General features: G+C 36.6%; 3 protein-coding genes and 6 non-coding genes across 9 annotated transcripts; 2 read left to right on the top strand and 7 right to left on the bottom strand.

Moving 5' to 3' along the window:
• Positions 1–17,695: 17,695 nt before the first annotated feature.
• On the bottom strand, positions 17,696–39,391 carry rfx6 (regulatory factor X, 6). The gene is given in 20 exon segments (XM_059355838.1): positions 17,696–18,158; positions 19,114–19,314; positions 20,481–20,842; positions 22,218–22,539; positions 23,128–23,334; positions 24,687–24,809; positions 26,497–26,614; positions 26,715–26,824; positions 27,886–28,030; positions 28,602–28,761; positions 29,124–29,173; positions 30,704–30,817; positions 30,905–31,081; positions 31,083–31,190; positions 31,760–31,787; positions 32,563–32,640; positions 32,733–32,794; positions 34,450–34,573; positions 37,058–37,259; positions 39,235–39,391. Coding segments are annotated over 20 exon segments (3,027 nt in total). The 3' UTR covers positions 17,696–17,979.
• trnae-uuc (transfer RNA glutamic acid (anticodon UUC)) lies at positions 29,258–29,329 on the top strand. Its single transcript has one exon. It is a non-coding gene; the product is annotated as a tRNA-Glu (tRNA).
• A 2,632-nt stretch (positions 39,392–42,023) lies between the features above and the next one.
• tdrd15 (tudor domain containing 15) lies at positions 42,024–52,329 on the top strand. Its single transcript, XM_059356245.1, has 5 exons — positions 42,024–42,102; positions 43,732–43,801; positions 44,409–50,129; positions 50,448–50,614; positions 51,642–52,329. Exons 2-5 carry the CDS (start codon positions 43,770–43,772, stop codon positions 51,653–51,655), a joined length of 5,934 nt encoding a protein of 1,977 aa, XP_059212228.1. The 5' UTR covers positions 42,024–42,102; positions 43,732–43,769; the 3' UTR covers positions 51,656–52,329.
• A 1,357-nt stretch (positions 52,330–53,686) lies between these two features.
• Positions 53,687–53,758, bottom strand: trnae-uuc (transfer RNA glutamic acid (anticodon UUC)). Its single transcript has one exon. It is a non-coding gene; the product is annotated as a tRNA-Glu (tRNA).
• Positions 53,759–55,678: 1,920 nt separating this feature from the next.
• Positions 55,679–55,750, bottom strand: trnae-uuc (transfer RNA glutamic acid (anticodon UUC)). The gene has a single exon. It is a non-coding gene; the product is annotated as a tRNA-Glu (tRNA).
• Positions 55,751–60,131: 4,381 nt separating this feature from the next.
• On the bottom strand, positions 60,132–60,203 carry trnae-uuc (transfer RNA glutamic acid (anticodon UUC)). The gene has a single exon. It is a non-coding gene; the product is annotated as a tRNA-Glu (tRNA).
• A 1,919-nt stretch (positions 60,204–62,122) lies between these two features.
• trnae-uuc (transfer RNA glutamic acid (anticodon UUC)) lies at positions 62,123–62,194 on the bottom strand. The gene has a single exon. It is a non-coding gene; the product is annotated as a tRNA-Glu (tRNA).
• Positions 62,195–68,550: 6,356 nt separating this feature from the next.
• trnae-uuc (transfer RNA glutamic acid (anticodon UUC)) lies at positions 68,551–68,622 on the bottom strand. The gene has a single exon. It is a non-coding gene; the product is annotated as a tRNA-Glu (tRNA).
• A 5,827-nt stretch (positions 68,623–74,449) lies between these two features.
• afdna (afadin, adherens junction formation factor a) lies at positions 74,450–224,993 on the bottom strand. Its single transcript, XM_059356425.1, is given in 38 exon segments — positions 74,450–75,750; positions 76,387–76,471; positions 83,442–83,817; positions 83,819–83,989; positions 88,102–88,230; positions 95,187–95,366; positions 96,305–96,519; positions 96,607–96,854; positions 97,416–97,824; positions 98,896–99,043; positions 99,941–100,138; positions 100,732–100,823; positions 102,524–102,724; positions 104,982–105,100; positions 107,719–107,792; positions 107,886–107,951; positions 126,519–126,599; positions 132,810–132,916; positions 133,180–133,378; positions 134,336–134,479; positions 136,761–137,026; positions 138,717–138,811; positions 139,856–140,001; positions 143,365–143,385; positions 146,027–146,232; positions 150,373–150,440; positions 151,201–151,271; positions 152,847–152,916; positions 158,782–159,032; positions 160,450–160,544; positions 166,055–166,204; positions 167,308–167,392; positions 171,250–171,407; positions 178,627–178,787; positions 179,038–179,195; positions 180,512–180,624; positions 180,751–180,946; positions 224,696–224,993. Coding segments are annotated over 38 exon segments (5,805 nt in total). The 5' UTR covers positions 224,798–224,993; the 3' UTR covers positions 74,450–75,599.
• Positions 224,994–247,500: the final 22,507 nt, after the last annotated feature.

Below are 247,500 nucleotides of genomic sequence, written 5' to 3'. Positions count from 1 at the left end.
TTATCTGGGCTTTTTGCTGTTGTTTTTTTGTTCAGTTTCACTGTAAGCAATACTGTAAAACTTTTTCTGTTCTATCATATTGTAAACAGTATTTCTAATGTACATTTTTGGCTCTGTAGCTCAGTGTGAGTGGACAGTGGTGACCTCATGTTGTGGTACCACACTCTAAAAAGTGTTGTGCTTGAAAGTCAAGAAGTTTTTCTGACAGATAAATACTAAAAGCACCAAACATAGAATAACTCTTGTCACTCAAAATATGTCAAAAACCAGACTAGGAAATAATTTGCAATCTTGTGGGACTATTCATTTATTCAATTAAGCAATAAAAACAAAAAGCAATTAAAACAATGATGAGAAAAAACAAGAAAGACTTCATTTTAACGACATCTTCATTCTGCCCCTGCAAGGACACATATTACGTAAGAAACCAATATATTTAGGAGTCTCACTTGTTTTCATAGAGCTGCTGCTGTATTTTCACTTTGCCATCGTTAAGCCAAACGATTCATATCTTATTTAAACTCTACTGGATTTAACCATAAAATCTTAAATCTATATTGCAACAACGTCTTACAAAATTACTTTTTTGATTAGTTGACGGTAGCGTAGAGGTTGCTGGGATCAGCAGCAGCAGCAGAAGAAGAAGAGGCTCTCACAGTGCTGTAGGTCACCGCATCATCTTCATCATCTTCATCATCTTCACCATCATCATCAACTTGGGCCTGCAGGGAAAGATCACAACTCATAAATACACATAAATATAGTCTGAAGTGAGTTTTAAAAGTCCTGATTTTGATGTAACAGCAAATTAAACTTCAGCTTCTATTTGCTGATGAGATTATTAAACATGTGTGAAGTTGACATGTTGGTCTGATGAAGGTGAGGGGGTCTATTATTATTATTGTATCATATTATCATTGTTACTGCTACAGACACTTCTACTGTCATTATATGTTCACTGCATCTATGATTGTTGCCATTAGTCCTATTCCTTCTGTTATTACTGCTAATATTACTGTTATTAATGCTGATATTTGATTATGTTTTCCACCACTACTACTATCATAAGTCACATAATTTATTATAGGGTTAGAGCTGTTATTGTTGTCATTGTTTATCTCGTTCTTCTCTGTCTCTCTCTCCCTGTTTCATATCTTTCCTGGGAGGAGGATCTCTCCTCTGTTGCTCTCTCTGAGGTTTCTTCTTCTTTTTCACCCTTTAACCCTTTGATGCACAACATATTGACACCCCTTCAAATGCACAACATTTATTTCCTTCATGTTATATAATGCTTCCTGTGTGATTCTGTGCTCTATCTTTTGATATAAACTTATCTTATGATTGATTATTCCAAGTATTCTTTAAATATCTTGTTGATAACAGATCATTATTTCCATTTAGCCTCTCATACTTTATGAAGAAATTTATTTATTTATTAGTACATAGCTAACTACTTAGCTAACTTCTTGGCTAAGCATTTAGCTAAGTAGCTTGCTAATCTAACTACTTAGCCAAGAAGTTAGCTAAGTAGTTAGCTTAGCAAGCTACTTAGCTAAATGCTTAGCCAAGAAGTTAGCTAAGTAGTTAGCTTAGCAAGTTACTTAGCTAAATACTTAGCCAAGAAGTTAGCTTAGCAAGCTACTTAGCGAAGAAGTTAGCTAAGTAGTTAGCTTAGCAAGTTACTTAGCTAAATACTTAGCCAAGAAGTTAGCTTAGCAAGCTACTTTGCCAAGAAGTTAGCTAAGAAGTTAGCTTAGCAAGAAGTTATTTAAGTAGTTAGCTTAGCAAGCTACTTAAATGTAAAAACTAAACAATGGATATGGGTCATTTTTCACCCATTAGAAGAGTAGTGACACAAAAAGGGATTTTATTAAAAAATTAATAAAGGAAAACACAAAATTAGGATGTATGATGATCAAAAACAAACTAATTAAGGAAAACCTGGAATACTGAATGATGACAATAATTTATTGAAAAGATATATAAAACATAAAAAGTCATACATATCGGGTCACTTTAGACCCATGTTGTGCATCAAAGGGCTAAAGGCTCTTTGGGGGGATTAGCGTCAAAGGACAAAGAGAGTTGCACCCTGACAGACTGTTAACCCTTTCCAGCAAATAAAATTGAATTTTAATATGGAAATAGATTACTTATTTATTAAAATCAGTCTCCTTACTCTGGCTTTCTTTTTGGTCTTCTTGGTGAAGCTGATGGCGGCGTAGGAAACATCTTCAGGATCAGCCTACAGAGAGAAAACATCATGTCTGCTCAGGAACATGTGGATCAACACTGACTCACTTTTACACATTTAATTTAGATACTATGTAGGTTTTATTAGAGGCCATACAACTACAACAGTGTAGACAGTTTTTACACTTTTTCCTCTTTTAAATGTAGAACTACACAATTAAAATCACAATTGTATGAATGTTTTATTAGTAGATTATCAAACTCACCATGTTGTTGTCCGTCTGCATTCTGTTCTCTGTAAAGAAAAAAAGAGTTTAACTTCCTGTGTGAAAATGCATTTTTGTCAAAGGTTTTCTCTGTGAATGTTGTCACCTTTAGTTCTCTTCCATCTGAGGACAGCCACAGAGATTATTAGCAGCGCTGCAGCAGCCACAAACACACCGATCAGCCACAGCCACCAGCCTGAAGAGAGAAGAGAGAAATGTTGCTCAGAGGGTTTTGATGCTGTGTGTTCTTGTCTTGTATCTATATCTGTACATGTAGTTCTGTTCTGTTCACTCACTACCACTGGTGGACTCAGGGTGTTTGAGGGGCAGGGTGAAGATAATAATAAAGGCCCCCTGCTGAAAAAGCAGCCTGGAGATCATTTTATCCTGTTTTATCTGCTGCACCTTTACTACATATTGATCAGTCATTAGGGCACCAGTGGTCACTACCTCCTGTCTTTGTTCCATCGTTGTTGTTTTCAGATGCAGGTCTGTTTGTCTCTTCTGTTTCACGCTTTTTCACGGATGTATTTCTTTTTTTAAAGATTTTTTTTTTGGCATTTTTACTGCTTTATTGGATAGTGACAGATAGAAAGGGGGAGACAGAGGGGAAGACATGCAGCAAAGGGACCTCAGGCCGGATTCGTACCCGGGTCCGCTGCAGCAAGCGCACGGCCTTCATGGTAAGCGCTCTACCAGTGTGAGCCACCGGGACGCCCCTACCGGTTGTATTTCTAATTGTTGATGGTGTTGTAGTTGCTGAATCATGAACACAAAAACAATATGCAAGAAATCAGTCTGAAGTGAGTTTAAGCAGCTCATCATATTCTCACCTGGTGTCTCACCTGAGGACTGAGGAGGGCTGAAGGGGAACAGATGCACTTCTCTGGTGTTATTATGTCTCACTTCACATTTCAATGAGTCGTTCGTTGACTTCTGATTAAAGTCAGATGTTGTCAATGTCGCTCTGGCTGAACAGACAAACCCTGATGTCTTTCTCTCTGTGACATAACTTCCCTCATGCAGCCACTTCACTGTGAGTCTACACCAACCAGTTACAGTCACAGAGCACAACAAGCTGACTGTATCAGTGTTCTTCTGTTCAGTGACTGGTGAAGATGGAGATATTGTGAGAGAAAGACAACAAGAGTAAAATTAACTTCATCACTGTAATTATAATCATTATAATATGTCATTATTTTGTTTTAACAAGACAGAAAAACTTTATGACTTAAATACTCACTGCTGACAACAGACAAGACAACTTTATCCTCTTGTCCTGATCTGGTCTTTCTGCAGGTGTAACGACCAGCATCCTCCTCTGTGACCTTCTTTATAACCAGAAAACATTGTTCTGTAACACTCAGTCTGTCTGATTTAGTTGCAGCTTCTTTGTGAATCTGCCCGTCTACAAACAGCCTGACTAGTACTGTTTTGTTTGAATCTCTGAACTTCCAGGTAACTTTGTCACACTTATCCTGATCATGTTTCACATTTTCACAAGGCAAAGTAGCTTCATCTCCAACTCTGACAGTGACATAGGAAGATTTCCCAGCTGCTTCTGTTGAGAAAATATAAAAAATAAATTGAAATAGGAATTTGACTGTTATATTTATAATAAGTGTGATGATAGTTTGAGATAAGTTTGTGTATTTTTGGTTTCAAGACAAATTTAGTTGCATAGCACCATTCATACACATTAAAGACATTAAAATAGACATTAAAAGCATCAGAAGTCACACTGTGTCTCATCTTTGATTCCAAGAGTTCACTAAACTCTCCACGTTACAAACTAAACTTGTGTTCTTACCTCTAAAGCTGAACAGCAGCATCACAAATGAAGACATTATAATCCATCTGAATTCAGCCATCGTGCTTCTCTCTTGGTCTCTCGCTCTCAACTGTCAAAGTCTCTGACGAGATGCTTATTAAAATGAACACAGTTCACATGTTAACAGTAGAAGACGTCTTGGTCATCATCAGAGGAAGTTTAATGTGTGAAGATTGTATCTTGGTTCCTCATTTTATCTTGGCACTAATTTATTCCTGTATTTTTCTAAGAAGTAAAGGAGAAGTATTGTGCTGAGAATGTGTCTAACAGCAGAGCTCTGCAGGTTTTACCCTCTAATGCTGACCAGATAAACATCACAAACACAAATGACACTAACAAGTATGTGACAGAACTGTTTGTGAATAACTTGAATGTAGAGCATCAAGTGTCCACAACCCCAGAACAGATGCAGCAGCAGGTCTGTTCAAATGTTTTCTTCCACATAATGAAGGACACGGCTGCTGTGAGTGACAGGCGGCTTCCAGGCCCTGCATTCAGCCCGCCTCCACTCACACACCTCACACTTCTGCTTTTTGGGTTTTGGGGCATGTATGTGTGTGTGTGTGTGTGTGTGTATGTGATGTGTATCAGGGGTATTTTATGCCAGCACACTATACTTAAACGCCTAAAACGCGTCGCCTGTGCCAGCATAAAGTCTGATTAATAGGCGTGCTTACAGACACGCGTATTGCAAGTACACCAGATAACATGGGTGACGGGTGAAAAGTGCCACGAGCGAACGTAGCGGACGCCTGTGTGTGTGTAACGCGTGTACGCCTATAACAGTTCAGCTGTTACACAGAGTCTCAGCTTCATATGGTATTGTTTATAAGAAAGCACAACTTATAGATGAACTCCAAGCCCCCACAGAGCTGTCAGGATATTTCTATTATTTTCAGGCCAGTTTTTATTTTCTTGTTAAGGAAATCTCTCTCTCTCTCTCTCTCTCTAGGTTTGAATGATATCGAATTGATATTTAATGATAGCAAGGGTGAAAGGGATAATTAAAATAATTTCAGCTACTTAAAAATAGTAATAGTAAAGTGCGACACTCACAGCCAGTTCCCAGCTTAGCGCGCGGACATACAGTTCATTAAGCACCAGCTGTAATTAGGTAGGTTTACCTGCCTGCAGACGCCTGTCATCCCTGAATATTAAGTAGCCATGCGGACCTATCTAATGAATATTCAGTAGCCATGTGGACAGCAGTCCGTTCACAATATGATTCCATCGGACCTTATATCTACACTGTTTAACCCAATTCGGCACTTATGCTCAGATCCATTATGTTTTACAAACATTCGTAGTTAACTAATGAGGTAAAACATTTTGTTTAAGCTGCATTTTGCTGACTTTCACTCCTAAAACAGGCTAATTAAGCCTCCGGTTTTGGCCGGAAAAACGTTAAGTTTATCTGGTACGTACCAGATAGTCTTTCTCTTCATCTATAAGTTGTGCTTTCTTATAAACAAAACCATATGAAGCTGAGACTCTGTGTAACAGCTGAACTGTTATAGGCGTACACGCGTTACACACACACCCATGTTATCTGGTGTACTCGCAATACGCGTGTTTGTACGCCTATGTAGAATTGTACTTAACAGTCACGCGGGTCTTCATGTCACATATTTGAGGCGTAGTACACCCGTCACGCAGCCGCCACGTAGGCGTATGTGCAACAACACGTGTACAGCGTCTGCGTGACGCCTGCGTGACGCCTGTCTGCAAGGCACCTAATCCCTCCACACAGCTCCCTGGGTGCCTTAGTAATGTGCTGCCCACTGCTCCTAAGCATGGTGTGTTCACTGGTGTGTCAAAAAGGATGGGTTAAATGCAGAGGTTGAATTTCCCCATTATGGGATTAAAAAGTAATCTTAATCTCAACCTGCCAGCAGGTGGAGCAGGCCCCTTCTCACCCATTCTTTTGGGCTGATCACAGCTGATAACGGCCATTAAATCCTGCAATAACACTGATCAACAGATATTGGAAATTTACACATGGAACTCACATTTATGTCATTTGGTCCATCCCTGACACAAAAAGGCTGCTGAAGATAAAGTTAGTCATTTTAAAAGTTAATCATTTTAGTCATTTTGTGTCTTTTTTTGTCTTTTTTAGTCATTTTTTTTGTCTTTTTTAGTCATTTTGTGTCTTTTTTTAGTCATTTTTTTGTCTTTTTTAGTCATTTTGTGTCTTCTTTTAGTTATTTTCTGTCTTTTTTTGTCATTTTGTGTCTTTTTTTAGTCATTTTGTGTCTTTTTTAGTCTTTTTTAGTCATTTTGTGTCTTCTTTTAGTTATTTTGTGTCTTTTTTGTCTTTTTTAGTCATTTTGTGTCTTCTTTTAGTTATTTTGTGTCTTTTTTAGTAATTTTGTGTCTTTTTTTAGACATTTTGTCTCTTTTTTTTGTCATTTTTTGGTCATTTTGTGTGTCTTTTTTTAGGGTTATGATTGAACTTTCAACTGGCTCTCTCAGCTTGTCTACATATCATATATAAATAAAGTTATTCCTGTAAATAAAACGTGTATTTTCAATAAATAGATAGACTCCAGAGCTTTAAAATATTTGTCAGCATTACATTTCTCCCAAAACATATTTCTAGTTGCATATAAACATTTCCAGAAGTCACGGCTCGACGAAGTCACATAAAAAACTTTTTGTAAGCTTCTCATCTTCACCGTTTCTGACGTCGCTGCAGGTGATGTGTTCCAACTGACACATTGTTGTGTGTTTGATATAAAAGTGAAATCCTCCTTGAATTTTTTTCAGGTTCTCCTCCCGTTCATCACCTGACAGGTGGGTCGCCGGGGGCCAGCCTCTGGAAATTTGCAGCATTTCTGTAAAAGACGATCTGCCACAAAAGCTACAAGTAACCGCGGGATTGATGTGACATGTCAGTAATTTTGTGTCTTTTTTAGTAATTTTGTGTCTTTTTTTAGTCATTTTGTGTCTTTTTTTGGTCATTTTGTGTCTTTCTTTGTCTTTTTCAGTCATTTTGTGTCTTCTTTTAGAAATTTTGTGTCTTTTTTTAGTAATTTTGTGTCTTTTTTTGTAATTTTGTGTCTTTTTTTAGACATTTTGTCTCTTTTTTTGTCATTTTTGGTCATTTTGTGTCTTTTTTTTTTATTTTTTAGTGATTTTGTGTCTTCTTTTAGTAATTTTGTGTCTTTTTTTGTAATTTCATGTCTTTTTTTTGTAATTTTGTCTATTTTTTTAGACATTTTGTTTCTTTTTATAGTAAAAAAAAAACGTGTATTTTCAATAAATAGATGGACTTTCAGAGGGTTAAAATATTTGTCCAAAAACATATTTCTAGTTGCATATAAACATTTCCAGAAATCACGGCTCAACAAAGTCAAAGTGTTTTTCAGGTTCTTCTCCCGTTCATCACCTGACATATTTGCAGCATTTCTGTAAAAGATGATCCGCCACAAAAGCTACAAGTAACCGCGGGATTGATGTCACATGTCAGTAATTTTGTGTCTTTTTTAGTCATTTTGTGTCTTTTTTTGGTCATTTTGTGTGTTTTTTTCTTTTTCAGTCATTTTGTGTCTTCTTTTAGTAATTTTGTGTCTTTTTTAGTCATTTTGTGTCTTTTTTTGTAATTTTGTGTCTTTAATTTTTTAGACATTTTGTCTCTTTTTTTGTCTTTTTTTGTCTTTTTTGGTCATTTTGTGTCTTTTTTAGTCTTTTTTAGTAATTTTGTGTCTTCTTTTAGTAATTTTGTGTCTTTTTTTAGTAATTTTGTGTCTTTTTTTTTAGTAATTTTGTGTCTTCTTTTAGTAATTTTGTGTCTTTTTTTAGTAATTTTGTGTCATTTTTGTAATGTTGTGTCTTTTTTTTTAGACATTTTGTCTCTTTTTTTGTCATTTTTTGTCTTTTTTGGTCATTTTGTGTCTTTTTTTGTCTTTTTTTGTCTTTTTTAGTAATTTTGTCTCTTTTTATAGTAAAAAAAAACGTGTATTTTCAATAAATAAATGGACTTTCAGAGGGTTAAAATATTTGTCCCAAAACATATTTCTAGTTGCACATAAACATTTCCAGAAGTCACGGCTCAACAAAGTCAAAGTGTTTTTCAGGTTCTTCTCCCGTTCATCACCTGACAGGTGGGTCAGAATATTTGCAGCATTTCTGTAAAAGATGATCCGCCACAAAAGCTACAAAAGTAACCGCGGGATTGATGTGACACGTCCACTAAAACAGCGTTATGATCATATGAATGCAAGAATGAGAAAATGAAAGAGAATTCACTTAAGTGAATATTCAGTCCAAGGGCATGGAGAGTCCTGTTGTTTACCAGGCTTCCACCTGAAAGGCAGACAATCCTTTTTGTGAAACCTCGTCCCCTGAACCTTGAGCAAATTGTTTCTGAATGCCACTTAATGTATCAGAAATACATTTCCGCCTGCCCTGCTAATGGACATTGAACAGGCTGCTGGTGATTGGAAAATTATAAAAATGCAACTTTTTTCACATAGAAAAGGATTCCCTTTTCACGCACCAAGGGGAAAAAGTATGATCCTTTCTTTTCTCTCTTTTTTTTTCATTATTTGTCCTTGAGCGAACAACAGCCATGTTTTCCTCACGTCTCTGAGAAGAGGAGAGGGCACTTGTTTCCAGACACTTAAAGGAAGAAGCGCCGTCTTTGAGCTGCAGGTAACTGAGGACTTTTTTTTTTTTAAATGTGCTCTACAGAGTATAAAAGTATTCTAAATTCATCATTTTGATTGAAAAAACACATCAAATGTAGTCCAGTCAGTGCTGTACACCTGGTTTAATCAGGAAGATTATTACTTTTTTTAATTCATTTGCTACATGGTGGTTATTTGTCATACATTCTTGAAGAAAATCACTATATATTTGCATGTATTTTGAAGTATAAAGTACAAATAAATACAATTATTCTCCTCACTTCCTCTGCCAGTGAAGCTAAAAATTTCTTCAGTCTCCTTGGCTAAGGTCCTTCATACGTTTTATTTTTCTTTTTAATTAATGTTTTTTATTAATTTAAATAATAATTCAACAATAATCATCATTATTATTATTTTTAATTATTTTTATTTGTATAATTATTATTATTATAGTGAATGTGTTATGAACAGATAAGTGCAAAAATGCCAAAAAAAAATGCATTTTTTTGTATATATTCCTTATGATTTTAATATGATTGTTTAATTACACATTACTAAGTATGTTTATACATAATAACCCCTGAATCTAGATTTTCAGAATTTCAGATTTCAATTTCAAAAACTACCAAAGAAAACAAAAGAAACCTGCACGATCTCTGAGCTTCTTCTGTATATTAATGTGCTCTACAGAGTATAAAAGTATTATAAATTCATCATTTTGATTGAAAAAACACATCAAATGTAGTCCAGTCAGTGCTGTACACCTGGTTTGATCAGGAAGATTATTACTTTTTTTAATTAATTTTGCTACATGGTGGTTATTTGTGGTTATTTGTCATACATTCTTGAAGAAAATCACTATATATTTGCATGTATTTTGAAGTATAAAGTACAAATAGTATCCCTTATTTCCACAAATACAATTATTCTCCTCACTTCCTCTGCCAGTGAAGCTAAAATTTCTTCAGTCTCCTTGGCTGAGGTCCTTCATTCGTTTTTCTTTTCCTTTTTATTAATTTTATTTATTAATTTCAACTTCTTTTGGAGGAAAACTTCAAGGCTCGAGAATGCTTCACTCTGACTGACTAAAAACCTCCTGAAAGCTGAAAAAAAAAATGATCCTAATTTATTAAGGAGTGTGAAACCTTCATGCTTTTATTTTCTTATCAATCAGAGACTGACATTGGGCTGATTAACCTTTAATTAAATCATACATTTCTAATAGAAAATGACATGTATGGACAACAATAGTTATTGTGGTGTACCCCAAGGAGCAGCACTAGGGCCTTTGTTGTGTCATATTTTATTATATTATATTGTAATTTATTATAATCTAGAAAGTCCTTTCGTCTCTCTGTCAGTTATGCTAATTTTATGTTTGAACATTAGTTGAGCTTTTTGCCTCCAAACCACATTTTAAACACATTACACACATAAAAACGTAGTTTAACGCTCCTGTTTTGTTGCAGGTCAAATTGACCCATTTCAAAGTTTAAAAATCAAATGTAAAATGTTAAAAAAAAAAAAAAATTTAAATCAATGTCATGTAAAACCATTGTATTTTATATGTAGGTCTTTCCAATGTACATAAAAAAAGGTTTAATATGCATTTATTATGCATCTCCATTCCTATTAATTTATTGTATGTCCTTGTATTGTGTTTTTGTCTTTGTCTTTCTTTTTTAATGTGTGTTGCCTGCATGGAGAAGACCAATGTAAATTCCTTGTATCTGTATACATGGCGAAATAAAGTTGAATTGAATTGAGAAGACAAACTGTGCTGTCTCAGGCCTGTGAGAAAGAGAAAAGCTACAGTGCAGCAAAACACATTGACTACTACCTTCTTAAAATTATATAACAAGTAGTTGGGGACAGTCGGCTAGTTGGCACAAAAACCTGTTAGTGTTTGAAGGGACAGTCCCAATCTGACCTCAGTCACAGTCAATCAAACATGTTTGAGGTCTTTGAGCCGAATCTGGACTCAATCAGGTCGTGTGAACCAATGACAAAAAGAGGACGGGACACAGGAAACACTGTAAGAAGACTACAGGAAGTACTTCTTCCTCCTCTTCTTCTCCTTAAAGTTTTATTGGCAGCTGGTAAACAACAAATTGGTGCATTACTGCAACCAATTGGTCTGTTTGTTTACCCTTTACACCAGGGGTCTCAAACTCGCGGCCCACGGGCGAATTGCATTACACACAGAATGAAACATTTCATGTCTTAATTTATTTAATTTCTTCTAATTATAATGATTATGGCTTACATTTAATGAAGACCTGAAAATTCAGTGTCTCAAAAAAATGTGATATTACAAAAGACCAATTTTAAAAAGTATGTTTAATATATAAATGTTGATCTCTGAAAAGTATGTCCATCTATATGACTCAATACTTGGTTGGAGCTATTTGACTTTAACTACTGGAAATGGACTTTTACATCATCATATCATGTATTGAGATGCACCTGTATATATTAATAGTGTGACAATCCAAAATCGTTTAATTAGGAAAACACACATATTCCCAACACACACACACACACACACACACACACACACATGCACGCACACACACACGCACACACACACACATGCATACAGTAGTTTGAAACAATAAGATTCAATACTCTCACTTTCTGTTTCTGACCTAAAGACTTTATGGAACTGCGAGCACGTCATTCTAACAACATTAATTTTGGAATTAAAGCTCCAAACTTTGACCTGGACTTTTACTATTTGTAAACACCCGGACATATCTTGTACTGCAATATAATAAAGTACTTTCGGTGCAGCTTGCATTTGTTGTTTATGTCTGTATAACTTGCAGCAGGTACCTAAAATACATTTAAATTGATGCCTATTGAAAAAAAAAAGTTCTGTCTCCTTTAACAACAAAATCCCATGCATGTTCAAATTATATTGTATAAAAGCTGAATAAAATTAAAGAATAAAAAAATAGAATTGGATTTTTTTTTAAATAAGGTGAAAAAAGAAGAAGAAAAGAAGCATTATTCTTCAATAAAAGGTTCATAGTAGAGTCAAGCTGAATAAAAATAAAGAATAAAAAAATGTAATAGAAAAAAAAGAAAAGAAATATGTATTATTATTCAATAAAAGGTTAATTGTAGAGTAAAAAAGCTTATTACAGCAACAGAAAAATATTATAAGGTCTTTAATCTTTAAAAACTGCTCTCAAATATACAGTTTAAATTGTTTTAAAAGGCTAAATAATTTCCCAAAGTATATTATATTCCTATTATATTCTTTTTTTAGCTACAGATTATTACACTTAATACACATGTGATGAGCTGGTGGGTATTTATACCATAAATTTACATTTTTGATGCATTCTTTAGCTGCTGTGATGACTGTGATAAATAAAGTCATATTTTATCTTATTTTTTCAGGGTTCTTAACATTGTGATGAAATATTTGTTGTATATTTGTTTCTTTTTATTTTATTCTTTCATCCATTTTTAGCTCTTAACCTCCTCCTCCTTTGAAGAGGTTAAATAAATTCTATTTATACAGATTTCAATTGAATGTATGTCACAAAGATTTATTATCAAATCTGTTATATTCACATTTTATCACAACTTTTTCTTAATCTGTCCTGTACAAATACTTAATTTATTTTATTCTCATATCCTTTTAACTTTAACTTTTTTCAGAATTAAATGTTTTATTATGAGAAATATGAATTCATATTAAATCACATTTTATGAAGAGAGAGTAGGTGTCCGATTCAGGTGACAACTCCTCACGAGAAGCCTTTACAGCGTCAGAATCAATAAAGATATTTCTTTTCTTTCTTTTTTTCTGAATGAAGACCTTGGCTTTCCTGCACTCAAAGACATTTTCAGAGACTTTTTTTTTCTTAAAAGCAAATCAATGAACTTTTGTTTGAATCTGCTCCTTCACACAGAAGACACAGAGACTGGAGGCGGGTTTAGGTGTGAGTTTGCTGCCCTCTGATGGACATTTGGAGAACTGCACCTTCTGTCTGGTACACAAACAAGAGAAAGGTAAGAAAGTATTCACAGCATATAAATGCACAGATTAAAATATTTATCTGTTGCCGCAATAAGCTTTTTTAACTCTACGATTAACAATTTATTGAATAATAATGCATATTTCTTTTTTTCCCTATTCAATTCCTTTTTTTTTTTTATTCAGCTTTGACTTACTATGAACCTTTTATTGAAGAATAATGCATTTATTTTTTTAAACCTTATTTTTGATTCGATTTTTCAATTTGATTTTTTTATTCTTTATTTTTATTATATTATAAAACGAAACAGTTTGCATTCAGCATTTTTAATGCAATCTTTTGTCTTTAATGTTTTTTTGTGTGATGTGTCTTTTAAGTGTTTTTTGTGTGTTTTTATGTAATTTTTTGTGTTTTTGTGTGTGTTTTATGTGTGTGCTATGTAATTTTTTGGGTAGTTTTTGTAATGTGTTTTTGGTGTGTTTTTGTGTGTTTTAAGTGGGTTTTTATGTGGGGGTTTTCTAAAAAAAAATGTGTTTTTATGTGTGTTTTTGTAATTTCTTGTGTGTGTTTTTGCATGTGTCTTTGTGTTGATAATGTTGATCCAGTAAGTCAAAAATGAAAAAGAGTAATAGTTCATATCGACATTATGACATCATGAACATATGACATTGTGAACATATTTTAAGTCGTTTATACAGGCAGAATGAAAAGGAGTCAAAAACCAACAAAATAACCCCAAACTCCAAAGGGTTAATGCTCTGGTCAGTTCTGAGATTTTATTTCAGATAAGTAAAATGAAAACATCCCAAATGCACATTTATGTTTTTATGTTACTACACAAACTATTAGAAATGTAAGCCTAAGGCCTTCAGATGTCTCTGTTTTGATTTATTTTTAAAACTTGAAGAAATTAACTGAATATGAGAAGTAGTCCCTGAAATCACTCAATAATGATTCAATGTTCCTATATTGTAATATTAATAAAGGTGATTTTAACAGAATGAATTGGAAAATGCTTCAAATTAATACTTTACTATTATTTTGTAATATTATAAATTATTGTTATTGTTAATTTATTACTATAGTTCTGTTTGCTGATTTTAATAGTATAATAGTAATATTCCATCATGCAATAATTTAGTTTGAAGACTTCTATTTCAAAAATAGATTTGAAGAAGAATTTATTTTATTCTATTTTTAAAGAGATATGGAATTTATTTAATTCAATTAAGTCTAATTTAATTTATTTTTCTTTTTATTTAGTATCTTTTTATTGTTATTATTATTATTATTATTATTATTATTATATTTTCAAAGAGATATGGAATTGATTAAATTTAATCAAGTCTAGTTTAATTTATTTTTATTTTTATTTAGTATCTTTTTATTATTATTATTATTATTATTATTGTTAAAATATTTTTTTAAAGAGATATGGAATTTATTAAATTTAATCAAGTCTAGTTCAATTTATTTTATTTAGTATCTTTTTATTATTATTATTATTATTGTTAAAATATTTTTTTAAAGAGATATGGAATTTATTAAATTTAATCAAGTCTAGTTCAATTTATTTTTCTTTTTATTTAGTATCTTTTTATTATCATCATTATTATTTTTATTTAATTTTTTTATTATTATTTTCATTACTTTATTTTAGTTAATGAAAAATATCTATCAAACTGGTTTGGTTGTTTCGATCCCCAACATTTTTAAACCATGTTTTTTTTATTGAACTCTCAAGCAAAAATCAATCAAACTGGTGTTTGTTTTTTCATTTCAAGAATAGATTTTATCTGTTTTTTGCAAATGAACTCTTCCTCTTCAAACCTTATTGCTTTTAGCTCCCGATTCCCCATTTGCACGACATAGTTTTCCACCTGTAAGCTGGTAAAAAAGAGAAGAAGCAGATTTCTGTGAGCAGCCGTCTGTGTGCAGCAGACACATACGGAGGCCGCCTCCATCGGCTCTAATGCAAAGTTCTGGTTAAACATTGGCCCAAAGTTTGCCTTCCGCCTTCTGTTGTTTTTACACTAAAGGTCCGGCAATTGTTGCAGCCATTATTGACTTAGTAATTAAAGTATTTTAACGTGGGGATTCTGTAATCATTACATATGCCACCATCTGTCCCTGCGCCGCTGCATGAGCACCTGAAATGGATTTTTCCTCCTGAGTAGATAACGTATAAAAACCCACCAAGAAGGGAGGAGGGAGCCATTCATCTCAAACGCACTGGATCAAGTCAGTGTAGCTGCTTTCATTAGGTTTTTATTAAATACAGGTTTATCCCCAAACACAAATACATTAATTAAGCTAAGACAAACCTGTAATAGAAATTATTTTAATCATTTTTTATACCTCTTTTTTTATTTTATTTTTTTTATTTAGTATCTTTTTTATTATTATTATTATTATTTTACTTTTTTTATCATCATTTTTATTATTTTATTTTATAACTAGCCTGGTAGAATATATTATATTTTTAAAGTATTTTAATGAGTTTAAATTGAGCTTTTATTTTGTGAAAAATTACTCTTTTATTATAACTCGCCTGGTAGAATATATTATATGTTTAAAGTCTTTTAATGGGTTTAAATTGAGCTTTTTTTTCTATAATAAAAATAATAAAATATATAACTGGCCTGTTATTTTAGGATATTTCTAAAGTAAAGAATCAATAATAAATGTATTATTTTAATGGGTTTAAAGTGAGCTTTTATTCTGAGAAAATTACAGTTTTTTTTCAATAAAAAAGTAGAGTTCAGTAAACTTTAAGGATTTTCTCCTTAATTTGTTGACTTTAGAAGATAAGTCTGTTTAAATATAAGATGTTTTTTTTTTACTAAAGTATAACTAGCCTTGTAGTCTTTTAATGGGTTTAAATTGAGCTTTTCTTCTGAGAAAAATTACTCTTTTTTTTCTATAATTAGTAAAAAATGTATTTTTCTTTCCCGAAAAATATATAACTAGCCTGTTATTTTATGATATTTCTAAAGTAAAGAATCAATAATAAATGTATTATTTTAATGGGTTTAAATTGAGCTATTATTCTGAGAAAAAATACTTTTTTTTCCTATAATTAGTAAAAAATGTATTTTTCTTTCCCGAAAAATGTATAACTAGCCTGTTAGTATATATATTATTTTTTAAGTCATAAATGTATAATACAATAATGATTTTAATGGGTTTAAATTGAGGTTTTCATCTGAGAAATATTTTTTTTAATTCTATAATTATCAAAAAAATCATTTTCTTCCCTGAAAACTTTATAACTAGCCTGTTAGTATATATAATACTTTTAAAGTCATAAATGGACAATGAATTAATTATTTTAATGGGTTTGAATTATTATAAAAATTATACTGAATTTACATTTTAATGCAGTTTGGTTAAAAAAAATCATTGGATATTAAATAAATAAAACAGTAGAGTTCAGTAAACTTTAAGGGTTTTCTTCTTAATTTGTTGACTTTAGAAGATAAGTCTGTTTAAATATAAGAGGTTTTTCTTTTACTAAAGTATGTTTTATCAGAGGAAAGCAGCCTCCTCTGATCTTTATGACGTCCCATCTGCTGCAGCAGCGACAAACTGAAGAGGAGACGTGTTTCCATGTTGCTCTGAGGTCACCATGGTGTCACATTAACAGCTTTACTCTCCTCTCTGTTGGCTCTTCTAACATTTTGGTAAACACTTTTATCTGACTCATATCTCCCCTCCATTGTGCTGCAGAGAAAGCAAATAATTACCAAAAAAAAGCCCCCAACTTTGATCCGCAGTCTTCAATTGTGACTCCGTCGTGTAATCTGCGAGTTCGGCCATTAAAGAGTGGCGTGTCCGCAGCTCTGACACATGCTCTTTGAATCGGGGGAGATAAGGACTCTATTGGGGTCTATTATTGACTGGAAGTCAATCTGCTGCAGGAGCAGACAAAAGCAAGGACAAAAAATGTTCCCTGTGCAGTATCTCCATGATTAGAGCAAACAAATTAACAGACAAACATGAAACCAGAAGCAACACGGTGATAATTCAGCAGCTCATTTATGCTTTTAGCTGCAACTTTGAGCCAGAAAAATGATCTCAGAAGTTATTAAATGGCGTGCAAACTTTAATTTTCCACTAAGAATAAATTTGATCAACTTTGATCCTTTTGACTTAGTAGTATAATAGTAATATTCCATCATGCAATAATTTTGTTTAAAGTGTTCTATTTCAAAAATAGATATAGAATTTAATTTAAAAGATATGGAATTTATTTTATTTTACTAAGACTCATTTAATTAATTTTTATTTAGCATATTTTTATTATTATTATTATTATCATTATTATTATTTTATTTTATTTTTATTTTTATTATTTTATTTTATTTTATAAAAAAATATCTATCAAACTGGTGTTTGGTTGTTTCGATTCCCAACATTGTTAAATCATGTTTTTTTATTGAACTGGACAGATAATTTCACTTGACAAGATTTCTTAAATCAACATTGTTAAATCTAGAAATAAACATGTTGAACGCTTAAAATAAGAAATTAACTCTTAAAACAAGATAAATTATCAAACAAACTTCTAAATCTAATTTTTTTTTATCTTGGTGAGAAACAAATAATTTGCAGTGCCTGCATCTATCAGGGACTCGACTTAAAGTAATAGTAGAGTTTCACTTGTTTTGTAAATAAATAAATAAATAACACCATTCAGACTAACAAAGATTTATTTACATTTGCACACAGAAGAAGTGGAAGCCCTCAGGCATCATTTAGGGACAAAAAGTTTGTGATTATTTACAAACTGGAAAAATTACTAATTGAAAAATACATTTTTAAATATTTTTTAAATATCTTTATATCTTCATGAAACGGTCTGTTATAAATTTACGGTTTTGATGCAATAATCCACATTTTCCCACAAAAAATATATATTTCCTTTGCTCCTGTCTATCTGGTTTATAGTACAGTAGGAGATCCAAATAATGTTCAGTCCTTCTCTGTGTGTTTCTATCTTTATACTGTACCGTACAGTCTGCATGTTCTGATTCTGGATCTGATGGGGTTTGATGTTTCCTGTGTCATTGAACGCCTCCTGCTCCCATGAAGACGGTGTTGATGGGGGGCAACGAGGACACCAGGTCCTGCACCTCAGACGAAGACGGCACACGCTGCTGAGAGAGCAATGCATCCTGGGAGGTGAAGGGAGAGGGAACTCCGAACATGCAGGGAGCGGATCCTGACGAGGGGAGGGAGTGATCTGAGCAGGAGAGAGCAGAAACACAGTGAAATGCATGAGATTTAAATTGCAAATCTCTTGTTACCTGGGGGCCGCTGGAGGCAGTATCAAAATGACCAAAAAAAGACACAATATGACACAAAAAAATAAATTACTTAAAAAAGACACAAAATGACCAAAAAAAGATACAAAATGACCAAAAAACACACAAAATTGCAAAAAAGACATAAAATAACTGAAAAAAACACTAAATTACTTTAAAAAAGACATTAAGCTATTTAAAAAAAGACACAAAATTACTAAAAAAGACACACATTTATTTAAAAAAGACACAAAAATGACCAAAAAAAGACGCAGAATAACCGAAAAAGACACAAACATTTTTTTTAAAAGACACAAAATTATTAAAAAAGACACAATTTTTTTTTTAAAAGACACAAAATGACCCAAAAAAGACACAAACTTATTTTTTAAAAAGGCATGAAAAGAACCAAAATACACAAAATTATTCAAAAAGACACAAAATTACCAAAAAAAGACACAAAATTACCAAGAAAAGTAATTAAAGGGACCTTCCACACACAACACGGTAAAGTGGCATTCATATAAAACTCACATTAAACTTTCATATCAAGGTGGGGGCCACAAAATATCATGGTGGCAAGGAAAAGGAAAAATATTCTGTTGCAGTAAAGTACAAGGTGAAACATTTTTATTTGTAATTATTACTTGATTGTTCAAGCTACCTCAAAGAATGTGTGTTAAATGATAAAATAAAAAAGGCTCATCCTGGATCTGTTTCTTCGCTCTTCTTAATTTTTTTAATGTATTATAGAAGTATTGGATTGGGACTCGGTATCGGCAGATACTCAAAATCAAATGACTCAGACTCCCTAATACCAAACAAATATCTGCTTGCTTGTCCCCTGTATGCAAAGTGTCCTCCTTTTTGCTGTGAAGGAAACGGCCCCCCTACCTGCTCCAGTGTCCGCCTCGGTGAAATACGTTCCTGTAGTTTTCCTCCCCGGCTCGTCCAGGATGTTGAGCGGGTCGTGGACTTCAGAGTACGGTGAAGGGAACGGACGCAGGCTGCCCACGGTGCTGATGACGGACACGTGCTGGTCCACCAGTGATGTCATACGCTGGCTGTCCAGGTAACTGCTGTTGCTGTAGTAACCTGCCACAGGAGGAAATTAAGTTCATGTTAATAACTTGGTGCTTGTTGTTTGTGCAAGAAAAATCTGAGGGGTCAACACATGATTGTAAAATTCAAATTTTTTCTTTTTTTTTTTTAACTCAAATTGTATTTGTTAACCCCACAGACTGACCAACAAAGTATTCAGTCAAACTGAACTGATATCAAACATGTTGGACGACAACAACTGCAGCATTTTATCAAACTTTCAACTTTAAGCTTCACTGCTCTGAATTTTTTTTTAATGAAACATGAAATGCAGCATTTCTTCTACAACTTCTCACCACGATATCTCTCTAAGGGCCAACAACTTAGGAATTATACCATTAAAATTAAAAATTAAAAATAAAACACACTTGATAATAAAAGTAAAAAGTATGATAAAAATGAGAAGAAATGGAAAAACACCACTGAATAATCATAAGAATTAAGTTAAAAATATTGTTATAAATATAAATATAATCTAAATTTGTGTTCTTGGCCTTTTTTCCAACAACAATTTCATTTACTTCATTAAATTTATTGGTTATTTATGATTGCAGAAAAATAAAATTTTTGTTTTGTTTTAAACATTTTGTTGTTTATATGACATTTTATTAAACTATAGTTTAATATATTTCCCTTTCCAATGTGTTTTTAAATGCTTTTTTAAATGTATTTTTTTAGCGATGTTCCCTCTCTTCATTTGCTGTCTAGCTCGCTCGGCCACCATTTCTCTGTATCTCTGTAAGTGCCAATAAGTTACGCATTGTACCATTAAAATAAAAAGAAAAGATGATATCCATCTGTAAAACAACATCCCAGTAAATATTCTGCTCCTTCTGAGTCTTCATCAGCGCGTTTTTTATCTGCCGTGCTGTTTTTAGTAATTTTGTGTATTTTTTGGGTCATTTTGTGTCTTTTTTGTAATTTTGTGTATTTTTTGGGTCATTTTGTGTCTTTTTTTTAGTAATTTTGTGTCTCTGTTAGTAATTTTGTGTCTTTTTTTGGTCATTTTGATACTGCCTCCAGAGGCCCCCAGGTAATTTGAGTTTGAGACCCCTGTTCTAGAAGATTTAAAGTGTTTGTTACATGGGTGTCACCGTGGGTTCTTCTGGGTTAAGAGATGTATTTCCCCATTAAATGTGTAGAGTCTGAGTCGTCCTTACCGCTGTGTCCTGCAGCAGAGTACGCCGCTCCCTGACAGCCGCCGCCCGCAGCGTTCACGAAGCCGAACCCGTCTGCTGAGTCCAGGATCTGAGCGGCCGTCTGAGCGTCCAGGCCCTGCTCCGTCTGAACTGGATCTGAGCCGGAGGGGTAGCTGGACGTGGGCCGGACCGCGGCGCCGTAAGGCGTCAGGGAGCAGCTGGTGGTGTTGGAGGAGTGGTGGGCTGACGGGTGGTGGTGGCTGTAGAAGACGTCTTTGGTCAGGTGCTGCTGGTCGTTGAAGGAGGGGTACCGAGAGAGGTGGTAGGCCAGAGAGGAGGCCTGAGACTGGACTGAGGCCAGACACTGAGTCTGAGTCTGAGGCCTGAAACACAGACAGAAAAACAAACCTTCAGACTTTATAATGGCACAAAACATCTTTAATTTGACTTTCAGATATCTACGAATCCAAACATGGACGGGAACTTGACGACTCAGGATGGTATATTTACCAGCACCAAGGAATAAAACAACCACTGTTTGGACTAAATAATATAGGTAAAAGCTTAAAAAAATGAAATAAAAAAGCTTTAATTATAATGTTAATATTCAATATTCTAGAATGTTACTACTTTTTTACTACTTTTATCACAGAAAGAGAAACAGCAAAAATGAAATTAAGTTTTGTTCATAACATAATACCTATCATTGATCCGACTTCACTTTGAGCGTCCTGAGTTCTTCCTGAACAGCTACATATGTTTTTTGTGAAGAAAAATGAAAAAATAGCTTTGTAAGAGCGATCTGAAAAACTGTTAAATATGCTTTTCTACAGAAATCTTCCTGGGTTTTTAATATGGGAGTCAATGAGGCTGTTGGTGCGTGTTGGTGGCGCATCTGTGCATCCTACGCCCAAACTATAACTCTGACAGCTTTACCAGAGGATTGTGAGTGAGAAGACAAATTTTCCTACATTTCTATGCATAAATTATTTCTGTAGAGTGGAATTTGTGGCCTGGAGCGCAGTTTTAAAATTTATTTTTTGACAATTTTTTCTCTCCCTCTACACTCTGAGCGATGACATCACACACTGTGACACGAACATTCCCTGCAATACACATCCATTATAATCTCAGAATTTCTCCAAAAATGATCATGGTCATTGAACAGGGATTGATAAAAAACTATATGACCTATCGAAACGCAAATTAATACACCAATACACAAGACTTGTGTCTACTGTTTAAAGTTTAAATGGAGTCTCTAGGTGAAATTATGCCGGAGAAGTAGACGTTTAAAAATCTCCAATTATTGTTCTTTTTCGCTAATTTTTTTGGCCGTCCCATTCATTTCAATGCAAAATTTTGGGCAGTTTTTCGCGACTTACGTCACAAAAATTCGTATTCCGTAGAGAAAAGTAATAGCACACGATCCCGATCAAACCGCACGTTTTGATATATAATTTGTTAAGTTGCAGGACTGGTAGCGGGACAAAATTGAGTCCGGAAGAGGAAGAAGAAAAAATCCACAGTATAACAATAGTGCTCAGGGCTTTGCCCCGTGGCCCTAATAATAATAATAAACTAAGGAAGCAAAAGCAGAAAAATAAATTAAATGTTTTTATATAAAGTATTTAACCAAATTTGGCAGTAGAATCATATCAGGGCAGGAGCTGTCATTCTCTTAAATAATAAAATAAAAATGACTGAAACCCTGAGGTGTCAGTACAGTAAATTGAAACAGTACTAAATGAAGCAGACCTGAGTGCAGGCTGGTAGTTTGGGGCCGAGGAGCCGCCGGCTGGAGGGAAGTAACCGGAGCCGGTCTGAGGTAAGCAGTGGTACAGGGTCTCCGGGTACGAGGAGCAGGGGCTGGGCTGGGTCATCACGCTGAGAGAGGACAGGCAGGAGGAGGAGGAGGACGAGGAGGTGGTGCAGCAGGTGGAGGAAGAAGAAGACGTAGTCAGGGGCCTCCCCGACATGGGCCCCTGGTTGATGACGGAGCCTCGGTGCACTAACGCTGCTGGAGAGATCGGGGGCGTCATGAGGGGCCCGCTGACCTGAGAGAAGTCCATCTGACCTCCTGAGGGACAACAGGGAAACAGGAAACGTTCTTGTTAGTGAAGTTAGTGCTGCTTCTATGGGCTGAAATATGTGCCACCAGAAACTGAATTTTAATTATTTATATTTGAATTTGTATTTTTCAATTTGAATCACTGCATTGAAAAACTGAATCTGAATTGTAATTTGAAATTCGATTTAAATTTTCTGCAACAAAGATCCGGGTAGTTGAGGCAGAGCAATCGAGCACAGAAAACAGAGGTGCTGATTGGCCGAAGAGGCACTCTGTGTATCTGGGCTCGATTGCTCTGCCTCAACTACCTGGATGTTTGTTGCAGAAAATTTAAATTGAATTTTGCTAACTGAATTTGAATTGTGAGAACTGAATGTTCAGTTCCAAACTAATAAATTCAATATCAAATTGCAATTCAGAGTCAGTTTTTCAATGCAATGATTCAAATTGAACAATACAAATTCATTTTTTTATTGCAATTATTCAAGTTAAGCAATTCAAATTCAAATATAAATAATTCAAATTAATTTTCCGGTGGCACATATTTCAGCCCATATGCTTCTTCGGTAAACAAAAAAAAAAGGTGCTTTATTTTACCTGACACTGTGAATCCGGCAGACTCCGCCCCCGGGTAGATGACGGCGCTCGTCTCCAGACTCTGCTGCTGATTGGTGGACAGAGACATGTAGGCGTGTTCCCCCAGAGACTCGTTCTTCACCGATTGGTCGATGGCGGCGCTGGCCTTGTTGCGGTTGGCCAGGAAACAGGAACTGGGAGACGCCATGAACGCAGCTTTACTCGCATCTGAAAGGGACGAAGTTTAACGTCACGTCTTTAATAACAATATAAATATTTATAGTTCTGTTGATGTTGGTTTATTATTTCTTTAGCACTGAAATTAAATAATAAATAAACTGAACAATCAGCAGAAATAACTTAAGCCAATTAAAAAATAATTAATAAATAAATAAATGATTTAATGAATAGATTAATAAAAAAAAATGTTTTATTACCTTTAACACACAAAATGCAGCAAAAAGTACTTAAATTAATGGAATTTTAAGTCATAATTAGATATAGAATGAACATAAAAACAGGGGTAAAAATATCAAATAAAAAAATAAAACACTTAATAAAAATAGTAAAAAATAAGATAAAAATTAGAAGGTATGGGAAAAACCCCACTGAATAATAATAAAAATCAAATAAAAAATATTGTTGTGCATTAAATATAATTTTAATTTGTGTTCTTGTGTCTTTTTATAACATTGAATGTTTACTTATTATCGAACCATACATGCACAAAAATTGCATTTTATCTATTCTAACTATTTTCATGACATTTTATTAAACTTTAAGTAAATTTATTTCCCTTTCCACTTTGGATATGCCTTTTTAAAGCATTAATTTTTTTTACACCTTAAGTAAAACTAAACTTGCCAAGGTATTTGCTCATTCCCCAATACAACATCTGCACAATATTTCATATAAAAATATAACAATTCTAATACTCTTGCTATGATGTAGACCAGGGATGGGCAACTTAATTGCTGCAGGGGGCCACAATTTTTCATGTTCACTACCACAGGGCCACATATAAGACCGTGCACTTCACCAGATTTGATGAAACTGCAATTTTAAATATGTTTACAGTGCAGTAACTTAACATATTTCATGCTCAAATGCATGAAGCAAATAAAAAATAACCACTTACGGTGATTTATTTTGTTTTCAGTGCAAGAACAGCAGACCAACATTAATGGAAGAAGTAATTTTGTGCATTTTTACACTGCACTTTTAAGATTTCATGCTCAAATGCATGTAGTTGTACTGAGGGCCACTTCAAGTGAGGGTGCGGGCCGTATGCGGCCCCCGGGCCTCCAGTTGCCCATCCCTGATGTAGAATAAGAATTTACACTCCCAACAATTACACGGTATGTTGAATTATTCTATTCAATTTATATGTAATTTATTGAACATTATCTAGGTTTCACTTCTTTCAAAGTTGGTTATGACATGCTGTAAGACTTAATAAAATAATTATAATCCTACAGTAAAAAGTTTGTAAACCAGAGTTATGTGGGCTTATTCTTCACTGTCTGCTGCAGATGTCAGCAGCTGAACCTCAGTGTTTATGTTACGTAAAGCTTTGATACCTGCATTTTTCATGTATTTGTCCAGCAGGTTCTGCAGGTCCTGCTCCTTGTCGTTGTTGAACTGAGTCTCCAGAGCCAACAGGATGTATTCATCCAGCAGCATCCTGATCAGATGGAAGGAACCTGTCAGGGTCCAAAATAAGAAAAGAGACAGAGAGAGAGAGAGAGAATTATAAGGTGAGACTTTGTTTATTTGACTATCTACTGTTTGACCTTTAGGACGAAGCTGCTCTTTGTTTGACCTGCAGGGTCGCAGCTTTCAAACCTTCTGTGTGTGTTTGAGATCAACTGGGACTCCTCAGACCAACTGGTTAGTGTTTATTCACATACACGGACTCTGTGTGTGTGTGTGTGTGTGTGTGTGTGTGTGTGTGTGTGTGTGTGTGCGTGTGTTTGAACAGGGAGCACGCAAACCGCAGATAAGACTTTGTTTAATCAGGGCGAGTCTGGCCATTACAATTTATGGCACTATTGTAGCAATCTGCTCCGACCTGACTTGTATTAGCCTGTGTGTGTGTGTTTGTGTGTGTGTGTGTGTGTGTGTGTGTGTGTGTGTGTGTAGACTAAATGATGGAGCAGAGCGGAACAGAGAATTAATTAGCTGAGTGACAGTTATTAATGTCTCAAACAATAATCCCCATGTTTTCATTATGTAGCTTTAATAAATTGTTGTTTTAATGTTTTGCCTGATTGACGGTTTTGTTCGTAACAGTCGGACCATATTTATGGTTGCTGTGGTATCTTTGAGTTACACACTACAGTATATCTTTAACACAAGGTTCGTACACTTTTTCAGTGGTCAAATTCAAGCACTTTCAAGGTCCATTTTCAAGCTTTTCCAGTTTCTTACAACAGTTGTAAATTGCATGTTTTAGATGAGTACTTACATGCTAGAAGGGGTAATTTCACTCAACCATACCAACAGTCATGATATTACGCTTTTAACAACCAAAAGTACAGTTTGCTCAATATTCAATTTAGTATTTTTTTCATTGAACATGTTATTATCTATAGTCAGATTGGATTAGATTAGATTTCAAGAGAAATACAGTAAGAATTTCAAGCACTTTATCCAAAATCCAAGCACTTTTTAAACCTTGAAAATACAACATTAAAATTTAAGCATTTTCAAGCATCCGTATGAACCCTGTTAACAGTTTTATTCGTGTTTGTTCTGAAAGAAAACAAAAACCTTTTCCTATTTTAATTGACAGTAATAGTAATACAGTTATTATATTATAATAATGATAATAATAATTATTATTATTATTGTTATAATTTATTATTATTATTATTTTTATTATTATTATAGTACAAGTACAAATACCTCAAAATTTCACTTAACTAAAGGAGTTTTAGTGAGTATTTATTATTTTATTTTATTTGTATTTGTTTATTTTCTGATAAATATTTCTTAATTTCATTATTATTTTCATTATTATTATTATTATTATTATTATTATTGTATAAGTGCTAGTACATCAAAACTTTTCTTAACAAAAGGTGTTTTAGTAAGTATATATTAGTTTATCTTATTTATTTGTATTTGTTTATTTTCTGAAAAATATTATTTAATTTTCTGCTGTCCGCTATGATCTTGCATCTTGCTATATAAATAAAATTATTATTATTATTATTATTATTATTATTATTATAGTATAAGTACTAGTTCCTCAAAATGAAACGTCACTTAGCTAAATGTGTTTGAGTAAGTGTTCATGCAAAAAGAGCATCTCTCTCAATGAAACATACCCGATAAATAAAAATAAAAATAAATCACCAGGTGTCAGGACTTTTTAAAGGTTCTTACCGAAGCTGGAGGCGTTGTTGAGCGTCAGGTTGTGCATCACTCTGGCACCGAAGAAACTCCACCTGAGGAGGAAATCCTGAGCTCGCTTCTTCACCGAGCGGCCGCTCTGCTTCCCGGGCTGATCAGAAACAGGAAGGACAGCAGAGTAGAGACGGCTCGGTTGCACAACAGGACATTTTGCAGGACAAACACACATGGGCAGGAGGAACAGCTGTTACCTTGATGACTTTATGCTCCACCACAGAGTCCAGCCACTCGATGAAGGACTCCACGGTGGCGTTCTTCCTCAGCAGCTCCTTCAGCTCCTGGAACACCGTGATGGAGTCATCTGGAAGAGAAACCATGCTTCATAATAAATACAACAGATTCTTATTTGTATTAGAGCAACAAAAACAGCTGCTGGTTATTTCTTCAATACTTAAAAAAACAAAAAAATATCGAGAGAGAATTAACCCTCTGGAGTCCACGAAAGCACCGGCACAAAACTTCTTCATGATGTTGCAACGTAAAAACGAAGCAGCATCGAGCCCTGCTGTCAGCTTTTTCAGAAGTTTCCATGTCCAATTTAGTCCATCAACCCTTTTTCAGCAACGGTATATTAAAAAAAACACGTGCAAGTTTTGCAGAGGTTTTTCAAATTTTGCAGTTTGCATTCAGCATTTTTAATGCAATCTTTTATGGTTTTTTGTGTGATTTGTGTGTTCTTTGTGTGTTTTTATGTTTTTTTTTGTGGTTTTCGTAAAAAAAAATTTTTTTAAAGTGGGTTTTAAGTGGGTTTTTATGTGGGTGTTTTTTATGTGTGTTTTTTGTCATTTTTTGTGTTTTTGTGTGTGTTTTATGTAATTTTTTGGGTGCTTTTAGTAAAAAAATATTTTAAAAAATTATGTGTGTTTTTGTAATTTCGTGCATGTGTTTTTATGTGTGTTTTTATGTGTTTTTTGTCATATTTTGTGTTTTTGTGTGTGTTTTATGTGTGTTTTTTGTAATTTTTTGGGGTGGTTTTTGTAAAACTAAAAGTATGTGTTTTCGGTGTGTTTTGGGGGGTTTTAAGTGTGTTTTGATGTGGGGATTTATGTGTGTTTTTGTAATTTCATGTGTGTGTTATGTGTGGGGGTTTTTTTGTGTTGAAAATGTTGATCCAGTAAGTCAAAAATGAAAAAGATAATAATCAGGTCATATAGGTGAGGTTGTGCTGAAAACAACACCAACATGGCATGGTGAACACTTTTTAAGTCGTTTATACAGGCAGAATGAAAAGGAGTCAAAAACCAACAAAATAACCCCAAACTCCAAAGGGTTAAGTAAAAATGTTTAAACTTGTATTTTTACACTGCAGTATTCCTGTTTGTCCTTCAGTAAAACATCTGATCAGACCGTTGGCTGTCTTACACTCGGAGTAGATGTCGGGCTCCTGGTCTCCGCTGGTGTTGACGCTGACCAGCGGCTGGGAGCTGATGCTGCTCAGATCCACGTTGTCGATATCCGACACCATGCTGGTCACCACCGCCTGGTCGAACAGCGCCGGGCGGGCTATCTGCAAAAAAACAACAACCTCAGAAATGATTATTTTAAAAGACATTTGATTGGAGTGTATATATTTATATATTTTTTTATTTTCTTTTAAATAAATTAAATAAATAATATTTTTTATTTTTTTAAATAAATTAAATTAATAATAATTTTTTTAAGCACTCACGTAACAAACCACAGAAAAAGGGAAAAAAACAACAAATAGCACAGCATGCAGACAAGGAATACACCAAAAAATATATGTAATTTAAAAAAATAATAATTAAAAAAAATAAATAATAATAATTAAAATAAATAAATAAATAAAAAAAATAAAAAAATAAAATAAAATAAAATAAAATGAAAAATAGTAAGTTACCACTGTGTTTCATCTTTCATTTACTGTCAGTCATTCAGTCATTTGTACAGATATATAAGGCCGTACAGTTTGCATGGTGAAAAAGAAATAGGGAAAAAAGAAAAAAAAAAGAGAAAAATACCAGGGGAGTGAAGACTAACCAGCCACAAACTCTATAAAGGATGGCCAAGTTTTGTGGATTTGTCTGGAGTATAATCTCTTGTGTTAGATGTTGTACCTGTGCCAGGTGTAGGAACGACGTCTGTCTCTTCAGGGACGACACAAAGTGGCGTGCGATGGGGAGCTTCTTGGCTGCAAGGCATTCTGGGAGGTTCTCCAGAGAGGAGGCCAGCCAGTGCTCCCAGTGTTTGGCAAAGTTTCTGATATCTGCCAACAGACTGATGAAGAACATTTAGTCAGATCTTTCATCAATTAAACCTCTGAAGTCCAGGAGATTTTGGTTCAAATTTGTCAACTTCCTATGCATTAATTTCTGTCTCTGTTTAGCATCTTTCACTCTGTCCTTACATCACATGCATGGCTCCCTTTTCTCCACACAAACCAGGCTATCAGTCAGATTTTTCAATTTATTATTAATTATAAAGCTGCCAGGAACCCAAAATACAAACAAAAGAACTCCAACATGCTTATCTCTTTCTAGGATTTGAAGGGTTTCAGGTGTTTTATTGGAATCTTATTGAAAACTTCGAGCTTTTTAGCACCAGTAACTGATTTGACAATAACACATGAAGTTACAAACCTTTCAGGCATCTCCTGCATCGTAGCTGGAATCAGAACATCTGTTAAAACCTGAAAAAAACAAAAACATTATTGGAGTATGCCCTGTTTGTCTGGACAGTTATTTTGTCTTTCATATCTTTCATAAAAATGTATTCCCATATGGTCTAGCGGTTAGGATTCCTGGTTTTCACCCAGGCGGCCCGGGTTCGACTCCCGGTATGGGAATTACTTCTTGGGCAGTCCGTCGATTAAAGGTTAGAAATCTTACTTTGGAAGGCTGGTGGTTCCATGAAATATCCTTGGGCAAGGTACTGAACCCCAAAGCTCCCAGTGGTGGCAGGTGGCACAATTTAGCCTCTGCCACCAGTATGTATGGGTGAATGAGTGCAGTCTGTAGTCTGTGAAGCCCTTTGAGTGGCCATTTATGTATTGTACGGTCCGCGGTTGTAAAAAAGGCTGCAGTTTCTGTGTGATTTATGTTGTAAAACCACTGACCTTAGGTTGAGCAAAAAACTTCCTGGTTAGGCGTTATATAAGACAGTTTGAACAGTAAATAAATGTACGTAAATGCCGGAAGTGAAGTAGTTATGAGGGTCACATGACTACAGCAGGATACAGTCATGGAAAAAATCATTAGATAACTCTTGTTTTCTTCAGTTTATTGTTCATTTTAAAGCCTGGTACAACTAACTCTATGGAGTCTTGGGCTATTTTGTCAATTTTTGAATCCTTTTCATGTCATTTTGTGTCCTTGTAAGTCTCTGTTGTTCTGTCATTTTTAGTTATTTTGTGTCTTTTTTTGTAATTTTGTGTCTTTTTAAAAAAAAAATTGTGTCTTTTTTTTGGTCATTTTGTGTATTTTTTGGTCATTTTGTCTTTTTTTGGTCATTTTGTATCTTTTTTTGTCATTTTGTCTTTTGTGTCTTTTTAGTCATTTTTTTGTCTTTTTTTAGTCATATTGTGTCTTTTTTGGTAATTTTGTGTCCTTTTAGTCATTTTTTGGTAATTTTGTTTATTTTTTTAGTCATTTTGTGTCTTCTTTTAGTCATTTTGTATCTTTTTTTAGTCATTTTGTGTCTTTTTTGGTCATTTTGTGTCCTTGTATAGTCATTCTGTGTCTTTTGTGTCTTTTTTGGTCATTTTGTGTCTGTTTTAGTCATTTTGTGTCATTTTTTGTCATTTTGTATCTTTTTTAGTAATTTTGTGTCTTTTTTTAGTTATTTTGTGTCTCTTTTTAGTCATTTTGTGTCTATTTTAGTCCTTTAGTGCAACATAAAATGTGAATTTGAATCTTATTTTTCCTTTCAAAACACCATCATGCTCAATAAAGAATTTTAAATGTTGCAAATGTGAACAAAGGTGTCAAATACAACATATAAGAGGGTTCCATCCAGTTCTATCATTTTATACTAAATATATTTGAGCTTGTCTCCAGTTTTACTTGGTATATCATCATCAAACTGAAACTGGCCTCATGGAGTTTACAGCCAGAACTTTAGAGGTAAATTTACAGTAGGGCTCCACGCTGCTTTGTTTTCTAGTCTGGATGATGAAGAAGTCTGGATTTGGAGCTTTTGGAGACTGCAGAGGGTTAACTACCTTGTAGAGGATGGAGTCACAGACGCAGAAGATGTCGACTATAACGGGGTTCTCCAGCAGCGGCAGCAGGTGGTCGGGCATTCCCTGCCAGAAATGGAGCAGAAAATTCTGGATCTGAAACAAAACATTTGAAGAGTTGATGCTGGTTTTTACTCTCTTTAGTTACAGCGAGTAATATTCTCATGTGTCAGTAACTATCACCTCCTCAAAGTTAACATTGATGGCGTTGTCCAGGATGCACTGGCAGTGTGTTTTATACATCATGATCAGAGTGTCCACCTGAGAAGAGACGAGGTGGAGGAGAAAACAAACTATAACGTCATGTCAGATACAGAATATACTGTTTATTACATTAATGTGGGATGTATTTATGACCAGCCTTTTCTCTGGAGATGTTTCCCTGCAGCAGAAGATGCTGAGCGTTGGGGAAGTCAGGGAGCAACGTTCCAGTTTTGGAGCTCAGAGAATATTTCCTGGTGAAGCCGCCCTGAAATGTATAACAATGTCATGTCCTTTGTTTTTGGTTAAAGATGAAACAGATGAAACATATTTCTATAATACCATTAAAAAAAATATTGAGCATAATGTTTTGAAAGGAAAAAAAAGATTCAAAATCACATTTTATGTTGGACTAAAGGACTAAAAAAGACACAAAATGACCAAAAAAGACACAAAAGACTAAAAAAGACACAAAATGACTAAAAAAAAGATACAAAATGACCAAAAAAGACACAAAATGGCTAAAAAGTACACAAAATGACTAAAAAAAGATACAAAATGACCAAAAAAGACACAAAATGACTAAAAAACAATGTCATGTCCTTTGTTTTTGGTTATAGATGAAACAGATGACACATATTTCTATAATACCATTAAAAATATGATTTAAATCTGTGGTTAACAGCAGATCAGAGAGTTTATTGTCAGAGAAAGATGATTTTGTATGATTTTGGTTAATTTAGGGGGAAAATTTAACAATCACACATTCCAAAATCCTGTAAAAAAAAAACTGTTGTTAAGTTGCTCTTAAAATAAAAGTTTTTCAAATGTATTTACCTCGTTCTTGAGCTTGCTCCCTGAAAATCTGTAATCAAAAAGAGACAGATTTGATATTTTAAAAGTGAAAACACAATACAAAGCTAAAGCCACATACTTATATTCAAATTTATACAAAACATGAATTGTGCTTTTGTTTTGTAATATATTTCCAGATTTATTCCAGGGAGGAGAAACAGCAGAACTTCAGCTTCAGAGTAGCTGACATGAGTCGTCAAGCCTCAAACAGAAAATGTAAGTGTCTTCTGCAAAAAATGAGACTAAACATATAATTGTTGGGTTTTTTTTTTTAATTAAAGAAAAGGTTGTTGTTTTCTACTCACTTATATTACTCACAGGTAACACATATTTTCCTAAATATGGTTTTCTTGTGTGGAAACAGGATCATAGTTACACATGTGGTGTTACTTTATTTAGGTTGTTACATTAGTTACTTTGTTTTGTTGTTATTTTGTGTTAAAATAAATCAACTCTGACTTGCGGCTTCACATTGCACATGAACGGCCGGTCGTCATGGTGACAGCCCACCCAAACCTCCTCTATGTGGACTTTGCAGCTCTTTATACTATTAACTATTAACTGATTGTTTTGCTTTCAAAATTGCAGCCAAACAACGAACATAGATATAACTCGTAATAAGATGTTTGTCATTTTATGGGGATGAGGATGTAAAAAAAAAACTAAAAAAATTGTGCACTAATGCTAGACACACAAATAATAAAATACCTCCTAATGATCAACAAGGAAAAACATTTATATTCATAATAATTTGTAAGAATAAATCATGTTAAATGTTTTGTTACCTGGTCAAACCTTTCCCAGAATACACAGAGTGGTAGTACGCACTGCTCTCCTTGATGCCAATTCCATAATAATGATATCTGCAGAGAACATTATATCAAATAAGTACGGCAAGATTGGTAAAAAAAAAAAAAAAAATCTAAATATGAGAGAACAAGTCTGAATTTCTTACTTGGAGTGTCCTCTGGTGCCCAGTCGTCTCGTTGTTAGCAGAGGAAACTTCTGTCGGATCGTCTGACGGGAAAAGGAAGTTTAAAGTGTCTGTTTGGATCAATCAGTCATCAGATTGTTGTTACTGGATCAGCATCAGGATAAATAGAATAAACAGTATGTATTGTTTAACCCTTAATCGGGCAAAGAACCGTGTTTGGTAACTTCAGTGGATATCTAACTGGGTCCCCATGTCTCTCTGTTTGGTCGTAGAACCACATGGATTTCTTCCAGATAATCAGCAAAGATCAGGCTACGTCACAGACAGTGACACCATGACATCTGACCAATCAGTATGATCATAATATAATAATATTAACTTTATTGACCTGGACCTCCAATGTAAAAATGAAAAATTTAGGAAAGAAATCTGCAAGAAAGTTGTACAAACAGAGTTATTCTTCAATGACTTGTACCAAGAGAACTTGACTATGAAGACATATTAGGGCATATTAAGTATGAATAAAAATAAAAATACAAACCCGGGGGAGAGAGGTAATATTTCGAGAAAAAAGTTGCAAATTTACTAGATTAAAGTGGCAAATCTACAAGAAAAAAAGTTGCAGATTTAAGAGATATAAAGTGAAAAAAAAGCAACTTTTTTCTCGCAGATTCACCACTTTAAGTCTCATAAATCTGCAACTTTTTAAACTTTTTTTCTCAAAATATTACCCCCCTCTCCCAGGTCTGTGTGGTTTTTTTTGTTTTGTTTTTGTTTTTACAAATTTCACAGTCCACATTCTGGCAGTATGTAATATCCTCCAATTTTCTCTAGGGTGGAAATTTGGAATTTGCAAGAATTTCTAGAGAGCCAGAAAATAAACTTTTTGAGACATTTTAAGACCGACTGATCACTGAAATTAAGGCAAGAAACATGTGAGGAAAATAAATATTTAGGACAATTATGCCCCAAGTTTGTCATATTTAATAAACACCAAACTCTTTAAATGTACGAATTTTCATTTGTCACACACACAACTAGAGGTGTGTGGGGGAAAAAATCGATACGGCAGAATACCGCAATATTTTGCGTGGCAATATTATATCGATTAATGGCCACCAAGTACCAATATGTAGCGTTCGGGCAGTATTTTCGCCGTTTTTATTTCACTTTTAGGAATAAACTGGAGATACTAGTATCATATGAAGCTATCAGATCTAAGGAATCTATAGTGAATCAGGGTATCGTGTTGGGAAGTTGTAGAAATAACGCTGCAAATTTCAGCTTTTTTTTATGTTTCATTCAAAATAATTCAGAGCAGTGAAGCTTGTTGTTTTTGAAAGTTTGATAAAATGCTGCAGTTGTTGTCGTCCATACATGTTTGATATCAGTTGAGTTCAGTTTGACTGAATACTTTGTTGGTTTGACTCTCAATGTGGAGAAATAAAAAGACTGAATGGTGGGATGAATAGACTGGGAATTTTCTCTTATTTGACAAAACAATTCTTGATTGAATTTAATTTTGTGGACACAAAATGCAGTTAAACAGTTAAATCGCAACAGATTTTATCCAAAAATGCTTAAAATCACAATAATACCGTATCGTGACTCAAGTATCGGGATAAAATCGTATCGTGGGGCCTCTGCTGATTCACACCTCTACACACAACTCTGATATAATAGAATATAAGAAGTCTGCAGGTTATTGTATTAATAAATGTTCTCGTGTTTCTGACACCTTTCCAAATGTAGCAGCACAGGCCGGCTCTAGCTTCTCCTTCCTGCAGAAGTCCAGGTAGTGAGCGTAGAGGATACATCGAGGCAGACACACTCCTTCACACACGATATAATTCTCCTCCAGCCTGTTTGGACACAGAGAGTAAACTTTATGTCCCACAGGGGAAAATCTGTCTCGGCTCAAGGTTGTTATAGTTAAGAAAAACAAAAGAAAATAATGAATACTAGAATTGAAAAAACATTTTTGTTAACCCTCCGGAGTCCATGAAACCACCTGCACATGACTTCTTCATGACGTGAAGACATAAAAATGAAGCAACATTGAGTCTTGCCATCAGATTCCCTCTAAAGTTCTGGCTTGAAACTACATGCCAGATTTTTTTTTGATGATATTCGGCCAAATAAAACCAGAGATATTGTCAAATATATTTAGTATAAAATATAGAACTAGATATTATCCTCATTTTACCTGTTATATGTTACATATGCAACCTCTATTCATATTTGCAATATTTAAAATTCTGTGTTTTGAAACATAAATTTCAAGATCAGATTTTATGTTTTTCCTTTGTGTCTTTTGGGTTCAAAGTTTTGATCAAGTAAGTCAAAGTTAACAATTAATTATCAGGACATATAGGTGAGGTAACGCTGAAAAAACTGATACCAACATGGCATGGTGAAGATCTTTAGATTTTTTAACTGACATAATAGCCGAAGATTTCAGAGGGTTAACTGAAATAAAAAATAAAAACTGACAGAAACTGTATTGTGTGGTTACAAAACTTAATAAAACAAACTGAAACTAAAGTGAAAATGTCTTTTGTTTTTCGTCTTTGTCAACTTTTTTCATACAGGAAGCATTGGTGAATATTGGTTATTTCCAATGGCAGCTGTATTTCATACTACATTATGTATGGTGTTATAGGTAATGTTTTTTAAAAAAAAGCCCTGTTCATAACCAGCACATCCACTGTGTGGGAGCTTATCCAGGATGCTAGCGAGCTATGCTAATGTTAGCAGCTCAACAACAAGAAACAACAAAAGCTCAACTTGATATCTGAAATAGCATTACTCAAGCCACACAAATTGAGAAGTTTTCATCCAAAAAAGTAATTTATATCTTAATGTTAAAAGTAAAACTGATTAACTATATACAACTAAAGCAAAAATCAAACCACTGTCTTGAATCAGTGTGCAAGATTAGCAGCTAACGTGAAGCAGCATTATGCTAACAGTCCAATAACAGTATATTTGTAAATCATACTTTAAATACTAGAACTAACTATTATTTAACTGTAAACAAGAACATATATGTTTCTTTTCCACCGAGTCTTCTTTGTGAACTGTCAACTGGTGAGAATGCAGAATTTATTTATTTTTTTTGTTTGTTCATATATGCAGCCATTAATGCTGCGTTCAATTGCACTCGGAACTCGGAAAGTGCAATAGAACGGCCCTTGAACTCGGGATTCCGACTCGGGAATTCGGGTAGGGACGTCAAAGCAAAATGGCGCCACACACCGTGAGAGATAAACAGTCACTTTATCTTTACATTTAGTCTGTTATGCAGGGCCGGTTCTAGCCCATTGGCTGCCCTAGGCGATATTGAGATTTTGCCCCCCCCCCCCCCCCAAACCACATCCATTCCATGTATTCATTCTGATATAGGTACACTATGTTATATGTATTATGCTGTACACTAATATTTGATACATGAACTACAAGCAAGGTAATGGTCTCAGAACATTTTCATTTTTAGAAACTTTGGAACTTTACCAACAACAACTGAATTGAAAATACGAATAAAAAAATAAGAAAACACAGATCTTCATCAAATTAAGAATGGCAAAGATTGAAAATAAATAAAATGTAGGCATGTTCATTTAATTCAATGAGGGTTTTATTGCCCATGCTTTTTAAAAAATGTTTCGTTAATCAATGTTGTTAAAACAAAGATGTATGCTTAAGGGCGCCACAAGGGGGCGCCCCCTGCCAATTTGGCGCCCTAGGCAGCCGCCTTGGTGGCCTGTAGGAATAACCGGCCCTGCTGTTATGTGTCGTTTAATTTAGCATTTGTGTTACTAAGAGTGTAGGATTACTTTGTAGTGGTATTTGCACTCCCACTCTGTTAATTAAAGAGTTTGTGTAAGCGTAATAGGGAAACTAGCTAACTCACTCTAAAAACGTATTTAAACTATTTGAATTTGAAAAATTACTAAATTAACTAGTAAATTAACAACTAAATTAAAGCTAAGTTTTGTATTGTTATTATTATTATTATTATTATTATTATTATTATTATTATTATTATTATTATTAATAATAATAATTTTTATTATTTCTTTATTTTCTCTCCCTCTTTGTTCTTAGGCGTTGTCTTTCAGGTAGTTCTAATGTACCAGTTTTTTTTAAAATGTGGATAACAGCTGTGGAATAACTTTATATATTATTGATGCTTATGAAATGCTGATCTCCGTACTTTTATTTTTTTCCATACTTTTACTTTTTGACTGCAGGATTTTAACTTGTAGAAGAATATTTTTTATAGTGTGTTAGCAGCACTCTAACAGGAGTAAAGGATCAGAATCCTTGTTCTTCTTGTGTCTTACCACTGCAGGGTGAGCTGTGTCTGTTTCTTCTTGTCCTTGATGATCTGACTGATGGTTTTTCTGGAGGACGAGATGCTCTGTTTGATGTTCAGGTCCGGGTTGAAGTCCACCAGGTCCTGGTCTTCCTCAGAGGACGGCGTCTCGTTACTGTCCTCTGCTTCTGAGTGAACACACAGACAAATAAAGTTTACGAGAGAGGTACCTTATTCTGCAACTAGACACTGTTTCAGCCTCCATTAAAGACACAAATTAGGCTTTCTTAAAGGGCAGTTTCTCCATCATGACAGGGTGGCCTGCAGTTTCAGGGACACATGAAAAATGTTTGATATGATTATGAAAATAGAATATATATGGTCAAAATGTCATTTTTTTCTGAATTAGTATCATTTAACCACATACATCAAATGAAAAAAAACAGTATAAAATGAACGAAACACATTTTAGGAGACATCATTGTACTGATATGTGTGTAAATGTTTGGCCATTTATAACAAGACATCAGAGTTTCATTATTTTGTTACATTTTCATGATGACTGAGCAATTCTGATGAGGACACCAAAATGCTTATATTTCGTCATTTTCATCACATTATGTGTGTAGCTGAATGTTGTCAAGCTTAACATGTCGTCACCCTGTTAAAATAATCGCCTAACTCATTTTTTCAAGTTTTGTAGGAAAAACAAAAAACATATGACATTTATTGATCATTTCACTCAAAAAGGATGTAACAAAGGATGGCCATTGGCATAGTAATAACACTGTGTGTAAATTATGTAACTTAAGAGAAATAAATGACTTGGGCAATTTTTTGAACATGCCTTTGTGACTTAAGCAAGATATGGTAACACTTTATTTTGAAGGTGTCTACATAAGAGTCACACAAGCCTGTCATAAACATGACATGACAAGTATCATGAGCATTAATGTTACTTCAAAGTGTCATTAATGTTCACGACACATCCCATGTCATGTTTATGACACGCTCATGTCACTCTTATGTAGACACCTTCAAAATAAAGTGTTACCATATCTTGCTTAAGTCACAAAGGCATGTTCAAAAAATTGCCTAAGTCACATTTTATTTTGACTTAGGCATAATAAATCCGCTAAAGTCACACACTTGACATAGGCCATTATCTTAAAGGGGTAAAATCACATGATCTGATCAACTGAGGATGTAGGTGATTTTACCATAGGTGGCTATGAGGAGATGATTTAGGGAAAAAAACCCAATTTTGACAAAAAATGACTAAGGCGATTATTTTAACAGTGTGATTATGTGCACCCTGTCATAGTGAAATATCAATTAATATAAAAAACCTTTCTGAAATTTGAAATATATTTGCTAAACAGTACACAGTCAACTTGCTAACTGAGTCATGTCACTAACTGAAGGTCCATCCATGCTAAATTAAATCCAAAATTTACCCAAATATGTCCACCCTGTCATGACAGGATGTGAATCGTGGTAGCGCAACAATATTTTTGCATATTTTTCAAAACTTTAAGAAATAACATCCAAACATATTGGCATCAGAGGATTTTAGTAAGGATTGGAGGAAAGTCGAATTAAATTAAAGAAACGATTGAAGGTTAAAAAAAAAAGGGGGGTAAAAACAACTTGGAAAAAAATTAAAGAAATAAGACTTCATCTTGTGTATTTGTCAAAATGTTTTGTTGGATGACTGTCCTGAAAAACAGAAGAAAAGCTCATAATTCATTGCAAGATAATGTTAAACGGTAAAAAAAAAATTTGAAATTAGGCTTCATGTTCAGAATTTCTTTTTTTTTTATATATATATATTTTTCAATATCTTACATCTGAATGTAAATTGGTTGTCATACTATTTGATAGAATTTATTTTATTTCTATATATTTTTTCCTGCTCCAACTAATGGACAAATCAGAAGAATGTGTAGAAAATAAATGGGATATTGTTGTTGCAGCGCCACCGTGTGGTCAGTGTGGGTCACTTTTTCTTTCTTTTTTTAACTGTAACCACAGAAAAACATTCTCAAATAAAGTTAACATAGACTAAAAATTCTTGCAAGAAAAGAGAAGAAAAGAAAATGGCGAAGTTATAAGAAGGATATAATTTAAAAAACTGTAACATTTCAGCCTGTTTGGTCTGAATTCTCAACAGTAAAAATGCATTTAGAATAATTGTTTAATTACCTGATTTAATCCCAGAATCGTCCTCCGGATGAAAACGTGTCTGTCCGATAAAGTCTGTGGCTGTTTCTTCTGGTGAGCTGCACAAAGTCTTTGTCAGAGAGTGAATAAGAAACACTCCATCTCTGTCTGAACTCTCACTGCTGCGTTTCATCGGCATCGTCACATAAAAACAAATATTGACCTTAAGAAATCAACCAAAAAGAAAGAAAACTAAAATCAGCCTGCTGTGGAATAAAAAACACTCCACTGCAGCTCATTTGTCCTGAAAACTGTGAATCTTTAAACACTGTTTGTCAATCCCAGTTTCACACAAATCCAGGAAAAGATCAAAAAGAGCACAAACAAGAACTCGTCCAGCATTTTTTTTTTATCCAGAAGCTGAAGAAAAGTGGAAAGAACTGTTGATAAACCTGACAGAGCAGCCTGAGACTAATAAATCTGTGCTGTGGGAAGGCAGAGCTAATGAAGCCGTGGATGCATTCATCATATTTACAGAAGACCGGGGCTAATCCAGGTTATTAATGATTAACAGAAAAACCCTGATCCATCTGTCCATCCATCCATCCTGCCTCCCACACTCAGCCGGCCCTCACACAAACTTACATCTGTATGAAAACAATGTCCAGTTTGCCTTTAATTTATTTAGTTTTTACATTTTAATCTTGGATGTTATTATAATTTCTTTAGCAGGTTTAAACCTCTGAAGTCCAGGAGATTTTAGTTCAAATTTGTCAACTTTCTCTGCATTAATTTCTGTCTCTGTTTAGCATCTTTCAGTCTGTCCTTACATCACATGCATGGCTCCTTTTTCTCCACACAAACTTGGCTATCAGTCAGACTTTTCAATTTTTATTTAAATTAAAAGTATAAAGCTGCCAGGAACCAAAAATACAAACAGAGGACATTTTTATGGGAATGTTCCAATTTTGTCACTATTTATACACACAAAAAAAGCAGAAAATAATGAAATAAATAAATAGATATAAAAACATCAACAACATGTCTATTTGCATGTAAATTAAAAATAGTAATAGTTTAGTACAAAGAAAATTCACATTTTCAAAGTGGTCTAGAAACATAAATGGCACACTGTGTAAAAAGCTCCTATGATTGACCTTTCAATTGGCTTTCTCAGCTTGTCTACATATCATATATAAATAAAGTTATTACTGTAAATAAAATATGTGTATTTTCAATAAATAGATGGACTCCAGAGGGTTAAAGGTTAATTTTAAGCTCAATTTTACAGAAGAAATGTGTTTTTATTTCAGCTGCAACAAACTATTTTTTTTTATTATCAATTGATTATTTATTCTAATTGGTTAATTATTGCAGAGGTAAATACATGGGTATTTATTTGTTAAAAATAAACAAATAAATATTTAAAAAACAAACATTATAAGTGGATCAAAGCAGTGAATCATCACAGCCAACCTACATAATATTTGTCAGTTTAAAATTGAAACCACTGTCTGTTCCTGTTCATTGAAATAATACATTTTAATTAGTTTTTTAAATATATATATGTGTGTGTGTGTGTGTGTGTGTGTGTGTGTGTGTGTGTGTGTGTGAATTGTTGAGCACATGCAGATATAAATAAACTAGCTTTATTAAATTATGAAAATGTTGATTTATTCTTGATACTTTGGCTGTGAACCACTAGATGGCGCCCGAGGCCCTAGGTTAACTGGTTTTAGGAGGCTGCATTTAATATTGATACTATAGGAGTAACATTTTGAACTTTTATAAGCGTTTTTACATCGACACATAAGAACCTTTATTTAGGCTTGAGTAAAGTAACTGAGTAGGCCACTGCTAGTAATATAAGTTAACAGAAAAATATAGTAGGGTAAAAAATGATAATAATAATAATAAAAAAACATTTCCATCTGAAAGGTAGTAAACCGAGGATTGAAAAATATTGTATTTGCTTACGTAAATGTAGTTAGTTGCTTTAAATGTGTATTTGATGTTAAATACGGTTTTTATTTTTTTTATTAAAAAAACAACAAACAAGTTAAAAAGCATTACATTGATGAGAATATATTTTAATATAATATTATAAATAGTAATAAATCCATTCTTTTTATTTTATTTTACATTTTTAGATTTTATTAACGGAAGACCGGAAGTGAGGTCAGAAAGAAAGTTAAAAAAGCACTACGTTGATGAGAATATATTTGAATATATTATAATATTATAAATAGCAATAAATTAATTATTTTTTATTTTATTTTATTTTTCATTAACGGAAGATAAACCGGAAGTAAGGTCAGAAAGAAAGTTAAAAAAAAACATTACGTTGATGAGAATATATTTTAATATATTATAATATTATAAATAGTAATAAATTAATTATTTTTATTTTATTTTACATTTTTATATTTCATTAACGGAAGATAAACCGGAAGCGAGGTCAGAAAGAAAGTTTTAAAAAAGCATTACGTTGATGAGAATATATTTTAATATTATAAATAGTAATAAATTAATTATGTTTATTTTATTTTACATTTTTATATTTTATTAACGGAAGATAAACCGTAAGTGAGGTCAGAGAGAAAGTTAAAAAGCATTACATTGATGAGAATATATTATAATATTATAAATAGTAATAAATTAATTGTTTTTATTTTATTTTATATTTTATTAACGGAAGATAAACCGGAAGTGAGGTCAGAAAGAAAGTTAAAAAACATTACGTTGATGAGAATATATTATAATATTATAAGTAGTAATAAATTAATTGTTTTTATTTTATTTTACATTTTTATATTTTATTAACGGAAGATAAACCGGAAGTGAGGTCAGACACGTGTTCGGTCCTTACGGTTCGGTCGCAAATCGGAGGGTCATGGAGCGGCTAAAACGGTAAGTCACGGTCATGAATGTTAATTAGAAAAGTTAAGTCTGAAATATATTAATGTCACCAGTCACTGATGATAATCTGAAGTAAAAACGACCGCGATGTAGCTTGACTGTTTTGCCGGATACCGGCGTTAGTTTTAGCAGCGTAGCAGCGTTAGCTCTTTGTTAGCGTTTGCCGCTAACTTTGGTTGAATGTCAAACCGAAGTACAGCGCCACGAAAAAAAGGCAGCCGAGTCACTTTTGGCTCGTCTTGACTTCTCTTTTATAGTCTGTGGATGTAACCAAACGACATTTCTGCATTTTAACAGTGTAGTTTTGGCTCAGTAACTTTCGAGTCATTTTCATGACGATTAAATACAAAATAATAGACTGCAAAGACACACACTGTTGCAGCTTTGGGTATTTATTGTGGATATTTTTCATGGAAAACAGTATAAGACCACCCGGCTTTTCCCTAATATCTTGTTCATTTTAATGTCTGGTACAACTAAAGGTACATTTGTTTGGATAGTGATAACTAGAAAATTTCCTTTGGGGAAATTCTGAAAGGGCCACGGGGCTACTGCCGGTGTCGTGCCAAAAAGTGATTGCCTGCCAGAATCTGATTTCTGGCCGCGGGAGCGCACACGGCAGCCCGTTGAGCGGTAGCGTAAACACGTCTGCTTTTCTCTGGATTAAACGGTCTTAATATGCAGATACACACAACAGTATTATAATGTAATTATAGCAAAGGCACTTGGCTTCGAAAGCTTAACGTTTGTTGTTGCGTAATTATTACAACTGTGGCCAAAAAAAGTGTAGTTTGTAGCGAAATCAGACATGGCAACTACGTGATAGACACGTCTATTTCAGTTTTCACCTCGCAAAAACTGATTGAAGGCATAGTATAGTTACTGAGAGGTTATTTCTGCCTAAATATGACTTGATCTCATTCATGAGCTTCATAATATAAACACTAGAGCTCACAGGACAGCTTGGAATCCCTTTAAAGGACCATTACAACACAAAATAGGCATTTTCACCTGCCAAAAATTGATTGAAGGCCAGATACAGTTACTCAAAGGTTATTTCTGCCTAAATATGACTTGATCTCATTCATGAACTTCATAATGTAAAGATCTGACTGCTCAACGGGCTGCCGTGCGCGCTCCCGCGGCCAGAAATCAGATTCTGGCAGGCAATCACTTTTTGGCAGGACACCGGTGTGTACACTATGATGAGATTCTTCAGAGATTTCAAACAATTAATACTAGTCATGTTATGATACTATATTATAAACAAGGAGCACACCTACAACAAGCATTCCTTTTCAAGTATTTATTTATACAGCAACCTATGACCTTTAACCTCAAAATGTGTGTGTGTGTGTGTGTGTGTGTGTGGTTATTTTTTTGCATCATGTACATGTGCCCCAAACTCTAAATCATACTACATCTGAATTTAGGTACAGGAATTGTTTCATTTTCAGATAATTAGTGATTAGTCTTTTGGGCTTTTATTCTATTATGCTGATGAAGATCAAACACTTCAATTGGGCTTCAGTTGCAGTGAAGTGACATCTAGTGACTTGTAAAATGTGTTTTTTAATGATAGAAAGTACATTTAGATTTTCTCCAATCTGTTTCTTTCAGGTTCTGTTTAGGATGTGACCATTAATGATGCTGCAGTCATGCAGTCAGAGCGGCGCTCCGAATCTCAAAAGTGAGTAAATCAATGTGGAAAAATTTAAGTGATGCTTGCATGTTCTTACTTTTAGTCTAATGTAATGGCTGATTTGTGTTTTAGTAACTGGTGTAGAAGCTTTCTAAGTTTTTCTATACTCTTGTGATTTTGTATTCAATTACTTTCTAAATTTTCATATGAGAAGTCTGTGGCATGCAATTTTGTAGAACACCAAATCTGCCCATAGAACAGTTAATTGGCCTACCATTTAAATATATTGTTCTCTTTTATGTTTTATATTTTCCTAAATTTAAGAATAATTAAGATTACATACATGTTTTTACAGCATTTATTTTTTCAATATATCAACTGTAGCTATAACAAAGAAATCTCAGTCTCTGAAAAAAAAATCTGAAATCTAATTTTACTGCTAACTATAGAGTAGACAGTAAAGTGTTAACTATAAAGAGAGTAGTGACAAAGGCTGCATTTACACCAATGTTTTTTTTCGGGCAGCGATTGTAGCCCAAACGCACTTCACCCACTCAATGGCATTTTCACTTGGATGTGAATTCTTTAGAAATTAAGTCATAAACTCACAAAATGATTGTTGAAGGTTAATAATGTAAGTTACTTAACTTTGCAGGTCATGTCCATCTGCACCATGTGCCTTTTGGCCAGTGGACCTCAAGTTAACTCACTTGGACTGGAACCCTGAAGCATCCTTGATTCACTTCCAGGGACAGTACCTAACCATATGTGATCTCGACTATAACATCCTGCAAGGGGAAATACAGAACATACCAAAGACCAAAGCTGCAGTAGATATTGGAGAGTTTTGCCTTGTTGAAGATTTGGCTTCAGGCCGCTGGTACAGAGGAAGAGTTCAGAACCAAAAAGATGACTTGTTTGATGTTTTCCTCATAGATCATGGTAATGTCTTGAGTGTTGACATTACCCACATATCTTCCTGTTCAAATGACCTATTCATCCTCCCTCCCAAGATAGTTTCCGGCTTTCTTGCAAATGTACTGCCTCTTCAAGGTTGTTCTCGTTCTGTGGTGGAGGTGTATTTCTCAAGCCTAATTGGTAGAAATGTCACTGGTTATATCCAAGCTCTCCTGCCCCACAAAGTGCTCTTATTGGAAGCCCCTGAAATCAACATTGACCTTGTTAAACATGGGTTCGGGAGGCACGTGGACACAGATACTTTCCTCTTCTTGGTTGGGATGCTCACAGAGGTGCCGCTCAAGCAAAACACAGAGCCAGCTCCTGACTTACTCATTGAAAAGCCAAGGGGACTTGAATTTTGCTTCAAAACGTTTGGCATGCATGGATACGAAGATATTCTCTCTTTCTGTGGGCCTAGATTGAGTTGTGGGACACGTGCTAAAGTGCGTGTAACTGCTGCTGTCAACCCAGGGCTGTTTTACTGTAGGATGACAAGTATGGAAACAGATCTTTGGGTAATGTCAAAGAAGCTGGCTGCAGTTAATGAGTCCCAAACCAAAGAACGCAATCAGAAGACTCCAGAAAACCTGGGCTTACTGTGCTCAGTCAAAGGAAAAGATGGAAAATGGTACAGAGGCTTTGTGCAGTTTCTCCCTGTCAACTCTCAACTTCGAGTTTTGTTCATTGACTATGGATTCTTTGAAAATGTCAACGTTGACAATGTCCACAGGTTGCCACATGACTTCTTCTCAACACCCATCATGGCATTCCCATGCTCGCTTTCCTCCCTGAGTGATGAGGCAGTCAAAACTCAGCAGTTGAGTTTTCTTCAGGCAGGCTTGCTTGGAAGAGTGTTAGATGTGGAGATTAATAGTTTTGATGAAGAACAGCACTTGTACTCTATCACAGTAATTGGTGCTGAAGATAATGATGCGACAGAACCAGAGCCCGTCCAAGAGCTTCCGAGAATAAAAGTTGAGTCAGTTTTTGAGACAGCAGAATTGTCCCCTCAGGGAGGCAATTTATACTATGAGACAGTTATGGGTGAAGAATTGGATAAGACACTGGTAGAAGAAGATGTGCATGTTGACTCTGTCTTTGTGGGGTTTGTTGAGCATGTCCAGAATCCAAACAACTTCTGGATCAGAACACAGAAACGCAATGATGAGTTTGAAGAAATGATGAAAGAACTGACAGATAACTTTAGTCAAGTGAAGCTGGATGAAGATGTGCTGTCAAGTCCTGAGCTTGGAACATTGTGTTGTGCAGTTTATGAGAAAGACATGCATTTCTACAGAGGTGTCGTGACAGACACTCTTGTCCATGGAGCTGAAATTCTTTTTATTGATTTTGGAAACATTGAAAAAGTGCCACACATGTTGATCAAGAAGATACCTGAGACACTTGCCAGCAAATCTGCATTTGCCTTCTGTTGTACTCTTGTTAATGTCATGCCTTCAGATGATGTCTGGACGAGTGCCGCCTCTGACTTTTTCAGACGAGCAGTGTCAAACAAAGCCCTCCTAGTCCATGTTGTACAGATGAGAAAAAACAAATTTGTTGTTGATCTCTATGAGATGGGAAGTGACAATAAGCAAAGTATCACTGAGCTCCTGATTGCTTCCAAGCAAGCCGATTACTGGAACAACATTGCCATAGAGCCTGTGGTGCAAAACAACAAAGAATTGACAGAAACAAAGTGTGCAAGAGACAGTGTGACATCAGACGTCAATGGTAATGAAGAGCAATTGAAGGATTTTGAGGAAGAAGACAAAACATACCAAAATCAAACTGAGAAGGCCGAAGCCTCTCCTTACTTCAAAGCCTTAAGCATCGAGCCTGGGTGTAATTTTGCTGTGTGTTGCTCTTACGTCAAGTCTCCATCGGATTTCTGGTGCCAGCCTCTCGATAAAGTCCCAGCTTTGGAGGAACTGATGTATAGAATTAATCAATATTACTCAACTTGCACAGTTCCCCTCCAACCAGGGGATTCATGTTGCGTGGCTAAGTCGCCTCAAGACGGAAGATGGTACAGAGCCGTCATCATAAAGAGACAGGATGGTCTTGCCACAGTGACATTGGTAGACTATGGCTTTACCTTCCAAATCAAGGAGCACAATCTTGAGGGAATTGTGCCAGAATTTGTCTATTTGGAAAGACAAGCTTTCAGGTGCAGCCTGTACAACCTCATGAAACCTGCTGACTCCAAGAACAGTGGGAATTGGAGTCCGGAGGAGTGTAATTTGCTGAAAGATTTGGTCCATGAGCGCACCAGTGGCCTAAGATGTGAGATTGTCTCTCAGTTGAATGTGAAAACCAAAGGGCTGTACAATGTTGTGGAACTCTACAACACCCAAACCCAAAAGAGCATAACAAATTTGCTTTTGAAACAGAGGCTAACAAAAGAAGTGACAATCTCAACAAAGCAAGTGTCAGCAGTGTTTCCCGAGACTTTTGTTTACTCTTCAAATAATCTAAGCCCTGGAAATGAAGAACAAGTCTTTGTCACTCATGTTGGTAGTCAGTGGGAGATCTACTGCCACCTTGAGAGAAACACGGAAATCATTGAAGAGCTCAAAATGAAAATCTCAGAGGAGAGTAAGACAATGATGCAAGCCAGTAAGAGAGCAGCTCTGAGGAAGCTGTGTCTGGCAAAATACTTTGATGGCAGATGGTACAGGGGCATGACACATCCTGTTCAGTCACCTCTTCATCTCAGTGTGTTTTTTGTGGATTATGGAAACACAAACATATCTGAGAAAACCCATGTCATGTTTATCCCCAAAGACTCTGCTGATTTGTTGTACATCCCCATGCAGGCTGTTAAATGCCACCTTGCAACAGTGTCCAAGGAAGAGCTCTATGCAGATGTCAAAGAATGGCTTGATGGTGCAATCCTCAACAAGCAATTGAGAGCCATTATTGTTGGAAAGAGAGAAGATGGTTCATTTGATGTTGAGCTGTTTGATGGTGATGTTAACATCAATGAGAAGGTAAAGGAGCTCGTTCTCAGTCTTTCACCAAAACCAACGGCAGTTGCGAGTTTTGACATGAGCAGCACAAAGACACAACATCAAACTTGCCAAACAAGAAAGGCAAAGACTTCAGTTAATCACAAGAGTCAACAAAAAGTGCAGTCCTCATATTCCCCCACATTGAATGCCTGCAGACGGGGAAAAATACCTGTTCACAGGAAACCTCTGATCAAGAACACACAAGTAAAACAGCAAAATAATGCCAATACAAAGAGCTGTGCTCCTGTAAAACCTCTGAAAACTACTCAAGCAAAACAACAAAGAGAGTATCGTGAAACGGACACAAACTCAGAACAACCACAATATACTGAGAAAACAGAGATCCCTCAACAGTTGTGTTTGCCGAACATGAAAGTCAACGCAGGATTCAGGGCAAAATGTTTTGTCTCCCACATCAACACTGTCGACAGTTTTTTCCTTCAACTGTCAGAGGATGAACCTGCCATTTTGAAAATGGTGGAAGATCTCAACTCAAGTGTAGTCAGAGATTCCTTGACGACCACCACTGTGTCTTTGAGAATCAATGACCTTGTTCTGGCTGAGTATGAGGAAGATGGTGCTCTGTATCGTTCCACGGTGAAGGACTATGAAGGAAGTTCCTGTTTTAAAATTGAGTTTGTGGACTATGGAAACTCAGCTGTTGTGGGGAAGGAGAAGATCTACTCCATACCAAAGGAGTATCTCTGTCAGTCAAGATTCAGTATACCATGCTCGCTGTTGGACACAAGTAAATACGAAAATGATGCTTCCTTCACTGATGCTGTAATGGAGAAACCTCTCATGGTTGATTTTGTCCTTCAACATGAAACTCATTGGGATGTCAAGGTTGAGATTCTTGATGAAGCAGCACTTGAAGTAGCTGTTGAAAGTAGCAATGTAACTGAAAATGAATGTGATGCTCCTGTGTGTTCACCTGAAATGGAAAAGAAAGCGGGAAGCTGTGAAGAGAACTACCTGAGAAAGGAAATACGTGAGAATGAACCAACCAAATCTGAAACCACTGTTAATGTTGAGAACTTCATGCTGAAACCATCACCCGCCACACTTCCACATAAACTAGAAGCACATCCGACACCCACCAGAAACATGGTTGATTCCGAGAATGAAAGAAAAACCTCAAAATCCTCTGTCGAAGCAAAGAGCGACTGCACAGAAGTCATACCTCAGAATATTAAAGTTAAAGACACAGAGAATGGCACAGTTCTGTCAGTTCTAAGTAATGGCAATTTTTATGCTAGACTGAGTAAGACCAGTGAACTTCTTGCAGCATTGCAATGTCACATAACTGACAGCCTGTACATGTGTGAGATGGTGGCTGAAGAGGATGTCAAACGAGGCCTCAAGTGCTTAGTTCAGGTACATGAAGATGAACAGTGGCACAGGGCTGTTGTTCAGCATGTAGGCCTCGCCAAATGCCAGGTCCTCCTCGTGGATCATGGAATAACAGAAGAAATTCCAAGTGGCTCAATTCGACAACAATGCAGTGAGCTGACAAAAACCCAGAACCTTGCAGTTTTGTGCAAGGTGAACTGCAGAGAAGAGGATCCTCATGAATTGTGGTGTGGAACTCTCAAACCCATGATAGGCAAAGAACTCAAGCTGGTGTTTGTAAGTTATTCAGAAGCTGAGGAACTTTGGACAGTTGAAATAGTGATCAATAGACAGTTCCTCCCTCGCCAAATCACAAAGTCGCTGCAGCAGAATAAAGAGGTGATCCCGTCCCCCACTGACACCCAAAATGAGTCAGAAGGACCATCCAGCTTGGACACAAGCCCTCCTCAGCAGCTCGTCTTTGCTCCGACCGATCTCGACAAATCGTATTCTGGCTTTGCTGCTGCAGTGACGACTCCATTCGAGTTTTGTGTTGTTCTGGAGGACTTGCTTCTCGACATGAACAAAGTCTCCTTAATGTTGGACAACCTCCCTGAACTGATGTCTCCTCTTCCTGAAAACCACTTCGTCCCTGGTACCGGCTGTCTGTTGAAATCTGACACCATCAACAAGTGGTGCAGAGCAGAAATTGTCCAAGCCGATAACCCTGCCATTCTAAACCTGGTGGACTACGGTCATTACGAATGCTTCCTGTATGAAGACTTCTCCGAACTGAAGAGACTCCCTGAGGAGATGACTAACATCCCGAAGGTGACATATCCCTGCATCCTGAGAGGGGTGAAGCCAGTTGGAGGAGATGGACAGTGGACTGATGAAGCAACAGTGTTCTTCCAGCAGTGTTTGTACCAGAAGAATCTCCAAATCTTCTTCAGAGAGTTTGTGTCAGAAACACACTGGAAGGTGGACGTTCTGACAGACGGGGTCCATGTTGCCAAGGAACTGGTGGATGCTGGACACGCTGGCTATATAGACCTCATGCTAGGACTGAGGTAGGTTCTCTTTTTAATTATTATTACACTTTTTCACTTCTTATTCTTCCCATCTGTGACAATATATTTTGGTCCTATATACCTATATACAACATATTATTTAACGACAAGTGCTGTAGCTTGTAGTCATTGTTTGAACTTGTAATTCATTATATAGGATCAAATCTGAATAAGGTAGTTCTCATTTCTCACTCAGTTCTCACTTTAAATCACGTTTAAATCAATGTTTATTTTTCAGGAAAAATAAGAGATAAGAGAAATGTGTGCACATTTTCAAGCTAAATATATAAAACTTTCCCTTGTTTCTGATACCTTCAGGTTTCAGGAACCGAGCCCCTGTAAAGCTGCTGCTCAAAGCCCTGACAGTGAGGAAGAGTGTGGCCAGGAAGATGAAGGCTCTGACGGGAAGTCAGATCTCTGCGCTCAGTCTCTTGGTGAAGCAGAGGGGAAGATGTCACGCAGCTCTGTGTCTGGATCTAGTCCGTGTAAGACGTTTTAACACATTTTGTTTATTGGCATCATGGGGGTGAATGTTGATCACTGTAGACTGCTGGAGGATGTTAATCCCAGTTTTGCTGCCAAAAGTGTAAAATGCCACTTTTTTTTCAAAGTTTGTAGTGTGATTATAATGAAGGTATTTGTGAAGATTACGTGCATGATGCAACCCCAAATTCTAAATCTGTTAGGATATTAAAACTCCTCTAGTGGTCCTAAAGATCCTTTTGATAGACTTCGCTGAACTTCATTGTAATATCTCGCTAGCACTCAAATTTACATCTTAAGATATTACTGCCCAAAACATAATGTTTCATAAATATGTCTGTTAAATGGTGACAAGTGGGGGGGTAATTAACTCATAATCCTTGCTTGTCCCTAGCTCTGGTTGCTTAAAGTAGATGTAGCGCTGGATCTTTAAAAGGCTGTCAATAATACATCATGTATAGTAAAAAGAAACTGTAAAAACAGGCATCATCTTGGAAATTTTACCTTTTGCCAGTCCTTGAACGGCTCATAGGTTACAATGGTTTCCGTTAGAAAAAGTAAAAAAACTAAGATTAAAATTATGATATTTATGTCAAAATCAATTTATTCTACATGTCTCATTTAAAACGTCTGTGCTCCTCAGAGACACTGTGAAGCCATGAATGATTCTGCTGAGTTGAACGATCACATGACAAATATTCACTGAAAATCAGACAACAGCAGGCTGAAATATGTATATATGAATTCCATTTTATTCCTTTTTTTAATTATCAGAGAAATTCATTTTAACTGTGTTGTTCTGCACAAAAGACAGTTTTGGCAAAAAAGAGTAGCAAATTATGACATTCTGTTTTATTTACATGCTTCTATAACATCAGATCTTTTATATATATATATTAATTATTTAAAGTAAATGAATGCATTCATCAGTCTACAACTCCCCACCATAATTGTAACATTGTTGCCTGTTTTGCACAACATACAGTACATGTAACAGTACGGTCCTTGTTTTGTTCTTTTTTGTTGCAGGTTTTCTGATGTGAAGGCAGTCTCATCATGTCGTGTTGCTAAAATGAACAGCGATGCAGAGATTTCCTTCCTCCCGATGTCACATTAATCCAAGTGAGAGGCTGCTTGTTGGACATTTTTGTTAAACGGAGCCTTAGCACTTTGGCCCAGCATGAACAAAAAAGTGATTTATTACACTTTAAATGACAAATGTTACCTTTAATTTACCTTTTAAATATGAATAATTTTTATATTGTTTTATTGACTTAGTTTGAGTATTACTATGTTGTTTTACTTAAAAGAATAAGAAAGAGAGTTTTCAGTTGTGTTTTATTAAGATCTAAATGTCACACAGGGTTCTTTATATTGATAAATGTTGATGGATGTTCAGTTTTATTTGCAATCAGTGCCTTCTGTTGAATATATGTTGAGTTAAATGTAAAAGGCCTTTTCAGGTGCAAAATTAAATTCTTATTGATATCTGCATAACATTTTTTGTTCTCTTAAGTAATAGTGGGTCTGATGTTAATTTAGAGGCAGGAGGAAAACTGAAATTTTCTCTGTAGTCAGTTCAGTTTATGGTTTTTACCACTGGAGTGCGCTGTTGTGTCAAACTATTTATTCTTAAAGTCCTGTGTTTATGACTGTTGGATTCAACCAGTAACCTTTGGTGTGTGTTCACATCAGTAAAGGCCAATGACAAACCCAATTCACAGGCTTTTCTTTGAAAATGATCTTTGAAGAACTTGCAGGTATTTTTAATGCAAATTCCAGATTTTTTTTAAATTTGAATTTGCAACGAAAATTTTTGCCTCAAAGGTATGCTTACATATAAACCTACATTCACACAAATATAAAGTTTACATACAGCAAAAGTATTCTTCCAGCAGTGATTATACCAGAAGACTCTCCAAATCTTCAGAGAGTGGACGTTCTGGCAGACTGGGTCCATATTACCAAGGATCTGGTGGATGCTGGACACACTGTAAAAAAGTCATATAGTATTTTTTTTTATCAAAAATGGTCAAATTTTAAAAATACTTAAAATTCCTAAAAATACTTAAAATGGGTCAATTATAGTCTGTTGATATATGTAGTAGTGTAGTTTATTCAAAATTTGTGAGAAAAAAACAATTATGGGATGTCCAAAAATGACACCTGAAAAAAATCATTCTATAGTATTTTTTTTTTGTCAAAAATGATCAAATTTTAAAATGCCTAAAATTAATTAAAAAGAATCATGCTTAATCAATGCCAAGATGGGTAAATTCAACCTCTGCATTTAACCCAAGTGAACACACCATGCAGCTAAGGCTGTACAGTACTGTGCCCGGGGAGCTGAGGTCGTTGCTCAAGTTACTCCAGTTGACCTGTCAGTTATGGAATTTGAACCAGCAACCATCCTGTTCAAAGCCCAATCTCTAACCTCTAAGCCACAGATGCCCAAGAAGTAATTCCTATACCGGGAGTCGAACCCGGGTGAAAACCAGGAATCCTAACCGCTAGACCATATGGAAATGTATTGTACAACTTTTTTCCCAAACTAGCAATTAAACACCATATTATGGGATGTCCAAAAATGTAAGAAGAAGAAAAAGGCATACTGTAGTATGTCGTTTGTTGTCAAAAATGGTCAAATTTTAAAATGCCTAAAAATTTATAAAATGTGTCAATTATAGTCTGTTGATACATGTAGTAGTATAGTTTGTCCAAAAATTGTGAGAGAACACCATATTATGGGATGTCCAAAAATGACCCCCTAAATGTCAAAAAAAGTCACATGGTGCATGTCGTTTTTTGTCAAAAATGGTCAAGATTTGAAATGGGTCAATTATAATCTTTTCCATCATCATTGCTCATCCAATCCATCCTTTTTCTTTACACACAAGTGAACACACCATGCAGGTAAGGCATTACTGTGACCGTGGATCTACATGGGGGGGGGGTTTGGTTTTTTGCTCAAGGGCACTGCAGTTGTTGACCTGTCAGTCCTGGCATTTGAACCGGCAACCATCCTGTTAAAAGCTCAATTTCTAACCTGTATGCCACAGATGCCCAAATAGTATTTCCCATACCGGGAGTCGAACCCGGGCCGCCTGGGTGAAAACCAGGAATCCTAACCGCTAGACCATATGGGAATGGATTGTATAACTTTTTTCAAAAAATTGGAAGAAAACACCATATTTTGGGTTTTCCAAAAATGTGAGAAGGAAAAAAAAGGCATAGTATGTCGTTTGTTGTCAAAAATGGTCAAATTTTAAAATGCCTAAAAATGTATAAAATGGGTCAATTATAGTCTGTTGATACATGTAGTAGGATAGTTTGTCCAAAATTAACGAGAAAACACCATATTATGGGATGTCCAAAAATGACCTGCTTAAAAAAAATCATATATAGTGTGTGTGTGTTTGTGTGTGTGCGAGTCAAGGTTATTATAGTTAACGAAAATTAACAAAATAAAGAAAACTAGAATTGAAAAAACATTTTCGTTAACTGAATTAAAAATAAAAACAAGAGTTTTTTAAAAACGATAACCAACTGAAACTGTATTTTGTGGTTACAAAACTAACTAAAATTATAGTGAAAATGTTCTTAGTTTTCGTCTACTTTTCTCATTCGTAAACCTTTTTGGTTGATATGAAACCTTTTTCATCCCTCTGGTTTTATGACTTAATAAACTTAGTGGGGCTGAGATGGATCAGACAAAGGAAATTTATTGTGACCTTATTGAATCTGGCACCCAACAAATACCCCATTACAAAAAACTAAAAATAACACTAAAACTAATAAAAACTAAACTAAAACTAAGCATTTTCCAAAAATTAAAAACGAATTAAAACTAACTGAATTTGAAAATAAAAATTGACAACAAAATTAAAACTAAAACTAATAAAAAATCCCAAACTACTATAACCTCGGTGCTCGTCTGCCAAGAAATTTAAATGTTGTATTTTGTCAAAAATGGTCAAATTTTAAAAATCCATAAAAATGAATAAAATGGGTCAATTATAGTCTGTTGATATATGTAGTAGTATAGTTTGTCAAAAATAAGCATGAAAAAAACATATTATGGGATGCAAAAATGACACACTAAAAAAATCATTCTATAGCATGTTGATTTTTGTCAAAAATGGTCACATTTTAAAATGCCTAAAAATAATTAAAATGGGTCAGTTATAGTGTGTTGATATGATTTAAGATCAAAAATCATGCTTAATCAATGCCAAAATGGGTAAATTCAACCTTTGCATTTAACCCAAGTGAACACACCATGCAGGTAAGGCTGCACAGTACTGTGCCAGGGGAGCTGTGTGTGGGGGGGTTGAGAGTTGTCTTTGCTCAAGGGCACTCCTGTTGTTGACCTGTCAGTCCTGGAATTTGAAGCAGCAATCATCCTGTTACAAGCCCAATTTCTAACCTCTAAGCCACAAGAAGTAAGTAAGAAGTAATTCCCATAAAGGGAGTCGAACCCAGGCCGCCTGGGTGAAAACCAGGAATCCTAACCGCTAGACCATATGGGAATGTATTGTATAACTTTTTTCCAAAAATAGGAATTAAACACCATATTATGGGATGTCCAAAAATGTAAGAAGAAAAAAAAGGCATACTGTAGTATGTCGTTTGTTGTCAAAAATGGTCAAATTTTAAAATGCCTAAAAATGGGTCAATTATAGTCTGTTGATACATGTAGTAGTATAGTTTGTCCAAAAATTGTGAGAAAACACCATATTATGGGATGTCCAAAAATTACTCCCTAAATGTAAAAAAAGTCTCATGGTGCATGTCGTTTTTTGTCAAAAATGGTCAAGATTTGAAATGGGTCAATTATAATCTGTTGATATGATCTAAGATCGAGAATTATCAACCCATCCTTTTTCTTTACACACAAGTGAACACACCATGCAGGTCAGGCATTACTGTGACCGTGGACCTACGTGGGGGGGGGGGTTGGTTTTTTGCTCAAAGTTGTTGTACTATCAGTCCTGGCATTTGAACCGGCAACCATCCTGTTAAAAGCCCAATTTCTAACCTGTAAACCACAGATGCCCAAATAGTAATTCCCATACCGGGAGTCGAACCCGGGCCGCCTGGGTGAAAACCAGGAATCCTAACCGCTAGACCATATGGGAATGGGTTGTATAACTTTTTTCCAAAAATTTTAAGAAAACACCATATTTTGGGTTTTCCAAAAATGTGAGAAGGAAAAAAAAAGGCATAGTATGTCGTTTGTTGTCAAAAATGGTCAAATTTTAAAATGCCTAAAAATGATTAAAATGGGTCAATTATCGTCTGTTGATACATGTAGTAGGATAGTTTGTCCAAAATTAACGAGAAAACACCATATTATGGGGCTTTAGGGCCGTTTTTTTTTTTAATTAACCAATTATTGTTTATTTAAATTGGAAAAAGTCAGGCAAACCGGAGCGAACCCGGGGAAAACCTGTATAACAATCCCACTCCCCCATTTTGGATTTTTTTTTAAATGAACCAATTATTGTTTACTTAAATTGGAAAAAGTCAGGCAAACCGGAGCGAACCCGGGGAAAACCTGTATAACAACGCCACTCCCCCATTTTGGATTTTTATTTTTTTATTAACCAACTATTGTTTAGTTAAATTGGAAAAAGTCAGGCAAACCGGAGCGAACCCGGGGAAAACCTGTATCACAACCCCCCATCCCACCCCCATTTTGGATTTTTTTTAAATTAACCAATTATTGTTTATTTAAATTGGAAAAAGTCAGGCAAACCGGAGCGAACCCGGGGAAAACCTGTATAACAATCCCACTCCCCCATTTTGGATTTTTTTTTTTTATTAACCAACTATTGTTTAGTTAAATTGGAAAAAGTCAGGCAAACCGGAGCGAACCCGGGGAAAACCTGTATCACAACCCCCCATCCCACCCCCATTTTGGATTTTTATTTTTTTATTAACCAACTATTGTTTAGTTAAATTGGAAAAAGTCAGGCAAACCGGAGCGAACCCGGGGAAAACCTGTATCACAACCCCCCATCCCACCCCCATTTTGGATTTTTTTTTTTAATTAACCAATTATTGTTTATTTAAATTGGAAAAAATCCACCCCCATTTAGTCTGATCCTCAGGTCTTACCATCCTGGTGACATCAGTCTGATCCTCTGACCAGAGAAACTGTCATCGCTTGATGATTCAACAACAAAGTGACTGTCATCGCTTGATGATGCAAAGCTCTCATCACTTAAGGACTCGCGAGCAGTGTGGTAGGAGCTGTCGTCACTTAAGGACTCGCAAGCAGTGTGGTAGGAGCTGTCGTCACTTAAGGACTCTAAAGCAGTGTGATAGGAGCTGTCGTCACTTAAGGACTCTAAAGCAGTGTGGTAGGAGCTGTCGTCACTTAAGGACTCGCAAGCAGTGTGGTAGGAGCTGTCGTCGCTTAAGGACTCGCAAGCAGTGTGGTAGGAGCTGTCGTCGCTTAAGGACTCGCAAGCAGTGTGGTAGGAGCTGTCGTCGCTTAAGGACTCGCGAGCAGTGTGGTAGGAGCTGTCGTCGCTTAAGGACTCGCGAGCAGTGTGGTAGGAGCTGTCGTCGCTTAAGGACTCGCGAGCAGTGTGGTAGGAGCTGTCGTCGCTTAAGGACTCGCGAGCAGTGTGGTAGGAGCTGTCGTCGCTTAAGGACTCGCGAGCAGTGTGGTAGGAGCTGTCGTCGCTTAAGGACTCGCGAGCAGTGTGGTAGGAGCTGTCGTCGCTTAAGGACTCGCGAGCAGTGTGGTAGGAGCTGTCGTCGCTTAAGGACTCGCGAGCAGTGTGGTAGGAGCTGTCGTCGCTTAAGGACTCGCGAGCAGTGTGGTAGGAGCTGTCGTCGCTTAAGGACTCGCGAGCAGTGTGGTAGGAGCTGTCGTCGCTTAAGGACTCGCGAGCAGTGTGGTAGGAGCTGTCGTCGCTTAAGGACTCGCGAGCAGTGTGGTAGGAGCTGTCGTCGCTTAAGGACTCGCGAGCAGTGTGGTAGGAGCTGTCGTCGCTTAAGGACTCGCGAGCAGTGTGGTAGGAGCTGTCGTCGCTTAAGGACTCGCGAGCAGTGTGGTAGGAGCTGTCGTCGCTTAAGGACTCGCGAGCAGTGTGGTAGGAGCTGTCGTCGCTTAAGGACTCGCGAGCAGTGTGGTAGGAGCTGTCGTCGCTTAAGGACTCGCGAGCAGTGTGGTAGGAGCTGTCGTCGCTTAAGGACTCGCGAGCAGTGTGGTAGGAGCTGTCGTCGCTTAAGGACTCGCAAGCGGTGTGGTAGGAGCTGTCGTCACTTAAGGACTCGCAAGCGGTGTGGTAGGAGCTGTCGTCACTTAAGGACTCGCAAGCGGTGTGGTAGGAGCTGTCGTCACTTAAGGACTCGCAAGCGGTGTGGTAGGAGCTGTCGTCACTTAAGGACTCGCGAGCGGTGTGGTAGGAGCTGTCGTCACTTAAGGACTCGCGAGCAGTGTGGTAGGAGCTGTCGTCACTTAAGGACTCGCAAGCGGTGTGGTAGGAGCTGTCGTCAGCTATTGTCTGGTCTCCGTTCTCCACTTGGCTTTCGAGGTCTTTCTTAGTTATCCGATTTTTCTTCTCTGCATTTTTAAATTGGGCAGACTCAGCAGTAATATTTTCATTGTTCTGACACAAATCCAACATCTCTCCTTCTAGCTTTCTCGTGGCACTGTTGTCTTTCTCTGTGCTTTCCTTTATTCCTTCTGTTACTGATGTCAGAGTCTTGACCAATTGTTGCATCGCATTATTTTGGCTGTTAACTTGGTTTTGAAGAGCATGTTCACTCTCAGTCTGTCTTTCCTTTCTCAAAGACTTAAGTTCAGTCCTCAAACTCAAATTCTTCTTTTTGACTTTGTCCCTCTGCTTTCTCACCCCTGTAAGCACACACTTAAGGGCCAATAACTCTTTTCTCAAGTATTCATTCTCCTGCTCCACAAGGCGGTATGTTTGTTGAATGTTGTTAGCACCCAAATTGGGACTATTTAAGTAATGTTCCACTCCTGGATCCACCCTAGATACTGACATATTTGGCTCTGCCATATCTGAACCTGTGTTTTGTAGATAATTGCCTCTTACGTCTTCCTGGCACTCTCAAATGCTGTTCTTAGAAAATTGCCAGACTTGAAGGTTTTTCCTCTAAGCTCTGTGATGTCATTTTGACATCACATGAAAATGCTTTGATTTAGAATGTGATGTCATAGCTCTGTGATGTCATTTTGGAAAAAAATGCTTTGATGTTCTACGTGATGTCATTGCTCCGTGATGTCATAGCTCTGTGATGTCATAGCTCCATAGGCGGTCGGAACATCATCGGTTACCATGGTTACGCCTCCAAGCAAAGCTCAGCAAATGGAATGTTGTTTTTTTGTTTTTTTTGAAAACCTTTATTGTTCACCTGTGAAACAGAAGTTTACATCCAGCATTTAGATTTAACGTCTCAGCTCACTGAAAAACATTCTGAACAACTGAACTGTAACTGTCTTCACACTCAGAGCAGGAAAAAATGCTCCTTAAGCCATATGCGTACTTCAGAGATTCTTTATTGCACACATTGTAAATTTACCGTGATATAAAAAAAAAGAATCTTTAATTCATGTATACAAATTCATATGTGCTAAATATTTGTCAATGTGTCTTTTTTAAGTAATTTAGTTTTTTTTCTGTCATTTTGTGTCTTTTTTGGTCTTTTTGTGTCTTTTTTTAAAATCAATTTGTGTCTTTTTTGGTATTTCTGTGTATTTTATTTTAGTCATTTTGTGTCTTTTTTGTAATTTTGTCTTTTTGTTAGTAATTTTGTCTCTTTTTTGGTCATTTTGTGTCTTTTTTTGGTCATTTTGTGTCTTTTTGTTAGTAATTTTGCGTCTGTTTTGTTAATTTTGTGTCTTTTTTAAGTAATTAATTTTTTTCTGTCATTTTGTGTCTTAAAATAATTTTGTCTTTTTTTAGTAATTTTGTGTATTTTTTGGTAATTTTATGTCTTTTCTTTTAGTATTTTGTGTCTCTTTAAAATAATTTTGTCTTTTTTTAGTAATTTTGTGTATTTTTTGGTAATTTTATGTCTTTTCTTTTAGTATTTTGTGTCTCTTTAAAATAATTTTGTCTTTTTTTAGTAATTTTTTGTATTTTTTAAGTAATTTAGTTTTTTTCTATCATTTTGTGTCATTTTTGGTCATTTTGTGTCTTTTTTGGGTAAATTTTGTCCAAAAATGACCCCCTAAATGTCAAAAAAAGTCACATGGTGCATGTCGTTTTTTGTCAAAAATGGTCAAGATTTGAAATGGGTCAATTATAATCTTTTCCATCATCATTGCTCATCCAATCCATCCTTTTTCTTTACACACAAGTGAACACACCATGCAGGTAAGGCATTACTGTGACCGTGGATCTACGTGGGGGGGGGTTTGGTTTTTTGCTCAAGGGCACTGCAGTTGTTGACCTGTCAGTCCTGGCATTTGAACCGGCAACCATCCTGTTAAAAGCTCAATTTCTAACCTGTAAGCCACAGATGCCCAAATAGTATTTCCCATACCGGGAGTCGAACCCGGGCCGCCTGGGTGAAAACCAGGAATCCTAACCGCTAGACCATATGGGAATGTATTGTATAACTTTTTTCAAAAAATTGGAAGAAAACACCATATTTTGGGTTTTCCAAAAATGTGAGAAGGAAAAAAAAGGCATAGTATGTCGCTTGTTGTCAAAAATGGTCAAATTTTAAAATGCCTAAAAATGTATAAAATGGGTCAATTATAGTCTGTTGATACATGTAGTAGGATAGTTTGTCCAAAGTTAACGAGAAAACACCATATTATGGGATGTCAAAAAATGACCTGCTTAAAAAAAATCATATATAGTGTGTGTGTGTTTGTGTGTGTGCGAGTCAAGGTTATTATAGTTAACGAAAATTAACAAAATAAAGAAAACTAGAATTGAAAAAACATTTTTGTTAACTGAATTAAAAATAAAAACGAGAGTTTTTTAAAAACGATAACCAATTGAAACTGTTTTTTGTGGTTACAAAACTAACTAAAATTATAGTGAAAATGTTCTTAGTTTTCGTCTACTTTTCTCATTCGTAAACCTTTTTGGTTGATATGAAACCTTTTTCATCCCTCTGGTTTTATGACTTAATAAACTTAGTGGGGCTGAGATGGATCAGACAAAGGAAATTTATTGTGACCTTATTGAATCTGGCACCCAACAAATACCCCATTACAAAAAACTAAAAATAACACTAAAACTAATAAAAACTAAACTAAAACTAAGCATTTTCCAAAAATTAAAAACGAATTAAAACTAACTGAATTTGAAAATAAAAATTGACAACAAAATTAAAACTAAAACTAATAAAAAATCCCAAACTACTATAACCTCGGTGCTCGTCTGCCAAGAAATTTAAATGTTGTATTTTGTCAAAAATGGTCAAATTTTAAAAATCCATAAAAATGAATAAAATGGGTCAATTATAGTCTGTTGATATATGTAGTAGTATAGTTTGTCAAAAATAAGCATGAAAAAAACATATTATGGGATGCAAAAATGACACACTAAAAAAATCATTCTATAGCATGTTGATTTTTGTCAAAAATGGTCACATTTTAAAATGCCTAAAAATAATTAAAATGGGTCAGTTATAGTGTGTTGATATGATTTAAGATCAAAAATCATGCTTAATCAATGCCAAAATGGGTAAATTCAACCTTTGCATTTAACCCAAGTGAACACACCATGCAGGTAAGGCTGCACAGTACTGTGCCAGGGGAGCTGTGTGTGGGGGGGTTGAGAGTTGTCTTTGCTCAAGGGCACTCCTGTTGTTGACCTGTCAGTCCTGGAATTTGAAGCAGCAATCATCCTGTTACAAGCCCAATTTCTAACCTCTAAGCCACAAGAAGTAAGTAAGAAGTAATTCCCATAAAGGGAGTCGAACCCAGGCCGCCTGGACGAAAACCAGGAATCCTAACCGCTAGACCATATGGGAATGTATTGTATAACTTTTTTCCAAAAATAGGAATTAAACACCATATTATGGGATGTCCAAAAATGTAAGAAGAAAAAAAAGGCATACTGTAGTATGTTGTTTGTTGTCAAAAATGGTCAAATTTTAAAATGCCTAAAAATGGGTCAATTATAGTCTGTTGATACATGTAGTAGTATAGTTTGTCCAAAAATTGTGAGAAAACACCATATTATGGGATGTCCAAAAATTACCCCCTAAATGTAAAAAAAGTCTCATGGTGCATGTCGTTTTTTGTCAAAAATGGTCAAGATTTGAAATGGGTCAATTATAATCTGTTGATATGATCTAAGATCGAGAATTATCAACCCATCCTTTTTCTTTACACACAAGTGAACACACCATGCAGGTCAGGCATTACTGTGACCGTGGACCTACGTGGGGGGGGGGTTGGTTTTTTGCTCAAAGTTGTTGTACTATCAGTCCTGGCATTTGAACCGGCAACCATCCTGTTAAAAGCCCAATTTCTAACCTGTAAGCCACAGATGCCCAAATAGTAATTCCCATACCAGGAGTCGAACCCGGGCCGCCTGGGTGAAAACCAGGAATCCTAACCGCTAGACCATATGGGAATGGGTTGTATAACTTTTTTCAAAAAATTGGAAGAAAACACCATATTTTGGGTTTTCCAAATATGTGAGAAGGAAAAAAAAAGGCATAGTATGTCGTTTGTTGTCAAAAATGGTCAAACCCGGGGAAAACCTGTATCACAACCCCCCATCCCACCCCCATTTTGGATTTTTTTTAAATTAACCAATTATTGTTTATTTAAATTGGAAAAAGTCAGGCAAACCTGAGCGAACCCGGGGAAAACCTGTATAACAATCCCACTCCCCCATTTTGGATTTTTTTTTTTTTATTAACCAACTATTGTTTAGTTAAATTGGAAAAAGTCAGGCAAACCGGAGCGAACCCGGGGAAAACCTGTATAACAACGCCACTCCCCCATTTTGGATTTTATTTTTTTATTAACCAACTATTGTTTAGTTAAATTGGAAAAAGTCAGGCAAACCGGAGCGAACCAGGGGAAAACCTGTATCACAACCCCCCATCCCACCCCCATTTTGGATTTTTTTTAAATTAACCAATTATTGTTTATTTAAATTGGAAAAAGTCAGGCAAACCGGAGTGAACCCGGGGAAAACCTGTATAACAATCCCACTCCCCCATTTTGGATTTTTTTTTTTTTATTAACCAACTATTGTTTAGTTAAATTGGAAAAAGTCAGGCAAACCGGAGCGAACCCGGGGAAAACCTGTATAACAACGCCACTCCCCCATTTTGGATTTTATTTTTTTATTAACCAACTATTGTTTAGTTAAATTGGAAAAAGTCAGGCAAACCGGAGCGAACCCGGGGAAAACCTGTATCACAACCCCCCATCCCACCCCCATTTTGGATTTTTTTTAAATTAACCAATTATTGTTTATTTAAATTGGAAAAAGTCAGGCAAACCGGAGTGAACCCGGGGAAAACCTGTATAACAATCCCACTCCCCCATTTTGGATTTTTTATTTTTTATTAACCAACTATTGTTTAGTTAAATTGGAAAAAGTCAGGCAAACCGGAGCGAACCCGGGGAAAACCTGTATCACAACCCCCCATCCCACCCCCATTTTGGATTTTTTTTTTTAAATTAACCAATTATTGTTTATTTAAATTGGAAAAAATCCACCCCCATTTAGTCTGATCCTCAGGTCTTACCATCCTGTTGACATCAGTCTGATCCTCTGACCAGAGAAACTGTCATCGCGAGCAGTGTGGTAGGAGCTGTGGTCGCTTAAGGACTCGCGAGCAGTGTGGTAGGAGCTGTCGTCGCTTAAGGACTCGCGAGCAGTGTGGTAGGAGCTGTCGTCGCTTAAGGACTCGCGAGCAGTGTGGTAGGAGCTGTCGTCGCTTAAGGACTCGCGAGCAGTGTGGTAGGAGCTGTCGTCGCTTAAGGACTCGCGAGCAGTGTGGTAGGAGCTGTCGTCGCTTAAGGACTCGCGAGCAGTGTGGTAGGAGCTGTCGTCGCTTAAGGACTCGCGAGCAGTGTGGTAGGAGCTGTCGTCGCTTAAGGACTCGCGAGCAGTGTGGTAGGAGCTGTCGTCGCTTAAGGACTCGCGAGCAGTGTGGTAGGAGCTGTCGTCGCTTAAGGACTCGCGAGCAGTGTGGTAGGAGCTGTCGTCGCTTAAGGACTCGCGAGCAGTGTGGTAGGAGCTGTGGTCGCTTAAGGACTCGCGAGCAGTGTGGTAGGAGCTGTGGTCGCTTAAGGACTCGCGAGCAGTGTGGTAGGAGCTGTGGTCGCTTAAGGACTCGCGAGCAGTGTGGTAGGAGCTGTGGTCGCTTAAGGACTCGCGAGCAGTGTGGTAGGAGCTGTGGTCGCTTAAGGACTCGCGAGCAGTGTGGTAGGAGCTGTCGTCGCTTAAGGACTCGCGAGCAGTGTGGTAGGAGCTGTCGTCGCTTAAGGACTCGCGAGCAGTGTGGTAGGAGCTGTCGTCGCTTAAGGACTCGCGAGCAGTGTGGTAGGAGCTGTCGTCGCTTAAGGACTCGCGAGCAGTGTGGTAGGAGCTGTCGTCGCTTAAGGACTCGCGAGCAGTGTGGTAGGAGCTGTCGTCGCTTAAGGACTCGCGAGCAGTGTGGTAGGAGCTGTCGTCGCTTAAGGACTCGCGAGCAGTGTGGTAGGAGCTGTCGTCGCTTAAGGACTCGCGAGCAGTGTGGTAGGAGCTGTCGTCGCTTAAGGACTCGCGAGCAGTGTGGTAGGAGCTGCCGTCGCTTAAGGACTCGCGAGCAGTGTGGTAGGAGCTGTCGTCGCTTAAGGACTCGCGAGCAGTGTGGTAGGAGCTGTCGTCGCTTAAGGACTCGCGAGCAGTGTGGTAGGAGCTGTCGTCACTTAAGGACTCGCAAGCAGTGTGGTAGGAGCTGTCTTCACTTAAGGACTCGCAAGCAGTGTGGTAGGAGCTGTCTTCACTTAAGGACTCGCAAGCAGTGTGGTAGGAGCTGTCGTCACTTAAGGACTCGCAAGCAGTGTGGTAGGAGCTGTCGTCACTTAAGGACTCGCAAGCGGTGTGGTAGGAGCTGTCGTCACTTAAGGACTCGCAAGCGGTGTGGTAGGAGCTGTCGTCACTTAAGGACTCGCAAGCGGTGTGGTAGGAGCTGTCGTCACTTAAGGACTCGCAAGCGGTGTGGTAGGAGCTGTCGTCACTTAAGGACTCGCAAGCGGTGTGGTAGGAGCTGTCGTCACTTAAGGACTCGCAAGCGGTGTGGTAGGAGCTGTCGTCACTTAAGGACTCGCAAGCGGTGTGGTAGGAGCTGTCGTCACTTAAGGACTCGCAAGCGGTGTGGTAGGAGCTGTCGTCAGCTATTGTCTGGTCTCCGTTCTCCACTTGGCTTTCGAGGTCTTTCTTAGTTATCCGATTTTTCTTCTCTGCATTTTTAAATTGGGCAGACTCAGCAGTAATATTTTCATTGTTCTGACACAAATCCAACATCTCTCCTAGCTTTCTCGTGGCACTGTTGTCTTTCTCTGTGCTTTCCTTTATTCCTTCTGTTACTGATGTCAGAGTCTTGACCAATTGTTGCATCGCATTATTTTGGCTGTTAACTTGGTTTTGAAGAGCATGTTCACTCTCAGTCTGTCTTTCCTTTCTCAAAGACTTAAGTTCAGTCCTCAAACTCAAATTCTTCTTTTTGACTTTGTCCCTCTGCTTTCTCACCCCTGTAAGCACACACTTAAGGGCCAATAACTCTTTTCTCAAGTATTCATTCTCCTGCTCCACAAGGCGGTGTGTTTGTTGAATGTTGTTAGCACCCAAATTGGGACTATTTAAGTAATGTTCCACTCCTGGATCCATCCTAGATACTGACATATTTGGCTCTGCCATATCTGAACCTGTGTTTTGTAGATAATTGCCTCTTACGTCTTCCTGGCACTCTCAAATGCTGTTCTTAGAAAATTGCCAGACTTGAAGGTTTTTCCTCTAAGCTCTGTGATGTCATTTTGACATCACATGAAAATGCTTTGATTTAGAATGTGATGTCATAGCTGTGATGTCATTTTGAAAAAATGCTTTGATGTTCTACGTGATGTCATAGCTCTGTGATGTCATAGCTCCATAGGCGGTTGGAACCATAGACATATATACATAGACTCCGCATTGAGTGCTGAAGCGTACGTCAACGTCGCCGCCATCTTGGATGTGGCAAAGTGGAGAAGCGGAGACAGCGAGAAGATGCCTCATTCATGTGCTGCATGGAAATGTACCAACAGATTTACAATACAAACCCGATCGCATGGCCCTACCTTTCACAGGTAAGAATCAAAAAATACTTTTGATTGTATCTGGCTATTATAACGTAATTTTACGAACAGAATTTGCTGATTTTGGCTAATACTATGAAGTCCCGCGCATAATACTAATAAGATTTATTCATCCCCGAAGGGAAATTCGGTTGTCACAGCAGTCCGGTATTCAAGTACAATAAAATACAATAGAATAAAATAAAATACTGAGGTAGCATAAATAAAAAACAACAATAGAAAAAACACTGGATAGAACAAGGACACTTAAGAAGTTAAAAAAGCAGATCAGTTGGTAGGATGGCAAGATGATGGTAATTATAATTATACTGATATGATGGCAGCAATGCTATAGTGACTAGACGGTATATAATTATAATAATAGTACAGTATATAATATAAAATATATGTAATAATAAATAGTAAAAATATAAAATAAAATAATTATAAATAAAATAGTATGATATATAATATATAGTATGATATATAATATATAAATATATAATAATAGTAATAGTAATAATAATAAATAAGGCCGGTATAATAATAATAGTAGTATATTACAGTATATAGTAATAATAATAATAATAATAGTAATGTCAGCAACAGTACATATAATAATAATAATAATAATAAATAAAAATAATAATAATAGTAACTTAATAGTAACTTGCACACACACACACACACAGACTGCAATTGTATAGCTGTATAGATATGTATTCTCATCAATGCCCCCTGTGTAGATATACTGTATGTTCATCAATGTGAATATAAAAACGATTAATCAAATCAGTTAAATGTAAACGTTAGTGCTCTTTATTCAGAAAACCCTCATGTCACATCTACATTTCAGGATCTGGTTATTATAGACACAGATTAAATGTTAGATTTCAATATGTAATGTTGCTCCGCTGGTTCGATCTGCCCTCTGTCTGCTCTGCCCTCTCTCTCTCTCTGTGTGTGCGCGGCGCTGACTCGCCCACTAGGCAGCCTCTTGGTAATTACGTCTCGCAAAGTTGTGTGCAAAGCGCCGGTCAATATACGTGCACGTGTACTGGTCCTATGAAAAACAGTGAACACCGGACATTCTCGTGAATTTATAAAAAAGCCCCGGACAGGACGTAAAAAGTGGATATGTCCGGGCAAAAGAGGACGCTTGGTCACCCTAAATATCACTTTAAAAGTTACATACTTTGTTTTTGGTGCCTATTTGTTTCCCAGATATATTAGTGTGTGTGTGAATGGGTGAATAAGAGGCATTAACTTAAAGCACTTTGTAGAAAGGCGATTTATGAAGTTCAGTCCGTTTCCTTTCATTAGTTTACAGGCAGATCTGCCACATCCAATATGGCGGCCGCGCTGACGTATTGCAGCAACGGAACAACCTGCTCAATGCGGAGTCTATGTATTTATGTCTATGGTTGGAACATCATCGGTTACCATGGTTACGCCTCCAAGCAAAGCTCAGCAAATGGAATGTTGTTTTTTTGTTTTTTTTGAAAACCTTTATTGTTCACCTGTGAAACAGACAGTTTACATACAGCATTTAGATTTAACGTCTCAGCTCACTGAAAAACATTCTGAACAACTGAACTGTAACTGTCTTCACACTCAGAGCAGGAAAAAATGCTCCTTAAGCCATATGCGTACTTCAGAGATTCTTTATTGCACACATTGTAAATTTACCGTGATATAAAAAAAAAGAATCTTTAATTCATGTATACAAATTCATATGTGCTAAATATTTGTCAATGTGTCTTTTTTAAGTAATTTAGTTTTTTTTCTGTCATTTTGTGTCTTTTTTGGTCTTTTTGTGTCTTTTTTTAAAATCAATTTGTGTCTTTTTTGGTATTTCTGTGTATTTTATTTTAGTCATTTTGTGTCTTTTTTGTAATTTTGTGTCTTTTTGTTAGTAATTTTGTCTCTTTTTTGGTCATTTTGTGTCTTTTTTTGGTCATTTTGTGTCTTTTTGTTAGTAGTTTTGCGCCTTTTTTTTTTCATTTTGTGTCTTTTTTAAGTAATTAATTTTTTTCTGTCATTTTGTGTCTTAAAATAATTTTGTCTTTTTTTAGTAATTTTGTGTATTTTTTGGTAATTTTATGTCTTTTCTTTTAGTATTTTGTGTCTCTTTAAAATAATTTTGTCTTTTTTTAGTAATTTTGTGTATTTTTTGGTAATTTTATGTCTTTTCTTTTAGTATTTTGTGTCTCTTTAAAATAATTTTGTCTTTTTTTAGTAATTTTTTGTATTTTTTAAGTAATTTAGTTTTTTTCTATCATTTTGTGTCATTTTTGGTCATTTTGTGTCTTTTTTGGGTAAATTTTGTCCAAAAATGACCCCCTAAATGTCAAAAAAAGTCACATGGTGCATGTCGTTTTTTGTCAAAAATGGTCAAGATTTGAAATGGGTCAATTATAATCTTTTCCATCATCATTGCTCATCCAATCCATCCTTTTTCTTTACACACAAGTGAACACACCATGCAGGTAAGGCATTACTGTGACCGTGGATCTACGTGGGGGGGGGTTTGGTTTTTTGCTCAAGGGCACTGCAGTTGTTGACCTGTCAGTCCTGGCATTTGAACCGGCAACCATCCTGTTAAAAGCTCAATTTCTAACCTGTAAGCCACAGATGCCCAAATAGTATTTCCCATACCGGGAGTCGAACCCGGGCCGCCTGGGTGAAAACCAGGAATCCTAACCGCTAGACCATATGGGAATGGGTTGTATAACTTTTTTCAAGAAATTGGAAGAAAACACCATATTTTGGGTTTTCCAAAAATGTGAGAAGGAAAAAAAAAGGCATAGTATGTCGTTTGTTGTCAAAAATGGTCAAACTTTAAAATGCCTAAAAATGATTAAAATGGGTCAATTATCGTCTGTTGATACATGTAGTAGGATAGTTTGTCCAAAATTAACGAGAAAACACCATATTATGGGGCTTTAGGGGCGTTTTTTTTTTTAATTAACCAATTATTGTTTATTTAAATTGGAAAAAGTCAGGCAAACCGGAGCGAACCCGGTGAAAACCTGTATAACAATCCCACTCCCCCATTTTGGATTTTTTTTTAAATGAACCAATTATTGTTTACTTAAATTGGAAAAAGTCAGGCAAACCGGAGCGAACCCGGGGAAAACCTGTATAACAACGCCACTCCCCCATTTTGGATTTTTATTTTTTTATTAACCAACTATTGTTTAGTTAAATTGGAAAAAGTCAGGCAAACCGGAGCGAACCCGGTGAAAACCTGTATAACAATCCCACTCCCCCATTTTTGATTTTTTTTTAAATGAACCAATTATTGTTTACTTAAATTGGAAAAAGTCAGGCAAACCGGAGCGAACCCGGGGAAAACCTGTATAACAACGCCACTCCCCCATTTTGGATTTTTATTTTTTTATTAACCAACTATTGTTTAGTTAAATTGGAAAAAGTCAGGCAAACTGGAGCGAACCCGGGGAAAACCTGTATCACAACCCCCCATCCCACCCCCATTTTGGATTTTTTTTAAATTAACCAATTATTGTTTATTTAAATTGGAAAAAGTCAGGCAAACCGGAGCGAACCCGGGGAAAACCTGTATAACAATCCCACTCCCCCATTTTGGATTTTTATTATTTTATTAACCAACTATTGTTTAGTTAAATTGGAAAAAGTCAGGCAAACCGGAGCGAACCCGGGGAAAACCTGTATAACAACGCCACTCCCCCATTTTGGATTTTTATTTTTTTATTAACCAACTATTGTTTAGTTAAATTGGAAAAAGTCAGGCAAACCGGAGCGAACCCGGGGAAAACCTGTATCACAACCCCCCATCCCACCCCCATTTTGGATTTTTTTTAAATTAACCAATTATTGTTTATTTAAATTGGAAAAAGTCAGGCAAACCGGAGCGAACCCGGGGAAAACCTGTATCACAACCCCCCATCCCACCCCCATTTTGGATTTTTTTTAAAAAAATTAACCAATTATTGTTTATTTAAATTGGAAAAAATCCACCCCCATTTAGTCTGATCCTCAGGTCTTACCATCCTGTTGACATCAGTCTGATCCTCTGACCAGAGAAACTGTCATCGCGAGCAGTGTGGTAGGAGCTGTCGTCGCTTAAGGACTCGCGAGCAGTGTGGTAGGAGCTGTCGTCGCTTAAGGACTCGCGAGCAGTGTGGTAGGAGCTGTCGTCGCTTAAGGACTCGCGAGCAGTGTGGTAGGAGCTGTCGTCGCTTAAGGACTCGCGAGCAGTGTGGTAGGAGCTGTCGTCGCTTAAGGACTCGCGAGCAGTGTGGTAGGAGCTGTCGTCGCTTAAGGACTCGCGAGCAGTGTGATAGGAGCTGTCGTCGCTTAAGGACTCGCAAGCAGTGTGGTAGGAGCTGTCGTCGCTTAAGGACTCGCAAGCAGTGTGGTAGGAGCTGTCGTCACTTAAGGACTCGCAAGCAGTGTGGTAGGAGCTGTCGTCGCTTAAGGACTCGCAAGCAGTGTGATAGGAGCTGTCGTCGCTTAAGGACTCGCAAGCAGTGTGGTAGGAGCTGTCGTCACTTAAGGACTCGCAAGCAGTGTGGTAGGAGCTGTCGTCGCTTAAGGACTCGCAAGCAGTGTGATAGGAGCTGTCGTCGCTTAAGGACTCGCAAGCAGTGTGGTAGGAGCTGTCGTCACTTAAGGACTCGCAAGCAGTGTGGTAGGAGCTGTCGTCGCTTAAGGACTCGCAAGCAGTGTGATAGGAGCTGTCGTCGCTTAAGGACTCGCAAGCAGTGTGGTAGGAGCTGTCGTCGCTTAAGGACTCGCAAGCAGTGTGGTAGGAGCTGTCGTCACTTAAGGACTCGCAAGCAGTGTGGTAGGAGCTGTCGTCGCTTAAGGACTCGCAAGCAGTGTGATAGGAGCTGTCGTCGCTTAAGGACTCGCAAGCAGTGTGGTAGGAGCTGTCGTCGCTTAAGGACTCGCAAGCAGTGTGGTAGGAGCTGTCGTCGCTTAAGGACTCGCAAGCAGTGTGGTAGGAGCTGTCGTCACTTAAGGACTCGCTAGCAGTGTGGTAGGAGCTGTCGTCACTTAAGGACTCGCAAGCAGTGTGGTAGGAGCTGTCGTCACTTAAGGACTCGCAAGCAGTGTGGTAGGAGCTGTCGTCACTTAAGGACTCGCAAGCAGTGTGGTAGGAGCTGTCTTCACTTAAGGACTCGCAAGCAGTGTGGTAGGAGCTGTCGTCACTTAAGGACTCGCAAGCAGTGTGGTAGGAGCTGTCGTCACTTAAGGACTCGCAAGCAGTGTGGTAGGAGCTGTCGTCACTTAAGGACTCGCAAGCAGTGTGGTAGGAGCTGTCGTCACTTAAGGACTCGCAAGCAGTGTGGTAGGAGCTGTCGTCACTTAAGGACTCGCAAGCGGTGTGGTAGGAGCTGTCGTCACTTAAGGACTCGCAAGCAGTGTGGTAGGAGCTGTCGTCAGCTATTGTCTGGTCTCCGTTCTCCACTTGGCTTTCGAGGTCTTTCTTAGTTATCCGATTTTTCTTCTCTGCATTTTTAAATTGGGCAGACTCAGCAGTAATATTTTCATTGTTCTGACACAAATCCAACATCTCTCCTTCTAGCTTTCTCGTGGCACTGTTGTCTTTCTCTGTGCTTTCCTTTATTCCTTCTGTTACTGATGTCAGAGTCTTGACCAATTGTTGCATCGCATTATTTTGGCTGTTAACTTGGTTTTGAAGAGCATGTTCAATCTCAGTCTGTCTTTCCTTTCTCGAAGACTTAAGTTTAGTCCTCAAACTCAAATTCTTCTTCTTGACTTTGTCCCTCTGCTTTCTCACCGCTGTAAGCACACACTTAAGGGCCACTAACTCTTTTTTCAAGTATTCATTCTCCTGCTCCACAAGGCGGTATGTTTGTTGAATGTTGTTAGCACCCAAATTGGGACTATTTAAGTAATGTTCCACTCTTGGATCCACCCTAGATACTGACACATTTGGCTCTGCCATATCTGAACCTGTGTTTTGTAGATACTCACCTCTTATGTCTTCCTGGCACTCGCAAATGCTGTTCTTAGAAAATTGCCAGACTTGAAGGTTTTTCCTCTGAGCTCTGTGATGTCATTTTGACATCACATGAAAATGCTTTGATTTAGAATGTGATGTCATAGCTCTGTGATGTCATTTTGAAAAAATGCTCTGATGTTCTACGTGATGTCATAGCTCTGTGATGTCATAGCTCCATAGGCCGTCGGAACATCATCGGTTACCATGGTTACGCCTCCAAGCAAAGCTCAGCAAATGGAATGTTGTTTTTTTGTTTTTTGAAAACCTTTATTGTTCACCTGTGAAACAGACAGTTTACATACAGCATTTAGATTTAACGTCTCAGCTCACTGAAAAACATTCTGAACAACTGAACTGTAACTGTCTTCACACTCAGAGCAGGAAAAAATGCTCCTTAAGCCATATGCGTACTTCAGAGATTCTTTATTTCACACATTGTAAATTTACCATGATGTAAAAAAAAGAATCTTTAATTCATGTATACAAATCCATATGTGCTCAATATTTGTCATTGTGTAATTTTGTCTTTTTTTTGGGTCATTTTGTGTTTTTTTGTTAGTAATTTTGCGTCTGTTTTGTTCATTTTGTGTCTTTTTTAAGTAATTTATTTTTTTCTGTCATTTTGTGTCTTAAAATAATTGTCTTTTTTTTAGTAATTTTGTGTATTTTTTGGTAATTTTATGTCTTTTCTTTTAGTATTTTGTGTCTCTTTAAAATAATTTTGTCTGTTTTTAGTAATTTAGTTTTTTTCTATCATTTTGTGTTATTTTTGGTCATTTTGTCTTTTTTGGGTAAATTTGATATATATATATACACATATATATATATACACACATATTAGAGCTGCACAATTATTCGATTAATCGAACAATCATGATGATATTGGAATAATTGGTTTGAGCAGTTTTTAAAAACAATAAGTCCAAATTCTCTGATTTCAGCTTCTTAAATTTCTGGTTTCTTTATTCCTCTATGACAATGAACTGAATGTCTCTTTGGTTTGTGGACAAAACAAGAGATTTGAGGACATCATGTTGTGGTTTGGGAAACTGATATTTTTCTTTTTTCTTATATTCTATTGACCAAGCAACTAATGGATTAATCTTTTAAATAATCAACAGATTAATCGATAATGAAAATAATTGTTAGTTGCAGCCCCTAATATATATATATACATACGTATACATATGTATGTATATAGATATATGTCTGTGTTTATTGTAATTTTTGTTTGTTTTTGTGTTTTTATGTATTTTTTTTAATATTGTTTGTGTGGATTGTTTTTTTGTGCATGTTTTTTGTATTGTGTTCATTTTTTGTTTGTTTTTGTGTTTTTATCCTTGTTTTTTGTGTTTTTAGTATCTTTTTCTTTTGTGTTTTTTGTATTTTTTTGTGTGTTTTTATGCGTGTTTTTGTCCAAAATGTTGATCCAGTAAGTCAAAATGAAAAAAAAAAGAAATTACCAGGTCATATAGGTGAAGTTGTGCTGAAAAAACAATTCCAACATGGCATGAACATTTTTTTAAGTGGTTTATACAGACGATGAAAAAAAAAAAAGAGTAAAAAAACGACAAAATAGCCCCAGACTCTAAAGGGTAATCCACTTTGTGGCTTTTACTTGCTAAATCGTGGAGATTCAACCTTAAAGCATCTTCATCCATTTTCACAAATATGTGGAAGAGTGCAGATAATAAAGCCACATCCATGTCCTGAACTGATTTTAATTTGATTTTTTATGATATATTTGACAATGACAAAAGACCACACTTCCAGCCCGCACTGTTGAAAAATCTGTTTTTATTAATGATTTACAAAAGGCTAAACATGAAACCATTTAAATGATTCAGTTCATTTTGAAACCTAAAAAGGAGTTGTTGTTGTTGTTGCTGTTGTTGTTGTTGTGGGGGGAGAGGAAACAGTGTAAGTCTGTAGTGTTTTTACAGGTCAGTTATTATAACGGCATCTTATCTCATCATGTAGTTGTATCTGTTTTGCTCCTGGAGAGAAAGAAATTAAATAAATCCACACACAGGATGGAGTCAAAATGCAGAAGAGAGATACATCTGAAACATCACTATCTCTTATCTTTTTTAAATTTAAAAACTAGGACACACACACTGACCGGGGTTTGAAGTGTGTTCCTTTTTCTACATCAGCAGTGTTGGTGAAAGTGTTTATGGTAACTGTGTGTGTGTGTGTGTGTATATATATATATATATATATATATATATATATATATATATATATATTTGTACAATCACAATTCTGTCACCTTGACTCCAGTCCTAAAATAAAAAGAATTTGGATCTCCCCGAACTACAGCTGGTGTAAAAACAGAACACTTTTCTGTCTCTAGAGCAGAAAAACACAGATTATTACCACAGTACGAGAGGTCCCAAATGTAATCCACTTGTCAAAAAACAGTTTTGCAGATACATAGTTAATATTAAAAACAAGTGTTTTGTGCAAGTATGTTTTTCCACAAGGTTTGAAATAAATATCTGTAAAGCAAACAAGGACTTAAAAGAGTAATTCCTTTTCTTTTTTTTATTATTATTATTGTGAAAACCAACATGAATCACATTGTGAGTGAAAGAAATCGTTTTTCTGGATTGAATTTAGGGTACAATCAATCAAATTAATCTCACACAACTCTGCAAAAGAATGACTATTAGATTTAAAATAAAATAAAATTAGAGTTTACCTCCGATTGGGGGAAAAACATTTAAAAAATTTTACTTCGTGGGGAGACAGTCCAGTTTTAGCAGTACTTCCTGTTGGGTTTTTCTGTCACCAAAACGCTGTTAAATCACATTAGTGTTGCAGTTTTTAGTAGCCTGGCAGGTTTCTACAGTAGTAAAAGAGTGAGACAGTTGTGGACCCAAATATTTACAGTAATGTTGTGCACTTAAAGATCCTTCTCCGGACTGTACGATCCTCCTCTGGAGAATCTTTCAGAGTTTATCTAAAACATCACAAAAAAAAAAAAAAAAAAGATCCCATGCTTTCTTGCTACGGAATGAAATAACAGTGTTTCCACTCACTGAGAATTTTAATTTTTAAAAAACAAGGAAATAAAGATTGGTCTGGAGCTCAACCGTGGGCATTTCTGCTGGCAATTAAAAGTGTGAAACCAACATGATGCAGAAAAAGAGCATTAAAATAACACCGTAAAATTGTTCATATTTCAGTGAGCTATTTAAAAAAAAAATTAAAATGAGAATAAACCTTTCTCCACCCCCTCGCCCCAAGAACCATTTTTTATAAACAAAAATATATCCCCCTTTGTCGTGTGATTCTCAAATTCTCACTAGATACAATTAAAACTTTTTTACAGTGCTTTATCATTATATATCTTTGACAGACCTTAACGAGGGGAAGAAGAATTTTAAGCCATAAATGTCTCTCCTATTGCAACGATATAGCTACGTCAAAAAAAAAAAAAAAAAAAAAAGGTGAATGGTCCAGTTATTCAATGATTAGAATAAAAAATAAAAAAGGGGGGAAAACAGGACAAACAGGAGCAGACGGTCAGTGGTCGGGGAAGCGAGCGCCGGCTCTCTCTCCACCCGGTTGTTTGAGTCCCAGGAGCACCTTAACGTTAGCGTGGGTGGGTGGGGCGGCGTTAAGGTGGCGCTGGGAGGCGTTAAGGTGGCGCTGGGAGGCGGGAGGCTCGGGGCGACTACTTGGTGTTGAGCTCGTTCTCCAGCTCCATCAGCTTACGGGAAGCCTTCACCTTGTTGGAAACCTCCTTCCCCTGAGAGAAGAGACGCTGGCGCTCCTTAAAGGTCAGACTCTCTGGATTACCGGGGATAGAGTTCTCCTGCTCCTGACTGAAACACAGAGAGACAGACAGACAGACACAGAGAGAGAGAGACAGACAGACAGACAGACAGGCAGACAGACAGAGAGACAGACAGAGAGACAGAGAGAAAGACAGACAGAGAGAGAGAGACAGAGAGAGTCAGAGAGAGAGAGAGACAGACAGTAGGTTCATTAGGGTAAACATGTATATTTACTCAAGTTATATACTTAAGTACAAATTTGAGGTACTTTCTGCCTCTATTCCACTACATTTCAGAGGGAAATACTCTAGTTTTTACTCCCCTGAGTAGTCCTTTTTAAAATAAGTGATAACACTGAATTATAATAAAGACTTTAAATAATTAACGCAACAACATGCGACAAAACAAAAAGGTTCCTTCAGATTCTCTGTTTATCCATCCATTATAATAATAATACATTCTTTTGTATAGCACTTTAAAAGGAACTCAGACACTTGTGTGATAAAAAAGGCAATAAACAGTAAGATTTAGCAAAACCATAGTAAAAATGCAAGTTTTAGCCGTTTTAAGCAATCCACGAAAAGATTACGACTCATCTTGTGTTCATTGTTTTGCTGCAAACAAAATGCTGACCAACTTATGAAGCAGTTCTTCGAATCTGAAGGCAGAAAAAAAGTGTCTCACCTCTTCGTCCATTTGTCTCGCGGGTCGTTGTAGACTTCTCCCGATCCTACAACTCCTGCTGAGTTTCCAGTGTACGAGTTAAATCCTGTCCGGGGTTCAGGAGTCACAGATCAGAGAGAGAAGAGTCAGCATCGTTCATGTTACAGTTATTAATATCTGAAAACATCTGAGACAGAAGCTGCTGGCTGACGCCTCTCAAGGTCTCTGCTACCGCTCGCAAGGAATTACAAGCATTTGTGCATTTTAATCAGACAGAAAACTCTGTTTAATTCTCCGTAACAGTATCGATTATTTCATCAGAGACCCTGGAGGCCAAATAACCAGCAGCTTCTCCAGTGGACATCACTTCATTTCCCACAGACCAGCCTGAGCAGAAGGAAGGAAGGAAGGAAGGAAGAGAGGAAACGGGTTCTGGAGAAGCATTAAAAGGCAAAAAAACAGTCAGATCTCAGTTAACTAGAGCAGCGAGAGCCGAGAAAAGAGAAAAAGCTGTTAAAGGGCCATTCCAAAGCAGCAAAAATGGTCTGTGGAAGTGTCGGGGGATCTAAAGGACGAGGTCACCGTCAAACAGTTTGTCCTGAATCATCTACAGTGAGATACAGTCCAGTACCAATATTAAACTCATAAATCCCTTGAATTCATGTGTGTGTTTCAGTTGGATTTAAAACATGTATGAACTCCAGATATTTAGCCTCAAAATTCAGCCACGATGTGAATAAAAAAGCTTGTGTTTAGATAAATGACATCCTGGGCTCAGTAAAAGCCTGCAGAGGGTGACCCCGACCTTCGACCTCCAAAGGAGACATTAATCAGTTGGCTCAGGTGTCTCTGTGTCCACACAGTGAAGTAGAGTTATTCTCTATTATTGTGCTAATTATTTTTACCCTTTGATGCACAACATGGGTCTAAAGTGACCCGACTGAGTTTTTATGTTCTATATCTTTGCAATAAATTATTTTCATCATTCAGTACTCCAGGTTTTCCTCAAATAGTTTGTTTTTCATCATACATCCTAATTTTATGTTTTCCTTTATTCATTTTTTAATAAAATCCCTTTTTGTGTCACTACTCTTCTAAAGCACAACATGGGTCAAAAATTACCCATTTCCATTTTTTAGCTAAGTAGCTTGCTAAGCTAATTACTTAGCTAACTTCTTGGCTGACTAGCTTGCTAAGCTAACTACTAAGCTAACTTCTTGTCTGAGTAGTTAGCTTAGTAGCTTGTTAAGCAAACTACTTAGCTAACTTCTTGGCTGAGTAGTTAGCTTAGTAGCTTGCTAAGCTAACTACTAAGCTAACTTCTTGGCTAAGTATTTAGCTTAGTATCTTGCTAAGCTAACTACTTAGCTAACTTCTTGGCTGAGTAGTTAGCTTAGTAGCTTGCTAAGCTAACTACTAAGCTAACTTCTTGGCTAAGTATTTAGCTTAGTAGCTTGCTAAGCTAACTACTTAGCTAACTTCTTGGCTGAGTAGTTAGCTTAGCAAGCTACCTAGCCAAGTAGTTAGCCATGTAATAATACAAAAACTTTTTTTCTTCATTAAGTATGAGAGGCAAAATGGAAATAATGATCTGTTGTTATCAAAAACAAGATATTTAAATAATATTTGGAATTCAATCATAAATACCATAAAATACGTTGATATCAGAAGATAGAGCACAGAAACACACAGCAGCATTAAATAACATGGGGAATGAATGCGGGTCATTTTAGACCCATGTTGTGCATCAAAGGGTTAAAAGCCTGCAGGTATGGACCCGAGACTTTAAACATCTCAACTTTACTTTGGTTGCGTTCCATAAAACACAACTTTGAGTGTAAAAGCCTGCAGCTCCTGTGTTTGAGAGGCAGTGGAGGCAGGCTGCAGACACAGTGACAGGGTGTGAACCCAGATGGATTCATCCAGCTGGCAGCTCCTCAGCTCCTTTTCCTTTGGATGTTTTAACGCGAAAACCGAGAGAGAGATCTGAAGTGTAGTTTGGGACGGGATCAAGCCGGGTCCCACTTCAGCCCCAAAACCACATAAACACAAACTGGCAGAGAACAAAGTAACCACAGAGAAACAATCCTCGTTCAAGGCCAGTAACATTCCTCTGTGGAGCCAAAAGAGATGGAAAATTATACTTCTGGCAACAAAAAAAAATATCTCCAGATTCACTTAAAAGTCATCCGCTGGCTTTTCACGGATTCTTAAAGGTTGTGAATGTTTTTCTTTGACTCCTGGAGGCCAGAGGAGTCGAAAAAAATCTCATTGTTTTTGTTTTTCTGCAGTTTTTGTTCTACCGTGCGTCTCTGGGGAGGATCTGAATGTGTTCTTCAACCAGTTTGTGCACCTTCTGAAGCTTGTTTTGCTTCTCTTGTGGTTTTTTAAAAAGAAGTTCTGATTACAGAAATATCGGAGTCGGAGCTTTTTTTTCTCTTTTGGAGCTGCCAGCTGATAACACTCATTCAAATACATTTTTTGTAGATTCATATATTGTCAGGGAAGCCAGAGACTCAGGTGCCGTTGGGTCACCTGAACCTGCCGCAATGCCCTGTGGGAGTTGTAGTCAGGGTTTAGTAAAGCAGCAGCGTTAGACAGCAGAGACACACACAGACTCGACAGGCGAGATGAGAAAAGGGACGAGCCGGATCAGCTGACAGAGCCGAAACAGGCGGACAAACAAAGCACACACGCAGAGGGAGTCAAGTTATTTGGGAAGGCAGATTATAAACAGACAGAAACAGGCAAAGTGGGGAAAAGCAGAGACATAAATGTAAAGAATAAATAAAAGTCGGCAGCCTGGTGGAAGCTACGCACAGGCAGGAAAAAGCAAAAGACATCAAGCCGGTTACTGGGTGAGCTGCTGGCAGCCAGAGTGCAGTGTGTGTGTGTGTGTGTTTATGATGTGTGTGTGGGTGTGTGTGTGCTGTGAGGAGGAGGGTGAGGCATGCAGATTTTATTTCTGAGGGTGGGGTGGGTGGGTGGGTAGGTGAGAGGGTGGGGGAGGGACATTAGTGGGATGATTTATTTTCTGATTCGAGTGAAAATGCAACACCGTTTTTCCCTCCATGAGGTCCTGGAGGTGTTTTAGTCATCAATAAGTAGCAGGGGGGGGGGGGTTTATTTTGAAGGGGCAGGAAGCTGTTTCCTGGACCTCAGGTGGTGATGGCGTTCACACTGTGCTGCATTCAAAAGCTCCGTTTGTCTGTGGGTGTTCAAACTGATGCAATCTTTTTAAAGTAATTTAGTTTGTTTTCTGTCATTTTGTATCTTTTTTGGTCATTTTGTCTCTTTTCTGGGTAATTTTGTATCTTTTTTGGTAATTTTGTGTCTTTTTAAAAATAATCTTGTGTCTTTTTTTGTGTGGTAATTTTGTGTTTTTTTTATGGTAATTTTGCGTCTTTTTTGGGTCATTTTGTGTGTTTTTTTTAAGTAATTTAGTTTTTTTCTGTCATTTTGTGTCTTTTTTGGTCATTTTGTGACTTTTTTGGGTTGTTTTGTGTCTTAATAATTTTGTGTTTTTTTTGGTAATTTAATGTAAGAGTTGTTTTTAGCCTTATGGCACCATTCTCTGTGTGATTAATTTCTCTCTGTTGGACCACTTTGTAAGCTGCTGTTTCTAAAAGGTGCTATATACATAAGATTATTATTAATATTATTATAGTATAAATGTTGTCTTAACAGAAGCACCCGTTTGAAAGTTTTGCTGAAAACGACCAGTTGAAAATGTGCAAAATGTGTTTGTTATTTTAACAACTTTAATCAGGAATCTGAGCTGACATTTGATGCCAGGCTTTTGATACTCTAAAGTTTTTTATACTAGAGACACATTTAGAAAGATTTAGGGCCATTTCTACATTTAAAAAACTCAAAAACACAAAGCTGATACTACTGTTACTGCTGTTAATCATCCTTAGATTTATCTTTGGACTAGGTAAAGTCCTTATTAGTTAAACAAAACTCTAATAAAACTTAAGCTCAACATAAATAGAGTCCAAACTTTAGATAACGCTCCCATGAACATATATTTGTTCTATTACCTCAGTGGTAAAATAAACATATGTTCACGGGAGCGTTATGTACTCTATTTCTCTGTCTTTAAATATGTTTTTGGCACATACCTGAAGCACAAAAAGGAAATATAAGAATAACACAGTAAGTGTCTGAGGGATAATTTTGGGAGTGAAACTATTCTGCAGCGCTGCCAGCTGACTGCAGGCTGACCTCTCTACAGTCACTTTCCAAGCAACGATACATATCTTGACAAAACATTTCAACAATGTTAAAACCAAGAAAAACAGCTGTTTAATATTTCAACTATGTTAAGAAATACTTCTTTTGACCACACGATAAATACAGTCATGGAAAAAATTATCAGACCCTTGTTTTCTTCTATTTCTTGTTCATTTTAATGGCTGGTACAACTAAAGGTACATTTGTTTGGATAAATATAATGAACAAGAAAAATAGCTGATAAGAGTTTAATTTAAGAGCTGATATCTAGACACTTAACATGGTTTTCTTTATAATTAGTTTGGTTATTATAAGAAAAATCTAATTATCTTTATGTATTTTGTGCTTATTTCTTTATCAATATGGTTATGCTAAGTTAATTTAAAATCTAGTGCAGAAATTGTAATAAGAAATTCCATCCTTTGAGTATATTGAGAATTGTAGATTAGCTGTATCTGAAATATTTTAAATATTATTTCATATTTTTATTCTGTCTCTATTTTTATTTTATTTCTACAGTCATGGGGAAAATACATTAGACCAACATTGTTTTCTTCAATTTCTTGTTAATTTTAATGTCTCGTACAACTAAAAATAGGGTTTTCTTGATAATAACCAAAATCATTATGAAGAAAACCATGGAAAATGTCAAGATATCAGCTCTTAATTGTTTGTTGTTATCATTATATTTGTCAAGGGTGGTAAAATCATTTTTTTCCACGACTATGTTTTTTGGAGGGATCTGTGACCTTTTTTAAAAGCTTGCTGTGATGATGACGGCCACTAGGAGGCGCAGTTTGTTAAAAAAACAAATGTTCTTTTACATTTTCTGCCCCTTCTACCTAGAACGATTGAAATTGAAACATCTTGTAACTCTGGGGGGGTTGAACCTGTCACGATAATTACTTTATCGGCTTATCATTCAATATATTAAAATGGACACGATAGTTTTTTTCTGGACTTAATATATTGTTGTTTACATGTGTGACTTTTTGTGCTTTTCTGTGTTGTTTTTAAAGTTTTAATGCAGATGTTGGACAGGCAGTACTATATTTAGCAAGCAGCCATTCCAGCTGTTTATATGTTATTTTAATGATAAAATAATATATGTCTCCTGTTAAGACAGTTTAACATATTGAGCATGGATTAATTTCACCCATCTTGGACTTCTTATGTACTTTTTTTTATTTTATTTTATTGTTTTTACTTTTATGTTTTATTATGATATGATTGTGTATCTTAATTCTGCAGTTTTCTTAATTGGTCGTTAGTTTGGTCTTGTAAAAAATGTAAAAACTCAATAAAAGTTGAATCATAAAAAATAAAAAAAATAATATAATACATTGTGATTATCTCGGTGCAATTTGTGTCTTTTGTGGTCAATTTGTGTCTTTTTTTAGCCATTTTGTGTCTTTTTTTGGTAATTTTGTTCATTTTTTGGTCTTCTCTTCCTGCTGCATGTCGTAAAGAGTTTTGATTCATAACAGAAGAAGGAATTTCTCTCACAAATGACCAACTATTTATCCCATATTAGGTTTAGGGGTTTGATAGGATGATTGACGTTTAGTGCTGCGGTCTTGGCCAGGTCACTCTCGGAAAAAAAGAGGTTTTAAATCTCAACAAGTTATTGAAAATCAACCACAGACAAAGAGGAGAACGTTCACTCGACACACTGCTGCTGCCGTGTGTGTGTGTGTGTGTTTTTGGCGTGTTGATGGGATGACAGCTGGTTTAATCGGGTGATTGATGGGTTGTGTGAAGCCAATGGTGTGTCTCCTTCCCTTTAAAGCCAACACCGCTAAGCAGAGCCACGGGGCAGGAAGGGGGCGGGCAGACCGAGGGCTGGCCACGCCCCCTCGGGTCCCAAAAGCAGCGACAAACCAGACACAAAGGAGGCGGCGAGCGACAACACCAACAGTACTATGATTGGCTCTGATGGGTCTCAATCTGCAGCAAAAAGTGGTGGCGTGATTATCGATTGCTTTTTCTGTTCGCTAGTGCTGATCGAGGGGGAGGGGGGGGGTTTGATTGGAGGGCGGGAAAAAAAATGGTAACGCTTCATATTAAGGTCCTTGTAATAACCATTAATTAACAAGTAATAAGGCCCTTGTATGTCCTTACAAGATGCTTATTAACATTACTGTGTGTTTATAAGCCTATATAAGTGTTAATAATGGCATTATAATACAGCAAATAGCAGGTTATAAGAGATTTATAAAAAGAACATTAATAAAAGCCTCATGAGTATCTTATAATTCTTCATAATAGCATTACAAACACCCATGACCCACCCATTGTGTCTTTGCCATGCCTTTATTAATCTTATTTTGTTTGCTTATCGATATTAAAATATACTTTATTGCTCATCTATCATAAGTTAACTATGCACTTGTTAACAGTTAACTATGCTTTTTGCAGCTAAAGGGATCTAAAGCGAGAACAATGCCTTATTACTTGTTAATTAATGGTTATTACAAGGACCTTAATATAAAGCGTCACCAAAAAAATTACTGAAACGGGAAACAGGAAGAGGTGTTCAAACAAACAAACACAAAAAATTTTCCTAGAAGAGAGGGAGGGAAATTTCAACATATATATATATATAAAATAACGAACATAAAGTGATGATTTGACGACAAAAAAAATTTGGACAAACACGTAAAAGAGGGAAAAAAAGTAGACGGTGGAGAATGAAAAAAAGGTAAAACACCTCTCTAAAAATAAAGAGCTACGCTATGAGAGTAAATGAAGAGATGAGTGAATGAGAGGGAGGTGCGGGAGGTGCGGAGGGCGTGGCCGCGGCGAGCCGGACTCCTCGCTCCGCCATCTTTGGCCTCTACCTTTAAAGCCTCCCGGGGGCACGGAGCTGGGTTTGGCAGGAAGGGGGGGGCCTGTACTGTTGGAGTTGTGGACTGGCGGCTGGAACGAGCCAGACAGGAAGATGCCGTCGGAAAGAGGGCGGGGCTTGCGCGCAGTGGGCGGCGGCTGAGGCCTGCTGTGATTGGGCGAGGCGGAGGCCGGGAGGTCGCCGTACGACTTCCGGGTCGCCGACAGCTTCACCTGACCTGATTGAGTGCCGCCGCCGCCACTGCCTGCTTTGGTGGCTTCCTCCTCGTCATCCTCGTCGCCCGCGTAGGAGACGAACTTGGCGGTGTAGAGCGTGTCGGGGGAGGCGACCTGGGTTTTGAGGTAGGAGGTGTTTCTCTGTGGGGGGGGGCGGGGGGGTGTTAGTAGGGTTGTGGGGGGCGGGGGGTTGGTAATCCCGGGGCAGCGGGGGCCGATACAGACCGGCCGGCTCGTCTGGCGTCAGCAGCTTTCTCTCCGCCTCCTCGTGCTGCCGGCGCCGCTCGGCCTCCAGGCGAGTGTAGTACTCCTCCTCCTGTCTCCTCTAAGGGAGGGACAACCTGTTAGTAAGCTCCTCTCCCATTGGCTCTCACCTCAGCAATGGACACCTTTAGAACCTGATGATGTCATAACTCCCCGATAATGTAATAAAAATCTGCACTTGAAATGTAATAAAACCTGATAATGTAATAACTTCCCGATAATGTAATAAAGTGCATTTCCCAATAATGTACCATAATACTCTTTTTTTTTTTTTACCAATAATGTAATAAAGTATAACATTAATGGGAGGTTATTACATTATCAGGTTAGCCTTCATTTCACAAGTCCTGATAATGTAATAATTCCCCAATATTGTAATAATTTAACAGCAGACCACCCATTACTTGGTTCAAGTGGTGATACTGTGTATCAACTCTAGCTCAAGAGCTCTAGCGCCACCAACAGGTCAAAGTTGAATGTTTATTCACTTTTGACCCGTTCATCCGTTTTTCACAAACGAGGTATCCATGACGACACATCAATGCATTCAGCGGCTTCTTGAAATCTAAAGGTGCTTGGTGTTATACTTTATTACATTATTGGTAAAAAGTGTATTACATTATTAGGAAATGCACTTTATTACATTATCGGGAAGTTATTACATTATCAGGTTTTATTACATTTTCAATGGACTAAGGTGCAGATTTTTATTGCATTGTCTGGAAATTATTACATTATCAGGTTCTACAACACCACCTGGATACTCAGCTAGTCTAAAAACACATCTGTCTGCCAGTCCAGATGCTTCTAGGCCTGAAAACACCTGCAGCACTAACAAAGATCTGGTCCAGGACAAACACCAAGTCCACCTAACAAGTCTTCATCAGGGGCCTCATTCATAAAACTGATCAGATTCCATCTTCAGCATTGACTTAAAGCAGAAATATACTATAATATAAACTTATTTTACCGTGGAAAATATCTTCTATTTTAAAAAACGTCTCCAACTTAAATGTTGGTTTTATGGAGGTTTGAAAGAGCTTTTTGGGAAAATAGTTCATCTTCCAGTATTACAAAAGCAGCTGTTTTTACTCTTAACTCTTACTTAATGTTTCTTTTTACAATTTATGAAAATAATTATCCAGTCTGCTGATTTATTTAGCGATAAATCATTTGGTCTGTAAAATGTCAGTTAACTCTGCCGAGGCTTGTGTTTTATTTGCGCTGGCCTTCTTTCCATGCTGCATGTCGTAAAGGATTTTGGATCTGTATTTTTTTGCAGAGAATTAGCAATTCTCAATGTGTTAGTAGAAGAAATTTCCCTCAAAAATTAGCAACTATTTATCCCATTTTAGGCGGATTTGATAGGATGAATGATGTCTAGTGCAACTCACAAAACTCAGATCAACTGTTAAACTAGTGAGATCAAATATGAATCAAGATTCTGTGACTGTGTTGCCTATTTCTTACCTTAAATGTTTTTATAAACACATTTAAGTGACTGTTTAGCTGTAATTTGAGAAAGTTTGTGACCAGGCCATCATCAATTGATTTCTGATTATTATTACGATTCACAATAAATAAATCCATTAATAGTTTTTTATGATTTTGATGATTTATTTGACTTTTTTGCTCTGGTTTGCTTCTTATTTCAGCCTCATAAAAGAATGTTATACCAGCAAAAATCTGTATTTCAACGCTTCAAAATAAATCCATGAAGAGTTTATAAATGTTTGATTTATTTGACTTTTCTGCTCCTGTTTGCATCTTATTTCAGCCTCCTTAAAGACTGTAAAAAACCTGTCTCATTCAGAATAAATCCATCAACCGTTTTATGAATGTTGCCCCTGAGTTGGACTTAACAGGACTGCAGCTGCTACACTTTCCATCTTCTGTAAACACAAAAAAAAGACTTCTAACCCTATCCCTGAGAAAATCCAATACTTCTTTCCCAAATGTATCGTAGAGTTGTCAATCATCAAAACCATAAATCTACTCCGATAATCTGACAGGATACTGGAAGGAGAAACTTTCCTAACTGGCCCAAACTACCTTAAAAACCCCCCGATCTGTTTCTGGACCACCCTGTCTACCACCATCTCCCCTTTCCCTCAGCGCTGCAGGAGTGGATGCATGTGTGCACAAACTATGTGTCCATATGTGCATCCTCAGTTTATATATATATATATATATGGTTTGTGGCTTGTGTGTGTGTGTTTTTTTGTGTGTGATTCGAGCCCACCCTGTCTCCACCGGCCTGTGATGTTACACATGAATCTACTGCTGCAGGAATGTGTTTAGATTTCTGGGTTTGGAGCTCGACCAGCTGCTCCGGGTCACATGTGCTCAATCTCCATGCCTCTGATGTCAGATTATCTTGTTTTTTTGGGGTCCGTTTCATGGAGATTTTCCTCCAAATCATAACCTCTAGTGGATGTATCCGAGCTGCTTTTGATGGTTGAATCAGCCCAGTTGGAATCTGAAGAAACTGGGAGGGATTAGTGGGTGTGTGGGTTGTTTTTTTTTTTTTTTTTTTCAATGAGTGGATGGCTGGGTTTTCTGAATATGTACAGTATGGATGGCTGAGGGCGGGAATGAGGCACATGGGTTTGGTGGGTATAGATTTGTGTGTGTGTGTGTGTGTGTGTGTGTGTGTGTGGGGATGAGCTGAATATAAAGGGTGTGGTGTGTTTGAGGGGGAAAGTGGGTGGAGAGGGTGGGCGGCATTCCCTAAACATGGATGGAGATGGTAACAAAAAAAATCAAAATCAAATAAAAAACTCACAAAATCATAACTGCTTTCCCCGCCCCAAAAAATAACAACTGAAATAACTGAACTTCCTGACACACACCGACAACAACAACCACAATAATAACAACAACAACAACAACAACGAGATGGGAGTCCCATGCTTGAGGTGGGTGGGAGCACATAACATGACACGGCAACACGTCACAGAGGGTGGGGGGTGCACGAGATGAGGACATGCAATTGGACATTTTAACGATAAACAAACAGTATCAGATTAACAGTTATAACATCTTAGAAACAATCTCTTAAAGGCACAGTAACTTAAATATCTTATATCCTACATAAGGCATGATTAACAGTTATAATATCTTAGAAACAATCTTCTCTTAAAGACACAGTAACTTTAATATCTTATATCCTACATAAGGCATGATTAACAGTTATAATATCTTAGAAACAATCTTCTCTTAAAGACACAGTAACTTAAATATCTTATATCCTACATAAGTCATGAAATCAGTCATATTAGAGCTTAACGTGAATAAAAAAAATAATTTTTAATGATGTTTCTGAGGTTTTTAAACGGCCGGTGGTGTGATCGGTGGTCGACAGCTCACGGGACAAATGCACCAGAATAATGACATCATGGTGAAGTCAGTGGACGCGACACAATGATAAAAAAACACTGAATATGTTTGATTTTACACAGACAGAGACAGAGATGGGTGGGTGGACACCAGATCAGACTACTGGCCATTTAAAACCTCACAAAGTACATAATACTGTCAAAATTAAGATAATTCTACTTTATAACTCACATAGGAACATGTAGTCTAATAACAAGGTGTTAAAAAACACAAATCAAGTCATTATAATATATTCGGGTGGCTTTGGGGAGTTTCAGGATCGCTCTATTTGTTGCATACTTTACTGTTATAGATTTAGTTTTTTAAATGGTTTAAATTACATTTGTTGGCAATTAATTCTGCACTTAATAACCCAAAATGTCAAAGCAAAAACACAAGAATAAAATACTTCTACTAAAGCAAATTAAGCTCTGGAGTGTCGGTTAATTTTGTTTGTGATATTTCTACCTTTTATACCTTTATTGTCCTTAAGTTGTTTTTGTATTGTTCTTAATTGTTTTATGCACCAATAGGAGTTGCACTCTTATTATATATATACATGACAATAAATAAAGGCTATTATATTCTATTCTTCTATTCTATTCGATTCTTTTCGTCTCAGACAAAGAGGAAACTTATCAAGGAAGGAGATTTTAAAGCTACAAGAAGAAATAAAAACTAATAGTCTTATGATACGTATCAAAACAAAACATCCTAAACATCCTGTAATCGTTAACTTTAATTAACTTTTTAAACTTAATTAAGTCTCGTAGTGTCACGGACAGACAAACCGACCTTCTCCCCGGCCTCTCGCTTGGCCTCCTCCCTCCACCTCCTCTCCTCCTCCTGCTTTGTTCGCTCCTCCGCCTCCCGCTTACGAATCTCCTCCAGCTGCTGCTTACGCCGCCGCTCCTCGTCCTGCAACTGATCACGCACACACGCACACACACACACACACACACACACACACACACACACACACACACACACACACACACACACACACACACACACACACACACACACACACACACACACACACACACACACACACACACACACACACACACACACACACACAGAGCAGAACATGCCAAAAGGCACGCATGCAAACAAGGAAACAATTAGTACGACATGAATCGTTTGTCTTTCACACACAAACTGAACAACATCTCCACATCCAGTTTAACTGCTGTAACACTAATGTTCACTAACATGTTGTGTGTAGGTTGGATTTATCTCACAGGACTGCTCCAGAGGGGAGGAGCAGTGTGCACTGCAAACACACAGCACTGGCAGATACACACACATACAAACACAAACACACACACGCATACATACATACACACACACACACACAGTGCTGAACATGCAGACACCAACAACAACATGCAACAACACAACACAGCCCCTCTGGCAGCTACTTGAGGTCTGTTTGATTTTGTTTCATCGTGTATTTATAAAAAGTTCCCACTGAGCAGGAGAGGGGAGTAAATCAAGCGTACCTGAAGTAACTGCGAGCTGCAGAAATGTTCTGATAATAAAACTGTCCCAACAGAAACCCAGTGGAGAACGCTGACACACAGAACAAACAGAACCTTTCTCTGGGCTGGATGGTGTTAAAGGGCCAGTTCAACCAAAGTCCAAAAGAACATATTCTGCCACTTACCCCCAGAGACATCAATCTAGGAAATATCATATAATTAAATTATGTATTATTATTACTATTAATATTATTATTATCATATATTGGTTCTGTGTAAATTATCTCATGTCTTATCTTATAATCAAGTGGTTTTTCATACATTTATTTATTTTCTAATATTGATTAATTCTATATATTTTTATTTATTTTGACTGTAATATTTACATTTTTGTATTTATTCATATTTGTATATATTTTATTTTATTTGTTTAATAAATCATTTTTTATAGCTTTGATTTTTATTTGTAATAATTTATTTTTATATTATTATTATATTTTTTTATTTCTTTTATTTTGTGTTTATTTTACTTTAAATGTATACATTAATTATATATTTATTATTCTAATTTAAATTATGATAAATGTAAATAACAAAAATAAATACAATTATTAATATTATTTTATGGCACATTATTAGTATATATGGATATTTTAAAATTATAACAATTTTTTTAATAAAATAGTTAATAATAATTTTTAAATATTTCTGCAATACAATTACAATATTATTATATTTAAATTATTTTATAAAAAAGAAAAAAAGTTTAGGAAGAAAATTGTTGAGTGCTCTGTGAGATTTCAGCGTGGACTTGTTGCCCCCTAAAGAGATTTAATATAAAGATAATTACAGTTATTTACATCGTCTTGCTTGAGATATTTTCCTTAAAACATAATTTTTCCATTCTTTGCTGTATTGTGCTTCAGGCAGAAATCTCAGACGCAAAAATAAAACCAAATACAGAACACAAGTCAGAAAATATGTCTTTGTTTTGGTTGAACAGTCCCTTTAACCCTTTGATGCACAACATGGGTCTAAAGTGACCCGACAGAGTTTTTATGTTCTATATCTTTGCAATAAATTATTTTCATCATTCAGTATTCCAGGTTTTCCTCAATTAGTAAAATATGTACTAATTTTATGTTTTCCTTTATTCATTTTTGAATAAAATCCCTTTTTGTGTCACTACTCTTCTAATGCACAACACGGGTCAAAAATTATCCATATCCATTTTTTAGCTAAGAAGCTTGCTAAGCTAACTACTTAGCTATATTCTTGGCTAAATAGCTTGCTAAGCTAACCACTTAGCTAACTTATTGGCTAAGTATTTAGCTTAGTAGCTTGTTAAGCTAACTACTTAGCTAACATCTTGGCTAAATAGCTTGCTAAGCTAACTACTTAGCTAACTTCTTGGCTAAGTAGCTTACTAAGCTAACTACTAAGCTAACTTCTTGGCTAAATATTTAGCTTAGTAGCTTGTTAAGCTAACTTCTTAGCCAACTTCTTGGCTGAGTAGTTAGCTTAGTAGCTTGCTAAGCTAACCACTTAGCTAACTTGTTGGCTGAGTAGTTAGCTTAGCAAGTTACTTAGCCATGTAGTTAACTATGTAATATTACAAAAACTTTTTTACTTCATAAAGTATGAGAGGCAAAATGACAAAATAATGATATGTTGTTATCAAAAACAAGATATTTAAAGAATACTTGGAATATTCAATCATAAAATAAGTTGATATCAAAAGATAGAGCACAGAAACACACAGCAGCATTAAATAACATGAAGGAAATTAATGTGGGTCATTTTTGACCCATGTTGGGTCAATATGTTGTGCATCAAAGGGTTAAAGTAAGAACATAAAGAGGCTCAGCTGGTCACACACAGATGGATGAATGAATGAATGAATGAATGAATGAATGGACACCACGACACCATGATGTGGCCCTGCTCAGGCAGCGCCGGGGGTCCTCAGGACAACATGCACTGGTCTCCCCCTGTGATGCATCAGCCATGCAGGCTCCACCTCCATATGCACTCAAAACATCCCTGCTGACCAGAACCACCGCCACTCTACAAGCGTGTTTTTTTAGGATTTAGAAAACGCCAGTATGTCGTCATTGGTGCTCGCCACCCCCCCCCAGCAGTTGTTTTGAGTGGACAAAGAGATGGACAGCTCCCCCCCAGCCAAACAACACCAAGCGTCCCAGGACAGGCTGCTCTCCTCCAGCTAACCACGCCACAAGCCCTGCTGCCTCCAACCCCCCCACAGACCCCACCCAGCGCCCCCCAAAATGACACGACAGTAGTCCAGATGGGTGGGGAGAGACGGATAGGAAACACGGGCAGGTGGGCAGCCCAGACAGAAAACAGGAAGTGATGTAAAGGGGGGGGGGCGGGGAGAGGATACTCGTCATTAACAGGAAGAACATACCAAGTCTAGAACAGAGATAGCTGGGACAGCATTCTGCTGCTGAAGAAGAAGAAGACAATAGAGAGTGAGAGAGAGGGCGGGGAGAGGGAAAATACCCAAATACTGACAAGGAAGGTGTGGAGGAGATACCAGGACGGCTAAAGTTAGAGAAAGAGGAGGGGCAGGGAGGAGGAGGGAGAGACTGAGGAGTAAAAATAGAAATTAAAGAGAGGAGGGGGAGGACAGACAGTAAAGTGAAAACATTGTTTTTTCTCCACTGTGCTGATTAGAGGCTGATCGAAAGCTCCTAAATCCACCACTGAAAGTATAACTCGCTGTTTTATATTTATTATTTGTTTAATGTATATACAGGTGCATCTCAATACATTAGAATATCATAGAAAAGTTTATAATAAAGTTGGAATAAAGATTTATTGATTTAAATAGAAAATATCATGGTGAAAAAAATGATTGTTACAAAAAAAAAATTGCGGCACATACTGTATATTATTTCCTTGTGTTTATATTTTTATTGTCTCTTGCATTCTCTAATTTTGCACATTTATACTAGTTTTTAACTTTATTCTATTTTATTGTATTGTATTGGTTGCTGGAAGTTCAATTTCCTGAGGGATTAATAATAAAGTTCCTATCTATCCATCCATCTACAGTCATGGAAAATATTTGTCGACCACCCTTGTTTTCTTCACTTACTTGTTCATTTTAATGCCTGGTACAACTAAAGGTACATTTGTTTGGACAAATATAATGATAACAACAAAAATAGCTGATAAGAGTTTAATTTAAGAGCTGATATCTAGACATTTGCCATGGTTTTATTGATAATAATCAAAATCATTATCAAGAAAACCATGGAAAATGTCTAGATATCCATCAATTCTCTTCTGCTTATCTGGGGCCGGGTCGCGGGGGCAGTAGGCCAATGAAAATGTCTGGATATCAGCATTAAAATGAACAATAAACTGAAGTAAACTAGGGTGGTCCAATCATTTTTTTCCATGACTGTTTATACGCTGCTGCACAAAGTGTGGAACCAAAGTTCAAAAGCGCAAGAACGGCCCGGAAGCTTTTAGGTGTCAATTTATTAGCAGCAGGTGCTGAGGTTAGCATAAATAGCAGAATGGCATGTGAATTAGTCACTATGGTGAGTGAAAATGAAGCCTGGAGACCCTCCTGAGGGTTCCTGGTCTGAATTAGTCTAGAAATAGAAATGCACGTTGATACATTTTTTGGTGCACTAGAAGTTAAAATATAGCCAAAGTACTCGTCCCATTGCTGACACTCCTACTCTACTCTTTAGGTTTTTTATTATCTCTCCTTATTTAGTTTTATAAAATTTCATAGCAAAGGAGATTATTTTCAGTTTTACAGCCTGTTCCGACCTGTGGGCTTCTGGGGAAAATGTGTGTTTGGTCGTCAAAAACAATAATAATAATAATAATAATAATAATAATAATAATAATAATAATAATGATAATGATAATAAAAGTAATGATAATAATGATAATAATAAAAATAATGATAATAATAATAATAATAATAATGATAATAATTATAATAAAAATAATGATAATAATAATAATGATAAAAATAATAATATTAATAATAATGATAATAAAAATAATGATAGTAATAATGATAAAAATAATAATACTATTAATAATAATAATAATAATAATAATAATAGTGATAATAATAAAGATAATAATGATAAAGCAGAGGGATGTTATAATAATACAATAATAATAATACATTTGATTTATAATGCACTTTATATTTAAGGAAATCTCAGTGTTTGAAACTTGTACTATTGTCAGTCAAAATAAATGAAAGAAACATACCCTTAAGCTTTTTTTTTTTTAAAGTGCTGTACCAAACATTCTTCTAACTTTCAACTATTGTTGAACTAGAGTATGAACTGAATTGTGACTTTTATCTCCCATTACACCCCCAGTATAAATCAAAATAGGATGTAAATTCTACCTCAACATTATTGTGAGTCATCCAAAAAAAAAAAAAATCTAGTCATCAATATCGATTCAGGATGCAGAGAACCCTTGTTGAGCCTTGTTCTTGCTGTACAACACATGCTGCATTTACATCATATGGGAAAGACGCAAGATAGAAGTATGTAAAGTGACTCAACTTTAAACTAGCTGTGACACAAATTGTGTTTTTGCAGCAGGATGCAGCTGTTTGCTATAAATCAACTCCTCTACTCGTCTCGCTGCGTACGTGTTTGGAACCAAAACCTACAGGAAACGTGTCCAAACACACTCGCAGCCGGCCTGTCGTCATAAAAGTCACACATTTATATCCATATGATGTGAATGCAGCATTAACAACACCTTCACCTGCCTGCAAACGAAACCACCGCCCCGAACCCCGCCCCCCCCAACCCCTCCAGCCAATCAGAATTAAGCAGCTCAGCATGGCAAAGCGATGACAGAAGCATGTTGCAGATGCACATTGCAGGACATTCATAGTGGGAGCCACAGAGGAATCCGGTTCCCTCCTTGTTGCATTTGAAAGCTGGCTCTGTTTTCTCCCCCCCACCGCCAGCCTGGTTTCCTGTGGCTCGCCCTTCCTCGTGTGCTGAACTACAGACTGAACTGTGAGCTGATGGGCATTATTACTTGGAGGAAGAATGTTTGATTTCTGCCAAAACAGCCTTCTGCACATGATACGATTTCCTGTTTTCCCCTCTTTTTTATTTCATTTTATTTGACTAATTCCTTCAGCCTTTCCTTGTAAAAAATCTCTCCTCAGTATAAAAAGCCCCAAGAATAATAATTTAAAAAAAAGAGAATAAAATGAAGAAAAAATTGAAAAAGCCCCCAAAAAATATTAAAGGAGAAGGAGAAGGAGAAAAATGAGAATAAAATAGGGAAAAAATATAAAAAGCCCTAGGCAAAATAGAGCTAAAAGAGAAGAAATTAAAATAAAATAAAAATGAGAATAAAATAGAGAAAAAAAATATAAAAAGCCCCAAGAATAATACAGTTACAGGAGAAAATAAAGAGAGAATAAAATAAAGAAAAAATAGAAAAAGCCCCCAAAAAATATTAAAGGAGAAGGAGAAAAATGAGAATAAAATAGAGAAAAAATAGAAAAAGCCCTAGGAAAAATAGAGTTAAAAGAAAAGGAGAAATAAAATGAAATAAAATAAAAATGAGAATAAAATAGAAAAAAAGCCCAAAGAATAATCGAGTTAAAAGAGGAGGGAAAAAAGTAGAAAAAGCCCTAAGAGAAATAGAGCTAAAAGAGAAGAAATTAAAATAAATTAAAAATGAGAATAAAATAGAGAAAAATATAAATAAAAAACCCCAAGAATAATAGTTACAGGAGAAAAAATAAAGAGAGAATAACATAAAGGAAAAATAGAGTTAAAGGAGAAGGAGAAATAATATAAAATAAAAAAATGAGAATAAAATAGAGGAAAAAAAGTTTTTAAAAGCCCAAAGAATAATAGAGAAGGAGAAAAAATAGAAAAATACAATAAAATAAAAATGGGGGGAAAATAGAGACAGAAAAAAATACTGAAAAATAAATTGAAAAAGCCCTAATAAAAATATAGTTCAATAATAATAATAATAATAATAATAATAAAAATATATATATACATATATAATAATAATCAAGTAACCTTAAAACTTTTGGAGCCAATTGTAAACCCATCCTCTAATACAATAGAGCTTAACTGGTGCCTACCTGGGCATTATTACTTGGAGGAAGAATGTTTGATTTCTGCCAAAACAGCCTTCTGCACATGATACCATTTCCTGTTTTTCCCTCTTTTTTATTTTATTTTATTTGGCTAATTCCTTCAGCCTTTCCTTGTAAAAATCTCTCCTCAGCTTTCAGGTCATCTGAGTTTCTGCATGTTTCTAAGCTTTATATCTCTCCTTTCCTTCACTTTTCAGTCTGTCTATCCTTTCTAATCGCACCACCCTCCTCCTGCGTCTCACCCTGGCTCTCTTCTCGGCCTCCAGCCTCTGCATGATCATCATGGTGTCCACGTCTTCGTCATCCTCCTCCTCCTCGTCCTCGTCGCTGTGTTTGGACTCCTGCAGCCGTTTCTGGAACTGCCACTCCAGCATCAGCTTCCTCAGGCGGTCGCTCTCCTCCGCCGTCCGCTCCGGCTTCGCCTGGAAAATAAACCACAGTGGCATTATTAGTAAATTTTTTGCAGAATTTAGATTTTTTTCAATATTTATTCTAGTATTCCACTGAACCAACACGAGGAAAGCCACTACACTAGCATTTTTTATTTATTTATTTGTAATATTGCCAAGTTTTATTCTCTCACAAGATGATGTTATCTGCTAATAAATGTTAAAGTGTGCTGCAGACCGAGTGTAGATCTACTTAAGCAAACAGAGACTATGCAAACAACAGCATTGTTAAATTAAATAAATGTTATTTTTTTTACAAGCAATTCAGCAATTTTGTGTCTCATTTGTTATCATATATAAATCCGAAGACAAAAAAGCATACAGGTTGAAAAATAGGGGAGAAAGAGAGAAAAGACTAAAATAGAAGAAAAAAAGGGAGAAAAAAATAGGAAAAAATAAAATAAAAAAGAGAATAAAATAGAGAAAAAGCCCCAAGCAAAATAGAGTTAAAGGAAAACGAGAAAAAAAAAATAGAAAAAAAGAAAAGAAAATATAAAATAGAGAAAAAAATAGAAAAAGCCCTAGTAAAAATAGGGTTGAAAAAGGAGAAATAAAATAAAAATTTGAAAAAATAGAGAAAAAATGAATTAATAAAAAAAGCCTAAAGAATAATAGATAAAAAAGTAGAAAAAGCCCTAAGAGAAATAGAGCTAAAAGAGAAGAAATAAAATAAAATAAAATAAAAGTGAGAATAAATTAGAGAAAAAAATATAAAAAGCCCCAAGAATAATACAGTTAAAAAAATATAAAAATTAAAAAATAAAATAAAACCGAGAATAAAATAAAGAAAAAATAGAAAAAGCCCCCAAGAAATATTAAAGGAGAAGGAGAAAAAAATAGAAAAATATAAATAAGTAACCTCAAAACTTTAGGAGCCAAGTGTAAACCCATCCTCTAATACTGAAGCCTACCTGGAGCTCCTGGATCTCTTTGTCCAGCAGGTCGACGATGTGCAGCTGCTGCTGTTTCTCGGCCTTCTCTCTGGCGTCTCGTTTCCACGGGTCGGGAGACAGACTGTCGCTGGACGTCAGCTCCTCCTTACTGATGGTGATGTACTGCAGGTCTCTCCTCTCGATGGTGCGCGGCTGCTGCTGCGGCAACAGCTCCCTGATCACCGTGTCCATGCCTTCACCACAATCACAAACATACAGTTAATAAAGTCTGCTGATAAAACCAGCAGAGAGATGAGAACAGAGAGGTTTTGTCTTGTTACCAGGGTTGGGGCCGCTGGCCGGAGGAGGAACAGCTGATCGCGGCAGGCTGGCCAGCTTCTCCGGTCTGGAGGGGGGGGGCTGAGGCTGCGGGGGGAGGTAGGGCTGGGGCGGGGCCACGGAGGGCAGAGGAGGCTGGTGGTGAGAAGGAGGAGGCAGGGAGCCTCCGTTGTTGTGAGGTTGGACGGGCATGACGGGGTTGGCCCGGATCTGACCCAGCTTCCTCTCCTGCTCTCTCCTCTTCCTCTCCCTGGGAAATTATCATCATCGTTAACGGCAGCAGTTACTGTTAGAATGGTGTTGCTATGCAGATTATACACAGGGTTCGTACACTTTAGCAGTGGTCAAATTCAAGCATTTTTCAAGGATTTTATAGGTCCATTTTCAATCTTTTCCAGTATCTTACACCTGTTGTAAGTTGCATGTTTTAGATGAGTACTTACACACTAAAAGGGGGAGATTTCACTGAACCATACCAACAACGATGGTATTACACTTTTAGGAGGAACGGTCTTCATTTCAGATAGGCTACTCATTATTTTTACATTGAACATGTGATTATCTATAGTCTATACTGTAGATGGATATAGTCAGATTGCAAGAGAAATACAGTAAGAATTTCAAGCATTTACAAGCACTTTATCCAAAATCAAAGCACTTTTAAACCTTGAAATTCAAGATTGAAATTCAAGCATTTTCAAGGATTTCAAGCACCCGTATGAACCCTGAAGAAAACCTACTTTTCAAAACCGCCTGCTGGATAAATGTTAATTTCTATGTTATATTGAACATTTAGATAAAATCCTCTCACCTCTCCTCCTCCAGCCGAGCCTTCTCCTTCTCATACCAGCGCTGCTGCTCCTCGCGTTTCTTGCGGTCGGCGGCCTGCTGCGCTGTGACCGGTGGGACGGCGGCGGGCGGCGGCGGCAGCGGGAGCTCCGGCTGGGGGTCGTACGGGTCGTAGGCGTCGGGGTACGGGGCCGGAGGCGGCGGAGGAGGAGGCGGCAGGTCGGAGCGCGAGGGCGTCTGAGCCGAGTGTGGCGGCGCAGCGTGAGGCGCGTTGGGCGTCTTCCACCGGCCCGGACCCGTCTTCTGGTTCTGGGTCTTGTTGGAGGAGGAGGAGGAGGCGGAGAAGTTGAGGTGCTCCTGGCTGGACGTGGACGACTCCAAGGAGGAGGAGACCTGAGGCTGAGGAGCCCAGTGGTCCGCACCGCCCACACCTGCAGAGACACGGGGACACAATCAGCAGGAGGTCAACAACTCTGTTGCTCTGTTGTTTATTTGTATAGCACTTTCCATACAAGAGAAACGTAACACAAAGTTCTTCACATAAAAAATAAAAAAAAGGAAAAATAAATAAGTGAGGAAACACTCGAGACAGGTTAGAAATCAATAAGATAAAATAAATAAAAATAAATATAATAAAAAAATATATATATATAATAATAAATTAATAATTAAAAAGTAAAGCATGATAAAATATATAAAATAGACCAATAAATAATAGCAAATACATAAATAAATAAAAATAAAGTAAGATAGGATTAAAAAAAAAATATATAATAATAAAAAATAAAAAATAAATGAACAATTAAAAAGTAAAGCATGATAATATATATATATATATGTGTGTATATATATATATATATATATATATATATATATATATATATATATAAAATAGACTAATAAATAGCAAATAAATAAATAAATAAAAAGAGAATATGTTGTAACACTAAAATAATAATAATAATAATAATAATAATATTATAACAATAAAAAGTAATAAAACTAGATAGATGAAAATAAATAAATAATTAAAAAAGTAAAGAATGATATATATATATATATATATATATATATATATATATATATAGATAATAGGTAATAGCAAATAAATAAATGAATAAATAAGAGAAGATGTTGTAACACTAATATGCCTGAGCAGAAAAATATTTTAAAATGGTTCAAGTAAAAGCCAAATTAAAAAGATCAGGAGGCTGTTCCAACAACGTGGACCACAGTGAGAAAAAAAAAGTAGGATTAAAAAAAAGTAGAATAAAAGTAAATCAGATAAATAAGCTGGACTAGGACCATAAAGAGATTTATAAACCAGTAAAAAATAATCTTAAAATCAATTCTTGTTGTGTCCCATCTGTGAAATGAGCCCTTCAGCCATAAACCTCAGATTTGGTTACAGTGGGTTTTATCATTAAATAGATTTTTTTTCAACATTTAAATCCAATATTTGTGTATATTTGTCTCTGCAGGTGTGTGGTTTCCTGTCTCACCTCCTGGAGGACCTCTCTGGTAGTCCAGGTCTCTGTGCTGGTAGTCCAGGTCCCCTCGGTGCTGGTAGTCCTGCTGGTAGTGCTGCTGCATGTCGGGCCTCAGAGCTCCTGGTGGAGGGTACAACTCCTCCTGAGAGTGGTTAATCCGCTGGGAAGAGATGAACACATCAGGTAAGACGTGAGAGAAGGTGGACTGACGATGAGAAAAGGAAAAATGAGATGCAGAGAAGAAAGTAGGAAGAAGGAGGAGGAGGGAGCAATGTGGGAAAAACACAAAGTACAGAGGTAAAAAATTATGCAAATACAAAAGCTGTTCAGATGAAGGATTCAACATTTCCCTGATATCTTTCAAGAGCATTTTTGTTCATTTTTTGTTACTGTTAGGTACATTTGATTTCTACAAATCTGCAGAAGAAAAACAAATAGTAACACTAATAGTAATAACAATAGCGCCTTTAGAAGGGAAAAAATGGGGAAAAAGAAAAAGGAAAAAATTAAGTAAAATTGAGAAAATGAAGAAAAGAAAATATGCAGCAAATAAATAGAGGAAAAGAGAAAAATATAAGACAAAAATTCTAAATATTTAAATGCAATAGAAACAGAGAAATCTGAAAAATATAGAAAAAAAGAGAAACATTTTTAAAAAATTAGAGACATTTTAAAAACAGATTAAAAGACAAACAATAAAAAGGAGAAAAAGTCCCCAAAAATAAGAAAAAAAGAGACACAATGTTATAATGTATAACTTATCATGTAAACATGGTAAATAAGAAAAAAAGATGTACATGTATACTCTAACATAGTCAAGGCCATCTCAGAACAGATAGAATTTTTTTTTTTTTTTTAAGAAAAATTAGAAACAAGAGAAAAAGAGAAAACAAAAGACGGAAAGTCAAAAATATCCAAAAAAAAGAAAATGATGAAAAGAAAAAGAAAAAGAGAAAAAAGTATAAATTGTCCTGATGCCCCCTCTCTGATATTGAACGATATATTAAAACATTTATGATTCAGACGTTCCCTGATATAAAGTCGGTGTCTGCTCTACCTGCATGCTGTTGTTGTGGATGTTGTCGACCACAGGGAGCCGCTCTCGCTCGTCCATGCCCTGCCAGTGCTGCGCGGGGCCCTGCCCGGGGCCCACCACCCGGTCCTGGCTCTTGGAGGCCGGGATGGTGAAGTACTCCCTGGGGTAGGTCTGGGTGGGGATGGGGTAGGCCTCTGGACGGGGCGGGGAGGGCTCGTCCTGATGGAGCCAGAAAAACACAAACGACCGTGTGAAAGGAAAATATTCTGGACACCAAACAGCAAAGTTCATACGGTTTATCAGTGGTCAAATTAAAGCACTTTAAGGACTTTCAAGGTCCATTTTCAAGCTTTTCCAGGACCTTTCAACGGTTGTAAGTTGCATGTTTTAGATACATGGTAAATACATGCTAAAAGGGGGAGATTTCACTTAACAAAACAAACAGTGTGGTATTACACTTTTAGGAGTACTAAACTATTACTAAAAAAGACACAAAATGACCAAAAAAAAGACACAAAATTACTAAAAAAAATACACAAAATGACCAAAAAAAGACACAAAATTATTTTAAAAAAGACAAAATGACACAAAAACGACACAAAATAACGAAAAACCCCCACAAAATGACAGAAAAAAAACCTAAATTAAAAAATTAAATTAAATTCAAGCATTTTCAAGGACTTTTGTACACTGGAACAGGCAACACAGTGTCAGGAAACAGTGATTTCTCATGTAGATACTGTGAGTCTCATCCAGTCTGGTGGCACATTCCACATAAAGACGCCAGCAGCTGAAATCTAACTGATACTTACGTCTGCACAAAGGTTCCCAGTGGACACGGAGGTGATCTTAGTGCCAGGTCCTCCCGGGTACACCGCTTTCCCTGCAGGACTCTGGCCCTGATCTGAAGAACGACACCAGACATTTTAGTTCAGGCAGAAACACACTTTTTACCTTTTATATTAGTTTATTATTGCACAGCATGCAACCTCAAAATATTGTTCTAATTGTTATTGTTTATTGTATTTATTTATTTTTTGCACTACCTCAGACCTGAAGCTTGTTATCATAGTCGCAGTTTCTTTTTGCACAACTGTTTTTTATTATAAATATTTAACCTGTGGTTCTGTTGCATTTTTCTTGTTAATAAAAATATTTCTGTTAAATTTTGGGGTCTTTGTTTTTATCTTTGTGGTATCGAAAATGGTATCGAGTATCGAGTTGAAAATTTTGGTATCGTGACAACCCTACAATCTACTAACACATAATACATATCATATTGTATATACATTCATTCAACAGCATATACATTATAATAACACATGTCATATATCTATAGAAATATACTACATCCATATAAATATACCATGTTTTCTTACTTTGATAAATACTGTTTTATTAATATTTTTAGGCAGTGAATTCCATTCTTTCATACCTCTCTATATATAACTTGTTTATACTGAAAATTATTAATTCTTTATTATATTTTTTACTTGTTTACTTGCTAATGCCTCTTATATTTCTAGTTTATACAGCTGTTTACTATTTATTGTTTTTTGCTATCCAATTCACTGCTGTAATTCTTGACATTTCTGAGTAATAGACAAATAAATACATAGTAAATAGACTTATAAAGGAAATCCAAATCTTAATCTTAATTCACTGACAATGCAACTGAGCAAAGGATACGAGGTGCAATGAAGTTGTCAACAACTCCAGAATAACCTAAAACGGGTACTGAAAGTGGTTTCTGAGGTTGTTTTTTTAAGACTTTTTTGCAGACTTTGTGTTATTGCCCCAAAGTATCATTACACTGTGTTTCCATATCAGGGTGGAGTACTTATAGAATAACACCACTCGTTTTCTTTTCCAATATTCCATCACTGACCATGCCAAGTTTTTTTTGTCATTATTATTTTTTTTTACTACTCTACTTAGTCTAATGGATTCTACTTAACTCACTGTCTACATAAGGTGGAAATGTTGTTTTCTTTTAACTTAATAAGACATTTACATTTGTTTACATATCATATTCTTTATACTTGTAGCATTCCTGCAAAATGCATATGTTTTATAGTAAATAACTGCCCATGTAAACATGTAAACTTAGGAAAAAAGTCTAATGATATATGTAGATGCTCATAAATGCTCACCTACATATATCTACATTTACATAAATAATAAGGTGGGAAAACAGCATCATTCCATTTTTTTTCGACTGGAGTGATTTTTATGAGGATTTTTTGCTTAGTTCACTGTCTATATAATATATATATCTATATTTTTTACTATATTGCAGGAGTAAATAGACATTTATATTCGTTTACATATGATATTCTGCAAATGCATATGATTTATAATGAATAACTGATCAAGCACCCGTACGAACCCTGAGTCTTGAACAAAGAACAAAAACACAGAGAGAGAGAGAGAGAGAGAGAGAGAGCGAGAGAGCGAGAGAGCGAGAGAGCGAGAGAGAGAGAGAGAGAGATAGATAGATAGATAGATAGATAGATAGATAGATAGATAGATAGATAGATAGATAGATAGATAGATAGATAGAGAGAGAGAGAGAGAGAGAGAGAGGGGGGGGGGGGGTCTTACTGGCTACGTTGGGGCTGGATCGGTGGTCGGCTCGGTTCTTGAGGAGCCGATCTTCGCCGCTCATCTTCTTTGGTTCGGGGTAAGAGTCCCAGCCGGCCTGCGGACTCTCCGGGGAGCCGTTCTGCACCGAGCTGTTGTACAACTCGAAGCCTTCGCTCTTTGGTCGTAGTTTGCCGTTCTTGTCTCGGCCTCGATCTGATGCTGCAGACCAGACAGAGAGAGTCAGAGAGACATGGATTAAAGTTAAAAAAAAATCTTCTGACTGAAATTTTATTCATGCATGTTCCAGGTTACTTGACACCTGCTTAAGAAATACTAATGCAGAAGAATTCAGCACCAAATGCAGCCATCACACTGAGATGCTCAACCAATACTGTTACTGTTACAGGAGGAGGATTTTAAACAGCTCTTCTATTGCATCATATTGTCTTTTCAATTATTATTTTTTTTGCAAAGCTCGTCTTTACTCTCTAAAAATATGAAGCATAACTTTTCATTCCATGTTTTTAGTTTCCTTATTATTTCAAGTAAACCTTGTAGCAGTATAAAAAACGCTGTAGCAGTACAGTGTGTATCTGCTAATAGGCTAACAGTTAGCTCTGTAGCAGTACAGTGTGTATGTGCTAATAGGCTAACAGTTAGCTCTGTAGCAGTACAGTGTGTATGTGCTAATAGGCTAACAGTTAGCTCTGTAGCAGTACAGTGTGTATGTGCTAACAGGCTAACAGTTAGCTCTGTAGCAGTACAGTGTGTTGTTCACTTAGCGATCTCTGTTTGTTGACAACAAGCACCGGACACTCTGTGCACAGTTAGCGATGCCGGTTAATTCACATGTTTATGATCAGCAGAGACTCTGTGCATAATTTGCCGTGTGATCACGGTCAAAACTGTCGCTAAGCGATTACTATATTGATCTCATAAATCCGTCGTAGTGACGGAGAACTTTAATCCATGGAGACAGAGAGAGAGAAATGTTCAATCTGTGTCTAAGTAGTTGAGCTTTTCTGTCATTTACTAATCAGAAGATATTAGTTAGTTATCTTTATAACATGTCCAATGATGGTCAATGCAGTTTGTTCCTGGCAAGGTTTTTTCAGTTTGGATGATCTTAAGTTAAACTTTTGCACAGTACTGTATATTTGTAAAATAGCTACATGGTACAAAATGAACTTTCTGGTCACAAGCCACTAGCTAATTTAATAAAACTGGCCTCAAAGCTGCACAAGATAAAAATGAACCCAAACAAACTGCTTTGGTGTTTTCATATTGGTTTTAGTGAAGCTGATGAAGCTTAGAGAAGATAAAACTATTTATTTGCGTCCTGTGAGAATCTACGTTTCGACTCGTCCAGTTTCCCAGCAGGAAGTTTTTTCCCAAAGAATGACCAGCGTCCTTCAGCGGCCTGGTGGTTAAATTTCTGTGTCTGCACTGAAAAACAGGCTGCGGTGGAGGAGAAACACCCGTTTAGCGTCATCCTGAACCGCCGACGCGACCCGGCCAGAAGACTTCCTTAATGAATCTCGGGTCACATTCCAGCAGACAAAGACCAGCACACAGCCAGACAACCTAGTAAACTCCATGCACACACACACACATATCTGGCCGTGGCCACAAACACTCATTATATCCTTCAGTCTGCTGGCTGGTTTTTTACAGCGCTGCTGCAGAGAAGACAACAAGGACGCACTGTCTGGACAAGTCTGCTTCTCCTCTTTCATCCAACACCAAATTACTGCCATTAACAGATGCTGGAGCTCACAATAGGACATTCATTAAAGTATTAAACAGCAAAAAATCTGCCAAAACTAATGACGGCGTGATCTTTTTAAATGGTCTTTAATTTGGGACTTTTATTTCACTTTTAATGATTGTTTAAGGACGTGGGGAAAAAAAAGCTTAAATGCATGTTGTGCTTCCACTGTTTTGTGTTAAATGGACCTGCAGGTTCATTATTATTTGATTCATTTCTCAAGTGTTTGGTCTATTTAACATCCAGAAAGCAGAGAAAATGCATTAACTAACAAATAGGCCACAACCAAAATTGATTAATTAAATATGAGATAAATAGGATAAAAATGAGCAAATCCTCACACTGGGGAGGTCGGAAACAGAAAATAATTTATATTTTTGCTTTAAAAATGACAAAAATCAATGCAATTTGTCAATTTGTCAATTGCAAATTGTCAATAAGCACCATTCAAATAAAATATGCAAAGTTCTGCAGAATCCTCAGGCAAAAAAAATGCAGATTTAATGCAATAATTTGCACTTGCCCCTAAATTACGTCCATCTACTGTATTTTAAGATTCAAATGAACCGTTAAAATATAAATTATTATGCAAGTAGTGACATTTTTAAGTACCAAAAACCCTTAAAAAAAGCAGATAAAAGTAACAGCAGCTCCTCTTAACATTGTGCATGTGCATATGTGTGTATTTGTGTGTGTATATGTGCTCACCTCTGGGCATCATGGGGCTGGGCTGGTTGAGGAGCGTGGCCAGTCCGTGGTAAATGGCTCCCTGCTTGGCGACCTCCAGAGTCACAACTGAGCCCGTCCTCGTCATCAGCTCTGCCGCCCTGAAAACAAAGAGAGAGAAAGAGAGAGAGAGAAAGAAAGAAAGAGGGGGAACATGAATATGAATAATTGCAACACAACTTCAAATATCTGACACAAAGCTTTTTTTCAAGCTTCGTCTTTAAAGTGATCAGAAGATCCTCGGTACAAGAAGTACTCAGATCTTGTTGTTTTAGCAAAATACAAAGAAATACAAGTAAAAGTTATGCATTCAAATTAAATCAGAATCATACTATTACTGGATTGTTAGCATTGATGTTCATCACTTTTATGTTGCAGCTGGTGAAGATATTGCAGATTTTAACTACTTTATATACTGTTGGGTAGCCCAGAAAGGGTTTTTTTGCATCAAAAATAACTGAAATGTTGATGTTCTAATGTTAATGATTGTTTGTGATAGCAAATCGTCAATCCCAAGGTAGGCAAACCCTAAAAAAACACCTTGATTTATCGTCTTTTTCACTCGAAATGGGACCAAAATTTACTAAACAAACACCATGTTGTATTGAAGAAGACTTGAAACTAACAATTGAGACCACACACTCATTATAAAAATGTTTATGAGGTCATGAATCAAGTGAGAAGTAGGGTTATTTCTATACAACCTGACTTCTTTTGCAGCCAGTGCAGTCGCCCCCTGCTGGCCATTTAAAAGAATGCACAATTAAAAGTTTTCTCCATTGGCTTCACATTTATATTTTAATTTTTAGGCCCGTATGTTTCTGCTTGGCTCTACTATAAACACAAAGTATGAGTACACTACAAACAAGCATTTTTACTTTTAGTCGTTATGGAAAAAAACCCTCGTAAAGTTCAGTCTGCCGGCAGAAAGAAAAACTAGAAGAAGATTTATTACGAAATGGAGGAGGCAGGGATTATATCTGTCATTGCCAGGGACTCACTTCACTCTAATTTGGGTACAACACACACACACACACACACACACACACACACACTGACACACACTCAGAACCCATGTTATTTTCTGTAACAGCCACATGTGCACAGGGCTTTAACCAAATCCTATAAATAGTTGAAGGGCAGATCACACGAGGTAATGAGCCATGTGTGTTTGATTGGATGGAACTCGGGGAATGCAACGTCTTTGGCTCTTTTATTTCTGAAACATCACAGGATTCAACAAACACCAGAGTTAATATTAATGTGCTGGGAGTCACCTGTGGGAGCGGAGACCACCGCGGGATGATACAGAATACTAGAAAGTTCAGAAATCTACCAGAAACTCATCACATTAACTCTTAGTTTGACCTGAAATGGCCTGGGAAAACAAATCCCTCCCACATGCTACCTGCACAATAAAGCAATCAAGCAAATGATTTGTAAATCCAGTTTGACTCGAGGCTGACACGCAGTAAACACTGAGCATCGAGCGCGTACGTGCAGAGTGAGAGAGAGGAATAACTGGATTAATCTGAGCGGGGCGTTAGCCGCCCAGCACTGTTTCCACAACACACACACACACACACACCCATCCTTCTGTTTCTGCTTGTGTTTCCAGATATGTTTGGAAAAATTTTTATTTTATGGAGGACAAATGGGATGCAACCGCCTCAACGCGAGGACCTCAAGATGTCTCAACCCTCAACATGTGGTTATCAGACGTCACGCAGACGTTATTTTTGACTCTTCAAATGTTTTTAATTCTCAAAATAGAATTCAGACTCGAGTTTCGTCATCAGCGCGGCTGTAAACACGTCAGCGCCGTGCGGTAGGTGGTTGAAAACACATGAAGATGTGGAAAATGTGCAGCCACTTCTCCTCCATGGTGTTTTTTTTATTTTTTTATAGAGATGTCATGAAGGTTTAATTATAATTTACAAGAGTGAGCTGGGATGTTTAAGCCGCTCCTACTTTGCAGATGGAAATCAGCATCGGAGGATAATTGGATTGCATCACAATACATGATTTCTGAGCCTTTTCTAATTCTTTCATAATTTTTAAAAAATTTTATTTGCCTTTATTCATTAAAAAAAAGTATTTTAATGAGGTTTTATGTCATGACAATGACATAATTCATTAATGTCACAATTCAATTCACAATTTTTCATTAATTTATATTGATATTGTTATATATATTTTTTACTTTAACACCAATTCTTTTTAAATTATTTTTTTTAATTTGCCTATAATTATTATATATATATATATATATTTTTTTTTTAAATAATATATATTTTTAATATTATTTCACTAGATTATTTTTTATTTTTTGTATTTTTATATTATATTATATTTTTATATTTTTGTATTATATTATATTTTTATTTTTTTCTATTATACGTATTTCTTAAATAAAATGAGGTTGTGGGCGTCCCGGTGGCTCACACCGGTAGAGCGCTAACCATGTATGCCGTGTGCTGCGGCGGAGCTGGGTTCGAATCCGGCCTGAGCTCCCTTTACCGCATGTCTTCCCCTCTATCACCCCCTTTCTATCTCTCACTATCAATAAAGCAACAAAATGCCAAAAAAATAATCTTAAAAATAAAAAATAAAATAAATAAATAAATAAAATGAGGTTTTATATCAGGGAATGTTCGAAAAAAAATGCATTAAAAATCCTAAAATCCATACATGAGTACTAACAGTTTGCTGTGTTTACCTTTCTTGTGACAGGCCGACCAAACTGCGTCCGTCCACGCTCAACAACTGGTCACCTGCAGCTAGACGTCCATCCTGTTCAAACACAAACACACCACAGAATGAGCCACTGTGTGTTTTTCCTCATACTGACTCTTACTGTGATGGTTCCTGGTATATGGGACTCACCACGTCAGCTGCTCCTCCTTTCACCACTGACTTGATGTAGATGCCCAGCTTCTCCTGACCAGCACCCTGCAGACAGAGGAGAGAAAAAGACACAGGCGGATTAATGAATGAAGCAAGACAAAACATTTGCACACTTTTTAAAGCCCTTTTTTATCACCACATAAAATACAATTAAAAAGCTTTTTTTCCCACCAGAATGACAGAAAACCATTAGAAACAACAAGGCCTACAGGATTTTTCCAGGACACAAAATCATTGACAATTTAGGGCTGATATCGTTCATTTCGTATCTCAAAAACTATATTTTTTGGTGTTTCCAGTACAAAAATAATCCACATGACTTAACTGGACCAACAATTAATAATTGGATAGATGTGACAATAGATTTATATACCATGGAAAAGGTAACTTTTTCTCTCAACCTAAAGTTCGACATATTTATGAAACACTGGGAAAGATAGGTGCAGTTCATCAGACCTTTAAGACCGGATTTTGTCATGGTGAAGAAACATCCACTATTTATTTGATTTCCTTTTTTTTCTTTGACATGAATACAACTGAATGATGCCCAACTGCTACAGGCATTTATATTTATTTATTCATGTTATGTATTTACTTTGTGCCTCCATACCCCTCTGGATGTAAATAGTTAAATTGTATGTTTTTCTTTTTTCTTTACATATTCATATTATTAAAAGGGAATGGACAATGAACATTTGGAACAAGAAGCTATTGATACAAAACCCTCGGCTCTGCACAATTTTGATACCAACAACTGTAAATCCATTTGTACTTGTCAATTGTTGTGAAATTTCCTAATAAAAAGATTTTAAAAAAGAAAAAAAGAAACAGCACAAACTAGGGTTGTCAAAAGTATCGATACTCAAAAAAGTATTGATACTAAAACGTTGTATCCGGATACAATACTCATTTTCAAAAGTATCGATGAAAAGTGTTATTTTCTCTCCTGAAGTCCCAAAATGGAGAAGAGTCGACTTATCAAGCTTGTCTAATATTGTGCACAGCATCCATTTATTTTTTGCACTACCTCAGACCTGAAGCTTGTTATCATAGTTGCAGTTTCTTTTTGCACAACTGTTTTTTATTATAAATATTAAACCTGTGGTTCTGTTCATTTTTACATGTTGCATTTTTCTTGTTCATAAAAATATTTCTGTTAAATTTTGGGGTCTTTGTTTTTATCCTTGTGGTATCGAAAATGGTATAGAGTATCGAATATTTTCCTGAGTATCGGCATCGAGTTGAAAATTTTAGTATCGTGACAACCCTATTTGGAACAAGACGCTATTGATACAAAACCCTCGGCTCTGTACAATTTTGATACTAACAACTGTAAAACCATTTGTACTTGTCAATTGTTGTGGAATTTCCTAATAAAAAGATAATAATACATTTTAAAAAAGGAACACCACAAACATCCAGCAGCTCTGATACAATAATCTGGACCAGGAAGAAGTCCAAGAATCTGACACATTCAACACATTTCCAACATTGTTGACAGTGAACAGAACACCTTCAGACTGTAGAAGTATCACTTCCTGAACGCTGAACTCTTTTATCTGAAAGTAACAAGTTCACCGACATGTCAAACTGAAACATTTCAAGACGTTTATAGACGTCTGTGAATGTCAAACACGTTCTAGAGTCCTCTTATCTCCCCTCCTCCCGGCTTGTTCTCCTCTTTTCTTTGCCGTTTTATAGTAATATTTGCAGCTCAAACAATCAAATCTCCCCTCAGCGATCTGTTTATGATATGTCACAATGTTTTCTTTAAACCAAATCCTTTCTTTGCAGAGTAGCAGCAGAAATACAGATAAAAAAGGGAGCGTAGCAGAACGGAGCGTCTGTGAGTGTGTGTGTGGTTTCTTGTGAAGTGGGGAGGCGGTTTACAGTGAAGCGGAGCGCTGGCGTGTTATCAGACGCATCACACGCTTTCTTTACCATCTTGACATGTTTATCCTCAGAGTTTGTGCAACAGCAGGACCAGAAACCAGACAAATACTTCGGCATAAAAGACACTAAATATGGAACTTCTGTTTCACTCGCAGCACTTTAAAACACATTCTTTGAGTTAGAAAATCAAAAAAAGCAATAAATCCTCTTTTTTTTTTTGCTGCTGGGGAGGCAACAGAAAGACAGAAAATTGAAGACATCTCGATTGGTTTCAGACTTTCTTCTATTTTAATCCTCCTCTTATGTTGCACATCAAATTGACCCATTTGAAGGTTTAAAAATCTAGTTAAAAAAGAAGTTAAAAGTATTTTTTCATAAAAAGAAAAGGATTAAACATTATTGCTAAATAATACAATTTAGTTAAAAAATATAAAAAATATAAATATATATAATTACTATAATAAAATTACTACTAATACTACTCATAATAATGTAAAAGTTTTTTTGCTAAAATATAGTAAAAAAAGGAAAGAAATATATAAATATATATAATTACTACAATAAAAATACTTCTAATACTAATACTACTCATATTAATGCATAATCATTTTTTTGCTAAAATATAGTAAATATATATATAAATATATGTAATTACTATAATAAAAATACTGCTAATACTACTCATAATAATGTAAAATTAATATTTTTTGCAGCACTTTAAATACATTCTTTGAGTTAGAAAAGCAAAAAAAAAGAGAAAAGAGTAAAAATAAAAAGATTAAAAATGTAAAATAAAATAATAAAAAAATCAATGTCATGTAAAACTATTGAATTTTATATGTAGGTCTTTCCAATGTACATAAAAAAAGTTTTAACATGCATTTATTATTAAAAAAGAGTGAATTACCCTCATTAAACCGTAATCTGTGAGAGGTAAAGAACACCATTGCACTAAATATTGATTGAAATCATTAGTAATGGAGTTAATGATGAAATATAATCAATGTTTAAGGGGATTTTTTAGTTTCTGACACTTTTGGATAATTAAACATATTGCCATTCCTTAAAAAAAAGAAACTTAACGGGAAGGTTAAAGCCGATTTTAGGAGATAATCTAACAGAAAACAGCAGGATCAGGATCAGATAGCAAACACACACACACACACACACACACACACACACTACCTGCACATTAAGAATCACAGCAGGTCTATAAACTCGCTCATAAAACCGCGGAGTGGATTAAAAATACTCCTAATTGCTGCCATTCGTCAGACCTGGCAACGTGGCACAAAGTGTGTGTGTGTGTGTGTGTGTGTGTGTGTGTGTGTGTGTGTGTGTGTGTGTGTGTGTGAAGCCACATCTCGTAAAGCAGCGGCAGGTTAACAGCTCAGGTCACATCTTTAAACGGTTGTTTCATCAGCTGTAGGGCAGCAGATCAAAACATTTCTGCAGCCTACACTGAATTAAATTATCGACTTTTAAAAGCCCTTTTTTATTATCACATAGGATACAAGTAAATAGCTTTTTTCCCACCAGAATGACAGAAAACCATTAGATACAATAAGGCCAACAGGATTTTTCAAGGACACAAAATCATTGACAATTTAGGGCTGATAACGTATATTTCGTATCTCAAAAACTATATTTTTTTTGGAGATTCCAGTAAACAAATAATCCACATGAACTAACTATATTGTAAAGCCGACTTTTGTATCGATGTTTTCTCCTCAGTGGTTAACTCCAGCTTCGCTTCTCATGCAACGATTGCAGCATAAAGTCCCGATCAAATGACAAAATACTGCAGAAAATGCAAAAATTGCAGCTGCTGGTTTCATGGTGATAGAAATTTTATAGAAAAATCCCCTGTGACAATTATATGTCATTTTTGTCAGTATCCCAGCTGAATATAATATAGTAAAAAAATCATAAAAATAAATAATTCCTATAATAAAAATACTACTAGTAGTACTCATAATGTTATAATACTAATAAAAAATAAATATAAATAACTAATTCCTATAATAAAAATACTAATATTATTAATAATAATAATGATAATAATAATAATTAAATATAAATAGTTCCTATAGTAAAAATACTAATAATACTACTTATAATAATGTAAAAATAATATTATAAATATTAATAAATATTATATTATAAATAGTAATAATAATAAATATAAACAATTCCTATAATAACAATACTACTAATACTACCCATAATAATGTAAAATAAATATTTTTTGCTAAAATATGTACTTTGCATTATGAGTGCAGGATCTTTCTAGCTACAGTGGCTGGTAATTTTATAATATAATTATAATTATAATAAAAATATTCAAGACTTTTTTGAGGAAAATAAAAATTTCAAAAGCAGCTCAGAAACACAGGTTACTGTTCCATCTGTGTTGCACAATGTATGAATTTTTTGTTATTTTTTTAAACATATTTTGGAAAAGAATAAATGAAAAATAGAAAACACAAGATCCATGTATTATCTGGCGTCCATTTGTTGTTTAAATATTAACGGAAAAAAATGAAATTTTGTGATCAAAACCTCCCAAACAGCTAATAAATGGGTCCTGTGGTTAGATTTTCTCATTTAAAAAATCTTTCATTCAGTGAAATCCGGATGTGAAACAGTTTCACCATTTGTTTTAAATTACTTCCACAACTCGGTCCTATAATTATCAGCTCATTTGTGTTTTCTGAATACTTTCTAATTATCATCTACGCTGCAGATCACCGGCTCGTTGCATGAGAACTTTGTTTGTTGGCTTTCCTGCAGCAGGAAACAACGTTTGAATATGCGGGGACGTAAAAATCTGGGTTCAAAACGGCAGTTTGTTATAAAATAACAATGAGCTTTTGTGTTGCTTTCACCTAAATGAAACAAATAGATTCCTGAGCTTTCACTTTGTGGGTGAAAGCCAGTCATTTTGTGAATTATTTGCATTTTTATCAGTCTTTTGTGTTTGATAACTGTGAAACGAGTGAATTAGGCTTTATTCTGCATTTGTCACATCCTCCATCATGCATTGACCCAACATGTTTCAGCTCTCTAGTGTGTTTTTGTGTGCGTGCACATGCAATAATGAGGCTGGATTCATGCAGGCACGGATTTCCTGCGACTGACATTAAGATGAGAGACGAGCAGTGAATCATTCTGACTGTTTTATGTCTGTTGTACATTACAGACGGCATTAAAAAGAGCCTCTTGTTTCAGATGGAGCCGCAGCTTCATGCACTTATCCAGAATGGGGGGATCCGGGCGCCAAATCGGGCTGCAGAGACACTTGTGGGAATTCCCAGAATCCCCCCTGAGGGTTTTCAGAGGGGCTTTTTAGCAAGTTAAAGGGGTCCCAGAGGGGGTTCAGAGGGGCCACAAGCTTCTAGCACCAGTTAGCCTCTGCATCAGTGTCACACTGAGTTAAAAAACAGCTCTGAAAATGTACACATGAGCACGTCTGCTGCAAAGTTTGATCTCAGGAATCAGAAGATGTAAAAAGACACAAAAAGACACAAAATGACCCAAAAAAAAGACACAAAAAGACACAAAATGACCAAAAAAAAGATACAAAATGGCACAAAAAAAGACACAAAAGGACTAAAAAAAGACATAAAATGACTAAGAAAAGACACAAAATGACAAACAAAAAAAAAGACACAAAGTGATAAAAAAAAACACAAAATGAGAATACATGTGGGAGTGTCGCACTGCAACATGAGTTAAAAAACAGCTCTGAAAATGTACACATGAGCACATCTGCTGCACAAGTTTGATCTCAGGAATCATGTTATACACACAGAGGAAGCAGTTATGCAACAGTTAATCAGAAGATTTGTTAGAATACAACTTGAGATTGATTTAAAAAAGACAAGGATCCGAATGATATGGCATTTCATTTTTGAAGGGGTATACAGATAAATATTAAAAAGCGAATAGATAATAAAGAATAAAGTGAATTTTGCAGCTTATACAATGCATTTTGAGCTGAAAATTTAAAAAAAAGCCAATTTCTTCATGCATTTTGCACAGATTTTGCAACATCACCATCTAATCAGAAGCAGTCCTGCACCTTACTGGCCTTTTGACTGATGCTTTTCAGTGACCTCAGGTGTTACGTTTCTAAGTGTTGTTTTCTGTTCTACATGCACAAAATACTCAGTTTTCTGCATTTATTCCTAAAAGTTACCATGCAAAAGAAGATTTTCTCCAAGTTTTTCACCAGCTACAGACATTTGCACAGTAGAACAGCCTCCGTATTTTCATTCCTTCAAAAACCTTCTTAAAGAGCCAGAATTGCAATATTTGTGCATATCCAAAAACCTGTTGATAGCCAGAATCTCACAATGTTTACAAAAGTTGTAATTTGTCTTCTTCCACTCAGAAATGTGGGCTTTTCTTTCAGAGCATGCAACTCTTCTTGAGCCTTGCAAGCTGCTGCAACCACAGCAATGCACATGGTGTACAGATAAAAGCTGAGCTTGAATTTAAAGCCAATTTCTTCATGCATTTTGCACAGATTTTGCACCATCACCATCTTTTAAGAAAGTAGACCATACTGCCCGTTCACTGTTGCTATTCAGTGACCTCAGGTGTTAGATGAAGAAACCATGACACTATTTCTAAATCAACACAAGCATTGTTTTCTACACAGGTCCTACATGCACATAATATTCTGTTTTGTGCATTTTATCTTAAAGTTTAAACATGTAAACAACTGTTCACATGCAACCAAGTAAAAGAAGATTTTCTCAAAGTTTTTCACCTCTTTTCATTCCTTAAAATAACCTTCTTAAAAGGGCCAGAATTGCCATATTTGTGCATATCCAAAAACCTGTTGATAGCCAGAATCTCACACTGTTTACAAAGTAGTAATTCTTCTTCTTCCACTCAGAAATGTGAGCTTTTAACTCTTCTTGAGCCTTGCAAGCTGTTTCAACCACAGCATGGCACTGAGCTGATTATAAACATGCTTGAGACAGTGTGTTGCAAACTGTATACACGTCCAAAGAATGCTCAGAAAACCCAAATATTATTGCATATCCACTCATCTTAATTGAAAAATGCTACATTCAGAAAAAGGCCGAAAGCAGAATATCCAAATGCAAAATGCTTGTTTGTTTTTCTTTAGTTTTCTACATTCCTCTCAGCCTCACACAGATTAGCAGCTACGTACAAGCATGACACAGCAATAATTGTCAATATGCATGTACAATAAAAAGCCTTTCTACCATGCAAACTCTAAAGCATGGGTCTCAAACTCGCGGCCCACGGGCCAATTGCGGCCCTCGTGACGATATTTTGTGGCCCCCACCTTGATATGAAAGTTTAATGTGAGTTTTATATGAATGGCACTTAACAGTGTTGTATGTGGAAGGTCCCTTTAATGACTTTTTTTGGTAATTTTGTGTCTTTTTTTAATAATTTTGTGTCTTTTGGTAATTTTGTCTTTTTTAAATAATTTTGTGTCTTTTTGGGTAATTTTGTGTCTTTTTCAGTAATTTTGTGTGTTTTTTAATAATTGTGTGTCTTATTTAATAATTTTGTGTCTTTTTTTGGTAATTGTGTCTTTTTTATTGAAATAATGTTGTGTCTTTTTTTTTGTAATTTTGTGTCTTTTTTAGTAACTGTGTCTTTATTTGGTCGTTTTGTGTCTTTTTTGGGTCATTTTTAAATAATTTTGTGTCTTTTTCAGTAATTCTGTGTCTTTTTTTTTTTATTTTGTGTGTTTTTTAATAATTGTGTGTCTTATTTAATAATTTTGTGTCTTTTTTTGGTAATTGTGTCTTTATTGAAATAATGTGTCTTTTTTTTAGTAATTTTGTGTCTTTTTTGGGTCATTTTTATATAATTTTGTGTCTTTTTTGGTAATTCTGTGTATTTTTTGGTCATTTTGTGTCTTTTTTTGTTGTAATTTTGTGTCTTTTTTTGGTCATTTTGATACTGCCTCCAACAGCCCCCAGGTAATTTCAGTTTGAGACCCCTGCTTTAAAGGGAATGTAGAGGCAAACTTTAAAAATGCATTGGCATGTTGAGGCGTGTGTTTATGAAGACACACAGCAGGTGTTTCTCCATAATGAAGCTTTAAACTGAGGGGTACGAGTGAAACCAGATGTGTTGCAGCGTCAACTGATCAACATAAAAACACCTTTTTCTAGACAATCACTTGAACTGAAACCACTCTGAGACAAACATCTATGAGACAGAATGTTTCCTGTGAATGTGTCTGTATATAGAAACAAGCTGGAATAGCTGAGGGAGAGCTTTACATCTTGATTTACTGGCTTTTAATGGACGGCTAAAGTGCCCTGACGCAACAAATCAAGCGCACCTTGAAGCTGCCGGGTCTGTATTAAGAGAAAGAATGTCCTAAAAGGAGAAACAAGCTCCCCAACAGACCCTGGATGGAAACCCAAGACCTTTACGCTCTGCGATCAAATCTTCCTCACACCCCGGAGCGGCTACGCTTATTATATCTGGGTATTACTTTGGTGTGGACAGCAACATGGACACAATTCTAACAATTTCCTGAGGTAAGCCGTGCTGGCCGAACACAGAAAATCCCCCTCTGAGCAGAGAACAGAAGAGGCTGAATAAAGAGTTTTTCTCTCTCGACAAAGCTCAAAATACCACCGCAACAAAAACAGCAAAATATCAAGAAAACAGAGCGTGCTCTCTTTGGCCAGAGTGGAAAAGGCTGCACTAAGAAAAACAAGTAGGAATGATTTCATTCCATTTTTGTTGATGTTTTTCAGCTCAACATTCAATCTAATTTAACCCATTTAAGGCGGGAAAGCATTATCGCATTTCTACCATTAAAACCAGGAAAGCGGATACGTCGTTTTGTAGTATTTGGAGTTTTTTCCACCTATTTTCGGTCTCTTGGCCAATGAAATGCATCAGAATACATGTGGGAGTGTCGCAATGCATCATGGGACTTTTCCAGAACTGAAATCATCACCAAAGAAAGACACAAAATGACCAAAAAAAAGACACAAAATGACTAATAAAAGACACAAAATGACCAAAAAATACACACAATGACTAAAAAAAAAGACACAAAATGACTAAAAAAGACACAAAAGGACACAACAACAACAACTTTAAAGGAGAACAGTTTCATTTTAAAGGCTCAAAAGTCCCTAAATAAAGTTAAAAAAGCAAAAGCTCAGAATCAGAACTTGAGCTAATTAACAGATGTCACTGTATTTCCAGTTAATCAACAGATTTCAGTATATTTTCTGGAAATTAGATAAATATTACAAAGAATCCCTCCATGATCCAGACATAGAGCAGTCTACAAAGTCCATCTAAATAAATGAAATTATGTCAGAGTGATGTGACACTTTTTGTCCTGATCCGTCCTGCGGCTGACTCACTCTGACTAACTGACCTCTACAGCTGATCATAACAACAACAAACCACTAATACCAGCTGCCCACACACCACATTACAACCTGAACCCATTTAGGCCTCAAACGCCTGGAGAAAATGCCCGTAAAACCTCTGGGCGGTTTTAAAATAAGCCCCTAAAACCTGAAGTTTTTCTGGAAATTCAACAGAAGTGTCAACTCTTCCTACTAAATAATAGATTTTTCAGCCTCTGTAGCAGATAGAAATGAAATTCAAAAAGTATTTGAGAGCTTATAGCTGTTATATCTGAGCTCCCTCCGCTATAGTCGTCTTCCACCATAATTTCAAATTTCTGGAGAAGTCCCATGATGCATTGCGACACTCCCACATGTATTCTCATTTTGTGTCTTTTTTTAGTCATTTTGTGTAAATTTTTTGTAATTTTGTGTCTTTTTTTTAGTCATTTTGTGTCTTTTTTTAGTCATTTTGTGTCTTTTTTTGGTGATGATTTAAAAGTTCTGGAAAAGTCCCATGTTGCATTGTGACACTCCAACATGTATTCTGATGCATTTCATTGGCCAAGAGACCGAAAATAGGTGGAAAAAACTACAAATACTACAAAACGACATATCCTCTTTCCTGGCTTTAATGGTAGAAATGTGGTGATGCTTTCCTGCCTTAACTGGGTTAATACCATAGACTGTATAGGTGAATACGTGTCAAGCTGCTTTCTGGAGCCTCTCTGAAACGACAATAAATATCGGTGTGTCCTCTGGCTTCTAACCTCTCTATGGTGGTTTATAACCTCAGAGGATTAGACTCTCAGGACTGTGTGAGCGTGTGCAGGCTGCGGCTGACTGACATCTTCTTCATTCCCCTGTTTAGTTTTTCTTGCACCTGTTCGGACAGGACTGTTCTTAAACCATGTGGGATTATTCAGTCAATGCAACTTTGTAACTTCAGCACATTTTGCAGGTAATAACTGCACCCACCCAGCTACAACGTGAGAACATGTCTGATCGGCCAGAACAACCGACAACGCCTGTGTGTGTGTGTGTGTGTGTGTGTGTGTGTGTGTGTGTGTGTGTGTGTGGGCGGAGGCTTTGATGCTACAAAAACATAAAAAGGCTGAGCTAAAGAAAAATATCTGTCCTTTAAATGTGCTGAGAATAGAACAGCAGAATAATTATTTTCCATTTATACACAAACGTATTGAATGATTAGTGCACCTTTGGTTACATATTTGTCTCTTTGACTTTTTAATTTGGTAATTTAGCAGATATTCAAGTCATTTTCTCTGCCAGAGTCACGTGACATTAAAAGATGCAATAATATTATGCTGCAAAACGTGCGTATTTTTCATAAAAAAGCTAACACATGCAGGTTTTAGCACTACAAACTGCGTTATAAAGTTCACTTTTTGGTTAATCTTTCATCAGATCAGCTCTGAAATTTGCAGCAAAAACAATTTCACACAGTACTGATGCAAAAACAATATAGAGCACATATGTTATTGAGTAAACCTGCAATTTATTAACTTTATGCACAGATTAAGGACTATAAATAACTATTTATGCACATTTCTGCAATAATTCAAAAATGTCCCAAAAGTCGAAACATTGGAAAGCAATTTAATGCAAGTTTATGCATTTGTTTTAAAATAAAAGTAACGTTAATACATTTAAGACCTTTCAAAACATTTTATACGATTTTAAGAGAATTTTAGACATTTTAAGGCCCTAAAATGCAAGTTTTAGACGTTTTAAGAGTCCTCAGACACCCTGCATTTAAGTTAAAAACAAGGATGCAGCCTGCTTTTTTATTAAATAACTATCTCAATAACATACATGAAAAAAAATCCACTATCTGTGAGGTTATAATCGCTGTACTTGGGTATCTCCTTTGTGTGAGGAAACACTTGGAACAACAGAGGGAACTCCAGGATTATAAAGTGCTGTTTAGCTTCATCGTGTCCTCTGATAACCTCACAAAGACGGAGATGAGCTCAACAATGGAAACAAACTACTACGTGAAAGTTTCTGTGTAATTTGTCCAGCTAGAGAGGAATCTCTACGACTCTTGTCTCTTGACTCTTGTCCTGCAGCTTTTCCATGCGATCCTGCCAAACTGTGATTCCAGCAGGAGATAAACGGTCCCTTTTTTAAAAATGAGCGCCAAGATGCACAAATGTTCCTCCACGCACCTTATAAACACCTCGAGTCTGCAGCTTTACAGGAAAGAGAGTGCATGTGTGTGTGTGCGCTACATCCTCCCATTGTTTCAGGCCTCACAGGGGGGAACCTTCTCATACTATTGTTCCACTTCTAGTTCAATTCAAGCAGCTAACAAACAAACACACACACTTCAAACACACTGGGGAAACAAACAGAGCAACTTTCCCAAGTCATTCATGTGTTAGTACTTCAGTTCAAGACTCTGGATTCCCATTGTGGCCACAACTGCATAAATCAAACAAAACTCCCAGCAGAATTTCAGCAATTTAACACTGTAGTGTCTTTCTATAGATGCACATAAAAGGCAAATTTGAAAAATGAGAATAAAATCCCATTGTGCACTAATTTTCTCCAACTGTTTTGGTGAGAGAAATGCTTGGAGTTTTATTTTCTTGGGTTTGAAATGCATGTTTATGTGCAACAAATCGCATCAGGAAAAGCAAAGAACTCTAAGCTGAAAACAGTAACATTTCATCAAAATCACTTTAATCTATGAGTTTCATTTAAAGAAATAATTTAAAAAGTAACTGTATTCACTACCTAGATTCTGTAAAAAAACATAAAATTCTTCACTCTTTAACGCAACTGGGAAGTTAAGAATGACTCAGCTGAGACAAACAGTCACATGACAAAAATTGAGTGAAACTTTGACTGAACTGCAGGCTGTTTACATAGAACAGAGTACTGCAAAACTTAAGAATAAAATCACATTGTGAACCAATTTCCTCCAACTGTTTTGTTGAGAAAAATGCTTGGAATTTCATTTTCTTGGGTTTGAAATGCATGTTTAATTTTCTTTTCTTTTTTTTTTTAGAAAAGCCAAAATTGTACCAATTGCACAGAAATTATCAACTAATTTTCACATTTCTGAGGGTCCTTGAATTAATCATGTGCAACAAATTGCATCAGGAAAAGCAAACAACTCTAAACCGAAAATAGTAACATTTCATAAAAATCACTTTAATCTATGAGTTTCATTTAAAAATGAATTTAAAAATTAACTGTATTCACTAACTAGATTCTGTAAAAAAAACAAACAAACAATTTCCTCCAACTGTTTTGTTGAGAGACATGGAATTTCATTTTCTTGGGTTTGAAATGCATGTTTAATTTTTTAAAAATTGCACCAATTGCACAGAAATGATTAACTAATTTTCACATTTCTGAGGGTCCTTGAATGCATCATGTGCAACAAAATGCACAAAAAAATCAGGAAAAGCAAACAACTCTAAGCCGAAAATAGCAATATTTAATAAAATCAATTTAATCTACAAGTTTAATTTAAAAAATTACACAAAAATTAACTGTTTTCACTAACTAGATTCTGTAAAAAACATTAAATTCTGCACTACTCAACGCAACTGGGAAGTTATGAATGACTCAGCTGAGACAAACAGTCACGTGACAAAAATTCAGTGAAACTTTGACTGAAATGCAGGCTGTTTACACAGAGCCGAGGGGAGAGGACCCACATTTTTTTCCTTCCCAATATTGGTAACACTTTTGGGCAAAAGATTTCTTTTTATTCCACTTTTTGTAAAATAAACTATCAAATAAAATCAACTTGCATTTTTTATTTTTTTTCTGATTTATGGGCATTATAACTGTTATATTGCATAAATGGCATTATTGAGTTTTCCTTACTTCTAGCTGTGATTGTGCTGTGAGAGAAGAATAAAAAAATCCCCAAAAACTGCCTGGGGTTAATGTTCTAGTTATGTTAAATATACTGCATACATTACATCCCAGGTAGAAGTAAAATAGAGGATATTTTTAATGGAGTTTGGTGTATTGTCTCTCCTGCATGAAGCCTGGTCGTGTCCCTGATGAACCTGCATTGCAACATACTGCAAATTCAGCTTCAGTTGTTTTAAATCTGCACAGAGGGAATGTTCTGTTCTCTTCTGCAACAGATAAAAGAGTAAACAAACCAACACAGGAGGAGGAGAGTGTGGCCAACTCCCAACTTCCCTCACATACACATGTGGATATGACTGACACAGTAAGAATACAAATCTGTTTTAACTCACGAGCTCAAACAACATGAATATAATGAATGAAATCTGAGTCTGTCGTGTTTAATATGACGCTGCAGATCAATCAGTGCTTGATAAACTGGTTTTATGTGGTTTAATGCTGCTATATTTAAACTGGAGTGCTTGGCAAACAGTTTCATTGAGCTTCCTTTTGTTCCTTAGTTATGAAAATAGTAGTCAGATGTTGCCTAAAAGGTTCATTGCTATCAAAACGGAAATTCCTCTTTCCAATTATTACTACTCTCAGCCCACATTAAGGACTATAAATAACTATTTATGCACATTTCTGCACAGTCTAATTCAAAAACATTCCCATGAGAATAAATTCACATGAAAGGGTTAAACCATACACAGGGTCTCTGCAGGTTTCAACAAGTCAAATTTAAGACTTTTTAAGACTTTTTTAAGACCATAATGAACACAATTTAAGACCCATTTCACATCCATGCTGGCAAAAAAAGTACAAAAGAAATTAAAGTAAATCCGAGGTCCGGAATTACTTGGAAAGTAAATTAATTTATTCACAGTTTTTTCACACTGGAATAAAAAAAAATCTTCACCAGAAGCCTCTCTATTGTGAACGAATATTTGTATAGAACTCAAAAGTCGAAACATTGAAAAGCGATTTTATGTGAGTTTATGCATTTGTTTTAAAATAAAACAAGGAAAACAATCTGCTTTTTTATTAAATAACTATCTCAGTAACATGCAATAAAATAGCTTAACCCCTACTGAGCACTTTGCATAAAAAGTGTGTGTGATTTTACTATCTGTGTCCCATGTGTGTACCTTAGTTTAACCATTACTTGGAAAGTAAATTCATTTATTCAGTTTTTTCACACTGGAATAAAAAATTCTAAAGATTTTAAGAGAATTTTAGACATTTTAAGGCTCTAAAATGTAAATTTTAGACATTTTAAGCCATTTTAATCCCCTGCGTTTAAGCTAAAAACAAGGAAAACAATCTGCTTTGTTATCAAATAACCATCTCAATAACATGCAATAAAACAGCTTAACCTCACTGAGCACTTTGCATAAAATGTGTGTGTGATTTTACTATCTGTGTCCCATGTGTGTACCTTAGTTTAACCATTAGCAGAACGGCCCTGAAAGCAAACAGTGACCAGTGACAAACCAGAAGGCCATCACACTGTGACTGACTTATTAATGTTCAATATGAAACCAGCTGCTGGAAACTTCACCACACACCTCCGACCGACGTGTTTGGATAAAATCAGCGTCTTACGAACAGAAGGAGAATATGAAGAAGATAAAAAGGAATCTCGTCTTTCGGGAAATTAGTGAAACACACCCACATTTCAAAGCACTTTTCTGCTTCAGCTCATTCAAGGATAACAGAAAAAAAGCTTTCAGAAGTGCGATACAAGACTTTCTTTCAACTTTACAGGTGTTGTTACACACACACACACACACACACACACACACTGATTAAAGTTACCTCGTCTCTCCTGCCCACCACAGAAAACCACATGTTGCAGCCGCTCGTCAGCGTCGTCCAGACCAGTTCACACTGGGACGTCCAGACTGCACACACACACACACACACACTAACTCACACACACACCTCCTTTTATCCCAGAGAGCGCTTCAACCTGCTAACGTGCACCGACAAGTCCCAAAAACCTCTCAATTACACCGGCTGCGAGTAATCCATTCACATTTAAAATCACTATTTACGGCTGGAAACGTGGCGTAAAAAACTAAAGTGAGTTCCTTCGTGTGTGGCAAAAAGTTGTGGAAGTTTAGTGCCGCTCCAGTCATTTTAAAAAAAAAAGTTGAGTGACTATAAAAACAAGTTGTGTAGTTTTTAAAAAGCTGTGTAAATTCCAGCATGTGTGGTTAAAAACGAAGCGGCAGTAAATTCCTTGAAATGTTCCCAAGTGCGGCAAAAAAAAAAATTCCTCCACGAGTTTCCTAATTGCAGCGTGTTTGTAGAGAAACAGAGGATCCAGGCGGAGATCCAGAGGTGATGTGTCGGCTGGGACGCCGGCTGGTCAGAGTGAGGTGGAGCGCTGCTGCTGCTGCTGCTCCACCACACACACACACACACACACACACACACACACTCACACACACACTTTGTGAGTTATATAAGAGGACAGCCCTCAGCCCAGTTTACCGAGAATTCAAGCAGCTGTTTGACAAAATCCTCTCTACCTGCCTCTCCGTCCCACACACTTCTCTGCCTGCTCTCCTCCTCAAACGACCACACAGCTTTGAAAATAAACAGAGCGAGGAGGTTTCCTCAGCACATCCTTCCTTCCCACACACACACACACACACTCACACACACACACACACACATATACATATATATGAGCCACACAGGAAAGCTCTCGCCTTTAGCAGGAAACTCACTCTACTCTAAAGAAAGACAGAAAGAGTTCTTATGTTTTGCACAGAGAACAAATACTATCCGGTCTGCTTTATGCACTTATGTCCACTTCATCATTTAAACTAGAAAAAAGTGCTCTGAGTTGAGTGCAGATCTCTGCCAGGTGTGTCTTTCTCACCACTCGAATCTCACTAAACGCTCCCTCCATTAGAGTCAAGATGGTGGCAGTGATCACACACACACAAAAAGGGGAAATTATTCATCTTGTATCATACTTCACTTAAGTGTTTTTTGGTAATGTTGTGTCTTTTTCTGGTAATTTTGTGTCTTTTTAAAAATAATTTTGTGTCTTTTTTTAAATACTTTTGTGTGTTTTTTTTGGTAATTCTGTGTCTTTTTCAAGTCATTTCGTGTTTTTTCAGTCATTTTGTGTCTTTCTTTGTAATTTTGTGTCTTTTTTGTCATTTTGTGGTCATTTAGTGTCTTTTTCAGTCATTTTGTCTTTTTTTCTGTCATTTTGTGTCTTTTTTTTAGTAATTTTGTATATTTTTTTGGTCATTTTGATACTGCCTCCAGCAGCCGCCAGGTAATTTGAGTTTGACACCCCTGCTTTAGTGGATTATAATATTTTAGGTATGGAATTAATCTGCAGATGCTCCAATTTAAAAGGAGAGCAAACTTTTTTTTATAGATGTCAGTTTTTGAGCCATAAAAAGGGCAAAACATGGCTTAAAATAGACAAGGTACGGCTTTTTTTTAGACTTTGCGACTGACAATAACAATTTTTGCTGTGTGATTTTGTGCAAAAATATGCTATCAGCCAGTTAAGAGGACTCAACAGTGAGTGGTGGAATAGTCTGACTCACAGGATGTAGAGCAGGGGTCTCAAACTCAAATTGCCTTGGGACCACTGGAGGCAGTATCAAAATGACCAAAAAAAAGGACACAAAATTACAAAAAAAACCCCACACAAATCACACTTTTCAGCAGCTCTCAGATTCGTCTGTACACACAAACATAAATACATATACCGTAGACCCTTGTTAAATGTCAGGAAGGTATGACGGTATGAAAGGGCTTAAACCGCCCAATGGTAACAACCAACCAGCAACAAAGCCTAAATCTATCTGTTCAGTGATAAAACAGCAGAAGGAAGCAGAACAGAAAAGTTTTACATCCATATAAGAGACTTGACAGTGCGGGACTCCATCAGCACAGAATTACATAAAGCGTGTGGAATGTGAGAGCAGGGTTTCCCCCGCAGGAAATTTGTTAGTCAAAGTGGACATCCAACTGTGCTGCAGGTTTCTTTGCCATTTTAAATTTAAATCCAAGCAACATGGGGCTGTGTGGAGGCTCCGAGGTGCACAACATGTTCCTCAGTGACTCAACACAGAGGCAATAAAAGGCTCCCAAAATAAATAAAAAACAGTTAAACACAGATTAAACAAACGCCACACCAGGTGGTCTGCGAGGCAAATGTTGTGGAAAAACCAAGGACATGATGATGAATTTATCTGTCTGATGCCATCAAACTGTTAAATGATGAGTCTTTCATATAAAATGAGGAGGTGATGATGGTGATGTTTGTTCAAATTATAGGTCCGGTTGGATGATGACGGCCGGATCTAACCCTCTTCACTTGGTGGACTTTGTTTTATTTACTGGCAGGTTTTAGGATTAGTTAAAAAATGTTGAACTGCAGAAAATTAATCTGACATTATAGACAATATCACAAGTTTTCTGTCTGGTCTGTGCACAGCAGTACTGATTGTGTCCAGCAGATGCCGCCACTGTGCACATCTCATCTTTTTGGAGACAAATGCTCTTTTGTTTTCTAGGTTTTAGGGTGATTTATCAGTAAATTCTTTCAAACTGACCCTTCCTGAGTGTCAGGAATTCAAGTTGGGCAGAGTTAAACCTCCATTAAAAAGACATATATTATAGTTTATCCCAATGTTAACACATATATCTCTTGTCCATCCCTACTCCTTAAACAAGCTCAGTTAAACCGATCCAATATGGCATAAAACATTTAGTTTTTCACTGCAAAAACAGTCAGAAAGTCTGCAAAGTCTGCAGCTAACATGCAGCAAATGCATTGATTTTTGCTGGGAAATCTGTGCACTTTTCTTTCAAACTAAAATGCAGTAATGATTCTGTTTAATTTCCCCAGGTTTTGCCAGTAAATTTAGAGGTGTGTGAATAAATAAACAACACAGGCAGACAGTGACACATTGTCCCGCTCTCCCCCTGTAACAGTAAACTGAATGCACCACATTTCTGACCAGGAGCTTTTCCTCGCAGTGTCACTGTTTAGTCTCTGCAAGGCTGTCAGACTCAACAATGAAAGCTCGTCTGTTTCAAACAGCAGCCACTTCTGTCAGCGCGGTGTCGCTCAGCCTCACACACACGCACACACACACACTCAAACACACACACAGACAGACAGACACACGCACACACTCAAACACACACACACACAGACACACGCACACACTCCAAAGATGAAAACATCCAAGTTATTTTGGGATTTTCTGTCAAATTCGTGCCAATCCTTCACACTTCTACTTGAAGTATATGAAATATATGACTTCTGCCTTAAAAGAGAAGTTTTCTTGCTTAAAAAAAAGTTTCTTGAAAAGCTGAGGCAGATTTCAGATCGTGAACACACACATGCACACACACATTCACACACTCAAATATGCTTCCAGGTGGAGTTTCCTACCTTGGCAGCCACGATGCTGAGGCCCATGCCGTTGTGCTTCTTCAGGGTAACTGTGACAACCTCCGGGTCTTTCCTCATTGGCTGAAAAGAGAGATGGACAGGAAGGAGAAACTGTGAGTGAGGATGAAACCTCCTGGATGCGTCTGAAACGGCCTGGAGGGGGGACACCTAAAGCCTGGAAATGTCCTCTAGTGTCTCTAGTGTTCCTCCTGTCTGCCTCTGAAACAGACTGTGGAGTAAAAAAGAGGCAGGGATGAGAAAAGGGAGGGAAGGAATGAAGGAGGGATACAAAAAAATTATAAAAAAGGAGGGGGGAAAAGGGGAAGACCACAGAGGAACCTGTGGTCGCTGGAAGCAAGTCAAGAATGAAAACCACATCATGGCTACCCACACACACACATATACACAGCAGGGCTCATTTGAGCAGGGCTGGGTGACTGGGTGGGGAGAAGGAAAGAAACAAAGAAAGAGAGAGAGAGGGAACGCTACCGAGGTTTCCCACATCATGAAAAAATATTCGGACAAAGGATCCTCCAACATAAATAAGCTCATGTCAGACTGGCATGGAGTACGTCTGCATGGTGGTGTGTGTTTGTGTGCGTTTGTGTGTGTCTGGACTGTGTAAATACAGAGCTGATTATTCTGCAATCTGCAGGAACACCCAGAGACAAACAAAACAACAACCGCACAACAACTACTGCTGCTGCGACAACACTAAGTCTACACCGAGAGACAAAACAGACGGCAATTAAAACAAGACCGCACCGGTAGAAACGCTCCAGCTACACGATAATGACATCCCAGCTAGAAATACAACAAACTGTGTGGAGCAACAGAAGCAGCTCATTTACTCAACTACTGCATTTAAGTACATTTGTTTTACTTTAATTGAGTATTTCCATTTTATGTAAATTTATACTTCTACTCCACGACATTTAGCCGACAGATTTAGTTACTTTTTAGGTTGAGATTTAACATGAAAAACATGATATATTAATATTACAGTATATAACAGACTTTCCTCCACACCCTCCATAACTGGTTCTGTTCATATCTCTCCAGCTGTACTAAGTTCATCCAAGTCCTTCTCCTCCAAGCCCTCCCCCATCACTTCAGGTGTGCCCCAGGGCTCTATCCTGGGGCCCCTTCTCTTCATCATCTACCTCCTTCCACTTGGCAATATCTTCCGCTTATTCAACATTAATTTTCACTGCTTTGCGGTTTTGCTTTTGCGTTTTTGTAAAGCACTTTGTGGTGCACTTATATGATCAGTTTGATCAGTTGTTCTTTTATCAGATGTTTTATTGTGTGTGTTAAATTATTGTGCGGTTAGCTAAAAATAATCACTGTGGACCCTAATGTCCATCAATGTTTGTGACTATTTCTACATGCAAACTAATTATAAAATGAAGGGTCATGTAAAGAGCATATTCCACTTGAATATTCAGAATTGGGCTTTATTCCAAGTGGAGCATTTTCTAAATAAGTCATGTGGGATATTCTGATATTATTCTGTTTTTTGGTGCATTCTTTGGGGTTTCTGCTGCAGTAAAAAGATTTCTCTTTACAAAACGTCTCCCGTTTGCAATCCAGATATAGAGATGGAAGCCCCCCAAAAAAGAAAAGCCTATGAAACACACCTACTTTTAAACATCAAGAGATACTTTGATATGCACAAATATCCCAACACCGACTACATCAAGAAGGTGGTTGAAGAAAAAGAAAGTGAGTCTATGTTTGCAAGGTTAAACAAGTCAGAAAAATCCTATTTAATGCAAAGAAGAAAAATAGCACAAGCACACATCCACTTTTTTGTATTTTGACATAATAAATAAGATTTTAGGGCATTAATCACTGTTTATTGGAGCATGCATGGCAGCATCTAAACAGTAAAAGTAGTGGAATATCTGCTAATCATATTGTTTTTTATTAACCATGTAAACTACTTCGTAAGAATATTATCTTTCTTAAAATAACCAGATTACTTTGTGCATGTAAATGTGTTCAGTGTCAATCATTTAAACCTCCTGACATGTAATAAAAAAAGGGCTAAAAATGTCCAAATATTTATGAAGACCTGCTTTAATGCAGCAGAAAGTTCTTGGCTGAGATGGTCGCTGGAGGCATTAAGCTGTAGCTGCTTTATGGTAAAAGCCTTACATAAGTCAGCATGTGTGAACTGTGAAATGTGAACTTTAAAGTTTCAGGTAGAGCTTTTTAAAGGCCGACTTATATAAGGCTTTTATTGTAAAGCAGGTAGAGCTTAATGCCTTCAGGAACAACATCAGCGACTTCAACTTTCTGTCAGTTAAAGTAGGTCTTCATAAAGATTTGGACATTTTTAGAGCTTGTTGTTTCAGGTCAGTTTATAATCCTGCAGGGAGGAATAGTGAAAGAAGTCTATGAACAGTGCCGGTATCCAAAACTTATAGAAATATAGTATACGAGGGGTATTTTTGATGAAAATGACCCAGAAGTAAATACATTTCCAACTCTCTTATTCATTTTTTAAACAAAACCCTCAATCTTGGTAAACTGAGTAATTACAGGATGTAAATGGAAGTTAACCAACGAGCTGCTGGGATGCAGAGAGATGTTATACAGTGCTGACGGCTGACAGCTCGCTTAATTGCCAATAAAATAAAAGTGTGGTTTTGGCACCGACTGAAGGGGTTTCTCCAGGTTCTGGTGCAAAAAAAAAAAAAACACCTTCACACTAAAGCTTCTGCACAGTTTTTCAGACTCATTCTGTGCACACAACTCTGATGTTTCTGCTGTTCAGAAATAGTCTCCATAGCAGATAATTCTAAAAGAAAACCCAAAACACAATTTTCTCACTGAGGTTTGGACAAAAAGTGAGCAAAGAAAATGTTCGGAACCGCGACCATTTATAGCAGCAGGACAGCTAAATTCTGTATTTGTTATTCCTTTTTCTTGTATTTAAAGGGACGGTTCAACACAGAAATCAGAAATACATATTTTTTTCTTTTACCTGTAGTGCTGTTTATCAGTGTAGATTGTGTTGGAGATACAGTCATGGAAAAAGTCAGTAGACCACCCTTGTTTTCTTCAGTTTATTGTTCATTTTAATGCCTGGTACAACTAAAGGTACATTTGTTTGGACATATATAATGATAACAAAAATAGCTGATAAGAGTTTAATTTAAGAGCTGATATCTAGACATTTTCAATGGTTTTCTTGATAAAGATTTTGATTATCATCAAAAAACCATGGAAAATGGCTAGATATCAGCTGTTAAATTAAACTTTTATCAGCTATTTTTATTGTTATCAATATAAAATGAACAAGAAATTGAAGAAAACAATGATCTAATTTTTTTTTCATGACTGTATCTTCTGTACAGATAGAGGTCTTCTCTCAAAAATAATAAAACTAACTGGCACTAAACTTTTGGTGCTCAAAAAACTCCCAAAAATGACATTTAAGAAACTCAGCAGCAATGTCTCTTTACACAAATCATGGCCCGGTTCTTTAAGATAATCCACAGATCTTGTTGTGAGCAGTTTCATTTAAATACTATTTTATTTCCAGTATGTTGGAGAGAAGATATGACATAAGACTCTACAGCTGATATCTCCAACACCAAAACAATCCACGCTGATACTACAGTGGAAAGATATACTGTATATTTTTGTTTTTGGGTGTACTGTCCCTTTAAGTATTTTATAATCCAATCAAAGCCAACACATGCCAGAACAAACACAATTTTCCTTTTTTTAGCTAGAAGCCAAGTTTCCTTTTGAAAAAACAAAAACATTTATTAAGGATAATTTCAATAAATTAGGTCCATATTCTTAATGTTTAGCACATGTTATTGATCACATGTAAACAGACGACATCATGTCCACCGAGCTGAAGGGGAAACAGAGCAAAACCGTGATGGTGGCTTCTTACATGAACCCCGCCCTCTCCAGTCTGCCTCGACACACACCATTAATCAAAGTGTGTGTGTGTGTGTGTGTGTGTGTGTGTGTGTGTGTGTGTGTGTGTGTGTGTGTATGTGTGTGTGTGTGTGTGTGTGTGTGTGAAGGACGCCTGCATTATGTCGGGACTACAGGCATGAAATAGTAGAGCAGAGATAAACAGAGCAATTACAGAGGAAGTGGCTGTGTGTGTGTGTGTGTGTGTGTGTGTGTGTGTGTGTGTGTGTGTGTGTGTGTGTGTGTGTGTGTGTGTGTGTGTGTGTGTGTGTGTGTGTGTGTGTGGTGTGTGTGAGATGTGAAGCGGTCTATCATTTACTAACTAACTGCTCCAATGTGATTGGTGTTGATTAAAATGTGTGTGTGTGTGTGTGTGTGTGTGTGTGTGTGTGTGTGTGTGTGTGTCTGTATGTGTGTGTGAGTGTGTGAGTGTGTCTGTGTGTGTGTGTGTGTGAGATGTGAAGCGGTCTATCATCTACTAACTAACTGCTCCAATGTGATTAGTGTTGATTAAAAAGTGTGTGTGTGTGTGTGTGTGTGTGTGTGTGTGCGTGTGTGTGTGTGTGTATGTATGTATGTATATGTGTGTGTGTCTCTGTGAAGGTTGTTATGAAAAGTCAATTGCCCCTTTTGAAGCCACTGTAATCACTGCCTTCCAACTGGGAGACCACACACACACACACACACACACACACACACACACACTCATACTCACACACACACAGAAACCCTCTGGAGCCGAATCAAAGCAACTTCCAGGTTCAAACTTTTCTAAAAATAGTCAAACTATGCCGTCTGTGTCGTCATCTCGTCTGCAGCTCCGTCTCTGTTCAGGAATTTTACCTTTTTTAGTCCTAAATTCACCTGGAAACTGATCCAACATCTTCACTACTGGAACTCCTGTTAAATCCTCCTTAAACCCAGTAAATCCAGTATAATTTATACCTGAGTTACCCAGCAGCACCGTGGACAGACGAGATTAGCTATAAAAGGTCTCCAAGAGCAACTGAAGGAGCTTATATAATGTTGATACATACCTTCAGATTAGGGAGTGTAATAATTTACTACAAACTAGGTGAAATTCTTAAGAAAAGTGTATTTATTTTTGTATTTTATGATTTAAAATAATAATTCTGTTGTTTAGATTTTGTTTACATGATTTTGTATTATTAGTAATTGTATTTATCATGTTGTTTATCATTATTTATTTTATTTATTATATTTTGCAATTAAATATAATTATGGAACTGTTAAGTATTTCACATGATTTTATATTGTTATATTATTTTATTTTTTTGCCATTATATTAGTAATTGTATTTAGTATTGTATTTTAGGATTAAAGATATTAATGGCAATTACTAATATAATAGTAAAAAATAAAAATAATACAACAATATAAACAGTACCATTATATTTAATTATAAAATATAATAATAAATACAATAAATAATCAACAACATGATAAATACAATTATAAACCTTACAATAAAAGCATGTAAAATTCTTTAAAAACAATATAATTATTATCTTTAACAATCAAATATAATAAAAAAATTAATGATATCATAAATAATAAAATATAATTAATCCAATGAATAAAAATATAATAAATACAATGAATTATATAATAATTAAATTACTAAAAAAAATTAAAAAAATTATATAATAATAAACCAAAAATGATAATAACATTTATTTTTTTAACCTTATATAATTAACAATTAATTGTTTTAACATTATTTATGCTGTGTGTAGTATTCAAAATAACAGGCTGGGGTGTGAAAAGCTCCAGAACAGCTACTAAAGGGACTTTTTATTCAAAAATAAATCAAATAAAGGCTTTTTACTCCCTCATGGATAGTGATTTTTTTCATATTCTACCCTGTTTTTCCGAAAGTACCCGACACCTGATTGATCTACGCTTCTAAAACACTGGAGGAACCTGTCACCTCTGTTTCCATGGAGATAAGAGTGTTGAAAAAGCGCCCTGGAGTTCGTCTGCGGACACTTCTTATGGCCCTCAGCTGTCAGATGTACTGTACACTTTAGTCTCAGCAGATTCTCTGAGTCAGCATTATTAAAATCTGCTCAAACTCCTTTACCTGAAGTGCCCCACAGCCCTCTCACACACACACACACACACACACACACACACACACACACACACACACACACACACACACACACACACACACACACACACACACACACACACACACACACACACACACACACACACACACACACACACACACACACACACACACACACACACACACACACACACACACACACACACACACACACACACACACACACACACAGAGAGAGTGTGTTAATGTCCTACCATCTCGGAGCTGTCAGCAGCAGAGAAGTGGCTGTCACAGTCGGCTCCTTCGAAGTGGACGGTCCAGGTTCCAGGTGAGCGAGGGTGAGGAACCAACCGACAGAAACCTGCAGGAAGAAACACACACAATCAGCACACACACAGCACATTTTCACTGAGTCACATATCTTAACGATGCACGTGAAAGTACAAACTTTAGAACAGAAACACTCATGGTAAAAACACAATCATTTGGTCTTTTTTTGGTAATTTTGTGTCTTTTTTGGTAACTTGTGTCTTTTTCAATACTTTGAGTCTTTTTTGGAACCGCTGATTTCTTTCTCATCAGGATTTCTGTTTTCATATGAAGTGTTGGTGTGAGTGACTCTACCTCTCTGCAGCAGCGGGTCGAGGAAGTCCTGCAGGCCGTTGGGGAGGCTGCGCACCACGTCGCAGGAGTACCCGTCCTCAGGCAGCAGGAAGGGCAGCTGCAGGTCGGGGTCCTCCTCCAGCTGGACCTCTCGGCCATCACTCCTCGCCAGCTCATCGGCCGTGTTCTCCGCCACCGCCACCACGTGGTCGATCAGCTCCTGCACGCAAACACACACACGCCACCATTATAATAAGTTACAGCATAATACAAGGTTAGTACACTTTTTGAGTGGTCAATTTCAAGCACTTTTTAAGGACTTTCCAGGTCCATTTTCAAGCTTTTCCAGGACCTTAAAAAGGTTATAAACTGCATGTTTTAGATGAGTACTTAAATACTAAAAGGGGGAGATTTTACTTAACCATACCAACAGCGATGGTATTACACTTTTAGGAGGAACAGTCTTCATTTCAGATAGGCTACTCATTATTTTTACATTGAACATGTGATTATCTATAGTCTATAGATGGATATAGTCAGATTGCAAGAGAAATACAGGAAGAATTTCAAGCATTTACAAGCACTTTATCCAAAATCAAAGCACTTTTTATACCTTGAAAATACAACATTTAAATTCAAGCATTTTCAAGGATTTCAAGAACCCGCACGAACCCTGTTCCTTGTGTTGTATGAAGTCTTGCATGTACTTCAATTTGCAAAAAAAATCCATGCAAAAAAGTCCTGAAAAGACCTATTCTTTTGTTTGCAAGAAAATTATAGTTGCTGTGTTGACTAAATTAAAATTATAAATGCACTCTCTCTATGAACTGGCATGATTTTATTTTAATATTCTAGTTGTACTATTTGTCATGTTTGAGTGTTTGTTTTTCATGTTGAAAAAGTTGAAAATTCCAGAAATAAAGTACCTAAAACAATAAAAAAAAGTTGAATAACATTGAATCCCACACACAGTCGGTAAAGTGACGTCATTGTGGCCATCCAAGCACTTTTTAAACATTCGAGCATTTTCAAGGATTTCAAGCACCCGTATGAAGCCTGATAATAACAGCTGAGAAAACTTTGTTTACATCATAACTGTTCTGATTTAGGTTCATAAACGATGTTTCATGAGTTGAATGTTCTGCACTGTGGGCGTGTTTCAGAGCTTTTGTCTCACCGGCGGGATGTACGGCTCGTCCGGAGCACAATGGTAGTTGGTCATGAGAGCGTGCAGCTGCAGGGAGTTGAGCTTGAAGCAGGTGTTGTGGATGTTCTGCACATCCTGCATGGAGTATTTGTCCATGGTGAGCAGGGTGGTGGCCTGGAGGACACACAGAAAAATACATTTAAATCAGCTGCATACTTTGTGTACTGCATACGTCTTGTGTGCACATTTTTAGCCTTTTCAAGCTGCATATTGTCTTTTATAAATCCTTTACAGTTACTGTATAGCTTGACTTAAAGTGATACACACTGTCACTTTGCTTGTGTCTTGAATTTCCCTCGGGATAAAGTCAGTAAGTGAGTCAGTAAGTAAGTCAGTAAGTCAGTAAGTGAGTAAATAAGTAAGTAAGTCAGTCAGTCAGTAAGTCAGTCAGCAAGTCAGTCAGTCAGTAAGTCAGCAAGTCACTAAGTAAGTAAGTAAGTAAGTCAGTAAATCACTAAGTAAGTAAGTAAGTCAGAAAGTAAGTCAGTAAGTAAGTCAGTAAGTCAGTCAGTCAGTCAGTAAGTAAGTCAGTAAGTAAGTAAGTAAGTCAGTAAGTAAGTCAGTCAGTCAGTCAGTCAGTCAGTAAGTCACCAAGTAAGTAAGTAAGTAAGTAAGTAAGTAAGTAAGTCAGTCAGTCAGTAAGTCAGTCAGTAAGTCAGTCAGTAAGTAAGTCACTAAGTCACTAAGTCACTAAGTAAGTAAGTAGGTAAGTCAGTTAGTAAGTAAGTAAGTCAGAAAGTAAGTCAGAAAGTAAGTAAGTAAGTCAGTCAGTCAGTCAGTCAGTCAGTCAGTCAGTCAGTCAGTCAGTCAGTCAGTCAGTCAGTCAGTAAGTCAGTCAGTCAGTCAGTCAGTAAGTCAGTAAGTAAGTCAGTAAGTAAGTCAGTAAGTCAGTAAGTAAGTCAGTAAGTAAGTCAGTAAGTAAGTAAGTAAGTAAGTAAGTAAGTCAGTCAGTCAGTCAGTAAGTCAGTAAGTCAGTCAGTAAGTCAGTCAGTAAGTCACTAAGTAAGTAAGTAAGTAAGTAAGTAAGTAAGTAAGTCAGTCAGTCAGTCAGTCAGTCAGTCAGTCAGTCAGTCAGTCAGTCAGTCAGTAAGTAAGTCAGTAAGTAAGTCAGTAAGTCAGTAAGTAAGTCAGTAAGTAAGTCAGTAAGTAAGTAGTTAAGTAAGATAAGTATCTATCCAGCTATACAAAACAAATAAACCCTTGAAGCCTGGAAACACCACTGTGAGAACTGGCTTCTAAATGTTCTAACATGCAAGTTACGGTTTGTTCCAAAGTTCAAATGAGAGATTTCTGCACAAGATACTTTGTTCTTCTGACTGGTTTGAAAACAAGGCGGGGCAGTCGTGTTGTTTCCACGCACCGCTTGATATTTAACAATACGATAATCACAATCTGCTGACAGCTGTTCGGATGTTTGCTTATGTTTGCCAGGGAGACGCCCACGTCAGTCAAACCTGATCAAACAGGAAATAACACAGATTTCCAGTGTTTAACTCTTGTTAAATTAAACTGTAAGTGGGGATTCCAATAACCAATATTTACCCGCTTCTATAGCAGATAATTTCACATTTTTGTATTTTAAAGAGAAGTTCATAATCTGTAGTTTATGCAAACATGAGGCAAAGAAAGGCTGAGCTTTAGAGAGCAAAGATAGATGATTTATTATTTTATAGCTCTGACCAAATCTCTAAGAGACATCATTTTTGTTGGGTGAAAAATACACAATCTGAGTTTGACGTCAAGGTAGTCAATGGAGAGTATGGAGGCCTGAGAGTTCATTTTAAGGGGAAAAAACTGGTAGTTATTCAGTACAATGTTAAAGGCCATCTTATGATGTAGTAAAAAGGGTTGTTTCCATCTGCATATTACATGGGAAGCAAAAATATTTCTATTTTTTTACCGTTATTTCCCATTAATACCCATGGAAAGATTCCAACTCAAAACTGCCCAGAATTTTTCAACACTTGTCACAATAAATGCGGAATTCTTGCTCCTTAAAGGTTAAAAATTTAACATATATTGACTTTTTTGTAGCTTTTTTAAAAAATCTATATTAAAATATAAGTTTAAGTGAAAAGTGTAAGTTTATAGTGGCAGATCAGGCATGATCATAAGTGTCCAACTGAGTGACAGAAACCACTAAAGAACTAAAAATCAAATGAACACCCTGATGTCTTTTTTTGGGTAATTTTGTGTCTTTTTTGGGTAATTTTGTGTCTTTTTTAATAATTTTGTGTCCTTAAAAAAAACAATTTTGTGTCTTTTTTTTGGTAATTCTGTATTCTCCTTAAAGGTTAAAAAATTAAAATTAAAATCAAATGAAAACACTGATGAATAGAACTAAATCCCGCCACACAGCACACCTTTCCCTCGCTCCCCTTCTTCTTTCTCTCACCTGAACGATCCGGCTGAGGTGGCAGTCTGCGGCGAGCTCCAGTCCCTGTTTCTCGGCCCACGCCTCGATGTGGCTGAGCTGCTGGCGGAGGATGGCGCCCCAGTAGTGGCAGCAGAGCCCCGACTCCGTGTCCGTCACCAGCTTGTTGAAGAGCCACATGTTGATGAAGTGGAAGAGCTGCGAGAAGAGCTGGATGGTCAGAGCGGCGTTGACTCGACAGCGCCGCAGCAGCGACATGGCCCCCGTCAGCGTGTGCAGCACGTCCTCTGGAAGGAGAACCACACGGCACACATGTCACATTCTGTCACACTAGATACATTAGAGCTGCTATTCTCAACCTCGGGGTCGCGAGATGATTTCTGGGTCGCCAAATCATTTTGGAAGTCAGCTCTGTCTCCACTGTGTTAAAGTGTTCATGCGTTTCAGTCTTTTTGGTCATTTCATGTCTTTTTTGGGGTCATTTTGTGGGGTTTTTTTTTGTCATTTTGTGTCTTTTTTTGGTCATTTTGGGGGGGTTTTGGTCATAGTGTGTCTTTTTTTGGTCATTTTGTGACTTTTTTGGTAATTTTGTCTTTTTTTTTGATAATTTTGTGGCCAAATTCTGTCTTTTTGGTCATAGTGTGTCTTTTTAGGGTCATTTTGTGTTTTTTTTGGTAATTTTGTGTCTTTTTTGGTCATTTTGTCTTTTTTTGATAATTTTGTGGTCAATTTGTGTCTTTTTTGATCATAGTGTGTCTTTTTGGTAATTTTGTGTCTTTTTGGGGTCATTTTGTGTCTTTATTGGTCATTTTGTCTTTTTTTGATCATTTTGTGGTCAATTTGTGTCTTTTTTGATCATAGTGTGTCTTTTTGGTCATCTTGTGTCTTTTTTGGGTCATTTTGTTGTCAATTTGAGTCCTTTTTTGCTTAATTGTATGTAATTTTTTTGGTCATTTTGGTCAGAGAGATGTTTTAGTTGTTGTCTGCGTCATTATTTGTCCAAAATGCGTTGTATAAACTGAGTTTGTATGATCTGAACTGTGCGTGTGAGATTCTGTTCAGTGAGCGGGGGTCACGGACAACTTGCATGTTAAATTGGGGGTCGAGACTCAAAAAGGTTGAGAACTACTGCATTAGAGACAAAGAGACACACGAGGCTGAAAACAACTCTTTCCCACCGTCCTCCAGTGTCTCACTGTCTGGTTTTCACCATTTCACAAGGCAGGAATCCAAACTTTCTTTCACTCACGTCAGTGTCTGTCTGCAGCCACTGATCTACTGCAGCTCCTTCAGGCCAAAACTCATAAATGGATGGCCAGATATTACAGATTGTGTCTTGAATGAAAGAAGAAACTGAAGGTAGTGCTTCTGTAGAACTGTTTCCCACCAGGAAGCCCTCACAGCAACACATAGGGGAAAAATAATGAAACTTTTCTTGAATCTTTATTTTCCTTGTGATAGTTTTACCTCTTTAGACCACTAAAAACTACTTAAATATAAAAATCTGAGAAGGAAAACTCCCTCTGGTCGAACTTGATGCTCACAGAGAACCTTACGAGGGGTCACAAGCAGTAATTTAAGTGGTTGAGAACCATTTAAGTGAAGTCTCTGTTACACCAAATTAGTTCTGGTTCTTGAACCGGTTTCATTGGCGCCACTTGGCAAACCAACTAGTTTTCAGTGCAATTATTGCAATAAAAGACCTGATCTGATCTGATTTTGGTGAGGTCAGGCTTTCTGATCAGAATAGGCAGGTCAGGCTTTTCAAAAATCTGTGATCGGCCTCAAAATTGCAACAGCAGTAAGCAGCAAGACAGAGTCTCACTTAGATTACCTGCAAGAATTTATTCAATTATAACAATATACATCTATTAATTTTAACAATATGTCCAAGAACTGTGCATACAAGACTCCATCCTCTCTTTAAAACCCGTAGAAAATGACATTTTATTACTTTAGGTCAATGAACCGACTAACCGATCTTGGGTCTCTGTGGATTATGCTCCTCGGGGTCGTCCAGGAAGGCCGGCATGTAGTTGTTGAGATCCGCCTGGAGACAGTGGACCAGGTACCTGCAGCGACATGTTACAGCTGGTTAAAGAGGGCAAGACTTCACCATCACCATCAAAAACTTCATAAAGCTCTTCATGAAATCTCTCAGAGAACTTAAAAATCGTTCTATCTTGATTAAAAACTTCTGATGGTAATCATGAGGCTCGTCTGCAGACTGTTTTCTAGTTCTAAGTTCTTCTTATTGAATAAGACCAAGGTTTCCTTGAGGTAATGTGGTTTTAATTTTTGCTTGATTTATTTGTAAGATCATAAGCATAAATCTGCAAATGCAGCACAGCATGCTGAGAATATATTTACATGTTTTACTGTGATTGTTTGCAACTGATCCTTTTTAATAGAAAGTTGATGTGAAACTTTCCCCGTTATTGTGTGATTAATGCCCATAACAACATAATATAAACACAATTATACATCTTTAGGATTCATACATGATGATTTACTGTTTATATATAAAGGGAAGTTCACACCTTCATCAGAGGGAAACATTTAACAGTCACAATGTTGTCATGTCCATTTAAAATAAAAACTGAGATATTTTCTGAAGAACACACCATCACACACACACCTACACAAACACGAACACAAAACACACACAACAACAAACACCAACACGCACCAACACACACACACACACACACACACACACCAACACAAACACACAACAAACACATACCAACACACATCAACACAAAAAAACACACAAACACACATACACCAACAAGCAAACCAACACACACACGCAACACAAACAGACACACACACACACCACCACAACAACACAAGCACACCAACACACATCAACAACACACACACGCATAGACGAACACACAGACACCAACACACCAACATAACAACATACACACACAAACACACATCAACACACATCAACACACAAACAACAATCACACCAACACACACACACACAGACACACCAACATGCACACACTAACACTCAACATACACACACACAACAACATACACAAACACACTCACACCAACACACACACACGCACCAACACACACACACACACACTCATACTGACTTGAAGGCCATCTGGACCAGGTGTGCCAGGATGTCCTGAGCGTCCAGCGTGACGCGGCTCAGGTCTCGGTCCTGTTTGATGAAGTTGAGCAGCTCGGAGGCGTTGGCCATCCAGAACGCCAGCGCTCCGGCGATGTTCTTCTGCTTCTGTAACGTACCAACCACACACACACACAGACACAGACAGACAGACAGACACACACACACACACACACACGAGGAAAGAAAAGAGACACGGAGGAGGTTGTTAGAGCAGCGTGACGAAGGAGAGACGAGAGTTAAAGAGGAGGAGGAGGAGTCTGTTTGAGTGGCAGCCAGAAGGAGCAGTTGTTACTTCAGGGATAGACTCATGCCCCGCCCACCCCGCCCTCTTAGCCAACCAGGCGCCGCGAGGAGGACTGGTCACCACGGTCACTCAGAAGTCAATCTTTGTATTTCCTCAACATTTGAATGTGAGATAAACATTTTTTATTTCTTCATCAGAGACATTAGTGACCACTCCTTTACTCCTTTCACCAGGTCACCAGACACGAGTCTCCTCCAGGAACTGGGTTTATTTAAACTAAACAGTTTTAGGCTGTAGACTCACACTACGGATCACACGATTTGATTTTTTTCTAATGGCTCTATAATACACTGTGTACACATTTACTACACTTTCGAGCCATTCGAGCTGAAAATGTCCACCTCCAAAAAAATGCTATAAAAACTTTACACATTAATATTTGTTTCCTACTTTTTTCTGCATAAACCTCTTAAACAACTTCTGCCCTGCTCAAAACTACCAAACGTTTAATGATTTTGAGGATTTTAACCATATAAATGCCAGTTTGATTGCACAATGTCACTGTTTTTCAAAGAAAAAACAAAAAAAATTAGTTATTTTCCATATGATAAATCATTTTTGGCTGGGTCATTGGTTTTAAACACAGCCTTGGGTAGGTCAAAGATTAAGAACAAAACTGATTTAGATGCATTTTTTGTTTTTGTGTAGTGTCAGATTTAAGATGTAAAAACCCCTTTTTGGCCACTTGATGGCAGACATGTCCACTTTTAAATAACGCTTTAAAAATATTACTGATGTATATTTTTTTCAAACTTTTTGGGGTTAAATCTTTTGATCAACTTCAGTCCTGATAAAAACTATCAAATATTCAATTATTTTCAGGATTTTAACCCTTTAAATGCCAGTTTGATTTCATGATGTCACTGTTTTTCAAAGAAAAAAACACACAAAAATTGAGTTATTTTCCATATAATAAATAATTTTTGGCTGGGGCATTTATTTTTTATCACAGCCTTGGCTATGTCAAAGATTAGCAACAAAATTGATTTTGATGCATTTATAGTTTTTTGTGCAGTGTCAGATTTAAAAATGTACTACCCTTTTATGGCACTATAAAACTATTACTGATATATATTTTTTTTTTACTTTTTTGGGTTAAATCTTTTGATCAACTTCCGTCCTGATCAGAATGATCAAATATTGAATAATCAGGTTAATACATTTTTTTAGCATTTTTTGGAGGTGGACTTTTTCAGCCCAAATGGCTCGAAAGGGAAGTAAATTAAAATGGTCCCAGAGGGTTAAACCGGGATAACAACATGAGAGAGTAAGTAACGATATATTATCTGACACAGGGTGGAGATCAGACTGTTAATAACGCTCGGTATCTGCTCCACGTGTCAGTCTACAGTCTAAAGGACAGTTCCTGGAGCTCAGTGTGTGAGGAGCTGATTGGTTAATATTCCCGCCACTCAGAGAGGGAGGAGTCTGTGCACTCATCTATCCCCGCCTTGAAAAAAAAACAAAAAAAACACAAATCAAACAAAAAAAAACAAAAAGAACCCTTCATTCAGAACAGCCAGAGAATGAGAGATGGAGCCAGGTGCATCAAAAAACGTGACAATAAAACACTGAGGAAACACTGAGAACAGACGGATGGTTGAACATGTTAAATGAACTTCTGAACAGACAAATGAAGCAGCGGAGGGACGCCACGCCTCTCGTCCACACCGTCGAGTCGGAGAAGCAAGACGTGATGATGTCACACACAACAGATGCCAGAATTAAAAGATGGAGCGATGGTGGAAAAGAGTGGTTGCTTTGGTTTTTTGCTCTGTTTTGTTTGTTTGTTTGGTTGTTTTATTGTTTGTTTTAGTACCAGGCAGGTCCAGGAAGCTGAATGGAATTAGTAGTCGGGTTGATGTTGCTGTTGTTGCTTAGTTTTTCCAGCTGTGGGAGGATTCATTATCATGGCTGGATTGTTTTACATCTCTGTTAGAATGGAGAAAAAGAAGCAGCAGCAACAATGAAGGGCTGGTCAAAAAAGCAGACAGAGAGAGAATAGAGAGAGAGAAGAGAGAGATTTAAAGAAGGAAGCCGAGAGGTTGAGGAGGCTGGGCGACAGGATTTTACATTTTAAATCTAGGATGGTTTCTGTTTGCCTTCAAAGGAACGTCAGACATTATGACAGATAATACAACAACTACATCCTCATGACCAGATAGGAAAAAAATAAAAATATAAGATTCATGCTTCATGTCTAGAAGCAATGCTGCAAATAAAAGAAGAAAATGTGCAACGTGCTACAAATGTAGAAAAAGAAACTGTTGTATTTGTAAATTAATGTTCAATACAATTAACACTTAACATTAATACTTATGGTTTAAATCATGTATAAATAAATAAATAAAGTTATGTCATTTGTCATCTTGTGAACTTATTTGCTGTTGCAGGAAATTTCCAAAATCCAAAGTCTCCATTACTGCACATTAAAATTTCCATATTTTAAATATTTTTTCATCATGTTAAAAAATGTTTTTTATGCTTAATATTTAGACTAACTTCATTTACATTTAAATTGTTTTTTTAGTTTACACTGATGTGACAAAAAAAAAAGAAAAACTCACATTTAAGAAGCTGAAACCAGATAATATTTGCCTTATTTTTTGCTGAATAAATGAAAAAAAAAAGTTCAAACAGTAAATTATATTTCGTAATCTGTTTTAAAATGTATGTGGACAAAATGGATAAAATAAAAAAAATGTTTAAAAATAAATAAATTAAATAAAAACAAAATATTACTAATTCACACTCGGATAAAATAAAAAAAATAATTAAATAAAAACAAAATATTACAAATTCACACTCCTTGGGTAAAATAGATTAAAAATTAATTCATTAAATAAAACAAAAATATTTCAAATTCACACTCATTGGATAAAATAAAAAAAGTTTAAAAATAAATCAATAAAAAAAATAAAAATGTATTCTCATATTTCTTACTATTTACTTTCTTTTTAAGCTGCTAAAGTTTCTTTAAAGGCACAAAATCGAGTCTTAACATTCTGCAGCCAGGTTACAGATTTAAAGTAACATGAAATATATTTATTAGGAGTTATTCTGTCGCCCAGACCAAGAGAAAGAGAAAGAGAGAGAGAGGGTGAGTGAGGGAGGTAGACGAGTCTGTAGCAGCCGTATCATGGTGTGCTATTGTGCTATCCTACCTGATCCCCTTCAGGAATCTCCTGGATGGAAGGAAGAGGAGGAGGAAGAGGAGGAGGAGGAGGAGGAGGAGGAGGAGGAGGAAGAGGAGGACACGTTCACAGGACAGAGAGAAAACACGTCAACAGCTACAGTATGGACACGGCCATGTAACACACACACACACACATACACTTTGACACACACATGGTCATGGTTTACAATGTGAAGACATCTTGAATCAGTTAAATGAAGAAACTGAAGGAGGTCGACTGACAACCACATCTGGTCAAGAAAACATCACAAAAACTCTGTAAAATATATCAAGTTTAAAGCTTTAAGAGAAGATTTTTATCATTAATATAAGCAAGAAGAACAAACTTGTTTTACTCTGATAAAATAACTGATTAACTCTATGGAGTCTGGGGCATTTTGTGTCTTTTTTTTAGCAATTTTGTGTTTTTTTTAGTCTTTCTGTGTCTTTTTTTGGTAATTTTGTGTCTTTTTTTGGTAAATTTGTGTCTTTTTTGGTAATTTTGTGTCTTTAGAAAAATATATTTTATGGACTAGTCTTGTACCATTATGATTTGTGTGTTTGCTTCTTGGGAAAAATGTAATTTATAAAAAAAGGTTAAAATTAATAAAAATACAATAAAATAAAATCTGCTGGATTAATTCCACTTGGAATGAAGAAAAGAAGAAAAAAAAGATGTCTCTTCTAATTTATTTAGCTAATTAGCTGCTATGTAGTAAAAATACAACTAATTTAATCAATCAATTAAGTTTAAGTTTCTTAAAAGGCACACATTTTACTTTTAATTTACATTTTTAAAGTATATATTTTGATGCAGCTGTATGATTACCACAAAATGTGACCAATAACAAGAATAAAGTCAGGCTCTGTGCTCCGTAAAACACTGAAAAATGTGTTGGATTGCTTCACAGCACAAAACAGGAATGTTACGGGGGAATTTTTTGCCTGAAACTTCCAGTTTTCTGTGAGGGTAACACCCTCTTTGTTGAAACAAACTATGGAGTTTATGGGAAATGTGGTCTCAGTGTAGAGAGGAACTGGGATAAAGTTTTAACACTTTAATAACCACACACTGACATTTAAAAACATGGCACGGATGCATGTAGCCAAACATTAAGTAATGCAGTTAAGACATTCAAGGATGCAAGGAAAAGCACAAGTCAATTACAATTAATCCTCAATCCAAGATCGAGTTCTCAACGAGCCAGAGTTGCTCCAGAAATACCCGTTTTTAAGCCTTTTATAAACCCGTCTGAAGCAGGAAGGTTCAACATTCCCAAACTTCTCAGGAGCTAAAAATATTTCTCCCCCGAAACTCTATAAAAACTGAAATCCTGAAATAGATTGAGTCCTGCAGTTCATTCTGTGTGTGTGTGTGTGTGTGTGTGTGTGTGTGTGTGTGTGTGTGTGTGTGTGTGTGTGTGTGTGTGTTTTCTTTCATGACTTCACTGCATACCAGCAGCTAAGAAGAGCCGGCTGCCAGCTCAACAAATAAAATGTGAATGGCGCTAATAAAAGAAGAAACGGTACTTGTGTTTTATTGAGCAGTTAACTGAAGAACTGTGGGATTTATTGTTCTCATAATCCTTCCATCAAAGCTTCATTTAATTAAATATTCATGAGAAGTTTGGACACACATTCTCATTCTGTGTTTTTTAAAAATGTATTATTATTATTATTATTATTATTATTATTATTATTATTATTATTATTATTATCATCTTAATGTTTTATTATATTTAACATATTGCCTTTATGTATTATTATTAATAATAAAAATAATAATAAGAAGAATATTGTATTTATTTGTAATATTATTATTATTATCATTATTTATATATATTCTCTTTATTTTTATTATCTTTATTATTATTATTATTAATATGTATTATCTTTATTTTTAAAATTGGTCTTTTGTAATATTAAACTTTTTGTGAGGGACTGAATTTTAGGCCTTCATTAAATGTAAGCCATACTCATTATAATTAGAAGAAATTAAATAAATTAAGACATGAAATGTTTCATTCTGTGTGTAATGGATCTATATAATGTGTTATTACCACTTTTTGACATTTACTGACAAATAAACTTTCCTATGATATTCTAATTTATGAATTTGTTTGCTTCATATTCTTTAACAGGTTGTTCTGATTTAAATCTACATGTTAGATATAATGAATTGAGCCACATTCTTGCACAGCTGTTAGTTGGGATGCAACCTTAAAAGTTGTACTTTGATCTAAAAAATGCATGCATTTGTGGCCTAAAAACTCTGCATATTTGCACCAGTATCAACATTCTGTTATAATTTGCAGCTGTCATGCAAGCTGAAGTTTTGAGCCAACACTAAGGTGCATCTTTTCAGGCGTTTAACACTGACAGGTAGACAAACATGAGACGAGCACAGACTGGTACGACAGGTAACTGTGGAGAGAAAGCTGCAGGAAACACTGGAACACCTTACACAGCTACTAGTGGAGTAGTTTGTAAGAAAACTGGGAGGGAATTAAGCATCAAACAAGTCAAAAAACTTCCACAAAAGCGAGTACGAGAGACATAAATAACATTATAATGCACAAACTAATGCATGAGATTAATATCACAGCACACACACACACAGAGAAAGGTTTAAAAAGAGAAGTGCTACTGACCTGGATGACTCCCTCCATCATGCTCACCATCTTGTTGACGATGGCGATGACTTTGTGCGTCCGCTCCGACGGCGACATGTCGGGCCGGTAGGACGGCGACAGGACGTAGCGGCACGCCATGTACAGGACGTAGGTGGGAGAGAGTTTGAAGTGGACCGTGGAGCTGTTGGTGTAGTTGATGATGGCCGACAGGAAGGTGTCTTCAGCTGGACGCACACACGGAAAATCAGGGAATTAGTTCATTCACACATTGGGTGTAAGTTTAGAGAACTCTACTGTGTTTTTAAGCTGCTGCAGGGTTTTGTTGGCTCACTTGTACCTCAAATAACATGACTTCTGAAACTAGGAATTACCAATTATCATTTGTGATATGCAGTGTTTTCCTGATTTTCTGTATTGTCTTTCATCAAGACCAGGGGTCTCAAACTCAAATTACCTGGGGGCGCTGGAGGCAGTATCAAAATGACCAAAAAAAGACACAAAATGACCAAAAAAAAGACACAGAATTACCAAAAAAACACACAAAATTACAAAAAAAAACACACAAAATTACTAAAAAAAACACACAAAATTACTAAAAAAAGACAAAATTACAAAAAAAAGACACAAAATTACCAACTAAAGTAATTAAAAGGGACCCTCCACACACAAAAGGGTAAAGTGCCATTCATATAAAACTCACATTAAACTTTCATATCAAGGTAGGGGCCACAAAATATCATCACAAAGCATCCCAGTGTTCCCAGTAAGATACCACTGCTGCAGTCACAACTGCTGCTCTATAGGGTGCCTAACCCTAACCCCTGGGGCCTCTCCTCTCAAACTAAAAGAGGATTTTGGATAGTTGAAATAAGGTCTGCAGGTAACACAAGCTGAAGAGATGTTTGCGTTTCGTTGTACGACATAAAACACATTGGTAAATCCCCCAACTTGTGAAATTTGTAGTTTTGACGTGTCCTTAAAAAGGCGGTTGCTAACGTGGCTAAATGAGACTACAGCGGTCGTCGGGGACATTAAACTTAGACATTTACTTCTGTCGGCTGCATTAATGCTTCAAACATCATAAAAGTGGTGCTCATTCGTGAAGATTACCCTGCTGACCAAAATGCATCAGCAACATGTGTTTGCCACACAACTTATTTTCTGCAATGATCCAAAATCCAATGCAGAAATCCCATAGACGAATTCTCCACAGATCATATTGTACTACTAGTGTAACTGACATCATTATTACTGTATCATGACAGCTTTGGGTGCTAATAATAAAGAAACATTCATGCATAGAGTCTGAATCCATTAATATCAATGACTCCTCAATGCATCTTATGTGGCATTTAACAAAACCATAATCCTACTTTATTTATTAAATCTAAATCTCAGACCTGTAATGACACTGACTGGTAGGTCTGTGGAGCTTCAGTGAGCCGTTTGGTGGTTGTTGGTCACAGATCCTGGCTCCACATGTGTCACATGGGACACACCAGTAAAACCACTCGCACTGATGTCACTTTATTTCACTTTATAACTCAAATAAATGATTTGATGTCGAGCTGGTTTCAGCTGCACCGACGACAACTCTGCTTCTAAAAACAACTGAAGATGAGAGTTAAATACTCTGCGTCACCGTCCCCGGAGCATATGGTTTCTCCCGGTGCATTGTGGGTACGGGACTCTCCACCACTCTGACCAATCAGAACCCTCCTAAAACAGATGATCTCACACTATACCAAATATATACTCAGCACACACAGGCCAAGGAAGGCCCAGAGCACAACGGAAAGTCAATAAACAGAAGTGTGAGGAAGACAAAGCAAACAGATAGAAGAGCTGAGAGAGACTGTGGGAAACATCAGGCTTTAAACACACATTTAATGGGATCTGGAACCAATTTAAGACCATTTAACCAACATCATTCTGTTAAAGCATGGGTCTCAAACTCGCGGCCTGCGGGCCAATTGTGGCCCTTGTGACGATATTTTGTGGCCCCCACCTTGATATGAAAGTTTAATGTGAGTTTTATATGAATGGCACTTTACTGTGTTGTGTGTGGAAGGTCCCTTTAATTACTTTTTTTGTAATTTTGTGTATTTTTTGGTAATTCTGTGGTTTTTTTAAATGATTTAGTTTTTTCCTGTCATTTTGTGTCTTTTTTTTGGTAATTTTGTCTTTTTTGGGTCATTTTGCGTCTTTTTTAAAATAATTTTGTGTCTTTTTTTAGTAATTTTGTGTCTTTTTTTTTTTGTAATTTTGTCTTTTTTGGGTCATTTTGCGTCTTTTTTAAAATAATTTTGTGTCTTTTTTCTGTCATTTTGTGTATTTTTTGGTCATTTTGATACTGCTTCAAGCGGCCACCAGGTAATTTGAGTTTGAGACCCCTGTGTTAAATTCATCTGATAAAACAAACAATTAAAGGAAGAGACGTCAGGAAATGGTTAAGATAAGGAATTAAACCAGTTTGTTTTCTAAATAAAATCCAGTCAGACAGACAGGAGGAGATGACATCTTTTCTTTATGACAGCCATTATAACGTTAACAAAAGAATGTGCAGGACAAACACTGACTGATCCGTGTTGAATGTAATAAGTCTGCTCTGTGGTTGGTGGTTAATTTGTTCCCTTGTTGACTGACATCCAGGCTGCAAGACAGCTTTTTTCCAAGGGCTATCAGTGTGGTAAATAGATATTGCCCTCCGGTGCCCAGCATAGAGTTTTAAACCCTTTGGGATTGTGCAATACAGGCCTAATAGCGCAGGTCAGTGCAATATAGTTTGAGGAAAAATACATTTCTAAAGAAATTAAACTTGCATTGTTTTCTCTTTTGTATTATTTGTGTGGTTATAAATGTGTTGTACTGCACAAAAAAATACCTTCTTCTAACCATGATTGTGCTGATTCCACAGAGGTGCAGGACTTATATACATACTGCAGTGAAAAATGAGGCCACACAGAGTAAAAAAAGTGACAGGAGCAGCTCTGAAACTGCTCGAGGTTCAGGGCATTAATGTAATTAACTCCACCTGTCCTTTAACAAGTCAGAAAGTCTGCCAGGAGGAGCAGAAGAGACAGAATTAATCAGTTAATATTAATGAACTGCCCCACTGAAGAATAAGACATCCCTACTCCAAAATAGCTCTCAAGAAAAGAAAGATTTGAATAACGGCTGTGTAAATATTTAACTACCCGTTATTCTAAATGCTCAATTTATCATCTTTAAACATATAAATATTGACCGTGTTATCTTGGTGCAACTGCAGGAAACAAAGCTCCGAGGCTTTAAAGTGATCCAGCTGGTTTCCTGCCAAATCTGACACACAATATAAAAAAAGACTATTATAGTCTGTTGATACATATTAGAGATAACAGAAATAACAGAAAAACACCATATTTTTGGATGTCCAGAAATGACCCTCTGAAAAAGAAGTCATACTTATAGCATGTCTATTTTTGTCAAAATTGGTAAAATTTTAAAATGCCTAAAAATGCTTCAAATGGGTCAATTATAGTCTGTTAATACATATTAGAGCATAATATGGCCAGAAATGGCAGGAAAACACCATATTTTGGGGTGTCCAAAAATGACACCCTGAAAAAAAGAGTCATATTATAGCATGTCAATTTTTGTCAAAAATGGCCAAATTTGCCTTGAAAAATGCCTTAAAATGTGAGTTTTATATGAATGGTACTTTACTGTGTTGTGTGTGGAAGGTCCCTTTAATTACATTTTTTGGGTAATTTTGTGTCTTTTTTTGTCATTTTGTGTATTTTTTTAATAATTTTGTGTCTTTTTTTTAATAATTTTGTGTCTTTTTTTGTCATTTTGTGTATTTTTTGAGTAATTTAGTTTTTTCTTCTATCATTTTGTGTCTTTTTTAATAATTTTGTGTCCTTTTTATTGGTCATTTTGATACTGCCTCCAGCAGCCCCCAGGTAATTTGAGTTTGAGACCCCTGTATTAGAGAATACTTTGTCCAGAAAACAAAAACAAACCAAACACACCATATTTGAAACACCATAGATGCTAATTTTCTCTCTCAGTCTATTAAATAAGTCTTATTAATGTCTCAAAATGGATTACAGCTGTCTGAATTCATCACACGTCGCTGTACAGAAGGAACAATACTGTAACTGTTCTCTGGGGACAGCAGGGTGAGAGGAAATGTGACCCTCATTTACCATATTCTTACACATATGTGACACATATATATTTATATATAATCGTATGAATGAGGCTAGAGCAGTCGGGTCAGCAGAGTCAGTAGTCCAGAGCTTTGTGAAGAGTTCAATAGTTTCCAGCTATTGACTGTTTGACTGAAACACTGAGGGGACGGAGCAGAAACTGATACTCACAGTTGTCTCTGAACTCGATGCCGGCTGGCAGAGTCAACTCTGTCCTGTCTGCTGAAACATCCTGAGACCTGATGACACAGAATAACAACATGAGACACTCATTACAGGAGAGGAAGAGGAAGAAGACGGAGGAGGAAGATAGAGGAGGAGGAAGATAGAGGAGGAGGAGGAGGGAGAGGAAGAAGAAGAAGATAGAGGAGGAGGAGGAAGAAGAAAAAGAAGAAGAGGAGGAGGAGGGAGAGGAAGAAGAAAGAAGAAGAAGAAGAGGAAGAGGAAGAGGAAGAAGAAGACAAAAAAAAGAAGAAAGAAGAGAAAAAGAAGAAGAGGGGAAGGAGGAAGAAGAAAGAAGAAGAGAAAAAGAAGAGGAAGAAGAAGAGGAAGAAGAAGAAGAAGAAAGAAGAAGAGGAAGAGGAAGAAGAAGAAGAGAAGAAGAAGAAGAAGAAGAAGAGGAAGAGGAAGAGGAAGAAGAAGAAGAAGAAGAAGAAGAAGAAGAAGAAGAAGGAAAAGGAGAAGGAAGAAGAAGAAGAAGAAGAAGAAGAAGAAGGGAAGGAGGAAGAGGAAGAAGAAAGAAGAGAAAAAGAAGAGGAAGAAGAAGAAGAAGAGGAAGAGGAAGAAGAAGAAGAGGAAGAGGAAGAAGAAGAAGAAGAAGAAGGAAAAGGAGAAGGAAGGAGAAGAAGAAGGAGAAGGAAGAAGAAGGAAGAAGAAGAAGAAGAAGAAGAAGAAGAAGAAGAAGGGAAGGAGGAAGACGAAGAAGAAGGAAAAGGAGAAGGAAGAAGAAGAAGAAGAAGAAGAAGAAGAAGAAGAAGAAGAAGAAGAAGAGTGTCTGACCTGCCGTCCTGCTGCTCTCCTCTGATCATGGGTTTGACCATGCCTCGCTCCATCTCCAGCTTCCCTGAGCTCTGAACACACAAACACATTTAATGTCACAAACACAATAAAAACTACACTTATGGATGCATGAATGGATGGAAAAGTAAGACAGATTTTCTCTCTCAAACCACATTTTAACCATGTTTTTAACATTTTCCATCTAAAAAATATCAACTGTTGATATTCACAACGCACCACTGATGATATTTGACATTAATGTAGATATTTGATGCTTTCAGCCATTCAACACATTTTTAAAGTTAATAAATCTGCAGTGCAGAGGGGAAACAAGATAACAGTAAAAGCTCATAGATGACTATTCAAAGCTGGAGTCACATACATCTCAACAAGTAGGCTTAACAATTGAAGCAGCATTTCTCTGTTTTGTTCTTTAATACAAAAAAAAATAATAACCAGTTAAATTGAGACTGGATGCAGAGATGCATTATTCCAATGTTTTCCCTGCTGATTGATACCCCAAGCCCATCAGACATTTACTGATACAGAGGACTCATCCAATAACAATACTCTTCTTTCCCAACATTTTAAATCCGTAAGCTTTTGACCATTTACCCATCCCACTTAATAAGGTCAGTACTGGCACCAATACAGATCCAGCAGACTGGATCCCAACAAAACGACTGTTAAAACTGCCTCTTGTTTGTACCTACAGTAAGATCAGACTGTTCCAAAGCTACACGAGATGCAACATAAATATGTGTGTGTTTGCACATGTTGTGTATATAATTGATGGTATTTATTTATTTTTACAGTGACAATACACAGCTTCTTAGCTGCACTAGAGTTGGCTATAACATAATTTCAATCTATATCCCTGGGGCATTGTACAATATAATTAAAGCACAAGTAGTACAAAAGGTTGTAGGGAAAAAAAGGAGAATAAAATACATTGAGGTGGGATTCCAATGTCTTCTGATTGATTCCTCAACTTCACACATTTACCCATCCAATAACAATGCATACAGGCACCAATACAGATCCACAGGGTTCGTACACTTTATTAGTGGTCAAATTCAAGCATTTTTCAAGGACTTTCAAGGTAAATTTTCAAGCTTTTCCGGTATATTACACCTGTTGTAAATTGCATGTTTTAGATGAGTACTTATATACTAAAAGGGGGAGATTTCACTGAACCATACCAACAGTGATGGTATTACACTTTTAGGAGGAACGGTCTTCATTTCAGATAGGCTACTCATTATTTTTACATTGAACATGTGATTATCTATAGTCTGTAGATGGATATAGTCAGATTGCAAGAGAAATACAGTAAGAATTTCAAGCATTTAGAGGCAATTTATCCAAAATCCAAGCACTTTTTAAACCTTGAAAATACAACATTTAAATTCAAGCATTTTCAAGGATTTCAAGCCCCCGTACCAACCCTGAAACCAGCAGACTGGATCCCAACAATACAACCGTTAAAACTGCCTCTGGCCAGTAATACCATGTTTGTTTGCACATACAGTTTGATCAGACTGTTCCAAAGCTAAACGAGATGCAACATAAACATGTGTGTGTTTGCACATGTGGGGTGGGTGTGTGTGTGTGTGTGTGTGTGTGTGTGTGTGTGTGTGTGTTACCTTGCTGGTGGGCAGAGCAGCTCCACTGTGGACGTCTCCGTGAAGGTCGAAGGTGGTTTCTGGTACGCTGCTGCAGAGAGACACAGACATGCAGCGGTTTAGAGGAAGAACTGTGTTCCCCACAGCTGATCTTTCATTACTGACAACGACAAGAGCTCAGACTTAATCCACACACACACACACACACATACACTACACAGACAGACACTACACACACACACTCAATTATCTAACTCTTCGTCGGGAAGAAGAGAAGTGGATCAGAGATGCAGTAAATGAATGACTCACTAATACATGCAGACAGAGGTTTGCTTTATACATATGCACACACAGTTACATAACAGTCTAATTAGATATAGAGAAGCCACGCCAGGAGTTTGTGTGTGTGTGTGTGTGTGTGTGTGTGTGAGGCTGAGTGACAGTAATAGAGTGTGACAGCAGGCGGGTTTTAAGAGACAGGCTTCTGCTTTTCATGCCCCACATGTCAGGAGGTTGTCAAAGTCAAATAAACAGTACGACAGCAACACAAACACACAAAACATTTGAGTCGATGTCACACACACAATAACCACCAGCAGCCAAAGTAGGTTAAACCATTAACAGCACGACTTCACTCATGGATGGATGGAGAAATTACATAGATTTTCGACCCCTAACCACACACGCAGAATGGATTCATTTGCTAGTTTTCTTTATCCATTTTCCATCTATGAAATGATTAACCACTGATCATGATAATGCACCAACAAAACCCTCCTAAAAACAAGATTACAGAAAAAGCTCATGTATGATGGTCATGTAATCGCAGGTCTAGCCACATAGATGAGACACAGCAACAAGGAGACATGAGATAACAACCTTTCTATAAATACAGACTCGGTAGCTCACTCTGATCGTCCCAAAAAATAAATAAAACATTATAAATTATGAAACAGCATAATAAGAATTGGCTTTGAGATTTTGCTCAATTTCTGCAGAAAAAAATGTTTTCGTTATTTGTGTGTTGTTTTTATGTTATTTTTATTATTACATTCTTTAATATAATTATAAATAATTTGTTTGTTTCAACATAAAGAGATCAGTCGAATCAAATCAGAATGGCAAAAAGTTGCACAAACTAAACAGAAAAGGGAGAAAGAAGAAAAAGAACTTTCTTGTTTCTGTAACAATATATATATATATATATATATATATATATATATATATATATATATATATGACATAACTGTGGATATGCTTCTTGCATAACGGTTTGTTCAAATAATTAAAAAATGTACCTTTAGTTGTACCTGAACAAGAAATTACAGAAAACAAGGTGGTCTAATATTTTTTTCCATGACTGTATTAAACCAGCAGACAATCCAAAGCAAAGATTCTTCCTGCAAATCCATAAACTACAAATACATAAATTACATAAAATTAATGGATTACAGCTTAAAAGTGGCTCCCCTGCCTGTGTTCATCATATCTGCTTCAGAATGTTTGGAAAATATTTAGCTTTAAAAGCATTTAAGACGAGGCAACAAACCCGATGAGGGATTATGATTCTGTCCAGACTTCCTGTAGATTAAAGTTCAGATACAACATCATGTGTTGGCCTGCCAGCACCTGGAGCCAAACAGCTCTCGTCTCATGTCAAACTGAGGCTCTAAAATCGTTCCAGAACATCACGACGCGTCTCCGGATCACATGCACGGTCGGCATCCTTGTAAGTTTGTGCAGCCGAATGCTGGAAAGCAGCCCGGACGACCACGGGGATCCACATCCACCACATCAGGCTCCTGTTGCAGACTGAGGTGACACGGAGCCGCACAGAACCACAGCAGCTGTTTAATGTGACTCGACAGACATCCAGGAGACTTTTAGAGGAGAAATGAACAGTTTCTACAATTCAACAGAGTCTGAAAATCTCCTCAGCTCCTCTGTGAAGCTGCTGAACGCACCGTTTGACCTTTAGAAAGACAAATTGCTGCTCCACTTGAAACACGATTATCTAAATTGACGTTATTGACACATAAACCACTTGTGGTTTATGTAACGCAGCGATAATTGATTTTTTTAGCCCTTTTGAGGACAGAGAAACAAGTTGTGAACACAGAGACATTTTATCACTTTAACCCTTTGATGCACAACAACATGGGTCTAAAGGGACCCAACTAAGTTTTTATGTTCTATATCTTTGCAATAAATTATTTTCATCATTCAGTATTCCAGGTTTTCCTCAATTAGTTTGTTTTTGATCATCATACATCCTAATTTTATGTTTTCCTTGATTCATTTTTTAATAAAATCCCTTTTTGTGTCACTACTCTTCTAATGCACAACAAGGGTCAAAAATGGCTAACTTAGCTAACTTATTGGTTAAGAATTTAGCTAAGTAGCTTGCTAAGCTAACTACTTAGCTAACTTATTGGGTAAGTAGCTTGCTAAGCTAACTACTTAGCTATCTTCTTGGGTAAGTAGCTTGCTAAGCTAACTAATTAGATAGATATACTTTATTTATCCCAAGCTGGGAAATTACAGTTTTTTGTTTTTTTTAATTGGCTAAGTATTTAGCTAAGTAGCTTGCTAAGCTAACTACTTAACTAACTTCTTGGCTAAGTAGCTTGCTAAGCTAACTACTTAGCTAACTTCTTGGCTAAGTAGCTTGCTAAGCTAACTACCTAGCTAACTTCTTGGCAAAGTAGTTAGCTTAGCAAGCTACTTAGCCAAGTAGTTAGCCATGTAATAATACAAAAACGTTTTTTTTCTTCATAAAGTATGAGAGGCAAAATGGAAATAATTATCTGTTGTTATCAAAAACAATATATTTAAAGAATACTTGGAATAATCAATCATAAAATAAGTTGATATCAAAAGATAGAGCACAGGAACACACAGCAGCATTAAATAACATGAAGGAAATGAATGCTGGTCATTTTTGACCATGTTGTGCATTAGAAGGGGGTCAATATGTTGAGCATCAAAGGGTTAACAAACTTCAAAAAGCTGTGGAGATTAAGTTAGTAAACAGATGCTGATTAAAATCACCTGATGCAGCCTTTGGCTCACAAAAAGAGTCAAATTCAAACACTTTTCACACACTTTTAAGCTACCTGAACCAAACATCTACAGAGTTTCTGAGCCTTTATCACCTGACCTAAATCTACAGCAAACAATGTATATTGCCTCTTTGTTTATTTACTTACTTTAACTGTATGCTTTGACTTATCTTAGCTCCAGCGTGAGACACCAGATTATGTTGAAAATCAAGCGTTTTTTAATGTTCTGTATTCACATTTAAGCATATTCCTTTCTTCAAAAACAAAATGGTTAAAATTAAGCATCTTTGAAGCTTTAAGGTTTGTACTAACCCTGTCAGGAACATGCTGTAAGAGCTCTGTTACAGACCACATCCACAATATATGATTAACTTGATGATTAACTATGATGCAACCAGTGTTCAAGTCTTACAAACTCAACACTGAATACACAACCAACCAAACTATTATGCTGTCGGCTGGATTAATAACAAGAACCAAGAAAATGTAGCTATAAATACATCTCTAAACACACTTAAAATTAAATTTTTGGTACAGTAAAGCACCTAAAAAGACTAACTTTCTACCTTGGCATCAAATCTAAACAATTTTAAAATCTGTTTTGAAAAGAAAAACTTCAGAAACATTTAGTTTTTTTGCTATATGCATGACTCAAAATACTTCTGTACTTGCTGTCTTTAACTAAAAAAAACTCTTAGTTATCTAACAATCATATGACTTTGCCAAATTGTCAATTTTTTTAAATCAACAGAGCTGTCAAAGTGCCTTGTTCTTGAAAATTAAATAAGGAATAAAAAATGACTAATCGACGAAAAATCTTCAATGACTACTTCAAAACTACCAATTTAATTGACTAACTGACAAAGAATCGGCAGACCTACTCATAAATCAATTTGTAGATCAAAAAATAGATAAAAACATACATTTGGTGTCCAACCAACCAGTATTAAAGTCTAAAAGACTCACCACTGAACATAAAAAACACAACTTTCATGCTGTTTTTGGATAAAATCTATTTTAAAAAATCTGTTAAAATAATAAAATGTAGCTACAATTTAACAGTTTTCTACTTCCAAATACTTGGATAACAGGTTAATTACCTTCTTTCTTTCCAACTTTAAATATTCAATACATTCGTTTACTTTAGAAAACAAACAAAAGTTACATGGAACAGAGCTGTCAAAGTGAGTTTTGTCACAAGGAATCGTGCAATCGTGCCTTTTTTGGATAAAATCTATAAAAAGAACTGCCATGGATCAAATGTACCTACAGTTTAACAGTTTTTTACTCTATTTTTTCTTCCAAATACTTGAATAACAGGTTAATTACCTTCTTTCTTTCCAACTTTAAACATTCAATACATTCGTTTACTTTAGAAAACAAACAAACGTAACATGAAACAGAGCTGTCAAAGTCAGTTTTGTCACAAGAAATCGTGCAAAAACACCACTTTAAATACCACACATGTGCTTGTAATTTTCTTGGATATTAAATATGAATTAAAAAATGACTAATTGAAGAAAGAAATCTTCAATTGACCAAGAGTGGGAAGTCCCACTCCTAAAATAATTTGTGGTTAAAAAAACAAGTAAAATACACTCATTTTGTGTCCATCCAACCAGTCTTTAAGTCTAAAGAACTCACCACTGGACACAAAAACAACAAAACTTTTCTATTAAAAAACCTGCCATGGATCAAATTTACCTTCAATTTAACAGTTTTCTACTCTACTTTTCCTTCCAAATCATTGAGCAACAGGTTCATTCCTTTCTTCCTTTCAAACTTTAAACATTTGTTACATTAGTTTACTTTAGAAAACAAACAAAAGTTGCATTGAAGACCTCAAGAAACTTCACAAGAGAAACCAGAACTAATTCATGCAGAAACGAACACACAGAGCAGAAAGTTACAGCTTCAGTTACTTACACACCTCTCTCTGTCTCTCTTTCTTTCTCTCTCGCAGTGTCAGTCATCCATTGAGTCATTAAAGGGCCATTCACTTTAAATTCAAACCCTTTCTTGTCCTCCTCTCATCCCTAACCGGCTCACACGCTCTTATCTGCTGCTCTTTCCTCCTCCTGTTGAACCTTTGTGTGTGTGTGTGTGTGTGTGTGTGTGTGTGTGTGAAACAGCAGCTAGCTAGTGAGCAGGAGGCCCCACCCAGCAGCATGCTGATCAGATTAGAGGGCAGACAGCCTGCCATAACCCTAGACCTCCGCTCTTCCTCTCCTCTCATTTCCTCATTCTCCCCGACCCAACACGTCCCTCCTCCCTCTTCTCCTTCCCTTCATCTCTCGCTCTGCCTGCCAACACCAAACCTCATCCTCTCCTCCTTTCATCTGAAACAACTTCACAAGGAGTCACAGGATAATAAAGACTCCCTTCTCTCTCTCTCTTTATATATATATATATATATATAAAAAAAAAATTGTATGTTATTTTTATTTTATTTTTTTACTGTATTTTGTTGTTCTATTTGTTATTGCTCTTAATTTATTTACTTCTGTTTTCTTTTATTGTATTACCTAATGTCTGTTTGCTGAACTGTCCTTTTATCTTAATTTTTTTTATTTTATGTAATCTATGTATTAATGGAGGGGTTTGTAGAACCTGATAATGTAATAAATTCCCGATAATGTAATAACCCTGATAATGTAATAAAAATCTGCACTTGAGTCCATTGAAAATGTAATAAAACCTGATAATGTAATAACTTCCCGATAATGTAATAAAGTGCATTTCCCAATAATGTAATACACTTTTTCCCAATAATGATATAAAGTATATGGAATACTGTAAACTACAAAACATTTTGTATATCCATAACTGTACATCGTCCATTGTTAAGACAATAAAATATTGTTGGAAAAAAAAAAAAGCCTCCGTTCTCTTACCCTGACTTGTGTCGGCTCCTCATCATGGCGGCCGGCTCTCTCTTCCCTCCCTGGTCGAACATCGGGTCCACGAACTTGAAGACGTGCGCCGAGCCGAACTGGAGGGTGGAGCCCGACCGCAGCACCGTCGTCTCCGTGACCCGCTGCCCGTCCACGAAGGTGTCGGCGTCGGGGCCGTGTGGCGTCACCGTCACCATGCCTTCACTGTGCATCAGGTTACAGTGGTGGGGCAGGATCCCCGGGCCCAGCAGCTGGAGGCAACACACAGCAGCTTCATTAGAAATTCAAGGTTCATACACTTTTTCAGTGGTCAAATTCAAACACTTTTCAAGGACTTTCAAGATCCATTTTCAAGCTTTGCAGTATCTTTCAACGGTTGTAAGTTGCATGTTTTAGATGAGTACTTACAATAGTAAGTAAGTAAGTAAGTAAGTATTCCAACAAGTGTTGGCTTCATCCTTAAATAGAGGCCATCTGATTCACACCTGTTTTTTCACAAAATTGATGACCTCACTGATTGAATGCCACACTGCTATATTTTTTTAAACACACCCCTTTCAACTAATTGCCCAATTGCACAGCCTTAAGAGCTGCATATCACAAATGCTGGGTCTTGTTGGTTTTCTGAGAATCTACTGCACCTACTGGTACCTTGTTTGCCATGTAGCAATAAGAAATATACAGCACTCAGCACAGTTATTTTTAATTGTCGAACTACCCCTTTAAACTGCCATGTAGGGGTTTCACATGCTCATGTTTTGGGTTGCAAGTATTCTTTGGACTAATGACAGGTGACATAATTAAAGAGGGAAATAAATTATTTCATGATGCCAATACATTTTAAATGTGTTTTATTCACTTGACAAAGATTTTTTTTAATGGCAGTCCTCAAAACGATGCTGTACAATGATAATTTAATTTAAAAGGATAGCATAGCTGGACTTTAATACCTTTTAATAGAGCCAGGCTAGCAGTTTCCACCCGTTTCCAGTCTTTATGCTACGCTAAGCTAACTGGCTGCAGCTTTTTATTTACAGATAATTAAGTGGTATAAATCTACTAATTTACCTCTCAGCACTGTTTTGTTTTTTTAATCTAATTGTCGAACTACCCCTTTAAACCGCCATATAGGGGTTTCACATGTTCATGTTTTGGGTTTCAAGTATTCTTTGGACTAATGACAGGTGACATAATTAAAGAGGGAAATAAATGATTTCATGATGCCAACTGGTTTCATATTTTGGAAAAATTTCTGTCAACAACCTGGTGATTTGCCAACTCAACATCTGTCAAACGAAAGAGAAAAAGGCAGCACTTGTTAGTCTCCCCATCTTGTTATAATGTGGGATGAAAACAACATTGTGCTGCCAATGATGTAGCAGGCATTTGGAATAAAATAAGGGAAGTTGCTTAAGTTGCTTTTTCCAGAGACAAAAACATTTCTTTTTTTTGGTATGTGCATGACTCAAAATACTTTTTAGGAAGGGAATCGTGCAAAAACACCACTATAAATACCACAGATGTGCTTGTAAGTTTCCTGGGAATCAAATAAGAAGTAAAACATGACTAATTGACTAAAGAAATCTCCAATGACAATGATGATAAAGTTGCTTTTCCAGAGACAAAAATTGAGGAGAATTAATCTTTCAGCTGTGGTGCTGCAGTTACCTGTATGGCTCCGTCCTCTGTGCAGTCTGAGCCGACCTCAGTGATGCTGTGCTGCAGCCGGTACAGCTTCGGTTTGTCCCGCGAGTCAGAGCCGTCTGAACAAACACATACAAACACTCACACACTCAGCACTGTGCAGGACGGTCCTCGCATCACAGGAAATACTGCAGCACAGACAGTAGATTTCACACTCTCATATCGACTGTACACACATAAAACCCATCCAGACTGGAGTTCACTGGGATATTATACGGGACTAGAATATGGGTGCCTGATGGGGCTGCAGAGCGATCGTTGGTCATTAGTAAACAGGAGTTTAGTAAAAGCAAAGCGGCATATTAGTTCACCAAAGTAAAAGGGAAACATCAGCTGCTCTGTCAGGGGGAAAAAATCTGGGGAAAAATGAATGGGTATCAGAAAAACCTCAGAACCAGCTTCTAAAAATAACACAGAGAAAAAGCTAATATGACAAGGCTACCAGGACAGTTTGGCCTTTTACAGTCACATAATGAAGATTAAGGAGAAACTGGCAACTTCGTTATGTTATGGGGAAACCTGGGATACTAAAGGGTGCCATGCATCTGTAAGAGAGCATGAATCAAGTTGTAATAATGTTATTCTCCATGTTAAACTAATGCCAACACTAGTGAATTAAAACTCTTAAAGTGTTGCTTGATTCTTGTGTCTTTAATCACATATTGTGACTTTGTTTAGAAATGCACATTACAGCTAATTACAATGAATAAAAGGTTGAATATTCCTCCTGTGAGGTCTTTAATATAAAGATTTTAACAGTGATTTTAAAAAGTGGGTTTTATGTCTCGAGCAGATTTTACAATAAATGTCTATATAATTTGATATGAAGTTATTAGATCATTTCAAAAAGGACATTTTGGCACAAGGATTTATTCTGAAACTGCACTTTTTTTGCATTTTTTTCTTAAAAGTGCAATGATAATTTAATTTGAAAGGACAGTTTGATAATTTGGGAAATTTGGGTTTTGCAGGCATTTCTTTCAGGCATTTTAGGCCTAAATGGGTAAATAGAGCCAGGCTAACAGTTTCCACCTGTTTCCAGTCTTTATGCTAAGCTAAGCTAACTGGCTGCAGCTTTTTATTTATCATACAGACAATTAAGTGGTATAAATCTACTAATTTACCTCCTCAGCACCGTTATTTTTAATTGTCAAACTACCCCTTCAAACTGCCAAAAGGAGTTTTAAATCTTAAATCTGATTTGCTAAAAGCTCTACCTATGCAGGTATCCTACTAAAGGACTGCTACACTACATTTATCGGGGTCGGGTGTGTTTGGGGAGTCGGGGTCACTACATTTCCCCCCAATAGTCCCATCAACCATTGCAACAGACACAGAGGAGTGTGTTGGAGTTTTACCTTCGTGGTGCCGATAGGCGTAGTAGGCATAGTGATTCCCTCGCCCTAGGCAAACAGGCAGGCAGGCGCGGAGGTAGAAGGACACATGCACAAGGCCCCACACACACACACACACACACACATTCACACACACACCATGCCATAAGAAGGTGGGAAAGAAAACAGATACATAGCAGAGGGTGAAAATGCAGCAAGGAGGAAAAATGCAGCATTACCTTGTTAAACCCATTAATTGCACACACGCACACACACACACACACACTTACATACTTCACTGTCTACATTTCTGATCAAATTTAATAGTTTTTGACCAGACATTATGTCCTAATAAGATTAAAAAAAATTAGCATTGAGATACAAAAACAACCTGTAAATCATTATGATTTAAAAAATCCTTAAAATAATAATTTCGTATTGAAAAATAATGACATACTAACGCAAAATAATGAATAAGTATCTCAAAACTAATGACATTTTCTGAAAATAATGCAATAATAATGACTACATATCTCTTTAAAAAAACGTTGTGCCTGCAGGTCATTATAATGAGAACCTTTCTCAAAAAATGTAGTATTGAAAAATAATGACTTAATATCTGAAAGTAATGATAAGTTTGCTCAAAATAATTACTTAGTATTGCAAAATAATGACGTGTCTCAAAATAATGGCAGTTTCTCAAAATAATGACTTAATATGTCACAAAATGAATGGGATTTTTTCTCCAAATGATTTAGAATTGAAAAAGAATGACTTAATATTTAAAAACGATTAACTTGCAATGCAAAAAATAAATATACATCTCAAAATAATGACTTTATAGCTCAAAATAATGACTTTATAGCTCAAAATAATGACTTTATATCTCAAAATAAACACACATATTCTCATAAGATACTAACTCATGTATGAGAAGGTTTCATTTAAGTTCATTTTGAGGTATAAATTTGAAAAAGTTTCTCATAACAATGGCTTACAGAATCTTTTTTTCATCACACTGACAAACATGTGCTTTGATATAATCCTAAATTAACTTTAAACTACAAAATAAATCACTTAAAACAAACTTGCTACTACATGACACCTCAAATAAAGATCATAAAGATAAAGATGTTTGTCAGTTTAACCACTATTTCAAATTAGTTTGGTGGATTGAGCTGCAGGTAACCAAATCTGTAATCATTTCTTCCACCTTAAGCCTCACACAGACTCAATACTTCACTTTCTACATTTAGGATCAATTTAAATAAAACATTTTTGACCAGTCCATTTCCTGATAAGATTAAAAAATAGCACTGAGATACAAAAACAACCTGTAAATCATTGTGATTAAAACAATATATTCTCATAAGAGACTAAATCATGTATGAGAAGGTTCCATTTAAGTTTATTTTGAGGTATAAATTAGAAAAAGTTTCTCATAAAAATGGCTTACATGTGCTTCGATATAATCCTAAATTAACTTTAAACTAAAAAAATAACTCACCTAAATCAAACTTGCTGCTACATGACACTTCAAAAAGATCTGTTTGTCAGTTTAACCACTATTTCAAATTAGTTTGGTGGATTGAGCTGCAAGTAACCAAATCTGCAATCATTTCTTCCACCTTTAGCCTCATACAGACTAATATCTACCATTGCACTTATCTAAAAGTGTTGTCAAGGACACAAAAACACACACACACACACACACATACACACTCTGACCTCTCTTTCACACACACACACACACACACACACAGACAGTCCCAGACACCATTATTAGGAGAGCCACCAAATCAATTTTCCATCTCTTCCACAGACAGTGACCCGTCAACCTGACAGTGGATGAAGTAGATGTGTTAGTACATTTCTGGTTCCCCCAACACCAGTGTGTGAGTCACCACCAGGTGAGATAAGTTAATGAGGCTTATGACAGACAAAGAGGAAGCTACAGAGAGAGGGATCAGTAGCCAGAAACAAGCTGTTAGGGCTGGATAATAATGTCACATCTAGCAAGACTCAGGGAAGTTTCTCAAGATGCTCCTAGAGGTTTGGGTGTTTCATTAGTAGCACAATAATGTCTCCATACTGGGATTTATTTACTGCATTCCAGGAGTTCAAGTACAGCAACTTACCTTCTGCACCAAGTCCATCAACCTGCTCAATCTACTTCTAATTCAGACAGGGATTCTGCTTCCATTTCTCACAGGACGCATGTGTATATCATTACAATTAGCTCAGTGTAAACCTGATTTCTGTGTAAAGATCACAAAACATTTTCTTCTATTTACATTAGCAACACCCTCATCATATCATGCACACAAATAAACTTAAAATGCAAGCTTTATCAACATCATAAGGTGTTTTTTTTTTACTTTTATAGTCTGATGTCTGCAGCTGTACCTCCAGGATTAAAGCATGTGCATCTTGTAAAACCGGGTCATTGCAACAAATCCAGCACCAGAAGGAGTAAAAATGAGAGGCTTTTTTGTGTGCACTTCTGAACTTGTTAATACAGATCTATACTTTTGTACTTCAGGCTAAAAATCAGCAGATTTTTTATGCTGATCCTAGGGCTGCACAATTAATCAAATGTTCACAATCTGATTTTGGCTTCCCACAATTAAATGAACATTATCAGCTGTTATACTGACTTAAAATGCATGCTCCACCTATAGAAAACTGCTGCATATCAAATGAAGCGCTTCCTGAACTAACAGCAAGCTACCAGAGGGAGATCACAATGTTTTAGCCTTATTTTGACGTAAATATATGCACATAAGCGGGAATTTAGCACAATATGGCAGTAAAAACAGTGCTCTGTTTATTCAAATGTGTATGGGCAATAAAAATATTCGGAATCGATGAATAATCGTGATCTCAGTATTGTTAATTATGATAATGTGCAGCCCTTGCTTTTCCCTCTCTGAAGGGAAAAGAGTGTAACTAACACTAGTAGCTAGAGCTAAAAGATGCAGCTAGAAGTCATATTCAAGTAACACTTAAAAGGTAAATTTTGCATTGACCAAGTGCTTCTTTTGTGGCTCAAAATGCTGCAATAACATGTGCTCTGTTAGCTGCAGCAGCTGCCTTTGTGTGTGTAATAGAAGTCAGGCAGAGGTAACAAAAAGGACAGGTAAATGCAGCTTTATCTCAGAGCTGCCTTCAATATAGACTTCAGCCATCCCTGACCTCCTGCTGTGGTTTTTATATAGTGAGGAAATCCTGTGCTGGTAGGAACAGAAACCACAGAACAGCTGGAATCCACATGTGATTCACTCTCATCAGCAGGGAGAGTGAGGCAGCCTCACCTTTAGATAACCCTGAGTGATGTTTACTGCAGCTACACTGCCCCCTGCTGGACATCACCTGTCATAACACCATCAGAGCAGCAGCTACTACTTATACCAGGGATGGGCAACTTAAATGCTGCAGGGGGCCACAATGTTTCATGGACACTACCACAGGGCCACATATAGGACCGTGCACTTAACCAGATATGATGAAACTGCAATTTTAAATATGTTTACAGTGCAGTAACTTAACATATTTCATGCTCAAATGCATGTACACTGCAAAAAAGAGGTGTCTAAAAACACTAAATCTGAGGGACATGATCCTAATAATAATAATAGTAATAAAAAATTGAAGTATTCCACCACTTTAATGTTTTTTCTTCATTATTTAATGTGATTTAATGCATTATTATTATCATTATTATTTATCATAATAATAATAATAATAATACATTAAATCACAAATAAATAATGTACACTGCAAAAAAGAAGGGGTCTAAAAACACTAAATCTGAGGGAAATGATCCTGCTGCATGGACAGATAATTTCAATTGACAAGATTTCTTAAATATTATTAAATCTAGAAATAAGCATTTTGAACACTTAAAATAAGAAATTAAGTCTTAAAACAAAATAAATGATCTAACACTTCTAAATCTAAGTTTGTTTATCTTAAGAACCAAATCATTTGCAGTGTATAACAGTATAAATAGGAATACAAAAGGTTTAAAGCAAATAAAAAATAACCACTTACTGTGATTTCTTTTTTTTTTAGTGCAAGAACAGCAGACCAACATTAATTGCAAGAAGTAATTTTGTGCATTTTTACACTGCACTTTTAAGATTTCATGCTCAAATGCATGTAGTTGTTCTTATACAGTAGGACTGATGGATCCTAGAGGCAGGAGGTGACAGGTAGTGTGTGTTGTGTGTTACCTGGACTCAGCTCCACCAGGTAAGGCAGTTTCTCCGGCGGCAGGGAGCTGCTGCTGCCCTCCTTCCCCCGTAACAAGCCCTTGTCGTCCTTCCTGCCCTTCCTCCCCTGGTAGTCTGGAGGCCTCTTCTTCAGCTGGAACACCAGCGCTCCTGACACACCACACAACGCAGATTTTAAGCAGATTTAATGGAAATGAGCTGATACAGAACATCAGGTTCTCTTCCTGGAGTCCACACCAAACATGAGTTAACAAGAAATAAGACACTAAGAGACAAAAACATACATATTGCTAAACATTCACTCAAATATATATATGAATATACCCTAAATTCAGAAGTCCTTAATATTCATACATGATAAAATCTCTATAGAAACGCATTTCAATAAATAGAATAAAATAAAAAAATATATGTAAAATAAAATATTAAAAATAATTATAATGATAATACCAATAACAATTAGAATATTTATAATAATAACATGCATTCATAATTGTTATTATTTTCATCATTATTATCATATTATTATTATCATCATCATCATCATCATTATTATTAACAACAACAACAACAACAATAAAAACTGAAGTAGTATATTATCATTATTTATTTTTTCTTCATTTTTAATGTGATTAAATGTATTTTTATTATCATTATTATTATTTATAATAATGATAATAATAATAAATAACAATTATTATTATTATTAATAATAATAATAATAATAATAATAATAATAATAATAATAATAATAGAAATAGTATATCATCATTATTTATTTTTTCTTAATTCTTTAATGTGATTTAATGTATTATTAGTATCAATATTATCATAATGATGATGATAATAATAATAATAATAATAATAATAACAACAATACATTAAATCACAATAAAGAATGAAGGGAAAAAATGAAAGTGGTATATTTTACCCAAATTATTGTCTGGTTGTCTAGTTAATAATTATAATGTTCTGCCCATATGAAGCCCAATCTGAACATTTTGTCCTCGTGCTTTCAACCCTCCTGCTCTGTGATTCTCTGCAACAAAGGACACCAGCAGAACAAGAGCTGCTAACAGAGCTGTACTGACTGAGAGGCAGCAGTAGGGGGCGCTAGTGATCAGGGAAAGAGGAGCACAGTCTGAGAGTAGGATGCTTCAAAACCATTGCAATGGTTTGTTTGTGTGTGTGTGTGTGTGTGTGTGTGTGTGTATGATTGTGTGTGCATGTGTGTGTGTGTGTGTGTGTGTTACCTCTGTCAGCAGGCCAGTCCCTGAAGATCTGCAGTGGACACTCAGCATCATCCAGAATCACGTCCTTCCCCGACTTATCGTCCTGCTGCAAAGAAAACAAGACAGAAAAAGAAATAGGCCATTAACCCTTTAATGCAACATATAAACATCTTATAATGCACAACATGGGTCAAAATGACCTGCATTCATTACCCATGTTATTTCATGCTGGCTGTGTGGGGTTTTTTTTTTTTTTAATCTTTTTCTATTACAACAGATCATTATATCCATTTTTCCTTTCATAATTTATGAAGAAAAATAGTGTTTGTATTATTACATCAAGTTTACACACATGGGTCAATAATGACCTTTTGCATTAGAAGTGTAGTGATACAAAATGTGATAAACTGAATTAACAATTTGAGTATATGTGTAACTATGTTTGCCTTATTTTGAAGGTTAAACTTTAAAAGAGTTGTTAGAACCACCTGGTTACATTGGAAAATCACATATTTTAACATTTGAGACTTATTAGAGCCTCCAAATAATAATTTCCATTGGAAAAACACCAATTTAACAAAATAGGATAGTTAATATTTGTGTCTTCTTTGTCAGGTTTTAAATTGGTGACAACATATAAACACCTTCTAATGCACAACATGGGTCAAAAATGACCTTTTGCATTAGAAACGTAGTTATAAAAAAGGGTTTTTATTCAAAAAGTAAGAAATGAAAACCACAAAATGAGGATGTTTGAGTATCAAAAACAAGCTATTTGAGGAAAACCTGCAATACTGAATGATGAAATTAATTCATTGCAAAGATATAGAATATAAAAACTCAGTCGGATCACTTTAGACCATGTTGTGCATCAAAGGGTTAAAGCAACCAGCTTAGAGTTTGCAAAGAGAGTATTCTATTATTTATATCATTTACAGAGAGACTTTGAAAGACTTTTAATGAATGTCTGGGAAGGTGTCTACATTAAGTAATGCGTCTAAGAGATTATATGATTTCAAGATAAAGATTCTTAGTTAGTTTCAGGGCATTTTTTTGCTCCTGTAACAATGTGACCTCATTTTTCCTGCAATATATAAGTCCTGCACCTCTATAGAAACAGAACATTTATAGCAAGAAGAAGAAACTCAAAAATGTCTTTAGCAAGGAATAACACAGTTCTAATGCTATATATCATTATATTGATAATCTAGGATTATTAATTTGAAAAAGAGTGGGGACAATGGAAGCTATACACACACACACACATATATATATATATATATATATATATACATATTATTTTGTAAAGTTTTAACTCTATGAAGTCTTGGGCTATTTTGTCCATTTTTTTAAAATCGTTTTAATGTCTTTTTTGGTAATTTGTGTCTTTTTTTGTTCATTTCGTGTCTTCTGTGGGAGTTTTTTTTTGTCATTCTGTCTTCTCATTTTGTGTCTTTTTTGTCATTTTGTGTGTCCTTTTAGTCATTTTGTGTCTTTTTGTGTCTCTTTTTAGTCAGTTTGTGTCTTTTTTTTGTCAATTTGTGTCTTTTTTTAGTCAATTTGTGTCTTTTTTAGTCCTTTAGTCCAACATAAAATGTGATTTTGAATCTTTTTTTTTTACTTTCAAAACACTATCATGCTCAATAAATAGATTTAAATGTTGCAAATGTGAACAAAGGTGTCAAATCTAACATATAAGAGGGTTCCATCCAGTTCTATCATTTTATACTAAATATATTTGAGCTTGTCTCCAGTTTTACTTGGTATATCATCATCAAACTGAAACTGGCCTCATGGAGTTTACAGCCAGAACTTTAGAGGTAAATTTACAGTAGGGCTCCACGCTGCTTTGTTTTCTAGTCTGGATGTCATGAAGAAGTCTGGATTTGGAGCTTTTGGAGACTCTAGAGGGTTAACAATATTTGTATATGTTTAAAGCTTAATATTTGACCTCTTTTTTCCTGACACAAGCATTTGTCTAACTGGTTTCTTCAAGATGTAATTTTTGTGATATTTTTTAAGAAAATAAGCCTTTCAAACCCATCAACGGGAGAGGTTCAGAGGGTTAAAGATTAATTTCATGTGCTATAAAAAAAGGTGACAATCTTAATTTCGCATGTTATATGGTCTGAAATATACAGTATACACTTGATTAAAATAGAGATGAGTCCTTTATAGCAGAACACTGTTTTAAAGCTGTCATGATGAGTCATTACTTACAGTCTGAACTGGTTGGAGAACAAAGAAGTGATGTTCTCCCCTGGGTTTACTCTTGCTAATGAAGTTATGCTGCTCTTAGGCATCATAAATATTGCAATCTAGCTGTATTTTTTTAAAGAGCAGCCTGTATTTTATGGCCGGCTTACATCTCTTTATCTAGTTCAGTCTCATGTCAGTTAACATAAACACACGAGCTGACGTCCTACCAGCTACAATACTAACGCTGATTCCTCACTAACCTAATGGACTCTCCCCGCGCTTTAGGCTCATCAGCAAATTGCTACTGACTATCAACAGTGTGTGTGTGTGTGTGTGTGTGTGTGTGTGTGTGTGTGTGTTTGTGTGTGTGTGTGTGTGTGTATGTGTGTTCTTGTACTTCCTACATAGTGAGGACCGGAACACGTTTTTGTCCAACAGAGTGAGGACATTTTATTTTTGCAAAGTGAGGACATTTCAGCCGGTCCTCACTTCTTTAAAGGCTTTTTTGAGATTTCAGACTTTGTTTTAAGGGTTAAAGGTTACAATTGGGTTTATGTTTAAAAAAAGATAATTAATTAACTAACTGAAACTGTATTTTGTTGTTACAAAACTAACTAAAATTATAGTGAAAATGTCCTTTGTTTTCGTCTTTGTCAACTTTTTTCATACATAATAAAGATGGATAAGACAAAGGAAATAAAGGAAAAATTAACTGTGACCTCGTTTAATCTCCCACCAAACAAATACCCCATTACAAAAAACTAATAAATAAAAACACTAATGAATTTGAAAAGAAAAATTCACAACAAAATTAAAACTAAAACTAATGAAAAATCCAAAACTATTATAACCTTGCAAGAGAATTCACTATTCCAATGAAGGCCCTCACAAAGATAGAAGTACAAGAATGTGTGTGTGTGTGTGTGTGTGTGTGTGTGTGTGTGTGTGTGTGTGTGTGTGTGGTCCCTAGAGGCTCTTCCACTGTATTGGCTGTGGGAGCAGCAGTTATTTCCTGTGATTGGCCACAGCCAGAGTCCATCTGAGAGGATAGATATGGGAGAGGCTGCGGGGAGGGCAGCCAAGTTCACCGTCACAGACACACACGTGCACAATGGAGGGACACACACACACACACACATACACACACACAAGCACGCACAAGCATGGAGCATCTGCTGCTGCTGCTATAGCACTCAGTCTGAAAGCAATTGAATTGCATTCCTCCCAAAGGTTTTAGTGCCAAGTAGCATTTTGTTTCAATCTGCTAGTCCAGCGTAGAGTGTGTGCATTTATATGTACGTGTGTGTGTGTGTGTGTGTGTGTGTGTGTGTGTGTGTGTGTGTGTGTGTGTTTGACCATGACCTTGTCTGTCCTCTGCACACAGCCTCTCAGAAAGGATGATGGAGGTGTTTATTGATGAGATAGCTAGATGTAGAGGTTGTGTTTAGTGGAGAACTGGCAGGATGTAGGTGTTAAGAAGTGGGCAATAAACGGCCGTGTACTCACAAATAAACTCACAGTGAATTTGGTGCGTGTCAGATTCTGACAAACAAGGTGCTGCGATAAAATACGAGTACACTGAATGTTACTGTTAATGTTTTAATGGTAGCCGATGCAGCTGGAAAGGGCTTTCTAGTCACAAGAAGAGGGAAAAACTTGCATTTTTCTGGAGCAAAGTTACCCTCAAACTCGACTTAATTTCACAGGTACATATAAATTGAATGTGTTTATGTGAAGGAGTTGTGGTGAGATTAGTATGGTTACCCGGGCGATGCAGTACTCTCTGGGGTTCTCCTTCTCCAGCCCGTACTTCTCCAGCGCCTCCACCACAGCAAAGTCCGCCGTGTCTCTGGTGGAGAGCAGGATGGTCTTATACGGGATGTTGGGCTTCAGACTGTCGGCGTATATCCGCAAAGTTCCTCCTGCAGGGAACAACAACACGCACACTCTGTTAGTCTTTGCACACTGCTACCAAATAAAAGGATAAGTCATTATTTGCTCCAGCACCAGGAACCCAGACATGTTAAAAAGGGTCCCAACTTTTTTCTAGAGGTCATTTCCCTGGACATTTTCAGTAATAAACTACCAACTGGTAGAAAGCCCCGGGGAAGACCCAGAACACGGTGGAGGGATTATATCTCTCGGACGTTGTGGCTGAGGAGAGGGACGTCCGGAATGCCCTGCTTATCCTGCTGCCCCCGCGACCCGGCCACGGATAAGCGGAGGAGAATGAATGGATGGATAGATGGATGGATTTTCAGCAATAATCACATTTTTTAGAGAACTTTGCAAGCATTTCACCTTAAGCAACTAGGCCAACTAGACCTATTTTCAATCATTCAACATTTTAAAACAACTTGGGAAGAATGTAGCGCTGGGCCAAATACTCCAGTTAATCCAGATAATGCACTTTTGATATGAACTAGTAGCATCATAGTATAAAGTGTCAATATCCAGACTTATAAAAGAAATATTTTCTGACTCATGTGACCCAAACCATTAATCTGAGGCTTAATTCTGAGAATCCTCTACAACAGGGGTGTCAAACTTATTATTGTACTATAAAAGCTGACCCGGCAGTATTATACGGCGTATTTACAGCTAATACTACAAATCCCACAATGCCCTGCTGTTGTTTTGGCGCATCAATCAGGACAGGACCCAGAAACGCTCCTCTGTGACAGTCGTCATAGCAACCTCAAGCTAGAGCTGTCTCCAAGCTACCCCTTCCCAAAAATGGCAAAAAGAAAGGCAGAATTTATTAACCTGTTGAAAAAGTTTATTTTGATATTTAAATCAGAAGGATGCAAATAGAAAAGAGGCATACGATTTTTATTTATTTTTTATTTAATAAATGAATGACATTGATGTGTTTTTTATTTGAAATTTTATTTTGCATGTCTGCACTATTTAGTTATATATTGTATGTTTATAAGCATTGCTGGTTCCATATTTAATGTTAAAGCAAAACATGTTTGGTATATATTAAAAGGTTTATTTGTTCAATGTTGGCCCGCGATTTTATTCAAGTTTTAAATTTTGGCCCATTGTGTGTTTGAGTTTAACATCCCTGCTCTACAATAATTAATATGACAACTTCTGATCAAACCATATAAATGTCAGGCTTAAAATGTCAACACCTGGTTTGAGCCACTTCAAATTGCACCCACTCCTTGTACCGACACAAATAATGTGGTTGGTTAAACAAATACAGATCATGAGGCGCTTACTCATCCCCAGAAGAAAGAAAGGTAAATATATTATCCTAATAAACAGTCAGCTGTGACTAATATCATTCAGTCTGGAGTTGTGACGTGACTTGATGCTGTGTGTGCACAGCTTGGCCACAACAAACCAACAGCATCATTAATACTCTGGAGTCCACGAAAGCACCAGAACATCACGTCTTCATGACGTCACCATATAAAATTGAAGCAACGTCGAGCCGTTAGCTTCCCTCTAAAGGATCGGCTTTAACTAGAAACTGGTTTTTAATTGATGGTGACAGTAAAAAGAAGAGATTTAATATATTTAGTATAAAAAAGTTTTTAAAAAAATAGATGTTATCCTCATTTTACCTTTTTTTAATATTATATTTGCAACCATTTTCAACATTTAGAAACGTTAACTCACATGTGATCTATGCACTTTATTCCTATGACTAAAACTAATTTGCACATGTATTTCAGGCACTTTATGCATTTGCACTCAGCAGTTTTTGTCTCCATGTGAAGTGCTCTTACATATTTGACTTGATTTAAAATTCTTCATTGAGGATTAACGTGATTTAAATATATAAATATAAAAAAAAAAAAATATATATATATATATATATATAATTTTCAAAATCTGATTTTATATTGGGGTTTTTTTTGTTTCTTTTGGGCTCAAAATGTTGATCCAGTAAGTCAAAGAGAAAAAAATAACTATCAGGTCATAAAGGTGGCGTTTTGCTTAAAAAAAATTATACCAACACCACAGCATGGTAAACATTTTTTAAGTGGCAGAATGAAAAGAATTCAATAACAGACAAAATATCCCAAGACTCCAAAGGGTTAAACTAGCATTTGAAAGTGAATATAATCCTGAACATAATTGCACTTTCAGATGCCAGTGTTCTGATAGAGAGTCTCAGCTAAAGGAAAATAGGACAACACAGGATTTCCTGGGACATTTTCCATTTTTCACAAGTTTTCCACGACTGGAAAATTGGTCGACTATTTTCCAGGTTTTCCAGGATGTGTGGGATCCCCGACAGGAAATGAGAGGAAAGACAGACATGCAACAAAAGTCCCAACTGGAATCAAACCAGAAACGTTAACCAGTGCACCTGGAGGGCGCTGCAGCAGAAGCTCAAAATGTAATCTAGTTACAACATGAACCTGAACATTTATAGTTGATATCTCAGCCGCCCAGTCTCAGTTACTGTGTTTTCCTGTTTTCCAGGACAGTTTTAGCACTTTACAAGTGGAAAAGCCTCTTTAACAACATTTGCACCACAGCAAGCAAAATGTCAACCAAACCCAAAGAAATAAAGTTGTTATGAGGCAAAATAAAGTTGTTATGAGGCAAAATAAAGCGATTCTTGAGGCATTTTTTTGTATGAAAATGCTCAAAAAACATGTAGTTTTCTTTAGGGTTAGATTACACTCCACCATGAGCTGAACATGATACGTCTTGGCTCATTACCGGCCATGCCAATCAATAACGGTAATGATCTTCAGACGACAGAATTGGAGCTGAACATAGATCGCATTCCAGACATTCTTATTACAGGGATACTTGACAGTGAAATATAAGTGTTGAATTACATTTTTCTTGACCCGAGAGATGGAAGCAGTTTTACTGGTTTTACTATTCATAGGTATGCGTTTGAGTAAAATTAACATTTTTGTTTCATTCTATGAAGTGCTGACAACATTTAAAATATTTTTTATTTTAATTAAAATATTGCCATTTAGAGCATTTATTGGCAGTATCAAAATGACCAAAAAATACAAAAAATTACCAAAAAAAACCAACACAAAATGACATAAAAATCTTAATTACTTAAAAAAGACACAAAATGACCAAAAAAAGACACAAAATGATTGAGAAAACACTAAATTACTTTGAAAAGACACAAAATGACAAAAAAGACAAAAACAATTTTTTAAAAGACGCAAAATTACTAAAAAGACACAAAATTATTTAAAAAAAGACAAAATTACCAAAAAAAAGACACAAAATTACCCAAAAAAGTAATTAAAAGGGACCTTCCACACACAACACGGTAAAGTGCCATTCATATAAAACTCGCATTAAAATTTCATATCAAGGTGGGGGCCACAAAATATCGTCACGAGGGCCGCAAGTTTGAGACCCATGCCCTACACACACATCCCCACACACACACACTTCTTGCTTTTAAAAGATAAAGATTTGTGAGCGTGGTCTCTATATTTCCCAGAGCTGTATATTGTACCCAGCGCGGTGTGACCATGATGTGTCAACTAGAAATGATCAGCTTTGTAAAACCCACAAGGGAGTCTTCAGCAACGCAAACAGGCTTTTTCACAAACATTACATAAAGTGAGCTCGTTCAAAATAGCACTTTCTGCTGGGAGAACGTCACGTCTAACCACAAGCCGTCCTGTCCCACCGTGTGTGTGTGTGTGTGTGTGTGTGTGTGTGTGTGTGTGTGTGTGTGTGTGTGTCTACCGTATGTGGACAGTGGTTAAAGCCGTTTTTAGAGTCGGTTCCCTCTCTGGTCCATCTGTCTGTCTGGCACAGTGATTACGTAATATTTGAGTCACACACACGGAACCAGCCGGCGTGTTTGTGTCGGTCGTGTTCGAACGTCTTTCTGTGTGTGTGTGTAAACATGTCAGCGTGACACGTCCCAACAACATATGTCCTTCTGCGGACCAGCTGAGGTAACCTGAGTGACACGTAGCGAAGAGACACGCAACAATTTTCCATTTACAAAAAAAAACACAATTTCCACTTTTCCTGAGCTCTACTGGTGGTGATTACAGCTGCAGAACACCTCGGCCAGCTGCCTCCTTGTAGATTCTGCAGCTCTGTCACAGCAGATAAGGAGCGGCAGTGAACTGTAATGGGCAGGTCGCTCTGCAGATTTTCTCAGGGGTTCACATCAGGTTTTCCTTCAGCCACACAAGGACACTCGGACTCCTTCCAAAGCCAGTCAACTCATGATGTCATGTTCAATCTGGGAGCAGGTTTTTACCATTTGGCTCCGTTTGTCGTTTCCTCAATCATGATCATGAGATTTTCAGCTCTTGATGCAGGTTCACCACCGCTACAATAGCACTTGTTACTTATATATCGTCACACTGTTAAAATAAGTCATTTTTTGTCAAAATTGTTTTTTTTTTTGCCTAAATCATCTCCTCATAGCCACCTATGGTAAAATCACCTCCATCCTCAGCTGATCAGATCATGTGATTTTACCCCTTTAAGATAATGGCCTATGTCAAGTGTGTGACTTAAGTGGATTTATTATGCCTAAGTCAAAATAAAATGTGACTTAGGAAATTTTTTGAACATGCCTTTGTGACTTAAGCAAGATATGCTAACACTTTATTTTGAAGGTGTCTACATAAGAGTGACATGAGCGTGTCATAAACATGACATGGAATGTGTCATGAACATTAATGACACTTTGAAGTAACATTAATGCTCATGATATTTGTCATGTCATGTTTATGACAGGCTTGTGTGACTCTTATGTAGACACCTTCAAAATAAAGTGTTACCATATCTTGCTTAAGTCACAAAGGCATGTTCAAAAAATTGCCTAAGTCATTTATTTCTCTTAAGTTACATAATTTACACACAGTGTTATTACTATGCCAATAGCCATCCTTTGTTACATGATATATATATATATATATATATATATATATATATATATATATGAAAAAACCTGAATAAATGAGTTGAATGCAGATGTTTTCACGCAGGTGTTTTGCCTTGTTAAGCATTTAGAATGCAGCCGTGCTCTGTAACATGTATTATAACGCTTCACATCCTGAGTTGACCTTGATTTTCTGAATAATCATCTTTGTCCTGATGGGCGTGGTCTCTCCCAGGATGATAATACCTCCATCCACAGGGCACGAGGGGTCACTGAGTGGTTTCATGAATATGAAAACGGTGTGATTCATCTGCTGTGTCTGCCGCGTCAGTCACCAGATCTCAACCTCACTGAACACTGGAAAAGACTGAGTAAACAGCGCTTTGCACCAGCATAAACAAAACACCAGCTGAGGAAACATCTTTTTAAAGAACGGCGTTCATCAGTCCAGTCCAGTTCAACAGACTGGGAGAATCAATGCTAACGCTTCAAAGACACTTTGTTGCTTTTTCATGTTAATTTGTCAGTCGTCTTTAAGTCTACTTACAACAGCTTGAACAGCTAAACCGACCTCATCCACAATTTAATGTCAACAGCTTTTCTATGCACTAATTAGGGATTATACAGGTGTTTTAGGCCTAAATGGTTTAAAAAAAGACACAAAATGATTAAAATAAGACACTAAATTATTAAAAAAAAGACACAAAATTACCAAAAAACGACACAAAATTATTAAAAAAGACACAAAATTACCAAAAAAAGACATAAAATTATTAAAAAAGACACAAAATTATTTAAAAAAGACACAAAATTACCAAAACAAGACACAAAATTACCAAAAAAAGAAAGAATTACCAAAAAAAGACAAAATTATTAAAAAAGACACAAAATTATTTTAAAAAGACACAAAATTACCAAAACAAGACACAAAATTACAAAAAAAAAGACAAAAATTTTCCAAAAAAAGACATAAAATTACAAAAAAAAGGACACAGAATTTTTATGCACTAACTAGGGATACACGATATTATCTGCACGTTACCGGTATCGGACGATATTGGCTTAAAAATGAACTATCGGACATCAGCCAACACTTCGATATCCGCCGATATAATAAACCGATTAAAGAATGTGGTGCAAATCAATCAATCAGGTCTGCTGAAGTGCTCTTTACCAAAGTCTTGGCAGTGCATTATATGTCTTCTACTCTACTAGAGGTGCTGCAGAGACGGCTGTCCTTAAAACAAGTTCACCAATCTGTGCAGAAGAGGCTCTGGAGCTCTAACAAAGAAACCATCAAGCTCTCTTCATTCCTCCCCTCAGACTGAGTCTTGTCCAGGTGCTGCACCTCTCAGCCAGCTGCAGGTAAAATATTAGTGGTTTCCTCTGTTTCAATGGAGTTAATCCCATTAAGCTCAAAGGAATGTTTCTTCATATCCTTATCTGGATCTGTGCCTCAACACTATTCTGTCTACAGTGAAGTCACTGGCTTGTTATTTTCCCCTGACGACCACTGTGAACCAGGAGACTGTGAAGTATGCATGATTGGAGTTCAAGCTGGGTTTGGCAGGAGAGATTCACTAGTAAACAAGATCATCAGATCATCAGAAGCTCCACAAACAGTTTAACTCATTTAAGGCGGGAAAGCATTAATGCATTTCTACCATTAAAACCGGGGGCGCTGTTGCGTTATTCTACCATTAAAGCTGGGAAAGTGGATATGTCATTTTGTAGTATTTGTAGTTTTTCCCACCTATTTTCGGTCTCTTGGCCAATTAAATGCACCAGAATACATGTGGGAGTGTCGCAATGCAACATGGGACTTTTCCAGAACTGAAATCATGGCGGAAGACGACTATAGCGGAGGAGCTCAGATATAACAGCTATAAGCTCTCAAATACTTTTTGAATTTCATTTCCATCTGCTACAGGCATTTTAGGCCTAAATGGGTTAAAAAAAAAAAAACACAAAATTACAAAAAAAAGACACAAAACTATTAAAAAAGACACAACATTACCAAAACAAGACACAAAATCACCAAAAAAAGAGAAAGAATTACCAAAAAAAAAACCTTCAGGTTTTTCAGGGGTTATTTTAAAATCGCCCAGAGGTTTTACAGGCAGTTTATACAGGTGTTTTAGGCCTAAATGGGTTAAAAAAATACACAAAATTACCAAAAAAAGACATAAAATTACTAAAAAAAAAAACTTCAGGTTTTAAGAGGTTACTTTAAAATCGCCCATAGGTTTTCAAGGCATTTTAGGCCTGAATGTGTTAAGTACCTGAGTCCGGCCTCCCGTCGCTGCTCATGAACTCCTGCATGCGTTTCTCCAGTTTCTGCTGGCGCCTCCTCTTCATCACCACCTCGGGGTTGGAGATGGTCCTGGTGAAGCTGGTCTCCGGCATGTCCTTGTAAACCTCCGCCGCCAGACGACTGTTCTCCCTAAAACCACAGGAACAAGGGAGGTGAATGACGGGGAGAGAAGACGGGATAAGTAGGAGGAGGAGGGAGAAAAAAAAAGGAAGACGGATGAAGGAACATAAAGGTCGAAGTTTAAACCACTAATTCTTTCCTCTTTTGGAGCCTTCCGTGCTTTTCTTGGCATTATAAATAAAAAACAGCTCCTCTCGGAGGACTGGGAGGATGTCGGGCAGGACAGTAAGATGGATGAGTGTAAAGGAGCGTGTCTCACCCGTCCTCCCGGCTCAGCGCCTGCTCGTCTCCGTCGGGAATCCGGGCGAACTCCTTCTCCCTCTTCTTCTCCTTCTTCTTCTCCTTCTTGGACAGAGTCCTCTTGAAGTTCTGGATCACTCCGTCCTTCTCCTTCTCCGGCCCGTTACTCTGACTCTTCTGGTAGAGAGGGGATGAAGAGTTAATGACGTGCTCGCTTCACTTTGTAATGATGATGTACTAATTTCTGAATGAATGAATAAATGAACAAACTGAATTAATCATCTTACAAAGTTACATTTGATCAAGTCGAGTGTGATGAAGGCTTGTAATTAAGTTTTAAAACCTCATTTATTCACTTCTACTTCACTAAGTCATGTCCTACATACAGACAAACTAGAGGAGAAAATAAATGATTTATCTTTTAATTATAATATATATTTAATATTTATGTTGAAGTGCACCAACATCACATCACAACATAATTATTATTATTATTTATTTATTTTGTTCTAATTTATTTTTATTCATTATGTGTATATACTAATTTAAATGTATTTATGGTAAAATATTTTATTCATCACATTTTTTCTACTTTTATTTTTTATTGTTATTATTTACGTACATTCAAAGTTTGAGAAAACCCATGGTTAAAAAAAAACATTATTTAAAAAAAATATTATATTATTATATTATATTTATATTATTTATTATGTTTTGGTTAAAACAGTTTTTTTAAATATTATTTTTATATATATATATATATATATATATATATATATATATATATAATATATTGTATTATATTTATATTATTTTATTATAATTTGGTTAAAAACATTTTTTAATCATTTTTTAAAATATATTATTATTAAATTATATTTGTATTGATATTATTTTATTATATTTTGGTTAAACAGTTTTTTAAAGTATCATTTTATATTATATTGTATTATATTTATATTATTTTATTACATTTTGGTTAAAAAAATGTTTTTTAAATTATTTTTATATTACATTATTATATTATTTTATTATATTTTGGTTAAAAAAAAAAATTTTAAGTTAATGCATGATGTTTCTAAAGTTTCATAGTGTTAAATAATTGTGACGTCAGACTTGCCACTGCCACAATAGAGCAGCCTTTTTATTTTCTACAATAGATTTTATCCCTGTTAACCTGTATACAAACATTGATCAAACTTTATTGTGTCTATGCAGGACAAATCTCAATGTGATGTCACATGGTCTGTGTTTTGCCGGTTACTCACATTAAAAAAACAAAACAGAAAATGTCTCCAAATAACAACATGTATCCAGACAAGGTAGATAAAGTATGTTGGCTGAGCTGTAGCTGCTTAAGGAGATTTCCTTTTTTTTTTTTTTTCAATAGGTGATGAATGACAGTATGAATGAATGGATGAGTCAGCGCACCAGTAAACCGACTGGTAAACAGTCAAACAGGTTAACAGACAACAGCAGAAAGAGCAGCCGACCTTGGGAAGGATGTCGTTCTCGTTCTTCAGCACAAAGCGTCCTTCTCTGTCGTCTTTGTTCCAGTTCAGCTGAACAACAAGAGGCTTCTCGTCCAGGTCCAGCTGACGCTCTTCTAACACACACACACACACAGACAGACAGTCAACAACATGAAATTATCCCTAACATATGAAATAATAAAGATTATTTTGGTTTGGTTGTGCAGGTCAAACCCTTATCCCCACTCCACGGGACTCACCGCCACTGACATGGACCTCATACAGGGAGTATTTTGGCGAGGAGAGCATCCTCATGTCTGGTCTGAACTTCTCCGCTAACGTCTCGATGACGTCCTGCGTTGTCGCTGTGCTCGACACTCTGATGCACTTTGTGGCAAAGTTACCGGCAACCCGGTCCTGGAAGTAGAACCGCATCACGCCATGGAACTCCAAGTCCTGTTTCAAGAGACAAGAGTGATACCAAGTCAGTTAGTTAATGTTTACATGGAAAATATAGTCCAATTACTGAGAATATATTTTGCATTAACCCATTTAAGGCGGGAAAGCATTACTGCATTTCTACCATTAAACCGGGGGCGCTGTTGCGTTATTCTACCATTAAAGACGGGAAAGAGGATATGTCGTTTTGTAGTATTTGTAGTTTTTTTCAACCTATTTTCGGTCTCTTGGCCAATGAAATGCATCAGAATACATGAGGGAGTGTCACAATGCAACATGGGACTTTTCCAGAACTTTGAAATCATCACCAAAAAAAGACACAAAAAGACCAAAAAAAAGACACAAAATGACTAAAAAAAGACACAAAATGACTTTAAAAAAAAGACACAAAATGACTAAAGAAAAAAGACACAAAATGACCAAAAAAAAGACATAATGAGAATACATGTGGGAGTGTCGCAATGCATCATGGGACTTTTCCAGAACTGAAATCATGGTGGAAGACGACTATAGTGGAGGGAGCTCAGATATAACAGCTATAAGCTCTCAAATACTTTTTGAATTTCATTTCTATCTGTTACAGAGGCTGAAAAATCTATTATTTAGTAGGAAGAGTTGACACTTCGGTTGAATTTCCAGAAAAACTTCAGGTTTTAGGGGCTTATTTTAAAATTGCCCATAGATTTCACAGGCATTTTTTCCAGGCATTTTAGGCCTTAATGGGTTAAGGAAGTGAGATTATTCATATCAAGCCACAGATTCAAATGTTTCCTTTTATTACATAATAAATCAATTGAAAGCGGTCATTATCAGTGCGGGGCTGAGCTGTGAGGTGACTGTTCAGCAGATTTTAGAGTCACGGGAGGACAGCAGCTCCACTGGCTGAGAGCCAGAAGTGAAGTGTGTCAGCAGGTTGTGTGACGGCAGAGACAGAGGTTTGTTTTGTCATTCGCTGACCTGTCAGACTACATGCAGCTACTTCTTTTTTTGCACTGTGACTGACCTGAATTACACCACTGCTGCCTTCAATAAATTAATTGCTTAAACGTTTATGAGAATAACTCTATTTTGTATTAATCACAGGGAAAATATTCAACTGATACACTTCCAATTAATTAATTCCAAAAATGCAGATTTGCTTCAAGGAAATTCTTATTTTTCCTCCATAATTAGTACCAAATTACATCGTTCTTTCCAAGAAAGTTCCTTACTTCCCAGCCTGTGAAATAAAGTGTTGCTTTTTCAATCCTTCCTCAGTTTTATCAGTGCTGGTGAAAGGAAACCACTCTCTCTCCTACACAAACAGGCTCCAGCACAGCCAGTGCCAATGCTGGATGTAAAAGCAGCAGGCTGAAATAGACACTCCCGGGGCTATCTACACTGTACTGTGTGTATGCACTGTAGGTGCAAATTTATTGCCTCCATGTTGACATTTCCCTCTGCACAGAGTCTACTATAAAACAAGAATGTCTTAAACATATACACACCCAGCCCCGATGTAATCATATGTAACACAGTGCTGACGCAGCATGCGTGTGTGCATTAAAGCTCGGCCGTGAAACTGGCCTCATATTTCATTGAAACTGCCGTTAAAACGGTCTTAAAAAGCCTCAGATCTCAGAGGGAGCTTGTAGACATTAAAAAGCTAGTATGTGCTCAAAATTAATAGAAGACATCATGTCGCTCTCAGCAAAAACAAATCTAAAGCGGAGCATAAACAGTCCTGTGGCGCCCCAGTGAAGTCAAACTGGATGAAGCAACTCTGTACAAAATGACTGAAACTAAGTAACGATAACAGGCGATGCAACATCACATTATATAGCTTAAAAACGTGCATACAAATCTCAGAAATGACAAATAACGATCCTGAAAACAGAGAGAAAACCTTCTCCTTCTTTCATGTTGCAGGCCCTATGTATGCAGCATTATGTGACATGCAACACCGACATATTCTGGATGCAAACGCGACCATTGGCTGCTCCCAAACTGTGAGGCCTTGAGAGGAGTGGTTGTAAGAAAGGACAGAGGGGTTGCATTGCTTGTCACGCCCAAACATATTACTAGTAATTAAAGGCAGCTGTAACCCAGATATCACACTGTAAGTTTTGAGTTTCCATCCATATCGCCTTAGGTTTACATGCACAGTCTTACAGTTATCGTTTACATCCCAACATCAGCTGCTACAGACAGAGTGACTCAATCATCACAAAACTACTGGATGGATGGATGGATGGATGGATGGATGGATGGATGGATGGATGGATGGATGGATGGATGGATCTCAATCATTACTAATGGATGGATGGATGGATGGAAGGAACTCAATCATCACTAACGGATGGATGGATGGATGGATGGATGGATGGATGGATGGATGGATGGATGGATGGATGGAACTCAATCATCACTAACGGATGGATGGATGGATGGATGGATGGATGGAAGGAACTCAATCATCACTAACGGATGGATGGATGGATGGATGGATGGATGGATGGATGGATGGATGGATGGATGGATGGATGGATCTCAATCATCACTAGCGGATGGATGGATGGATGGATGGATGGAGGGATGGATGGATGGATGGGCAAGTATTGCCTTGGTCAAAGACAATGTGACTCATGTTAAAAATGAATTTCTCTTTGAGTTTGTGGACCATTTGTGCTCAAACGTCAATTAGTCAGCAATTTGTAGTCTTTAGTTCATCTAAAAAGTCAATGTAAGTGTTATTAAGGTGTTCTTGTAGTTGATTTATTATAACACAAGCATATTTTAGCCCAGTTCTTATTCAATCAAGGTCTGAACGGAAACTGCATTCGGAGAACTGTAATAAAAATCCAACAAAACATCGTAAATGTTACAAGCTTTAAACCGGCAAACATACCAGAGTGTGTGTTCATGGTATGGCTTCCGTCCCCTGAAGGGATTTCAAAGTAAAACTATTACTGTAACTGGTTCTGTGAGGGTTTTCTAGAGAAAAGGGCGGCCTTTATCTTTAGTTTTACTTCATTAAAAACGTGTTCTTATTCATGTTAGGGTGGGATGTTGTGCCTTCCTAAGCGGGAAAACCCTGACTGTGGCTCTTCTATAACGTTGGTATCTCTCCTGTCAGGCTGCCAACAAAGCAATTTTGAATTTAAAGAGAGACCTTGCCAGCATTTCAGCAGGGTGGAAAACTGGCCAAACGACTTTTAAGATGACAGATCGAAAGAGTGTGTGAGAGTGTGTGTGTGTGTGTGTGTGTGCAGGGTGATTTGAGGCTAAGGTTTAAACTAGATTAATTCTACGCCATTAATGTCATTTTGCGGCCTCCCTCTCACATACATTCACACAGTTAAGAAGATGTGAAGAGTGACTGGTTCCTAAATGTGGCCAGAGAAAGTTTAAAAAAAAAAAAAAAGATTTTTTTCTTCCTTTACATAAAGAGACAAAACTTTAACTCTCTCTATGCATCTCTTTTTCACCCGTTACCTCCCGTCTTTCTCCCCCACTTCCCACGTTTGATAGAGACGCAGCCAGGCAGAGTGGAAACACTGAGCGTAGTTTCGATAGGCAAGGGTGGAGCCGGGAATGTGTGTGTGTTGTGATTTACTGGTGGAATGTGGGTCATTGAGGGTTGCCGTTGTCAAGCTTGCGTAACTGTTGGTAACTGTTACTGTGGAGACACTAGTCCACTTGGGTTCAAACAAAGCCCAGTAAGAGCCAGCAGTGGATAATTAACACACTGTCCAGTACAACCAACTGGGAATGGACACGTACAACCACATGTAGTTCAAGTCCAGTGGAGCAGTGATACTCCCCCATACCTCCAGGAGATGGTGCAGTCCGACAGACCCAGGCCTCCAGGTAATAGTCTACACCAGGGATGGGCAACTGGAGGCCCTGGGGTCGCATACGGCCCGCACCCTCACTTGAAGTGGCCCTCAGTACAACTACATGCATTTGGGCATGAAGTCTTAAAAGTGCAGTGTAAAAATTGTTAAGTTACTGCACTGCAAACATATTTAAAATGGCAGTTTCATCATATCTGATTAAGTGCACGGTCCTATATGTGGCCCTGTGGTACTGTCCATGAAAAATTGTGGCCCCCTGCAGCATTTAAGTTGTCCATCCCTAGTCTACACCAACATCCACTTGCTTATTGGAAAAGGTCCAGTCTTACACTCAAATATTTCCCCCTAGAAAATGGTTCAGTCCAACTTTCCTGCAATTCTAAGAAATAGTCTAGTGCTAAACCACAATTTTATTAAGGCCAACCCTACACTCCCATATCTTTCCAGATGTAACAGCAATTATCCAGCCCTTACACAAACACATTTATTGCATTCAAGTCCAGCACAACAACCATATTCCCCAGTACCTCTAGGACATGGTACACTCCCACCAGCCACCTATCTCCAGACCTGTGTCCAGTCTCTTTACTTCGAGGCCATGTCTAGTCCAACAACTTGCATTTCTAGAGCATAGTCTGGTGCTAAACCACCATAAATCAAGGCCATGGTCTAATCCTTCTGTCCCCATACGTTCAATTTGCAATCACAGTGTCCAGTACTAACACAAATGCATAAAGATTTACTTAGTTCAGAACAGCAGCCATAATCCCGCCATACCTCCAAGACACGGTACAAGTCACACAAACAAATGGCTCCAGATCACTTTCAATTCTCACAACTCCACACCTCCAAGTATGATCAGATCTTCAACTCCCTCTAGCTCCAGACCATCGTCTAAACCTGAACCTCCTTACTCCAAGGCCTATTTGTAGGTGTGATACCATCTACCAATACCAGTATCAATACCAATACCAGTATAATAAAAATGATGCATTCTCTGAAGATGTACACAGTATAAACAAAATGTAGTGCATATTGTATGAATATTGAACTATAACTGATATGAAATGTAATACTTTTTGACATGTCCGTTTCATCAAAAACACATTGGTACATGAAAAAACACATATATGCATTCACACACACTATTTAGTCATAAATACGCTTGATGTTTTAAAAGATTTATTTTAGTCAAAGGACTGTCTCTTTCCATAAGTAATATTAGACTGGCAAACTCTGTTATATATTTATTTTAGTGGCCTTTTGACAACACTTCCTGTCCTCATAAATGAACATATCACTGTTTAATCATTTAACTGTATTCTGACTAGAGTGAATGAGTCAACCCTCTTTTATGCATCTCAGTCTCAGTAAAAATGAAGAAGTGTTGATAGTTTATAAATTAACAATTACCTACAACAACCACTAGCATGGGGACTGTTTGGATGAAGGCCAAACATTGATAAAAACACAATAAAACATGATTGTCAAGGGTGTGACTATGTCTGTCTTTAAAGCTTTATGTGCAACAATTCACTGAATAGTCGAGCACATAAGGTGCTGCGGCTTAAAAATTAAGACTGAGGGATTTTTTTTGTTTTCATAAACGGGTTCGCTTCATTGGACAATTTGAACAATACGGAAAGTTTAAATTTTTCACTTCAAGAAATAGGACAAATTATTTTGAAAGGACACAAGCCTGAGCTCAGAAACAATGTTTAGCTTGTTTATATAAAGCTTATTGAAACATTCTCAAAATTGCAAAATGTAAAAATGTGAGTGGCATAAACAATAAACTGTTCAGTTTATCCTTTCTGCAGCTCTCATTCCAATAATCCCCAACAGCTTTTTTATTTTGCAAACAGCACACGGGCAGCAGACAGGAAATGCTAATGCAGCAGTATGTCACCGAACACAACAGCAGCCCAGATAAGACCTGCTACACGCTGTCTGTCAAACACACACACACACATAAACACACACATATTTCCAGTCATGTCGAGGCACAGCGGTATCATCGACTGAGGTTTAGGAAGTCTTTGATGTTGAACTACTTCTGTCACTGTGGGAATGCGGTTATATAGTGGGTCAACATGTAGCGTATTCACATACCTCTAACTCTAATTAACCAATGTGTAATGACTCTGTGTGTATTAGCCACATATTGTTCTGTAGGGTTGTGTGGGAGTGTGTGTGTGTGTGTGTGTGTGTGTGTGTGTGTGAGTGGGAGAGAGAGAGCTGAGAGTGATACCTGTGACTAAACTTGTGAGACAGGACTATTTATGACACACACACAAAGTAGGGCAGCATTGTAGATAGCAGTTATCATGGTAGATAAAACCTGAAGGAGACCAGGGAGGGAGAAAGTGTGTGTTTCTTTAAGTGTGTGTGCTCAAGCTGGTTGGTGACACACTATATATATTAGCAATAAACTGATTATCCATTTACTGATATTTTCTTGGGCCGGTGCTGACTTCTGCCAATACAAGTTTCAGTTATTTTACTGTTTTTATATTGCATTTCTATCAAAAAAACAGTTTTTTTGTTTTTTATAGAAATGCATTTTAGTGAACAAATCAGCTGATGTATGAGGTGAAATTAGCTTAATAAAGATATACCGTGCTGGTGAAAATGTTGATTAGTGAAAGTTATTGCAGTGCAGAAAAAAAGTATTGGTTAATGTATCTTTATCAGTGTTTTAAACTGAAATATCGAGCATCATGCTCAAAATCCCAGGTTTTTGTTTCATTTTGTGGCAACAATTTAGCATTTTTATGCCAAATTTACCTATTAAATAAATGGTTTATAACATACTGTAACATAACTAAGCAGATATGTGTTTATTAATGCATTTCTCAACTAGAGCTCCTCCTGTGCACATTAAGACAATACAATACAATATAATATAATATAATATATGAATATATGGGACAACAAAATTGTAACAATACAAAATATGCCATCATGGGAGAAGTTCTTGAATGTTTGCATGCTACTTGAAGACTCCCCATTTAGCATTAATGTATTAGCAGAGTGTAACCCATTTAGTTTTACGTGTTTTAATAGAATCTTAGTTTATATTATATTTATTTACTTATTTTCTGCTCTATAAAAAGGTGCTCACTCTCTGCAAAGTTGATAAAAGTTCAACAGGGTTCGTACACTTTAGCAGTGGTCAAATTCAAGCATTTTTTTTTTCAGACTTTCAAGGTAAATTTTAAAGCTTTTCCAGTATCTTACACCTGTTGTAAATTGCATGTTTTAGATGAGTACTTACATACTAAAAGGGGGAGATTTCACTCCATAACCAACAGCGATGGTATTACACTTTTAGGAGGAACGGTCTTCATTTCAGATAGGCTACTCATTATTTTTACATTGAACATGAGATTATCTATAGTCTGTAGATGGATATAGTCAGATTGCAAGAGAAATACAGTAAGAATTTCAAGCATTTACAAGCACTTTATCCAAAATCCAAGCACTTTTTAAACCTTGAAAATACAACATTTAAATTCAAGCATTTTCAAGGATTTCAAGCACCTGTACCAACCCTGGTTCAAAGATAAAATATCACTTCTCTCCAATTAAGATTCTATAACTAGTATCTGTATTCTTTAGTAGATACTCCCTCCCTCCTTCTTACTTTTTATGGTCTCTTAAAAAAAACCCTTTCATCTTCAGCATGCCACTTTCTCTATCACACAAAACCACTCACAGACAGTTCATCCGTAAAAGTGCCTGTGAACGTGTGTGAGTCGGAGTGTAGTGAAAGCTTGCTGTGTCAGAGATAACCCGACTTCAAAACCCGCCCATCACGCCCTCTGACTAACGCCTCAGGGTCAAAGGTCAGCCAGGAGAAAGGTCGGAGGTCACGTCTGTGTTGGTATGAGAAAGTGAGTTAAGTTCTCTCTCTGGCTGTAAAACCAGATCCCACCTGGCGCCTGTCGCTCACAAAGTGTGTGTGTCAGTGCGTTTGTTGTAGGGATTGTGAAGTGGTAGATTAAACCATAACCTAGGGGTGTGCCTTATCGTATCGTTCACGATAATATCTGTATTTTTTTATTTATGTTAAGTTAAAAAAAATGCATATCATGATATTGGCAACATTCCTACTTCTTGATGTGGTGGTTAAAGTTGTTTTAACCCTTAAAAGGGCACTCATTTAAATACTTGCAAATTCCAATTTCCAACCCTAGAGAATATTGGAGGATATTACATACAGCCAGAATGTGTAAAAAAAAAAGAAAATATAACGAAATAATATTTTGAGAAAAAAGTTTACGAGATTAAAGTGGCAAATCTATGAGAAAAAAATGTGCAGATTTATGAGATTTAAAGTGGTGAATCTGGGAGAAAAAAGTTGCTTTTTTCCCACTTTTTTCACGTAAATCTGCGACTTTTTTTGCGCAGATTTGCCACTTTAAATCTCTTAAATCTGCGACTTTTTTTCTTGTGGATTTGGCACTTTAATCTAGTAAATTTGCAACTTTTTTCTCAAAATATTACCTGAAGTTACCAAATATAGTTCTTTGCCTGATAAAGGGTTAATCACAAAAAGCTACTTATTCCCTGTCGCTAAACACATGCAGCTTTCAAAATAAGAGCACAGTGTGTTAACAGAATCCCCCACAGAGTTTACAAGAGGACTGTCAAAATAAGATGCCTTAAATAAAACATACAAGAACTTTTATTCTCCTTTACAAAATGTCATTAAAATATGGCCCCGGAACCCCTAAATGGCTATTTTTATTATTTGCTCATACGCAAGAGTCAAGAGTAATTTTTTTTGTATTTGGCAACTGTTGATATTTGCACTTTACACTACATTTTAGATTTTTATTTATTTAAACAGACTAAAAAAAAAATTCTATATCTTTAAGTATTTCGTAATATCGTCAAGAATATCGTTATCGCAAAAATAGCCTGAAACATCGTGATATTCTTTTAGGGCCATATCGCCCAGCCCTACTATAACCTGTAAAAGATTTCCCTTAAATTCTTTACAACCCGGATGGAATTTGAGGTGTATTTTATTGCACAATATGCACTATAAATTGCTGTTAAAATTCAAATCTAAAAGAGCTAATTTGTTTAAATATTGACATTTTCATATCTCTTCTTCCTGAGTTTTAACTGAGAAACTTCACACCTCTTAACAGTGGAATGTTACCATGTAAATAAACACAGGAAGGAACTGGAAACAGTATTCACCTAACATTAAGTACAACCTGTCACATAAATCACCTCTGTGAAAGAGCACACTTCCTTACACCACTACAGTTACTGGAATTCATCTTTGTTATTGAGCCAAGAGAGAAATTACACAGTCAACAGAAATCTGTGCATCAATCTGTGTCCACATATTGATTCAATGATCCAATATCATCAATGCAAAGTGAAAATATCAATACAAGTCATCATCAGATATTCTTTGATTCTGAAATTCCACCTTTATCTTCCTGTCATTAAAACAATAGAATACTTTTTATTCAAATGACTCAGGTTAAGTTAATTTAAATGCAATTAATTGTGATAAAATTACATATAGTCTCATATTGAGTCCCTGAATTGAATCTACCGTATTGTAAAATGCGTAATATTTGGAAGAAACCTGTCAGCTTGAGCATCTATAACGTTAACGATCAATTAATCGATTAATCGCTATGTATTTATGCATACTCCAATATGTATAAAAACATGCACACATCGGCAAAATAAAATATATATATACATTACTGTGCAAAAGCCTGAATTTGATAACTCACGCTTTTATTTTGAAAGGACGAAAAGAGACTTCCTAACGATCATAAAACTAAATCAACCTAAATTAAACTGTAAATTTAATGCCAAGGTGTTTTTAATGTTTTATGTTAGTTTTCAAAGTAATCTTCATATTTAAATGTGTTTTGTGTTTAAATAAGTTTTGGATCAAATTAAACCTAGCAATTCATGCTAGCAACGTTTGATACAGGAAGCTAGGTTTACTCTTGTATTTCTGTGTGTTTTATAATTGTTGTTGCAACTTTCAGTTTGCAAACTGGAGCTTAATCCAACTTAATTATATTATATTATATATACAATTGCACACAGATCGATTAAAAATTCCACATGATCGACCAAATTCTTAACGACCATTAATCGATCATCGATTTATTATTCCCATCCCTATAATAAAGTATCGTGATGAAACTTGTGATTTAAGCCCCTAGCATTTGGTACATATGTCTACAAACTTTATGCATCTGGCCACTGATAACTGTGTCGAATACAGTGAGGGGAAAAAAAGCTTGGATAAACAACATTAAAACCACTAGAAGCTGCAGGGAAAATACTCACTAAAGCTTCAGATGTGCACTCAATACACATAAAAGCAGGAACATTAAGATCAAAACATGTTTTCTACCTATCAGCGTGTTGTGTTGGAGCCTTTTTAATGTCCGTCTTTTGCTTTGTGTGCACTTTAATTGAGGCATCGTGATCAGACGCTTTCACAAATGTTGTTTTCACTTTTTGCAAGTGAGGAGTTTCCAATTATGTTGTTTGTCCGTTCTGGTATTTATGACCGTTCCAAAGGCGATTTCAAAATGCAGAGATACATTTTGCAACTGAATACTTTCCAAGCAAAGAGACACTGTTGTTGTCCCAACAGCACCACATCCACTGACTAAGACACTTCTAAAATCTCTACTACTGCTGCTGCTAAATTCTGCTGATTTACCAACTGAATTTAACCATGATATCATCGCTTTTTATAAGAAACTCTGCTCGACCGGCCAGCACTTCTTCACATGCAGTTATCACTTCACAGTTATCAGCCACCATCTCCACTCTCCTCCATCATGTCTCACTCACTCTTTTATCGCTCTCCCACATCTCCTTTTCACTCTCCGTCTTACAAGTAAAAGCAGCGAGCCTCTAAAGCCATTTTTAAACCCACGCTACATACACACGGCTTGGGTATATTTGTATGTGTGTGTGAGAAAGTCAGGGAGTGCTGGGTAGGGGGTTATCAGGTGTTCAGGAAACTAACCAGAGCTCCATTTCCGAGCACGTAAACCACTTTTGGCCTCCAGTGTGACGCATCGTGCGGAGACAGAGCATAGCTGCATGTCTGAGTGGATTCTGGTGCAAAAGTAAGATACTATTACGACTAAACAGAACTAGCATTTACAACGACAACAACAAGAAAATCAATAACCCTGTTTACAGCCTGTCAATACTGTGATAAATCAATGTTAACACATGTGCAACTCTAATGGAGGCACAAGTCCAATGCTCTAGAGTCAAACAGGAACATCTAAATGCTAAAAAATCTCTTTCTCAACCAAACACTAATGCTAAAAATAAAACAAATGCAATGAACTATAATGAAGAGGCAATGTACAGTTGTGATTTGGCTTTAAATGCATGTGCTATATGCAGAGTCTGAGCAGTTTATGCCTGCTGTGAACATAATGACATTAAATTGGATTACTTTCTGTGGGTTACAGATTTAACAAGACTGTATTTATGCTCCAGAAACATTGTAATTAAAATGCTCCTAAAATACCAGGACTAAATAGCTAAAAATCGCCCAGCTCTGTCATGTAAATGTTCAGCTTTTTGGGAACAGCTGATTGACAGGAAATGAAGGGAGAGAGAGGGAAATGCAACAAAGATCCCCAGCTAGAATCAAAACGTAGATGTTAACCACTTGGCTTCAAGGACCCCAGGGCCACAACAAACATTTATTTTAAACTCAAATGTAACCTGGTTACACCTTCAAGGCTTCAGCATTTCAAACTAGACATATCAGCTGTTGACTGGCAGCAGTTGATTGCACCTTTGGTTTCGACCTGGGCAACTTTTTAACCAGTTTTTGCATGAAATTTAGACGTCTTAGATTAATTTTAGACAATGCAAGCTGGATTTGGCATGTTTAGATTGTATCAGATGCATTTAGGGTTAGGGTAAGTCTGGATAGCACACATTTTTGCAAATTTAACCACATTTAAAGGGGGTTTGAAATGTGATGCCAGTCAGATTTCTGCACAATTCATAATTGAGGCACTCTGGCGAATCAAATCTGAATTCAACATGTCTTGTATCACTAACAATGCATTGCACAACCACAGTTTCAAATACAGTTTCACTCCATGCTGCTACTAGCAGAGCACTGTGGAGCACAACATGCAGAGAACAACAGTCCATGGATGGACACTGAAGAAAAAAAATTGTCTGCACCACGACTTGACAGCATGACTTTTCTGCAAAATGATGGCCCTCCATTGGTCATGCACCCAAATTGGAAAGCTGCATCACCAGCATAGCTATACAATTACAAATACCTATGGCATCAACACAGCCACCCATGCAGATAGATTGGTAATGTCTGGACATACAAAGTGACCTGATCTGACCACTTGCAAAGAAAAACAAATCGGATTTGCCTGCAGTTTGAATGCAGCATTTGAAACTCTTGTGGTTCTTTATAACACATCTGCAACAGTAAGCAGGGGAGAGTTTCTGTTGGCTTCAAAAAATATCTTGATTTAGTGGGGATACTGTGATGGGAATGCAATACGAAAACAATTAATGGCAGTAAAAATGTTTCCTATTACAGAGTCATGGACCACTGGCTGTTTGATAAACCACCAAACTCTCCCAACTTTGAGTCTAGGTTTGGGCAGCTTTTCTTATTTCAGCAGGACATTGAAAATAAAGCTAACTCACGATGTGTAAATGAGGCATTGCAGCCACAAACACCAGTTGTTCTGGGTGAGTGTTTGTCCAAGTTTAAAGCAAAGCAGCTGTTTTATTTGATACCAAAACCACAGCTCTATTTCTCGCACTTAAGTGTGAATAAAAAAAGCTTTATTTTTTTTGCTTTTTGCACTGATACTGCAGCCCTGTGTTAAATTAAAGACAAATACTGGCAAACCCAAGGAAAGGTTAAACCCTAGTTTCCATGGAGACACTGAATACTTGAATTTGGATTTTCTTTTTTGGCATTGAAACGATGAATTTAAAGCGAAGGGAGGAGAGGGGCTTTCTGGATGATGGCCGTTTGAAAATGAGAATAGATTCCAGCTGCTGTGCGTCATCTTAGTCTCCTGCACACACACACACACACACACACACACAGCCGAACATGAGCCTAATAAAATGAACCGAGTTCCTGAGTCAATATTGTTGCAGCCCCACCTGCAGTAACATGGGGGGATTCCTCCCTAAGCCCGTGTCTAAGGTCAGCTGGACCAAGGTTTGAGCTCAGATGTGGGGAGGGGAAAGTCGTCCCACATCAGATCCCAGCAGAGGAATTTCACAGACATCAGACACACCGACAGACGGAGGAAAAGAAAGAAGAGGAGGAGGAGGAGGAGGAGGGCGAAGACAAAGAATCCCATCACATGAAGCAGGAGAATTACTTTACCTCTTGCTTTAAATAGCCAAATGATAGCAGGCTTACAGCACTTTATCCACAGTATCGAATATCTCGGGTGGTACTTGCGGTTGCAGATGTATCATCAGAAGCTGAAGGCTGGTGAACCTCGTGTTTTACTTTAGAGTCAAGTTCTGATTCAGTTACCGGTATCGGACATTGCTCCGATACTGCCGAAAATGCTGCATCGGTATCTGCGAGTACTGGAGTCCAGGCACCGATCAGATACCACGCAATTTATTAAATTAGTAATTTATTTTCTGGTTTGCTCCGTGAAGCTCTGGCACAGTTCTTCTTTGCTCTGGCACAGTTTTTCTTCGCTGCTCTTACAAAAGAAGGAAAAAGAAGGACGACAGCGTAAAAGCAAACAAGATAACAGACTAAATCCTGGAATGTATTATCCTGGATGACCAACCCGTCTGTTGTCAAAAATGTGGGATTTCGGCGCTCAATGTCCACAATAACCACAATAATAATTATATCACAGTCATGCAGGTGTAGTATGATTTTTTCTTAGAACATACTGGTATCGGATCTGTACTCGGTATCGGCCAATACCCACAGTATCAGAATCGGTATCAGGAAGGAAAAGATGGTATCAGAGGATCTCAAGAGTCAAGTAGATCAAAATGTTTGAACAAAAGCAACAGAAAAGTGAGGAAGAAGTCAGATTTGACAGAATCATCAAGGCCTGTTTAAGACTAAGTTCTGTATAAAGAATAAATGATAATAATGATGATAAATAAAGTGGGATGCTGCTTGTAACTCTGTTCTGCCTTCATCTATGAACAAACACACTGTGCACAAAAACAAAATCATTACTCTATGATGAAGTTATGAGGCCTCAAGGCATTTTATGCTAATTCTGACCTTGACAGGACCCTGAATTTTAACAAGCTGCTGTCAAATGTTCCAAGGGTCTGTCTGAACTAACGTTTTAGTAACATGAAGAACTTTTTGCTTTTAACAGCACCGCAGCTTATTCACCAGTCTAAACACATAAAAAAAGATTAGATTATATTAGATTTTACCACATAAACCCCAGATTATCCAAAGAGATGCAGTAATCCAATTTGTTTGGTTTTTATTGGTGCTGATAGGGACGTAACGATTTACTCAACTCATGATTTGATCTACTACACACTATTGGGCTTCACCATTTGATTTTCTCACAATTTATTTCCACAAAATGAATTGACAAATAATGAAATTACTAGGCTTCTTTGACAAAAACCTATATTTTTTAAAATAAAAATCAATTTTTTTCTGATGCATGTTAGAATCATTGCAAAAGAATACTTTTTTTTATTTTTTATCTTCTGTCTTAAATAAAAGGTAAAGTTTGAAAGAAATGGCAGAGGAAATAGATAAATGAATATTGCAATTAAAGAAAATGTCTTAAAATAAATAAACTTAAGGCTTGGTTTGTGTTCTTAGCTTGAAATTACATGTTTTTTTCAGGAATATCTGCATATCTGTTAACTATTCAAGTTATTTAATCACCAAAAATAAAGCTTGGTAATTTGGAAAAACACTAAACATTATAGCATAAGACTAAGCTGTGGTTGGAAGATAAACAGTAATCTTTTTAACTGCTTAACTTTCTTGTAGGCTACAAGATGCGAGACATATTCCAACAATTTTCAAAATTCTTCATGTCATGAATGGCTAAATAGACCCATATTAGAGGACAGACCACCACCATCTGATCAGTTATTGTCAGGGGAACAGATGGAGGAAACCTTGAGCTGTTGTTGATTTATTGCCGACCTTTCTAACCGTCTACGGAGAGACACACAAAGTCAGGACGAAACCTACAGCCACTCCTAGTCTACACAGTCACTTTCTGACCAAATAAAGAAGCCAACGATTGAAATATTACGACAAAACAGCCCTGTCTTATAATTACATCCTAAAATAAGTGCTGGATACGGTGACAGCACCAATCTGGAATGACTGTCGTTTCACTGAATTTCCTGCAGAACAAAAACAACCTGAACCACCAGAAAAAACAAAGGAAGGCAGCCGAGGCCTGTTGTCGGGAATGAATGAAAAGACTAAATGCACACATTTCCTCTGTGGCTGCAAAGAAAGAAAAGCCTCTTTGTTTCAGGTGAGTTTCTGCTTCGGTATCGAGCCGTCCAGCCTCCACCCCCCTCTCCGTCCAGCTCACCCCCCGTGTCATCCTGACAGAGCAAGGCATTGTGGGACGGCGTGGTATAAATCGTCTGGACCCGGCGGTGACGCCTGGCCACAAATCAGACCTGCTCACTGCCTCAACGCCTCCATAAGCAACCCACAAGGATCAAGGCTGGCAGGTAACTGCATGGAAGGAAATCACTGTGTGCAAGTGGGTGTGCAAGTGTGTGTGTGTGTGTGTGTGTGTGTGTGTGTGTGCTAACTGCCCAACCACAAGGCCGTTAAGAGCTGATGAGTTTGTGTCCTGTCTTACTGCCTCATTCAGACACAGAGTAAAGCCCACAGGTGAAGTGAGACATGATGTATAGCTGACACGGCTGCCAACTTCCCTAATAGTGCAGTTTAAAATGTTTCATTACCTAAAAACATGTCTTCTCAAACACACCTGGTCTCCATGTTATTTATAACCTGTAGACGTGACCATTCTGAAGTCATACGATCTCCTGAAACAGTCAAACAACTGTGCATTGGCGAGAATGGCAATCATTTTTATATTAGGGCTGGGCGATATGGACCAAAAGTCATATCCCGATATATTTAGGCTGACTATCGATATACAATATATGTCCCGATATGTATACTCGCAAAGCGAGAGCAAATGTTCAGAATATTTAAGTGAACATAAATACTGTATAAGAACAGGAGTACCTTTTTTTTTCTTTTTTTTTTTTTTTTTTTTTAAATCAAAGCTCCATAAAGTGCACATTTAAATAAAAAAATATCTTAAATAAAATTACAAAAATAGGCCAATCTCTTTATGAAATAAATATATTTATATGAGAAAAGAATAACGAACATTACAAAATAACTAATTATGACAAACCCTAGTGAGGGCACTATTTATATATAAAAAAAGAAAAACATTTGAACTATATCGATATAAGCGATATGGTCTAATTCCATATCACATTTAAAAATATATCCATATATTTTTATATCAATATATTGCCTAGCCCTAATATATATCATGATACTCATGTTGCAATTGAATATATTGTGATATATTGCAAATTTTTTTTTTAATGTTACAGCAAACTGCCATAGTATAAAGGACACACCATCATACAGGGATGGTGATATTGCCAAAATCATCTGTGGCAATACAGGTAATTACATATCACTATAATGACATATATCACAATAGAGCATGTTTCTGGTGATTCAATAAATATATATTCTATATAGAATAGCCACATGGTAAAGCCTACTTTTGTATACTTTGTATACTAGAAACATTGTGGAAATGACATAAATGTTGCTGTAGTTCAGGTCAACATCTGCAACTTTTTATGCAATCAGAACATTAATCATAGTCCCTTTAATATCCAACATCATAGCACATTATATTATTAAACCGTTTATTAAAAATCAATGTTCTATCACACAACACTTTCCAGAGTCAAAGGTGACATTTTCAAATTTATTTTCCAAGAGCTCAAACATACACAATTGACAATCAAATAATACTGAGAAAAGCAGCAAATCCTCACTTGCTCTTTAGTGTTTTAGCTTGATAACCGACTTAAACGTCTTGTTGTCAATGTTTAAAGATTTTGTCGACTTTCATTTCTGCTTGAGAACAAACCATAATTCAACTGCTCTCATATGTTTAACAAGCTCTTTCAGCTGTGAGGGAGCTTATCACAATACATTAGAGTCGCTTCTAAACATTAACTGTTGTGGTGCTAAATTAACTACTTCTAGAGGCTGCATCAGGCTGAAGGAGGCCATTAACCAAGGCAATGTCAGTGTTAGCCATTAGTGCCAATGTGTTAACTCCAGGCAACATGAAGGAGCTGATTGATGCCATCGAGGTTACAGTTTCATTTATGAGATAAGAGAGCTGTGGAGATGTTTAACTCAACTACAGAATAGAAAACATACAGGATTACACTCAATATGACTGTAACTGAGCTTCTATAAATGAATAGTTATAGGTTTTGCTGAATGTACGGCTGGGCGATATGGCCCTAAAATATTATCACGATATTTCAGGGTATTTTTGCGATAACGATATTCTTGACGATATTATGAAATACTGAAAAAGATATAGAAAGTAAAAAGCTGTCACGAGGAAATGGTTAAAAGTAGAACCTCCCACCATTAATAAGTGGATTGAAGTTGTCTTTGAGATTTATGCTATGGAGAAGATATCGTTTTCCCTCAAAGTTGAAAAAGAAAACTTTTATAAGATCTGGACCAAATGGACTGAGTATGTAAAACCAATCAGATCTGATTTCATTTGAATATATTTGTGCTTTGTGTTTTTTTTTATGATATATTATTTATTATTTATATTAATTATATTTTTATGTGATGTTTTGATTGTCTCAAATTGTGCGCTCCCCGGTTCTGCTTTTTTTTTTTTTTTTTTTTTTGTTCGCAACTGAAAATGAACGGTCTGTAAAAGAAACCCCAGAAGGGCAGTTTGGAAAAATCACTTAAACTTTCTACATCCATCCTTTCCTATGTCTTTGGGTGACTATGGCTGTAATTGATGTATGTGATGGATATTTGCCTTTCTAAATAAAAAGACAATTATAAAATAAAAAAATAAAAAGACATAGAAAATATGTTTTTTAATTTAATTTTTAAATATAATTTTTTTTAGTCTGTATAAATAAATAAAACTTGAGTATTAGCAAATAATAAACAATAATCATCTAGGGGGTTTGGGGAATGTCCCACCAGGAGAAAATTTTGTAGAATTTTCTAAATTTTTAAGTACAATGCATCAATCTCGTCCACTTTGAGAGCTAAATGTGAGAAAACACCTCACATAACATTTTTCATGGTCAACAGGACTTTCCACTAGGACATGGAGTATAACTTTATGTTATAAATAGTGGAAATATGCTTCAGTAGCTTGAAATGTGATGTTAGCGCAGCACATGAGACTCTGGCGGGCCGCCACAGTCTAGGTAATTAATGGGAAACTGTTACGCCATTACGTCAAGAAGTAGGAATGTTGCCAATATCATAATATGCATTTTTTTTAAACTAATAAAATAATGATACCGGTATAATCGTGAACAATACGATAGGGCACACCCCTAGCTGAAAGTGCAAAGGATTGGGATTATTGTGTAAACTACTAATGGGAAGTTGTGTGTCTATCTTTGAGCTGGACACACACACACACACACACACACACACACACACACACACACACACACACACACACACACACACACACACACACACACACACACACACACACACACACACACACACACACACACACACACACACACACACACACACACACACACACACTCTGTTAATAAGTAGAGGCCCAGGCTGCTGAGCATCACAGAGCAGCTATTGTTCGCCTATTAACATCAGTGGTTCAGCCCAAAGTTAAGACACAAAAACAACACATCGTGGCTCTGCTGGTCCGAGCTGGATGTGCAGAAATGCAGAATGTGCTGGTGCCTAAAAAACATCTTTGTTTACAAAAAACGTGGGTGGTTTATACGTGCAGCTATCAGAGTCTCAACTTTCAACAATGCAACAAATAACAGAAAATGTGGGTCTCATATTGGCCTTATATTAAACAGATGTGATAATCCAGATATATGATATGAAGTGAGCCCAAATGGCATTTATTATCCCAGACATCTGTACAGGAAGTGTTAAATGGAATTGAAAACAGCTCAACACAGGTCAAAAAACAGCCACTGATGCCAAAAATGTTGTGAAAAATGTGATAAAAACAGAATACAATGATTTGCAGATCCTTTGCAACATACATTCAACTGAAAACAGAACAAAGACAAGACGTGCGATGCTCAAACTGGAAATATATGCACACATTCTGTTTTTATCTATGTTTTACACAGCGTCCCAACTTGGAATTGGGATTGTAGTTGTAGATGAAAACTATATGAATTTTTTATGCCATAGTATTGAGAGAGGTATGGAGTATGTTGTTTTTTTACACTACTATTGTATTGAAGATTAAAATTATGTTATTGTGACTTTAGAAATATAACAGGGAGAAATCTTGTTAAAATATGATCACATATATAAATATAAATAAAAAATAGGAGGCGTGTTTCTAATAAAAGGCTTCTTCAAATGTATTCTGCAGTTGCAAACATAGAGATCACTATTTGAGATTTCACAGTACTTTTTATTTCCTATTGGCACTAAAGTTGGTCAAATCTAAATATAGTGAAAGTTGGTTCAGGAGTAAATTTATTCCAAAAATATCATCATAGGTATTTTGCATCAGCCGTGACAAAGTCATATCGGTTTAACTGTGGTGGAAACGTTCAAAGCGAGAGTCAGAAACTAACTGGATAATGAGAGGAAGCATTCACTTCTGCTCCATTTACTGATATTTTCGCTCTCATTCTCAGTAACTATAAAAGAAGAGGGACAGAGAGAAAGAGAGAGAGAGAGAAAGAGAGAGAGAAAGAGAGAGAGAGAGAGAGAGAGGGAGGGGGAGAAAATAGAGACTTCAGAAAAAGCCAGAAAGGTCACACATGCTTCTGGGCGTGTTTGTGTGTGTATGCGTGTGTGCATGTACAAGAAAGATCAATAACAGTCTGCAGTGGTTTACAGGGGGGCTGGTTAAACACGGCACCTTGTGATCAGGGCTATGGAGTTACACACAACACATGCGTGCACACACACACACACACACACACACACACACACACACGAGCGTGAGCACAACTGTGACCTTACGAGGCGTTTTTCAAGGTCCCAACGTGCAGAGAATAGAGAAGCACTCTTAGGAAGGCGGCGTGCACACATGCACGAGTACAGACACACAAAAACGCACTCGGGATGAGGCGTTGAATTATGCAGGTCCGCCCACATATCTCTCTCTCTCTCTTTCTCTCTGCCTTGGAGTGACTTTGGTGCAAACAGGGGGAGGAAGTAGTGACAAATTATGAGACTGACCAACAGACCGAAACAGTCAAACTCATCTGATATCAGGAGGTCTGCACGATATGGCCCTAAAAGATTATCACGATATTTCAGGGCATTTTTTTGCAATAATGATATTCTTGACAGTATTAAAAAATACTGAAAAATATAAAGAAAATGTGATTTTTTAGTCTGTATAAAAAAAATCAATCATAAATCTAAAATGTAGCGTAAAGTGCAAATCTCAACAGTTGCCAAATACAAAAAAATGTACTCTTATCTCTTGAGTATTAGCAAAAACTGTAATTTAGACTGAATATTCCCGTTATTTTTAGGGTAATTGTGTCATTCATTCACACACCATGCTATTCCTCCATAAACTTTACATGAAAATTTTATATTTTTTACAGCAAAACTGTGTGTTTCCTACAGTTTATGACAGGAAAAGTTAGTTTTGTGCTATTCTTTGATTTACGGTAATTAAAAGTGTCTACTACGGTGATATACAAATTTTAATTTCACACCCTATTTCTGATGTAGTTTAACAGTGTAGATATACTTTCAGTAGGTTGAAATGTGACGTTAGTGCAGCACATGAGACCATATCATGATATGCATTTTTTTTAGGCCTCAGCTGTAATTAACTGCAGTGTAATGTAGCCTTTAAAGCCCTATTCACACTGGGCTTTTATTATCTGGGGTCCTCTTAAGACTTTTAATAACCAAAGAGGTCGACTGCGTGTTTAATCCGGTGTGAATCTGTCACGTCGGTAATCTGCAGAGTAAAAAAATTCACCACAAATTAGCTCAAATTCAGAGGTCATTTGATAACATATTCCCATGTAAATATGCATCTCAGTAAAATAGGTCCCAAGGATTGTTCTGTGGATTTCTTCTCAGAGAAGTTGAGAGTAGGCCTGCCACCAGAACACATTTATTAGGACGATATATTTTCCCAGACATCACGATAAATGATCGATGTTGTTTTAGTTTTATTGTTTTAGTTTTAAAACGATACTAGAGCATAATAAGTAAGTCCTTTTCCACAGCGATGAATCTGAAGAATATTAAATGTTGGCATTGAAATGTGGAAAAGAAACATGAAAAAATCCTAGATAGATAACACATAAATAAATAAACTACAATCAAAACAAATAAAATAGACTTCCAAATAGTAATTATCGTGAAATTTGTTGGTGAGAGCTTTGATAGCACATTGGGTACAAATTCTATTGAAGAAAGTAGCTGCTCAGCATTAAGATCAATTTAGAGAGGGTGCAATCTCAAATTTGTGAGCTGAAATGAAACAGTCACTTGTTCCAGAGCTTTCCCTCATTGCATGGTCTTCATCAGCAGACAAAGTTTGCTTTTATTCAAGGAGACTTATGACAAAAGAAAACTCCAGCCCATGACGGCAAACGGCTAAATCTTGAAGTTGCCTGACTGTAAACAATCAGGAAACTACATCTGCTGAAGAATGTGCGATATGGTTGAAAGCCCTGGAAGAAGCGAGTAAATGTACCATGAACTGAGATAGTATTGTATATAGGGATGTGCATATTTAGCTGCTGTTTTTCAAGAATCAAAAACGATGAAGCTGGAAAGATAAGGGATAAAAAGTTACTTTTATTAATCTTCTAACTCTTGGTTAACCCTTTGATTGATAAAATGTCAGCAAATATTGAAAAATAGTCATCACAATGTCTTCAAAATGATTTTTTGTCTCACTCTGTGCAAAATCCAACTATATTCATTCTGCACTCAAATAAGACACAGAAAAGCAGCAAATTGACAAAAAAACTCAAAAGCTTTGACCTTTTATTTGCTTGCATTAGCTTGCTTAGCCGAATTTAGTCCTCGAATACCTATACCCTGCTATTTTTAAGATCAAGAATGAACTGTGAAGCTGGAAGGATTCAGGATGAAAGGGAACCATTACTTCTATTAATCTGCCAACTGGTTTCTTGGTTAACCTTTTGCTCGATAAAAATATTGAAAAATAGTCTTCAAAACGATTATTTTGTCTCACTCACAGACCAAAACCCAAATATATTCAATCTGCAATCAAAAAAGACAAAGAAAAGTCACAAATTATCATAATTTAAAAGTGAAACCAGTGAATTTCTGGCTTTTCTCACAGTTGCAGAACCAATTATCTGACCATTTACCAATCCAATATAATGTAAGTGTTAAAAGTGCAACTAAGGCAGGTTTTAGTCCTGTGACACCAATGGGTGCTGGTCCACAACCAGCTGACGATCCTGTAAAAAGCAGCCACCGATAGAAACCCAAGACCGACAAGCTACCGAGCGCGGCCATGGCAACCACTTCACAGCTGGGTGTCATGTTGCCATGGGGCTGGTAGCCCGGCCATGCCCAGCTCTCAGGTGTCAGGTGGACAAACAAAGAAAGGAGGAAGGGAGTGAAATATGCTGCTGCAGCAAAACTGGCCTGAGTGCAACAAATAAACCAAAAGAGTCTGTACATAAAGACTGAAAATCCACAGTGGAAACATTTCAAACAGCATCTCGAGAAGAGAAGTAAATTATTCTGGCAGACTGCAAAGTCACTCCTTCTTCTCTTCCTCCTGACTCTCCTTCCTCCTCCTCCTAGCTGACCTGAATCTCACAGCTCCGATGATAAAAAACTGGATCTGAACGGAAATCTCAGAGCCTGGACAGAGACTGGCTCCGTTATCACACCCACCATTTCATTCACTGATGGGTTTCTAACTATTTTCTTCAATCAGTAACACAGAGGTCTCCCTATACATCCCACTTGGGTCAAACAACTTTTGGAGGTTGTTTTTACATGACTTTTGCTGTAGAGAAAATATAAAGTAACAGACAATGTTACAAGAGTGAAAATGGCCATGAAAAGTTTAGAGTCTGGACTGAGCAAGCATATCAAAAACAATGCTCCACCCATAGTTCAAAAACCAAAAGATATTGAAATCACAGTGATATAAAACAGACCAAATCTGCAAATAATCACCACTTCATGAGCTGGAACGAGCAAATGTTTGGCTCTTTTTGCTCTATAAAGTGACTAATCAAAATAGTTGGCAAGTAATGTTTGGTCAACTGATTAACCCCTTTTTACCTCACATATTAAACTCGCTGTGGGCTGATTTTTCACCGCAATATAGAAGACCTGCACCTCTATTAAATCAGCACAATCATGGCTAGAAGTAAGGAGAATTAAGAAGTAACATAGTTATAATGCCAAAAATGTTCAATATTGGGGGGGAAATGGTCTACATGCTCTATATATGGACAATTTACATTTTTACAACCTGTAATTGTAACCTCTCTTGACCTCTCCTCTCTGCTCTGTGTAAACAGCCTGCAGGTGAGTAAAAGTTGCTCTGAATTTTTGTCACATGGCTGTAGAGTTATTCATGGCATCCAAATGACGCTGGGGAGTGCAGAATTTTAAGGTTTTCACAGGATGTTATTGCGAACGCTTTATTTTTGGCAAGGTTATACAATTTAGATTAAATATCACTATTTTAACCTCTGATTCAGTTTCTTTTACTGACTGAGGCGTTCATCACACATGATCTGCTGGAAGGTTCAAAATCAGTCATTTTAATGTCTGTTTTGACAGCTTCTGTTTTTATATATATATGGCATCAATTTAGTGATTTTCTTTGGGGTTTTTTTTTTTTTTTAAGAAACCATGCTTTTCAAACTAGCAGGTTTGGGGATTCAGAGTCAAACTTTATTTATAGAGCACATTTAAAAACAACCTCAGTTGACCAAAGTGCTGTACAGTTATTAAAATAGAATAAAATCACACACAAATAGGTATAAATAAAAACAATGAAAACAATAAAATACTAAAAACAGTAAAATAGCAATAAAAACTCAAACCAAAAACAGAGTTAGAGATAAAAAAGAAAAATAAAAGGGTAAAAAAAGTAAAAAGAAAGCCAAGGATTCTTGCCTAGCTGGGACTGAACACCAGGAGAATAAATATATATTATATATATATAGGTATTTTTGTTCAGAGGGTTAACTGACAAATGTTTCAGCTCTCGGCTCACAGTTTGTTCGAGCAGCTCTGTACAGATGCCCACATGCCCACATGCCATAGATCTAGGAACTTTTCAAACAAGTTTGCACTATAATACAGCAAATATAGCTCCATCTATATTCAGATTATGGGGTGTTTACGGGGTCTGAAGAAGACCATTTATTGACATTCAACCCTGTCATCATAGTGTCTGGGGCAGATTTCTAGCTGGCATCAGAGAGGCCTTGAAATGTCCTGATGAAAGTTGCAGATATGCTGAAACTGATGCAACTGGTGCCACAAGTATTCAAATTAGCAGATGACATCATCCGGCCTTCACCAAAAACCCAGTCTAAAGCAGGAGAAGCCCTGATCCCAGCGCCATTTCCACACATGTGCAGGATTTACTGCACCCGGACATTACAGCAGTCCGGCACAGAAAAAGACTCAAATACTTTCCGCTGGTGGGTGAAATAAATTGCCTGGTATGAACAGTGTTGTGTGGTGAACTCTGCCACTTGCAGCACTGGTGGATAATGTTTTTTTTCTGCATTTGCATCAGGCTCTGACTCCTTAGACAAACAACTGACCAGGAACAGTAGCTTGGACTGCAGCCTCTCCCTTTCAACACACACTCAGAGCATTATTATTAATGCAACCGAGAAACAAGTTGCAGAGAAATTATTCTGTTCTCTTTCTCTTCCCTGAGAGAGATTCACACTCAAACCCTCAACTCCCAGGTACACATGAAATAACACACACACACACACACACACACACACACACACACACACACACACAATCTGGGCTTGCGTCAGCAATGTCAGCCCCGGTCACACATCACCACTGTCCCACTGCACTGTGTGTGTGTGTGTGTGTGTGTGTGTGTGTGTGTGTGTGTGTGTGTGTGTGTGTACTTAAAAATGAAGCAACATTGAGTCTTGCCATCAGCTTCCCTCTAAAGTTCTGGCTTGAAACTTCATGCCAGATTTTTTTTTTTTGATAATATTCGGCCAAGTAAAACCAGAGATAATGTCAAATATATTCAGTATAAAATATAGAACTAGATATTATCCTCATTTTACCCGTTATATGTTATATATGCAACCTTGTATTCATATTTGCAATATTTAAAATTCTGTGTGATTTTCAAGATCAGATTTCATGTTTCCTTAGTTTCTTTTTGGTTTAACATTTTCATCAAGTAAGTCAAAGTTAAAAAAATAATTATCAGGACATATAGGTGAGGTTGTGCTGAAAAAACTGATACCAACATGGCATGGTATAGGTTTTTTAACGGACATAATAGCCGAAGATTTCAGAGGGATATTTTAAGAGATGATATCTAGACATTTTCCATGGTTTTCTTGATAATAACATGGAAAATGTCTAGATATCAGCTCTTAAATCAAACTCGTATGAGCTATTTTTGTTGTTATCATTATATTTGTCCAAACAAATGTACCTTTAGTTGCACCAGGCATTAAAATAAACAAGAAACTGAAGAAAACAATGGTCTAATATTTTTTTCCACGACTGTATGTGTGTGTATGTCAAAGCCATTCTTATGAAACTGTGTGGACAGCTAAGATCAACAAATATGAGCGGGTGGAGCAGTGTGGAGGGAAGTCCCCAGCACGCTGAGGTCACCCACACGGTATTATTGTATTTTTCTGTTCAAATTCTCCAGCAGGCGGGTGGGGCCGAGCCGAGGCAGGGTGGGGCCGGGGGTGCAGCTCCGTTGGGGGGCCTATAACAGCCAGCAGATGAGAGGAGTGGAGCTAGGACAAACACACAGGCCTCTTTGATTGAGCTGGTATGTAACTTTAAGCTGCAGCACCTGCTTGTGTTTGCTGGCGGCTCGTATCTCGCTGAGCTGTGACAGCGTCTCAGAAATATGTCGCGGCCTATTTCGCTGCCAAACGGTAAATAAAAGTTCAGATTCCTTCCAAATGCATGTGTATGTGGGCTTTGAATGAGTCTGACGTGCAAACTTTGGGAATAATGTGAGCTGTGCTTTCATTCAGCTAGAAGGATTAAGGTCCAGATTGGGAAACTGATATGAAATTCATGTTAAAATACACTTTTATCTGATAAGACACCAACCCTTAAGTGCTCGCTTGGCACGACGCCATGACAGTTAATACCAGCTTGGAAGTTTAAGTAACGTTGGTAGATTTCTGTGGCCGCTTCTGAAGACAGCAGAACAAGCTGGAAATACAACATCTGTAAATTATCACCACGTAAAGTGGTTTTCTTAGCAGGCAGAGCAACATTTAAATACATTTGGAGTTCTGGTTATTGTGAGTCCAATATCCACTCTGGGGCTGCACGATATATTGTGCATTGATCAGATTGATTGATTAGATCAGTAGTTCACATGCATGTTGTCTGCGACCCTCGATCACTGAACAGAATCTCACACGCACAGTTCAGATCATACAAACTCAGTTGATACGAAGAATTTTGGACAAATAATGAAGCAGACAACAACTAAAACATCTCTCTGTCTGTGCATTTATATAGTTTTATATATATCATTGTTACTTTTAATCTAAGTCCTTTGCTATAAGTTTAAAGGTCCATTCTGACCTCCTGAGTGTGTAACAGACGGCTTCAAGCCAGAGACTCCTTGGAAAGTAATAACTTGATACTTTGGGATTTGTCAGAAAAGACACAAAATTACCCAGAAAAGAATCAAATTGACCACAAAATGACATAAAATGATCAAAAAAAAGACACAAAATGACCAAAAAATTAAATGAAATTAAGCAAAAAGGACTCAAATTGACCAAAAATGACCACAAAAAGTCAAATTGACCAAAAAAGACACAAAATGACCAAAAAGACACAAAATGACCAAAAAAAGACACAAATTGGCCAAAAAAAGACTAAAATACATTAACACATGAACACTTCAACACAGTGGAGACAGAGCTGACTTCTAAAATGATTTGGCGACCCCCAGAAATCATCTCACGACCCCAATTGGGGTCAGGACCCCAAGGTTGAGAATGGCTGGATTAGATAACACTGATCATTCTAGCTTTAACTGTTCATTTCTCTTCAGGGTGATACTAAAGATTAAATCCCTATTTCCCACACTAAACACACAAGACTACAGAAAAAAATCCTTGTTTTAAACTTTGCATGGGAACAATTCAGCTCCATCAAACAAAACGAGTCAAGTCCAGTTGAGTTTATCTTCAAATCTGCTGTCACAAGTTTGTTGCTGCATCTTTTCACAGACCAGCAACACCAAATATTTCAACACTTAAAGACTCTGCGCCAAAAATGCTGTGGTCCCTCATCTTAGAAGTTGTGGAATGTCATCACTTGTGTGTCGCCTTGTTTCTCATAGCTCTGTGTGCAGAGTGTGTGTATGTGTGTGAGTGTGTGTGTGCATGCTTGTGGAGGGCTCTGTTATGCTGCTAATTAAGTCTAACTAATCAAAAAATATATCACACCCTCAGGCGGTTTCTCATATTACAATGCAACATGCAACCTTTTGGTCAATTTGTGAAAAAGCTGCAATTACAGACTCACAGAGATAAGATGATACACTACTCACATTGAGTTTAGTAAAATCCAATCACTGGTGTCTAAATACATACATATATTACATATATGTATATGTATTTATTCTACAAGCACCCCTTCAGTTCAGGCTGCAAGTAAGTATTTTAAAATCTGTCAATTTGCCAATTATTTTCTCAACTGGTTGATCTATTTTTTGGTGGATAAAAAAGGTCAGAAAACCATGAAAATTGGCCATCAAAATGACCAAAATTTCCAAAAAGAGACATCTTCAAATCTTGTCTAGTGTGACAAACTGTCCAAAACATTAGTTTACCGTCATATAGAGCAAAGAAAAGCAACAAATGAGATGAATGAACCGGGTGATGTTGCTTTAAAAATGACTTTAACGACTAAATGAATGTGAAAATAGTGTACATTGCTTGCAAGTTTATCTTCTGTATTTAAGTTACTGACTCAGAGATTCTGCTCTAACGCCACAGTGTCAGATATAACCATACATCTGGATGTGTTGGAATTTATTTTACTGTTTACAGAATGTCTTTGGACAAGAAAAGAAGCAATGCATTTTTAGTTTGGGACAAATGTGAGTACATGCGTACACAAATATACTGTAGCTAGTAATTCAGAAGGCTTTATAAACAAAAACAGAAGGTTTATACACTTATACGATGTCTCATGATAGACTAAATCCTGACAATCTAACATTTGAGCCTGCTGAAACACTTACTTTTCATAAACTTTATTGAGTACATGAACCCCGAGATGAAAGGCTACATTAAAGTTGTTTTCAGTGGCTTTTGTTTTTAATGTGGATTTTTATTTACCACCCAAATCCAATGTTTTGGTTGCCGCCCGGCTGCCACCTCCCTCTGACCGCACGGAAACTGCCAACATGTGGCAAACAATAGGTTTTACTCCCCGCTACTCCCAGTCATGACACAGGCCGCTCCTCCTTGTTTTCCCTCCTTGTGGGCCACGACTTAGACATTGATCTGCTGCAAAGCACCATGGGAGCTGGTAGCGAGCGGTGCTAAACACTCACAGTCATTGGTCCCTGATTGCTGTCTGATCCTGTGAGGTCAGCGGGGGGTTACCTCCCGTCTGATTGGCCCACGGGGAGGCGAACGGCTCTGACTGACAGGTGGGGGAGCATATCGGCCGGCTGGAGGGGCAACGCAAGCCAATGGAGGCCCGGAGGAGAGCGAAAAGGGGCGAGGCGGGGAGGAGGTGAGCCGGGCCTCTGAGGGGATTAACGCGGTCTGACAGGCTGGCTGGGACAAACACACACACACATGCACACACGCTTTTAGGGCGGGCTGCTCTGCTGAGCACACACAATACACTGCTTGTTTTAGAACAAGGGGAAAGAGAGAAAAGATAGATAAGAGAGAGGCCAAATCACAGAGAAGGAATGTGTGTTTGAGTGAGGCGCAGAGAGCAAAGAGAGAGTGAGATTATGAACCACAGGTGCTTCCACTGGGAGAGACTCCCGCTGTGGTCCTAATGTAAATTCCATGACTCTTCCATGACTTTCCCACTTATCCTTCTTTTCTGCTTTATTAAGGAAGGAGTGAAGCGTCTGGACTCCAAAAAAGGCCGTCTGCTGCAATAAATGTTTGGAAACTAGCTGTAAAATACGCTCAAAAAACACATTTTATTTCAGTTTGTGAAATTCCCCTCGCATTCCTTAATTTCCACAGAGAGTCTATCCTCTGTTACCTGACCTTCCCGGTCTGGAATTCACCGCTCGAAACTCCATTTGCATTCCAGGAATTCAACCCAACCCAAAAAAGGACTCGAATTGACCACAAAATGACAAAAAAATTACCACAAAAAGACACCAATTGACCAAAAAAGACACTATGACCAAAAAAAAAGACACAAAATGAACCAAAAAAGAAACAAAATGAACCAAAAAAAAGACACAAAATGACCAAAAAAAGAAACAAAATGACCAAAAAAGACACAAATTGACCACAAAATGATCTAAAAAAGACACAAAATGACCAAAAAAAGAAACAAAATGACCAAAAAAGAAACAAATTGATCACAAAATGATCTAAAAAAGACACAAAATGACCAAAAAAAGAAACAAAATGACCAAAAAAGACACAAATTGACCACAAAATGATCTAAAAAAAAGACACAAAATGACCAAAAAAAGACATTAAATGACCAAAAAGACTAAAACACATGAACACTTTAACACAGTGGAGACAGAGCTGACTTCCAAAATGATTTGGCGACCCCCAGAAATCATCTCGCGACCCCAATTGGGGTCGGGACCCCAAGATTGAGAATGGCTGGGTTAGATAACACTGATTATTCTAGCTTCCAAGACATTCCCACTTATCCTTCTTTTCTGGTTTATTAAAGGAAGGAGTGAAACGTCTGGACTCCACCAAAGCTTCCCTAAAAAAAGGCCGTCTGCTGCAATAAATGTTTGGAAACTAGCTGTAAAATACGCTCAAAAAACACATTTTATTTCGGTTTGTGAAATTCCCCTCGCATTCCTTAATTTCCACAGAGAGTCTATCCTCTGTTACCTGACCTTCCCGGTCTGGAATTCACCGCTCGAAACTCCATTTGCATTCCAGGAATTCCGTGACCAGCAGGATCCCTGAAAACTATGACATATTACCCATTTGGATCCTCAAATGCACACACACACACACCCACAGAGACAGACAGAGAGAGAGAGAGAGAGAGAGAGAGAGAGAGAGCGTGCTGATGTGTTTTTCTGGACTGCTTAGAGAGGCTTCTTTAAGGAGCACTTTACATATATTGATCAGAGTTCGGCGGCCCATCTCGGAAAATTAACTGCCACTAAAGTAGAGTAAGGTTTCTGCAAGATTGCCCAAGTTTAATTTAAGGCTTAAAGAACTTGTAAATTAAAGTAAGAATTGATTATCTGATACATTTCGCAACCTAAACAAATGTGTAAATAAGAAGCTGTGGAATATAGGTCTGTGTAACAGGGATGACTCTGCACATGCACAGCTTTTTAAGACTGTTTATTTTTTTAAAAGGAAGATAACTCCACTGGAAGACAGCTTAAAGGTTTTTCCGGAGCCTGTAAATATGCTTTTGGGACATACTTCAGTTGCAGTTTTGCATGAGCTGCCATCTAAATCTTGTGTTGTTGTTTTTTCCCTATCTCGGTGTGTAAACAGATAGTAACTAAGGTAGCCAACATTGGGCTTGATCGCACATGCTGAAAAATGAAAACTACCTGTTATTATAGTGATACATTTTCCGGCAACTGCTTCTAATCCAGAACAAGCCTCATCACTTTATGCCTGGAGGCTGAAGGCTTGCTCCAGTGAAGATAATTTACCAAAAGGCTGCAAGTATGATTCATTTTTCTAATCATATTTAAAACAAGTTAAGCAAATTATGGTAAATATGATAAGATATGAACATATTTTCCCCCAGTTTACCAACAGATGTTGTCCCCGACTGCATACAATTTTTATGAAGATGTCTTGCAGAGTTTGAATAAAATCCAAGCACTCTTCATGTACATTCAAGGCATTTAAGGCAAACATGTCCACATTTTAAAAGCCTTACTGTATCTTATTTTATCTTATTTGTATTTTTATTTCCATTTCCATGTTTTAATTGACTGTTTTTACTGTTTTCAATTGTGTCTCGCTGTTTTTAATGTTTATGTAAAGCACTTTGAATTGTGCTATACAAATAAACTTGCCTTGCCTTTCCTTGCCTAAATGATGGTAAATATGATAAGATATGAACATATTTTCCCCACTATCAGTTCATTAACAGATCCCACTTACTAACCTTTCAACCCTCTGCTTGAGTTGACTACATACAATTTTTATTGACACGTCTACGAGTGAAATCCAAGCACTTTTCAAGAACATTCAAGGCACCGAAGCCAAACATGTCCAGCTTTTTAAAGCCTTTATGCTCACATCTAAATAAATGCAATTGGAGAAATTGCAGGGGGAAAGCAGATGGTTGCCCTCATGATGTCAGGAAGCGGAAAACAACTTCCTTTTCATTGTGGCGCCCATGTCAGTCAATCTAGATCTGGCACAGTCTGGTACAATCCACTCGACATTTGGTATGAAACAGCAGTTGACACTAAAGAAATGTGCAACTGGATTGTTTTATTTCACATACTAAAAGATTGTCAGTTTAAATGAATGATGGTGAAGCTCAAATCCCGGATTAATTAAGTATTTTTCAAGGGATCAAGCATTTTATTAACCTGGAAAACAGTCAAAATTAAGCATTTTCCAAACCTTCAAGCCTATGTACAAACCCCGTCTTGATATAAAATGTTTCCCCCGTAACCCGCGTACCTAAATGACTCTACAGGAGGCTGAAGTGGACTTCCTAACATGCTGAAAATAAACAGCGGTGATAAATACCCTCGCTGTCCGGTGTGACCCCCATCCTTCTTTTTAACAGGCAGCAGCCAATAGAGCGAGGCCAGCTGCATTAATTACAGCTGGTACAGTGAGCGATGTGGCTGCACAAAGATTGGATACTGAACCAGTCGACAGCAGAAACATCATTATGATTTAATTTATGAATAAAGAACAGCGCCGCATCACGCAGGCTGTCAAACTGCGGGAAACTGTCAGAATAAAGTGCACCATAGAACTAGTCCAAACTGAGCCAACACGACAACCTGCAAGCAGAGAAATAAAAGTCAACTTAATGTTAAAACAAAAAAAAAAGAAGTTCAAAAAAAGAACTAACCTGATGCGATCAGCTGGACCTGTGCGTGTGATATAGGAAGTCCCTGTAATACCTTTATATAAGAGTATAAGTGCTTCAATATGTGTGTGTTTGTGTGTCTGTACATAAAAGTATAATTTCTTTGTTCCCCCCCTTTCTGTTTTTGCCCCCCTTTTTTTTATCTATTAATTACATTTTATTATTTCATATTTATTTTATTTTACTTATTTTATTAATTATTTATTTCGACCTTGTGAGGGGTGGGTGTGTGGCATTGATTTGCTGTTTAATGTTACTGTTCTGTAACTTGAAAAATCTATAAATAAAGTGCTTTAAAAAAAAAACTGCAAAAAAACCAAGTGAGAAACAGTGCAGAAGTGGATTTAAAATGACTGAGCAGCGGTTGGCTGATGAAAATGAGCTGCAAGGTTACTCATCCAATCATGTCGGTGCGTCTGTCTGGGTGTTTATGTGAGGACGTGTATGTGCGTGTGACGGAGAAGGGCCATAACTCTGCAGGACAGCCTATAAGACTTGTGGTCGTGATCTTTTGCCCTGCTTCCTAATGAACTGCTGTGGAGCGATTACTCTCACACATGCACAACACGGCCATGAAATGTGACATGCAACACATTAAGAGCTGCAACTGGTCGGGCTGACAGGCAAACACTTGTCGACATGGACTCTCAAGACACATGCAGAGCTCAAATTATCTCCAGCGGACAGAATTTTACGAGGCGGGGGCAGAAAACCAGGACCAGACCGTGAAACTAGACCAGACTAACAACTGAAATTAACAAAATACACACCTGTCCTCTCCTCATTCGGAAAGGAAAGCATTGCAACCAAACGTGAAGATTTAACACTTTATCGAGCGAAGAACTATATTTGGTAACTTCAGTGGATATCTAAATGAGGTCCCCATGTCTCTCTGTTTGGTCGTAGAACCACATGGATTTCTTCCAGCTAATCCGCAAAGATCAGGCTACGTCACAGACGGAGACACCATGACATCTGACCAATCAGTATGATAATAATATAACAATATTAACTTTATTGAACTTGACCTCCAATGTAAAAATGAAAAATTTTGAAAAAAAATCATCTGAAAGAAACAGTTGTATTATTCTTCAATGACTTGTACGAGGAGGACTTGACTATGATGACATATTAGGGCCATGGGAGGATGTAATATTTCGAGAAAAAAGTTGCAAATTTACTAGATTAAAGTGGCAAATCTACAAGAAAAAAACTCGCAGATTTAAGAGATCTAAATTGGCAAATCTGTGCAAAAAAAGTTGCAGATTTAAGAGAAAAAAGTGGGAAAAAGCAACTTTTTTTCTCACAGATTCACCACTTTAAATCTCATAAATCTGCAAAAAAAAAATCTCGTAGATTTGCCACTTTAATCTCGTGAATTTGTATGTTTTTTACACATTCTGGCTGTATGTAATATCCTCCAATATTCTCTAGGGTTGAAATTTGGAATTTGCAAGTATTTCAATGAGTGCCCTATTAAGGGTTAAATCAAATATACTGTAGGGTTTTCCACACAAAAGTTGACAATACTGGAAGTAAAAGAAGTAAATGTTAAGTGAAACTGGTGATATGAGATCTAAACCTGCCACTGTGTTGACATTCATCCAGAGAACCGATAACGCTCCTTTCTCCTCTCCATTAACATCTAAGCCTCCACACATTTTCACACCGTGAGTAATTCATGCACCTTTTCTTTCTATATTTATCCGTCCAGAGATACTGCTCCCTGTGGTCCTGCCTGTGAACAAACTCGAACAGCAAAAAAAGCAGCACAAGCTGACTAAACAGGATATTTGTGGTATTACAAAGACACATTTTAGGAGGTTTGTGTTCATTTGCACTTGTTGCACCTCGGGAGATGGGAGACGCATTTAGCAAGATGTTAAAAAGGTGTAAATGCATCCGAGTCTCCAAGATATGACGCAATCTTATCCAAACTTATCCCAAGTGGAACTTGGAGGGCTGCTTTCCAACTGGACAAAAAACCCACTAACATCTGGCTTTCTTGTCTTTAGTGGGAGCTTTTACAAATGGCCTCCATTCCCAGGACAAAAGGCTCTACAACAGTCACACGCAGACAATTTTCGCCACTTTTCCAGCGATAACTTCCATAATTCTTTGTTACCTCAGCCACAAATTCTGTCCAACATTGTTCCAAATGTATCTTCAATAACTTTGCTTGATAATAGCATCATTCTTTTACAATTCTGAGTAAGTAACATATATGTAACCACCATCTTCCATGGTGCTTTCTACTGTTTACTTATCCCAGTTTTCTAGTGCAAAGGTGACTTTAGAAATAAAGGTAAGACATGTTCATCTATTGGCAATGGGAAAGAAGTTTATCAACTATTTGTATCAGGTTTTCCTAAATTAAAAAAAATCTGCGTATTTGCACTTATTTGGGCATAAAATGGGGTATTATTGTTTGTGCTTGCAGCCTGGGAAGAAGGACTGCAATCCAATTTGTGATTTTGCAAAATGCACATAGATTATATCATAAATCGCATCTTAAATCAGATAGATCGATATAGCGGCCGAAATGCAACATTTGCCATTCTCTGGTGAGCTGCTGCTGAAACCGGAAAAAAAGAAAAACACATCAAATATGTGGATCATCTGAGGCGCCACCACCTCCAGGCCTAGAACAACATACACATTGTTTGCTATCCAACTGTTAATGTTTTGTTTGTTTTGTTAAAAAAAAAATGACCACATGCCACATGACATGATGAGAGAGAGACAGAGAGGGAGAGAGAGAGGGCATGGCCAATGAACACAGAGAGAGACAATGCAAACAGAGATAAATGCACAGAGCAGTCGGCTAGTGTGTGTGTGTGTGTGTGTGTGTGTGTGTGTGTGTGTGTGTGTGTGTGTGTGTGTGTGTGTGTGTGTGTGTGTGTGTGTGTGGTGTGTGTGTGTGTGTGTGTGACCTCATGGTATTGTAGTTGTGGCTGAGGCCAGCAAATCTGTTAACCAGGCGTCCAGTCTGCTGCTGCCAAACACGCCGCTACTATCACCAGCTACTGCTGCTGCTGAAAACAGGTACGCACCAGGCCCACACTGACCTTTTAGTCAAAGTCAAACAGCAGCCAGTCAACAGTCTCTCTCCCTCAGTAGTGACACTGTTGTTTCTTAGCTGGACACACTTTCCTCTCTGTCAGCTTTTTGATCTCTCACGATTGGTCCAATGCCATTTCACAAAAGAGCAGAATTCCCAAGGAAACATGGCACTATTTCTCTAATCTGCAGCATGTTTGTATGGCTGACTTTATTTCTTAGCCTTTTCAGTAAAAAGTCAGCTTTCCAACTATGTTTACAGACAGGCAATTAGAAGATAAGTGGTGCAAATTAAAGCTGAAACAAGTACTTAAGAAGCCGATAATTTGCTAGACAAAAAAAGGATTTTTAAGCAAAAATTCCCCAAATCAAAATCGGACATTCAAATAAACATAATTGGATGATCAAAGCAGCTGTCAATTTTATACAGTGTGTACCGTTTCCTTTGCAATAAACTGTTTCCATTATAAGTTCCATACAAACAACAATCAATGCTATCTTTTGAACCAGTCAAACCACCACAGCAAACCATAACTTCCCATTTTATTATCATTAAAGCCTTATGCTCCAGCATTGTAAACATTAAGATCTGCTGCTTTTCATGTCATACATTAAAGTAAACGAAACATTTGTGTTTTCTACTGTTGGCAAGACATTTGAAGACGTTATTGTAAGCTCTGGGAAACTGTGATGGACATTTCCACTACTATAATGCTGATTACAGGCCAGACAATTATAAATACTGTTTTAGCTTTAGGTATCTATGCCATGGCACTTGAGGGTAATATTGCAAATCAATGCACAGGTTGTCTCTACATCAATAATATATTTTTATATTAGTTTTTGCATCAATGTGATGGAGCAGCTTGAATTGTCAGGTATATAATTTTCTGGATTAGACCATTACTGCCATTATGGTCTGGTTATTTGATCCACAAAGAGTGTCTCAATAGATTTTTCCCATCACTCTACAAAATTAAATATCATGACACAGGATTGGATCCATATCGCCCACTCCTAGTCTCAGATAAAAATATAAAAAATATGCTCCTGCATCTTATTATTTGGTGCCACAACTTGCATCAGCCAGGTAAGTGACAAAAAGCACAAATATGTTCATACTTTAAAACTACAAAACACCAATAAATGGGACCAATTATCCAAATACTCATCCAAAAGTTGAACCCAGAAACTTGAGAAAAGGCTGAGAAAATGTTTAGGGCCAAACCATGTACAGCTCCAAAGACAAACCAATAAATTACTATCTAGTTGCTATGCCAATGAACCAAAACAAGAACAAAATATCAATCAATAATGTCAATAAATATCCAGAAACATGACGGTTTCTGCACCAAAACATAGCTGTCTCAGTGTATCCACAATAACACTGGTGCCACCTGTGAGAAAAGTTCCTGTAGAGCACTGGAATCTGGAAATAGCTTGTAAAATAAAACTAAATCTGATCATGCATTACTCTGAAAACAACCCAGTCATTCCCCCGGACCACAGGAAACCCACTATCTCCACACAACACACACTTCCCGTCGGCTTCCTGCTTCCCGTGCAACAGGGAAAGAGGAGGGAGTGGCCGCTGATGTCACGGCGAGTCTGCACACATGGTGCGTTCACATCCCAAAGGAAAGAAAGTGGAGCTTCCTGCTCGTAAAATACCTTTCACCTTAAATTCAGCCAGTCAGGAGCCATCAGTTTACCCTCATCTTCTTACGGTAAGAACTTACCCAAGTGTGTGTTTGTGGTTTGTGGTTCAGCACGTCATAATTAAGAGTGAAAAGGAGCAACTTGGAAATTGTAGCGTGACAAATAAACTGCTGTATGAAGACAAATAGCTTTCCTTGTCTGCCATGTTACCGTTTTTCCACCATACTTCCACTACTGGGCGGATTAAGTTTCCCCAATTAAACTGTGAGGAAATCATTGATCAGATGTTTGGTCATTCTTGTTACAAACCTGCACCCATAAAGTTGTCTTGCAAACATTAAAACAGCCCTGTTTCTCAGTCTCTCCGCCTCCCTGGGCCACAGTGAGGATGCTAAACTGGATATGTCACAGTATATCAGCACACTGTCAGCCTATACAGTCCTGCAATGCAAAGTGGAGCTGAGAAATACATCGAGAGCCACACCAAGACATGTAGGTTGTATTTTTAACCACTCAGTTCTCTGAAATGCTCCTAAAAACTATGTTATTTCCAAACTATCCTTATAACTCTTTGCTGCAAATACTAGTCTGACTATGTTTGTATAATTATATACAGTGTTTGCCACTTGTTCGTCACCTAAAATAACAAAAAAATGGTTTTTAAAAAAAAGATTTCTTCGTCCTTTCAAAGCAACATTCCTGAATATTCCTTAAATCCAGCTATCCCATTATAGTCCCATAGTCTGTTACACTAAGAGCAAAGGTATGCAAGATCTTCCTCCACGCCTATTCAGCCTGTTGTGCGGCACAGTCTTATGTACAAAGGGTGACATGAGTGGTTACACTTCACATGTGACATTTTGTCATACAACGCAGTAACAGGCAGAGCCGGCTTTCTCATTACTGTTGTGTCATCAGCAAGTTCCTGCGAAAACAAATCCAAGACATTTTTAAGACGAGGAAACTACGATCATTAAAAACTATTTCAACAACATAACAAAAAGGAAATTCAGCACATTTACTATGAGAAGTTGTGAGTCTATAAATAAGCAGCACAACGTTGAAAAAGTATGAGATAAGATCTTTCAGTCTGTTCAGCTGAGCAAACTTCTTTACTGTCTGTCATGCTGTCTTAACCTTTTCGTCTTTCGAGCATAGAGAGTTTAACTGCGGCCAACTGGAAGTGAAACTATGTAACAGGACGTAATATTTGCTTTAATTTCCAGCTCTGCGACAACTTAAAAGCTCTACTAAAGTCTATTTAAAGGCTTTTTTATAGTCTTTTAAAAGCCTTAAATTTAGATCTAACACTTTTTCTGTCTGGTTTTCAAGCTACAGTGTGAATGTAAATGTTAAAACCTTAATGTTTAATGATATTTGGCAGCATGCAAAGATTTCAGTGGAGTTGATTTGGTGCTGAAGAAGGCCTCGTTTTCTAGTAGGATCAATCGAGAACTGGACGGGGTTAAAAAAATAAAAAAAAAAGCTGCTGTTCCCGTTTTGAACCATAAGCTTCTCATGAGTTTCTCAGGGGAAAAAATGTGGGGAAATTCCTTAGGTCAGCACTCAGGACTAGTGCAGGAGCTGATGAACTGTCCTACCTGCATCCCGCAAATAAAAGGCACAGTTCAACAACAAATCCTGACTCTGGCCGAAACTTTTCCACGGTTTACGTTAACATGATTCAGCACTAATTCCAGGAAGATCACACCTATATACACAGGAAGTTCCCTCAATATTTAACTACTTCTCCACTCTGCCCCTGCCAAGGAAAATAACACGATGCACGTCAGCTCTGCCTGATTAATGACAATGTTACATGTAATTACTGGCTTAAACAGTACCACCTGCTAATTACAAGACACCTTCTTCATGCCTATTTGTGTCGCTGGATAAACACTGCGAATGAATACTTATAAGGTGATATGAATCATCTACGCTCTATCATTTATCTTGCACTGTCTCTTACACTGTATACAAGATCTGCTTGTCCTGTACACTGTGTCAGTATGTGCTTTGTTAATATCTTAGTTATGTGCCCCCAACACTTTTATTTATTGCTTGTTTAAGCTCATGGTGCCAGTGTCCCAGAGCTTTTAAATTAAAATAAACCAGCTCACATCTAAGGTTAGGCATCAAGAACTGGCTCCAAATGTATCAAAAACTAAGATCTCCTTCAGAAAGTTGCCTTCTCAACACTCACAAGTTATATTTAGGACAATCTTGACAACTTCTTCTCTCCTATGCGCAGCTTTCCAAGCACGAGGAACTGCTGGATATCACTTGTCAACATTCAGACTCTTATACACATGAAACCTTGTGTTTGGGGGAGGATTCCTGCAGATGCTGCAGACTACAATCCCCCCAAAAAAGCACAGTGCTTCTCTTTAAAAGAGACTGAGACCCTCTTATTTTAGGTGACAGGTAGCTGTGAATAGCAAAGGTTTGAAGTGGATGAAGGACTTAAACTAGAAACTGAACCTGAACACACAGGCAACCCACCACAAACCTAAAAAGAATTATAAGATCTCTGGCGAAAATCTTTTGTTTACACACTCATGTTCCTTCATAAATGGCCAGTGTGAACTTAGACAGCCTAAATACAAAAGTGAAGCAAAGCAAACATTCCCACAACCTTTTTATTCACATAAAACAAACTGTTTTTGTGATTGCATCCGAATTCCTACATCTTTCAAGCCTGGTGTTTATTGTATTCTGCAACAATAAGCCTCACGTCTCTGCCTATGGTGGGTCCCCACGTGACCCCGAGTACCTGTTATGTTATAATGAGCCCCCACCATAAGTCCCACAGCAGGACTCTTTCAGTTTGGGTTGCAAGATTAAAAAGTTTGAGAACCTTTGCTCCAGACTAATCAGCCAACCGTGGCTAATCTAATCACACGAATGATCTCACCGCTCTCTGTGGCAGTTTGGTTTTTGAAATTCAGAAATTAAACATTATCAGATATGCTGATTTTGTGTGGGGAGTAATCTAAAATTAGTGTAAATCACAGATGATACTGTAACATATTATTACAAATGCAGCATATTTCATGCACGGCTACAATCAGGAGCAGTCTAGACAGTGTGAAGGACACTTGTGCAGCCCGGGGGCTCTACCAGCTGACATATGGGCAGGGTGTGGCGTGGCAAGGGAGGCCATGCATCTGCTTACATTTAATCATGTTCTACTGGACTCAAATCTGAGCAGTCTTCAGCTGCAAAACGCTGAAGCAACGCTCCTTGTACAGTAAGAGAATTACAGCCTAAAGAACTTCTGGACGGAGTTAATCATTCCTCACAGAATGGAGGGGTTATGTGTGCAGTATACACAACCCTGGCCAAACGGCTGGCCAGCTCCAATCCTGATAAATTAATCGGCTCAAGACGAGGAGAGGGGACCCAGTGGCCCCCCTACACCCTTATCCAAGGAGAGGAGGGGGTGGGGGTGGGCTGCCCGCCTAAAAAACGCTGCAACTGACGCAATCACAGTCATAGCTATAAATCAAAACTAATTAACCATGAGATGCACCAGTTAAAGGGTAAGGATTGATGGTTATTGACTAACTCCTTAAGGAGTTGAAACATCACCATGCCCTCGCTACTCTCTGCTAGCTAGCTAGCTGAATCCTGCAGGGAGGAGTTTCTTATCCTGTCATGTTATTAGTAAACAACCACAACTGGAGCCCAGACGGGCGATTTAATTACAGCACAGCTCCTCAATATAGTCACCCTGTTAAAATAATCGCCTATGTCATTTGCAGGAAACACAAAAAACTTCACCAAAAGTGTAACATATGACATTTATTGATCATTTCACTCAAAAAGGCTGTAACAAAGGATGGCTATTGGCATAGTAATAACACTGTGTGTAAATGATGTAACTTAAGAGAAATAAATGACAATTTTTTGAACATGCCTTTGTGACTTAAGCAAGATATGGTAACACTTTATTTTGAAGGTGTCTACATAAGAGTCACACAAGCCTGTCATAAACATGGCATGACAAGTATCATGAGCATTAATGTTACTTCAAAGTGTCATTAATGTTCATGACACATCCCATGTCATGTTTATGACACGCTCATGTCACTCTTATGTAGACACCTTCAAAATAAAGTGTTACCATGTCTTGCTTAAGTCACAAAGGCATGTTCAAAAAATTGCCTAAGTCACATTTTATTTTGACTTAGGCATAATAAATCCGCTTAAGTCACACACTTGACATAGGCCATTATCTTAAAGGGGTAAAATCACATGATCTGATCAACTGAGGATGGAGGTGATTTTACCATAGGTGGCTATGAGGAGATGATTTAGGTAAAAAAAACAAAACATTTTGACAAAAAATGACTTAGGCGGTTATTTTAACAGGGTGGCGATATGTTGCAGGGTCAAATGATTGCTGGTCAAACAAGCAGCTCGCACTAAGCTAGCTCATGTAAGGAAGGACAATGCAGGGCGACGTGACGTGCTCTGTGCATTGCCCTGACACACAGATTGTGCTATAGCATCAGTGCTTTGACTGCCCTACCTGGTGGAAGCATTTACGCCCAGCTTGTTGCTAAGACTTTAAGCTTTTATCTATTTGCCCTGCGTATCAAACAACCTCACCGTGTTACTGGGTTTGTCAGCCATTGCAGGCACTGCTGCAAGCCAATACACACTGCTAGCACTGGCATGGCTGGGTACAGCACAGATTCGGTGTCTTATTTAAACAGCAAAGACATGTGTTGAAGAGAAACACCATAATTTAGGGTTGCACGTTTGTTCCATTTAACACAAGGGCGGGGTTCGTGTTTGCTCTACAGGTAATGTGCTTGCTAACTAGTTAGCCAGCTAGCCCCGATACGAGCCGTTCCCTCTTCTACTGGAGATAACAACACACCAAACTCTATTCACAATCTGCCCATTCAGTTTCGCCTCTCTTATCACACACACACAAACATCCGACAAAATACTTGAAGGTGTTCAATAAACCATTTGGATCCAACTCCAAATTCGGGATATGTTTTATGCACTACATGCAAAGTGGTTTTGTAAACTGTCAACTTTAATAATCACTCTTACTATGAAGCTGCTAGCTGCAAATAGACACTCGTGTCGTTTCAGTCACATCGTTTAACATTCATGTATGACATGTGCAATAGGCTTTATTTTTAGTGTAGAACATGTGCAATAAGCTTTTTCTCTGTGTGACATGTGCAATAGGGTTTTTCCTTTACAATGTGTATCTGTTTACATTCCCTTACTTGTGTGATGTCCTTTTTTCGTTTGTTTGTTTGATGGGTGCATGCCTTGGTTTGTTATTTATTTAATATTTATCTTTTTTGCACTGGTGGGAGAGCTGTGCCACACACACACACACACAGGTTTGTGAAGCAAACACAGGCATCTAACTATCTGCCTGTCTTCCCCTACACTTACACACTTGGAATATTTATTTTTCCTGAGCAAAACACATATTTCAATGGGAGAAGAGAAACCATATTCAAACACAAATCAACTTCAATGAAGAAATATTTAAAAAAAATCAATCACAAAGCACTACTACTCGATACACATACAAACCACAGCAGAATATATTAATTTACTATTTTTAATTTGTCCACTTCAGGATATTATATGTTGGGAAATGTGTGGGGAAACTCTGCTATGAGCAAAATAAAAAGTTTCTCTGCCCAGTGAAAGATTATTTTTCCCTTTTTGAGACAATTAAGTCAAAATATTGAACTAAATTGCACTATACTGCCGTAAAAATGACTTTTAAGGCATTTCCCCCCTAAATTTGGTAAAAACACACCCAAACACACACATCCTATCTACGGTTATTTATTCAATATTTATCTTTTTTGCACTGGCGGGAGAGCTGTGCCTCAATTTGGTTGTGCTAAGGTATTTTTTATACTACCGTGCAATGCCAATAAAGACTCTATTCCACTCTATTCTATTCTATTGTACACAGCTGTGGGCGGTAGCTAGCAGCCAGCTAGCGTTACGTTAGCGTGAAATGTTCCTAAAAGGAATTATTTTATTAAAACATGTAGTTAATCTACACGCAGATATCTAATTCGTCTGTTTGGTCGACATGAAAGCGCAAATGTGTGTTTAATGTCAAAGGCCTCGTGCTGTAGAATGTGACGTAGTAAATGACCAGATTTTTCAATGGAGTTTGGCTTTGGTTCTCCTCATGCACAGACCGCCGAGTAAATAAACCACGCTGCCCACAACACCTTTAAACATTTCCACAGCCAAGTGGGAGCTCCACGGACCACGGACCACGGACCCCCCCCCCCCCCCCCCCCCCCCCCCCCCCCATTCCCCCAGGAGAGGCCCCTGCGGCTCCGCGGCCTCTCCTGCTGCTCCGGGCCGGGCTCCTACCTCTGTGGGCCGGCTGATCTCGAACAGGTCGAGCCGGTTGGCGTTCCAGTGGTTGATGATGTCGGCCAGCTTCCTCCTCTCCTCCTCCCTGCTCCCCGACATGGTGCACAGCCTGTCTGACCCGCTCCGTCCGTCCGTCCCAAACTGTTGAATAAAACTTCCCGTCACGTTAGTCCACAGGAGGAAAAACCCCGCCGCCACGGAGACCGAGAGGCTCAGGTTGTATCGCCGGTACTTTGTGTCGGTGTGTGTGTGTCTCTGCTCACCGACCGACCTGCTGTCTCATCTCTTTCTGCTTCGCGTTCACTGTGCGACTCTGCGCGCCCCCGCTACACTCAGCGTGCGCGCCCCCGGTACTCTCAGCGTGCGCGTCCGTGCATGCGCAAAACTGTTAACTGTTTGAGGCCCGGTGGACGAGATTCATGACGCTGCTTTTCCTAAATGCACTCCGGTATTTAGGGTTAATAATAAGGATTTATTGTAGTAAGAGGGATTACGTCAATATGTGTTAATTAAACCCCCCCTTTTTTTTTTTTTTATTTAAGCCTCTAACCGATTTATTTTACGAATTTGATCATATTTATTTTCGATAAACCAATTATTTTATTAAAAAATATATATTTTTAAATAAATTCCACAACATATTAATTTGTTTGTTTGCACATTGAATACAATAATTGTTGAATACTAATAATAATCATGGTAATTTAAAAAATAAAATTATTTTATTTTTTGTATTCATATAAACACATAAATATATTATATAAAATGCAACAATAACATGTAAAATAAATTAAAACATTAAAATTCAGCAGAATAGAATTAAATGAAACAAACAAAAGGGATAAAAAATAATGTAATGGTTCTTTGAGCAAAAAGTATTCTAAAAAAATTACATAAATATATTATTTAAAATATTTAATAATGAAATACTACAAAAATAATAATAAAGGTCAGTTGAATAAAATTAAATAAACACAAGGGAAAATAATGGCAAAAAATATAAAATAATATTAATAGCATGCAAAGGTCTAATGACAAAATGTATACAATTTTAAAAAATCACATACATATATTATAAAACATGCAACAATAAAACAATACAATCTTTTTTAAATACATTTTTAAAGTCATTTAAATTTAATTTAATGAAATAATCACAAGGCATAAAACATAATGCAGAAATAAACTAAAAAATACATAAAATTAATAAAATAGAATAGAATAAAATAAAATAAACACAAAGGAAAACAATCATGTAAAAGAAATATGCAAAGGTCCATCTCCAAAATGTATAAACATTTTAACAAATCATATACATAAATTATATAAAATGCATATAAAATGTATATATAAAATTAAACAATAAAATGTTTTAAAAAATATAATTTTTCATTAAAATTGAATGAAATAAAAAAAACACAAGAATTTAAATATAAATATAAATAAAGCAGAAATAAATAAATTAATACAATGAAATTGTTTTTTTTTAGAAATAAAATAAATAAATGTTAATAAAATAGAATAAAATCAAATAAACACATGGGATGAAAATAATGTACAAAAAACAACTAATAAAAACAAAAAAATGAAGGCTATAAGAGTGAAAAGAGATATTAAAAGGATCTGTCTTTAATTTCCTTCTAAAAATAGTTTAGTCCGTCAGCATGCTAGGTGAAATTCAGTCTCTCACCTTTATGAAGGTTTTATACTGTATGATGATGTATAAAAAATGGATAAAAAATGACCAAAAAATACACAAAATTACAACAACAAAAAATACACAAAATGAGTTCACTGAGTTCTCCTAAATGAATCATTTCCCTCTCTGGCTCGCCTCGCTGCTTCCTCGTTTTCATGAGTTCACTCTGCAGCCAGTTTCCTCTTTTCACATCGCATTGTTTTGTTCCCTGTATGTTTGCTGCTACTAAAACTGGAGGCTCACGACCATAATGTGCTCTCTAATCTGCTCTGATTAGCTGCTTCTTTACAAGTCTTTTATCACATGTTTGCCTGCGTTGTTAGCTCTCACTGTTTTGTCTTTACACTTTGTTTGCATCAGCTTTTTAATCTGACTTTTCCTCCTTTAAACTGTTACTGTAAGTTAGATAAAGGGTGAACGGCATTCCTAAATGTTATCATCATTTATTTAAAAAACTGACAGATAAGAGGGGGTAGTTGCGGTCAGAGTTGGAGACAAAATAATTGATAAGGTGAGAGGGCGAGGACATGAAACCAGCGTGTGATTCTCATCTCTGAGTGTGTGAAGTGAGATGATCTCAGAGGCTGTTTATCAGAGCTTCACTCCTCCGTTTATCACTGATCACCAGCTCCTATTAACTCTGTGGAGTCTGGGGCTATTTTTGAATCCTGTTCATCCTGTATGCCTGTATACACCACTTAAAAAATGTTTAAATGTTATTTATTCTGACTTACTGGATCAACATTTGGAACCAAAAAGAAACAAAGAAAAACCAACATAAATGTGATCTTGTGATTGTGTGTGATCCTGTCATCCAACTCTGGTTTTTATTTTAGTGGGACTCTATTTTGTTTGTGTCTTGTGTGTTTAGCGTAACAATTTTGGTCATTTTGTGTCTTTTTTAGTCATTTTGTGTCTTTTTTTAGTTTTGTTTGTGTCTTTTTTGGTCATTTTGTGTCTTTTGTTGTGTCTTTTTTCATTATTTTGTATCTTTTTTTGTCATTTTGTGTCTTTTTTAATCCTTTAGTCCAACATAAAATGTGATTTTTGAATCTTTTTTTTTACTTCCAAAACACTATCATGCTCAATAAAGAATTTGAAATGTTGCAAATGTAAACAAAGGTGTCAAATCTAACATATAAGAGGGTTACATCCAGTTCTATCATTTTATACTAAATATATTTGAGCTTGTCTCCAGTTTTACTTGGTATATCATCATCAAACTGAAACTGGCCTCATGGAGTTTACAGCCAGAACTTTAGAGGTAAATTTACAGTAGGGCTCCACGCTGCTTTGTTTTCTAGTCTGGATGGAGTCAACAAGTCTGGATTTGGTACTTTTGGGTTAATGTCTAAACTCAGGCGCAGGCAGCAGGATTATTGGTGGCTTTCATTCTTTCCTTCCCAGCACAGATTTGTAACAATCTGTGACCTCTGAGTGTGTGTGACAACATCACAGATACAGGAAGTGGCGAGGCGATCTGGTGAAGATGGTTTCCTGTTGTGGTTTCTCACTTCTGCTGCTGACAGCGAACGAGTTCAGTAGAAACTCTAACAACTCTTCACCGCGGAGTAAAAGTAAAAATAGGCCTACCAATACAACAACATAAAATTATTTATTTTATGACAAGATTTCTGAAATATTAAATATGCAAATAAAGCATTTTCTTCACAAATTTGTTCTAATTTGCATTTTTTTTATAAAGCCATGTTCAAAGTTATATTTTATATTTACAATTTTTTATTTATTTATAGTTTAATATTTTTTACTAATATTTTATATGTCAATATATTTTGTTTACTGTTTCTTTAATTTATTGTTATTATTTTTAATTATTTATTATTTGCACTTACTTTTTCATGATTTTCAATTAAATTGTATTTTATTATATTTTATGTCTTTGTATTTTTACTTTGTACTGTTTTTGAATTTTTTTAAATCCTTCTTATAATTTTTATTTTATTTTATTTTCTAATATTTTCTTTGTCTTTTTATATTTAGTATTCACTGATTTTACTTAATATTATTTAAGTGCTTCTTAGATTTTCTTGTTATATTTTAATACATTTTTTAAGATGTCTTGTTATGTTTATTATTTACTTTTGAATTCATTTTATTAAATTATATTTTATTATATTTGATGTCATTGTATTTTACTATGTACTGTTTTATTCTCTTATTTTTTCCATGTCTTTTTATATCTACTATTTATTGTTTTTCTTTAGTGGAGCCTCCCAGTGAAACTATTTCACACCATTGTGCTCTCTCTTAAAATCTTTCATCTCGAATCTTGAAACATAAAGCAACAAGTAAAATACTTTCATACATTATTATTTTGTTTTTGTTTACTTTTTGTCTTTGATCCACTATTTACAGTTAGATCAGCTGTTCTGATAAAAGCTTATGTTTCATTCATTTACTCACACATGAAGTCAGCCCATAATACAGCAACACCCACAGATTCAGTCCCAGTGACTAAGGTGTTTATAAGAAGCCTTCAGGGCGTCTGGGGGAGCAGGTGGGTGACTAACCACACCGCTGCATCACAGCTATTCCTGTAGACGCCATCACCGCTGATTCCTGACATTTCACATGGATCTGCCTGATATCTGGTGACCTTTCAGAGCCACTAACAGTTGTGTGCTAATAAAGAGCTGCTGTTTGCATAGATGGAGCACTCATTTACACACACAGATTCACACACACAGTTTTACACACACATGCACACAACCCATTACCCCAACAGGAAACCAGCTTCTGCTGATTATGTTGCGGTGCGTCCACAGGAAGGAAGAAATCCAGCAGTGACACATGTTATCAGATCGGTAGAGCTGCAGACAATAGCTCATCCATCCCATACATGTAGATAGGATGTGTGTGTGTGTGTGTGTGTGTGTGTGTGTGTGTGTTTGGGTGTGTTTTTACCAGAAACATACAGCCTTAAAACTATTTTTATGGCGGTATTGTCATTTAGTTTAAGATTTTGACTTAATTGTCTGGAAAAAGGGGAAAAAATATCTCCCTTGGCCAAGACACTTTCTTTCTTCTGCTCATAGCAGAGTTTACCACAATTATTTTTAGCTGAAGTCAACAAATTAAAACAATTAATTCATATATAATGCAGTGATTTGTATTTGTATCATGATTAGTGGTGCTTTTGCGATCGAATTTTAAAATATTTCTTCATTTAAGTTTATTTGTGACTGACTTGACTTTTCCCATTGAAAGATGTGTTTTGCTCATTTTACAGAGGAAAAAATAAAGATTTTAGGTGTGTTTGTGTGTGTGTGTGTGTGTGTGTGTGTGTGTGTTGGACAGAGGGACTTGGCAGTGCTGTGTGACATTTAGCACCTGCTGGCTAGGACTGAATTAGGAGACAAATGACAACAGAGAAAAAAAAAATCCTCCTACCCTGCTAAATGTATCTATTGCAGTATTTCTGGTATTTCTGTTCCTAATCATTTTATTTTTATAGTTCACTTTTTCAAAAGAGGTAGATAGATAGATTATATAGATCAAAGACACCATTAAGAAGAAAATTCTAACAATAAACAACAGGAAGTGGGAAAATAGAAGAATGCTAACTAACTAATAACTAACTAATTAAAATATACACAGGGTAACCATTGGCATTACATACAATATTATTATTTTATGTAACATTGTTTAGTTTTTAGATTATGTTTTATCTTACTACCTCTCTTGCACAAACTTAAATACCCACTAAATAACAACTTTATATTAATGTTACATATATATATATATATATATATATATATATATATATATATATATATATATATATACATACATACATATATATATATATATATATATATATATATACACTGAAAAAAATATTTTTTGGCCCTGTAATTATTATTTCAATCATCTATATAAATTCTACAAAGAAATACGAATTCAGTGCTTTCACTTTAAAACAGCAGCTTTTCATGTAGTGCATTACTTAGTGATTGTTTGTTATTATGTGTCCTCAGTTTTGTATGTAAATTGAATCATGCATTCCAATTAATATTCACTAAACCAGTTCATTGGCTTAATTAGTTGATATTTCCAAGTAAAATGTAACTGAGGGACATCAGTGAATCTGCAATTTACTTGTGTATTTTAATAAAAATTGGTTATATTAAATTAATATTACTTGCCTAGCTTTTTTTAAGTAAATGTCATTCCAATATTTTTCAGTGTATATATATATATATATATGGCTGTGGACCTTTGTATCAGTGTCTAAAACTCCTGCTGTTATTACTACTATTGCTTCAATCTTTCACATATTTACACAAAAAGACTTGTCATTGGAACGTTATTTATGTCATCTAGCTGAGTAGATGGAGACCTGACCTCTTGCTGCTCAGTCTCTGCACTCACTATGATTTATCATCACCTTCATCTGTGTGTGTGTGTGTGTGTGTGTGTGTGTGTGTGTATGTGTGTGTGTGTGTTCTTGTACTTCCTACATAGTGAGGACCAGAACACATTTTTACCCAACAGAGTGAGGACATTTTTGCAAAGTGAGGACATTTCAGCCGGTCCTCACTTCTTTAAAGGCTTTGTTGAGATTTCAGACTTTGTTTTAAGGGTTAAAGGTTACATGATAATGATAATTAACTGAAACTGTATTGTGTGGTTACAAAACTAACTAAAATTATAGTGAAAATGTCCTTTGTTTTCGTCTTTGTCAACTTTTTTCATACATGATGAAGATGGATAAGACAAATGGAATAAACGCAAAATTTACTGTGACCTCTTTTAATCTCCCACCCAACAAATACCCCATTAAAAAAAAAAAAATAACACTAAAACTAATAAAAACTAAACTAAATCTAAAGCATTTAAAAAAAAATACTAAACTAAAACTAGCAAACTCACTCTAAAAACTAATTTAAACTAACTGGATTTGAAAACAAAAATTCACAACGAAATTAAAATTAAAACTGATGAAAAATCCAAAACTATTACAACCTTGCAAGGGAATTCAACATTCACATTCAACAATGTGTGTGTGTGTGTGTGTGTGTGTGTGTGTGTGTGTGTGTGTGTGTGTGTGTGTGTGTGTGTGTGTGTGTGTGTCATTTTAAGGGTGTTGAATTTATCGTCGTCCTGGGAGATGGTCGTCTTTTTTAATCATCAAATCTTTACTCTGCTGGCGAGCCAGTTTTAAAGATGCTGTTTGGTCAACAGATAATAAAAATGGATGGATCGAGACGGAGAAGCAGCAGAGAGGAGGAATAAAAAGCTCATCAGAAAAGTTTAGGAAGAGGCAGAAACCTCAGAGGAGGTGAAGGAATCAAAAGAATATGTGGAGGAGGGAATGTGACCTTATATGACGTTTGATTAAATGTCCTCTCCTGGTGATTCACTGTGTGTTTGACCTGCAGCTCCAGGTCTTGACCTGCTCTCACCCACTGCTAATCTCAGAGACAAAAGCACAGATTATTCTCCCAAATTCAGACTGAAACTTTAAATAATCAGACCTTCCCTTGAAAAGCTACTCACCCTGACGTAATCTTTATCCCCCTGATTCATAACGGAAGTGAAGATAACTTCAAGAAAAGAGATTTAAGCCGCCCAGGTTATCAGGAGAAGACCTCGCTTCTGAGAAAATGTCAAACTTTAACGTCATAAGTGCTCAGACAGTTGAAAAAAAACTTCTGAAATGAATAAAAAAATCTGCTTTTCCTTTCTAAAAATACTTTACTAGCAGCTGCCGTGATAAAACAAACCTTACTAGGAGCTAAAAAACACATTCTCTAACTTTTAGCTGTTACTCCCTTTCAGTTCAATTGCTGAATTAACAAACCAAACTTCTTCGCCCTCATCGTGAGGAAACAAGGTTTCATGACTCACTTCCTGACTGATTATCTGACTATTATTTGGTATTTTTAGCATCTTGTTCCTCTTTCCTGACTGAAAAAATAAATCTTTCACTGCTTTTTTGCTCACATTGTTTCTGCTCTCTTTAGAGGAAACAGGGTGTTAATTATATGAGAAGTGACCAACAACAACCAGAAACTAAGAGAGAAAGACTGCACACGAGCTGCTGTTTATGTAAAAAAAAAAAGACTTTAGAATCATTAGGGGTGTGACGAGATCTCGCGAGATTAAACTCGACGATATTTGTCGTCGCGCTAAAAATCAATCTCGCGAGATTTGTGAGTTGTCCAAACTTCTATTTGTTACCTGTGGGGACAGTAAAATGAAAAGAAGAAGAGGAGAAGCAGCAAGCAGCCAGAATGACATCAGAGAGGCTCGTTAAGAAGAGTAAGAACGAATCGAAGCGGCACAGTCCTGCTAACAGGCTAACAGTTAGCTCTGTAGCAGTACAGTGTGCATGTGCTAATAAGCTAACAGTTAGCTCTGTAGCAGTACAGTGTGCATGTGCTAATAGGCTAACAGTTAGCTCTGTAGCAGTACAGTGTGCATGTGCTAATAGGCTAACAGTTAGCTCTGTAGCAGTACAGTGTGCATGTGCTAATAGGCTAACAGTTAGCTCTGTAGCAGTACAGTGTGCATGTGCTAATAGGCTAACAGTTAGCTCTGTAGCAGTACAGTGTGCATGTGCTAATAGGCTAACAGTTAGCTCTGTAGCAGTACAGTGTGTATGTGCTAATAGGCTAACAGTTAGCTCTGTAGCAGTACAGTGTGTATGTGCTAATAGGCTAACAGTTAGCTCTGTAGCAGTACAGTGTGTATGTGCTAATAGGCTAACAGTTAGCTCTGTAGCAGTACAGTGTGCATGTGCTAATAGGCTAACAGTTAGCTCTGTTAGAGGTGTTCACTTAGTGATCTCTGTTTGTTTACAACAAGCACTGGACACACAGTTAGCGATGCCGGTTAATTCAAGATAGCTATGTTTATTATAATTAGCCATGCTGCTTTGTTTTGATCAGCTGCTGATGTTGTGCAGTTAGTGACAGCGGTCACAGCTACATCTCCAGTCTTTAATCGTATGTGATCACGGTCGAAACTGTCGCTAAGCGATTACGCAGCGATCGAAAACCGTAAGTCACCTCCGGAGTCTCATTAAAGGAATAAGTAAAATAAGTAAATTTACGCTGCTGCTGAGAAACTAGTCCCTCAAAATGTTTTAACATTGAAAATGCAAGGTTGGTTTAATTTCTAAAATTATTCTATCAACACAGACATGTACATCGATAGTCCGACGTTATAATGCATTTGTCTCGGGTGTTCTGCGGAGCAGGTAAAGCTGTTTTTAGTGACAGGCTGAATGTTACTATTGACGTGCGCTAGCTCAACACCAGTTTACCATCAGTGACTTGTGCAACTATAAAGACTGCATAAAATGTGCTGAAAACGGTCTCCACCGACCTATATCACACCGGCTAAATTGAAAATGAGGACCTATTTCCAAAATTCCGAACTATTCCTTTAATCCCTCTGGGGGGTTTTATGTTTTATTTGTGTTATTATAACTTTTATACATTTTAGTTTTAGTTTCAATTTGTGGAAGAAGAATTTTATTAAAAGCTCATGCATACATCATGCATGTAAAGAGTTATAATAAAACATTTCAAATTGCATGTGCAAGTCGGTTAAATAAAAGTCTGTTGGTCCAGTCATATATTGTGTCATTGTAGTTTTCTTAAAATCTCGTCTCGTCTCGTCTCGTTCTCATAAGCCCAATATCGTGTCTCGTCTCGTGAGCTGAGTACGTGAGTATCGTTACACCCCTACTAATTATGTAAAAAAAATAACCAAAAAAATGTTTTAAAAAGAGCAAGAAAGAAATGCTTCTTTGCTTTATAGATAGATTTTTATCAGGAATTTTAATATTCCAATGTATTTTTTAAATAAAGTGTAAGTATAAAGTGTATACTTTGGTAACAATGAGTTTATTTTAATTTTTTTATGTATATGAGTTCTTACAAAGCATTTACAGTTGGGGAAGTAGGGCACGTTTTTATTGAACTCATCAAATTATAGCACTATAAAACATTTTCTATATATTTTATTGTATTTTATGTGTAATTAAAGACACTCGGGGTCAACAAGGCAACAGATAAAGTATTACAGGAAGTATTAGGTAAGATGTCATCCCTCCACTCCTCAGAAAAACTTCAGAATAACTTCCCATTTCTGTGAAGTCTCACGTAACAAAGTGAGATCTGTTTATATCTCACAGTAAGAGACATGTGATCAGACAGGCAGCTGAAAAATGCACCCTTCTCTCTGCAAGGCGGCATGATTCACAGTGTTATCTCTCAACACACCTTTCTCTTTTCCTGCTCTGCTTCTTCACCATCTGTTGCTCATATTCCAATAAAAACATGTATTTTTCCCACACACACACTCAGTGCAACAGGAAACATCTGCTGTAGTGTGAAATGTGGCCGTACAGGATGCGTGCAGAGGTGGAGAGAGGAGTGTTTGAATTTAAAGGTGTGAACAAATCAGTGTACGAGTGTAAACTGCTCATTTCTGTAAACGCTGATGGGCTCGTGGGACACAAATACTCTGGATTAATGCCAAGTCTGTTGTCAGCAGCAGCACAAATGTGATGTTTTATTGATCACGTTCATCATACCGACCAGGGAACGTTTCCTTCTAATTAATGATGTCGTGTGTGTAGTGTATTTGCTGATCAGGGTAATCAAAGCAATAAGAATGAAAATATTCTGACAGAAACTACTGCCCCTCTTCCAAAATACGACCATGTTTGCAGTTCGTACATGCTGCTTATTAAGATATTTACATTTGTGGCTCTACAGCGCCTTCTAGTGGCCGTAGAAATTATGGCAGAAGTGAGGATGTGGAGTATAAAGAACAACAAAGTCTACAAACAAACACAAGACAAACAAACACAAGATTTTTACCCAGGAGATAATAATAATGACAAAAACATTTAAAATGAGGGAAAAGTATCAATCTTAATCTATTGTTAAACTGTGAATATGGCAATTACTTCTTATTTCTTAAATTAATGTGTCGCGTTTTCTACATGCTTACATTTTACCTTCTGTACACTGCATCTATGTGTGTTCATACAAGCAGCTTATTATGATATTTACATTTGTGGCTCAGCAGCGCCCTCTAGTGGCCGTATAAATTACGACAGAAACGAAGGCAGAAGTGAGGATGTGGAGTATAAAGAACAACAAAGTCCATGAATGGTGGTTGGGTCAAACAAACACAAGGTTTTTACCCAGGAGAATGATGTACGTGTGTGAAAGTGAAAAGTCAATAAATAATTAATAAATAATGACAAAAATGTTTAAAATTTGAAAAAAATATCAATCTTAATCTGTTGTTTATACTGTAAATATGGCAATTACTTCTTCATTCTTAAATTAATGTATCACCTCCTGTACACTGCATCTATGTGTATAAAAACAAAAACAAAAAAACAAATTCACACCATAACAGTATTAAAATGATCATTCTGGACATTTTGCTTTTGCTGTGATGGTAGTTTTAAAAATTAAGATATAAAATAGATAAATAAAAGACAGGATAGCGCATTTTATTGACTTTTTTTCCACACTTTTTCCCATTTATTTTAAGTTGATTGCCAAGTCCTGCAAAATTCACAAAAAATACAATAAAATAGTGGTACCACACTTATACCACACTGGTATAATAAAATATTATACCAGTGTGGTATAAGTACTTTTACCTCAGTAAAGGGTCTGAATACCACTGAATATATTAGTGTTTACATACAATATATAAACTCATATACAAGCTATACAGTAAGTGAACTACAGCAGTAGCAGTAACACTAACAATAAACAACTACAGCGCAACACCAATAAAAAGGGGCAAAAACCCCCAGAAAGACTACAAAAAGATATGAAATAATAACAAAAAAAGTAGAAAAACTACCAAAAACAGATGCAAAAAACACAAAGACACACAAAAAGACTACAATGAGATGCAAAACAACTGCAAAAAAGTCCCAAAATAATTAGAGAAAAATGGCAAAAACATCCACTAACAGCCAAAAATTACAAAAAAAAATACATAAACAATATATAAACTCATACAAACTATACAATAAGTGAGAAACTAGCAGAACAAACGTCTGACTGTAAAATCACTGCTGTGGTGTAACTGTGTCTTCAGCAGTGTGTTTCTGCTGACTCAGCGTTCCTCGTGATGCTCCTTCAACATGAAAACAAATCATTAAACCAACAACATGCAACAACACAAACAGGCGGGCTGACATGTATCTGTTCCACAGTGGAAGTCCTATTATTACTGCAGCGTTTGCGGAAATCTGGTGCACGCACAGACACTTAACTGTATTTAACTGCCACATACAAACACGTAGAGCATCGTGACTCATTGCTTCAGGTTTTGTCCTCCGACATCCCGTCGTCCCGAGTGACAGACATCCTGCTGCGTTAACTGTGACACATTTGTTTCTGTTGTTCAGACAAACCGGCCATTGTTGGTCTGACTTAGAAACCTAATCACATGTTGTTAAGCCTAAATGAATCGCTGCATTTATGGTCCTAATGAGTTGCTATATATACAGTACATAGCTATTCCAGTTCAGCTTATATTATAAGCAAAGAGCACAGAGTTGTTAGTTTTAGTGGATTATTTCCGGTTGAATTAGAGCCTTTTATGCTCAGTTTCTTGTTCATGGTTTGTTTTTTCTGCTGTTTTTGCTGTTTTCAGTATTATCCTCTTTTCAAGTTCTAGCCTCAGACCAAACTGAAGCACCTCACAATACAACATAAGATGAGTGTCAGCCCAACCCCTGGCTTTCACCTGCAAAATATTGCATACTGACCACGAAAGGATGCAAAATGACCTCAAAGAGACACCAAAGGATGACAAAGAGATGCAAGGACAGACAAAATAACTGCAAAAAGAAGGTAAATAACAATTAACAACTACATAAAGAGACAAAACTACTACAAAGAGACACAAATAATTACAAAAAGTGGCAAAACAGCCAGAAAGAGGTGCAAAAGGACTACAAAAAGATAGGAAATAATAACAAAAAAGGGGGAAAACAGCCAAAAACAGATGTAAAACAACCACAGAAAGACGACAACGAGATGCAAAACATCTGCAAACACTCACAAATGATTAGAAAATGTTCAAAAAGAAATGCAAAACAAGAACAGATACAAAAATTGACTTCCAAAGAGACACATAACTACTATAAAGAGAAACAAATAATTTGAAAAAGGGGCAAAACAACCAGAAACACACACAAACAGACTACAACGGGATGCAAAACAACTGATGAACAAGATAAATCACAAAATAATTAGAAAAAATTGCAGAACATCCACAAAGAGCCAAACATTTCTAAAACAAGAGATGCAAAAATTTCCACAAAGAGACAAAGAAACCCCCAAAAAGATGCATAACAACCAGAGAGAAAAGCCACTGCAAATAGTCACAGATATTAAGGAAAGGGGGCAAAACAACCACAAAGAGACAAAAAAAATCAGTACGAATAGATGTTAGAATACCACAAAGAGAAACAAAACCACAGAAAGATGCATAAGAACCACAAAGAAACCAGAGCCAAAAAAACATGCAAAGCCACAACAGCGTCTGCAGGAGAAGCCTTGTGCCTCTGTGCCCAGGGGCTCATTATCTCACAGTCCACCCATGGGTGCATCAAGTCTGGGACTGCACATATTAACTGCCTGAATCACTTTTAATGGCTTAATTGGGAAGTCTTCTGGAATAACTGAAGTGAACTTTTTGATGCATTTTAACCCTCTGGAGTCCACGAAAGAGCCGGAGCACGACTTCTTCATGATGTCACAAAGTAAAATGAAGCAGCATGGAGCCTGCTGTCAGCTTTTTCTCTAACGTTTTGGCTTTTACACAAGTTTCCATATCATTTTAGTGCGTCAAGTCTTTTTCAGCAAAGGTAAAAAAAACGCACTCGACCAAGTGCAGTAACGTGATTTGACTTTTTTGCAGATATTTTTCTAATTTTGCAGTGTGCATTCAACATTTTGAATGCAATCTTTTGTGTTTACTGATTGTTGTGTTTTTGTGTGTTTTGAGTGTGTTTTTATGTGTATTTTTATGAGTATTTTGGGGGGGTTTGTGTGTTAAATGTGTTTTCGTGTGTTTTTTTTTTTTTTTGTAATTTTCTGTGTATTTTTTGTAATTTTTGTGTGGTTTTTTTTGTAAAACAAAATTATGGTTTTTGTGTGTTTTTTGTGTGTTTTTTGTAATTTTGTGTGTGTTTTTTGTAATATTTTTGTGTGTGTTTTTTATTTTGTGTGTGTTTTTGTGTATTTTTATGTGTTATGTGAGGTTTTTTTTTGTGTGTGTGTGTTTTTAAGTGTTTTTTGTCATTTTCTTTGTTTTTGTGTGTGTGTTTTTAAGTGTTTTTTGTCATTTTCTTTGTTTTTGTGTGTGGTTTTTGTGTTCAAAATGTTGATCCAATAAGTCAAAATGAAAAAGAAAAAAATCAGATCATATGTGAGGTTGAGCTGAAAACAATGATACCAACACGTCATGGTAAAGATTTTTAAGTGGTTTATACAGGCAGAATGAAAAGGAGTCAAAAACTGAGAAAATAGCCTCAAACTCCAAAGCGTTAAGCCTAACCATCAAATTCAAAGAAAATCACCTCAAAACTGGAATAAATGAGATTCTCACAGGCTTCACATGGAGATGTTGCTTATATAACTGTATGCTGCATGTAGCACAGAGTCAAACTGTACCTTTACAACCAGTCATGTGTGTTGTTCACGGACAGTAGAGCTGTACAGTGTGTGTGTGTGTGTGTGTGTGTGTGTGTGTGTGTGTGTGTGTGTGTGTGTGTACAGTGTGTGTGTGTGTGTACAGTGTGTACAGTGTGTGTACTGTATGTACTGCGTAACATTGTGCTACAGGGGTTTTGCAGCATCTGTTGATCTGTCCTGTTGACTGAACATCTATTAGTCATGAAACACAGTGGAAGTCACTCCGCCCACACACACACACACACACACACACACACACACGCCAGCTTACCTGTATATTATATTTCTGTTTTTCTTTGCTGTGTCCTACTGCAGAAACCCAGAAATGCAGAAATTAAATAAAGAAAACCACAAACTGTTGAAACTGGCTGAACTGACGGACTTATAAAAGTACTATATTTTGTATTACATTTAGTTTTATTATATTTAATATACTGTATTTTATTCCCACAGTTTAAGGCTGAGGTAGGCCCTTTCTTTTCTGGTGTCATTGGGCAGAAAGTCTTTATATTCCACTGGTCTGACTGGACCTCTGCACCTCCTCTGAGCTTTATTTTCAGGCTTTACAAATTCCTAACCGTGACGGGGGACTTTGGCAAAAAAACATGTAATTTCAGAGAAAGGGCGTACCTACAGTATTAGTTGTTCTACAAATACAGATGTGCGTGCACGTCCCTCTAGACGGTAAAAGCCTGATTTAACCCATTGACGTCTAAAACTTCCTGTAAAACCTCTGGGCGATTTTAAAATAAGCCCCTAAAACCTGAAGTTTTTCTGGAAATTCAACAGAAGGGTCAACGCTTCTACTAAATAGTAGATTTTTCAGCCTCTGTAGCAGATAGAAATGAAATTCAAAAAGTATTTCAGAGCTTATACAAATACTACAAAACGACGTAAACGCTTTCCAGGCTTCAATGGGTTAATGGTGAAAAATCCTGCAGAGAAAGTTGTATTCCAGCAGCTGCAGATACTGCAAAGCAATGCATAATGGGAGAATGTACTTCTTAAAAAAGTCTAAAAGGGAGTGGATGTAATAACACGCGTCAATATAGATGAAGTGTTTCTGAGAAGGAGAGAAAAAAGCTCAGGGCTAATTCATGTTCATGTCATGTTAGAGTCTTGAATCAAAGTCATCTCAAAGAGCTTTACAAGCCACACGTTTGCAGAGAAAGCATGGCGGTAATTCTCTCTATAACAGCATCAGTTTCACAATTACGATCAGGATGATTGAGATGAATGACTGTAAAAAATGTTTGTAGAAATTACAGTAAAACATTGTCAAATTGAATGAGAAATAAGTGACCATAAATCAAGGAATAGCACAAAACCTTTGAACAAATGTAGAAAACACACAGTTTTACACTGTAAAAATATTAAGTTTTCATGTGAAATTAATGGAGAAATACCATATTGTCACAAGAACACATTTACCCTAAAAAATAAAGGGACTTTTCCGTCTAAATTACAGTTTTTGCTGATATTTACATTTAAATTTACAATAGAAAACCCACTCACTGTCATTTTTACGGTGATTTCACAGCTGCCATTATTTTACTGTAAATTAAACAGTTTTTTTTTATTTACAATGTGTATTTTTTGCCTTTTCCATAAAACCACCTTCTCTATTCCTCCTCCTACGACTTCTACTTGCACTTTTTTTATGTCTTATGCTTTGAATTCTTGCCTTTTTTCTTTTCATTCACTTTGTGGAAGCATTGCTGCAGGGAGACGACTGCTCCACTCTAATTGTTGTTGCACGTTAAGACTTGAACTTGAACACATGAAGCTCAAGTCGCGAGCCAAAAAGTTTTTCAAAAGCTTTTATATTGCACTTAATGGTGATACAATGGAACTGGAAGTGTTTAGTCATTTCCAATGTGTGCTTAGGGTTTATGTTTAAGTGTTTATTCTCATGATGATTGACAGCACTCACTAGCTTTTTTCCTCTTTGTGTGGTTTTAATTTCCAGCAAAAATCACATTAAGAAATTACTGAATATTAGCATACAGTGGCTTCATTTGTGATACTAAAGAAAAAGATAATTTAAAAAAAGAGATCATTTATACATTAAAAAGAAGATAAATTATTGGAGGTTTGCAGCCAAAAATGGTAGCTTGATCTCCCACATCAGTCAGGCTTCAGAACTATAAAAGACAAAGTTTATCAGATGCTCCTATAATAATAATAATAATAATAATAATAATAATAATAATAATAATAATAATAATAATAATAACAACAATAATTCTCGTAATTAATTCAGTATTTAAGACTTTATTATTTTAATTAATTCAATATTTATGACTTTATTATGGTAATTAATTCAACATTTAAGACTTTATTCTTGTAATTAATTAAATATTTGACATTATTCTCGTAGTTAATTCAATATTTACTACTTTATTCTCATAATTGATTAAATATTTTCGACTTTATTCTCGTAATTACTTCAATATTTACGACTTTATCTTCATAATTAATTCAATATTTTCGACTTTATTCTCGTGATTAATTAAATATTCATGACTTTACTCTTGTAATTAATTCAGTATTTACAACTTTATTCTTGTAATTAAAAAGACTTTATTCTCATTATTGATTAAATATTTTTGACTTTATTCTCGTAATTAATTAAATATTTTCGACTTTATCCTCGTAATCAATTAAATATTTATGACTTTATTCTTATAACTAATTCAATATTTAAGAGTTAAATCTCGTAATTAAATATATATTCATACATATCGTAATAACCTTCCATCTTCACCATGTTTTTTTTTTTTTTTTGGTGCTCATCAGATTATTCCGGCCCAGTTCTAATGCTAACGTGCGTCAGGCCGCTGAGCCCTGCAGCTGTTTTAAGAAACCGCTCAGAGAGCCGCTGATGTCTCTTCCAGCTGCTGGTGGAGCTCCACAAACATCTGTGAAAGTCTGCTCCTCTCTGCGGGTTTGTCACCTCCTCCCTCCTCTCTCCCTCTCTCCTCTTCCTCCCACGGCTCCTCCTCGTTTCTCGCATGTTGCTGCTGCTTTGCAACTCAAACTTAATAAGTCTCGGTGGACTGCAGAACTGAGACAAAACAGAGATGTTCCTCTCTCACTCTGCTGCTGCTGCTGGTTAACTGGCTGTTCAACAGGATGGAAGTTAACGGATCTGTTTCTTAAACTTCTACTGTTACACATGCAAAATGTTGATTCTGAATACAGTACAATGCCAGTGAAAGTATTTTTTTCCAGTCCAACTGACCTTCTCGGAGGGCAGACTCGGCAGGCAAAAGTTTGGCCAGTTTTGCTTGCATAATATAATATGTCTTCTGTTAAAATAGTGAGAAAATATAAATATTTGCTCCTTGCATGGTGTGTTCACTTGTGTGTAAAAAAGGAAAAAAGGATGGGTTAAATGCAAAGGTTGAATTTCCCCATTGTTGGATTAATAAAAAGTAGTTAATCTTAATTAATCTTATTTGGGCGTCCCTCTGCAGTAGATTCTGTAGATGCAAAATGTTTTATTTTTTTATCTTTTTATGGCTGTTGAAAGTATTTTCTGAATTATTAGGTGAATAGAATAGATCTCCAACATGCCCTCAGGAAAAAATGTTTTGGCTGAAATAAAATAAAATGAAATGAAATAAAATAAAATAAAATAAAATAAAATAAAATAAAATAAAATAAAATAAAATAAAATAAAATAAAATAAAATAAAATAAAATAAAAATAATAAAATAAAATAATACAAAAATAAAATATAATATAATATAACAAAATAAAACAAGAATTTTGAACATGGCTTTATCCAATATTCAGATTTCTGTTCTGGAAATTAGGGCAGAAAAATTAATTTAGAATTTTATCAGTCACAATCTGTAGTGGCAATATTTTTTAAAGGCAAAATGTGTGTCAAAATATATGAAAAGTATTATGGTGCTGCAGAGATATCCTGGTTTTAAAATTGCATTATACAGACTGAAAAACATGTTCAGATATAGACGAATAAATAAAAAAACAAATGAAAGAATAATTCTGCAAAATAAAATGGAAAATTGGGAATAATTATGCAAAAATGATAATTCCCTTCAAAATCATGAATCCTATCCAAATTCCAAAATGTCATACAAACAATTACAATTAAAAATGTTTTCCAAATCGTTCAGCCCTGCTGGAAATTTAGATTAATAAGCATATATAAGATAATAATAAGATAATACTTTATTTTAACTTAAAATTTCAGAAAACTTTATAAAGAAAAAGTGTAAAGAAGGAATATTTAAATATAAAGAATACTGTAATGAAGGAAAGAAAAAATAATGCAGGTAAATAAAATAGAAAGGTAAGAAGAGAAGAAGGAGCAACTGAGCTGCAGCTGTGAACTAAAGAAGTAATTTTCATATATTTTGTATACGCTCATAATATTAACAGTATTTCTCCTCCGTGTTGAAGGTGACATCAGTGGTTGATTCATGATGTAAAGTGGTTAACAGGACTCGGTCAACAACAGAGGATCAGTTCTGCAGCTTATTTCCATAAATTAGTCAAAGAGAGAAGATATGCTGATGATCCCACATGACACACACACACACACACACACACACACACACACACTTCTCTTTATGACTCTCCAGTTTACTGAAAGTCAATAAATGATGTCAGTGGATGGAGGAAGAACTGCAGCGAAACTGGCTGATAGAAATCTGATGTTAATATATAGACAGACAGAAAAAACCTCACAGGATCCAAGTTTAAAGGTCATTATGTTAGTAGAATGTACACTGAAAAAAGTTGGAGTGACATTTACTTAAAAAAAGCTCGGCAAGTTTTTCCACAGAGAAAGTGTTTCTAAGTAATATTTATTTAATAGAACCACTTATTTTTTTAAATGAAAATACACAAGTAAATTGCAGATTGACTGATGTCCCTCAAGTACATTTTACTTGGAAATATCAACTAATTAAGCCAATGAACTGGTTTAGTGAATATTACTTGGAACAAATGATTCAATTTACATATAAAACTGAGGACACATAATAACAAACAATCACTAAGTAATGCACTACATGAAAAGCTGCTGTTTTAAAGTAAAAGCACTGAATTCGTATTTCTTTGTAGAGTGTATATAGTTTTGTAGATTTTATAGTTTTATAGAGTGTTTTTTTCACTTATTACTATATTTGTGTATGATTTTATTGTATTTTAATAACTGTACAGCACTTTGATCAACTGAGGTTGTTTTTAAATATCCTCTATAAATAAACTTTGACTTGACTTGACGAGTTCGCTTAATGAAATAAAAATGCTAATATCACATCATAAGAATGCAAGGAAACATGCATTGACAATGTTACTCAAGAAAAAGTATGTAAGAATAATCAGGAACTATTAAAAGTACTTAATGCAGAAAAAGTTCCCTTTCCGGTTCATGTAGTCAGACTTAATTTGCAAATTGTTTTGTGTCTTTAGAAATGAACCCAATTTGCATATTTATTCTGTAGATTTTGACATTTTAAATGAGGTTAGGGCATAAGATACCTTTTTAAAGTGGAAATTAAGGGTTAAAGGTTTTTTTGCTGCGAAAAGGCTGTTTGTATATACAGGTAACAAAGACATAAGATTCAGTGTCTCAAAAAAATTTGAATATTACAAAAGATCAATTTGAAAAAGTATGCGGAAATGTTGGCCTCTGAAAAGTATGTCCATCTAACTCAATACTTGGTTGGGGCTGTTTGACTTGAACTACTTTCCATCATATTCTAATTTATTGAGATGATCCTGTAAGTCTCAATACAACTGAGAGGTAAGTAAATAATAAACTACTTTGTTACATTGCACCACTTGGATTCCTTCACATTTTGTAGCATCAGAGTCAGAGAGCTGAGATCATATGGACTCTTCCTCACTCCTCTTATCTTCCTGTACAACATGGGTCTCAAACTCGTGGCCCGCGGGCCAATTTCGGCCCTCTTGACGATATTTTGTGGCCCCCACCTTGATATGAAAGTTTAATGTGAGTTTTATATGAATGGCACTTTACCGTGTTGTGTGTGGAAGGTCCCTTTAATTACTTTTTGGGGGGTAATTTTGTGTCTTTTTTAATAATTTTGTGTCTTTTTTGGTAATTCTGTGTCTTTTTTGGGTAATTTTGTGTCTTTTTTAAATAATTTTGTGTCTTTGACAGAAAAAACTTAATTACTTAAAAAAGAAACAAAATGACCAATTACCATTTTGTGTCTTTTTTTGTGTAATTTTGTGTCTTTTTGAAATAATTTTGTGTCTTTTTTGGTAATTTTTTATTTTTATTTTTTTTAATTTTGTGTCTTTTTTTTGTCATTTTATGTCTTTTTTTTTATTTATTTATTTATTAGTAATTTTGTGTCTTTTTTTTGGTCATTTTGACTTTTTTAAGTAATTTAGTTTTTTTCTGGTCATTTTGATGCTGCCTCCAGCTGCCCCCAGGTGATTTAAGTATGAGACCCCTGCTGTACAGAAACATTTAACTCCCTCTGCCTGACAGATGGACATCAGCCCGGCGTCTCAGCCAGCTCTGGTGTTTTTCTCCAGAAGCAGCCTCGTTCCCTGAGCAGCAGCGATGTGGAGTCCTCACATGAACCAGGTGCAGCAGCAGCAGCTCCTCCTCTCTCTCTGGCTCTCTGCTGCTCTGATGCTGTCCAGCCAGACCCACAAAGTCCAGACTGTTTCTATATAAAGCTCAGTGGTGTTCAACCTCACCTTGTTAAAGAGTTACTACATCAGGACTTCTCAACTATTTCAACCCCCGACCCACCATCCACATTTAACCCTTTATCAGGCAAAGAACTATATTTAGTAACTTCAGGTAATATTTTGAGAAAAAAGTTGCAAATTAACTAGATTAAAGTGGCAAATCTACAAGAAAAAAAGTCACAAATTTAAGAGATTTAAAGTGGCAAATCTGTGCGAAAAAAGTAGCAGATTTACAAGAAAAAAGTGGGTAAAAAAGCAACTTTTTTCTCCCAGATTCGCCACTTTAAATCTCACAAATCTGCACATTTTTTGCCACTTTAATCTCGTAAACTTTTTTCTCAAAATATTATTTTCGTATTACATTACATTACATTACATGTCATTTAGCAGACGCTTTTGTCCAAAGCGACTTACAATAAGTGCATTCAACCTGATGGTACTAGACATAGACCATAGGAATCAAGTAAGTACATTACTTTAAGAGCTAACCGTCATTGCTACAGGAGTGCTATATGTTAAAGAAGAAAATAATAGAAAAGAAGAAGAAGAAGAAGAGCAATTTTTTTTTTTTTTTTTTTTTTAAATATATATATGTGTTAGGTGACCATGGCTTAACCGAGGTATTGTTGGAAGAGGTAGGTCTTGAGCCTGCGGTGGAAGATGTCCAGGCTGTCTGAGGTCCTGATGTCGGTGGGGAGCTCGTTCCACCATTTGGGAGCCAAGACAGAGAAAAGTCTGGAGGAGGTTTTGAGGCGAGTTGACCCACGGAGGGAGGGAGTCGCCAGCTGTTTGGCTGATGCAGAGCGGAGAGGACGGGCAGGGGTGTAGAGTTTGACAAGGTCCTGGATGTAAGTAGGACCTGAACCGTTAGCAGCAGAGTACGCCAGAGCTAGAGTCTTGAAGCGTATCCTAGCAGCCACTGGTAGCCAGTGGAGGGAGCGGAGGAGGGGTGTTGTGTGTAAAAATTTGGGAAGATTGAAGACCAATCGAGCAGCTGCATTCTGGATGAGTTGCAGAGGTCGGATGGCTTTGGCAGGCAGACCTGCCATGAGGGAGTTGCAGTAGTCCAGGCGTGAGATGACCAGTGCCTGGACCAGGACCTGAGCTGCCTTCTGAGTGAGAAGTTTTTTTTTACACATTCTGGCAGTATGTAATATCCTCAAATATTCTCTAGGGTTGAAATTTGGAACTTGCATGTATTTCAATGAGTGCCGTATTAAGGGTTAATGACTGACTGATTGCAAGTCAGTTTCCTGTCTATGCCGTTGACTGAATGAATGCAACCCAATGACCACATGCAACAAATAAATTAAAGACTCAGTTGATAGTATTACTATAATTATAATTAAAAAAACTAAATACTTAATAATTTTTTGGATGTGATTTTCTTCTTCTGCGAATTAAACAAACTTTAAAGTCAATAATGGCTAGCAACACTGCTCCAAGGATTTCTGGATTTTTATTTTATTCTGACTTTAACACTAAAACATGAATATATATATATATATATACCCTTCTGTATATGTGAGAATACTTTTTTATTTATTTATTTATCTAAACTGTTTTTATTTTTATTACATTTTCTCTTCCTTTTTTATTTCTCTTTTTTTTAGATTTTCTCTTTTTCAGGAATGGTAAACTTGGAGGTAAATGTGCTGCATACAAAATGGTATTGA

This window comes from Centropristis striata, chromosome 18, assembly GCF_030273125.1.
Source record: "Centropristis striata isolate RG_2023a ecotype Rhode Island chromosome 18, C.striata_1.0, whole genome shotgun sequence".
Classification (NCBI taxonomy): domain Eukaryota; kingdom Metazoa; phylum Chordata; class Actinopteri; order Perciformes; family Serranidae; genus Centropristis; species Centropristis striata.
Note: the sequence above shows the minus strand (reverse complement) of the source record. Positions and strands in the feature narration are given on the sequence as shown.

Excerpts from the sequence above, each read along its gene's own strand:
- tdrd15 (XM_059356245.1), top strand. The coding sequence starts at position 43,770 with ATGCAGTCAGAGCGGCGCTCCGAATCTCAAAA. Across the intron at positions 43,802-44,408 it reads CGGCGCTCCGAATCTCAAAA|GTCATGTCCATCTGCACCAT; the intron begins GTGAGTAAATCA and ends TTAACTTTGCAG. Across the intron at positions 50,130-50,447 it reads GACCTCATGCTAGGACTGAG|GTTTCAGGAACCGAGCCCCT; the intron begins GTAGGTTCTCTT and ends TGATACCTTCAG.